The sequence below is a fragment of the Chroicocephalus ridibundus genome, chromosome 6 (genome assembly GCF_963924245.1).
Source record: "Chroicocephalus ridibundus chromosome 6, bChrRid1.1, whole genome shotgun sequence".
Classification (NCBI taxonomy): domain Eukaryota; kingdom Metazoa; phylum Chordata; class Aves; order Charadriiformes; family Laridae; genus Chroicocephalus; species Chroicocephalus ridibundus.
This window is the reverse complement of record NC_086289.1, coordinates 19,730,180-19,987,878: the sequence shown is the minus strand read 5'-3', so window position 1 is coordinate 19,987,878 and position 257,699 is coordinate 19,730,180. Positions and strand designations below refer to the sequence as shown.

Sequence of the window (257,699 nt, the reverse complement as noted above, 5' to 3'; positions counted from 1 at the left end):
GGGCACCCCGGCCCCACTGCTCTTGAACCAGAGCTGGGACAGCTGCGGGGACGCATTCCAGCATTCCCACCGGGAAGAGGAGAAAAATCCCCCTTCACTCCCGTGGGCGTGAATTTAGGTTTACACCGGCGCCCAGGGCATCAGATCCAGCGCCTCGTACGAAACATCTTCCCAGAAGTATATCTGGGGAATTTTGAGGGAGGAAAGCGAGAGAGGGAGGCTTTCCGCTTTTGCCTCCGCATGCTTGGCTCGAAACACCACCTTTTCCCCCCTATTAGCTGAACCCAGTTGTACGTTTGCTGCCACATTTCACCTCCTTTGTATTGCAGATGCCGCTGGGCTCCCTGGCACCTCGGCTGAAAGCCCCGCTAGCGCTGCAGAGCCGGGAGGTCTAAGGGTGCCGCTTACCCTCAGCTATTACAGCATTGTCAAGTGTAATTGACTTAAGCATGTCCTCGCAGTCTGCAGTCCAAGCCACAGGGCCCTGTTTGTTGCCATTCAATACTTTAAATAAACATCGAGGCTTTGATTGAATTTGGACCCCTCGGCTGCATTTAAAACAGGCGCCCTCGGTAAGGTTGGGACAGAGAGGGGGGCGAGTGGGTAAAGCTAATCCTGGTCAGGAGGTATTTAAACCACGATGATGTCCACGATGCCACCAAAGACAACAGCACGGTCCGTTTATACAGTGGGTAACTTCAAACTCTCCCAGCCACAGCTCATAAGGCTGGAAACAGGGGCCCAAATCCTGCTCCTGTGGATGTTTCATTCAGGGGATCTTGTTTCTGACAGTGGGGGAAACGCTGACACCAACACTGGGCCATGAATTGGCAAAGTTTATTCTCACATCCAGCCCTCCTAAATCTAGTTATTTGTGTTTCTTTGCCCCTGCTTATCAATTTCTTTAGCCTGGTCTTGCTCTCCCCCCTTTCTCTTAGGTAAGCTAGCACAGTAGCGCAGGAACTTGATGCACTGAAAGTGCCAGTAATTGTAACTAGTGCCGTAAGCCTGGCTACAACTGCTATGACTGTTGTGACACCCTGCAGGGATGGGAGAAGTGAATCTTAATCCCACTGCAAACATTGCTAGGAGCGCTGCTAGGAGTGCTCTGGCTGGCACACGGGGACATCCACACTGCCCTTCACATAAAAGACACACTATTGTGCGTCTTTCTGTTGCTACAGGCACAGAGAAAAGCAGTCCAAGGATCTAATCAAAGCGACTGGATGGATGCAGAATGAGATCAGAGTTAAATCTGAGAAGCAGTCTCCCCCTCGGCATCCTCAGATACGCACACGTGTTGTAACTGAAGGGGAAAACTGGTCGGATCCCAGGAAACGCCTGGACAGGCTTTCAGAGCTGACTCAAAGAGATGCGGCACGTAGATACGAGGGCTCTCCCTACACCTCTGGATAAGCGAGTGCAGCCAGCTTCAAACGGGGCTTGCACCCTCCTCCTCACGGCAGGAGGATGCCTCTGCTCCCCGGGCGCCTCGGCTGTCCCTCCCCTCTGCCACAGACGCCTCTGCGTGGGAGATCAAGTCTCCCGAGGAGAAGGGAGCAGGAGTACGCGGGACACCGCATCCGGCAGCATCCCTCTATCGCCTTCACGACCCTCCCCGGCAGCGAGGACCGGGGCCGGCTCCTCTGAGTCCCGGCAGCGGCGCGATGCGGCGGCGCGGAGCTGCTTCCCGCCCCGGGAGGGGGGACCACGGCGAGGAAGGGGGGGGGTCCCGGGGCGCGGGGGGTCCCGGGGCTCGGTTGGCGGCGGGGTGCCACCTCCAGGCCCCGGGAGGGGAGACCCCGGCGGGGCGGGAAGGTCCCGGGGTTCCGCCGCTGCCAGCGTCCGGGTGCCGGGCAAAGTCCCCGGGGAGGGGACAAGGCGACCCCGCGGTGCTGGACTGCCCGCTTCGACGGCTGCCGGGCGAACCGCCTGTATTTTGCGTTCTGTTTCCCTCCTCCCCACGCACGCACACACCCGCACACCCCCATAGGTATCTTCTCTAGTGGGTTATTTTGCCAGGGCAATTTTACCGGAGCAGCCCGGCCTCCGTGCCCAGAACTTCCCCCGCTGGGCATCCTCAAGCGGAGGAGTTTTGCTTCGGGTCAGAGCGAAGCCAAGCGCCGAGAGGGGCTGCGGGGCGAGAGAGGGACGGGAGACCTGACCGACATACAGCCTTGTACCGTGGGGCTGCCTTCACGGCTTCCCTGGAGTGTTCCCGCTACTGGGATGAAGAATTATTCATACAATAACCGAGCTCATCTGAACACCGAGCAATTTTTATGAAGTGCGATTTTTTTTTTTTCTGCCAAGAGCAAATTGCTGCCTACGGTACGACGACTCTGAGCTTAAGATTTAAACAGCAACAAAACAACAAAGCAAGTCAAAACAAGGAGAAAACCCTCAACGGGGGTCTTATGGTTTGGCCCCCCAAATCTAGAATTATGAACTCATGGAAATCTGAACTAACTGTACATTTAAAGGAAAGTCGAATGACTAGGCAAGTGTTAAATTCCATGAAAAGTTCGTTTCAGCTTAATGTTAACTCCCACAGAATTGACCAGTGTTTATCTGAATGCTCAAAAAATCCAGCCTGCACCCCTCGATGAGCTGGGTGGCTGATCCCCCACCCCCAGCAACCAGCTGCAGCCAGAACTCCTTAATAGCCAGTACATTTAATCTTTTATCTGAATGCTGACAAAGAAAGGATGAATTCAGAAACCTTAAACAGACCTACTGTTGATTTCAACACAGCTTGAGACAGCCTTTTTTAATAATGCAATATTCCAAATTTTTAGTGTGTTTGTATCAAATTACATTTCCTCTTAAATGGGGAGATGGCAACATTTCTGTTGCTTAAAATTTTAGATTGGCATAACCCAGCAATGAAATCATTATTATCTGAAGTTGTTTTAAATCCCCACAGATTATGACTAAAGTAAGCGATTTCTGGCCAGTACAACACAACTCATTGTTATTAAGAAACTTTTTTTGTGAGTTAAGAATTAAACTAAATGTCTCAGCTCGGGAAAATAATACCCCTGTTTAATCTTGTTCTCACTAATAGTATTTGACTGTGATCTTCCTTAATATTTCCTGGAATACTTATCTGTAACTAAACGCATCATTTTTTGGATGGCCACAGTGTTCACGCAGAATCTATATTTAAGTGGAGTTAAGATTCACAGTGCATCTCAGCAATCTGGAGTAAAATACATTACAAACCAAGCGTGTTAACACCAGGAAAATCAGTGATCTAGAGTTAAGGATAATTAGATTCAGGAAATCTATATGTATTAGGCTGTGGGACTGCACAACTAAGACACCAAATCGACCTTATCTCTGCCTTGTTGTAACATCATCCATTAGCCCACATGATAATGACTACAGCAGTTTAATATCTCTGTCTCTAGGTGCAGGTCTTTTCTTTTTTTTTTTTTTTAAAGATATGTTTTTTAAAGAGTGCTTAAGCTGCTTATTTCCACATAGTATGATGCTGTGATGGGAAGGAAATGAAAGAAGCTAAGACGTTAAAATCAACATTAACTATTGCATGGTATCCTTAGGGTGCAGGGTTAAGAGAGATTTTAAGAGATTTTGAGTGTTCCAATATTCTTATGTATTTATATTCTTTTGTAACTTAACTCTGAAATTCTTTGATTTATCATACTTTCAAAATAATATTAATAAAGGCATCCATAAAAAGTTCTTCTTTCTTCAATTACTGACTATATGCCCTTAGATTTACCTCCATATTACTGTTATTCTTGTTTTGCTTAAGAATTTTTTTTTAATAGTAGTCTTATTCTTGAGATATTCCTACATTATCCCCCCCCGCCCCAGACTTAATCAGGTGAAAGCTTGAAGGCTTTGCAGTCTTGCCGAGCATCCAAGCAGCAGCTAGAAGAGGACAACCCTAAAGTGGTTTGAAGATCATTCTTGACTCCTGGCTTTGACCTTCTTGTTTCAAGCACTAAGACTATTTTCCCTCCTTATTGCCATGTCCAAGTTCCAAGCTCATCCTTTACATATGTAGTGAACAGGACTTTTGGCATTAAGTATTTGCAACAAAGCAGTATAAACTAAGAGAAGTGTCTTGTTGTATTTGTCTGCTCTGTGAAAGGAAAAAAATAATCTCCCCAAATAAGCAGGTTACAGATAGAATTGCAAGAGGTCTGTTCTCGTTACAGTAAAATAGCCTCAAATGTTCATGTGCACAGAGATATCCATAATGTGTGTTGGCCCTGAAAGATTCCTTGGAGGGCAGAGGGAGAGATCAAATAGAGGTCAGGTGAGTAACTGTTTATAGATGGTTAACTAGAGTGACAGAGAGCTGTGGTAGCTGCTTTTCTAACAGTGTTTAAAGGTTTTAAGCTTGCTTCCCTGGGAGTTTTGCATGCGATTTCAATGGATGTGAAATTGGCCCTTAAGGGCAGAATCCATCTCTCCTCTTATCCCAGCAGAGAACATCCCGAGTTGGTCTAACCTTTCATGAAGAAACTCAAAACGTGATAAATTTTGCTTGGGTTTAAGTTTTGTTATGAACATAGCTCTTGGCCTCCCTGTGAGGGGTTTCCTGAAAGCTTGGGGGAAAGCAGAGCCAAGTTTGGCGTGTTCTGCCTCTCTCCCTGAGCACTAAGCCGACGCTGTGGAGGGGATTTTATTCCAAGAGTGTTTAAAACTGTGTGGCTTTGCTTGGGTTTTGCTTGGAGTGTTCAGGTTCATTGACCTTGCAGGCCACTTCAAGGAACCTAGACCTCAACAATAAAGGTTCACTATTCCAAGCAAGAAGAGGCACCTCAGAGGCTTGGCCAGGGCCAAGCTCAGCCCTGCCTTTGCACTCCCTCCATGGGAAACTGACGCACAGGAGACCAAAGCACCAGAACTGAACAGACTTGAGTCTGCAGGGAAAAGATCTAGCCTGATGGCCAGGTCAAGATGGTCAGAGCTCCTTATAGCACCCATCTCATTTCTTTCAGGCTTTCCTTTGACTAATTGAGTCACATGTCTCTTGGGATCTTTTTTTATTATTATTTGTTTTTAAGATAGGCACAAATGAAACAGCATAACCCAAATATCTATACACTTTGGGGATTTACAGGCTCTGAAACAAACTTTCCATCTGCCTTCTCCCTCAGCAAAGTCTAGGGGCCTCATGGCTTTTTCTATATTAGCAACTTGCGCGGTGAAGAGCAGATCTATAGAGCAAAGCGGTTATTCCATCCCATTTCAAGAGTTCCCTTTAGTCTAGCTGCAGTCTCGTCCTAAGGACTGAATTCCTCTTTAGCAACTGGAGTACCTGCCCTTCTGGAGTTCATTTTACGACTTTGTTTCCCCTCAAAGCGATCTAATTCACGCATTCAGAGCCAGCCCTGCGATGCAAAGTAAATAGGGATAGGCCTTCAAGAAGCCCACTCCAAAAGCACATCCCTGATCCCAATTAAAACCCTGAGGTATGTGCAACCTCAGAGACACAAAAGCCAGGTCCGTACCCGCCCCCCCCCGGCATGGCCCCGTAACCCCCCCCGCAAGGGGACCTGAAGGCGAGGGAGGAGGCAGCGGCCGGTTCGGTGTATTGGGGGGCCCTCTAGTGACCGGAGCCCGGGCACCGGCTGAACGTCAAACACCGTGAAAGCCTCTCCTCCAACTTTCTTTGTTATTTGCTTTTGGTTTTCAAATGTCTTTTTTTTTAAAACAAACAAACAAACAAACAAACAAACCCTTTCTGTGAATATTCGGGAAGTTTGAAAATTGGAATTTTTTAAACGCGTTTTTATAATTTGAGAAGTTATAGAATCACAGAATGGTTCGGGTTGGAAGGGACCTTAAAGATCATCTAGTTCCAGCCCCCCTGCCCTGGGCAGGGACACCTCCCACTAGACCAGGCTGCTCGAAGTTCATTACCTTAGTGTTGTTTTGAGTCCTAATGTCAATTAAAACCATGAATATAGCCATTTTAGAAAAGAGTAACCACGGAGTTACATCACATAAAAGCCCAGAGTAACAGGTAGGATAAAAAGGAGCACAAAATCCCCAAAACAATCAGGTGGGAGGCTTTGTCTGGGGGAAGGGAAGGATAGCATGCTGTGTGCCAGAGCAGGCATTACTGCCTGGGCAGCATGTACTCTGAATACACGGAGGGCTGAAGAGGCAGATAATGTAAACTAAATCTAGTTTGTATTTACAGATTTGTTCTCTGGGCGACAGGCAGCTGTATTAATCTCACATTGACACAAGATCCAACAAACAGCTTATTTATGGTGATGGAAACATTTCTTTTGCTGGAACTGTTCTGACATTCGTCATCTAAAGTTGCCAGATGGTAAAAATGTTTAGTTTGCAATAAACAATCATTAACATCACTTAACATACATGTCACTCACACAACAAGGACATGTGTATTACAGGACCAGACCTAACTGGGATACAGGAGACTGGGACGTGCCAAATCCTACCATTAGCTTACTTGCCGGAGTTGTGTTTTACTCAGAGCCTTACTGAATCTTATAATCAACAGCTAATTGCATAAACCAAGGTTTTCAAAGCCAGCTCCTAAGACTTTGCTCATTTAGAGGGAAATACTAGCCCACAAATGAGTCCCTGAAGTACACACCCGTGACCTGTCACTCCCCCAGTATGTTAGCAGAAGTATCAGCTCCTCATTTCTCCTTTTTTGAGTAGGTCTGGCCTTGTGTCTGTAGCTATTCTTCCTAACTTCTGCTTCAGAATTTGGGTGTGAGCGTATGTTTCAGGAGATTATCACCATACATGCTGAAACACAGAGAGAATGAGACCAGTTGGTACTCCCACAGTATCTTTCAACCTAATGGATCCCCAGCTGCTTATAAAACTTCAACAGTCCACAAAGAGCATCAGAGAGTCATTCAGTTACAAGACATGGAGAATTACAGTAAAGCCATCTAGCCCTTTTTTTTTCTCACAGTGCAGGGCCATTTCTGATTGAAGTTTTATTGCTTTTGTATTCAATCTCTGCTTCAAAGTTTTTAGAGACTCAGCTTCTATTTCTTCCCTCAAGAAGCCTTTCTATAGTCCAATACGTCGTATCATCAGAAATCTTTTTTTCTTAATGTCTCTATTTTTAACTCCTCCCTTCTGGAGTGTAAAAATTCTACTTATACTTATATACTACTTTACAGTAGTCCTCTCTGGAGATGGTTTCTATTTCCTCTTCGACCCACATAACCAAATGATAAATGCCCATATTTTTTCACTGTCCTATTTCATAAGTCCCAAAAATGTTGCTCTCCTCATATTTCAGTTCACAAATAGGGACTGACATTTGCTGATGTGCAGGGGACTTTATATTTTTAAGCATTTGTGGCTTTGCTTGCTCACCAAAGGCAGTTTGGCATGTTATTTTCAACCTGCCATACAGGTAAGGGACTCATCCAGACTGAATTTCTTTTCAAGAAGTTCAGCCATGATTTTAATTGACCAGACTGGAACACAGTTGTGCAAACGGTAAACATTTGACGAGACCATGAGAGAAGGGTTTGTAATCTTGATTTCAGGAGTTGCTCAAAATTACTGACCTCAGAAAAAATAGTCTATTCATAACTTTATGTCTGCAGGAATTCATTCCTCAAGAATTTCTTCATTGAGTCAAAAACACTGAGATCTAAACTACAAGGCAACTTAGAAGAAAACACATGAGACAGTTTTGCATTTCTCCTCATTTACAGTGATTGCTCACATTTTCAGGAAAGACACCTTGCTCAAAATGCCTGTATGTATGTAAATCCCCGCACCTTCTCTCTCATGAGAAATGTGAGAGTTGTCTTGTTTCGTGACATATACATTAAGCTAAGCTCTAGGAACATCAGCCTCACACAAAGAAATAAAATAGGTGTTTAAATTTGGCACAGTCACCCCCTTCACACTTGCATACAGTCAATTCCCCAACATCTGTAGCACAGTTAACTTACAGCTTTTTTTGGTCCGTGTTAATTTAGTGCATATACGAAGCAGCGACAGCATATTCCAGGCTGAGGGCCCGATCCTTGGCCCTGCTCCCGCTCCACAGAGCAAACACAGCACAGAGGTGTTGACATTTGTTAGAGCTTTGCAGCTGGAAATTCCCCATGTGCGATGAAGTGCCCAACACAAGCCCACCCAGTGGATTAGATCTCATCCTGCCCTGATGCAGCTCCCTTGGTGGTGTCTGGGGACAGTACTGGTGTTGGACCCGAGCTTGGTGTGTTACAGAGAGGGAGGACTTCACTCTCAGAGCACAACCAGCTAACAGGCACTATGACATTTACAGATGCAAAGAATCCAGAGGAAGATGCATGAGAGCAGCACAAAGGCCTCATTATTTCAGATCAAAGGTCTCTGTAACCCAGAATCCTCTCTCCAGCCATGGTCAAGAGCAGATGCTCAAGGGTGGAGGGCAAGCATGGCTGAGACTTCCTACAGCATGCCCTCTCGGCACGTTGCCAAGAGTCTGGGCTCAGCTCCAACAAGGATGTGGAGCTCCTAACTTCCCACTGATCTCAGCAGTTCCAAGCACATCTCACATCATTTGATTTTAGCAGGGAACCAGAAACTTCAGTAGAAATAAAGAACTGTAGGATATAGACTCTACTTTTTAAAAATCTTGCACCACTCTCCCTGAAAAACAAAACACAGCTTCATTCCTCACCCCACCCCTGATTATAAAGAGGTTTTTCCAGCTCCTGAAAAGTATGAAAAACTGCAGATGGAATTTATGGAACAGTAAATGTCTACCCTGAAGATAAAGTCAAGAATACTTGGAAACAAGAATAATATTGAACCTTCTTCTTCCAGCAGGAGCTGACTGCAGTATCCCCGTGCAATAAAATGCCTATGAATAACCTCATGGGAAAAGCCAAAATGGTAGAAATGCCAGGACAGCATGCGCCAGGAAGCCAGAGAATTCAGAGTAAAGAGGGGTCCCAGGATTGGTCCTAGAATGCTAAATCTAGGACGTTATCATGGTCTTTCTTCCTATGTCCACCTAGCAGATTATAGCTAACTAGTTTTTCTTATGAGGAGGAACAAAATGCATTTCTGTAGCGTGTCCATCTAAGGACATAAACGTTTTTTCTCCCAATCCCCTTTCCCAGAACAACACCACAGCAAACATCCCCTGCTCCTGTAACTGGGAAGGAGGGGAAGGAATGTGCCTGGACCAAGCCACTCTGCACGAGAGGCCAGTATCTGATGTGCAGGCTCGTAAACGACACAGGAAGATTTTCTCTGGATTTACAGCTTCGTCAATTCCACGGGGGCCATAGTTTTCCCTTTTACATTTCTTGGAGGTGTTGCGTGCACTCTCAAACAAGAGATCTGATGTGGAAACAAAAGCCCTTCAGATCTCTCACAGAAGGTAGCTTTTTCCTCCCAGCAAACACCCTGACCAGGTGGACTGCCTGCAGCTGGGATGCAGGAGCAAGTTGTTTAAAGGTCGTAAAAACCCTTGGGCTTAGCTTTTATTTGTGGAAGAAAAACCCAGGTGGCAGAGGGTTCCCTGCACTCCTCCTAACATGTGCCAGTGAGAGCAAACCTGCCTGAGAGTTGTCTACAGTACAGGTGAAGAAGAAATCAGCTGGGTTGGCTGTATAAAATATGTCTTTATGTAGACATTTCTGCGGAGTTCTTTATGGGGATGTCTTAGCACCTCGTAGACCTTAAGAAAGGGAGGGTCAGTTCCCTGAATGTAGACATCTGGTCATTGTAGGTCTGTGGGGTATCTGCCTGGCCTCCAACTGCCATCTCAGAAATACATGGGTCTATAAGCTTCTTATCATCACCTGGCAGGCATGATGCATACCCAAGGTGTTCCAAAAAGCACTAGGAACCCATACCTAGGCACCCAAATCCACCCAAAGGGTTCTGTCCTGGCTTTTTATTCCTATTTTAAAGTTGGAGGAACCAAGGTGAAGTGTTATTCTGGACAATGGCTGCAAGAGTATCCTCTTGTTCTGGATGAAGCGGCTTCTGGGAGGCCAAACCTTGTTTAAGAAGATGCTGAATGCTGCCAGCTCCAGCTGACCTCAATGCCTGATGTGAATGTTCTGGCCTTTGGAAAACAGCTGCTGAAGGAGTGCTATGGCACTGAGACCTATTTATGGAATTTGGGATTACACAGAAAGTCTGTATTAAAGACAAGGCTAAGCCTGGGCTCTTAAGCAGTGCAGTTTACTGCTATAGCTGCAGTGATCCGCAGCTACAATGGCTCCTTGTGAAAGCTGAGGGAATTGCAGACATTGCCAGAGATAATTAATATTCTTTGCCTTCCATTTACCTACTCCAAGTCATGGAACTGACCCCAGGCTCCACATGGGACACAGCACATGCCTGCTCTTGCACCCTGCACTGAATTGCCCTGGACATTTCTGTGCTGCCTTTAACCCCCATGAACACGTACACACTTACACATAGAGCACCCCAAGCACCACTTAACTGCTCTGTACCTTCATCTCTGCCTAAGCCCAGCTTGATTTTAGTTCCATGCTTGGAGCAGGTGGTAAGGGATGTTGCAATGATCTATGCAGCTTACAGCCAATGGCTCTGGGAAAGTATCTTGGGTGTCTATGGGGAAGCCTAGAATTTCTGGCACGTACATATGCAAGGCAGCAGCAACATAAACAAAAGCAGATGAAGCGCATGGTATGGCATCTTCTGTCTTGATTGACACAATGACAGCTGTATCGGAGCATTGATTGAGAAAATAAGGAATGATTTGGCTGATCTGTATTGCCCCTGCTTTGCCGCCTGGGGCCTCAGGAGGAAATTGCTGGGAAGAGATCAGCACTAAAAAGCAGCAAGCGCAGTTCCAGGCATGGAGAGTTCAAGGCTATCAGATCCTTGGTGGCCTGGGACTGCTGCCTCTAGAAGGGTCAATACAGAAAGGATTAACTCTCTGGCAAAGGGCCCAGTGAACGTGGGGCTTCCTTCCAAAACCTCCCAGCCTGAAGGGCTTTATTCAGCCCTAGCTCCAGATGCTACAAAACAAGGGAAACAGGAATTTCCCAAACATTTACTCTACCAGGGTTGTGAAGCTGGAAGAGAGAGGGGGAGGGTCATGGTCATCAGGGAAAACAGCCCAGATCAGCAAGGCAGGACACTGCAGCGAAGCAGGGGCACAGACAGGTGAACAAGAGCTACCTGGGAGCTGACTCAGAGATGTGAGCTTCCTTAACTTCCACTGCCTGCAAGCCCAGAGATTGCTTAGGGCATGCTCAGCAGCTGGCCTTTCCATTCAGTCTCCCCTATTTCTTATTTATGCTACCCTCTATCCCCCTTCCCATCCCTCAGCCTGCCTCACACATTTATACTTTGTTGATTTCTGTATATTTTTTTATTTTTGCTCCTCCAGCTCTCCACTTCCCCTTGCCTTTTCTCTCTTTCTTGTTCTGCTCTCCCTCTGTTCTGCCTTTCCTTTTTCTCATCTGTAGCCTGCCCTTCCCAGATCCTCCGCTCCATTGGAAGCCTCTACTAGGAAAGGGGGTCTCAGGTGGCCCATTAGAGGTGCGTAAGCACTGGCATTGCCCTTGGGCACATAGAACCTGCGTCCTTACAAGAGGCAGCCCAAGACGTCCCATGAGGTCCTTCCTGAGCAATGGCCCTGCATTCAGGAAAGAGGGCTCAGAAATATCTGCCATCCATGTCCTCGGCTCTGTGGGAGTGTCTCTGTCCCATCAGACAGTTCTTTCAGCATCCCTGCACGACCTTCAGACAATACTAGCTCCTCTCTAACATTCTCTTAGAAAACGTGTGATCTATAAGAGCTATAAAGTTGTGGAGGTTAAAAAGTACATCAAGGTTTGTGGCCTCTAAGGTTACACAGTACAGGGAAGGATCTTCTGGGCTGAATCCAGACCCTGTTATCACACAAATAACCCTCTGATTCTGCACCTCTTTCATCCAGTCTGCTGGCAGGCTCTTCCAAAGCCTGGCTGCTTAAATTAGTTAAGGACTTTCACCTAATTGCTGCCTCAATTTACTCTTCATTTATCCCTAATTTGCTCTTGCATGATACAGTCTGTGGTGTAATGAATCTCTTCTCCCTCACTTAGAGACAAAACTATTAGCTAGTCTTTTGGGGAGTTTTTGCAGATTTAGCAAAGACAAACATTTTGATGCTTGTATGTCCAGTGCAGTTTGTATAGAAGCCACGAGCAGGACTATCAGCTACGGCCCCATCATGCAACCTTCAGTGTCATCCTTCATCTATTTCTACTTGAATGGGGTTATCTAGCTGGTGCCATCTAACTCTGGAAGGTTACACTTCATTTAGATGTATTGAGTAAATTCTCAGCTCCACTGATACTCCATCTTCCAACAGCAGGGCTAAAAGGGCACAGGATTGTTTATGTTGGTTTCAGGCTCAATCATAATGTAGGGTTTTGTCTGAGTGGAAGTGTAGAATTGGAGCAGCTGGCAGAATTCAGAAAAACTATAGGATTCCCTTCAGATCAAAGGCAGACACTTTCTTCTTCATTCCCACAACCGATGTTAAGGAACTCTGCTGTATGCTTCAAAAAAGAAAAAAGAGTCATGGTTTCATGGTTTCCTCCCCCATGTCTTCTCTTTTTTTCATTGGATCTGATTGAAAATTTCTCATCAAAGGATTTTAAGTGGACATTTGAGCTCTTGATGAAGAGAAAAAAGGTTTCAGTGCCCTTGGAAACATTTAATTTTTCACTGAGTAAACAAACCAAATTATTTTTAGATAAGAGCAGCAGAGTCAGGGGAGAAGAGCAGGAGGATACTGGGTCTCAGTGGAAAGGCAGTATGTTTTGTGTCAAAATGGAATATTTTTCAACAAGCTGTACAAGCTCATCAAAAGTTCCTTAATTTCAACTTCTGAAAACCTCCAATGTCAACCCAAAAAAGTGCTGAAAAATAACAATTAGTGTTTGCTTGCCAGGCTGTTAACTCCATCGCTCTTAGTCATAAGACAGGCTTCTGAGCGGGGACTTGTATCTGTCTGAAGTTGAGATACATGCTTTTACCTGTGTTCCAGAGTTAAAGTTTTGTTTCAAGGAATCCCAATTTGATCCCATTTTTTGACATCATACGGGTTTTGTTAGATGGCCATTTGCCCATTACCTATCAGAGCAGTCATATGCAATATTAGGAGGAAGGGCTCCCTTCTCTTCAAAAAGCTCCCAATCCAAGGAGAAACCTCCCTCTTCTCACAGATGGCTGACAGCAGAATATTGTGCTGAGGAGCTGAGAGCCCATGTGGTGCATAAACCTGCCTCTTCCTCCAAGATCTGGGAATTATCTGGAGTCTGGTTAATCTTTTTTCAGAAATAGGGGTCTTGAGCCCTTATAAATACAGAATTGTCACCAGGGCAGAAGCAAGAGTGCTCTGCAGCTGAGCAGACTCAGCAGCAAGAAGAAGCTTGAACCTGCCTAAACAATCCTGGCATCCAGCAGCTGGCAGTACTCATGGTCGGACTCCCAGATACTGGAGATACCGACACATTCATGCCGCAGGCTGGAGGAGCACAGTTATATCAAAAGTTGGGTATTTTTCTAAAAGCCACCCAGAGGAAACGAGGGCCGCCAAATCCCAGTGACCTGAATAAAAGCCATAGTTCAGCTTCCCACCCTGGATTCAGCTTCCCACCCTGGATTCAGTTTCGTACAGGCTGTGAAAAGAGGAATACCCTGGAGAACAAAGCCAGGTGAAGTCTGTATGGAAACGCAATGCCCTGGTGCCAGGGCTTTGAGGCAGATGGGATTATTGGAGGAGTTTCATTTTGATGTCAGGCTGCTCTCCTTTGCAAGAGCCAGTGATGAATTTTGCACTGCTGAGTTATGCTGTCCTATGTGACTGTAGCTCTGTTTATTTTGAAATCTTGCTGTGGTGGAGGGAATTTACGAGCCAGCAATATTTCTACTTTATGGCACTTCCTTCGTCCACATTCCTTCGTCTGGTCATTTATACGGGCCGGGCCCACGAGGAGAGGTCAGGGGGGCACCCGAGTGGTATCTAGAGGCTCAGAATGGAAACATGTTTTCTCACGCAAAAATAAATAAGGGAGAAATGTTTCCATTGCAGAAGAGAAACAAAGGCTGGGATCGCAGCAGAAACCAACCAGGGAACAGCAGGCTGCCCAGCCAAGGCAATTAACAGCATTTAACAACAAGCACACACTGTACATAATGTGTCTATTCCAGTGACACCCTCTTTGGCTTTGGTGCATTTTAAGTTTGATTGCTTTAAACAGTCAGTAGCTGAAATGCAAAATACAGATGCAATTATAAGTGAATCTGAATGAACAGCCAAGGAACTACCCAAAGGGCACGCACTTGTCTCCCCTGGGCTGCTTCTGAACATAAAACAGCAGCTCCCCTTGGATGACAGCTGAGGATCTTACATTTGAAGGGACAACAGATAAAAAATAAGTTCTCCAAACTGATTCCCCATTGCTGCCCTTCTCAAGACTTGAATGAGCATCCCAGCTGGGAATGGTGTTCATCTAGAGCTGCCTGAAATCTGAATCTCACCTAATTTCCTCATTTAAAACTCTGCAGCAAAATGAGGAGGAGATCTGCAAATTGTAAGCGTATAAACACCCAGACTATCCCACCAAAAGATCAAACAACCACCGAAGCCTGAGAGATCTACAAGATCAGCACAATCTTCCTAACATACCAGGACGCCCAAAAGAGCAATGGGACTAGCGTCATGTCCGGGGTAGTTCTGATTGGGCTCTGATTTCCAGCTGGGTCAGCAAGGTGCCACAGAGTGGTGTACACCCAGGGGAAGCTCTGTCACCAATGCTTCTCATCCAGCAGAAAGGACTGAGCTCTGCTGATGTTATTTGGCCGTGTATATTATTTGACCGTGTGTATCTGCGCTGCATGTCTGACCGTCACTGCAGAGGACTTCCCTCCTCCACATGCGTGCAGGACACCACCTGCAGTGAAGGAAGGGCCTCAGCCACTTTAGTACTTTCCACATATTTGTTACAAGTCCAGTTGGTCTTACTTCTGCCTTCCCACCCCAAGGTGGTTGTATTTCTGCTTTAGATTAAACAAGGAATTCCCACACAGGCAATTTGTTAAGTGTCCTACAATGACAGACAATACCTTAGAAAGGCACAAAGCGTTGATTTATCTGAGGTTACTGGCTACAGCACGTGGTTTAAATCAGATCCTGGTCCATGACAGTGATATAAGGGAGAACCCCACTTAATGGTAGTGAAGGGAGCACATCTCCCTTCCTTAATCACACACAGATTTCCAATTGGGTAGAGGCTGGACTGCCTATTTGTCCTTCATTATATAAACCATAAACACACGCTTGGATACACAGAGCTCGTCCACTCTAATCATCTATCAAGAATTCCAGATTCCTTCTGTGCAATCCAAAGACTTCTTTATTATCACATCCTTTCCTAAAAAAGTATACACACTAACTTCTGTTCTCATCCCATTCTCATCTTTTCCAGCTGAACTGAAAAGATCAGGTTCCCAAGGAAGCTGGTTCTGAGGCTTTATGCAGTTGTTCTCATCTGGATAAGTGCAGCAGAGTCACTTGCAGAGATTTTAACATTCAGCAGGCTCGATTCTGTGGAATCCTCTTCTACTCTATTGCTAAAATAGCCCATGTAAGTGCCACTCATCAACTCCAGTGCAAAGCCAGCCAGATTAGCTTGTGCCATCTCTGAGCAGCAGCTTAGTATTGCACTGAAAGACATGAAGAGTGCTCATCCAAACCTGTTTCACAGCTGGATGGTTGTGAGATAATCTCTTCTTACTGAAAGAGGTTCAATGACAAATGGTTGGACAACAGTGTTATCTTACGTTGCCATGCCATTTTAACAGCTATGTCAAAATCTAAATCAGATGGGACATTTATAAAGGCACAAACAGAATTAAGTGCCTGTTTCTCAGTGCCTCTCATGAGGAGCTGGACACCTCATAGATATTTGTGGCTTTGAAGAGAGAATCCAAATACCGGTCATTTGGGTCTTGCCTGAAATATCCTTGCTAAGTTTTTTTTGGCAAAGCCAATTCTGCCAGAAAGATTCAGAGAAAGCTTTTGAAATTCCATTTACCATCGGATGTAACTCAGACACGACATTTGTAATGTCATCAGAGAAGGACTGCTGACGTGAACAAGAGTGTTGGCAGCGACTTCCATGGGACCAGGATTGGGTCCAGTTTTCACATTTCCTAGGCATTCTTTGCTAAACATTATTTTACATAAAGAAGCATTTGTTTGGACTCCAGATGTTCAAGTAACCTCCTGTCACTTTTTGTCTGCATCCCAGCTCTCCCATCTGTGATCTGAAGTGTTACAGGGAAAAAGTGGAGGGATTTATTTTGATCTCCCTTCCATCTGTTTTGCACTCCACTGACTCCCCTCTTGATTTGTACCAGGGTTTGAGAACAGGGCTGAAGCATAGCGGGTGCAACTCTGCACTGCTCGTACCACTGTAAATCCAGAAGACAGAGCATTCACTCTGAACTGACCTTAGGCAATTATTTGCAGAGTTATTTGGGATAAACAGTTCTGATTCAGGAAATCAGCAAACCCTGTGCGGGCACTTGTTCAGGGAGAGGAACATCTGCTATGAAACACTTCAATTGTTACCAGTGCTTAACAGATGGGCACTGCTGAGGCTAATGATTGTGAAATATGAACTTTACGATGTTTCTGAGCAACCCACAGTAAAGTTACTGCAGCATGTCCAGTGCTGACATCTCTTTATTTACTCACAGAGTGCTCTGAAGGCAACACTGACCCGGAAGCCCTGGGGCTTTTGCGTAGGTGCCAGCCTTGGTTACAGGATAGGAAACTTATGAATACTTCCCTTAATGACTGTGCTTACAATCAAACTCATAAGACAACCTGATTTGGGCCAGAATGTCCCCTGGTCGTTGATGGCAAATGCTTCTTATGAGTGTCAAAAAAGCTGTATATGCTGGGGAGGGTGTCTTCCCCCTCTAGTTGTTAGGAAATGCTCCTCTGCTCCAGGGCCTGCACCAGAATTGTCCATGGCTGATGTGGAGAGGGGATGTCTGAGGGCAGAGAACGGTCCTCACTAGCTTGAAACCTGCCAAAAACAAGTGTCAGGGAAGGCTGTGTGGGCACCTAAGATGAATCTAGACTTTGCACCAGCTTCCACAGTTCAGGTATTTATCTGACACTGCTGAGTGGGTGAAGATGCTTCTGGAGGCAGTTAGAGACTCCTGATTCCAGCATTTGATTCTGTAAGCACTTTGTGCTGCAGAATCCCAGCTGGAGGGAGCGGGATCACCAGCATATGAAACAGGGAGGTTTGAATTCCAAATGGGTAAAAGGTATCCAAAAACCATACAGAGGAAAGCAAATCAAAACAAAAAAAACCCCACCACTGTCCAAGAAATTCAGAATGACAAAAACCTTCTGCTTCCATCTTCACTCTGGCTCTGCAGAAATGGGAAGCAGATCCAAAGTAGTGGGGGTGGTTTTTTATCCCCTTACACTGCGAGAAAAAATTCTCAGAGCACTTTGTCGGAAAGAAATAATTAACACAGGAAACAAGAATTAACAGAGACTGCAATAATCCTTGCTACAAATGAGATGGACCCATTTTGCCTCCCAGCTGTATCATTGGAAATCCACCAAGGGAAGCTTTCTGGACACAAAGATTCTCCAGGGCCTGGTGCAAAAACCATGTCACAAAGATTACAGGAAGTCGCCTGCAATGTAGCATTAACTTTTTTTTACAGGAGACCTGAAAAATTCCATGCCTGGTCCAGAACAGAATCCCTTGATGCTCGGCTATCCTGTTCCTCCCCAGGCCTGGCTGCTGGACCAATCCTAACACAGCCAGCAGCCCAAGGTGATATCACTTGCTAAGTATGAAGTTTGGCATTAAAATGCCTTGCTCTTTCTCATTTTGCTTGCCAGCACTATCCCTCAGCTCCAGTCAGGGCCTCTTATTTGCCTGAGAACTAAATTTAACCGAAATAGTAATAAAGATACTTTGCATGCTCATCTGACACTAAGAGAGAAGAATTGGTGGACAGATTATTGGCATGTGGAATGATCTCTTTTCGGACTTTCTGTAATACTGTGGCTATTAAACTAAAAGATCGTTAATAATCCACCATTTAGCTTGTTTTTGAAGGGTGGAGGAAGGACTGAGAATATACGGATGAAGAGACCGAGGAGAAGAAGCTGGAAGCTTTACGTCCTCCTGGCAGCAGGCAGGGAGACAAACCCCAGCTGTGCATGTAGCACACTTTGATGTATTTGTAAGGCGTTGCAATAGCACAGTCATTTCCAAATATATTTACTCACGGTGGTAGTCCAGCCAGCTGGTGTGTCTGTGTGCTAGTCAGATATCCAGCCTGGGAAAGATCCCTGGTCAGCAAAAGAAGATGATACTGGAACTGGGGCTGTGAAGAAGCCTGGCTGTTTCCTTCAGAGAGTGTCTCCTGGTGAAAATGTGAGCGTTTGCTTTTAAATTTTGCTTTTATGACAGGAAAATCCAGCATGGGCTTGGGGGATGTAACATTCTGCCGCTTCTCTTTCTTGCACTAAGAAAGGAGCGTGAGAGCTGAGATACTCTCTGCTCACTTAAGCACAAAATTACAATCTTCAGGTTTCTCTCTTTCTCTCTCTTTGTGCTCTTTTTTATTATCATAAGAAAGATAATCCCTCACCTCTGAAACTGAAATGGTATATCAAAGGGAAGAAGTGTACAACAATAGCAAGTAGAAGACAGAGTTCAACCTTCCCCCCTCCCACCAAGCGAGAAATTAATTTTGGGAAAGTACCTCACAGAGCCTTCCAAATCTTTCAAAGCCCTCCAAATCCACAATACTGGATACGGTACGAATGGGGGTTGCTCAGAACCTGGGCTCTCAACACTGTTATGCATCACAATCAATTTATCTCATACTGTTTCTCTGCTGCCCGATAATTAGTGCACGTGAGCTGCAGTGGGGCTGGGAGTGATCCCCAGCTGTTTTTAGTAACAAAGGGGAGCCTTTGGTCTAACTGGAGACCCACGAAGGCACCCATGAAGTTACCACTCCATAAAGGTAGTCACTTCATGCCGTAGCTCTTGATTTCCCTGGGTAATTGGTTGTCTTTGTGGACTCTCTTACACAATGTTTAATGCTGTGCCAGGCACAGGAGGAGCTTGTAAGACCATTTGACACTGTTCAGCCCTGGGACAGGTGAAGGTGCTGGTTCTCACCTGACAGATGCAACAATCTCTACCACATTCACGTTCTCCACATCTTCCCTCACACTCTCCCTGGTGCAACTGAAGGCTATGGATGTATCGTACCCAAGGGAGTAGCTCTTATTCATGCAGGTGATTCAAGAAAAGTGCTGGCTACCTCTTTACAGCATTGAGAAGACTGTACTTGGTCAGGATCAGCCAGGTCACCCCCCTCGTTGGTGCTCAGCAGCAGCCTGTGGCATTGTGCCTGTAACACGGTGGCTGCTCTGGCTTCACCCAGCAAACTCTCACCCAGCTGGCAGAGAGCACCAAAGGGATTTGGTAATTATCTGCTAAAGCCTCAGGCTCTCAGCAGGTGCCACCTGCTGTGGCCAGCACTGCCACGTTCAAAAAAGGCCACTTCGCTCCCCATCAGGTTTGACGCTCTTTTTATATGCCATTGCTCTTCTCAGATAGGCAACCAGTGCCACCGCAGGTTGGAGGGGGAGAGCCCTGCAGTGGGAATGCATGCTGCTTTCTTTAAAAATCCATTCTATGAAAGACTGACCCTGGAAAGGTATTTTTGCCTTTGGCTCAAGATCCCCTGTGCCTGGACAAGTCATCTCAGCAGACAGAGAGTGCACTGAAGTAGAAATAATGGGAAGAGTGAGAGTGCCTTCGTCTAGCAGGCAGGACTGACGCTGCCGGAGCGGCGGGCTCTTCCCTTGCTGCATGAGAACACGGCGCGTCTCATGGGAAACTGCAGCCCTGTAACCCTGACGTGCGAGTGCCCAGCCTCACGAACGGGTTGTGAGGGGCTGACACATCTTCACAGCTTCTCTCCTGACTGCTGCCCTTTCGTACCTCATTATTCATGTTTATTCTGAGGTATATGTTTTGGCTGGGTGGGAGAATATGGGGTTTTTTTCTTTACAATTTTTTCTGTCTAGAGAGTGATCAGAGCTCCCATTCCTCCTGTAGGCCAAATTCAAAGACTGATGTACAAGACACTGTAAGATGGACATCTTATGCTTCCTTATCACCTACCTACATCTCCAGGCAGATGTGTAAAACACTCTAATTACATACCAGGGGCAGAAACAAGCATCATTTCAATTAGAAAACTTGTCTCTGGCATCTATTTGCACACACACCCCCCTTTTTTTTTTTCTTTTTTTTTTTTTTTACTTCTCTGAGCCACGGCAGCGATCAATTATCAATTACAGCAAGGTACAAATGATACCTTAACTTCACAGATAATTCAGGCCAAATTCAGAGGTGATAAAAAGGAATCAAAGGAATCAAAGTGGAATTAATAACGGAAGAGTCTGGAGCGACTTGCTCCCACCTCATGTGCTGTCAGGAGCCTAGAGGAAGGTGTGACACATACAAATCTAAACTTCCTCTTTGACTTTTCTTTACCAACACATCTTTGTAAAACAGCTCAACAGACAAAGACAGACAACACTTTTTCATACAAAGGCTTTGCAATAGTTATACTCCTGCCATAAGCTATTGATGAAATTGTTCAGAATGGAATTATCATTGATTTGCTGCCTACAGTCAAGCAAAGACAAAATATCCTCACAATAAGGCATCAACGTTTTGGAAAAAGTAGTAAGACAGCCCTCTCCTTGCGATAACTGGCATGGCTGTAGCATTGCTGATTTTGCACCGTTTGCATTGCATTCACCGCAGAGACTTCCAGAATGGACCCGGGTGCTACTAAGTTCAGTTCTGCACCCACCCACAGAGCAGGCAGTTCCTAGCCCTATAGAACTTTCAGGATTAAGTCAGTTTTAATTTCTGTAGCTCTTTCTCATGCCACCCAGAAGAATCCCTGCTGCTGAAGGTCAGTCAAATATCATCTTTTTTTTTTTTTTGGCCTTTTTTTTTTTTTTTTCAATGGGCTGCATTTGTTTGTGAGCAGCAATACTGTTTATAGCTGTGCAGGTAAGAGAGGGTTAAACAAGTTTTATGTTCAGAGCACCTAAAAGGGTCAAGGGGTCACTTCCTTCACGTGTAACCATTTGACCAGGTGCAACTGTGGAATTTTCCCTTCCTCAAAAGCCTCAAGGTACAGACTATTTCCCAGAGGTGCATAATTAGATTTAATGGCCCAATATTCTTTGGATATGGCAAACTTAAAAATATTGAGCAGACAGTGGCTGGAGAAGAATGTAGAGATTTGCTTGACAAATACCACCATCAGCTGTAGCCTCACTTTTACGTGAATCATCATTTAGGATTAGAGAGGAAACAGAAAGGGAAATGCTCTGTCTGAATCCCACCGAAGTGTGTGAGTTCAGCACTGATTTCCATGAGCTATTTCTGCATTACCCTTTTAAGGCATCTGCTCTTTCCCTTGGCGCTTCAGTGATCCAATGCCCGAGAGTAAATGTTAAAAGCGCACCAACTTTCAGTGTCCTGGAACCCCACTCTTCTAACAAGAAGCAGGTAACATCTTTAAAACATTCTAGTGAATCCCATTGCTTAGGAATAACCCCAGGAAGAAAACCCATATGATATATATTCTTTTTTGGTTCTTTATTATGGATGCAGTAGACCTGAAAGTTTTTCTGACTTAAATATATATTTCTCCATTTTGTTTCTATGTAGGGAATGACATACACACCTCGCTGGAGCCAAAGGGAAAATTTCTCTTTTCTTCAGGAGGACTGGGATTGCATGCCGCAAATAGGAATTCTGGATAAGAATTTCAAGACCATGCAAGTCAAGTGCACCAGCCCAGATGTTGAAAGACTCCACTAGACACTGCAGGGCCTAATGCACATTCTTGCAACTGTTACAGTCCTAGGTCCTGAGTGGTGCTGAGGTAACGTGGGCAGTCAATATTTCCTAAACTCCGCTGAAAACGAATAGAATCAAAGCTCCAATGTAAGTTAACTGTTGGTGAATGAAAGACCTACACCTCACTTAGCTTGAGGTTCAGCCATGCAAAATCTAGATATCTAAAAATAAGGCATCCAGTAGAAGCATGTTTTCCTAAGCTGCCTGTGTCTGCTGTCGAAGGTGATTTATATCACCTGACTTAGGTTGCCTTTTGGCCCTGTCAGTCTCCCTCTACATCCATTGTAAGGATTAAGACAACCAGATCCAGTAAGAGCTTGGCTGTTGCCTGCCTGGTTGGATAAAAGGTATGCCTGTTCTACTACTTTTCAAATGTTGCCCCTTTTCCATCTCAGAATTTCATGTATACTTTCAGAACTGGTGACATTATGATATCTGAAGACACTGACCTACAGACTCATGCTGAAATTAGGGTGGACTTAGTTTTTGGCATATATTTTTAGTTTGTGTTTGTTTTTTTTTTTTTTTTGCTTTTTATTAGCAGTGACTTAACTCAACACCTGAGAAACCCTGCATGAAAAGAAGGTCTTCATTAAAATTTCAACACCCTTGCTGCTTCAATTTAGAGTCGGGAGAGCTCCCACTATGTATGTAATTGTTTTTCCATAGTAAAACACACTTTGCTGAAGAATAATTGATATGAGGCTTAAAATTCTAGCACCAAAATACAAAAAAAAGTTAATAACTTCTCTAAGTATTTGTACGGGCCCCCGATTCCATCCTCTGGAGTGCCATCATGTTCTTCAGGGGTGGGCTAGTAAATTGTCTACTTGGCTGCCTCATTGGCCAAGTTCACCCACACACATCTCACGTTGCAAGGAGTCTGATCCCATAGGTCTGTGTAACGTAACCAGCTTCTCTCCTGCAAATATGCAATGAGAACATGATTTCATTTTCTTTCTGATGTTAGATCACAGGCAATTGACTGGCCCCTGAACTGATGGGGAAGAGTTACCAGGCATGCAGTCTTCATAGGTAGAGATGATTAATCCATATGTAAACGTGTGTACATACAGACTGTGACTATATCAGTTAAAAGCTGAAAAAGATGCAAAGGCATAAAATGACTGCCTACTAGCATCGCCAGCTGAAACTCTCTATGAACGCAGGACTTTGCTTGCTATTAGCAATTTTGCTCCTGGTTAGCCCATTCCTCAAAAAATGAGGGGCCTTCTACACACACTGGTTCACCAAGCAATGTCTCTATCCCGTTCACAGATTAAATGAGGGAACCCTGGGCACCACTCAGCCCTCATGCTGCCGATGCCCTGCCCTTGCTTGCTGAGGGAAAAGCTGGTGCAGCCCATAAAACATGCTCAGATTCTGACAGCTTCCCTCATCCTATGCCATATGGGCTGTATTACAGTCCCCTCAGATATTCACAAAAATGCAGCCACTTTCTAGCCCAGAAAGTCCTGCCAGACACACAGCTCTAGTGTTCTTGCTTATAGAGCCAGGCTAAGCCCCAAAATACCTCGCTCCGGCAACAGAGACCCCCCAGATGAGTTTGATGACATTAGAAATGAGTGCTGGGGACTGGTAATTCCTCGGATGTCCTTGGCCCATCCTGTCTTTACCATGTTTATGGCTCTTTCTCCTAACCAAAAGAGCTAATGAGAGCTCAATGGAATAAGGTAGCAAACCTTCTATCTGGGGAAGATGGGAGATCATGTTAAATAATACCAGTTTTAGCCAGGCTATGGGCTAGTGGTGTGCATACTGATATTCTCCAGCACCTGTCTAGTCCAGGAGTAACTCTGAGCGAGATCTTTCTTCCTGTGGTAATGCCTACACAGAGGATCACAGTGGTGTGACTGGGACAACAAAACTCCCAGTGGTGGGAGCATTCCCAGGACACCTGCAGCTCACGAGGAACTGCTATGGAGGGTTTCAGGTTGGAGATAACTGGTATATTCTGGCATGCAAATTCTGCCTACAAGGCTAAGGAGTTTCTGAGGTACACGTTAGTCCAGAAGACAGGTTCATCCAGGCTGCCTCAACTTTGGCTTCAGCTGCAGCACAATTCTCTCCAGCCCTGGAGTAGGCTGAGGCTGGGAAGGCACAAAGTTGGTTTGAAGCCACTGTCCCAGCAACCCTTCCCAGGGATGGGAGTCATGTGCTGTATCATCTGGAAGCATAACACATAACCTCACCCTGTCAGCCCAGACCTAAACACAGGTCCCTGGAGGCATAGTTGTCTCTTTGCATGCAGTCTGTTCAAAGCTGTGGGTGCATGGGACAATGTATGGTCACAAAGAGCTCACTACACCTGACCAATGTTTTGCTCTGAAGGATGGGCCTGGACTTCAATAAAAGCGGTCAAGAAGTGAAGGAAGCAGTAGACATTAACTAGTAAAGACACTCATGTTGTAATCCTTTAGGGATGGCTTTGGTAGAGCTGTAATGCTGATGTATAGTAGTGTTCTCCTGGGGTTGGAGCTGCTTAGCTTGACAAAGCTATCCAGGGAAGCTAACTGTGGAGACACTGGAGTTAGTTACACATATTGAAAGCCTGTGTGCAAGTGCCATGGAGGACAGACAAATTCACTGAGGTGTCAGAAGGACAGATAAGAAGGGATAGAGAAAGGAAATTAACAAAACAGCATTGCTACCAGGAGGAATTTGCTGATATTACTCAGAGGAATAATCTCCTCCCTGCTCCAAATACATACAACTAGACTGGAAAAAATACTAAAAAAATATACAGTAGAAAAAGCAAACTGGACTCAGCTTCCAAGGGTGGAGTGAGAGAGATCCCAGCAAGACTTTGCTGTCTATCATCTCCAGGTTTCTCTGAAATTCAGGGTCTCCTGGGAGTGCTCATTCAAATTTATGCAAAATTGAATTAAATAACATTTATCTACTACTGTGTATTCCACCATAAATTCCGTTCAGAATAAAATAAGAAGATATTTCTGAAGATCTGCAAGATCTTGTTAAATGAACAAAACCAAGTGGGACTTCCTGCCTGGATGTCTTTGTTTTGAGATTATCCAAAGGCTTTTTCTTGACAAAGATTCCTCAGATTATTATTGTCATTGTTGTTTCCTGTAATAAAAAAATTCCTCAAAAGCTAGTTTGAATTAATGCTGAATCTGTGCTTCTCCAGCCAGGGAGCCCTTCCCCAAGATCACTGGAGGCTGTTTACCACTGTTTTATGTTAGCCTGTCACTAACAGATTGACTGAATGCCCAACTGTGTCCGCCTGCCAAAGATCAATGGCTTCCTCCAGAAAGAAGTAGCCTGGGGGGGAAGAGGAATGCCTGGACCAAACAGCTTCCTGGTCTCCCATGCAGTTTATGGGTCTGATACTCTTCTTTCTTATCTCAGGGCAACACCAGGGTTCATCCCCATCCAGACTGAGCAGAGATATGCAAGATAGCAATGCTATCAGTGCAGAGGTCATCGGTAGCTTAAAAAAAAAAAAAAATCACATAGATCTAGCTTTTTTAGGTTTCCTCAACATTTTATTATCAGAAGAACATAAGGTAAAATAAGATAAGGAAGACAACAGTCTGGCAGACTTCCTTATGCAGCAAGTGATGGGTGAACTTTACAATGTCATTTGGTCTGGATCAATATCTGAAATACATTGAAGTTCACTTTTGTGCCAGCCAATATGAAAGAATACTGACAACCGTAGAGAGTCCCAAGAAATGCTGCTAAGACAGACAAGACTCTAGAACACATGAAATATGAGGAGACCCTGAAGGAACTCAGTTTTTCTAAGCTGGTGAAGAGAAGGCTAGAGAGGGGAGGAACCAATTGCATCTTCTACTTTCCGAAGAGTTTGGTACTGACGACGGAACCAGACTCTTTTCAGAGGTGCACAGTGAAAGGACAAGACACAATGGAATCAGGCTGCAAAAAGGATAATTCCAACTGGATGTATGGAAAACATCCATCACTGGGAGAGCAGTTAAGTATTGGCTCAAACCGACAAAAGATGACATGGAATACTCTGGAGATTTTCAGAACTTCCTTGGATGAGACCCTGAGTAACCTGATCTAATATTGAAGTTGTGCCTGCTTTGAGCAGACAGACTAGATGAGCCTCAGAGGTACCTTCTGATCTAAATTTGCCTGTGATTTTGTGATTGTATTTATAGTGCTTGAACCCACTAACTCAGGCTGAAAATGCCATTGAAAGCCACTGTATTTTGCTAGCAGGGCTTCTGGCTCTAACTCGGAGAGCAGAGTTTGATTTGGATTCTAGGGACTGGTGAGCTTTATGTATGTATTGATTTGCCTGTAGCTGTGCTCAACATGTGATACAAGGTCAAGTACATTTACTGTAGCATTTTATTGTTCACTGAGTGAAGAACACCTGAAGACCTAGCAAATTGTGATCCAAGCTCTCTGGCAAAAACCCTGTCGGGGCTCAGAAAACATTCAAATTCATGTCAGTTTTTAGATTAAGGTTCAGACTGGATCTTGTTTCTTGTTGGGAATGAATTTAAAACTGGAGTAGTGGCCTTTTGTTTGGCTTCTCTTCCCATACTGGCTCTAACCCAGGGCTCTTCCATCGAATCCAATGAGTTTATCACTGATAAACATGAGGGTAAGTGGGAGGAGCATTTACAGACCTCTGCAAGAGCAACAAAATAAGTTCTGGCTGCTTCTTAATGATGGTCCACCCTACTGACTCATCCCTGAGCTAAAGGCCTTATCACTCCCACTGTGGAAGGCTGTATTACTCTTTCCTTCCTCCAGAAAGAAAGGGCAGGAGATGCAAAGGAAGAAACAGTGGGAGAGTGGTTCACTTACTTTGTGACCCATTCCTAGCTCAAATCCTGTCCTATATATCCATCTGTGGTTAATTATGAAGCCACAGAAACCAGAAGAAAAAAAAGAAAAAAAAAAAAAGAGTCAAAGAAATGTTTGTCTTCCATGACAATAGGGTAGATTGTTCCTATCACTCTTGCTCCCCCAACCCCTTCTCTTATGCCCATTGACTTCTCCACTCCTTTATACTCTCACTAGTGAGCCTAATATATGCAGCAGGAAGAGAGAAATTAACTCAGATATAAGACTAGATGCACTCCAGGACAGAAAGGAGCAATTGCCTTGAACACAGCAGTAAACTTGATCCATTGCTTTTAACTAAAGCTGAACCCCTAATCGTATTTCTGTAAATTGTGTGCTAGTTTCGATTTCTTAGACACACCAGCGTGGAAAACTGCTTTTCTGTTTTAGCTGCAGGTAGGATCTTCTTCTTCTCACTTGTGCCAGGCACCAGGAAAAGGTTAGACTGACCTGCCTGAAGGATGACTGCCCCTTCCTATCGCTTCAGTTATCCCTGCTCTGCACAGACCATTGCACTTGCACTGCTGGAGCCTTCAAGATGAAAGAGGAGATCACCAAAAAGCAGGAGGTCAAATAATTTGCTGGGTAAAACTGCCGGAATAAGTTTGGGCCATTATCTTTAAATATCATGTTTGCACATGACCTCTGCAGAGCCATATCTTTGAATGGCACTGCCAGATGAGGAGTCAGGCATTTAGGCAGCACAACTCAGAACCACTTGGACTGGAGTCAATGGAGCGATGCTGGATGACACCAGATGAGGATGCGGCCTCACAATATTTGACATCTGCCCCTCTATGAAGGAAAAGGATTTCTTGGCAGATATCCTACCTTCAATATTTAAAAAATGAAAATAGCCTTTATTGCTTTTTAATTGGGATGAAGGAGGGAGTATGTTTTCTTTGGATCTTACTTCAAAGCAGATGATCAGTGTTGCTGAAAATAAAGAGCCTTGTTTAGGCCTCTTCTGATCTTACCCTCTAAGCAAAATAAACTCAGATGGAAGCACCCACCTCCACTTGTGCTCTCAATGCAGGTCATTTCCCTTGCAGGTTTATTTGAAAAGTAAGAAACATCAAGCTTCATTTTGCAGTGAGCAGTTGCCCATTCTTAGGAGATACAGATACTAGCACCCCTCTCCAACCTGTGCTTTTGTTCCCACACAGTCAAAATAGAGAGACAATAGTCAAGAGCCCTTGTGTTTGAGCTGTTTCTTTCTGCACCTTGATGCGTTACAAGAAATCACCTTGAAAGGCCACTAGCTAAATACAGGACATCATATATGAAAGCTCTCATATGAATCCTACCCCTCCTCTAACCCATTGTTTCTCCTGTCTAACAGAGAAAATAAATTAATTGGTGGGGAGACAAGATTGTTTTCTTTCCCTGGCCTTCATATGAGTGTCACCTTTAGTTAAGATGAGTAGATTGAAGATGGGAGATAATATTCTGTTGTAACACTGATATAGAGCTCTCAAAGTTGTTCTCTCTTAGTTGTTTTCTTTACCTAGAAATACAGCATTCAAGCTGAGAGGACTACTTCCTGCCCCTTTTCCTTCCCCTGAATACAGAAAACTGGATCCTCCAGGGTATCTTGTGCCACCTCCAAATAAAACTCAGGACCAAGTCACTGATAGTGTCTCAAAGGTACTAGACAATCTAGACACTGAACAAGAGTGACTGGAGCACACCTGATGACCAGAATGTTTGCTGGAGTCCTGAAGAGCCATTTAACTGTCTGCTGGGCAGAGTTCCTTCCCTATAGTGTATACTTTCTCTTTTTCAGTGACAGGGCAACATGCTTTGAGAGTCACCTGGATTCATCAAATAAGGTTACGGGGGACTTATGGATAAACTTCAACCTGACAGCCTACCATGAGACCAGAATACGGGGCCTCGGATACAGCCAGAAATTACCAGAAAGTGTATGCACATTAGCAGTTTCATAGTGAGGAAAAAGTTGCACACACCTCCTGTCGCAATGGGCTGAGCTCTCAGTATAGGTTTCTGTGTCGCCATGTGCTTCACTTTAACAGACACCAAGTATATGGGAGAGTGCTAATTAACTTCTGAGTCTAGTTAAAGCCCCTAGTACAGGGCATGTTGTTATTTAACATGTGCATTCAGGGTCTGGGAATGTGTTACAGCCATTTAGAAAATGATCCTTATGCATCTTTTTTAAATAGTAAAATTTCAAAATCTGAAAATATTTGGCTGGAAACCATAATGGCTATTTCAGGGAGGCCCTGTGGGACCTCCTGGGAGCTATATTTCATGTGCTTCACACTCCCATCGTCCCCCAGGCATGACCCTAGGTTGGGATAGATCTCCTGTGATGCAGGATCTCCTCTCCTCTTGTTCTTTTCTCAGGCCTTGAGGGTGAAGCAAGAAGCAATAGATAACATATATCTTGAGTTCAGTAAGGCTTATGACACTGTCTCGTGTGACGCTTTCATAAATAGTGAGGGAAACAGAGTCTAAGTGAAGCTTCTCAAGACTCGATGCCAAAATGATCCAAAAAAATTTTAAAATTTAGAGGACAGTTATCAATTGCTTAGACTTACCCTAGAAAGATATATTGAGAGGGATTACTCAACGGTCTGTTCTGGCTCTGGCACTACTCATCGTTTCTGTTAATGATTTTGGCAATAGAAAAGGGATTACCCTTATGAAGTCTGAATATGATACCAAAGTAGTGAGATGGAGCAGAGGGAATAAAGGCAGGACATTGTATTTAAGTTGAAAAAAAAATAAAACACCACACCAAAAAACCATCAAGACTTGACTAATTGAAACACTCATTAGAAAGAAAATTTGGGGATTGCCTTTTTGCAAGTCTGTATTGACAAAAGCCAAATCCTATGCTTAGGCAGAAATAACCAACTGCACAAAAAATCAAGAGATGGTGAATGACCAAGACAACAACATGCCTGCAGAAAGTGTTCTGGGGACTGCAGTGGATAAAAATCTGAGAGAGAGATGGCTGTGGGAAAGCCAACTTGAAACAAACAGAAGTGCCCTGTGAAAGGCTTTGCAAGAAAGTCCTTCAGTCTGTTCAGTAATAGCAAGGTCTTAACTGGAATACGGACTGCAGTTTCAGGCACTGAGCTAAAGATACAGATCAGTTTGGGGGGTTTCTCTAAAAAAAAAAAAAAAAACAGTAATAATGATTGGAGGAAAAAACTAAACACCACCAAAACCCAAACCAAACACACCCCACCCCTTACATGAGGAAAAGAATTTAAAACTAGTACTTAACCTTCGGAAGAAAAGCCCGAAGGCCACAAATCTTCAAAATAATAAAGGGAAAACAAGAAAACAAAAGTTTCCCATATCCATAATTAAAAAAAATACTGGAATGTATGGCCTAGGGAAGTTTGAAACTGTCATTGCTGCAGATTTTTAGAAACAGACTGATAAATACATTCGAGGAAGAGGACGGGTGCAATTAATCTTGCCTTAGGGCAGCGGGATGGTCTAGATGACCCATTAGATGAAAGTATCTTCTCCTGTTATATCTACAAACTTGCAATTCTATGTATGCTGAGCACAGTACCAAGACCATGGAGTTGCACAGGGACATGAAGCAACTAACTTCTGTGAGACATTATGAGATCATTTAAAAGTGGAATTCTGTCTTTTAGCTAGGATGTTTTGGCTAAAATATTTCAGTTTTCAGGCATTATAGATTTTTGACAAATATAATTGGAGATTTCTGCAGGAAGAAGACCGTTTTTCCCTTCCTGGAAAGTTTCCTTCTATTTAAGTCCCAAATTCTACATAGAAAAGTATTTTTTGAGGCAAACTTTCAACGACCTCCTTGTATTGGGTACAGCATACTGGAAACGTGATGGGGATTGCTAACTCTATAGCCTTCACTGTTTAGATAGGAATTGAAGAAAGGGAAAGATGATGGCTTTCACGCTGGAGGGTGTACGTATTTGTGAAAGGTGATTAATTAATAGCAATGCCAGACCTTGGGAGCAACCTAGGAAGGCCTGGGAGACACAGCAGGGAAGGTTTTGACTTCAGCATCCTCTTTTCTCTCCTGAGCATGAGGTTGGGAACAGGACTTGCCCCCAAGAACTCCCTGAGGCTCGGGGCAGTTAAACGCACAGCTTCTCTAGGCTTCTTAGGGAATCTCACTCTGAACTGACCTAGCAAATAAAAATCACATCTGCTGTGATTTCTGGCACCTCTGTGGTTCTTTCACCGTTTCCCTGTTGCTCTCCCGTCAAACAGGCTTAGCTTAGTGGCTCTGTTGGCACTTGGCAGTGAATCATCACAAAACATTGCTGGTTTAGCTATCTTTTTTATCTAGTCCAATCCACAGAGAGTTTAAGCATTTGGAGTCTGAAATTCAAATGGTAGAGTTGTACCCTCTTCTCCATCTCAGTGTTAATTGTGACCACTCCTCTCTCTGCCCCTTGGCTCCTCCTGCTTGCACTAGAGCTCCCTGTCCCTTCCTAGATAGCACTGAGGAGTGGGTGCAGTGCAAGGACCCCTGTAGCTCCCAGGCAAATTTCCAAATGGCCTTAATCGGGGGGGGAGTGGAACCACAAAAAAAAAAGCACACACCACCAAAACAATAAAGGAGCATGGGGCTCTGGTCTCATTCTCTCCTCCTTTCCTTCCCCCTCCCTGCACTGTCACTCCAAATCCCACTGTCTCCGTAGTCGGGGTGGCAGCTCACAACAGTGCTGTCTAACGGGTCAGGAAGGTGGCAGGGGCACCACAGCACAGAGGTGCCCCACACCAGCTCCCTATCCCAAAAGGGAAAGGTGACAGCCAAGAAAACTCTTCAAACCCTGGAGGCTCAGTGCTGCAGTGGCTTTCCTGCAAAACCAACAGCTTTTGCAGGCAGCGTCATAGTGAAAACCCAAAAGATAAAGGAACAAAACCTCAGAGGTGTTTACGCTCTTCAAATGTGCTGATTTGAATGGGCAGCAAGTACTCAATAGCCAAATTGCTAAATATATTCAAGGTGACTAACTCAGTGAAACCCCTTGTGATGCAGGGAATAAGTGTGGTTGAGGAATTAAGCCTGAGGTCTTCTGTCCACAAGAAAGAGACAACTAAGGTACTGCATGGTAGGTGGCCCATTTACGCTTTCACCCATCCCCCTGAGGAGCAAATAAACCTAAGCCTCCCCTTCCATTTAACTTTCTTTAAAGACTCCTATTCAGTCTCTGCCATCTTCCCAAGACACAAATACATGCTCTCCATAAGAATAACTCTCCTCTGCAACAAGATTGACCCCACCATACTTCTTGTCAGAGCTCCTAAGGTGATAATGAACCTGAGTTACATCTGGGGTGGGCTGAAGCTACAGTCATTTGTCGCTTAAACCATTACACAAGGTGTTACTCTAATTACTCGTGGAGCCCACAGGGGGTGAATAGCAGCCCCCAGCCTAGTGCAAAACAGCAGCCCCTTGATTCAGAGATCAAATTAGCGATTTGGTGTAGAGCAGAAGGGAAATGGACTGGTGGGGGGGGAGGGAGGACAGCATGCTGGTGGGAAAGGAGCCCTTGCTTTTCCTGTCTTATCCAAGCACATCAGCCTTGGCCACGCAGCCCTGCTGGTCCCAGTAAGCTTCTCTTTACCCCCTCCAGGCTTGAAGAGCTTTTATTTTTAGAAAAATCAGTGCCACATGAAACTGTCTAAACCAACGGCAAAAAAAACCCCAAAACCGAACAAACTTGCGAGATTTGTAAGCAGTGCAAATCCAGGGTTATTCCTTCACTAATGGGGTTTGTCTGGTGTTACCAAGATCCAAGCCTGGGCCACTGGTTACAGGGAACACAATGGAATTTGAAGCCTAATTAACAAAAGAAATCCCTCCACCTGCCTTTAACCAGCACACGTGTTTCCAATTGGGCTCACAGCCACAAATGGCTAAAATTGTGCTAAACAACTCTATTCAAGAGCACGTGGCAGAAAAACAGCCTCCTGAGTCATGAGCCAGATCCAGATGCTCAAGGGACCACAAAAATCAAAACAAGACCTTGTTGAGGGATGTGGGTGAGGGGAAATGGGAAGGATAATTTCACTAAGAGAAGACTTTAATACTCGGCAGCCTTGTTAGCTGTAAATAGCAGTCATTACCAGGCTTGTGGTAAGATGTTGGTACCTGCGCTGGTGACCATCTCAGCATGGAGGAGTCAGAGGAACAGATTTCTCCACCTCCCAAGCTCTTTACCCTCAGCAATTAGGACTCTCATACAACCTACTACATGAAACCTATGCACTCCAAAGCAGTGCAGCTGTCTTGTCTCTGCGCATAGCTAGGCATTTCAAAGGAAAACCTGCAGCAAATGTCCAGTCAAATAACAACAGGGCTAAGTCGGTAACATTTTGCTCCTCAAAAGGAAAAGGTGTCTCTCACTTTTGCAAAAGATAAAAATCCGCCAACCATCTGCTTTTATCCTATGGTTGAGGTACGCTCAATAGCACTGTATGTTGACTGCCCCAAGTCTAGCTCTTTAGACAGACTTGGTGACAGATTCTAACAGGCCTGCTGATACCTACTGTGACCCTGAATCAAAGGATTCACAGGAATCACTGCTGGGCTGGAGTTGCTCCACTTGTGTAGTTGAAATGCAAGTGTCAATTGCTAATTACAAGCTCTTTTCATCCTAAACCAGAGCCTTTTAAGATCTCTCTGATAGTTACTAGCAAGTTGCTGCTTGCATTTTTTTCTTATTTAGGAATGGTAGCATCCCCACAAGATCCCCATGAGACCCACATAAAAAATGCAAGGAGAATTCAGATAAAAGTTTTGGGTCCTGCTGAGTAAGAAGTGCCATCCAGCCAGATCATTTGCATCCAGCCCCAGCCCTGAAGCACTCCCAGGGACCCGCTGCCTCCTGGAAACAGGAGAATCACTGATGCCCAAGAGAAATAGTGATGCCTAGCAACACTCCCCCAGCTCAGGGCACACTGATCAAATAACGCTTGCTTCCAATGAAATGCCTTAGTTTGAGCCTTCTGAAGTTTTCTAAGAGTTACTGATGAACTAGAAACTTATCAGCTCTTCCTGGCTCTCTGCTTTCTACCAGTCACACAGACAGTTGTGAGCCGCAACCTCAGGCAGTCCCCAGTATTCAGGGACTTTCCAAATACTGGAGCAGCCACTTCCATTTCAGACCCAGCAGGGCCAGCTCCGGAGCTCACAGCCTGTACAGATGATGAGGAGGATGGTGGTACTACACTGCACAGGTGCACATTCAAAAGCACCTATACAGCATGTGTTCAGCCCAAGAAAAGACTGGGTAGCCCTGGTATGGGATATATATGCTATGTGCATGGCACCAGACTGGCAGAGGTCTTTACGTTACTCACTGTCAGCCAGTGGCATTGGTACAAGAGCTCAGTGCTGCCAAGCGTTATCTTACAGGGGGAAAAGAGAGCCTTGTGTGCTGTTCCCACATACCCTTTGCCTGGGACAGTTTGGTGTCGGGGTCCTTCAGGTGGCTGCTGAGGACCTCTCGGGTTGTGGAGAGGCTCTGATTGTCAAGGCTCAGCATTACTGTTCTGTGAAAAGAAACGTGATAGGCACCTGGGATTAAAGAGGAGAAAAGCCTGGTTAAGGGTCTTTGCCGCGTAGGCCTCCTGAGCTGAACACCGCTGGTGGGATCAAACCAACTGTGCTAAGGACATTCTCTTCCCAATAACACAGACTGGAAGGGTAATGCTAGTCCCATGCTGAAGTTGCGTGTTAGAGAGGATGGAGATGCACTGTGGCACTGGGAACAGTCCTGCCCCAATTGTTTCTTGATCACTTGAATTATTATCACTGGAACTTTCCTAGCTCTAATTTCTATTAAAAAATTAAAATACGCTTTGCTAGCTTTAAGGTTGCTGTAAGTTTATTAGATTTAAGCTTTGTGAAAGCTACAGCCAAAAAACAATTTAAAAGAAGCTGCAGCTTCTGATACCCAGTCACATATTTCTGGAAAGATGGAATTAGATTACTGTAGAGATACACGCACCACTCTGCCTCAAACCCTGTGAATGCGTGGCTGGGGAGGCAGCCAACCCACTGAACAAATCTAGTCCAAAGCCAAGTGCAGGGGAACTGGGGGATGGAGAAAGGGTGGGTTTTGCCTGGCCAAGTGCTTGAAAGTGACACTAGCTACGTGATCTGCCAATTCTGCCGGGGGCAAGTTTGGGATGCAGCCCAGCTTCTCAATAACCTTATGCTGTGCCAAGGAATCTCATGCATGCTGCGTTGCTAATCAACCAGCGTGGGTCCTGCTGGCTCTTCAGTCCCTGCCCTCACCTCAAACTGGTGACAGGAATGCAGAGACTGCACCTACCAAACCTGCTTCCAAAAGGGATTAGCAACCCCAGCCTTCTCCCCACAGAGGCGTTCTGTGCCAGCAGGCCACTCCAAGGAGAGAGGGGCTGCTGAGCCTTGTCTCCCGCTGTAAAAAAGAAGTGGACTGCATGGCAGCGACAAAGCAGGGATGTTAGTGATGCATCCGCCGTTACAGTGCTGAACGTGCTGCCTGGAGCTGCCCGGTGCACTGGTTAATAGCACCTGCTTGGAAGTCTAGGAGGAGAGTGGGGTTGTCCTCTTCCAGAAAGGGAAAAGGAGATATCAAGACAGGGAAAACAGGGCTGCTCTCCTGAAATTTTCCTGGGAGAAGTAAGGTTTCTCCTTCAGAAACATCAGTAGTAGTCCTTATAAAGATCAAAGCAAGTCACAAGGCTGTCTATGTCCTCACATCCCTCCTTCCTCCTTGCTGCTGTTGGTCGTCGCTCATCCAAGCCTGCAGTTGATGATACCTGCCCTTTGACGCGGAGTGGAGCATGGCCGAAAGGACTGACTGGGAGCACAGGCAGACAGGATGAGAGCAAGCCAGGGCAGAGAGCTGACAGTACAGGATCACCTAGGTGTGTGAATCTGTGCATGCAGGCCTGGAGCAGTTCTAGGTCCCTGTACTCTCTTGGAGACTTTGCGACTCAGTCATAGATGCAGATGGGAACATACCTCCCTGCTAGCAGACGGAAGCTGGCTTGAAAAGAAAGGTTTACTGGAAAGAAGAGAGTGAAGACAGATCTCTGAGAAGGCTGAGACAAAAAGTCTAGGATTTAGGAATAGGGGTTTGGATGAAAGAGGACTTGGAACAGGATGTCTGAGAAAAGAATAAGGTGCAGAAAGATAAAGGAAAAAACCAAACATGAAGAGAAGGGCAGAACAAGGAGGCAGGGCAGAGAGAAAGGACATGGCGAATGTGGAAGGAGGAATTCAGTATGGGAAGATACATTAGCACCAGCCAGGGAGGCAGGTAGTGCTTGTGGAGACTGGATGTAGAGCATCCCTGCTGGTAATATGACAATCATGTCTTCATGCCCAAATGCAGAAGCCTCTCAAAAAAAAAAAAAAAAACAAACAAAAAAAAATGGCACACAAACCACAAAAACCTCACTCACACCCCTGGGTCAAGCTATTCACCAGTGGAAACATACCTGTGGATGAGCCATAAGAAAAAAAAAGGAAAGATGCTTCCCTACATTATTTTTAATGTCATAGTTAATATCTGTTCTTAAGTGATATGAGCTATTGTGAAAATTCTAGGGTCTCCTGGCCAAGCATATAGCGCCAGCTCTGTGGGCACAGAATGGACTTTTTTAGAATTTATCTGTCTGTCCAGTTATTAGTTTCTAAAGTGAAGTTCACTTAAGAAAAACCCAAACCAAACAAAAACCAACCAAACAAAAACCCTAAAGAAACCCCAGTGAGTTTGTTTTGTTCTAAAGAGTGACAGACTATTGGGATAATCTTCCTTGTTTTAAATTACATCAAGAAAAAAAAAATATATGCATTTCAAACCTCCATGCTATTAGCATTAATTGAAGTCTTCTATGTACCCTGCAGTGTGCAAAATAGTTTATTGACTATTGTTGTTTTGAAAGCTGCAGAGGTGTAAGTGTTAGCCCAAGGTACTTAACCTAAACAGACCTGACTTTTGCTTCACATACAAATCAGGTTAAAGCACAAGTCTACATCTGGCTGGAAGGAGAAACAAATGACACTTGGAAATGGAGAAGGGGATGGATTTGAAAATTTTGGACTGGGATTTTAAAAGTTATGGTGGGGATTCAGATGCACCATCCCATTAATTTTAATGAATATCTAAAATTCCCTAGTAGGCTTTGAATAACCTCAAAGTTAAATTCTTGTTATTTTGGGATATTTCCTTTACTTGACCCAGCTTTGTCCCTTCACAGTGAAAAGAAAGAGGTGAAAAGAGTGTTCTGTGCTTTCTGCTCAAAAAGAGCTCTGCAGAGACTTCACTGCCTGAGCTCGCGGTGGTCATTGTCACCGCTGCCTTCTCTCCCAAACACTCATCTCAAGCCCCCTGAATGCTATTTGTTTGCCATGTTGCTGACAGAGATTGTACAGATCGCTTGGGAGAGGACGGTAAATCATAACTATATGACAAGCTGCTTCTGACAGCAGGTCCCTCTTGTCCCGTTTCTTGAACCTTTTGGACTTTGTTTTATGTTTTTTTTGTGGTCTGAAATATTCTATAAATCTCTTTGAACCTTTCAGAGCCTCCCTTTGTATCTCACTCACACAGTTCTGCAATTACCTATTGGACTGGGAAGGTCCAAAGCTGAAAACTCACTTTTAGCCTGGCTACAGTTACTGTATCATTTCACTAGCCAGCTCCTCATTAATTTTCCATATTAAGTTTTTATGTAGAAAAAAATTATTTGAGCAGCTATAGAAGATGCATAAAGGGCAGACACCTAAAACCTCAAGCTCAACGCCTTTCCGTCTGCAAAAACATCTTTATGCTTCTGGTTATTTTAAAAAAGTTCTTCATTAAAGAAATGTGAACACATAAAAACATAAGAGCTCTGTGACGGAAAGTGGTTTACCTAGCAGAGGGCAGAGACTGAGGCTTTCAGCATTTCCACTGTAATTCAGCCTCTTTGTGCCCCAGTTTTCTCTTCCATGATATAGAAATAATAGCAGGGCTCATTTTCCTTGCTAAAAAACATCTTTTTGACAGATTTCTTTTTCCATGAAGGAAAAAAAAAAAGTAGATTTTTTTTTTTTTAAAAGTTAAAATGGGGGCTTGCAAACTGAAAGCTGGGTTGCTTTGAGCAGTTCTCTAGGTAAAATTAGAAATTGGGAAAGTACTTTCTCTGTTCTGCAGCTCACACCCACAGGCGTTATGCACGTTAGGGTTTAATGCTAACTCATTCGTGTCTCCACAAGCTCCTGGTCTACTTTCTGCACCAATATACCCGTACCAGTACACCCACAGGTCACGGGCCCGCCCTGGGCAGAGAAACCAGCTGCACTTCTGGGAGCAGGGTAAGCCTGGTAGCACAGTGCTGCGCTCCAGCTAAAGCCCCTTGGTGCTCAGCAGAGCTAATGACCTAGGGATACAGGGAGATGCTGGCACGCATCTAGCTCAGGCTCATCCACAGTCAACAGGGGGTCCTGCACTCCATTGCCCAGCCCTTGTGGACCAGTCTCTTCCAATTGTCCCACGCTCAAGACAATATGACTTTGTGTTGAACTGAGACTTTCATGAAGGCCTGGGACACTCCAAACAAGTACGTGCAAATAAGAAAATTAAGTTAGTTAAGATTGCCCTTTTTACGAGCTGTAAAAATGAGGAAACAGAAAGCTAAGGACAAATCACTGTATAAATGATACCACTCAAATAGCAAAATCCTACCCAAGAAATAAAATTGAAAGCTACCGTCAGTTCTACCTAAGAAGCATTTCAGAAATATTATCAATACTTGCATATCCATTTCAGAACCATCACAGTAAACTAATTTCATTACACTATTTACTCCTTTGCAATCTTTGAAATAGATGAAACATATGGTTTACAAGCAGCTTATCCACATTCTTGAAAGACATACGTAACGTCAGTGATTTGAAAGTGTCTTATCTGATTCCATGATGTTGAGCAGTACATTAGTAACATATGTTTTATAATTTTTTCTTCTGTATTAGTGACATAAGGAAATGCATGAACATAAAAATCTTAAGAATGGGAATAAGAGTTCCACAAATTTAAAAATCCAAGGTAATCACAATGCAGTGACTCTAAAGAGTGGCAAAGAACTTGTAGGTCTAAAGAACCAAAACTGACTGTCTGCAAAGTTCTTTCAACTGAAAATAGGAAGAACCTCAGAGACAAGGAAAAGGATTTATTTCCTGAATAAACACAGCTAGACACCAATTCACAGTGGCTTCTGTGTCCTTCCTTATAGAGGGTTTAATTTTTTAAATCACTCTAAAATAAAATAATACCCTAATTTAAGTCTTCAAAGCTCCATGAAAACAGTACTTCTCATTTCAATTAAGGCTACCACACACCTGGGTTTCCCTGGAAATTAACTGTTTTTCCAGCCAGATAGTTTATCAGGGTGAACATTACTCAGTCTGTGCAGACATCCGATATACGGGCAGGTCAAATACTTCCATGGAAGGGCTCCTAACAAGGCTACCCATACAGCCACAAGTCCTCTACAAGCATGTGGATCAACTCAGTAGCAACTCCACTGCACACACATACAACTCTTTAGCTCCAGAGAAGAACTTAAATCCCTGCATTCTGTTTAAATCAATAAAATATATATACTATATATATATATCCAATGTTCCACAGTACACTTCAAAAAAAAAAAAATCACCTCTGAAAGCAGACACTAAAAAAGCAACCAAAAAAACCCGCTGTATTTCTATTGCCCAGCAAGTTTTTAGATGTGGTATTTTCCAAAGCAAAGCTTTCCCTCTCCCCATGCAATAAATAATCCAAAGTTGTCATCCCTGCATCTGAGATCTTCTTATCTCAGAAGTTTTAAATACATGAAAAATTACTATGCAAAGTGAACTAAAGCAGTGATGCTATTTTAGCTAAGGATTGTGAGGGTATAGATAAAATAGCACTGGCTTCTATGGACTGATTTTTCTGAGACTTGCAAAGTTATAAGAACATTGCATTTAGTCCAGAAGTGGCACTGCAGAAGCTTGAGCTCTTGGAGAAGTAAACTTGCAAGCAGCTGTTTGTGAGCAGAGTTGAGCCCACTTGTGGCAGACGGCATCAAAATTTTGGCCATTAAAACAGCTCAAGCAACAGTGCAAGCTTCTGGCAGGGGGCCCTGAAGGAGGAGAGAGACACCACCAGGTGGAAACTAATCATCTTCAGGATCCTAACCCAAAGCTTGCTATGCAGTTTCAAAAACGTGTGGCTCTGCATTGGCACGCTTCTGGAGAGATCGACCTGCCCCGCTGAGACGATGTCCTTCTCTTAAAGCAATGCTGGGTCTCAGCTCTGTCTGCGAGGGCTCTGGTGGCTACTGGGATAGTTTAAGCGCTGATCTCCTCTAGCAATCCCTCTTCACACTACATATTCTAGATGTTACCCTGAAATGAAAACAGCTGAGAAAGCCCCCTTTTCACCAGACAGTGGTGTAAAGCTTTTGCTGCCAATTACTGTTTCTCAAATGGTATAAAGTTGACCAATAATACCCTGAACTTGAGACTCAGGAAGCCACAGCTTTCTTTGCCAGAGGAGTCATTTAGAGGAAAAAACATGCCCAAACAGCTCATACACTCTCCAGGGGTGCCCTGGGGCTATATCGCCTGAAAAGGGAAGCATGGCTGGTATGAGTCCCTGTGACCATAGGGCCCTCCTCCTGCTTTTAAAGGCTCTGTCTTCTGAAAGACAGACCCACAGACATTCAAATCTTAGGCAGGGTGTGCTGCAAGTCCACGGTGAGTATGGTGAGGGCAGCAATGGGAGCACTTCTTAGTCTCACAGTTCCCCCCCACTCTGTCTGGAAAAGGAACAAAAGCTCTTTCCGTGGCCATGATCCGGAGCGCTGACAGTAGTTTTCAGTTGTGCAAGGATCATTTGTGCTGGTGTCTGATTCCCAGCGCCAGCCCCTCCCTGCAGCTCTACCCCAGTACTTGTTCTTTGTTCAGCACCATATCCACAGCTGTAAGCCAGGGGAATTCAGGTCCTGCATTTCTCAGGCTCCAGGACCCACCAACCCAGGGATACTTCAGCATTTAATGAGCTGCCTTCTCTTTTGACAGGCATGTCTCCAGACAGGACAGTTTTGACTAGAGCAAATACATTCTACATATGTTTCTGATTAGGATCCACCCCGTTGTCCCAATATGTTCCCTGCATTTCTTTATGCCGTGTTACACAGGGTCAGCTTCTAGATCTACATGTAACATAACATAATTATCAATGACAGGGCGCAAAGCCCCAGGGCAATGCAGAAAGGAAAGCCCACACTGCTCAGATCAGATGTCCACGGACAGCTGTTTGGGTGTCACCTAGGTGACACACAAACAACATGTCAAGTTTCTGCCAGTGCAGAGTTTTGACTTTATCTTGCTAAATTGTTTGTTCTTCCTTTAGTAGCCAGCAGAGCCAGAGGGCCAGGATGGCCACAGGGCATTTCCAAGAGATGTGTCCACGTTACCATCGCCACAATGTTCAGAGCCGACTGGCGTACCGAGGAGCACATGAGACCCGAAGGTGCTCTGGGATATGGCAGCCGTCAAAAAAAATTTGCTGTTATGAGGAAGCCACAATGGGAGAGCTGCTACAGGTCAGTGCCAGTGCTGATGGCTGTGCTGAGGGAGGCCATGGGCTTTCTCGTTTCCTGCAGACATGCAGAGTGTTGAGGCTCATATACTACTTGTGGGAGAAGGAAGTGGCCACGGAGTCCTCATCCTCCAGATAAGGCTGGGACCCCTCTCCCACTGAAACCACAGGCAGTTCAGCATTCAGAGATGTTGGGGTGCAACCTTTTCTGCCAAAAAATGAGTACCCTCCATCCATGCTGTTTGCCTTGGCAACAATGTCTGGACTTGCTGAGTAGGTTGGCTTTTTCCTCCTCATTTTGCAGTGTGTTGTCAGAGGTCTGCTGAGAGGCTGACCCACAGGCAAGGGTCAAACTTTACCTAAGCGTTCATGGGCTGAGTTCATCCTGAGAAAGGGGTATTGTGGAACTGCTCCCTAACTGCAGGCATGCTCACGTTAGCCCCAAGTGATCCAGGACAGCCTTGGTTCTACCTTAAGCTGCATTGGCTATATATTGCCTGAAAGAAACTGTGTATTACTTGACCTGTAGCATACATGCACTTGCCTTCTCAATTTCTGTCCCACGGATGGGAAATCTGAGACACCAAACAATTCTGGGACTTGTAGATGTTCCAGAGAGCAGACAAATGCACTCGCCTTTGCGGACTCCTGCCCTATACCTTGCCAACGCTACCTCCACTAACTGCACACGCCAAAGCTGGAAGCCACAGGTGACCTATAGAAATGGATATGCTAAAAACAAAGTGAATCCACCCCAGATCAGGAAGGGGCCAAGGCCAGTCTGCTGAATGAGTTCAAAAGAGTTCTCAGAAAGGAGGAAAAACAAGGGACTGAAGCAGGTGACCTGACTCCAACTGGGCTACAGGGCTGGCCAACCCCTCTCTCCAGCAAGGGGTACCTCTGCAGCAGGGAAGATTTTCCCCTTCCTTTCTGTGCTGTGGTGCTCAGCTGCCCCTGCATTTTGCAGGTGCACTCAGCTGAGACTCGTCCCAGAGCCCTGCATTGAGAGCACATAAAAGCTTATGCCTCCCCCTGTGCACACGTGTCACAACAGTGTCAGCCCATGTCACCGATCAGAAGTGAACTTCAACAGGGCTACTGCACAGCCCCCCCGCACGGTTCTGGCCCACCAGCCACTGAAAGGAGGCTTAAAGACATGACTGAATGAGGCACTTCTGCAGGAAAGCAAAGATTCAATACAAGCTTTATAGTTTTGCATTTGCAATATTTTGCCTGCAAAACAGTCTACGTGAAAGAGTGCATTTGACTTGCTCAAAACTCAGCCATTTCTGTAAACTTCTCCAGGCTGAAAGGCTTCTTCTAGTCTTACACAAGCATGACTAGAATCATAATTTGGCCCGCAGCCCTTTCCCCCCAGGACCAGCCGAGCTGCCTGCCGTACATCAGACTGTAACACGGGGGCATTTGGATCTCGGGTAACCCACCACCTGGTAGCTGTTGAAGCGATCCCATTTCCTTCTATTTACTACTTGCCCTTTTTTTTTTTTTTTTTAAAATTCAGTCATCGAGTAAGATCAAGTGGTTCAGAGAATTTTGTAGCAGTCAAAAAATTGCTGCTAAAAATGCTAAAATGCTCTTGGCTGTGTCCTGTCAAAGGAAATCCAAACCTCATCGGTTTTCAGCAAGTCTCTGAGAACACATTCAATCGATATGAAATCAAACAGACAAGGACATTTTGCTGGAGCCAGCCAGTTTTGCTGAGGGTAAATCACACCCAGCTCTGCCCCACAGCCATGCTCTCCAGCCAGCACGGCTCTTCTCGAGTCACACAGCCAAGCGCAGACACACAAATGAGTTATCTCCCATTCGGCTGTTGTACGGTAATGGTCTTTTTATAAAATCCTGGTTAAGCATCAGCTGCCGTCAGGAAAGCAAAGGCCTTGTGCTGAATGTAAACAGTCTAAGGGCAACTTCAGTCTGGGACTCAAGCTCTTTGAGGAAGGTTTTGCCTTTGTTCGTGAATAAAAAGATGACTGATGTGGTAAACTGGATTATAGCAATTTAAACTTGTTAAATGATTAGGAAAGAAGCTAGGCTTCTTCTAGGGTATAATGTGACTCTATAAAACATGAAATATGTTATGCATCTCCTTCCCTACTTGGATTATACCTGAACATAGCCACCATCTTTTGCATAAAATGAGGCAGGGACCTATTTTTCTCAGGGTAGGTACGTAGCCTACATGCAGACGCATAGGTGAGAGGAGAGGGGCTATACATGCCATGTAACAGAGAATAGGGGAGGTACACGCGGCCGACCACGGTGCTGGGGAGTCAGGAGTGGCAGACACATTGACACAGGAGATGCTATGTGGCTGCCACATTGTCAGGGGCAGCGTGCTTGTAAATAGAGCAGCTCCAAGCCAATGCCTGTCCTCCTGCACGTGCTCCACAAGCACCTTCTTCCCACCTGGCTCCATCCCCCAAACACACAGACTGAGCAGGACAATTCGGATCAAAGCAAGCCCAGTGCACAGTAAGGCAGAGGGACCCAGCCCGTCAGCAGGGGCTCACCAGCATCCTGCTTTCTGCCATCCCCACACAGCCCACAACAGCCGCTGCACAAACCCAACACCCCCTCCAGAAGGATGTACCTTGCCAGGAAGCCTTCATGAGTCCCCAGGTTGAGCAGAGGAGGCAGATCCCAGCAGGAAGGGTTACCACATCCAGAGACCTCCAGATGCATGCGAGCAGACCAGAAGGGCACGTGCATGTTCTTGGGGCTGTGGGTCTGGGACAAGCCCTCCCCACAGAGCCCCCCATGCTGAGGGCAGGGGAAGGCCTCCTGCCCCTTCCCACCATGTGTGTGGGCCAGAGCCCAGCGAGGAGACACAGAAACACCACACAGCAGCCTGAACAGCCAGCCATGTGCTGAAGGGCAATTAAATTCCTCATTAGCTGTAATTAGCAGGCACCTGACACCCCTTAACAGAAGCCCAGCAGCAGAGGGGCCTCTGCCTGGCAGGAGAGGGCCAGTGGGAAGCCCTTTTTTTTGGCTTGTTTCATCCGTCCCTGTTTCTCCAAGCTCCCTGTGACTGTGCTGGAGCCTCACCAGAGGCATCACCTGTGGGCACCAGCCTGATCCACAGCTCACCGGAGTCAGCCGGGGACCCTGCTGCTTTCGGCAGGCTGTGGGTCAGACTATCCCTGGACAGAACAGCCAAGCCTCGGGCTGAGCTGCAGCCACCAGCACCAGCTGCTCTGGGGGACGGGGGCTGTGTGCTACTAACTCATCCAAGAGCAGCTCCCGTTAATTATCCCACCCCTCCCGCTTGGTGCTTTTGCCCTCTATAAACGTGCAAAAATAAGATCTACAAAAGTCTCCTTCCCTGGGTGAGATGTCTTGCCAACCCCCTCATCCAGATGAAATCTTCAAGCAGCAGGAACTTCACCTCATACCCCCAAGGCATGGAAAATGTTAACCTGGGCAGGGAGACTTGCTGACACTCTTCCTGTGGCCAGACCTCATCCGTTGCACTGCTGGTCCTCAGCAAATCAAGTGGGTCAGGCAATATCATCTTTCCAACTTCACAGTCAGAAGGAAAGGGGTCCCTAAGTGGGCCTTTTGGTACAACTTGGTTCCTTCAGCACGGGTGGATGGCAAACTGTTTTGTCTCCACAAGGTTGTTAATGTGTGTGGTCTAAAGGACATTGATTATTTTCAAGGCAAAATAATCCTGGGAATGAGGGAAACCAAGGGGCAGGGAACAACTGAAGAGAGGAGAGGAGAAACTTGCAAGTATGCACACTTGTCCTTGCTTCGCTTTGAATTGGTTTTAAATTGGGCTTTGCTAACCGGGTGCGAGACTGCAGGCTGATGGTATTCAATCATCAGCCATCAATGGCACTGTTTCTCCCCGTGATTTCCATCCTCTCACCAGGCTGATGCAGCCGCCTGCAGCGAGTGCACTGAGAAGCAGGCGGGAGCAGATGGCAGAGCGGTCAGGCACCTTGGGTGGCTGCGCCAGAACTGCTTGGGCAATGTTTGTTGAACAGTCAGTAAGACAAATGTTCACTCTGCTTTTTTCAGGGGAAAGGCTTTGGATCCTCTTGAAAGCCTTGTCCCATCAGCCGCCAACCTATTTGTTGTATGTCCACATCCTTTGATTAGTTCTTAAGCACCTGGCCTTCACTTTGCAGCACATGAGCTTCCTACAAGCCTTAATGCATTTATCTTCACAGATAAATGTGAGGGAAGGGAAGAGCTACTAACTCTCTTGGACAGAGTAGATCTTTTGATGCAGGTCTCTTAAATCCTAGGCTAGCCAGTAAATCCCTCCAGTGTTTAGTGGTCTCCAACTGGTTCTTTAGGTCATTCATTATTTATAGTATGTGCCTGGCTGTATGGTATTTCATTACCTCTGGAGGAGGATGGCAAACACAAAGAGCCGGGAATCCCTGTGTCCTCCTTAGCCTCAGAGACACTGCAGGACTTCAGACTCTTTGGAGATAATCCCATGCTCTTTTAACTCATTTGTAGAGTTAGTCTTTACAGGAGGGGAAAGGATCAGCCAATGTGATGTACAGGTCCTGTATTTTCACTTTGTTACTGTCATATGGAGCCTGCAAGCTGAATGTAGAGAAAAGCTTACAGAAAGCAACATACCATAAAAAAATAATAATGCCATTATTTCTAGTTCAGATTTAATCTCCAGCTGTGATTATTTCTGTGACCCCCCAAGAGTAAAAAGCCTTTCACAGCTGGGTAAGCTCTTCCCATGAAGGCACTTAATAGTCTGAGCAAGGCTCCTCTTTTTTTCTCTTGAGGCACTGAGTAGCCTGAGCTCTCCAATTCCCATACTGCAAAGCAATCACAAAGACTCAGATCGTTTTTTGGAGTGTGGGTGTGACTTTCCACTGCATCCTCTCTAATTTTTCATTTTCTTTAAAAGTAAGCCCATTTTAAAATGTCCACAAAAAGTTTTGGAAGGGGAGGTAATATCTTTTATTAGACTAAATGACATAGCTAGACAAACCAGACAAGAGATACTACTTTTCTCTGGCGTCCTTGCCTTGCTTATAGCTTTAAACCACCTCATCTTTAGCAATTCCATTACCACAAAAAAGCAGAGAAATCTTAGAAAGGATGGACATTTAATCAGTACTGCCACAAACCAACATTATTATGAGGACTACACTGCCTGGGCTGGTTTGTTGTTGTAGGATAGCTCACCAGTACTGGGCAGCTCCTATTTCTTAAACATAAATCACCACTAAAGCCATTAGTTTGAGTTCAAAACCAACAATGGCATACTTGAATTACAATAAATTAGTTTGGTAGGGTAGCACAGAGAATCACCAAAAACTACATTAAGTCGAGGGAGATATAGTAAATATTTTGATAAGCTGTTGTCAGAGCACAAGGCAGCTACTTTTAAGCTATATCTTTAATCTCTGTCTGGTTACAGATAATGGGTGAGCTCCCTCTGCCTCTTCCTGATTTGTCTTCTCCTCAGTCTTTGGAAGTTAGGATTGGGGTAAAACATCCTCTCACCTTCAGTCAGGCTTTGAGGTACGGCTGCCCAGGACGTAGCGTGGTTACCTGAGCTAAGACCCTGCAGTTCTCTTTCCCAGCAGCTAATGCAGTACCTGGGGAACAACCTAATGCCAAAATATCACATGTACAGAGGAAAAAACCCCAAACATTTCAGGAAAGCATCACTCCTAAAGAGAATGAGGCAGACTGTAAATCTATCTAGCTCAGCCTCCCCTACATCTGGGAAGGTCTCTCACTTCAGATTCCCTCCATCCGTCTTTTCAGCATTGGCCTGTCACCACAGAAAGCTGCTGACAGATGGCCCCGATTCATACAGCCACGCAGGAAATCCTGATAACCCATTATCACTGTACAGGAATTCATCTCACAGACAGGCATCCCTGCCTACCAGTGTCTGCAGTTTGATACACTGAAGTCCCATCATCATTGTAGCTGCATCTTGTTTGTCTAGTTTAAAAAAAATTGAAAAAATCAGCAGCAGCACAAGGCACGCTCTTGTTCAATGATGCTAGTGGCAGCTGCTTGTGCTGGAGGGCTGGGAAAGGTTTGTTCTTTTCCTTGGAAAAGTAGACTTCAGAGAGGGTCATAAAGTTGCAATCAGAGTAGATCTGCGCTGTGGTCCTTCTTGCCCAGCCACCTGTTCCCAAGAGCAGCCTGGACCTGGCAAAGCAGCTGTGAGAGAATCCCTCAGTAGATCCCATTCAGTCATAAGGTGTTCTCCAGCTGTCCCCATAACCATCCCAGCAGACTTGCATCAATACAGCCCTGTGCACCACCGGTGCCCTGATACCAGTGTAAGGTATACATATGTATGTACGAATGCATGCTGCCGTCTCTGTTCCTGCACAGCAAGGGCCATAAGTTGTACCGATACAAAAGGTGTCACATTCACTACTTTGGGTGAAACAGAAAATTACATCTTTACAGCATTTTACTGACCACACTTTTATGAGGAGAACAGGACATAAAGAGTGACCTAGTGAAAAACAAAGTCTAATAGTACAAAGAGTAAAAAAATTATATTCTGGATCAATTATTTTCATGCTGCCCCAAACCCCACATCCTCAGACCTGTTAAGGAAAGAATGTTTATTTTACGGTTATAGAAAGATACCAGGAGATACAAAAAGCTATTTCAGACATTAAATGAAAGCATTCCTGAATGGTGAAAACCATTGTGTACAGAAAGGGCACAGAGAAGGAGCCTTTGAGAAACCTGAATAAGAAAATAAATCTGCCTTTATTTGCATTGGAGAGTCTTTTTTTGATGTCAGCTCGGCTTTTCTTTGAAACCTTTACAATCAAGTTGCATAGTGCAAAAGGGAAACAGAGATGTTTATTTATCAGCAGAGGATCTCAGGCCAGTCTCTGCCCAGGACCGTCTCTGTCCTCTGTACAGCTGCTGCGATGGCAAATACATCTCCTAGCCCTGGGTAACGGTATTGCCCAGCATAAGGAGCCCCAGCAGCGGAGTGCAAACCCCATCTGGATCTGGGGCGCCCAGAGGGACAAAGTGAAAACACTCACAGCAAAGGGTGAAATGGCTTGAAATTGCATTTGTCATATTCCATTCTTTACGCACATAGAAATATCCATTTTTTTCCTGTTCCCTTCCCCAGGATGGTGGGAAAAATCACCATATTTCATGAATGAGTGGGTGAAAAAAAAGACCGTTTGGAGTTAAAAATGAGCTTGTAATACAAAGCTAAAAGGACAAGATTTTCTCGTGTATACTTTCAGTGCAAAAGCAGCCTTCCTGTTCAATTCCTTGGTAATTTCATAATACAAGAGTAACCCAACACAAAACCACTGAAAAATATGTTAACTCCTTGACTATCAGGAGGCTACTGGCCACGACAAGCTCAGTATTTTCTCTTCTCAGCCTCCACCATCCTTATCATACGTGAACCATGCAGAGAAACTCCCTCCACAGTGGACCCTCTGGGATCTGAAACCAGGAGTGCAGGGACCACTGGTGGAAGGTTTGTGCTGCCAACACCTGGTGGTGGGACAGGGCCTGGGATCTCACACAGGCTGCTCTCAGACAGCAAACTATCTCCAGTATGAGCTGGATTTGGGCTGGTTCCTAGAAAGAAAAAACTTGAGCTTCTTGGTTACTGTGTTTGGATTTTTCTTCAAGTGTGTCTTCACCAGCAGTGGATGTTTCGACATGACTGATTAACGAGCCTCCCTTCTCCCAGGGACTAGAATGCCTGAGTACATAATTTTCTTTTTATCCAGAAAATGTAATTTCCTATTGTCACCAGTGCCAGCAATTCTTGCTAATGCTTTAAAGAGAGCCTTACGTCTCTTGTACTACGTTCTTTACAATCTCTCTGCAGTTAATAACTGTATATAGTAGACGGGGAAACTCAACCAGGTGGTGGATCGAAGCCATCAAGCGAGTCTCCTGGCACCCAGGAAGCTCTGGGCACTGCTACTGGGGTTACATACGAGGCAGGTGCAGTGAAGGGCCTGGAGAAGTAAAGGGCACAGCCACAGCCTGGGATAAGGGCACGTAGCCACAGCTCGTGGCCCGAAGCAGAGGCTGCAGACCATGGGAGAGCAAATCCTGCCGCTCCAGCAGGTGCCAGCCCTCCTGAGACTAGGTCTGAGGTGGCTTCAGAGAGACGCTCTGTCTTGAAGCAGTGCTTTCTCACAGAACCACAGAATGGTTCGGGTTGGAAGGGACCTTAGATCATCTAGTTCCAACCCCCCTGCCCTGGGCAGGGATACCTCCCACCAGGAGGTGTCCCTTTCTCCTGCCAGGAAAGTCCTGATCCATTTTCCCCACCATCACAAACCTTAATGCCTTCATCCAGCTTCTTGTTTTCAGAGATTGGTTTCAGGAAACCAAGATGCCCAGCTTACAAACTCAAACCGCTTTGTGCAGGTGATGTCTATAAATACATCTCCCCTAAGATGACTTATTAATATTGATCCAGGCTCTGAGAAAATAAATGAATGTACTTCTACTATTTGCATGGCTAAATATGTCCAATTAAGAGCATTAAGAACAATGCACAATACGTTCGCTTTGGAGGGAGGCTAAGGGTTTAAAGCTCATGTTAGAAACATTAGCTGCTGTCACTAATGTGACTTGCTGACTTGAGCGTTTATTTTTTCTGAATTTTTCCCCCATTCCCACCAATTTTTCAATTAAAACTTAATTGCCTGCCTGCTCACTCACTACAGAAGTGATAGGGACATTATAAGCTGTCATAAAACCTCCTTTGGTCTCATATTTCTCTCTGGCAACACAGAGAAAAGGTCACTTCTAGTACTGGCCTACACACTAAGCCACACTTTTATTGCAGTCTTGTGGCTTAAGCACTTGCTTTAGGAATGTGCATGGGATGCTGGATAGTGTGTTCATTTACCGTCTTTCTTCAGCTTTGTCTGAGTGTCTAGTGAGCTGCATCGCCATCTCATCAGCAGAAATCAGGATCCAGCTCTTGGGTGACAGACATACTTCGTGTACCTTCCTCTGACTTGGGTATGTTGCTCTTTTTTTATGGCTTATTTCCATATGTTGATTCAAACTAGGGTCGTCTCCGCATATGTGAGATGAGCAAAGAACAGCAGACCTGTGTCCCAGCTGAGCAGCTGTTGAATGGAGAGTAATTTCTGCAAAGACCATTACCTTGCTATTGAAAGCAGGCCGAGTACGGGCAGCACATCACCTTACCTGCTGGGAGACAATAGCAGCCTAGCGCTATTGCATTCATTTCCTTAAATAAGCCTGTAGCTCTAAAACGAGCAAGGACTTGTTTAAGCTTGTAACCAGAGCAGTGGCTGGAGGGAAGCTATAAAGGGAGTTTGTATATATGTGCAATGATAGCAGCAAGAGAAGAGATTAGATAAACAGAAGATCGTTTACAGCATCATGTGCCTCGCAAACCTCTCCTGGCAGGAGATGTATTACATCCACTCCAAAACGATTAGCTAGGCTGACAAGCAGGGAATATTCACTGGGGGTAGGTAGCAAGGGTGATTTGTCATTGAGACCCCTAGGCTATCAGAAGAGCAGAGGCCAGGGTTTTCCTGGACTCTTTTATGGCCAGCTGTTTATTTTTAAGAATTAATTTATTCTTCCTGGTGGGTTTGGTGCGGTTGCCATGCTAAAATAGTTGTTGTGAGTGTCAAATCCTTACGGGAAGAGCCAGGGAGAAAAATGGATTTGGTTTCCCTGGTTTACTGAGTGGGGTGGAGGTCAGCAGCTTGGATCTATGTTGTGCAGAAAGAGCAACAGGGCCTGGAGACACCATAGCGATGCACAGACACATGGGGCATGAGCTGCCATGCCCGAGCAGGCTTTCACTCCCCCTGCCTCCAAAAGGGAGCATAAAGGCTCCTGAAAGAGAATCGTTCACCTGCAAGGATCTTTTCTCCCAAGGTGCTAAACATGGGAATTGGCTTAAGGCCTTTCAATAGTACAGGGAAAATTCCCCTTTTATTTGCATTTTTGAAGATGGCAAATTTTACAGATGTAGCAGGGGTGGTTGGTCCTGAGATAGAAGTGCAAGGAACCAGTGGGGCTTTGAGGCCCCAGAAATGTTTCAGAGTAGCTCTTTGCTCCTTCAGCACCTATTTCGTACAACCTTAAAAGCAGCCCTACTGAACTCCTGCCATTCTCACCTGCTGGAACTGTCACATACCTGGGAAAACCCCCCACAACAACCAGCTCCCCAAAAAATACCACAAAGGAACAAAGTGAGGCACAGAGCTTGGTGAGTCTGCAGTGCCCTGGGGAGGATCGCAGACCTGACAAAGAGCCATGGTGTCCTGGTGCCCACTGCCCAGGCAATGGTCCTTCCCATGGTCCTGGTTAGCTGCTGGCTACGTTGGGTGTGTGAGTGAGCCAGCATTACCTGATCTGCAGATTCATGAGTACAGCTGCTCTGTATCTTTGTGAAAAATATTACTTGTCATCCCCTTTTACAGAGAGTAGACTGTTTTCATCCGGATCCTTTTGGCATTCCCAAGGATTGCCCAGATAGCTGGATGAAAAATGGTTGCAACCACTTTCCATATCTGATTGCTTTTCCTCATTTGAGCCTGGTGTCTTAGACCTCATGGCATTGTGCCCATTTCTGTACTGGGAGGCTGAAAGATTTTTAAAAGGAGAAAAGTAAACAGCAGATAATAATAATATAACCTTTCTGCCAGGTGGTGTTAGCAGTTGGAACGGACAGAGTCAGACAGTGTCTAGAGTTTCCATTTAATATAACCAAAATAAATGGTTCTAGCCTCCACCTAATACCTTGCCCTCTAGAGTTTTAGGAATGCAGACCGTAAATCCCTGATCACCTTTAATGCCTGTTATTTTCTGAGCCCAGAGTTTATGTTACTCATCAACCGACTGAACTAAAACCCTTCTGAGAGCTCCAGGCTTCTTGGTAAAAATCCCCCTAGACTTCACCTGCCAAAGAGTCTGGTGCCACTTCCTTCAAAGAGTAGCGAGGCACCTTAGCTACTGTCTTTCCTATGGAGCTCTGCCTCTCTTCCCTTGTAGGACACTCAGGCCACTACTAACACCTAGCAGAGACCACCTTAGTGAAGGAGTAACTATAACTGAAAAAAGATCACGTGCAACATGCTTCTTCAAAACAGTCTTGGGACTTGTCCATGGTCACGATGCTGGTCAATGAGGTAGCCATCTAGTGCAGCCGCTAGTCCCACCAGTCTCCTTTAGGCTTCCCGTTGCTCTCTGCAGGAGCGTGGCTAATAGATAAACAGTGGAGAAAGTAAAATTTTAGCTAAGGAAAGAAGTGAAGATCTCACTGCTCGACTGGAGGGCTGCATTCCCGTAGAAGTACATCCACTCAGCATCCTGGCAGAGGGACCTATGAGAGACGTGTTTCCCATGTAAAGAAAAACAATGGGGACTGCAGTGTTTGATGGTGACCTTTCAAAGCCCAATGGTATCCAGCAGCAATACCACAGTGTTTGAGGCCCTACTACCATGGAGGAGAGCGCGAGCATCCATCCCTGAGAAGGCGTCACCACACAGAGGAGTTTTATTTGGGAACCAGAAAGTCTCACTGTGGTTTGGGAAAAGATTTTCCTTCACCGTCCTCATTCCAGAGCTACAGGCAATCTTTTAGATAGACTGGATCCATGCCACAGCGTGCCTTGAAGATTTAGTCTGAAACTTGTACTTGATTCTCATGAGGGAAGTTACCCAAATATGGCCTGTGTCTGGTGTGCAGCAAACTTGAATTTCTTTATCCTAAGTGGCTCTCATCCTGACAAAAATGGAAAGGTAGCCCTGTCTACGTGTTAAGTATCATGGGAAAAAATTCTAAACTTTAGCTGCTTCCCTAATCTCCCACCACGCAATATTTTCCAAGAGTTAATGAAATAATGACAAAAATTCCATTAATCAGTAAAAAGTCTTATATGGAGTTCCAGAAGGATGGGTTTTTCTTTTATCCATGGAAAAAACTCACATTTGGCATTTGTGATACAGAAGAAATATTGTCCATGACACCTCAATAGCCGATTTTGCAAGGAAAGAGTCAGGAGAGACTGAGCTTTCCACAGCGGCCTCCCTCCTGTGAGTTGAATAGATCAAATCTGTTTCCAAAAGCAATAAGCCACTTAATTGATCCCAAAGCTTAAAGATGCTTTCTAAGTCAAAGCAACTGGTTTCTTTTGATGCAAGACGGAGCAAAAGAAGATCCTGCTCTACTGGATCATCAGAGGAGTCAAAGCAGAGGTTGCCTCTGTGCTAGATTAGGCTGCCCCTGTCTCCTCTAATGCCCTAATCAGAGCTGAGCTGGTTTTCACACGCTGGGCTGCCTCCCTGGGTGGAAGATCCAAAAACTACTAAAAGCAATCATGTCCTGTGCCCATGAAGAGCATAAGAATATTTGAGACACCCATTCGAAGGAAAACATCTCCTTTGGGCACCTGCACACATGTTCCTTGGTGTGGGGATCCCATGGTTCGAAATGGACACCTGCTGTTTGCGCTCACTGGTGCCTCACTGAGGCTCCTTGCTTCGGATCCAGGTATAACATTGATTTGACTTTTGCAGTACAGCAGTAGTCTCAGAACTGGGTTAGGTGAATTTTACACATGTGTGTTTATTCCATTGAACAAAATCCATTGAAAACTCTCATAAAAAGATCTTTGCAGTCTACTTTTTGCATTTGCAGCAGGCCTGGTAAGTTGTAGAGCAAAGATATTCAGCCAAGCTATTTAAAGGCACTTGAAAGGCTTAGTTTCTGAACGGATGGCTCTGTCTCTCATTTCCTCTACGTTACAGATGCCAGCAGATGGAAGAGACGGGGTGGTTGTGTTCCTCTCCCCTGGACTGCAGAGGAGTAACCCCACAGCGTTCAGTACCGCTGACATTTATGGGGATGGAGGCTTTATGCCCAGGCAAACTGCATTGCTGGCAAGACAGAAGGCAACGGAAGCATGTATAGGGCTACAGCTTTATTTGTGAGGCTACAAGTGAGCAAAATCCACAGGGTGAAAGGAGATTTTAAAAGATGAAGACTGTTTGCTGCCCCAGGCAGAGTTCCTACAAAGACATTTAAGCATCTGAGTCCTATTTTCTATAGATGATCCAGATCTTAAAAATAGTAGCATCTGGGGAGTAACAAAATACATCCACTTACGGATCTGAGAAAGTTTGGGTCATGAGTTCAGATCACTGGAAAAATACCTTCTCCCTGGGAGGAAAAGGAAAACTCAGAGACTCCATTGATTTTGGGGTAGAGGCTGGATAGTCCATATTTCTTCGGAGGCTCATTCAGCCCTTTAATTTATACAGCCACACTTTACCACACGTGTCAGATGCACCTCCCTGGTAAACTCTTCTCCTTCCTGGCCTTTCAAGTGCAGGATCTCACCTGCTTGGATGTCATAGGATGATGCTCATAGGAAAACAACCCTTGAAATGCCAAACAGATGTGAAAATGCATCTGAGGAGGAATGTATGGGTGGTACCCATCTGTCATCACCCCTTTCACCATCTCATCTCCTCCCCTTTCACCTGCTGCCCACCTCTGCCAAGCTACAGACAGAGGAGGTAGGCGAAATGCGAGCCAGAGCCCTGTTTAACCTGACCTCTGTTTCTGCAGTGTGAGCTCTGCACTGGTCTTTACCTGGCCGTGTGAAATCCAGCTTCCCTTAACCAAACATTTACTTTAAGGTGGAAGAGTAGTGCTTAGGTATTTTGAGCAGGTTCCTAGTGAAGAGCCGGTCCACCTTAACAAAGATCATAAAGATATGAAATCTCAAAAGTCATTTGTACTTACATCGAAAAGCACAGTCACCATGACCCCGCACATCTGTAGCCAGTCTAAGAGGTTCTTACCTTTATTCTCAGCTGTCCACATTTTTTTTCGTTTCATTTTCTTTTTCCCAACCTGCTCTGAAAAATGTTAAACACTTTAAAAAAAAAAAAAAGTAAACCACTTTTTAAAGCATGGGTTTTTTGTCAGAGGAAAATGTTTTTTTTCAAAACAGATGTTTTTCCTGTGAGATTTTTTATAACAGAAAGTTTTTCTGGCAAAATAAACACAGCCCTATAGTGATTATCAGAACTTTGTTTGATGGAAATATAAATGCAGGTAAAAACTAATAAGCAGTATATGACTAGTTTCTAGCTTAAAAAAAAAAATCACATTCCCTCCCAAAAAGTACAAGAAATTTGCAGCGGATCCCTAAGGACTTTGTAAAAATACACAGATACAGTCAAAATTTCTCAGTAGAAGTTAAAAATAAGATCACTCTGAAACCAACAGAGTGACACCATCTTCAGCTTCTTTTAAGAATGGGATTTTTTTCTCCTTCAACCATTTTTCCTACATGGTAAATTCCATTTTCTATAGGTAATTGAATAGTTAAATTAACCAAAACTCTCCTGCAATCTTCTTAAATTATAGCACTTCCATGCAAATGCTTTAAAAGTCTCTGATTTCCAGTGCTTTCAAAACAAAAACTAATTCTCTGCATCCTGTTTTTCAGTGCTGCATGGGACAGAAATTCTTCTTGCCTATACTAAGAAAAGAGAGGACATGATTTGCTTCTTGCCTGTATCAGAATGACTCTGCTGCCTGCAGTAGAATCACTCCTAAATTTTTACCACCACAAAGACAGACTTAAACTTCCCTTTCCATAGTGTCATTTGCTCTTCTGCAGAAGTCCACAGAGTCACTATGGGGATTTGAATCACTTTGCTGCCATCCACACAGAGGACCTGCTGTTAAGAGATTGTGTCCGCCCCACTCCAAGGCAGGGTCCTGAAGATGTGGCTATGAAAGCGCTCGGTCTTCTACTCAGAGATGAGCTGTACGCGGATGTGCAAACAGTAAGAAGATCCCTGCAGCAGCTGAGGCGCTGGCTGGGTGCTATGAAGCCTGCGAATTTCTCTCACCCTCTTAGGGATGTGGCCTCAGACCAACATCATCACTGCCAGCGCATGGGAGATCCCAAGTGCAGCAGAGATGTTTCACCAGAGCTGGTTTTACATTCAGTGCAGGAGGTGCAAAGGCATGCATGGCTGTGAGTCCAGCCAGGCTTTCAGATGCCAGCTCTTTAGACCTCCAGCAGGGATTTGGGGAAAAGGGCTAGGTACCAAGTGAGATCCTTCAGGGCAGCGTTTCTCCAAGGAGCCTCCCTTAGCCTCAGACACAGAGCTGGCAGCCACCACCGCTTCCCCAAGCAGGAATGAATAGTGGGAGGGTGGTGTTGCACCAGCGCCTCCAGTGAGACACTTGTGGGAAGATGGTGGCTTCCAGCTCCTGTCTCCCTTGAAGGTCTGAATGCTTTGGGACCCAGGATCCCCACCACACATGCAGATAGGACACCACCAATAAATTCTTTGAAAAAGCAGCACTTGCCCCCACCTGCTGGGATTCTGCCCATCCTCACACCTTCTCTCTCGGCAGGAGAAGCGCAGCCCACTTCTCTGCTGGCTGCTCAGAGAAGCTTCTCCATTTCTACTTCCTTGTCAGTACAAAGCATAATTACAAGGCAGAAGCAATGACTGTTGATAAAAATAAACAAAGCAAATTGTTACCTAATAAGAATGGACTGGGTATGATCTTAGCGTAGGGGAATTTGAGAAACAAGCTTTACTTTAGAGAATAATATGTGACCTTTCTCTTTTTCAAGAGAAAGAGTCTCTTGGCATTCTTGGGCTCTTAATTTGCCTGAAACCTGAGCCACGTTGATACGGATCTTTTAATTATTGTCCGCTGCTGACCTGGACAAAGCATTGTGAGAGGGCTTCACATCAGTCATTCCACCGCTTTGACTGAGTGCTCACCTGTTCAAAGGTTTGGTTTTGGTTGGTTTATTTTTTTGAAAAACTTGCAAGCAAGCAGAAAGATAGAATATTTTCTACCATCAGGAAGCCCTTTCAAGCAGCCATTTTAAGACCAAGAGAAATGCTTGTCTTACTCTAAAAGCCCAGAATTAAATTCCCAGAGACAATAATAATTAAAACCAGAACAAAACAAATTAAAAAAAACCCAAACAAAACCATGACTTGGTTGATTGCATTGAAATGATTTTGACCAACAGATGGCAGCTATGAAAAGCAAGATGGGTCACTTTCCCAGCCATGTAAACAGATCGAGCGCACTATAACACATCTGCCATGTAAAAATATTATTAGTCCTGCTTTTGAGACAAGCCATATAAAAAAACCATTCTCCAGTCAATTGGTTTTGGCTTAAATGCAGTAGAAAATGCTCTGCAGGGATATTCATCACCATGCCCTGGCATCCCCTGATCAGCCTGTGACCTTGCAGCTTCCAGGGCACACAGGTTTTATTTCCTCTGTAGAAAAACCTTTTGGCACTCAGAGGGTCAGGATGGAAATGGAGGAGAAGGTGTAAATGCAGGAATGTGCGGGAACAGTTCTGCCAGAGGACATGCAGAGGGCTGGAAAAATCCCAGGAATTATAAAAACACCAACATGCAAATGTCAAAGCCTCGGGAGGAGAAATAAAATGGCTCACCAGACTGCTTTGTGAGGGGCCAGCGCTCAGCCCGGGGACATCCAGAGAAGCACCCTGGTCCTACGACACAACATATACATCCAGAGAAGCACCCTGGTCCTACGACACAACATATGCATCCAGACACCGAGTGTGTGTTGGGACATGGGCACACAAACCTCTCTTCTGAATATGTCTAACCAAATCCAACAAACACCTCCAAATAGCAGGGCAGAATTAGACATGGCCAGAAGATCGAGTGGGCAAATGCTTACAGTAGAGATGGGAGTTTCGCTTCTGGTGAGTCTCCATTCAGGTGACATTTTTTAATTGCAAAAATTATAAATCTGTACAAGTGCTTGGTTTTTTGTTTTTTTTTTTTTTTTTTTTTATTTGAATGATTTCTAGGTAATGTAATGATTTTTGATTCAAGAGAGTTTCAGTTTTGAACTCTGAAAATTTTTCTTTGTTGTTGGCAGTATTTCTGGGCATAGTTGGTGCAAGAAGAAAAGGCAGGTGAGCAGTCTGGGACTGCTACCCTTAGCCATTTTTACCTGGGCACTCCTTCTGGTCTCCTGACTTCCAAAGGGACAATTCAGCCAGGAGAGACATGAGGAGCAAAGAAGAGGAAGAACTTGCTCACTAGGAGGAAAAGCTCTAATCTGATCTGCATCAGGTGATCACAGGCAAGGCTCAAACGTGATGTAAAAAAGAAAAAAATTATTCTGGTGCCCTCAGGTTTCTTCTGAGCTCAGGCACTGGCCCACTCAGAGCCTGAGGAACTCGTTCAACCTCTGAATGCCCCAATATCCTTTCTGCAAATGTGAAAAATGTGCAGATTTGCTCCACTCAGCCATCCCCAAAGGGCAGCACCTGTGAGAACACAGGAAGCAAGGAAAGCGCATGGAAATGAAAACTGTGCTTTTCAGAAGAGCTCAAAAACAGACATCAGAAAACACAGGGATTGCTTATTTAATTTGGGATTTAAAAATGAAGCAAACACTTTAATGGAACAAAAGGCAAGAAAAATGATGCAAGTTAAAGGAGGGTGTTGGTCTGGAAAGCTCAGGGTCTGGAGGCATAGACTGCCCAGGCGGGTTGCCCAAAGGGGCTTTTTGAATGCGCATTTTTCTTTGTACTCATGATTTCAACATCAGGCAGTGATTAGAGCAAGGTACGGAATAAAGGCATCTAGAAGCAAATATGGTATAACTGCGATAGCCTTGGCTATAAGGTGCACAGGTGAGTTAGAGGACAGGACAGGGAATAAGCTCTTACCTGCCGCTCTTCAGTTCATGCAAATGTTGAACTGCCTGATTCCTGTGAGACTGGCCCCTCCCCACAGAGACAGAAAAACTAAACAGATTTTGGGAAGGAATTACTTGGCTTGCCAGTTTGGGAATGTTTGCAGATCCCAATAGGAGCCCACCTACATCTGTAGACACTTGAACATCTTGGGAAATCTGATCCTCTTCTCTAAGATTTAAAAATGATCCAGAGCCAGGGAATGCAATTAAGCAAATGACACAGAAGCATTTATGTCAGAGCCAATGTATGTTGATTTCCCCAGTTCCTGGGCCAGCAGACCGAGGGCAGAGCGGGCCAGCCCATGGGCACCTATGAATTGCCCACACCGGAGCCAGTGTGTCTGAGCCTGGCAATGGATTCCCGGGAGTAGCGGAGAGGTGCTGGAGTGCGGAAGGGGGATTAACTACCAGCTGTAGTGAGCAGTACGCATTCGCTGCCCACCGGGAGAGGGGAACCACAGCGCTTCCAGCACAGGATTTGCAGATGCTCAGCAGTACTCTGCCTGCTGGCCCCGAGCCAGCCCAGCAAGCTGGTAAAGCACTTCTTGCTGTTCATGCATAGGGGCAGCGTGCTGGAATTTGTGGGGACAACACATGTCCTCACCTATAGCCCTAGTTTCAGACGGAGCTTGTGGACTCATACTCGATATGAGTGACGACTGTGAAAAAGCTTCCCAGAACCCGCCTGTGTTTTGCTGTGACTTGTTTTCCCCATCAGTAAGCGTGCTGCAGCATTCACGCTGTGAGGTGCTGAAAGGGGAAACACAGAGATTTTTAGAGGCTGCCTTTAAAACAGCTAAAGATGATGAACTGAGCCAGGAACCCGGTGGGGTCAGATTGTGTTGCCATGCAGGCTGTTTCTAGTGGAGCCGAGGCAGAAGCTGTAAATGTCAGAAATCTGTCTGCCAAACGGAGCATCATCTGTCAGCAAAGCCTGCCAATGTGATGGCTGTGACTGGGAGTGGTAGTTAGGTGAGAGATTGCTCACTGAATCAAAATGATTTATCCTGGATTATACGGACATCCCCAGCCAGCCAAGGAAGAAACAATCAGCTTGGAAAGGGATGCGGAATTTGTAGGTACACGACAAGAGCACCATGACTACACCGCTGACTGCACAGCATACGCTGCAAAGGGGTTTGCCAGTGCCTGGCAAGCGCAGCACATGTTGTGCCCCCACATCTCTCACCTCATTTGCAGCTCTGTTTGCGCAGCATCGCCTCTCCAGGCATCAGAGCAGCTGGAACGAAGGCCGCTGACTACATGGATTTTGCAGCTCGTATGAGATTGCTCCGAAAAGCCACAGCTTCTGGTGGGGAGAGATTGGTTTTTTTCTTCCTTTTTTTTTTTTTTTTTTTTTAATTTTCTCTCCAGAACAGCTTCACTTAGTAAGTCTCAATTTAATAAAGTTCCTGCAGCAGCCAAGCTGCTACCCAGTCGAGAGGAACACAGATAACACACGCCTTCCTGAATGCCTACCTCCCCAGCTGGCTTGGATGCCACTGATGAAAGTGAAACCTTACATGTAAGCTATCTCCTGATACCAGTGCACCTCTGAGCTGTGCTTGCTTTTCTCTTTTCTTTTCCCCACACACACTCTCACGCGTACATTTTGCATTCTTGACGTGGAGACAAGAAGAGCCTTGTTCCCTATCCCATCGCCTTGCAGCACCATGGCAGTCCCTGGCACAAGTGCCAGTAGAGAAGCCCATCCATAAAATCCACCAGCTCTCAGCCCCATCCACTGCTGGAGCAGCAGGCAGTCAGGGTGCATCAGTATTTCTCAGCTCTTCCCTTAGACTGTAAACACAGCCAGGTCCCCTGTAGGCCCAGCCACTATCAGCCTCTGGGTTTTTACATGCCAGGAGACTGTCTTCTCCCAAAAACTTCAAGAGGCAACTCCACTCCCTTTTCTCCATAAATCTGCCAAACTTTCCCAGATGCTTTTAGTATATGCGAGAGCCATTCCCTGTTATGGAGTACACAGTTCTTTCTGTGCACGGGATCCATAGGTTTTTAAGTCCAGTAGGCAACGTTACAGTCAAATAATCTGGTGTCTGGCTGGAGAACATCATCCCCTGTGGTGGGGTGAGCCCATCCTCCTGCTGAGGAAAGCCGTATTTTAGAGACACACCTGGTTTTTATTTAAAGACTACATGTGATAGAGAATCCTGTACAGCCTCTAGTAAATTATTTCAGTAGTTAGTTTTCTTCACTGTAAAAAAAATCTGCACCTTATTTCCACACTGAATTGGTCTGGCTTCAGCTTCCAGTTCCCTGGATCTGCTTGGACCACACCTCCGAGAGAAGCGCTCTAGCATCCAGCTTTCTCCCTTGGTGGCTCACGTAAAACAAGATCCAGTCACCTTTAAAGCTTTGCTTGAAGTACATCTCAAAGTCTTTTTATAAAAGGCTTAACCCCCATACAGCCACATGTGCTGAGCCAACCAGAAAAAAAAGCAGATGCAAAAATCAGGCCCAAAGACCATTCCAGCCCGTTTTCTGACCATAGCCAGCCACAGGGATTTAAATAAGAATACAAAACCCAAGGGAGGCAGAGCGACCTTTTGCACAGCACCTCTCTCCAAGTTCACTGCTCAGGGGTTTACAGGTAACAAGCTGTAGGTACCGAATCCATCGTGAGGTTTATCAGCCCAGGCTGATATCAGCCAGGCTGATAAAATAGGGTCACCCAGTTTGCGTTCAAATGGTTTTCAGTCTGCTTGGGCACGGGCAAATTAAATTCACATCTACTTGCTTAGCAATTCACGGGCATATCCTTAGATAAGCATAACAGATGAGCCCTGAGGGCAGGTTTTCCAGGTACCAATTCACCCACTTTTGTTATCATAAAACTTGATCGAAGATCTGCAACTTCTCACCTAGAGTCCCCAGTCACTTTCCCCTAAGATTTCCCTACGCAGAGCGTGACCAGGACCATGGCTTGGTACCTATCCAGTCACACTTGTACTAAATTAAACATAGGGAAAAGGCTTTTGGCTGCATTTTGGCCGTCTCCTGGACCCACAGCTCAGCATTTCTGGCTCAGTTTACACCATCACTACAAATGCCCTAAATTGACAGTATCTGGTTTACATTTACGGCAGTTTATACAACTCCTTTGGCTAGGCTTTTGCAAAATTTCCAGCGATGTATATAGCCAAATGCAAAAAATCAGAGTAGATTATTGTTCTTTTCCCTGACAAATATCACATGCTTCTCTTCTATGTTTACTGTTTCTACAATGGCACCTAGGCACTCCAGCCTCAGCGCAGGACCCTTTCTGTGCTCGATGCGATACAGATACAGGAAGGAAAAGCCGCTGCCTCACAAGGTTATGACAGCAAACACAGGTGAAGCCAGAGTCCTCTGGGACACTGCCACCTCCTAGAATGAAGCGTCGCTTCCTCCCGCACATGCAGGTACAGGGCAGAGAGACCCCCATCAAGTTTCAAATATACTGACTGGCAAAACGATCATCTTATGAACTTGGCCGAATCTGAAACGCACCAAGCGCCACGAGGGGCCCAGGTAGCAAACTCTGCTGCCGTCTGGCAGCTCATGTGATGTGCAGTGAGCCATGCGGGAAGAGGGCTGCTTGACCCCAACAACAGCCCAGTCCAGGAGCTCCCCCCCTCTTCCAGATCAAGTTTAGACAGGACATAAGGCTTTTTGTTGCTGGCTGGGAAATCTGCTGAGCACCTCCCAGCTAAAGCCATGACAGGGAACTTCTGGCACCAAGCCCACACTTCGTGTAACCCAGTAAGGATTGCTGGCAGGGCGCCTCCATAGCAGGAGGTGGGCTGCAGGTCAACACCTGATTTCATGCTGGTAGTCCAACGCCAACACTCAACCACTGCATATAGCCAGAGGGCACGCATTTGCTCAGCATACTCCACAGACAACATCAAGAAGATTGCTGGAGCATAATGGCATATGGGAAGCCAACCGATTCTTAGTGTGACATTGCTGGATTCAACTCCACTCACTTGTGCCCATCCACTCTCAGCAAAGCAAGCAGCGCAAGGAGACAACTGGCCATGATACAAACTCCTGAGAGTGCTGATAGGAAGCTCTGAGCTTTCTACAAGCATTTTTGTGGTCCGAGTTTTACTTGCAGGAATATTTGCGGAGAGCAACTAAGTGTGGGGAAATCGCATCAGCATGTCTTCCCATCTTTTATCGCACTCGTATTTCAGTATTTCCCTCCTTCAACAGATTCACCAGTCTGATAAGCAGGTCGACGGAGAAGTGGTAGAACACTTTCCCAGCTGCAAAATGCAGCCCAGCAATATGACTGTTTGTATTATGTCAGTACCATTACTACAGTACCGCTCACTTGGAACACTGGAATTTCTTGGTGCCTTCTGCAGTAGGCTGTCAACAGGTAGCGCTCCCTCATGATAAGCCCCTGGCACTTTGAACACACTGACAGTGGAAGCTGCAACCAATTGCTAATATGGAGCTAAAGCCTTAGCACAGTTTGCTGTTGCAAGCCCAGGGCCCAGCTCCCTTAACCCCAACTCTCATACCTGCTGCTTGCCAAGGTTTAGCAGATGGTTGCCAAGGCAAGACTGTCTCAACCCCCTGTGCAGTTAGAATGGGCCACCCATGCCCATTGCCTCCCCGTACAAAACCACAGGAGAAATAAATACCCTTCTGATTTCTAAGAAAGGATAGCAGAAAAGAGTAAGTTTTCAAACTGGCCTCCTCAGTCCTCTTTCTAAAGGCTGCACAGTCACTGGCTTTGTGAATTCAGTAGTCTGTTAACCCAGCAATTAATTACAACACATGCAGGGCAAACGTAATTTAGCTTACAGAGGTATAGAGGCGTAAGTTATCAGGAAAAACTGCAGTAGTCAGGATTTCTTTTCTTCTGTGAGCCTGTTGCTCTATCACAAACACAAAGATCCCAGGGTGTCCACAATGCAGGTTAAAGTCCCACTGCAAGCAACAAGGAAACTTCCTGCATGGAAAAACGGGACAGAGCATCCACCGAGCTCTGGGATGCTCAGGGGAGCAGCCCTTAACTTAGCACCCTTAGCTACACTGCTTCACTTTCATTCTCACAGACAAGGAGAGAGGGCTCTAGAAAAAGAAACCAAACATAAAGCAAGAACTTCACAAAACAGAAAGCTGCCAATTTTCCAGCCCCACTGCTTGTAGCCCTGCCCCTGCCCTGAGGAGCCTCCAGTGGAGAACACGGGACATTCTGCAGTGCTGGGCTCTGGCAGCACGCTGCAGGGATTGCAGCTGCTTTTTTAGTGCCTGGCCATCCCCCGGCTGTCAGACATTTCTTAGGAGCTCTCACGGCCTCCGTGCGCTGCCTGCACCGGCGCTCGGGAAAAGCTCCGGACTACTGTTTCCCCTCCCACCTTCTGACTGTCCAAAGCAAACTCCGGCATGTGGAGGTCTCCCTCTTTCTCTTGAAACATGAATGTGCTACAGCTGGTCAGCAGATTGTTTTTTAATGAAAAATGTCTGTAATATTACCGTTTGCCAGAAAATCAATTTTCAGAAGCAACAGCTAATCTTTCTTTTGAAACACCTCCCCCCTCAAATATTAGGGGTTTTTTCTTTCTTTTTTAAGAACCATTTAAGGTTTTCATTGCAAAGCACACACAAACTCAAATGTCATCCAACACTAGAAATTTGGGAAGGGTCACAGCATTTTCTAATGAAAACATATATTTTGCAGAAAATGTCAACAAAAAAAGAACATTGAAATAATACTAATGGAAAAGAACATACAAAACCAATATCCTCAGCAGCTCAAGTCCAGCCAGCATGTAGACAAGGGGATTCCAAACTCACGAGGCAAGTGAACCGGCGACAGTGCAGTGAGCCACTCTGCACAGCCCAGTCTGCAGTGGGACCACGACTTCATACCGCCAAACACAGCAAGCCCTTCATCCCAGTTTGTTTCTGTGCTAAACCCCCTACGATAATGAACTACACTGGATAATGAGCTATACTGGCCTCTCTACTGCTTCAGGAGGAAGCAGCTACAAGTTTATTAGGGTCCCTGTAGCCATTGCCATGAGAGGACACTGGTCTTTGCCAGGTCCTGTGCTTCATTCGTCACAATCCTGATGCACTCTGCGGTTTTCTGCTGCTACCATTTTTATTTAACTACTCTGTTTAAAGGCAATGCTTTAAACCTGTATTTCCTCTGGACCTGGGGAAGAACCAGCCTCTGGAACAGATTGATAGAGCTTGCTGTGCCAACTGCTTACAGAGATTAAAACAGCTGCCTGAGCCACCCCATGGGCTTTGCAGATCAATGTTCAGCCCACACTGAGCAGCTCCACTTCCCTGCTCCTGGTGAGGCTGGTGGTGGGTATGGAGCTCATAGCTTTGTTGCCCAATGCAGCCGCACTGAAACCCCCCACCAACAGGAAGCACAGATGCTTCCCAAGATCTACATGAAGGCTTCCTAACGGCAGGCGCCAGGGCAGCCACTGCTGCCGTCGTTCCCCTCGCTGTGAATGAGGGTTGCACTGTGTGGTGGCCACCATTGAGGAGCCACCACTCCTCACCACAAGGGAAGGGCACTCACTGGGCTTCCGGCGAGAGGCCCAGCTGCCAGGCTGAGCATTAATTACTGCCACACTAGGTTTAAAAATAATTGCCCCAGGATGCAAGCAGCTGGCTTGCTGTTCCTGCTGGTACACCACCTCCTCACCGCCTGTGGCTGAAGCCCTCAGGGTGGGGAAGGAGGGTCCCAAAGAGCTTCCAGTGGAGGCTGAGTCTGGGAAAACAAATACCCTGGAGACCACCTGGTGCTACAGAGAGGCTAGAGGCTGAGTGGGCAAGGGAAGGGGCACAAAGCATCCCCGTGTGCTCCTCTCCTCACCCCTGCGGTGGCCATGGGACTGAGGGCAATCCACCCCCTCCAGCAGCAGGTTCCTGAGGGTACAGCCCCGTTCCCACCCGGTTTCTCTTTCCCACTGACCACTGTTTGTACTATGGGGACACCACTGGCCAGCTGGGCCTGACTCTGGTCGCAGGCATCACCACAAGCCCCCACTTCCCACCAGGGCCATAACCCGCCCCCCCCTCAGCTTTCCAGAAAAATAGTTGACATTCCTCAGCAGGATGAGCCTAAACCAGGCATGAATATGCGACCCTACAAATAAACAAACTTCCCTCATGTTGTTTGGCCCTTTTAATATTTCAGTCAGCACAGGAAACTTCTGGTGAAGGGAACAGGCAATATTTCAGAGGGGGGAAGCAGCCTGTTGGTCATGAGTTTAGAAGGGAAAGCCCTCCTGGCAAGGCCAGAAGAGGGAAGGAGCCTTTGTGTGTCCATTTCTTGTCCCTGCTGTTTTCTCTCTGTTAAACTCTGACAGGGATAAAATACCACTGAGGGCCACGTCCAGCCGTCTGATCTCTCAGTTTGAGTTGCCATTCTGGTCTTTTGCTGACCACATCTCTGATTCTGGGAGATAGAAAAATAAAAAGGAGAAACAAATACTGATGTGCATTTCAATTTTAGGTCAAATATCTTGGTTTTCTCCCCAGGCACCTGGTCTAGTTATTATAAGATGCTTAACAAGAAGCACTTTTTATTCTGTTTACATTCTGTAGTCAAATTTTTCTCTGTTTTTCCTTCATTGCTTTATTTGGCTCTGAAGTCTCTGAACTGCAGCTATGGCCAAAATATTTCTCACCTGCTCTCATGAAGCCATCCCTTGTACTGCAGAGCCACGTAGTCCAAAGAGATAGCATTACCTCCTGTCAGCTGAGAGGAGGCACAAAGTAAAACCTTTACAACTAATTTCCCAGGGTGGGATGCGATGCCTTCTCCCCAGCTCCTACAGCCCATGCCGCTAGTCCAAGTGCAAACCCTTCTGTGCCTCCATCTCATTCGTTTTAGCAGAAAAAGGGTTTTCCCGTCTGTGACCTCCTGTCCTGGGCACTGACAGCCCTTGGGTCACTGGCCCCAAAGGTAGCGGTGTCTTTTTTGGAAGAACCACTCTGGGAAGTTCCCCAAGCCGGGTGCCTCCCGTGCTCCCAAGCAAGAAACAAATGGCCCTGGAAAGTGCACTGGGCATTCAGGGAGCAAGGAATAGCTTCGGTCTAGGGAACTGCCACGTTGCACAGACCAAGTACGTTGCTTTTCGCCCTGACGGCTTGCTGCTGCCCTGCCGGAGATGGGATGGGGGACAGTGCCCCGAGGAGGGGACAGGCGCACCCAGCCCCACAGCGAGCCCCTCGGCACAGCAGCACGGCGCTGGCATCTGCGTCCAAGCGGGGGGCCAAGCACCATGGGGTGCGGCGAGGGGCCGGGCTCTGCCTTGGCAGCAGACAGGCTAAGGCACATCTGTGATCTATTTCTTGTGCTAACAAGGATTCCCTGTGTGATGTCCTTCAACTTCCAATTCCTGCTCTTGAAGATGAGGCTAATGATAGTCTTAGGATCTCCTGTACAGAGAAGAGGAAACTTCATTAATGCTTGCAAAATCCTTCAGAAAACAGCCTGAGGATGAGCAAGGGTGATTTCGCTGATAAACTGTGCATTAACTTACAGCCTGAGGAGTCACGTTTTCTTCCGACTGCGGAGCAGAGCAGCCAGAGGGAAGTAGCTGTATTGGAAACGCTTCTATTCTGCCCACCCGGACTGCAGTGGGATCAGCTTAGGACTGAAATAAGCTTTGGGGAGTCATTGAACTCTGACCTAAGCTAGAATAATAGGATGTGTTTATGTCTGACAATGGGGGAGCTTTGCAGAAACCTCCAGTGAGCTCCATATGCAACACTGTTTTTATGGTCCTCCTAAGAAGGGAATTTCAAGGGATCATATAAGCCTTAAGTGTAAATTATGACATGCATTAAGGACCACCCGCATCAAATGGATGGTCGCCTCAGCCCAGGGTTTTCATGGTGAATTGAGAACAAATTCCACAGCCCCTCTGGTTTGCGCTTCCATAGAATAATATATTTTCAGGTCAGCAGAGCTGTCTGCTGCTCACACAATAGGTCCTTTCTCCCTTTTCCCCATACCTGTCAATTGCTCTCTGCCTCCACTGTAATTTATGTTTTACTTCCGAACCGTATGACTAAACTCTGGAAACGTGTGAGGACACAGCAGCTAGGAAAAACCTGTTCCCAGCCATGGTCAGCGTGGCATTACCACTCCAGAAATCCAAGTGGGCACACGGAAGCCTTACAGATGCACTGCACTACTGCACAACCCGAGTTCAAAATGGCAGTGCCTCTGCCAATGGGCCTAATTTTGTAGTTTACTTTGAATATTTCATGCTGCATATTTGTAAGGAAAAAAGTGGAAGCATTTAGAGGTCAAAAAACTTGCCAAAACTGATCTGCGGCTCGAAGAATAGATATAAATAGATACGGGGATCAAGGCAGTACTTAAATCTCCAAACTCTTCCTTTAGTATCTGCTCTACCATAAGCTACACAAAGGCTCTACCAGTTGTCTCTGGAATGGGCAGCTTGTAATTGCCTGCAGAGACTCTAGCTAACCTAAAAGGGCTAGATTTAGGACCACAAAGCTGTGTCTATTTTACCTTTTCATCTGCATTACTAGGTTATAGCAGAAATACTCACAGCTCCCTTGTTAAACTGTAAGTTTTCATTGTCAGCTAAAAAGTAACTGTTTTGCTTGGCAGGCCAGAGACTGCCTATCTTCCTCCAAACTACACTATTTAGTTTCAGTGACTCTTCTGAAAGGTTCTCAGTAGATCTATCTCATGCTTTCACATTCAGGTTAATTTTAAAACTAAATCTTCAGCAGGTATAGCATGCCGTTGTTTTGCAGCTCTTGATTTCCAGTGGTGTTACTAAGCTCACAGATTCTTTCCATCTTCTCTAGAATAAAGAATCACTGATTTTTTCTTTTTGCATTGACTACATTTGGAACCTTTTTCTTTTAAGGATTAATCATTGCTATTATATTCAAAAAGGAAAGCTTTTCTTCATCTGGTGCAGACAAATAATATTCAACTGCATAAATACGCTTTATAAGAGTTGCAGTTCTTTCATAGGCTGCTTTGTTTCTGTCTTTCTGAATCTTCCTTCTGGTTCTTCATTACCCCTTCATGTGGTTGCAAACAAGACAGTGCTATTCCACAGACTGTTTTCTTGTTTAATAAATCCAGGTAGGTATCAGTATCTCTTGCTCTGTCTCAAACAGCATTTTCCAACATGGTGTTTTCCACTGTTCCTTCCCCAACGTGGGGATACAATTTAATGTGGGGGCCAGTCAATAGTTCTTATCCCCAAGAGCAGCCCTAAAGCTGTTCCAGTGTATTACACTTTGCACTTTGAGCTTTCTGTGGCAACGAAAAGATCCTGTAGTTTTCCTATATGGGAGAACAGACCAGATCTTCAAATTGCTGGGTCTTTCTCTAGTGCTTATCTGGAGAACGGTTTAATGAAACTACCCTCACATGGGACAGCTTTATCATGACTATTAGACAGCGGGACACATCTCTGAAGAAGGGCTATAATACACACCCTGCATGGTTTTTGTGCCTTTTTCCAGGCAGTAAGTAGCAGTGGAGAATTCCAGGGAACTTCCTGATCTCATGGGAATTCCTGCTAGTCTAGATCCCAAACAGTGGATTCACTGGGCTCCCCACAGAGACTGTGCTCTTACACCTCAGAGCCTGTGAGGTTAGAGGAAACAGAGTGGAGCGAGACCTGGGATTTGAGATTGCCAGGAATGAACTGAGGACTGAGAACTAGCCCCAGGAAAAGACTGGAATATGAATGACTTAAACCCGAGGGTGGCCATCATCATTTAGAAACACCTCCAGATGCAACTTCTCCCTCAGCTTCCCCACAACTGTCAGACTCCGGGACATTACCGTTATCAGTCTGGCAGAGTTGGTTGCTCAAATGAAGAAACAGCAGGGACATCAATAAAGAACTAACACTACTTGAATGTGCATCTGATCCCACCAGCCAACCAACACACCTGTAAGGACTTTGCTCTTAGTGTCTTTTTCAAAACAGTGCTCTGCATTGTTTCGAAAGCAGCGGTGTTTGCAGAGGACTATTACCTAATCCTGAAGTTGGCAGAACTGTCTCTTAGAAACAAGCCAGTAAATTTCTTCACCTCTCCCTTTTTGTTGGTTCTGCTGTTTCCCGTCACTGCTTTTCTCCTACCCTTTGTCAAGCTCCCTCTACCCACCTCCTTTTTTCCGTGTGTATAACTCACTTAACATCAGATGCACCGTTTTATCCTATATGTGTTTTCAAGATTTTTGCAGTATAAACACATCTTGTCAGTAGGTTGTATTTACTGCCAATTCATTTACAATCTGACCCTGGAATAATCACTTCAATTTTTTTCAGGTTAATATGGTTTGGGGTTTATATAGCAAATATTTTGTGTTGTCTGCTTTTCAAACTGCCAGCCATCTGTCTATTATTAGCATCAGACCTTGACAATGGGAATATTCCGCTCATTAAATCACTGTTGAGCAAAGTGTTTAGGTTTTATCATTAAGAAAAAAAGGAAGGCTTTTAATGTTATGAATGGTCCTCAGGAGATATGTGCTACCATTTAAAGCCAAAGCTAATAGGGTCCTCAGAAATCACGCTGTTTCATGTTTCCAGCTTCAAAACCAAAGGAATGCAGGCCTGGAAAGGACTTGCTGGATCATCAAGTCCACTTTTCACAGCACCACACAGTACAGTTCCTAGAGGCTTGGCTCATGTTTAGTTTCTCCGTATCGATTGGTGCCGCAGATGGAGTAATACTCTTCGCTCGTAAAAGAGAAGCAACGATATTGATATAAGGCAGTGAGTTAACAAAGGTCAGTGGTAAATGCAACAGTGGTTTAATAAGATTCCTTGTCAAGGTAGGCTTGGTTATTTAGTGCATAGAGGACAGGGTCAGACAAATGCATCAGGGCGACCCTCCCTTCAGTCATGCGGTTCAGAGATGATCCCCTGGCTTTCCAAACTCTTACTCCAATCCTAGTCTCAGATTTGGTCAAATTCATGCCTAATGGATTATATGTGGACAATCAATCTAAGATATAACCTTAGTGAAGCTTCAAAGTTTAGCGAGCTATTAGTCACTAACTGAGGACCTGTTGCAGCAAGGAATCTCTCAGCCTTGAGGAGTAACCTTGAGAGGTGTCTCTACTGAAGGGGCGACCCTGGCACGCAGCCCGCTGTCATTCAGGAGAGCTTGGTGGGCCATCCACTATTTATAGAGTAAGATGATTGACTTATAGTCATACTTGCATACCAGCGAGATGCCTAGGTCCCTGTTCCAGACAGCCTTTGGCTACCATAGAATCATAAAATCTTTTATGTTGGAAAAGACCCTTGGGATCATGGAGTCCAACCATCAACCCCACTCTACAAAGTTCTCCCCTACACTATATCCCCTAACATGACATCTAAACGATGTTGCCAACCATCCCCCAAAGTCCAGTGTGAGATGGATGCAGCCACCAGGACCCCATTGGTGGTTATGGCTTAAGTAGGGTTACAGGAAAAGGTCAGGTTAGGGGAGGTGGGGGGGAGAGCTCACCGTCACAAATGGCAGCAGGTGATCACTGTCATATAGCCCCCCCTGAACTTCAATATACGAGCCTACAGTGAAAGGGAATTGCAGATGCTCCACACAACTGAATGGCAGGGTCACTAATTCTAATTCAAGTGTCTAAATACATCTCCAGAGTTTGAAAACAGTGTAGCCAATGCTGAACACTGGACCTATCTCGGATCGAAAGGTCTCACCCACAAAACTAAACTGCCATTTACATTCTCCCTCCCCTCATGACTTCAGACAAAGGTGCCACACTTGGGCTTCTTGGCAAGGCAATGAATCCAGCAGCATTCCTTCTGCAGCAAAACTTGCAAGGGCAGGTAATCTCTCTTTCAAAGGGGTGGCATCCCTCCAGGCATGCCCTGAAACTTGCAACATAAGGAGCAGCCTTTTGCAGTCAGTGAAATTAATATTTAAAAAGAAACATGTAAGGATATTTGCTGCTTATGCTGAGGACCAGGCAAGGCAGCTCTCCGCTCTGCGTGAAGTCAAATTCCTGCATGCATACTGCAAACCAACAAGGGTAATTAAAGACAATGTTTGTTTCTGTGGGGTGGTGAATACTGTGACCTCAACTCAGCAAAATCAACACATTGATTTCACATGCCTGTCCCCAGCAGCCAGCCAACCCACCTGTAAGGACTTTGCTCTTAGTGACTTCTTCATAAGAATACAGAGCACTCAGTATAACTATAACAGCAGCCTTTGTGTGTCAGCTCAGAGGGGCAAAATAAGGTTCATATCATCCTGTTTTTGAGAATGCATCTTTTAATACTAGGATGGTAAATAGGTGAAGAAAGAAGCCAGTGCTTCAGACTAAATGCAGTGCTGGTTTTGCATCCAGTTGCTGTTCAGAAGAGCAATCCTACTTCCAAGTTATTAATAGCAGCATAGTTTAATAATAATAACAATAAAAAAAGACATCTGGATGAAATCAGAAGAGGGGAGCAGAACCACATGTGCACAGGGAACCCAGGCATGTCCCAGGCTCACTCGCATATTTTGGTACAGAAAAGCCAGAGTATTTCATTGAGAGGGGAGGAGGAAGCCAGCCAGAAAGCACGTGAAACCTGGAGCTCTGCTACGTTTAAACTAAACATCAGTACATTTCTGCTTATCTCTTTACCCCTGCAAAGACAGCTTTTGCTGAATATCCAAATGTTAATGGAACAAGCCCACAGGGAAGGCAGCCAAGCCGAGTATCCCTGCCCAGAACTAGCTTTTCTCCTTGATTGCTCCCTTTTTTCATTTTTCCAATGTTTCCCAGCCTGTCTCTTTCTTCTTATTACGTACAGAGATCATCCTGACATCCTCCTAACTCATCTTGACTTGTACAACAGGCTCCCCCAGCCCTAGGTGCCTCCAAATGCATGTGGTTTGCAGCGATTAGGCAGGGCAGATAACAATTGCTTCTCACATAGAAATCCCAGTATGGATGTTCCATGGCAGGGAAAGGGAGTTGCCAGCAATGCTCTGCCCTTGAAGCGGGAGGACGAGCCAAGATGGAGTAGCTCAGTCACTGGGGCAACATAAGCTTTTTCGGCTGTGCATGAGCCAAGACATCCTGGGACACAAGGGTGACAAAGGTAGCACCGTCCGCACTGTCTGCCCTCCACTTGTCAATCAAACCCAGCAAACAACCAAACGCCATTGCTGTCTGAGAAGGCAAAACCAGGCAAGGTAGGCAGCCAAATTCAGCATACAGGAGGATCACTTGAGGAGGGCACCTTGTTTGTACTGACACAGGGACAGAACCAAGGGCAGCCAGGGCAGATGTTCCCAGCTCTGCCCTCTTTGGTTTGCCTGAAGGGCAAGGCACCTTGCTACCCTGAGATATCGCTGAGGGCTTTCTCCAGCAACTCCTATGTCTAGGCAGAAAAAAAAAAAAATCTATGTGGGAGGGTGTAGTTTTCAGAAAAGACATCCTCTCTCAGAAGTTCTGGAGAACAGACTGTTACCCACATGAAATGATCCCGCAGTCGATCACCACATCATGGGAAAGCTCCAGACTGACTCCAGTGCAGACATGTGAGTGAAAATAAAGATTTATGGTGCAGCAGACAGGACGTGATTACAGTTTGTCTCGATAGTTACCTGGGGACTAATGACCTTGCACAGATGAAATGGTGAAACTATTAAAGCTGATTTACCGAAAATACTCAAGTAGTCCACTGACAGCCGGACAGACAGGGATGCTGCTAGAATTGTTGGTCGGAGCAGTGTCTGTCAGCACACTGCCAGGGAAATATGCTGCAGGAATGGAGTCTGCCGCACATGATGCTTGCAGAGCCTCCTGGAGCAACTTTGTATGTAGCGAATGATTTGTAAGGATGAGAACAAGGAAATCCCTTTCCTTCACTTAACATTAAGTATTTTCCCACTTCACTATTTTTTGTGAACTCTGTTATCATTGCTAAATAAATGCACAGCCTAGGAAGAGGCATTTTTAGTATGGAATCAAAAGAGAGTAAGAAGAGGAAATGATAGTAGGAGGCCGCACAAGAAGAATTCTGGTGACACATGGGAGGGGGAATTTCAGGGAACTGGATTTTTCCTGGGGCAGATACTCCCTGTGAACCTTTAGGGGGGAAGTGAAACAAAAACTGCCAAGTTGCAGTTCTAGATGGAGTTTGTATCGCAGAGCACAGTCCCTAAGTCTCTTCTCTTACAGCTGAGGGAACGCCTTTGCAGTAACTTCTCAAATAAATAAGTCTTTTCCCTAAATAGAAATAATATGAAAAACTGATCTCATTTTGGGCCTGAAAAGCCAATACATCTCTACTACAAATGGGACAAGAAAAGGAAGGAGAACTCTTTGAGGAAATATCATGAAGATATGAGTGCTCATGCATTTCTTACAAGATATCTCTAGTGTAGAACTGCAACACACAGCTGAAAAAAAGCCAATGTTTTTAATAATTCAAGAACGGAAGGACACTGCAACCAGAAGCTGCTTAAATGGTCACTTACAAGTGGGTGGGGAAAAAATATATACCTTTTTTTCCCCCTTCATTATAAATCTCCACCATTTCCCTAGTCCCCCCTGAACAAACAGCTCTGTCCTAACTTTCTGAATATCAGCCAAAAGAACTCGCTTTTAAACTCTGCAAAGGATCACAAGTTGAAAGAGGCTGCCACTCCTCAGAAAGGCAGGATCAGAATAAAAAATGGCCTTCATAATTGGAGAGATGGTCCTAACTAACATGAAATTTGGTAAGTTCAAGCACAAAGTATTACCATCATAAGGAGAAATCAAGTGCGGAAACAGAAGAGAGAATGATTAGCTCTGCGCTGACCGAACAGGCAACTGCTCAGCATAAAATGATCAAGTCATAAACTCAATGAGTTGACAGTGTGATGCCATTGCAAACAAGACAAATTGCTTTCTAAGATGTATTATCACAAGTGTTATGTGTATATAACACAAGAGCAATGATTTCACTCTTCTGGAATACTGTATTCGTTTTGGGGCACTACAATTAGAGAGAGATGTAGAGAACTGGAAAAAATCCAAAGGACAGTAATAAGAATGATCGAGGTATAGAAAATATGGTCCAGGAAGAATAGATGAAGGAAGTAGATTTGTTTAGTCTACAAAAGAGAAGACTAAGGAGAGACGTAATAGCAATCTTCTCACATTTAAAAGGTCAGGAAGATGATGATCGATTGCTCTCCCTCTTCACTAAGAGAAGAAAAATCAGTTTTAGTCAAGGCAAGGTAGGTTTAAAGGGGATATTAAGAAAGATTTCTGACTATCAGCATAGTTAAACATTGCAGCAGGTTACCTAGGGAGGGTTTTTTTCTTTAATAATAAGAAATCAAGTACTGTCTAGAAATAAGCCTCCTGCCTACGCGCAGAGTGATGAAGGAGATCTCTGCAGGCCCATTCCAGCACTACAGAATTATAGCGAATATATGATTTTTCTTATCAACATTAGCCCCAGGAAAAACTCAACACCTCTGGCTTCTTCAGCTTTGTAGGGGCTAAATTAACCTTAACAAGGGACAAAATTCCATCCTTGGGTCACCTACACCTTCTTTTGTTGCTGAGCACAAATCAAATTAGTATGTGTTTAGCAGATGAAAACTGATAAATACTTAACATACATGCAAATGAACTTGAATGCACACTTTCCTCTACGTCCACAAGGTACCATAGTTTGGCTCTGAATACCGAGCTTCTCAGAGCTGTTCGACTCCCAATGCCACATGCAGAGTGAAAAAATATTCGCAACACTATTACAGAGAGTTACGGTTACATTTCTGCAGACCATTATTTCTTAGTTCAATAATAAGTATCTTTATTAAAATTTCTTTCCAGAAAAATGCTATCCTTTTGGATTCAGTCCTGGTCTGCAAGAGCGAGCTGACAGGAATCTGAGTGTCTTCAAACGTTTGGACACCCCCTGCCCTTGGAGCATTCAGGCCCATTAGCCGTCACTAGATATCCAGGTTTCTTGCCCAGCCCCGGAGACACTCCAAAGCACCCTACAAAGTTTGTTAGTCTCCACTGCACTCCATGAATCTGTCTTTATATATTTGTTCTGTCACCATAAAAATGCTGCATCCTTTGGGGAAGAAAAACAAATAGCAAATAAATTGACAGATGAAACTCAATTAAGAGGTGTTACTAATAGTAGGGGAGTAACAGAAAACACAAGTAGATTTAGAGAGATTTTAAAACACACTCTGAGCATAACAGAACAAGTAAAGAGCCAGACTGGGGAAAAGGCAAGCAAATTAATTTGGGGAAAATAATCTGTAACAAAGATGTGCCCTAGGAGAGCAGGAGCTGGAAGCGGTAGCGCTGGCAAAGGCTCAGGAACGGCAGAAAGCAGCAAATTACATCTGAGCTTGGAGACAGCAGGAGCTGCAAGGTGCTGTAAACCTGGGGAAATAGAGCAGATGCTGCTATTAGAGAAAAATCGCAACCTTTTTACTCCGTACTAGGTGGCAATCAGATAGCTCAGTCCTCTTTCTTGGGGGATTCCTCCCCGCACAGCCCAGCAACAAGTCATTTGGATATTTTTCTCGGGCACTCATGTAGCAGAAGATACTGGTTTCTCCCTCCACCCTGGCGTGTCCTGCAGATCCAGTACCACTGCTAAATCCATCCTCACTCCCAGTGTTTGTGGGGCAGAAATACCAGGCACTTTGCTGTATCTCTCAAATCCCATAGGGGCTCCAACCCTTGCAAGAAGTAACAGGAGGAGTCATGGCACCCCCTCTGCTGCAGCTGGGGTGGGGAGAGATGCCCTTGAATGCAAATGCAGCCTCTAACCCCAGTCCCTAGGGATCAATTCCTAATTTCATTCAGCTGCTGTATGCATGAAGAAAACCTGTCTGACCCTTGCCTTTGCTTTGCTCTTGCCTTAGCTGTTCCAGCAGCCTTTTCCAATCCCCCTGCCAAAGGCCTTTCAATCCTAGCGGTGCCTGGGCTCTGTTCAAAACCCAGACTTGGCATATTGCAAACACCATAATCAACCATATTAGTGGGGAATTGGGAAGCTGTCTTGAAAGAAACAAAAATTGTCTTTTCTGGTCCATAACACTCCCTCACTGCACATGCATGTGTACAAGTGAGTTCAAAACGCTGCTCAGAGGAGCGTATCACCAAAGGAAGAGACAGAGCAAGACGATTGCAGGGAGACAACTTGATTTGCAATTGCACCCAGACCAAGAAATAAACGACTTCATTATCAGCAAATTGAAAACATATCAGGGGCTGAGCATGGACTTGAGTCGTAATAGCAGCCCAATGCTGCTCACAGAGAGCATGGTTCTGGGGGAGTTCAGAGAAGGTTTGTCGTGATGATAGATGTTGTCCCCAGATATTTATCCTGTGGTATCACAGAATATCACAGAAATCCTGATAGCCAACGTTCATAAAATTCCTATCTGTGCTCCACCAATACATCACCCTTCAGCCATCAGAACCGCAGGGCCCCCACCACCAGCAGAGCGATCTTGTGCCTCCAGGAGGGAAAAGCATCTAGAAAAGCCATCCACAGCCATGGGAGTATCCCATTTCCAGGCTACTTGCGTGCTGCAGACAGACGTCAGATGGTGGTCCTCGTGGCTCAAAGATGTGGGTCAAAGTCAGGACTGGTTTACCAAAGAAGTTCACTGGGGGTTATCAAGAGCAAGCGCTTCAAAGCCACAAGTATTTAAATGACTGCCTCAAAAGCTTGAGGTTAGACAATGCCTAGAGACAGGACATTTTTGGGTGGAGGGTGGGATTCCTCTGCCTGCCATGGAAGCTCTGTGATGACAAAGAATTCATCAGGGACCCACCCAGGCCCCTCACCAGGGATGTTAACAAATTCCCTCCATAGACCATCCACATCTCCCCACATCTTCCTTCTCTACATGAAGTTCTTCCTCTCCTTCAGCCCAGACAATAGTTGTTCAGGTCACTGATTTTGACAAACACATCGGTAAGTAAAATATGTTTGAGAGTATTTTTTTTTTGGCAGAAAATACTGTTTTCTACAACAGCATCTATTAATAATTGTTGACACAATGCTATAAATATACATTTTCCCAATTGTCCTAAATTTTAAAATTGTGGGAAAACACACCAAAGCATTAACTTTTTTTGCCTTAGGGAAATTGCTTCTTCCATGATACAACCAGACCTGCTTCTGGCAGGTACCAGCTCCACAGCACGCAGAATGAGATGAGGCAAAACGATGGCTGGAGGGAACTCAGCCCAGCATCCCTTCCCATGAAAGGATAAATGTAAGCTCTGGTGGGGTTAAAACAGGCAGAATATAAAATGGCCAAGTCTCTATGGTCCTACAGGCATCCCACACACTAACGAATGTCTGCCCTGCCACACTCCCAGACCCCGTCCCTTCACAGCCCAAACCTTGATGCAGACTATGCAATCTGTTTCCATTCACAGCCAAGGCTTGCCGAGCTGCCAAATCGGCCACTTCCTTGCCAGGTCCATACATTCTCATACCAAAGGAAAGCGGAAGCCGTAGATTACAATTCCCACAAAACAAAATCCCTGTATTATATTCATGTTGAGGGCTGCTTCAAAAAACAGTGCCTGAGAGAAGGCAGCCCCTGCCCTGCTGTAGGCTGTCTAGGAGTCTGGTCTGCAAATGATGTGACCCACAGGGATCCTGGGGCTCTCCCCAGCCTCCCAGCAGCTCACCCCAGCTGCCCTTGGGGACCTCACGTGGCAAACATGGCAGAGCCTGTTGTGCTAGCACAACCCCTGGATGTGAAGGTGGGGCCTGAAACAGGGCTCCTATGGCCTTGCCACATCAGAAGATACCTTAATACCTGCAGCAATAACACTGCTCTGGCCTACACGATGTGTCACGTCCCAGCTCGAACAACTGCACACCTTCTCCACAGCCTGCAGCATCACTAGGCTGTGAGAGGGCATTGCTGCATGGAATAGGATATTTAACATGAGTTAACTGGTGTGCCCATGAGCATACAAAGAACTAGTTACACAGTCAGAGGAAATCCCAGAAATCCTGAATTAGGTGTCTCAGTCTAAAGAAGCTGGGCACCTAACGCCTTTGGGCAGCTCTGGAAATCCAGGTGCAAGAGGGGCACTCGATTAGGGGAGGGTGAAAAGGCTGATGTCATCCAGGCAGCTCTGAATGTCAGGAGTTCTGGATTCAGTTCCTTACAGTTTGTTTTTCCTTCCCCTGTATGTACTCAAGCACTCTTTAATTTAGCTTGAGTGACGATTCCTGTCTCAGAGGTGCTTGGTGAGCAGCCAGCAGCAACCCAGTAATAAAACACCTTCCCATTGCTGATAAGAGAGCATAAGGGAATTGTGCTGTGAAGCACCCGCCCTGGAGAAGGAATGCAGGTAGCCTGCGATGGATCAAGCCCAGCTTCTTCACTCCTCTCTCCCTCCTACAAAACGGCCTAAGCAAAAAAGCAGCAAAACCCTCCCTTGCTGGTCTTACTCATTTGACAGCTGGTTTTTGCAATTTTGGCTAGAACAGCACACAGTCATGACCTACGCTTGCAACGCTGCCTACCTACCATCCAATGGGACAGATGCTGGACCCCAATACGGGAAAAGGTGTGGTGGAAAACCTCCAAAGTTACTTTAATTAAACACACATTTAGGCACCTGGGTTTTGGTCATGAAAGTGCTTACTTGGTAGCAGTATTGGTGCATGACCATGAGAGAGTGTTTGCCAGGAATGCAAGAGTTTAAGGGATGAAAAACTCAGGATGACCTTTCAAGAGAAGCTGGGGGAAATACACCACTTAACTGCCACAGCCCAGCTGCCGTACTCCCTTGTCAGCAAGCCAAGCTGCTTTTCAGGGATTGAAGGAGGAACACTCACTCGTACCCCTGGAATATCTGACACTTTGTGCAGGACAGATATGTCGGCAAGAAGGTAATCACCCTCCACACACCCCTTTTTAAAATATCTATGTCTCTTATTATTTTCTCCTCCTTCATAAACTTATTATTGAAATCTCAGGGGTTGTGTGGAAATTTGGACACGAAAACAACGTTATCCAGAGCTAACTCCAAAACATTCACACACGCCTGTCTTTTAGAGTCCAGAGCAAGCAGTGGACTCTAAAGGGAGGTCATGCCACAAGTGGTGGGATCAACTCACAAAAACGCTGCCTCCAGATCCAGCATCCTCCAATGCAAAGCCAAGTCTGATATTTCTAGGAGCACAATCAGACCGCAGTGACATTTCCAGCCAAGCAGAGATGAAGTAACGGAGTTGGTCTGGTCCCGTTTGGCTTCAGTAAGTACCAATAAAAAACAGAAACGTGGAATGGTCACAGGCCTGCTGATAATTTGGGATGTTTCAATTTGTGAAACAAGCTCCACATTTCTGTCATGGCTAGCCATAGAATAACAAACAGACTGATCTAGTTTCACTGCTGCTTGGATTGTCAGTTTGATTTGTTCTCAGATGTTATAGGTTACATACTGCTTTGCAGAGACATTCAGCAAAGCAGAAACCCTGAGAGCTCCATGAGCTAACGACACAGTTTCCGAAGGATTTCAGTCTCAGGGCAGTTGCAAGTTTTTCCTGAAGTTGCAGCTTGGTGTGTTTCTCCTGAGCCCACTCCCTCCTCTTTTTTTTTTTTTTTCGGTGGGGAGTAAGTTTATAATGCCTAATGAGTTCAGGTCCCTGAAGTTTTGCCCCTTGCTCAAAATATTTACAAGGTCTTGCCCCTCTCTTCAGGCACTTACTTTCACAAAACATACTGGAACACGATTACCTTTGAGAACTGTGCCTTTCTGGTAAATTTGGATGAAATTAGTTGCCACAGTGAAAACACTGGATAGAAGAAATACATGTACGTCCAGGTACAAATGGATTAATTTCATAACCTTTGTTTCCTTAGGAAACCAGAGTAAAATAAAAAAAAAAACAAAAACACCACTGAAAAGAGTAAAAGTTACTGAAAATAAGGATGAAACTAGAAAGAAATTACAGCCAACACCAGCAGCCAACATGTCATCTGATGCATAGAGGTAACACATGGGTTTGCTACAGCTCAGCTGAGTCTGGTGGGATGTTCTACTCTTTGCAGAACAGATTCAGCTTTAATACATTGCTTGACATTATTTTTATTGTTAACCTAGCTGGCCCTGGAAAGAAAAGGATTTAAATTAAAAAAAAAAAAAATAAATGGTTCACAGACTCAGCTAGCTTTGTGAACCCATAAAACAGTTTGCAAGGTTCATAAAACCTCAAAAGTCAGAAAATCCTCCAACCCTGATTTCCTCCTTACTCCAGCTCCGGTCTCACTTCACTCATTGTAAGATGTTATGAGCTCCCTCCTCTAAAGGACTGCAACGTTTACGCTCAGAGCTGATTACGTTGCCTTACGCTCTTTCTTGACATCTCCATGCTGGATTGGAGCCTGCACTCGGGCAGAATCCCCCGTGTAACGAAGCTGACCCTCCTGCTTGCTGGCTGATTGTGAACGAGCACTGGTGGGGTTCCTTGGCTTTGCTCTGATGCCAAGCAATTGTTTGCACAACGGCACATGAGCCCCTAATGCATTCATTTTCTATTTTTCTTTTCAATTCTGCTGAATGAAGAGATATTTTATTCAGCTTCTGGGCAAGGGGATTGCATCCTTCTCTGCAGCTCCCCCAGCTGGGTATATTTTAACCCAAGTGGCCAGCCTGAATCAGCCTCCACCTCCTAAGGGCCACATTTTCTGGACCAGTAAAGCCCTGAAAACAGAATATTTTCAGAGGGAAATAATTTACACTGAAATTCAGCCTATAAGAATACTCCCAGAGCCCTGAATTCCTGCTAGATCCCGTGATCCAGGTCCATACGTCCCATAGCCTGTGTAGCCAGCAGTTGTGAGTTCAGACTGCTGCCAAACCCTTAGCAAGCGATTTCAAAGCTCTTACAGAAAACATGGTGGAGCTACTGCAGTGAAAATGCCCTAGTCACGTTTTCTGCCTGACATCACTGCAAAGATGAGGTCTGGTGGCTGTGCAGAGCAGAGGGTCTGGACACACAGTAAATACGTGAAGCCTCCATTGCATTTTCAGAGGCTCAAGGCAATCTAAGGTTTGCTTGACCCTTTATGTAAACCTGCACAGTGCCAGTGTAGGGAGATACCAGACGGAGCCCATGCAGAGGACCCAGCTGCATGCAGTGCTTTGTGTCACCATAGCAGCGGGCTATCTCGTTCGATAGAACAAGAGGGAATGGGTTCAAGCTGCAGCAGGGTAGGTTTAGGCTGGACATTAGGAAAAAATTCTTCACAGAAAGAGTGGTCAGACACTGGAATAGGCTGCCCAGGGAGGCGGTGGAGTCACCACCCCTGGATGTGTTTAGACTCATCTAGATGTGGTGTTAAGGAATATGGTGTAAGGGAGAACGTCGTAGAGTGGAGTTGATGGTTGGACTCGATGATCCCAAGGGTCTTTTCCAACCTAAATGATTCTATGAAAGGCATCGGCAGTTGTTCTGGTGCCTCTTGGGTCATCCTGACAAGCACAGTGACTACTGCCTCAGCAGGTCCAGAGCTGCTCTCCCACAGCATTTTGCAGTGAAAAAAGTGCAGGATGTATTTCCATCCTTGCTCCTTGCAAGAGCATTGCCAGACACAGACCACCAAATCTAATCCTGCCTATGGCAAAGGCTGAAAACACTCTCACTTGTCCACGCCATCAGCGACTGCTGCAGCTGAGAACCAGGGCACTGGTCACCTTTGAGCAATGTTCATGCACGGGGACATGTGAGTTGCAGATACATTAGAAACAGAGCCACTGAGCCCAGCTTCTCCTCATGAGGGCAATTGGGTCTGACAGGGGAATTCAAACACTCCTGCCTCAGCTCTCCGTGGTCTGACAGCCCTGCCAGACTCCGGGGGCCGCGAAGGAAGCCTGTAAGGTAATGCTGTGGGGAGACAGACAGAAAAGAGGGTAACTCACCAATGAGAAAGTCCAGCCCAGACTGAGAATATCAAAGGAAAAACAACAAAAAAAGGAGAATAAAATACCTCCCAGCTAATGCCAGTAAAAATGAACCGGTGATCTGCCACCCTTGAACACAGGCAACACTGCAAACTTCCCCTACCTCAGAAAATAAAATCAAACCCATATTATTTTTATTGAATTAAGAAAAATGTACACATTGCTCTGAAGCAGGCAACGAGCAAAAAAAAATATAAAAATAATAATCTTCAGCTCAAACAGCAAAATGTTGGCAAAGATACCAGCAACTGGCAAAGGGCCCTTGCCGCAGCCGTGCAGTGTAGAGGCAGCGCTGCCGGGGCTGCAACCCGCTGCGTGGAGCGGCATGGCATCGGCCCGCCCGGGGGCAACCACGGCTTACCTGGGACGGCAACGGGGGGAGCCCACCCGGTGACTGCCATGCACAGAGGGGGTACTCACCAGGGGCAGCGAGAGGCAAGGGCACAGCGCCTTAGCTTTTCTACCCTGCAAGAGGCTTCCAAGACTTTTTTGAAATAGATCTTTACATACGTGCTACACAGCTATCGTTTAGAACACGATGGAAGTACTAAATAAATTAAATACTTTGCAGTAAACACTTCCTAATCAGTCTTGATGAACAGAAGCATGGTTTTAATTGGAATTTAATTGCTGTATTAGTCATTTACTGAACATACGCCTTGCATTAATGGGGACGTTTCCTTTTCCCACAAAGCACATTCCGTATTTCTCGAAAGACAAACAAATGCTTCTAAAGTCTCCTGAAGAAGATCCGGAGTCCTTCATGCACAGCAGCTCCCACCGTGCCTTCAAGAAACCCTGAGCTGTTTGAAACATGGTATTAATCGCAATCACTGCCAGCAGTCACAGACCTTTATCCAAATGGGGAATTTTAACTCACCGAAACAAATGAGTTACTTATGTAAAAGGAACCCCCCATTTTGCAACCACCACATTTGAATAGGCAGACAGACTCTCTCTGTAAACCAATATGGATAAGTGGCTGCAATTTTACTAAGTTGCCTTTAAAACATGGACTTTATTTTCAGTTCAGTCAGAAATGACCTTGTGTGACTTCGGTTCTAGTCTCTCCTCCTCAGTCTGCAAATTATTATTCTGTAATAGGCAGAAGGACCTCACTCACATTACCAGCGTGTTGTAGCCAATGTGTTATTTCTTGGAAAGAACACGGCTGCCAGAGTCCAGGGCTAGAGTCTGAGAGTACTCGGTGAGTTACATTCATTACATAGCAAGAACAACTGAGAAAAAATAAACACTTCTCAAGTCTATGACTAACTGAAGCTGTAAATTTCAAACACTTATTACAGAGTCATAGCTTAGTAAAACAACACGGGATGTGTTACATATCAGAGGGTAACCTTTAAAGAAGGACTTAGGCTCTGGGGAAAGTTTTAAAACAGAACAGGATGAAGTTTATGTGCCTTTTTTCATGTGGTTCTTATAATTAACCAAACTGTCATAGAAAATCATCCTAGAGGTCTGGATCCAACCCAGGCTTCTCTAACACACATGTCCCATCATCCTCTCCACTACTGAAGTATCCATACCGTACTAGTTAAATAATTAGTACTGGTGAACAATTTTTTAACATATTTTTTTTCCAGCTCCTCTGGTTAACAAATTTCCTCTAGGTAGATTGTGGGGATTTTTCCCTTTTTTCATTTAATAGAGCCAAACATAACTTTTCCCAAGTGACCAGAGCACCAGGTGATTCCCAAACTGCTCTTAACACACTTCTATCCATTGTAAGTAATTTACCGCTTAGGTTTTGTGCCTGGTTATTTGGGGCACATGGCATGATTTCTGATCACTGACTACATGACCTTACTTGACTTTAATACACTACCTTCGTTTCAAAGTTAAACAGCAAAACAAAAATCTATTTCTTGGCTAAATGCATGTTGGCCACAGGCTCAAAAATCACTCCCCATCAACAATGTAAATCTTCCCATGTGCAAAACTTGCAAAACAGCAAAAAGGGAAAGCTGCACAAAGGGACCAGATGGTAACGCAGCTTTTGATTCAAAAAACTATTTGCAAACAGGTTTCAGCTTTACAACCACTTCTCCGTACAATCATAAAGGGCAGCCACATGGGGCCCTGGAACTATATTTTTGTCCAAGATATCTGGGCGTTCAGACCTCGACCTTGGCTTGTTCCATTATGAAGATCCACATCGGGAATTTACACATTGGAGGGAGGCTGAGGACGATCCTTGTTCTGAGAAAGTTTACCTCTGCGTGTTAGGGATGGGCCATTGTTCACACAGTCCATCATGTCCAAAGGTCACAGTTCACCGCGTCCAAAATGCTCTCAGACATCACCCCTATTACAAGAGCAGCTGGGATGAAAACATATATCAAGAGAAATATGTTGCACACATTTTCTTCTCCATTTTCTTCCTCTCTCTCCATTGGCTTTCTCAGATTCAATCAGTGAGAAAATCCGTCTGGATGAAGAAATATGTAAACACATGTCTTAAACCATGCAAATATCTGGAACATACCTGCTCTGTATAAGGGGGAGTTAATGATGGAGTTAAATGACAGAGAGACACAGCCAGTGACCGCATCATTTACGGCAACAGAACAGTCTAAATTGATGGTTCTTTGCTGTCTTGATATATATCATCTTAAAAGGAAAGAGATCTACTGGACCTGCCAGATATTTATATCAGCCAATGCTGTACCTGAGTTGTATGAATAATATCTTAAAATAACAGACTGAGGCTGGGTTATAAAACAGTTGCTGCTCAGCATGCTCAGTTTGATGCAAAAGACAACTGTGTCTCCAGCTCTAGTTGTAGCGTGCAATTGTGGAACCACAGGACTGGAAAGGTTCATCTTGTTCATGAGGCAGGTTGTTGCCTTTCCATACACTGACAGGGCTATTTATTTTGATTATACAGAGTAGTTTGAAAGAGCAGCTAACATCCACCCTCTCATTCTTAGTTTTGTTTTTGATTCACGTTGGCAGTTGTAGATGCACAGTCTGTTCTCCAGGTATTCGCATGGAAGTGACTGAGACATGCCAAATTTACCAGCAGCTTCTCATTAGTGGCTCTTCCTTGATTATGACATCTGGTGAGGTTGATGACAATAACAGAAGAAAAATGTGAAGTTCAGTCATTTGGAAATGACTTAAGTGGAGGCCGTTTTGCACAGTATGATGTTGAAATGTTAGGAATGATTGAGGCCAGATTTATAGCTCAAGCAGTCTTGCATCTGTATTTCATTTGTGAGCAACCAATACAAAAAACACCTTTAAATAAAAAAATCTTAATTATTTCCCAACTGACCAAGAGCTCTGAATATTCTGTCAGCAATATAATCTAGACCACAAAACGTTGTTCTTGTTGAAAGGAATTTTCAGAGTATTGTTATAGGGCTAGTACAATAAACCTGTACTAGTCAAGACTGTCAGTGTCCCACTTTTGACTCTACAAATGATCTTCAACTGCCGGTCAGTAGAAGAGATTTCTGTAATACTCCTGGAGAGGACAAGGAGATCATTCACAAACTTTTAGCTAGGAAGAAAGGACACACAGAATTTGGAAGCAGCTCGTGTCTGCCCTTCATCAGTAACTAATGGTCATTCTGCAGACTGGTCTACTGAAATAGTTTCTCTCCAACTTTATCCACAGCTCAGCACCACAGAGAAGCATACAGACATAGGGGAAGAGCTGAGAATTTGGTGTCTAGGCTGTTAACACATTAACTACCTTTCAGAGTTATGCAAAACTCCTTTCATTTGCAGTGATGTTTTCTGAGCGTTGGCTAGTTGCTGAACATGTCTGATCAGTTTGTGGCACACAGCGAGCAGAAACCAAGATTAAACTGCACTTACTGCTACCCAAATGGTCTTACATAGCACAGAGCAGAAAGCTCAGTCAAAACTGAATTTAAAACTTAATTGTGTTCTGTATAACACACTTGATTAACACTGCCAGATACAATCAACGATGGTCCAAGGAGCTCAGGTTGATAGAATAAGTGAAACCATCTTATCAAGACAGCCAGTGTACAACACACACGTGTGTTGTTTTTCAATGAAAGTTAAGCTAATTAAGTGCCTAACCACTTTCTTGAGTGCTGAGCCACAAAACACAAAGATGCCCTTAAATTTCTCCCATGTCCTTAGAAGGACAAAAATAATAGTTCTTTCCTGAGGATGTAACTCTCCTGCTTGCACACCATGTAAGGCAAGGTGATAAGACAAAAGTCTTATCCAAGATACAGTAGATAAGTATGCAGAGTAGAGACATTTCTAAAGCAGCTGAGGAATCACTGCCAGCAAAGGGAGGTTTTTAATGATTTTTGCATGCATTTGAAGTCCATGGTTGGGTCATAAACCAAGATGCTCTGATTAACTTCAAAATTTCTATTTGCTAGTATTATGACCTTTGAGCTAGGAATCATCTCTGTTACCTGTCTGCCAGACCCTCCTACAGGCTGGTGGGGAAACTTGGTGAGTTTTGGGGGAAAATTTCTGACAGGATTTTCTGACAGGGCGCTGTACTCCCAGAACTATCCTCCTCCCCACTGACAAGGTCCAATACTGCATTTGCAAGAAGCAATCAGAAAAAAGGAGAGATTCTGGCAGTCTCCCCTTCTCTACTGTCTTTTTCCTCTCCTATTGGCAGGAGGGTTGAGCACATTGACTGCAGCAATGGAAATTCAACAGACCAGGGAAGGAGAGCTCTTTGAACAGATGCCTATTGCTTCTAAAGTAAATGGGATGCTCTCTGGTAAAGTGGGAAATGCATATAGTAAGGTATGACATTCTTTCCATATTTACTTCTCTGAAGGATTGACCATCTCCTTTTTGCACCCTGGTCACACAGGATTCACTTCCCCTGTGCATTGGCTGATGGGGCCTCTGGCTGGGGACACCACAGTTTGCTCTGGAGGCTCCCTGAGCACAAAAGACCTTGTCCTGGCTTACCAATTCAGTCACCTTGTCCTTCAGCAGCTTCTGCGATTCGTCATGTAGGACTCCACACAGCAACCCTCCACCTTCAATGTTTTCTTACAATATGACAGGACTCATCAGTGAACAGGGGATATTGCTTCCCATTTGCTGGTAGTTTATTATACAGTGAGGCCTCTTCAGCACATGTCACCTCCTCTTCTGGTGATGTTTCTAAATCTTTGCCTTCTGGTCAGTCCAGGATCACTTCCAAGATTTCTGGGAGACCTATTCAACCTCAATGCATGATCAGTGCAACCCACTTACTCCACGTGGCATCAGCTGCACGATATGTAGAAGGGACCCTTTCTTTGAACATCCAGCCCAGCACCATCAGCCAAGATGCCAACAGGAACTGTGTTTCTGTACCAACCACTTCCAAAGCAGCTCAAACATTTTCGTGTGCTGCCAATATCTCTTTTCCAGTTGGAGTATAGTGGGCTTCAGGTCCTCTGTATCCCCAACTCCAAAACCCCAGGGATCAACCTCGAGTCTCTGTTCACTGAGATTAATGCCTTCCTGTTGTCCTCGTGAATCTTTCTGGGACTGGCTCCAAATCTAAAGAGAAGTTCTCACATCCATACCTGTGACAGTCTGCCCCACCAGCACATGCCCACATGCAGAGCTGGTCGCCTTGTCTCAGACGGCTACGGGCACCAGTATTGCTAAGCTGCAGCCCCAAAGATTAACTGCACTGGTTCACAGTTTTTTTTATCTCCAAATGATACATTAATTATTCAGGACTGCTTGTGTTGAAGATCACTTCCTGATGAGGCCAGGATCCAATAAACCACAAAGACTTAATCAAAATTAAACTTTGAGGCAGATCTCTGGAGTCAATAGCTGGTCTTGTATGCTCAAAATTAAAATATAAGTGCTTTGCTGATTCAATGGTCATTACAGAGAAAGCAGCAGCCTGCGGTGAAGGTAGAGGCCCCAGAAAGACACTAATTGTTGGCAAACAATAGCAACTATTATCAAACATGAAAAACGATAATGTCAAGATACACAAAGTAATTATCTGAACACAAAACTGCAATACGAACCCTGTATAGCTATGAATAAAAGGCTTTGTTTGTGAAACTGGCCATTTCTCAACATTTAGATGCATGTGAACAAGTTGAAACATAAATCAAAGATATAAGCCAGGAGTCCTCAACAGTGGTGCTAATAGTCTTTGAGAGACTGGACTGGACAACACCTTTCAAATAAAAATATGTCCATAACAGATGCTGTTTATTTTGTTCTGCTTCCCTGTTGGCAAAGACACTGACTGACCAATTTATTTTTCACTGGTTTCAAGTTTCCTGGCTGCCCCTTCTGATTGTAAACATCAGTGGAAAAAAACATTTATTTGTTTAGAAGTACTCTCTTGGGAAGACTGATAAAAGCTATTCTTCAAAAACCTGAAACATAGGCCAAATTTGAGAAGAAATTACCCTGGCGTTGCTAAGTCTTGTGATTTCCATCCTACCTCTTCAACATGCAGGACTTTTTGTTTAGAGTAAGTGTTAAAGAATTTTTTTTTTTTAAATTTGGATTTTTAATCTTGGATTTTGTTTCTAGCCTCACTACTTACTGAAAGAAAATATATGAAAGCACCTGAGCAGCTCCTACCCCACCTCCTCACCTGCTGCCTCCCCCCAGGTGGCAGCACAGGGGCAACCAAGCAGAAAGGACATTCCAGAGGGAAAGGATGAGATGGGTTTGCAGCAGTGCAAACTGGAACCATGGTGCTGCTGTGGACATGGTCACAGGCATGAACACCAGCCTGGGTGCTGGTCACATTACAGAGAACCAAGTTTTGTTCCATGTTTCCAGCCATTTTGGTGAATAAAAAAAAGCTAGAAGATGTGTCCCAGATGAATCTGCATAAAATTCAGGAGGAGAATAAAGAGAAAGCAATAACTGTGGAGTTTTTGTTTTGTTTTTTGAAAATAATGATTTTGAAGAGAAAAGAGCTCCAGATGGCTGACTCCTAAGCAAAGGTGCAGGATTAATTTCCCTTTGAAAATGTACATATTAGCCAGGAGCAAAGGGAATTTACTCCTCATCTTTCTCATGAATTTATAGCCTACAATAGACACTAGCTTTGTGACTAAGTAGGTTTCTTTTCATTGAACAAGAGCTGAATTGAGTCAATCTGTCAACAAAACTCTTGCAACGCTTCTGACAAAGGAAAAAAATGCCTTGCTCCATACGGAAATAAGATTTATTTTAACATGTGATGTTTTCCTCTTCCAATGGTCTTCGACATCACCTGAGTGTCCTTGAAGGAAACCAGTCTGTGGGTGACGCCAGTTTAGAAGAGAGGGATTTCTGTGTTGCTGTTGCCCTAAACACTGTTCAGCCTTTGGCATCTCTGCCCAATGCAGTGAACAAGGCAGGGCGGATTATTGCTTTCTGTCAGTTATATCATGGAGTGGTTGCACTGGAAGAGCAGTCACTATCTCGTTACAATTTTAACTCTTTTTCCCACCAGAAGTCCTGTTTTGAGACCTCTTCCTCCAAGTGAATGATTTCTGTCTAAAGTTTATCCTGTGTGGTCTCCTGCCAAATACTTTTGTGTCAGAAGTTTGTGGCTAATCAGACAAGGCATTCAAATCACTCACATTTGGAAAAGTCATCCTTTCTTTCCTTGGGAAATCACAGCTTACAAATATCTTGTCTTAGAAAGTTCGCATTTTTTTATTCACTTGCCCTATAGGGAACTCCTGGGCAAAGTGGTGCGCAAGTTTGTGAGTGATTCTGCAGTTTTTTGCTACAGGTTTTTCTTAACTACTGAAAACTGAGAACTCTCTTCCCTTCTCTGTAGAGACAAGAAAATTCAAGAAAAGTTAATCCTCTAGATGGGAAAGCTTTACATGGACCTTTCAAACTGCATGCGGGAGAGTTCAGTATCAGCCTGCCGTGGGAGCAGAGCAATGTATTCCCCAAGCTCCTTGGACAATCCCAAGCACAAATGGCCCCCAGCTGGGAAGGAGACTCAACCCCTGCTTATTTCACCTGATGGGTGCACACGGGCCCCTCTCCATAGACAGGAGGTTGGATCGGATGCTGCTGGGATCTGGAGTGCCCCACACAGTAGTCTTGCCCTCAGCTGTAAGCATGCTGCATTTCACTCTGCAAGCCCAGACAGCAGCAGCGACTGCCTGATGCTCTGATTACCAAATCAGGAGCCCAAAGTCTTCCTGCTGAGCTGTGAAGCCAGTTGTTAATAGCCAGGCTTTGGCCACTTCCAGATGGCATGACATGAGCTGGAGGAAGCTGATTACCAAGTGAATGCAAATAGTTTATCAGGGAAATGTTTTCCACCAACGGACAAAACAGCAGCGTGCCACCAGGCTCCACAAGTTCACCGGAGAGAGAGAGATATAACATCCATCATTCTGGGCTTGCCATTTCTTAGGATGTGATTTACTCTTGACCACTTTGTCCCTATGTTCATCCAGCTAGCTTGACTCTTTGCAGCCCAGCTGAAGAGGCAAGATGCCTGGAGCAGCCAGCATGCAGAGAGCATCATCTGTCTCTCCCATCTCCCTGCCATCCTCTTCATATGCTTCATCACACAGAATTTATACATCCCTCCCCGCTTGAGCTATAATGAACAAGAAAAGCCAAAACAACCAACATAACAGCAGATAAAAACTTGCAGTGTAGCCAGTGTTAAAATACAGGTCATGGTCTGTTGCTCCACAGACATCAGCACACAGGAAGGACAGGACTCATTTAACATCTTTTTACTATTTTCTTTCACCTCCTTTGCTCAGCATGGGCTCCTAAGCCCCGCTGTCTGCATAATGCTATTACTTTCACCTCCCTTAATTTATCCTGCTCAGTCTCAGTGCCCCACAAACACTAAATTTAACAAGCTCCTGTGAGGGTAGGGCAGCATTACCCCCAATTTACAGATAAAACAGCAAGTTACAGAGCTAAAGGCCAAAAGTAGCCATGCTGAGAAATCAAGGCTCTGGTTCTTCTGCCTAGTTTTAGACACCCACTTGAAGTGGAGTCATCATAGCTCCTTCACACTCCCCTCAAGTTAACACTAATGGCAGACATCTAACTGTGTCTGTCAGTCCTATGCCACCTTGAATGAGTGCATGTGTTTTGGGACATGATTTGCATGAAGTTTTTACACTGTATTCCTAGGATTTAACCAGCATTAGCCATTTAGCCACACTGATCTTGTAACAGCATCTTCCTAACTGCTCTGCAACGCTGGACATCCCCTCCAGACAGCCCCAAGCCACCACAAGACCCTCCTTTTGTACACTCAACACACAAGTGGATGACAGTGATTAACCAGCCTCATATGCAACCAATTATCCAACTTTTCAGGCAAGTCCCCAGGACTCCACACTTCACTTTGTCTCCATAAGGCATTTTTATCATGATGGATAACCCATCTTCAGCACTGGGAAGTTCCTCCTGGGACAGGTAACTTTTCCAGGGGGTACAGACTCTTTGTGCAGCTCTCATAGGCACATACAAAGCAAAGAGAAGGAATCAGTGAGAGAGAGAAGGGCCAACTTCTCTAATCTGGCCAAAAGAAAGTGAGCAGAGACTGATAGGAAGAAATGGCTCCTAGACCAAGGAGGAGTCCAGGAAAGTGACAGATTTACCATTACTTAAGACCATTAAAGGTAGTTTGGACAGAATTCAGGAAGGAATGATTGCCCTTGGTTTTCACATGCATCACATGCCAAATAACTATTATTTCAGCACTATACTGCAGAAGTGGCATGCTGCTATAGCATTTGTTTTCTGTACCTTTGTTTTGTGGATATCATTTCAGCTGCACAGATAAGTTATTTTTTTACTAATCTTAGTCTTGTTAGGTGGTAGAAAGGAGTATCCTGCTCACACCTGACCTTCAAAATCAGCCAGGCCCCTTCTACTCCTTGCTGACAGGGTCTGCAGCCAATGTCACAAAACCTTTCTGCATCCCTCTTCCTAGGCAGAGAATTAAGGTACAGAGAGCAAATGCAAGTGAGCCTCCAGGTAAATATCACTATATTCCTTAGCACAAAGTTCATTGAGCCTTTTGGTGTAAATTTCAATCAGGAAAGCATCACAACTACAGGAAACAAAAGCAAACATGTTAAACCAAGCAGCACATTTATGTCCTCATGCTCCTGGTATTCTAATTGCCCAGCTCAGGAACACAGCCAAACATATAACAGCTTTCTCCTGTCCTTCAGGATGCCTTTGCAAGGGAGAAGGCAGTGCAGCTCCTGGGATCTGGTGCTTTTCCTATTGCAAGGTTAAAACACAGCCAGGACAAAGATTCGAGTCCTGAAGCCAGTGTCACACGGGCACAAGCCATGCACACTGCTCTCTGCAGACCCGTGCTAACGTCACAGCAGACTTGAAGGAGCACACACTTCCACAGACACAACTTCCTCTTGCTGTGGGATCTCAAGGAAGTTTTTTTTCCAATGACTTTGGGGTTTTGCTTCTACTTCATGGGAATGTTTTGTATGGTCAGCTAAAGGGAGGAGCCAACTCCCTTTAAATCAGCCGCAACTCTCTAAGCCCCAGGTGTACGCCTCCTTTGATAGCATCTCCAGCCATGCTGCCCTGGAGGAGCCACCACCACCAGCAGAGATGAGAGGCTGTTGTTCCTCAGACCCGGCTCTGTATCACTTGAGAACAGATTGTTCCAATATGTTGTGTTGGTTTTAAGAGACGGACAAGTGTCCATTGGGACATAAGGTGTAATTACAGTGCAATTTCAATTAAGAGGCTAAACCGTGGTCCAATAAGGTAAAAAGGTCAGTGCTATATCTAGTAATACAGCTGGATGGTGGTTTTGCACTTGGCTACAAAATGAAGGGAAATCCTAACTGAGGCCAAAAATATCCCTGTCTTCAGCCATGATTTGCTGCCAAGCATCAATCCCAGAGCAAATTCTGAAAGGATGTTTGCCTGGATTTACAGTTTAAACAGTGCATTATACACTCCTTTGTTTTAGCAGGTTCAGACTGCAACTTCCAGTCTTTCCAGAAAGCTTGTTTCTTTTTTTTTTTCCTCCTTCAAGCTTTGATTACAAAATAGTTAGCTGAAGACATTCTCCTTCATAGTCAGAGTTTTTCAGATGCCTACTTTAGGATTGTAGAAAAAAAAAAAAAAGAACTGGTACACTGTCCTGATGTAGTTTAAACAAAGATTTAAGGAACAAACACAGAAAACAGGCTTGCCAGTTTATCATCAACAGTGGGAAATTATCTCAGAGCACCTCCTAGGGGACGAAGTCTGAGAAAACATCTGAAAAGGAATTTGATGAAGCACTAACTGGGACAACAAATAGCTAGCATAGCATTCAAAAGGGAATGTCGAGGCAGGATAACTTGTTTGAGCTTTAAAATTCCCTAGAAAATTCAATATGCTCAAAGGTGCTGAACAGTGTTTAACATCAAAAGTCAAAAGCTGGACCAAAGTGACATGAAGGAGTATACAAAGCCAGAGGCTGAATAGGAGATCAGCTGAAAAACAAGAAGGAAAGCAGAGATTAGGAAAATTCAGATGGTGGTTGGTACTGAGACTCTAGGTGAGCACTGCAATTGTTTATTGGGGCTTATGCAAGTTGCTTGGGCCATTTACAAAGCACTTAATCTTTACCAGGATTCAAAGAAATATTAGACAACAGGAAAATTCTTTTTCTTCAGATAGATCTTACCCTGGAGGTAAATTCTTCCAAGAATTTGGAATACCTGCAGATCTCATGTGGCTGTTTTTGTCCAGCCATAGATATGCAGGAAAATGAGAACAGATTACGGATTTAATGAAATCCTCAGTTTGGCTTCTCACATGGGTTCTGCAAATGTCCCCACACATCCATGAATGCTGCTAATCACAAGGGCTGGAGAGAGAAACAAGTTCTCCATCCCAGCCCCCAGTGAAAATGCCTTTGCCATCAGCTGGAATACTATCTATCCTATTAAGGTTTTGGCAGCTAGAAATGGGAATCTGGTTTTAAAACTGGGCCAGCTATGAGGTCAGACACGTGTTCATGTCAGCCATCCATGACATGTCATCCAATTTTAAGTGCAAATAGCCTTTTAGCTTTATAACAACGTAAGAGGGCATCCAGGGGAGCAGCATCTCTGGGTAGCTTACAACAGAAATAAAGGATGCAGCCTGTGGAAGGAAAGGCTGAGTCAGTCACGAGAGCAATGAGTTTTACATTGGACTGGAATAGCATTCCCTTTCCTAATAAGACAGGCTTCATGGAAATAATTACTGTTCATCTGATGTTCGCTAAAAAAAAAAGATTCCCTTGGGACAGGTGAAAAAAGCTGGGCACAGAGTGCTATGCCAAGGAGATTTGGGCAGAGGTAAAACAGATCTGGAAGATGAAAAGCAGAACACAAGGCTCTGAACTTATCACACCTAGATATCGTGGAAAAGGAATGAACCCTGAAAAATAAAACAAGAGAATTGGCATGTTATTACCTAAGTGACAATATCTGAGAAATTGCAACAGGCATAGGATTGCACTAACTGTGTCCCCAGTGACCCAACTTGCTGTGACCCAACAGCAAATTACGGGTAGAATCAAACTAATCTGCTCCTTCTGGCATGGACAACATTTTCACCCTGTTCAACAACACTGATCAAAAATCAAATAGCTTATAGCTATCTCTTGTCCAGAGCTAACTTGCTTCCAAGAAACCTTTGACAAAGTAGCCAGCGTCAAATAAGTTTTGATCTCTGATCAAAAGTTAACTGATTTGATCTTGCTCACACTAGTTGTCTGAATTGCCTTCAACTTAACCAGGACAGACTCGTACCATGGAAAAAGGAAATAGTTGTGAGAACTACCTAATGGTTTTGAATACACTAACAGTCTCTCTCCCAAGTATATTCATGTGCAATTGGTATGACAAATGCAGCAGATGATCCATCATTTTGTTGCTAAAGCTTTTAGAAGACATTAAATCCACAGGCAATCCCATCACAGTAGAGAAAGGCATCTTAGGAACTGCTCATGAGTTCACTTTTGTGGGAAACACCTTTTATTAGCACTGGAAATACACCAACACTATGTTTTGTGAGGCAAAGGCGAGTGCTGACTTCTGGAGTCTCACGCCAACGTGGAACTGGAGCTTTATTACAGTGTCAGCACTGAGACAGAAATCTCTAGCAGCAATGCAGGAACAATACTCTATCCAACTCTGCGCTATGGTGCCGGAGCCAGAAATATGGACAGAATAAAGAATGAAAAAATTTGGGAGTGTGCATGACTGCCTGCAGCTGCACAAAATGTGGAGGAGAAAGTCACCACGTTTCAAAGTTGCTGTACAAAAAGGCTCGTCACTCGAGCTCTGCGTTGGTGATCCCCAAGCCAAAAGGAAGAGGAGCTGATCCTTAGGGGCCCAGAGCAAAAGTGATGGAGACAGCAATTTTATACACCATCAACTTGAAGAAATTAAAGAAACAACCCAGGAAAGTATTGGCTGGCAATTCTCAGCCTTCTGCACCTGACAGTGCAAGAAGCCAATTGGTTTGGCTATCTTGCCATTTCCAGTTTGATGTGACATGGGAAACAAAGCTTCTCCTTGTTCTGACTGCTATTTGAACCCAGCATTTATATCCCAAAGGAAGAGGCTTTGTTAAAGATGCTGGTTTCCTAACACTACAAGACACATACCAAACAACACCCAGAGCTCTAGGTAATTAACCTTTTATCTCTTAAGCTCTCTGCCCTTTTTCTGGAATTGCACCATGAAAACACCGCGCTTGCTCCTGCACCTGGTTTTCCATCCTTCCCTGTGATCCCTGTGCCTTTGGCCGAGAGTCTGAATTCCCATCTCTTCCAGGCCAGCCCCTTGCATTCAGCTTCCCTGCAGCCTGACAGCCAGATGTGGAGCTCAGCCTGAGGGCCACTTCGCTTCCCTTTTCCCTCAGACTCAGGAGCTGCATCAGCAACTGACAGCTATTTGGTTATATCTTTTTGTAATAATTTGACTTGCACACATGTGATCAACTGAAAAGTACTCACAGCTGCTGGAAAGAAGCAGACAGTTTCCAGCTTGCCCTGTGAATGCAAAAGAGGAGCCAGGACTCAATTTCTCTAACAGGAATGCCTCCAGATCACACTGGACACAAGGATCAGTCCAGGAAGCCAAGCTGCTATATACAAATCATAAGCTATCTGTCAACACCCAAAACTGATCCTGCCCAACTTTCTAAATAACCCAGACCCACAATGTTGTTCTGCTGAATCTCCACAGCTCTGCCGACACTTCTTGGACCGCCCATCTCCAGCTGTCAATATAGTGAGACCCATATTCTCCACAAATTCATATTTCAAAGGCAGAAGCTGGGAATGAGAGCATCACCCACTTCTAAAGCCTTCCCTGCACAGGGGTACCCACAAGGTGTCAGAGCAAGCAGCAGCTCACCACCATTCCCGTTGCACAGGTAACAAACCTGTCGAGCAGGAGGCTCCCAACAGCTTCCTACAGTGCCAGGTGCAGACAGTGCAGGCAGCACAGCAGGTCGGCTGGCACCTGCGGGACACCAGCAACCTGAGAACACAGTGCAGGAAATAATCCAACACCTGCAGCAAGGATTTCAAGGAGAGGAATACATTTTATGCAATTTAAATCAAAGTGTCCTTGTAACTCCTGCCTGAAATACTTAGGAAATCTAGAAAAGCATAGCAACCATGGGAATATTTTCCTGCTTCTGAGCAGAGAGAGGTTAGTTAAGTACAGCCCTAGGCATATCAGTTACATGCAGTTACACAGGCTCAGCTCAGAACCTATTTACACGGAACTAGGCATGCATGTCATGGATTTGGGTTGTAGCTTTTATTTGTACAGCCCTCATCTGGGCTTCAGAGCTCTTAATATTAATCATAGCATAAAAATAAACTAGATAAAAGATAGGAGAGCAGAAGCCCCAAAAGCAGAAAAAAAAGACAGCAATACATGCAGTGCTTCCAGTCTGGTTACAAACTGGATGGCAAAGTTTCCAAATTCTTTTGAAATACTGGAGTGCTGCAGGGATAACATGATGGATTTAGACTCAAGACACTAAAGAACTACACAAGAAAACAAAGCCTTTGATTTACACTCAAGTAAATCTTCCTCTGGATTAATCTGCCCAGCTCTGAGATAACATGTAGATTTTTTTTACACAGCCTAACATAAACATACCCTCCATGCGCCGTGAATGTTGAGGCAGTGAAAAGGAAAGCACTTTGGGAGCGTGTACTTTCCAAGGAACGGAAAAACACTTTGCCATTCACTCTGGGTTTGGTTTTCAGAAGTGCTGCCAGGGCATTGAGCATTTGATATAATCAGTCTGCTACCAAGAGCTTCATTTATGCACAGAGAGCTGCCTGCATCTCCGGGTGATTCCCAAAACAACAGGGGTCTGGGTAACATCACCTCGCTCACTTCTGCTCTCCCTCAGCTAAACGCGACAGAGCTATTGTGCTGAGCGCTCCAGCCCGATGAAGCTAGTGGGGACGCCTGCAACTTCATAAACTGGCGTTACTGGTCTCCAGGGGATACGAGGCTGTGAAGGCAGGCTGGCAGTTTTTCAGCAATAAATGAAATGAACCTTCACAACTGGGCATGATGTAGCTTCTTCCTTCTGCCATCAGCATTGGTGTGATGCTTCACTGTTCATTGCAGAGACAGGAGACAGTGCTGCAACATGGACCAAGCTGGGATGGGCTCTTATTTAACCTGCACACACAGTACAGGGAAAAAAAACCCACAACCCATTACTTATATTCTGTTCCTAAATTTTATGAACTGTAAGCCTATCCTCAGCAGTAATGTGCTCCCTGTCAGTCCTGGCTGGACTCAGCAGTTTGCCCTTACTCTCCAGCCTCTGCCCCCAGGCTGCTGGGGGGCTGACTGCCCACCCAGCCCCTCTCCCCAGCAGGCTTTGTCCAAGGAAGGAGGCAGCTCCCTCGGGCTGGTTTTGCGGGAGCCTTCAAAACCTCAGCCACAGAGCCCATTGCCTGCAGGCTGTGAGCACACAGGTGCTGAGCTCTGCTGGGGGAAAGATCTCCACTCCACAATTGTCTGCTTCAAAATCCCTGCTGTGTCAGTTGTGGTGTTTTTTTTTTTTCACCAGCAATGTTTTAGGAACAGCTGAGCACTCGGATTCCCCTTTCCCTGGGACTGAAAACCAAGCAAACCCAGCTAGCACACACAGCTGCTCCTTCATCTAGAAAGAACAGTGTTTGGCATCTGGCTAGGCCACTCCTCAAAAGCATGGTGAGAAAAAACATTTGGATAACAGACAATTAACACAACAAAAGACACTTGGAAAGAGAACCAGAGTACTTTGCATGCATGCTAAATACTATCCCTGCAGACAGGGTCCTCTGGGTTTCTGCCCCACACATTTTCTACATGCAAGGAAAACTTATCTGCTCACTCTCTTAGACCTTCTTGGCACATCTCAGGCAACACACGGCTTCATAAAGACACAGACCACTTTTTGGGATAGCCAAATAAAGACTGAACTAGCAATATGGGTCCTTCAAGTAGTTTCTGCTCAGTGGTACATCCAGCAGATTCCTAACACCAACAAGCCTTTGCCAAGTGACTGTGTGTGTATTGCACTGTAACAACAGTTATGGAGATCACAGTTGATGAGTAACAGTTTTTGGCGCTTGGCTGATGCACTCCAACATCTTTTCTCATGTGGCTACACTGAATCACCTCACAGCAGTTTGAAGCAATAGTACTTATACCACTTTGTGGAAACCGAGGCACAGACCAGCACTGACCTTCCCAGGGCCACCCCACCGGCTCACAAAGGCAGGATTGGAAAGCAAACCCAAACCTATCAACTCTCAAGACTCTGGCTTCACCAAAAAGCCACCTGATCACAAGCAAAATCACTAGGATAGCAAGAGACCCAGGTCCTGCAGCTCTCAGGTCCATTCAAATTGGGGCAGGTCTCAGCTGAGGATGAGGTGCAGCACTGCTAGAAAGGAGCACGGACAGACACACAGACTGCTGTTCAGGGCAGTTTCCCACACCTGAAGCAGGGCCTGAAGAGCTCCATTATACACCCCTGTCCAGCAAGAGCAGAAGAAACAGCCAAGAGATTACAGACATCAGCACATTACGTGGAAAGCTAAAGGAATCAAGTGAAGTAACTCATGCCGGTTACTTTACAATTCCCCTGGCCCTCATGTCCCACATTGGGAGCAGACTGGTGGGGAAGGTGTGGAAGAAGCAGACACCATCTACAATGCAACAGCTCCCATTACAACTGCCTGACTGCTTAATAGGGAGACCCTGGATTTGGGGAGTTCTCAGACAAGTACTCATTAAGTTAACATGCCTAAATTTACATCTGTCCCCGAGGGCCACATTTCCTGTACTACAAGCCCCACAAGAAGGGGAAATTAGTTTTTCCCTTCATCAATGTCTGGCTGTGTTCCAGAGGCTTTGGCTTTTTGTCCCCGCAGAAGCTTCCCTGGGGAAGCTATTTCCTTGAGGTCTACTTTCTCCTCCTGCCTGCCTTCGCCTGAGCAAGAGTTACAGCCCCATCTCCAGGAGGTCTCCAAGTCTGAGGCTGGCCAGGATGCCTGCAGAGACCAGCCTCCCTCTGCATCAGGCAGCATCTTGCTGGCAGATGCCCTCAAAGAAAAGGCAATTGCACAGCAGCAGATCTGCTGTTGCCCACTCTGCTCCCTCTGGAGAGGGACACCAGGACAGGAGCTGGCCCCAACACATCCTCATGAGACAGTGGGCATGTACACCCCTGAGATGCCAGCCTGGACCCAGAGTGCCTGTGAGGCTGAGACCCCTCATTCACACCCCACACTCCAAAGCTGCAGCACAGGCTCCCCACCAGCTTGCAGATACAGGAAATCAGAATCCTTCCCTCCCAGATAGCATGGCCGACACCTTCACCCCAAAACCTGAAATTTAGCAAAAAGGCTGACAGGGGAGGGAGCTGAAGTCATCTCTCATGCTACCTTCCTCCATTTACATCACTTCAGGATGAAAAGTGTTGTGAACAGCGAAATAAGCCACTGAGAAAAATCTAGTGGCTGTGTGTTACCTTACCCCTGCAGCACATTTTCAACACATTAATTCACTTCAAGATAAAGTTTTAATAGATTTTGACCTCCGGCATTAGAAAGACCTTCTTTAACAGCCACGTGGCCTGGAAGCCTGCTCCTTCATTCATGCTATGCTTGCATGAACTTTGCAGTAGAGTCAATGACAAGACCATACATCAATTTCTTAAAATTGTTAATTCTGTCTGTGGACACTTCTGATTGATATCCTTGTCCGTCCAGCTATACTTGCCATCCATAGAGAAATCATTTGGGAATACAGCCATGACCATACCTTATTGTAGAAACACACTTAAAACAAGCCTATGAAGATCAACGTTCAGCCTGACAGGTAGTGCCATTGCAGGAGTCAGAATCAAGGCTATATCGGCTACTGACTGAGTTTCTTGACTGTCCCACAGCTGGATCCAGTGAGGGCAGACGAGGTTTGTTTTGCTGCCCACTTCAGCACGCAGCACAGTAAGCAGGCTCGACAGCAAGGAGACGGTGGGAGCATGCTGCGCAGAGGGCTCAGGACACAGACAGGTGAAGTTCAGGCTGCAGAAAAGCCACAACTGCTCATCCCTGTGTGATCTTGGGCAGCTCAATTGCCTTCTACATATAGTTTAACTTAACTGACAGAAAAATAAATTTTATATATAACAGAAAACTGCTAAGCAGAACAGTAGATAATACCTTCAAGGACTCTCATAAATAGTAAAGCCTAATATGCTTTGAGGCTATTTCATATTCTTCAATACCAATGTAGCAACAATTTGCCATTGATTTCAATAGAAGCGGGTTCGTTTAAATTGCACTGAGACTTTGGGGAGGTCAGCACAATTCTGGCATGGCATTAGGGACAATGGCAAAAGCAGAGATAAACTGACAGGCCTGGGGGAGTGGGAAACACCCCCAGTCAGATGGTAGCAGTGTCCTTCCATTCCTGGTTTGTGTGACATTTTTAACAAGATGTAATGTAATTCATAGATAAAGTTTCTGCTAAAGTTAAGTCTGAGGTATGACATGCAGGACTTGACAGGGCTGTGGAAGTGGTACATGGAGGCCCAAATCACTGCACAGAAGAGCTGGGATGGTGGGAGTCCTCTAAGAAAGGCACAAACAGTGTCTCTGTACCTGCCAAGAGGAGGCACAAGAGAACAAAGGGGTTCCAGAAAATGTTAGGGAAGAGTCAATTTCAGGGTGTAAAGAAGGAAAGATTACACATGCAAGTCAGACAAGTCTTTTCCCCATGAACTCCAAATGGCATGAAAACTTTGTGACCCCATGTTGGCCTAAGCAGCAGGAACCAGCATCATCCCACTGCACGTGGCACAGCTCTCACCCCAAACAGCCCAGCCTGAGGATACAAGCACCCCACAGCTCAGACCCAGGGCAGATCAGATAGCAAATGTATAGAAAGAGACACATTCCCCAAGGCCTTCCACAGAAGCTTAGGAAAGGGTAAGGAATGAGTCAAGGAGACAAACTCAGGCAGCACAGGGAGAAGAAATGCCCCAGCTGTTTGCTGGGCTGACAATGCCAGCAGGACTCAGTCATCAGCTGCAAGCAGAGCCTGAGACAGAGCAGCCAGATGGAGAGGACTCGGGAGGCTGGAGCTGTGTCCCCTTGGAGAGGGCCAGCCTGTAGGAGATACTGCAGTTTCTCTGTACAGAAAGCCTGAATTAGGCACTGCTCATGGTATCCCAGGGACAAAGCTAAAAGCTACTCATCTGGCAGCAGTAAGACTTCAGCAAGGAGCAGCACAGGGCTTCAGGAGAGATTGCTTTTGGGTGGGTCGCGTACAGAATAAACCTCTTAACTGGTACAGCCACTATTGAGAAAGCAACAGAGCCAAACATCATTTCTGCAAACCTACTTCCATGTCACTGAATTTACATCGCTACATAATACAGCTGACAAATAAACAGCAAACAATTTTTTTTTTTTAACAAAGGAAACATTTATACCTCTTAAAAACATTTCTGATGTACAGGTTTGCTTCCAAACAGTAACAGAGGAAAAAAGGACCCTCTTTGTGATCCATCCATCTGCACTCACCCTCCACCCCAACAGCTGTAGAGCTTCAGTTCTGCCTAATACCTCTGCAGATTTATTGGATGCCCAGCTAGAAAGCTCTGATTGTTCCCTGTTGCAGTATTTTGCCATGGGTGAGGAATGTGGGAGGGATCCATAATATTTTTATGACTATTATATGACCTTCTGTTAACTTGATGTGATAAGTCACAGGGCCCTCCCTGAGAAGAGGGCAAGCATCCCTTGAAATGGATGCTCATGGAGAGGCATAGAGGTCAAACCAACAGTGGAGCCTGAACACTGGTAGGAGTTTTAATTATGAATTATGAATCTAGCTACTATAGGTTGCTATTTTGGGAGCTGCTAAATTAATAGGCAAGAAACAGGAGGATCTTCTCAAAAGATAGGGCACTTCCGCCTCCCACCCATTAAGGGATGTGAAATTTTTAAGTCCTGGATCTGAAACGGCAGTGATTTGTGGTGCCTGATTTATCAAGGTCACAGAGCACCAATGCAAAAATCTTGTCTCCACTTCTGTCTCTCCTTGTGCCAAGGGGAAAGGTAATCACCCAGAATTCCTCACACCAGCACAGAATATATTGCCTAAAAAAAAAGGTATCATAAAAGTGTATCATCTTCCCTCAGTTCACTTTATACAGTCTGGAGAGTAAAACTGGGTGGCTTCTGGCTACAGCTGGGTAATACAACATTCTCTCATAAGAAAATGTTTCCTGGTTAAACCTGAGGGTTTTGCAGGCAGACATGAATCTAAAGCAAGAATAACTTAAGTTAAAACTGGAAATATCTGATTAAGAGAGCTTGGATTCATTAAAAGATAATTTCACCTCCTTCTAAGACCTCCCTTTCCACCTGACTTTCTGAAAAAGGTTAAAATTTCCTTTTAATTTTATGCCAGAGTTGAAACAAGTTTTACCACAGGCTACAGGAGATTCACTATCCTGCGGTCCTTTTCATAAGAAATGTCACACCTATTAATTGAAAATGCTGCCATGGCTATCACATGAAAGTGTTAAGCCACTGAACCAGTGACAGTAAGTGAAATTTGTAACTGGTGACACCCCTGAGAGGCAGCCTTAGCATCAAAAAGGCAAGCTAAGCCCCGGCTCATTTCAGGGCTCAGGAGACTCCAGTGTGGAAGGGAAAACCCCCTTCCCAGGAGAACGGAGGGACTGTGGGGGCTCACAGCAGGCACGTCTGCAGAGAGGGAGGCTTTCGGCACCTTTTCTCACCAGAGCACCGCTGTATTAGGAGCCTGGACACCAGCAATTAGCTCCCTGCAAACACTGCTGCTCACACTGACTCCAGGCAAGCTAGTAGTTGGATGCAGAGCCTGCTTGAACCTCAGACCCCTGCACATTTCCACTGCTTTTTTTGCCAGCAAAGCACAAAACAAGCCAGGGAGTCTTGCCTGTTGTCAGACAAGTTTTGAGGGGGGTAAAAAAAAAGTACTTTTTCTTTCTCTTCATAATTAAAGCCTTCTCATCAGAGGCCATGAGGGCATTTTACCTCCTCAAGGGGAGGGGGTTGCTGGCTTTCAGCTAATGGAAACAGGCTGCTGGCTAACGGGTGGTCTGCAAGCCATGTTTGTTTGTGTAGGGAGCAATCTCAACCGTGGCAGGTAAGCAGCACGCTGCCCTTGCTGCTCACAAACTGCCACAGTCAGCAGCTACACAAAGCCTGCAGAGGACGAGACTGCTGAGCAGGAATTTAGCACCGTTTACATCACCAGCTTGGGTGAGCTACACCATCTCCCCCAAGGACCCCAACACCACCAGCAAAGCCCTCGTTGCTGCAGGATGGCCAGAGAAGCAGACTCTGAAGCTCAAAGGAGAGTTATGTACTTCAGAATCATGAATGTTTAATTTACTCTGCTGTAATTGCTAAAGGAAAGAACGAGTTGCACTGAACACAGCATTTCTACCAAATATGTTTATGATAGGGAAAAAGTCTTTCAGCTGGGACCAAAGCTATTTGTGGACATAGAAGGGCTACAGCAGGCCTTTCAGGAGACATGTCACTAGAGCTGCAGCAGGCTGTGTACCAGATGAGGGTGTCACCTGGCCTCAGACCCCACCCCACCAGGATCACTTGCTTATTGCAGCCTGCCCAGCTACCAAGTCCCCCAATTTCCAGCACAAGCTCCTGTCTGCTCTGCCAGGTGCTCAGCAGCACAGCTCTGACCTGCTTCTCTGGATGAGACACCTTCAGAGCCAGCCTTTCACCCAGGTGTCTCCAGCTCCTACTGCCAGGCAGGTCCTACTTACAAGGTACTATTTTGCCAGGGAGTTTAAAAAAAAAAAAAAAGAAAGGGAGTAAAAAAAAGAGAGAGAGACATGATACAGTCAGTTCAGTTGGAACCTCCAAAAAAGAGGCAGCCCAGGAGGCATCACAGTTTCTCTGGGCACTACCCATACCTCCAAACCCAGGCATCGAGCGACAGCAGCAACAGAGGGGCAAGGCTCACCCCCAACACCTCAAAGCCCACTTCCCAAACCATAGTGACTGTACCCACCTTAGAGCTGCCTTCTCCATAGGAACAAACATGCCACAGCAAAAACCACTCAGCTGCTGCCTTTGATATTTAAGTATCCTGCTGTGCTCCCATAGGCCACCACAACCAGCTGAGCCCACCCTTCACCTGAAAGGTGACCTCCTCCCTGGCTCTCCCAGGTGAAGCCAATCTTGGCCTCTAAAATCTCGACCACGATTGCTGCTGGTGCAGCCTGGAAAGCAGGAGAAAGGCTGAGGAAGAGACAAACACATGGGTGCTAGCCAGTAGATGGGTGACAAAATCTATTTGTAGCCCCAGATCACAAGTTTAATCATTGGGATAATCCCGTAACAACATGCTGAGAACATTTCTGGAGGGCATAATAGCAAGCTGTGATTGGGCAAGCTGCAGCGGTGCACAGTATAAAGTGAAGTTCATGATCAGATACAAATACGTTGTGCTCAGACACATGGTCTATTTGCATAACAATGTGCCTGAAACATTGCTTTCATGTTAACAGGAACAAGTTGTCAAAGGGTTTGTGCCTCAAAGCAAGTTATAACTTTGTACTTTAAACTACTGAGAATGCTTCTCCTTTCTCTCTTAGCAGAAACAAGGCAATGCCGGCTGCTTCATGAGATCCCCCAAATAGTTAGCAGGAGGAGACAGTCCAAACAAAGTGCTTGTTAAGAATCCACAGGCTGAAAGTCATTTGTCTGTTTTTTTTTTTTTTTTTTGAAAAGGCTGTGTGTAAGTGGAAAATCATGAGGTAGGGTTGGAAAAAAAGGTAAGAAAATTTCATGCATCTTTGGAGATTTTATTCTGGTTTTTTGCTGCAATTTTGACTTAAAAATATACCATGAGCTGTAGCATGAGCCCAACAAGACCACATTCACAGAAGATCCTCTGCTGAGGTCTGTCCACCTTCCGCCTGATCTTAACTCAGAATTTCTGAATAATAGGTGCTATTTTCAGTGTATGTTTGACCAACTTTACACAAACGTTTCCTGTGAAGAAACAAAGGCAAATCTGTGACAAGTTACTTCCTATCTGGCACCCAAACCTGGGCTGAAGCCACTCCTCAAACTCAAGCCTGTTGCCCACGAGCAGACCAGATCTTTGCCCTGCCGCCCTCAACAGGCATCGTGGTGATGGCCAGTGGAGAGGGCAACCCGGCAGCTGCACCGTGCCCACAACAATCGAGCAATGGTCCTGTCTAACATAAGTATTCCCAACTGAAAAGCAAATGCTGCCCCACAGCATGTTTCTAGTAAACAAAAGACAAATGCATGCCAGACACAAGGGGGGTGGGAGTAAGAGGAATGTATAATCAGCTCCCAACTGTCATCGCATGGTTTCTCCTTCTAGGGGGGTTTACACTGAGGGAACAGCGGCAAATCTCCTGGGGGGGGTCACATGAGGAGAGGCCTGATTGAAAGCACTGCCTCTAGTAACCTCAGGCCTGACTCTGATCAGATTTACATGATAACCAAAAATGCTAAAATCTGTATAAGACTGTCTCTATATAGACACGTATATATATATAGAGAGAGAGACATCTTATAAGACTGGGTGGATGAAACTGAGTTGTTTTTGCAATTGCTGGGCAGGGCAAAGCCAAGTCATATTTAAGCGCGGCTTCCCCTGAGAGAATGTTTAAAGAAGGGCCTGAATCTGACCCAAGTTCACATCCAAAGGTGATCTCAACTTCTGGCCCTTTTTCCCGCAGCAGGAGACACCAGCATTCATGGCCACACAGCCAAGCAAGCCCTGGACTTACCTCCAGCCGCCTCAGTTTTCACTCATATCCCCCCTCCCTAACCTTCATGCATCTTCTTCCATCCTCTTTTTTAGCTTATTAAGTCTGTGGTGGCCTCTCAAACATACTAAATATAAATGTGTGGAGCCAGCTATGTAAATAAAATGGCCCGTGTGGTGAGCATACATGAGGGCAGGGGGTCTTTCCCATGGATGGGAAAGCTGATTGCCAAGCAAATCCCAAGCCCTGCACTCCCGCACAGAGAAAGGGAGCCTAAGATTTAGGAGCAGTCACAACGTTTTTTAAAACAGATGATCTTTTTCTCTACCCGGGGTGGGAAATGCCAGTTACTGGCAGTGCTGAGATCTGCCTCCAACCCTAGGAGATGGAGACCATGAGGAAAGAAGGTCAGTGAACACAAGGACATATAGGGAGGAATTTTTATGGATGTGAGGTATGCAACCAGAAGGGAAAGGATTTCTCCAGTCTTACTGTTCCTGGTATATGTGTACTTCAGTGTTGACAAGGGTGCACGCCGTGTGGGGGCAGCTCTGGGCCTGTTGGCAATCATTTGTTTGAGCGACTCCTCTTGTTCCTTCCTGAAAGAGAAGTTGTTCAGACTGGAAAAATAGGTCAGGGGAGCAGTTCAGGAGAAGACTGCCAGACAGCTGCCTCTCTGTCTCCTGTGCAATGTCCCACGGCGGTGGGGGATCTGACCCTCCGTCAGGCGAGCGGATGTGCTGTGGGCTGCGTGTAGTGTGGTGGGACTGGGTGTGCGAACTGTGAGCTCTCGCTGGTGCACCCCCTCTGCTAAGTTAGAGGGTGACTTGGCCACCCACCCCCACAGTGAGTCTCCTCTTCTGACTGAAAAGGTCTTCATCAAGCTGCTGGCTCTGATACAGTCCTCTGTGCCTCCCCACGGGTGCAAGGGCGCAGGAGGAAGGTGGTCCAGGGCACATGGCCACCTAAGAGGGTGAGCTCATGGGGTGGGACAGCAGTAAGAGCACACCCAAGCTCTGGCTCGCTGTCACACTAACACAGCACCGAGCCTGCTCCTACTTTTCAGCAGGCAGAGAAGAGTCCACACAAGGTTCAGGGACTGGACCTCAATGCAAAATGAGGTACAACACAACCAGCGGTACCCAGAATCACAGAGGATGCCCAAGCCAGAAAAATATAATACATGGCTAGAAACTTCTTCTCAGACCCACAGACTTAAATCTGGAGATCTGATGTGGTGGAGAAACTCAAGTTTACACCCCAGCTTTCCAGCTGAGGGCAGGACAGCCTACTCCTCTCCTTCCAAATCACTCTAGACATGGCAGGGTCATAGGGTTTGCAGAAGCAGCTTCCTCTTTCCTGATCCAGTGCCCAGTGCCTAGGCTGGGGGACAGAGAGTTGGCATATGGGGTACATCCAGGGACTCGTCTAACCTCCTCTGACCCTCGTCTCCAGGAAGTCTGGCTCCTGTGCTGCTGCTTGTCCTTGCTCTCAGCCTCTTACTATTCCCAGCCCCAGCTAGGGGTGATGTGATAAACTTCCTGGTTTAAAACCTATACACTTGAAACCTTTTTAGGCAACATAGTAAAAGAAGTGATGGATCCTGCTGTGGCTGTTTGCTTTGCGGCCTTTTGGAGGCAGCGCCAAGTAAAATGAAGCCCCAGAATAAATCCTACTGAACAGGAACATTTTTATAAATAACCTCTGCTACAAAACTTGCAAGTACTTGAGCTTTTCTACATCTCTGCAGCCAAAAACATGTGTTTTGTGTTGCTTCACATAAATCTCTCTGGTTATTTATCTGCATAAACCCTTCTATAAATTGCTCACTGGGCCTTGAAATGCGGCAAGCAGGCTCTTTGATGTATGTCTCAATCACCAGGTGAATCAATCACTGCTGTGCACACCTTGTTTGCTCCCACGCAGGGAGAAGTTACCAGTCCCCTTTGCCAGAAAAGAGGGCAAAAAGTCAAATGGTTTTGATGGATGGATAAATGTCTGTGGGCTGAACCTCCTGCACAGAGCTTGTTTATACTGAGAGTTACTAGGACTCCCTCCTCCCACTAGCTGATAAAATACTCCTCCTCCCTCCATCCTTATGAAATATACTCCAGAGCAAGAGCCTGCACATGAATATTTGCTCTCTTTGTGAGCTCCTTTCACAGTACTGCATTTCCTCCTGTGGTGGCAATTCCTCTCTGCACAGAAATAAAACACCAGCCTTATTCTGTGGCGTAGGTGGTATCAGTCTTGTTACAGACCCACTCCACACAGCAGCGGATCTCACTCTTCATCACCACAGCACAACTTTTAGCATTTATTCTGAGTCCTGCGAATTAATTGTGTTCATTTGGGTTACAGTTTAGCTGAGTAGCTTTTTGATTGAGTGCTACCATCGGATTTCACAAGGGATGTGCAGAGTCATTGACAGGCAGACAAGATGCATCATCCTTGAGTGATCTGTACTGCTGACATGCTGTGTGATACTGTCTGGATCAAGGCATCACCCTGCCTCAGTTTCCCCTTCAAAATGAAAATGAGTCAGTGCAATAGAGAAACTAAGAGCATTTACTTCCTGTTGACATAGCTGTCCTGTTGGCAGTGTTGTCGGGTCTCAAGGGTGGGAATCAGCCTGCATATACAGTACACTATAACATGACATGCTTCTCTACGGAAAGCAACCCCTTGTGAACGCCCTCTCACCCTTGCACGTGGCTCCTGCACTGCTGCGACGAGTTGCTGTCTCCCAGGGTGACAGCTCATATTAGCAATGTTTTCATAAGGGGGTGAAGGGAAGGAGAAGTTGGAAGAGGGGAGACGGAGCCTTAGACAGCTTGGCCAGCAGTTCAGACACCTCCCAGTGTGACAGCCCAGAGCTCACATTCACTGGCAGCTACTGAGGAAGGAATTGGCTGGCCTTGGGAGCGGGCTACAATCTTTATTCAGGGGTCCCAACAGCAGCTGAACTGCTGATTCAGGGACAATATGTGTGATTGATTTCATCCCTTCTTCAGCTGTGTACAAATTGGCTGAGGCTGCTCTGGAGTATCTCATGGGTAATTTTTCTGCCTCTGCACTGCTCCTGTGTAGTTATCTTTGGTACCCCATGGGCTCAGTGCTTTCTTTTGACCTGTGGGGTGGGGCTGGACTTCTTTTACTACAGCCCGCTGTCAGAAACAAAATGTTATTAAAGGTGGAGGTGGGTCTTTCAAGCCCCTTATTCACCACCTCCTTTGATCACTTCAGTCCCATGGGACTTCTTGTGGGGTGAGGAATTTCTCAGTGCCATTGGGAAAAGTGGATGTGTGCTCACGTGAATCACATCCTCCCATGGGGCTGAAATCCATGGTCTTCACATCCAGATCACAAGCTACGTCTATATTGCAGTAAGTGATCCCAAGCATAGACTTTTCCGCCTGCTCTGCCTTCCTGTGTCTCCCTTACCAACCACTTCTAGCTGCCTCTTAAACAGTACCCACCTTCTGGGAGGGCTTTCTTGCATCAAACTCAATATACTCTGGGAATGTTTTAGACTTCAGCCCAGACACGCAGTCTCTGTGGAAAAAGAAGATGGATCTATTTTTAGCGTGGCAGTCTATGCAGAGTCACTGATGGCAGCTTCTCCATGACAAGCCTTTCCAACTCCTGTGGCAGGCTGACTGCTTCATGGTGGGGAGTTCCTGCATGTGTGGGCAACATGGTGTATGTGACACGTCAGCTCATCTTTGAACATGTCTGGAGTCCCCGGAGCCGTCGTATGGGAGCAGATCACAGCAGGGGAGCCTGACCAAGCCCATGCTCCTGCAAGAAAGAACAGAAACCAAGGGGAAACAGGAGTATAGAGGACACGCAGGGACTTGCGCAGGGTGTAGCCATGCCTCAAGATCACATATACAGACTCCTTCATGTCTCCTTTCCCTCTTTACATGCCAAGTCGAAATCTCCTGTCATCCACATAAAAGCCAAGATTGGGGTCCTGAAGACCAGAGATTCCCAAAGAAGAGGGATGAGGGTCTCAAGTTTGGCTCACCAAACCCAGCACTGAGCTCTGCTGCCTCTGTCCCAGGCTTGCCACAGGAACCCTGTCACACTGAGGCTTCCCCTTCCTCCCATCCCCTCTCAGTGGAGGCAAGGACCAAGCAGATGGTGGACACCGGCTCCTTTGCTATGCTGCCCCTCAACACAGCAGAGGCAGTCCCAGTGGAGAGGGCTTGTGCCTGCAACATGGAGCAGCCCACTGCTTGGTGTACCAGGCGCATCCCTGATGGTGGGAGCTGCCGGGTCCCTGGACAGGCGGCTCGTGCATCCTGCTGGCTGGCATCACCAGCGTTAGTCTGGGGGAGCACCCCTGTCCCTGTCAGGGCTTTGCCACCTCCACAGCACTTTGCAGCTCCCAGCGCCGCTCCTGTCTCAGCCCTCCTCACCACTCACACTCTGCTCCCAGCAAAGAAACTTCACAGGAAGATGAGAAGCAGCGAGATCGGAGGCATTCATTTCCTTGGGGCTTAGCCTTGAACTTAGTGCCTTGAAGTTAGTCTCAACTCTCCTGATGTCTCCTACCCCTCGTTCCACTGCGGCGTTCCTGGTTTAGCTTTAATGTCATTCGCCAAAGATCATGAGTTTAAATCACGCCATTGAAAGTAATGCTACTAATACTAGCAAAAGGTTTTTTCACTTGGGAATTTTCTTTTCTCTGGGTTTTGAATCCCTTTTTGCAGCTTTTCTCTGCAACTTTCTGAGCTAGAAATGTATTTTCATGGAGAGTTTTGCATCATCACATGGCTCTGGGAGACGGGCACCAACCTCTGGGAGCCCTGCTGTTGAACTGGAATTCGGATGCATAGTAAATAATTCTGCTTTTGATAGTTCTTGTTATTACAGCTTGGTTTAGGACACACACACATGGGTTTTCAGTGCATACATACATACACATGCACATGTACGTGTACATCGTGACCACACACGTATCCACCAAGCACCGTGTAAAACACCACGAGCTCAGTGCCCAGTGCCCAGCCCACCCAGTCTGAGACGGGTGGCACCGGGATGGGGGTTGATCCCAGCCGTCCTGAGCAGAACAGAGCCCTGGGGGATAGCCAGCCAGGAGCTCCTCACACACGCTGCCGCAGGGGGCCAGTGTCAGTCCACTTTTTGGAGATCCTCTAATGTTGGTGTCAAACAAGTGACCAAATAGAAGGGGAATTTATGCCAATGTGCTGGGAGGTCCCCTTCTGAGCGAAGGGAGTTAGCCTGGGGTTGGGGGAAGGAAGCTTGCAGGTTTCACAGAAAAAGGAGGAGTCAGCAGCAAGTCAGAGGCACGGTCTACTTGGATCCTTGGCCCTCATCCACCAAAAGGTGATATAGGTGCTGCAGAGGTCTGTGAGATCTCCACGAGTACATCAGATGTGTCCCCACATCCAGTTTCTGTTTAAGATTGCTTTTGCCACAGAGGCACCAACCTCTGTCCCCTTCCCCTGGCAGAACCCCCACGCCATCCTGCGTGACAGTGAGATGAGTTTTATTAACATTAGACACCCGGACGAGAGCTCACCCCCTGGCCATTGCCAGGCAGAAGGCACCGCCTGTGCAAATGCCAGGCCTGGCTCCATGACAAACGCAGTGCCCCTCCATCCATGCCAGCAGTGAGAAGGTCCCCAGGAGAAGCTGTGAGCACAAAGGCTCTTCACCAGCCCCTCCAGCTCACCCTCTCTGCTGGTCTAGCCTGCGGCACTGGGGCTATGCTGCCAAAGGCCTCTGAGGCTGGCTGTCCTGTGGGGGGACAACCAGGGCAGTATACTGCTGAGCCTTGACTCCAGCCCTGGCGGGGTGGGAAATTCCCAGGGGAGTGGGAGAGCGTTCGGCAGCATGTCGGACACCCTTTGATTGCAGAGCAGAGCATAAAGCAAAACAGGCCAGTTATTGACTCAAGTTTGCAGCGGCTCTGGGCCCTTCAGATCCATGCAGCGTCAATCATGGTCTTCTTGTTCCGACAGTAAAACTTGATGGTGCCTTTCATCACCACCTTGCAGAGGGCTGGCTACAGCCTGTCTTTTGCAAGGAGCAGCCTGGCTGGTGGTGCAGTGGTGGGATCCTGCTGTCCCCTGCCGGGCATCCCCAGCACGGTTTGCAGCGCTGCCCCAGGTTTGAAGATTCCAGAGGGCATGATTTAGTGGTTACAGCAAAGGAAGAGGAGGCACACTTAAGATTTTCTCTCCAGCTCTGTTGTTTACGTAGCTTCAGGCACCCTAGTGACGTACTTTTCCCTGCCCCACGAGAGGAGAGAAGTCTGCCAAGCTCACCTCACGATGCTCTCAGTTCATGCAGACTGTTTTGGAAAGCTGTGGACCACTGGTGGTACAAGGCAGAACAAAACTCCCACTGATTGCAAGGAGATGTTCGTACCCAGTGAAACCACAGCTGTAATTCACTGGTGCTTCCAATCAACTGTTTCAGATGGACACGCTGGTGGAAGGAGATCCCACCTCCGCCGCTACAGCTCAGAGAAGGGACCGAGGCCGCCAAAGAAGGCTGCTTGGTGTGGTGGTTATAGCTGAGGGTGTAGCGGGGGGGAAATAGCAGAAACAATTTTCTAGAACATTGTGCAAGGCAGTTTGGGAACTGTTTTTACACGATGGGCAGGGAATAAGAATAGCTGAGTAAGTCAAGCATGTTCCCATAGGTTTCTGCCAGAGCATGGCTTGTGGTGTCCTACGCCCCGTGACGGGAATCTCCGCTCACCGCAGCACTCTTGCAGAATCCCCGTTTCACAGAGGTGAGGCACGAGGTGCGTGCTGCTCCCCTGCAGCCTTCCAAGGGTGGCTGCTTGGCCCAGACGCTGCGCTGTGGCCTTGGTCACAGAAGAACAGCCACGGTGGCCATGCCGCTGCAAAACGGCTTGAGCAAAATATGAGGTGGGAGAGATGAAGATGAGGACTAACATCACCATGAAACCCTAACACTGAAATAAAATCGTCTCCAATCAAACCATATATCACTGGAAGCAGCCTGTAAATGCGAATCCTGGCTGGCAGCCAAAGTGCAAACAGCAAGCCTCTGTGGAAGTGGCTTAATATGCAGCGGGGACCACTGCTATTATGTGTCCCAGAACAGGCTGTGCTGGTGCATACGTTTTGCAGTGTTGGTTACAGGCTATTAAACCCCTCTAAGGTCGTAAGTTCTCAGGCCTCTTCCGACTGCATAAACTCTTTCCTAAAAAACCTCACCAAAACACACCCAAATGGCTCATAGTTTCATTAAGGGTATCATTTCCCCACTTGAACAAAGGCAGAAGAAGGGACCCATCTACAAGGAAAAATCAGGTTCACGTGAGGTTGCTTTGTAGGACTGCTAGCCAAAAAATTCCTAAATAGAAGGAAGGAGCCACTAAAGTAGTGTTGGTACAAAGGAATGTTGGTACAAAGCAGGTCTGAGGATACCTGTCCTGCTCACTCCATGCTCCCTTCCTGGGCACTGGAGTGAGAGAAGCACCAGTGAATAGTGAATGGAGAAGAATTTAAATTAGCCAGCCTAAGGGTCTTCCCAGGTTGGGGACAAGGACCCTCAAGAAGTCTGATGTAGGCCCACTCAGCAGATGGAGGTTCGGCAATAGCTGAGGGAACATGGGACGTTTAAATTGTTAATGTATTAATCTACCTTTCTCAAACAGATTCTGTTCCACCAACACCACCACCACTCATAAATTTAGGTTTATTTCAAACCCTAGGGCTTGCTTTTCTCCAGAAAGGAAACCTTGCTGTCAAGGGCATTTAGACAAAGTCATGTTGTTTCTGGGTGGGAGCTCAGTGCAATTTAATAAGAGCTCCAGCATAACAGCCCAGTGCGCTGCCCTGCACTGCCCATGTTGGCAACGGGGACCCCCACCACAGGAGGAGGCAGCACTGGGAGGTGCTTGGTGCTGCTGAATGGTGGGTGCTGACAGCACTCAGGATTGTACTGTGGTGTTTGCTGCTTTTATTCAAGCCTAAGCTCATGGCTCTAAGTGATTCTGAAAGCCTCTTACATCTTCCTTTCATCTATTTGCTTTTTTAAGTAGTTTTCCAGCTTTCATTTTTGTAAAGAAACACCTGAAATTCAATACATCGATGTTAAAAAAACCCCCAAGACAGTAAGGAAAAAGCGCACTCAGATTGTTTACACAATCTCAGGGCTTTTAAGCCATTTTGGTGATTTCTGGAGGCAGAGGGTGCTCTTGGACCCTGCAGTGATGCACCGTGAGAGCACAGGGACCGCCCAGGCGGTGCCTGGCCGCAGCGGGCAGGGCAGTGGGATGGCCCAGCTCGGCTCTTCCCCAGCCTTCGTGTGACCTTCCCTGCTGGCGTGCCTCTGTTTCCCTCCTTGTGTCTCTCTTGAAAAGGAAGTTTTGACACACCGCTGAGTCATCAGCTGTGGAAAACCCACAGTTCCTTCAAACACCTACAGCGGTGTGGGAAGACAGGAGGAAATGGGAACACCCAAAGGCAGTGCCAGTGCTGAAAGGCAAAGACGCGGTTTGGGTCTGCAGTGTTCAGCACTGCCCTGCGGGATGCCCTGGAAGTCTTTCTCCGGTGAAAAGTGCTCACATGGAAAATGTTCTCTTCTCCCAAACCTCGTCAGAATTGCCTGCTGCAAAATCCCTGCCACCCACCACCTTGTAAGTGTTCAGAAAAAACACTATCTGATGTTATTTACAAGAATGAGGGACTTATTTCATGAGCTCAGGCTTTTGACTGTCCTGGGAAAATCCCAGCCTGAAACACAGACCAAGATCCTGGAGAAGAAAAGCTGTCACTATGCCCTTGGACCAAGTCAGCTCTACCCTGGGACACGTCCGTACAACACACACTGGCCAGGCTCAGCTTTGTGGGCTCAGACAGGTGAGAAGGGGTCACAGGAGACCGGTTTGGCCAGTTGCAGCTTTGCCGCAGGGCTGCCTGTGCGTGAGCTGTGCGTGATTCACCCAGCCCTTGCCCGCACTGCTGATGGCTTCACAGCCAGCACAGCCAGGGGCAGTGGCTGCGGTGACTCGCCCGACACCAGCCGCAGCACAAGGTGAGCTCACTGACCTGTGAACCCATGGCCCAGCAGGCACCAGACGTCCGCGCTGCCCGCCGGGACTGTGCTGTTGCTCACGTAGCACTCCTGCTGGGACTGCAATGACCAGGCGCTACTGCCGCCATTGCCTCTTCCCCTGGGCAGCAGCAGGTGGGGACCAAATTGGTGACCCCCAGTGAGATGCTCCATGTTCATGCATAGAGGCATGTGGGGATGGGGTCCAGGCCAGCGCTGTCCCATCTTGGCCTTCAGACGTGCCTAGGGATGCCCTTCTCTAGAGGTGGAGTGTCCTGAAGAGACAAATCAAGAACCCCCAAGCTGTCTACCAAATCCAATACAAAGAGGTCAGAGTATGTACGCACCCCAGCTCCCCGTCAGGACACTTGTGTGACCCCGTTACCGTTCAAATGGCTCTGGTGACTACAACACAGAAATACATTTTATTAGGGTTCCTAAGAAGAGAAAAACACATCTCCCCTGTTACGGTCAGCCTGAGTCTGTAGGACCCTTGGGAATAGATCTGATGTCCATGTTCCTGTGGATGCACATCAGCCTGGACGCTGCCCGAGCTGGGCTAGTCAGAGCCTGGCTAAACCTGCACGGTGAGCAGCAGCCATGGTGGGGAGCTCAGCTGCAGGAGGCAGCAGGACTGGGGTGCCCTGGGAACCCCGCAACCCATCAGGAATGTGCCACTGTCTCACCAAGAGCAAACATCACCATCCTCACAAATGGTTAACCTGCCGGGAGCCGCACAGCACTAATGACTTCACATGCATTTAATCAGCTTGGGCTTCCAGTGCCTCCTCCTCAGGAGCAGGAAAGGCCGTGCACCCCGGGTGCAAATGCTCCCAAAGCCGCACCCCCCCCTTACCAATCATTAATCACTGCTGGGCCGGCAACGCGAGCAACCGGCAAGCAGGAAAAGGCCAAGTCTCCGCAGCCCCGGCGGGAGCAGCGGGAAGCAGTGCTGACCGGTTCCCTGTGGTGGCAGCTCGCTCTCCGACCACCCTTCCCTGGGAGGCCCTGCTGGAGGTGGCCCGTCCTGCACCCACTGCCCTTTCCTTCAGGAAGGTCACTTAGTCCCAGGCACGGGAGGCTCTGGCTACAACTGGGAGCTGCTGGACTACGCCTGAGGTGGGAGCTCTGAAGAGGGAGCTTCTGCCTGGCCGGCACCGCAATCTTCATCTCTTCACCATGGGGCACAAGGGGCTTTGGAGTGCCCTGGAATACACCTGCCGATTGCTGGGCATCTCCACCGCAGCAGGTAAGAGCAAGCTCGCTTTTTCTTTGGTACTAAAAGGCGCTGAGCGGGTGTCGGGACCCCTGAGCTGTCTCCTTGCCTTTGGCCAGGTGCAGCCCCTGCCCCATCCTACAAAGGGGACAAGGAAACTTAATCACTTTTGCTTTGGGACCCAGGGAGGGAGAGAGCTGGGTGCCTGGCCAGGCTCTTTCCGAATGCTGTGGGAGGCACAGTGAGACATCCAAAAGGAAGAGCCAGCATTTAGTATGGCAGAGAACAAGCTAAAGCACAAATGGAAAAGAAAACTAAATTACATTCTTGTAAGAACAGACATGGGCACAGGCAAGATGTGAATGAGACTGAAAAGCAAAATACTCATGGCTGCGCAAAACTGCCAGGCTGCTCCATGGGTTGTGAAAATGAAGGAGGAGCAACCTGTGCTGTGCGCAGTGAGTTGTCCTGTGCCAGGCAGGATGGAGAGGTCCCAGCCATGGTGGCACAGCTACTGGCAAAGTGCTGCTCTGCCTCTCTAGCAACCCGTCAGGGATCAGGCTCAGGAAGTGGTTCAGGTTATAGCTGCAGTACAAACACCATAAATTCACCCACCTGGATAGTTGTGTCCTCTCACCCGCTGCCGGGGGCTGCTTGGGACCAGCGTCCTCGGGGTTTGGTGACACATCCGCGTGCCTGGTTTCAGGTGAAATGCAGGTGTTTTGAGCCGGCTGTCTCAGACAGAGCATCGCAGCCAGAAGGACTGAACTGTGGTGAATAACCCGCTCATATCGGGCATCTCAGGACAGGACGTGTCGAAACAGCTAACGCAGAGGGCTCAGGGGTTCAGTCTGGCACTGCTGCTGACTCATTGTTATGGGACAGGACAGGCAGTGCTGTCTGCCTCAGTTTCCCCATCAATAAAGCAGAGATCAAAGTGCCTGATTTGCCTAAAGGCTAGAGGTGTGAACCAGGGGTTCCTGGGGAGAGGTGACTTGAGGGGGTGCCTGTGGTTCCCATGTCAGACCCCCAGGAATTTCAGATTCAGACACTGCAGAGTAGGTCACAGCAGGCCCTCCTACCTTCTCATTTCCTTTACCAACTGCAGCCATGAAAGACACTTTGCTCAAGTCAGGGGCAAAGTAGAAAGCACACAGGTCAGCTGAAGAGAGCACAGGTCCCCAGGGACACCTGAAGCCCAGTTGGGACACTGGAGACTCTGCTCTGGAATGTGCTTTAAATGACTGATAACGGGCAGAAATCTGAGTCTCTGAGTTTATACAAACTCCCAGCAGATAAGTGCACATCATGATAAGACTGCAACAGATAGGAGCTGGGACACAGCTTCAACCAGTGAATGTAAATCTCTTCCTTTCTCCATCCCCCTGGACCCACATCAGCCCCATGCTGGTCTTATTCTCCCTTAAAGCTCCAAGGAAACTCATAGAGACCTTCCTGGGAGAAAACATGAGTTTTTTGCCATGGGAAAACTAGAGCTAGAACAGCAAAATTGAAAGTAGCTTACAATTTGGGAGTGTCTTAGTGGAATACAATCCCTTTCTCTCTCTACTGCTTGTTTTCTTTCAGTCATTTTGCATCATCTGCACCTTTCTGTAGTTCTTGAAACGAGCAGTGCGGTAGTCTCTCTGCTGAGCATCACAGAGCGTAGACAGCTGCACTATTTCTCTCTGCGCTTTTTCATAGCTCTGATGCATTCCCAGTATCACCTGACTTTCCCAAAAGGCCGGTGAAGAATGGGAGGTGCCTGTGTTTTATTCCTCTATGTGTCTCAATGGACTAAGAAAACAGCTCGATGCAGTGTTTAGTGCCTGATGAGGTGTGTGAGGTTTTTGCATGAAATGGAAACCATGCAGAAGAGAATCCCGTGGGTTTTGTTTGAAAAAAAAAAATATGAAAGGGAGAGGAGAGTGCATCAGACTCACTAATTGATTCTGAGAAGGCCTGGCCAGCTGCGCAAACTGCTTGCAAACACAGAAGGTTACCCACAGAAAATAAACCTCCCCTTCCCTCAGGATCTTGGAGCGTAATGGCTGCAATTGTGGGGCTACAGGGTTTCTTGCGTGTAAGAAATTCGACATCCCCGCCATCGGCAGAGCCTCATGAAGAGTGATCAAACGGCCCCACAATTCGCTACAGTGTTTGGGGCATCTCTGTAGTTAAGAGATTTTGAGGCCTTGTGATTTCTGCATCTAGGGAGAGAGTCCATACTTACTTCTTAATTCTCATGCTTTCAACCATTTAATTCCTAATCATGTGCCTTTAGCCACATGGCTTGGATAAGATCCAAATCAAGGCAGTAACTAGTCCAATCAAACACCTCGGAAACAGCCCTTGCTTCTTGCAGATTCTTCATCCAAACAACTTTGTGGATAAAGCAGAAGCTGTGCAAAATCAGGAAACCTCCCCATCCAGAGCAGAGACTCAAGCGTAACCGCCAAGCTGTTGAATTCTGCATTCATCTGCAGGGAATGAATGGATGAATGAATCCATTCCACGTTTGTAGGAAAGATTATAAAGAAGGCTTCTCAGTCACGAGACAGCAAAGAACAATACTTTGCATGTAGGATTACACAGCTCACACAGCTTCATAGCCCCTGATGGAACTGATTTCCCCATGCCCCTGCTCAAGGCTGGAGAGGCAGCCTCCAAGGAGGAGGGCAACCTGTAGGCCCCATGCGTTCCCCTGTCTGACAGGGGCCAGCAGCTGCAGGTGACACAGGGAGACCACAGAGGGGGTTTGTTCAGCCTGGACAGGAGAGCTGTGTGCTCGGGCACAGACCCTCAGAATTCACCCACCTCGTGGGCTTGATGGACACTGGTCTGCATTCCCATTTGGGATCCTGGTACCCTTCTCCAGCTGGGTAAACCACAGCTCAGGTAAATAAAGCCAACTGGCACCTCAAGCCTTGGCCAGCATGCAATGAGCAGGACCAGTGGTGAACTTCCTGAGCACCAGTGGATGGGCAGGGACTGCTTGGTGAGATGTGTAGACACCAAGTGCGGACAGGAGTGCGGTGACTGCCTACAGCGATGCCCTGGCCATGAGACCTGGGCTCCGTGCAGCCCCACACCAGTGGTGCTTTTGTGCTGTGACCAGCTGGTCACCGACCAACCAGCTTGCTGCAGCTGGTGCAAGGCACTTCGGTTCTGCACCATTTTGGAAACAGTCCTGTGGGGAACTGAAGGATGTTGAAGAAAATTTTCCATCCCCTGAAGCTATTGGCCCCCAGTGGCCAGTCCAGGGAAGATTTTAGCCTCACTAATACTCTTAATCCCCCCTAAACTGACTCCCCAGTGTGCTGTGCTGGCCGGGGCACTGAATGGACGTTCATTCCCTGGTTTTAATCTGCCTGCTCCCATTATATGTTTTTCTGTTTGGCTAGCAAAGGATCTTGATGCCATGGCTACAGCTACAGCCATTTGCGAAGGCAGCTGGCACGGTTCCCCTGTCCTGCTGCTGCCCTGCAGCCATGTGTGGGGTGCAGCAGGCCTGGGCAAGCAGGGAGGGCAGGGGAGAGGGGCTGGCAGGCGCTGGGGGGACCTGGGCAGAGAGGTCCCCAGACAGGGAGGGGGCAGAGGTGGATGGGGCAGTGGAAGGGAACTCCCTGTGGCAGCCGTGATGAAGCGGCATGGCAGGGGGTAGAAGGGACACAAGACACTGATGCTCACCTACCCCAGCTCTCCATGGCCAGCTGGTATCCCCAAGGCGCCTCTCCCCTGCCCACGCAGTGGCAAGGCTGCTGTGACAGGGGTGCAGCTGGGATGGGTTTCTGGGCTGTATGTCAAGGCCAGCATTCAGCTCTGACTCTCCTCGGGCTGGTGTGTCAGCATGAATCACTGGTGCTGGCAGTCCTAACATGCTGCATAGCACTGGAGGAGCCACCTCACCAGCCCGTGTGGAAACCGGGGCATTATTCCTGGTGCCTGGTGGGGCACTGGGGAGTTGGGAACCAACCCTGCAGTCAGCATCTTTCCTGCCTTCTCTTTCTAGTGTTGATCGGTGTGGGCGTAGAAACGCTGCAGCGAGGACAGTTCAAAAGCCTGGCTTTCTATCTGCTGTGAGTATTTTTGCCCTTGGAATCAGAGACAGTGGGGGTGACTCGTTTGACCCCTCCACCATATGTAGCACCAGACTAGACTGCAACAGCAACAGGGAGCAGTGTCCGAGGATTTGGGGAATTCAGATCTCCATCTCTAAGTTTCAGAGAAGTAAGCTATTTCTGTTAGAGAAAGTCATGCTACGGCATCACCCATGCTACTGCAGTCTAAGGCAGGCCAGAGGTGACACTGGCTGCAAGCTGACCCTCTGGAGGCAGAAGGGCTTTGAGCTCTCCACAAACCATCTGAGCAGAGGGTGTCCAGACCCCAGCACACAGACTCTACTGTGAACTGTATAGTAAATCCTGGCCCTCTATGCCCCTTCTGCCACCTGGAGAGCATACACAAGCCCAGCTCTGCCACCCTGACAGCTCCACCTTTCAGTTTTTCAGGGGTTGCAGTTACTGTCTGTGAAGGCTTCTTCTTTATCAGTTTGTTCCTGGAGATGTGCTTCACGTGAGTAGATCCTGTCCAGTCTTCTCCAGCCTTGGTGGGACTTCCCTAAGGCAATTTGCCCCTTACAGGCAACGCCAGACCTAGCTGAGCTGCAAGTGCCCAACCAAAGGTCCTGCCCCTACTGCCATGGCAAGTGCACTCAGGCAAGGGGGAGGTAAGTGGGGCCATGTCCACAGCCAGCTAAACCTGTTTTAACCCAGCCTTGTGCCATTATTTGCTGAGCATCAGCAGGACAAAGCCTGGTCTGCAGCACCTGCTTAACACCCACTATGAAGCCCTACAATGGGCCACGGTTGAAGGAAGAGCCAGATCCCCAGAGGGAGCTGCTGCTCCCTCCCAGAGACAGCACAGAAGTTTAAGTTAGAAAGCAGAAAATCCTTATGTACTTCTCAGAGGCTGAGCCCTTTTCTGCTGTCTTTTAGCATAAACTCAAAAGGCCTGCTTCAAAAGCTTAGAGGCAATGCCTTTCTCCAGCTAATGGGCACTCAACTGGTTGCAGTGAGCAAATGCACCAAGGAGAGAGGGCCTGAGATGCTGACCTCTGGCAGATCTAGCCCCCGGCCTCTTCCCGCCATCGGAGAGGCTCAGGCTTTGCTTACCTTCCCTGACAAACACAGTGGTTTCCTGGCATGCCAGAGCAAGGATCTGAACCTTTAGATAGGTGATTGTTAAATCCAGACCTTCTTGCCATGTGCTTGGTGCCCCATCCCACAAAGACCTCTGTTTCTCTCTGCAGATATGAGCCCAACTCCCTGGCACAGGCCTGCTGGAAGCGAGCTAGACGCCCGGGGAGCTTCCAGAAATTCCTGGGGTACACACTGCTATCGGTGGCTTGCTTCCTGCATCCCGTCCTTGTCTGGCACGTCACCATCCCTGGTGAGGAGCCCGTGCTAGGGTGGGGAACAGTGCGGATGGGAGCATGGTCTGCTGGGGGCCTGAGAGGGCAGGGATGTGTGGGGTGTGGATCGATTGTGGGGACCACTGAGCTAGCTGGACCAAGCACTGCTTGGTGAGCTCTTCGCTTTGCCCCAACCCTCAACCAACATGGCCTTCTCCCCAGGGTCCATGCTGGTGCTCACTGCCCTGGCCTATTTCTTGCTGAGCAAGAGGAGGAAGAGCCCAGAGCACAAAGAGACACATCCTCAGGTGGGCCAGTACGTGGACCCTTCAGCCACTGTGGCAGCCCCAACCGTTGCTGGTGACACTGAGCAGACCTACACCTTCCATGGGTCCCAGAGGGACCAGCACCGCTCGCTGCTGGGCCACATGAAGAGCATCCTAAAGGGCAGCAAGGACAGGAGCCCAGCTCCAGCAGCTCCTGCCCAACCAGCGGCCCCATTGGCCCCACGCAAGCAAGTGCACTTCCAGGAGAAGGTGGTGCAGATCATTCCCTCTGTCAGCGAGAGCTTGGAGGACGTGGAGAGCGAGGCTGAAGAGACGACGTCGGACACAACACCCATCCTCACCCCTCCCGATGCCCCCGTCATCCTCGCTCCCCTCAGCTCCACAGGCCTCTTCTGAGCCCTCAGCAGGAGGAAGGACAGGGCAGACATGCTACCCCTGCCCCTGGCATCTCTCCCTGCCACTCTAGCAGCTGAGGGGCCCCGAGAGGCGGCCCTCCTTGCCCTCCCTGCCTCCAGGGTGACAACTGTGTCAGCCCCCTTTTTGAGGGCCTGCTCGCACTACGTGGTCCCACACCTTGTGACAGAGCCAGTGGCTGTCCCCAGCCCCTGCAGCGCCGTGCCCAGGTGACAGGTGGGGGTTCAGCCAGGGTAGTGCCAGCACAGTAAGGTTTCTGCTCCCATGGCCTCACGTGTGGGTCACCCTCTGTTATGGCACTACACATCACAGCAACTGCTCCTGCCTAACTTCACAGCTGTGGTGTGGGCCTCCCACGAGGCAGCAGCAGCAGCAGGAGGAGGGTAGACCGCCGTGCCCCCGGAGCAGCCTCTGCCGTGGGCAGTGTTCTCCCTCCTGCCCTCGCTGTGTGTGGAAGTGCTCAGGGCTGGGACACAGCCAGCACAGGGCACCACAGCCTGCAGGTTCCCTCACAGCATCTGCACTGGCTGCAGCGGGCCCAGGGCATCCAAAACGTCATTTCAGAGGTGTGCTGAGACCAAGCACACCCCTGGGGCTAGCACCCGTGAAGTGCCCTCCCCTGAGACATGCTCTGAGCCCAGCAGGGAAATCACCTCTGACCTTGGGGATATCTACGCAGGAGCAGGGAGGACCCAGGGTTTTCCTGGTGTCCCCTGCCCGGACAACCCTCTTGGGTTAGAAGAGCTTTGGAATGATGTAGCAACTCGGGTCATGAGGTCCAGCACCGCCTTGGCACAGCAGACCATGTGTAACTCCCTCTATGTGTTAATTATGGGCTCCAGTGGGCAAAGGCAATAATAAAGTTACAATTCTGTCCCCCCCCAGGCCCCTCCATGCCAGCTCTTCCCTTAACCCTTCACTTCTGGCTTAATCCTACCATATATTCTGCCCTTTAAGGACCATTCACCTATAGTCAGGCATTTCTCTCCTGTTCAACTCGTCTCCTTGGCACTCTCCCACCTGAGGACCAAGACTTTCTGCTTCCAGGTGGCAAATGCCATCCGTGCCTGGAGATGTCATCACCAAGACCCTCTCAGCAGCATCAAGCAACTCTTTTGGCTGCAGATGGGAAAGAGCTCAGGTGGCTGGATTTTCTCAGACACAGCACATGAGGCTGCACTGTCACCGCTGCTGGCATGAAGACTTACAACTGCTCTGAGCCAGACACACAAGCATTGGGGTGAGGTGGTGGTAAGGAGAGAAGATCCCTGAGACCTGCTTAAACTGTTTATAAGGTAGAAGCTGGTGGGGCTGGCTGTTTTCCTTGGAAATACATTATTTCTTCTTTTTAAAATCTCAGCTCTCTGAGTCACAAACACCTTGTTCATTTAGGAAAGCAGAGTAGTTTGCAGTGTGAAAATGTGAAGTGTAAGTGTTCAAAAATCAGAATGCAATTGAGATAAGAACCCAATGCTACTTTTTAATAAACTCTTTCTAAGTGACTCCTAATCTGGGGGATGGATGGGGAAGATATTGACTCTCAGTCTTTGATTGCCTGTGTTTAATAATGAAACTGTCCACAAGAGAAGCTTCTGAATGATTGTACACACTTATCATTCCTACAACCCAAAAGCTTTTTGTTGCATCACCAACATTTAAAATGATAGCTGGTATCAACCTGTTCTAAGCACGATATATGGATTAGAGATCTTCTGGCTGCACAAATTAAACTACCACCCCATAAATGAATGCTGGGGAAGAGTCACGTACACACCTGCCTTTAGGGTGGTTTTGCACCTGCAAAAATGTCTTCAGAAAATTGTGCCCATTTTTACAGCCTAACACTGCACAACTGATAGCCACAAGCCCGTGATCAAGCCACAGCTCCACCCTCAAGCAGGTGTATTCATCACATTAAGAAATAAAAATAAAGCTATTTTATTCTAAAGTTGGTGGCCATACAGCATAGCTGCATCAACAAAGGTCCTGACCCAGACATGCTAACAAGGTACCCCCCCTTGCCAACTCCGCCCCAAAAGGCTGCGCTCTGCTAACAGACCTGCTCTCATAAGCAAGCTCAGCTTTCTGCATCATCCAAGGCTCTTCTTTGAACTTTGCATAATTAATTACACACACGGAGATAAGGTTTGTTGAAAAGGCACTGCTCCCAATAGATCAAGCGATCTGCTGACGAGAGAAAAACCACATTTCTGCAGCCTCCTCTCTAGCCCTGAGCAAAGCTCCAGGGCAGCCTGGGTGGGGAGAGCTGCTCTGCGACAAACGTTATCCTTCAGCCCTGGCTCAATCAGCCCCAGACTTCGTACTGGTGGGGCAGCAGGGCAAGGGGAGAAGTAATGAGGTCAGAGCACCTGCCACGCCTTGATGTGCATGGGGAGCAAATCTCATTGCTCTGCGAAGTGTATAAAATGAGTTTGTAATAGTTAGCGTCTGCAGAATTAGCTATTTCAGCTTTTACGTTCATCTTTTGAAGTCTGGCATAGATTTCCCTTAGGAAGCCAGATGGGGGGAAGCTACAGGCGAGGTGGTTGTTCAGCCTTCCTGGAGACAGCACTGGACCTGGTTGCTTTTCTTGCCTGCTTCCTTGTATTGGCCTGGCTCCTCTCCAGCCTCACAGCTAGCAGGCTCAGCAGATGACGGCTGGAAAAAAGCTGCTCGTCTTTTCTGTGGTATTAAATTGTCTGTTCAGTTAAGGTCCACGGCTGGCTCACCCTGGAGTCTGCCAAGAGCCTCCACCAGTGCCAGGGAAGTGCTGGGACCACAGAGCTGGGAGCAGGATGCTCCAGAGGCAGCCGGTCTGTGCCCCAAACAGCAGCATACGGGTGCTCTCCTGCCACGGGGGCTGAGCTGCTCCCAGGGCTGCCCCTGCCAAGAAGTCTGTTTGTACATCCCCGCTCTGCTCCTCACCACTCATCCCACCCCTGGTGCTATCTGCCAGCTCCATTGGCTGACACAGCTCGTTAGCTCAAAGGGAAAATAATTAGGAAAAAGAAAGCCGGTGGCTATCTTCTGGGATAATGAGCCAAATAAATTCACGGAAGGAAGGGCCAGCCACAAAATGGAAGGGATGGGGGATAAAAGCAGCCCTTTCAGAGGCAGCAGGCTGTTAGAGCAACTCAACTGCTTCAAGAAGTGCAGCCTCAAGCTTTCTTTAAAATCCCAGTGCAAAGGAAACGTTCAGCCTCAGGGGGTGTCAGATGACTTTGCAGAGGGCTCAGAGATTATTTGCTCTAGTGTGCACTTTTGTGTTGGCCCCTGTCCCTACATTTAGCTGTGAGGGATGTCCCAGGGGCTACTGAAAGCACCAGAGATGCTGTTGGGGGGCCTGTATATGAAAACTCTCATATATGCGGGGTAATTGCAGGAAAAGAAAAAGAGGAAGAACTTGACACTATTAAATGTGCAGTGCAGTAATAGCTGAATTTGAGCTTCCTGAACTGTAAATTCACACAGCACCAGATGAACGTTGCTATGTAATTTTTGCCTGTGTTACAGTTAATTCATGATACAGCTAATCCATTGAGATTAAGCCACTGAGCTAGAGCTGAATGTATAAAGCTATAAACTCCTATGGATTCACACACTGAAAGGAAACAAGATGAATCATCCAAAAGAAATATATGCGTAAGGTGAAACTCTGTGAGGTAATCCTGGCAGAAATAGTTTTCTTCAAAATTTCTTGCAAAGATTTCCCTGCGTGAGGAAAAAATTTGCCTGCTTTGCATGTACATATGCATTGGAAACACTCTACAGTGCTGCTTGACAGCCAACTTGGTGAACCACTGTTGCAAACAATTACTCCATTTTAACTTTTATAGGATGGCAAAAATAGATTTCAGTGCAGGCTTCAGTTACAATTCCCCTCTGCCTCCAGTGCACACTAGCAGGAGTAGCTGCTGCCCAGCCCACAGGCGGGCGCACGACCTGCCCCACCACAGTTCTCCCACCCTCCAAACTCCCTGCCTCTCCCTGGGGACTCTGCACCCCAGTTTCTCTGAGCACTGCTCCCTGTTCAAAACCAGGATAGGAATGTTTTATCCATACAACAGCAGTGTTAGGAAAATAAAGTATATTTAGAGAGGAAAATGTAATATTCGGTTTCTGCAGTGTCAGTACTCGAAATCAGAAATGCCCAGCTGCATGTGCAACACTTGCAGCAGCAAAGACTGGTATTAACATCACTGTCATGGGCAGCTCCTAATTCAATATCGAGTCATGTCCACATGCAGGAGAGGACCTGTCTCCACTTGATTACAAAAGCTGCATGCCCACACACCTGCAACACTACCACTCCTCAGCCCTGTACCATCTCCCATCCCATTCAGGAGATTCTCCCATGTGCTGGACCAGAAATGCAGGTTCTGTTTTGGCTGGACTCCTGCATTTTGTGCTGTGCAAGAAGTTACAGGAACCATAAATCGTATCCCAAACCTGCCTGGGATTCCTTGGGACTGTCAGCTCCCTTATCGTCTCGGCATGGCGTGAGCAAAAGCAGGAATCTGTCTTCCAGCTGCTGTACAGGAGCTTGTATACCACTGGTGAAATGACTGCACTTAGGTTACATCCTAGTGAATGATTAAGGTACCTTCAGGAAACTAATTCTAGGCAGCTATTCACTCAGCATGTGACTTTATTGAACCCTGCTTGGAGGCTCTATGCGAAATACCAGGAACTTGATTTCCCAACACAGGTCTTTGGATCACATGTAATATAGGGAATCTATACCTGAGACAAAAAACAAACAAACAAAAAAAAACCAACAAAAAAAAAACAACAACAAAAAAAAAAAAACAACCAAAAAAAAGAGGAGTAGTGTTTCCTGGCAGCTCTTCCTCACCCCAGCCTATACCTATAAGGGACTTCATACAGCACAGGAGGAAGTTGTGAAGAGCATCATAACACTAATCCCCATCCCCCTTCCATCTCTTCCTTCTACCCAGTTTCTCCTTCACCCCAACCTTTTCCAGACCAGAGCTGGCCTCATTCAGAAGAGCTATTTAAGAAAAGATACCATGCTGATCGATTCACGCTAAACAAAATTACATACTGTGATGTGATTGCACAGTTCCCCCCTGCCCTAACTCTCCTTCCACCACCTCCCCCTCCAAAGCTGCCCTGTAGGAGGGGCTGGGTTTGGTATTCACCCGGGTGCCCAACCTTGCTTACCAGCCCCCAGCTCCCTGCTGGCACCCTGCTCCCTGGCTGGTGCATCGCCCGCTGCGCCTGCACCTGAGCTCCCTGGAGAGCCAGGCTCGCAGCTGCTGATTTGGGTGAGCCTTTCGACACAGCAGAGAGAGGCAACACCTAGAAAATTGTGCCTAGAAGGAAAGAAGGCAGCAGGCACAGGAGACAAACCTGGTGAAAGGAGGCTATATGGCAGCCCTAACTAACTTGTTCAGTTTTTCTGTTGTTTTTGGGCAAAGCTCACCTTCCAATTCTTGATGCCTGCTGATGCGCTACAAATTTTGCACCATGAAAAAGCAAGTTTGTGTTTTTTTCAGTAAGGTTTTGTGCTAGGCTGTGTCACTTCCTTCAATAGCATGAGAAAACAGAAGTATACAAAAAGAGCTTTACTGTGCACAAAACTGAGCTGAAGAAGCTCTTCTACATTGGTTACTCCCTCGGTCACACTCAAGGAGAATTCTCGAGGGGAATTTGGTGCAGTGACATTGCTTTTGAATTTGATATAGTAGCACTACATTTCTGCATTTCAAGCTTTGTCCACATTCTTGGTTCCCTGTTTCCCTGATGTGCCTGTAGAGGAGACAGTCCCCAGCATGGGAGCAAGCCTGCCTCAGCTGAAGGGGCCACATCCCACTTTATGCCACGCTGCAGACCCCTGTCCCCATTTCACGTGCTCAGGAAGGCTGAGGCTGCCTATGAAGGTGTAGGTGTATTACAACACTCAGATCCTTCCCATGCTCCCAGATCCGGTGGGCGAAGCTAGCAACCTGAACTCCTCCCTGGGCGTATATATTTGTAGCAGCACAGCATGGAAGCTTGACCAGAGAGGTTCTTGAGGGGCAGGGCTTGGGAAGGAAATTATACCTTTTAGCCGCACCTTCCTCTGAAAAACCCAAGCCCAGGCATGAAAGTGAATTCCACCTTATTCCTCTCAAATTAATTATTATTCCCTCTCAGCATCTGTTTCTCATGCAAGCATCTGCAAGCTTGGAAGAAATCGTCAGCTGCATAAATGGAAGTCAAAGCATCTTCTCCAGCAAAAGACATGTTATGTGTTTCACATTGGGACTGCATGTGGTCACAGTGTAAAAATATGACAATCTTACTGTCAACATCTCTCATGTGGAAGTGCCATAAGAAGGAAATTGCAAACAAATTCCTGCTGACTGGTTTGGAAATGGAGAAGGCTCTGCTGTTGTCATTATTTCTCCTGGCTCTTATCCAGTACTAAACTATCACATTTATGCTATAATTATTTTTTCAACCCCATGCTAACTTGTTTTATGATTTCTTCACTTCCAACTGGTAGTCACAGGCACAAACATTCCTTCATTCAAGCTGATTCCTTTTAAATCAAAACTCCACACAAAAGCACAACATAGTCCCTCTGCTCATGTATTTATCAGATAGTTATAAATACAAATTATCTTTAGCTTTCGTAACCTGACATTATTCATAAAGTTGCTGTTACTGTGTGCCTTTGTTTTCCACTTACACAGCACTTTCAACCATGGAAAAGGTGGCACAAAATGGCAAAATATTTTTTTGTTTTGTGTCCTGCAGCCACAATTAAGAATGCCCCAAACTCATTAATTACAGCTTTGGTCTTCTCTGAAACAGCACCACATGTGTGAGTTACTCCATCAATAATGAACACTGCGTTTTTAGAAAAGGTACCACGGCAGATCATGCGATACAAACTACCAGACAAAGGAAAACATACCATCCAGAATTTATATTGCCATGGAAATGTTAGTGCAGCCACTGTACTGGGTCTGCCCTGAAACAATGTCCTGCATGCCATTCTGCCCAGGCTCTCTCCTTTCTTGTTACTTGCTTAAAACTTCAAATGACAGCAGAGAAATACCCAGAGTTTGGCTCCAGCTGCCTGCCCTCCCTGGCATTTTCCATGGTTTCCACTCTTGTGTGGCTGACACCTGTGAAACGCTCATACAGCCACCCAGGTCTGCATGGGGCTACCATGCCAAAGCTTAGTTTTGTTACTCAATAGTTTGGTTGACAAAAGTAATTACTGGAGTTATTGCCCCACAAACAGCTAAGTCAGTAAAACAATAAAAAAGTGGAAGAAAAATCAGCTTAAGCAATGTCTTAAACCTTTTGTATAAGACTGTAACTCTCATTTTACTGGCACTCAGATGGGGTTTTTTTCTTGCTTAAACAGATTGTACATCTCAGGCAAGCACAGTGAAAACTACAAGTTGAATGGGATGCAATCGATGCCACTCTCAAGTGGAAAATCATTAACAATAATTTGTAATCAAGTTTTGCAGACATTTCATGTAACAGTAATTAGAAATTGAAAGATAAATCATATTTCTGAAAACATTCATTTCTTTTGGCAGTCTCAATGTTTTTTAATTCTATAGTTACTAAGATGAAAGATACAGTATACCTGCACAGGATAGCTGCTAAGAAGTTGTTGCACTGAAGCCAAGTAGAATTTCTGTTTAACTACACTGTGGTTTATATTTCATTTGATCTATCTAATCATGTTTTAAATCTGATTTATTCAAAGTAGTCATAAGAAGCTTCTCAGTTCACAAGTCTATAAATTTACTCTGCCTTGGATGAATCACTTACAAATGGACGTGCACGAAAAGGAGTCAGGGAATTGTTTTATGGGCAACATCTCCGAAATCACATCTACTATACATGGCCGACATTCAGAAAAAGACCTGAGACAGCAGGTTGCATTGTAGTCTCTTCTATAAGAAAGAATATATTGATTTTCAGGAGAATACATGGATCAGGGAATACAGTAGACGGAATGGACTAGACTAGATTAGACTAGACTGGAATGGAAAGGAATAGATTTAGCTTTCCAATAGAAATGTAATTCCAATGTAGGTATAATTTCAAGTTGCCACTACTAGAAATGTGGAATTGCTGAGGGCTCTTCATTGATGGACCAGGGCTGAAGTCCAAAGGTAAGTTAGTGATTCTGTTTTAAAATTATAGTACTTTCTCAAATGCACATTTTTTCCCACGTCTGTGAGTAGAGAACATTGACAGGACTGAAAAGACTGAAGAACAGAAGAGTAGACAAAGGACAGGAGACTGGCTAGGTTACCAGCTGGCCTCACCTCGTGAACAAGAAGAGGGTAAATGAAGATTTGTTTCATTCATCCTGAGCAGAAGTATGGCAACATATGGTTGAATTTGGAACTGCAATTGTCACATATATTAGGAGTGGTTCCTTCCCCTTCAAAGACCAGAAGGCAGACTGAAAAAAAGTAAACACATAGCAAACATAAGCAAACATGTGGATACATGATAATTAATTACCCTGTATAACTTTTCCATCAGCTTTTTAATTCTGAGATGGTTTGAACACGTTGTGCAATACGCTGCTTCTTGCAGCACAGCTGTGTGGTTTCGTGGGAGGAACAACGGGACAACGTGCACCACCATGCAGATGGAGGTGACTGGATGGGACTCAGAGACGTGGCGCACCAGGGTGTGTATGGGAATGGCACATTCTTATAGCATCGTGATTGCAGCTAACCAGCTTTTCCTCAGCTCATACAGGAGATACCACACCTCTTCATGCTACAATTGCGTTTAGGCAAACCAGGTTCATCCTAAATGATTTCCCGTACCTATTACTAATAAACAAGACAAATGTGCATTGCATAGTAAAAGCCTGCTATTGCATTTTGTGTCCCTCCAGTAAATCCACATTGCTTTGATGGGAAATATCAGGATGATTGTCTCCAATTAGGTGCAGTTACACTATTTCTGGCTGTGATTTCCCAGAGAGAAATGCATGAGTGCATGCTGGGTGGCTGACGCATAGTGCATTTGATGTTTCAAAGGCAGCAAGCCCTCTGGGACTAGCACGCTACGAGAGCTAATCTCTGCAGCACATGCTTTGCAGTTACACACGCTCCCTCTGTGTTGTACGGATCTGTGCAAGTGCAATGGCCTGTTACTTGTAAGGAAACATACCATGACTAGAAAAGCCTGGGCATAAAGTAGCCTCACCAACAGAGTTAATACCAAAACCAAATATATCAGTAATGAGAAAAAAAATCAAAAAAAATTCAAAAAACTCTCTAACCAGCACAACATCAAAGAACTGGATGAAAAACTATGAAATTACCGATCAAGTATTCTGAAGTCCAAGGATAATATCAAACCCTCTATGCTCGTACTAATACTTGTCATGCTTGCAGTAGCTGTGAAAAGCCATAATTTGAATTATAATGGTGTTATAAATTTATAAATTTACTAAGATTTTATTGAAAGGTTGGTTGGCATTTCCATTAGAACTGCTGCTCCTGGAGTCATGTGAGGATATCAGACATCAGCTCCTGTTCCAAGAGATGCCTCAGTCAGAGAGAAAAGTCTTGAAAACTGGGAGCTCCTGGTGATCCTGGAGAACTCGTGCATGGCTTTGAATGCAGAGAACTGGCTAGTCTGCATCACTTGTGAAAGGAAAAACTGCTTAGAATTCCTCTCGTAAACTACATCCTACTTTTCATTCATCCTTTTTTTCCCTATAATGCTCAGCAACCAATAGTGAACATTTTGCAGAAAACAGATGCCCACAAGTTTAACCAATTTATGCCATCAGGCGTCATAGATGGAAAGCTTCTTCTGCATCTGAAAATCTGACTGCTGCTTTGCATAAACCAAGTGAAGGATACTGGCAAATCCAGTCTTTGTTATTTTACTAGTATTTTCATAAATAAAGTGATCTTTAACCGATAAGGATAAAACACTTCACACCCTCCAGAAATGATCCAGCAAAAAACTGGTTCAGCCAAAATGGATACACACAAAGCCTAGGATAAATCCCAGAGGTAGGCAGGATGCCCAAGGACATCTCAAACAGCACCAAACCCCATGTTTGGTTACATTCTGTTGGTGGATCCATGGACTGATTGCTGGCGCCTTGTGTAGCGCCTTATCTTGCTACACTCCTTTTCTTTGTCCAGTGTCCCAAATGTAGCAGTGGTCAAAGTTTAAAGTAAAGCAGACAGATTAGTGGCTGAAATTCTGTGATTCTGCAAAAAATAATTTCCCCAAGATTTCCCCAAAACTCTGAGGTGAGTTGCCATTTAAGGAAAAAAGTAGACATTGTGAGTAAAGGGTTGCGCGTGCACACCCTGTATGAACATACAACCTGTGTTTATAATTTCACCCACTAGTAGTTGACAGCTGGTGTACCACGTAGAGAAGTCGGTTTGCCGTAAGCAATTATCTACCTCTGCCTTTGATTTTAATTTCTAATAAATAAACAAACTCCAAGCCTGTAATTCTCTGCAGTCCCAAATGAAAATTACAGACCAGCGGCCGCAGAAGCCATCTCAGAACTGACCTGGCCCTGATGCTGCTCCCCATCCCTGGCGCCGATGGCAGCAAACAGCATGGGGAAGGCATATCACATGGGAAAGTCGTCACGCGTGGGGAAGGCATCATGTGGGAGATCTACTGAGCTAGGCAATCCTGCAGTGGCGAAGGGAAGGCTGGCTCCTTCCACAGATCATCCCAATGCTCCTCCTCAGTGTGCCATGCTAGGAGACAAGGTGTGACAAGGACATGACATGGTGACATGGTTCACTTCTGTACAGTCTGTTGAACATGCCAGGTGAGAATTCGCACTATGCAAAATGTTAATGTGTCTTTCCATGTGCATGCCAAAACCCTTGGAGACAGGGACCTCCCGTCCATTTTCTGGTGAGCCTTATGAGGTTTTCTCCGAACAGGTCTAATTTCAGTTCCGCCCTTGTTGAAACTGAGCCATGGACAGCTGTACAGAAAGGAATGGCATTCACTTCAGGGCGCTTCCTGAGCTGGTGCCTTCTGTGAAAAACAAATGTTTTCTTATGAAATGAAAAAGGCAGGTACCCAGTGTATGCACCACATACAAGTTTTACGCTGCACGTTGCCCATAAGGCTAAGGCTGAGTCTGTCATTGGAGGGTTTATAATATCAGAAAAATAATATGAAAAATACTATTCTGCAAAATACTTATACTTGTCTTTGTAATTTGAAAATTCTGCTAGTATAAAAAGATTATTTTGTTTTGCAATTGCACAATCCCTTTCCAAAACATGAAGCCAAGAGTAATCCAGCAACAGCAGAGAACCATACAGTGATTTTATTCAAAAGCTCAGGGGGGAATGGTTAAGCTGCCTTCCTAAGGAAACAATGCTTAGGAAATTATGCTGTCTGTCTGTCTGTTGCCAGGTAAATTTTGAGCCCTGTGGACAGTTTTCACTGATAGCAGCATAGTCCTCTGCAAAATAATTACTACTTCGCATTTTTCATGAAAAAAAGATGCCCAAATAGACAAGATAGACTAGAAGTGTCCTGACCAGTAAAGACTGCAGCATGGTTAGGAGATTAAAAGAGGAAGCAGAAGAGCAAGAGAGATACCTCAATCATTAGGAATGTTTAACCAGAGCTTGCCATCAGCTTCAAGGTATAAACTGTCAGGAAACCAGTGTTGCTACATCAAATGCTCAGGGAACAATTTTTTAAACACAGAATCCTTATAGAATTGAACAAAAATTTTAAAGCATTGCTAGCTCCAAGAATCTACCTGCATGTTAAAAATCTGTTTAAATATTTTTTTCAGATAGTCCTTCCTGTTTTTCAAAGCAAAAACTCATCAGTGACTTCTTTATCTCCAGTAGTCCGTTCTCATAAGCCTCTGTCAATACAACTTGCAATAAGGACATGTCTGGATTTATGGCTCATATGAATAAAATCTGACATCCCGTAGGGCACGAAAGTAAGGATTTCAGCCACAGTTTTCATTTACTTATCTGAATATTCATGCAGATTAACAGGAACACAGCTTGAAGTGAAATATCCCTTAGACACTGTTCAGACAAGTACTAGGGACAGTCTGCACAAAAAATCCTCATAGCCAGAGTTGCCAGCTGGACAATGGGAAGGAAACAAAAGCCCTGGAGGTCAAAATGACTTGGGAGGAATCGCACAACAGTGATGAAAGGTTCAGTGTCCTACTCGTTAGACCTGGACACCAGTTATTTCAAGATGCCGGGATGACCTGAGCGAGACTGTGGATACCAGTGCAGAGCAATTTGGCTGAGCAGTGCCGTGGTGGTGCCAAGGGGATGCAGCACGGAGATGCAGCCCAGCTTTGCCAGCTGAGGGACATGGTGCAGTGCAAGGGGTATGGACCCACGCAAGTGGTGCTGCCGGAGCCAGGTCTGAGCTGGTACCTCTATACGCCGCTCTGTAGAGATGCCGGCAGCTCAGATCAGGATCAGCCTGAGGATTACTGCACCACAACTTGTTGGGCAGTGAAGACATGACCTGTTTTTCTGTTGGCTTTCAAAGGGACAATACAAATTACTGGCTTTTCAGACCTGGTTCTCCTCTAACATTGGAGCTTCTCTGCTACAGATTGACAGTCCCACTAGCAGAGAGGATAGACCCACAAGTCATCCCTGTTGAGGGACATGTCATGGTCCTACACAGACCTTGGGAATTTACCAGTTTTCAGATTGCCACTGCTACCTGCTCCAGGGGAGCGCAACAGCCAGGAGACCACTCTGCAAAGGGATCTTCCTGCCTCAAGGCACTTCACAAAATACTTCCAAAGCAAAGAGATCACCCTGACCATAAAAAAAGACATGGATTTTCTTTGTAAGATGGTAAGAATTATGCCCTTATCTGATATTGGCTTAATGAAAGAATATTCCCTTGTTTCGCAGGAACTTTAAATGTCCAGTGCAACCATCAAATGGAACAGAGCTTGAAAGCGGTCCATAAGTTTCATCTGTCCTATTTTTATGCAGTGTTGTGAAACTATGTGTTGGCACTAACATTTTAGAAGTAAACTTCCTTCACATAGCAAGAGAATGAAATATTGTTGACCTAAGTAAAATAGAATGTGTAGACTCTTCATTCAGTTTTGAAAAATATCGCTTTGAGGTCAGCAGACAAATTTTGTCTTTTTAAGGGAAAGATTTTCTTGAAAACACAGACTATATTTGATACACTGCTTTGTAATTTAAATTGCGTTTCTATAGCTAAGGTTAAAACACTTTTATCGTGTTCCATTTTCCTTATAAAAGATCAAGACAATATTCTAAGATCTAAGTGCAAAGTAATACACTTAATTTTGTAATTATTTTGCTTTTATTTTTTTATTATTTTAAGATGGACTATTCTATGTGGGGAAATTAATGTTGGTGTCCAGAGCAGACCAGTAATTTGTATTGGTAACTGTATCCTCACTTTTAAAGAAAAAGGACCAGATCTATGAATTAGAGATACCTTTGCTCTTTCAAAAGAAATTCCTACTATGTATAAAGGTAAAAGGAAAACCCAAGTGTTTTACAAATGGAAAGACAGAGCGATGATTATCCAAGCTGTTGACCTAGCAGAAGTTAGTGGGAAGTTGTTTTTTATGCATGAAAAAATTCAACAAGCCATGACTGAGATAATTAGTAATGGAATTCATATTTGAAGATAATTTTTCAGTATAATGCAGGCAAGGAGAAAGGTGTTCATGAGAAGAGAGAACCGGCGGTCCCTGCTGCCAGCCACCTCGGAGCCCAGCCCTGACCTCAGCTCGCTGCCCACTCCAGGCTGCAGCCAACTCGGCCCCAGCCCAACCCAGTTACGGGTATGCAAAAATCCCAGTTTGAACAGAGGACAGAGGTTTTGCGATGCCACCTCTAACCCCTCAGCAGCCTCCTCCTGTCTCAGGGCAAACCCGTTAGTTTAATTCTCAGCTCTAAGAAAAACACAAGCCACTCTGCCCACAGACCCTCTGACCCATCCTTAAAAATAGCTGGGTAGCTCCTGCTGATGCCAACACAAAACTGACTGGACCAAATTGCCTGACCCAACCCCAGCCTCATTCATTAGTCCACGCTTACGAGTGCTTAATGGCACACGCTCACCGGGACTGACGGGTGCACATCGACTAATGCTGACTGGTGCACACTGAGTATAACTCCTGCTTAGTGCTCATACTGGTTCCAGTTCTTCTGCCAGAAGATTTGAGTTCATGCTCCCAAGACTTTCATTTAGCAACAAGTGCAAGATAAATAAAGTGTACTTAATTCAGCTTTCCACACGTGTGTATGCAGGTGTGTGAATTCCTGTTTTTCCTAATTACAGTTGATTCATATGGGAGTGAGGACATTTTGCTGTATACATTACTACAAAATTAGCATAAGGATAAAAAGAATTACCTGTGGATTGTGGGGCAAAACAATTCGAACAGTTATGCAAAGGTCATGAATTGCAACAGAGACTTCATCTTCATCCACCCTCAGAGGTGAAGAAATCCTGGTTTGCATATATTTCACAAACTTCAGCATCAGCCAAGAGGTACTGTGGAAATTATTTCTGTTTTCAGAAGTTGTGTTTCCTTTGGGTAAGTCAAGAGCGGGGCTGGTCCTGAGCTTTTTGTTTGCAAGCTGCCTCTTCTATGGGTGACTGAGGCTTGGGCAGGAGAGCAGCGCTGCCTGGGAGATTCCCAGACAAGGTGTCAGCAGTGTGAGCAGAAGAAACATGCATGCATCCCCCTCTGTCCCCCCGACCCCTTCCTTTTGACACTTCTTACTTTACCTTTATCACATGGAAGATTCATAATTATGTAAGCGCCAACTCAGAGCTACCTCACTCATCGCTTAAGAATACCGTGCCACTCAGCCTACTTGCTGGAAATCCTCCAGGCAAGCCCATGCCATTTACCTTGATGATCAGCACCAGGAATATTTTTGCAGGCCTGACAGAGCTGAGGAGAACCTCTCTCCCAAGCAGCCCCTGTTCTCACTAGAGCTGTATGCTTTTGCACTTGCGTCTCTTTGTGGGTGGACTCCATCGCAAGGACTCCCTTTGCTCTTTGGAGGTGTAGGGGCCATTGCTGGGCGCAGGGGGCTCCGCTTTCACCCCCCAGACATGCCTGTGCTGGGAGCCAGCAGTGGTCCAGCCAAGGCAATAGCATGGGGTGGGGTGGCTGAGGGCAGCAATGGCACCCGCACTGACAGAAACCAGGTATCCTCCCAGGGATGCCATGGAGAATGCACTATTAGACCCCGCTCTTAGTTCTCAGTGTTTTGCTCACTCTCAAGAAACAACTGCTTACACCGTTATGGCATGAAATATTTTTAAAGCCATATGAGTGCATGGAGGGTTTCCTTCTGTTTTTGCTGCTGTGCGTTCCCTTGGAGACTCCTGGCTGGCAACTTGTACAAAAACAAGTCTGTCTCTCAATAAAGCATACCTTCCTCTAAAGGCTCTCCTTAACATACTCAAAATAGCCAAATGTTTCTGATAACTATGTACGCTGGCTGGATGAAGAAGCCAAAAGGACATATTTGATCCATGAAGAACTGCTATATTCAGCTTCTTGCAAATATCTTCCATTATTAAGTCACTTTCAAAGCCAGGTCCAATTCCTGAAACAGGAGGGAATGGGAAGAGCAAAGAGTTTGCAGAAAACACCAAAATGCTAGGGATTATATCCTGTGCATTGCTGAGATTCTTTATCCAAAAGAGCACTGGAAGGAGCTGAGGTTTCATAAACCTAGCATGTAGTCAACAATTTATATAAAGGCACTTATTTATATAAGGGCACCCAGACTGACCAGTTTAAAGTTCATTTGCATATGACCACATTTGTGAAGCTGCAGCCGCACCTCTGACAGTGACATCTGAACCTTTAAGCATTTCCACTGAATTCTACACCTCTTTATAGTGTGAGTAACTTCCTCTGAAACCTGTCAACTTACAACAGAGCGTGCATGTCTGTGTTTAAAATAAATCAGCCTAACACTCAGCCTTGTTCTTCTCCCATCTCGAACACTCGCTTCAAACACCTGCCAATAACTTGCAACGGTGACTTTATCTACTAATTGTCTACTTACGGTATTATGCCACTTGGATGTTCCTTTTACTCAATATTGAGGGTTTTTTTGTCAATGAAGCATTGCTTTACACTAAAGAATGAAGCTGGATTTGTTCAGAGTGAGTTAATAGCACATCTTAGTTAGTTAGAATTGTGCGAGGTACTCAAAGGCAAGTACATATTTAAACAACTCATTTGTGGAATTCATGTTGAGCTTCAAAAGACGCTGGGACTTTAAAAAGGAGAAAACTTGGTTTTCTTGGAGGCAAAATGCAAGGTGTTAAAGTATCTGAAAGGAAATAAACAGAGAATTAAAAAAAATAAATTAATCCACACATAGAGTCACTGTTTGGAAACACTTTCTAAACCAGCCCTTTGAAAATCATTTCTGCTCCTATTTCCCTGCCAGAAGCAAAGTTGGACTTTTATATTTCTCTTTGAAAGCCTGCTAGCAAATCTTGTAGAACAGATCTCCTGAGACTTTCTTTTGTATTTCTTTCTGGTCCGTAAATATTAAAGAAAATAACTTCTGAGGATATGTTAGATAAATCTGGTCCAAACCAGAGCCACTATTGCAAGGAGAAAGTGTACAAGCTATAACATAAATAGAAGTATCAAAGTCTGTTCAAAACTGAGATATTAATCTCAGTGAATAAGCTAATCTGTTCTGTGTGGATGAATGGTATCTGTAAAACAGAATGAATATTTGGAGGAACAAGTGAACAACACAGAATAATTAGTTTCAAGGTTTAAAAATACCAAGCTGGAACAGGCAGAATGCAAAGTCCACCAGCTTTATACCAGAATATGCAAGTGAAGGAAAAAAAAAAAAGAAGAAAGCCTTAATCATACTTCTGCAAAGTATGTTTGATACCAATAGCTAGGACAGCAGTTAGGCAACATGGCTGCATCATGCTTGTACTCCACAAAAAGCAGAGTCTCACATAGGTCCCTGTCCTGAAGACCTAACGATCTACTTCCTAATTTCTACTGCTGGGCAATACTGGCCCACTCCTGGCATGCCTGAGACCATGGAGGCAAGTGGCCATTACGGTGGTGCTTCCTGAGTCCATACAGATTATGGAAAAGCATTCTAACTTCATAACTATACATTTAGGGAATATCCATTTTATTCTATGGCCATTTTAGAGGGGCAGTATGAATAAAGGAAAATCTCTGGAAACCACTCCTGCAGCAATATAGAATTATGGAACAGCAACATGAACCTTAAAAGGACAAAAGAAAAATAGGTGCAACAACATCTATAGAAGTATCAGAGAGTCAGAGTTCCTTCCATCCTTTTAACATAACATGAGAAGCTGGAATTGGCAGGTTGTTAGTAAAAGAGAAAATTGTCGCATGTCTATTGACAATTTCATTAGGTATGATAAGGTATATCTACAAACATATTTGTTTTCAGAATTCCTGATCCTGCTATGGCACTCCACAGAGGCTGGTATTCTCCTTTAAAAACCCAGCAATCTGTGATAGTAAAAAGAGCCTTGTTATAGCTGTGGTGGTGAAGGAGATGAGAAGCACAAGGTCTGAGAATAAAAGGAGTCGCCTCTCCCTGCTGCTACCCTAGGGAAAAGCTGAAGTGATAGCAGAAGGAACAAGGAGCGTGAAAGAAATAGATGCTTGTTAAGGTGCTGCATGACTGGGGAAAAAACAGTGCACGACCATCGTTTCACTGCTGTCTTTACCCAACACTGCTTCCAAACACCCGGGAACTGAGTTTCGGTTCTTCAGTCGTCTCAGTCGCTCAGCCAAACACATGATTTCTGGCACAAGGTCGGTAATGCTTTAATTTATCTCTGACCCAAAACTGGTGAAGGCTTTGTGGGAGCTGCAAAAGGTAGTATCAGACCCAGGCTTGAGGAATTGCTTTATTATTTAAGAAGAAATATGTTTTTGTTGTGTTCTTTTGTTTATAACTCACATAGGTGAAAAGATGGCTGTTTATGGCACACCATGACTCACCTAGCCTGAATTTAGGTAACTGCGGTAACTGGAGAGGCATAGGAAAATGGCAAGTGGGAATAAGGTCATAGTGCCTTTCAAACACACACACAAAAAAAAGGAGGCTAGCTCAGTAAAAAAAAAGCTTTCAAAACATCTGTTCCTTTTTCTACAAAAGAAGCCTACTATTTTCAAGATACAGATTGTATCAGAATGTAGTGTTAGGAAGTTAGAATAACAATTGTTGTTCCATGATAAGAAAAAAATAGGGTATTCATATTATTTGGGAAAAAAGTTACGAAGTCTTCTTGACTGGGAAAATAATAAATGCAATGGATTTGTTGGCTGATTCGGTCTAGCCTAGAGCTCTATGACTGGGACAACAGAGGTTCAGACATGGCCTCTAGGGGTTTGTATGGCGTAGAAAGAATGCTAATTCAAACACTCTGCATTTTCTTCGAGCTAAGAGTATGCAGGTGTTCACGGACTACAGCTGCTATGTGTGCACCTAAGCAGCCTAGGTTCCTCCCAGGTGTTTCTTGTTCCTTACTCCCTGAACAAAACTGGACGTCCCTGCACTCAGTCTCTACCTGGCATCACGTTTAGCAAAGCTTTCTTTTCTCCATCCTCACCCTAAGGGGTGGATATATTTTGCCATTGAGCAGTTTTGTGTAAATTATGCTAGGCAACTATAAATAAGCACTTTCTTTAGGTTCCTAAGTTCTCAATTAAATTATAAATATTTTAATTTGTTTATTTTCAATCGCCTTATTTTTTTCAGTTAACTATCCAGCAGCTTGGTTGTCTCCCCTTAGAAAACTTCACTGTGACAATGATTGATATAGTTACAAGTTGCCCAATAACTCCAGTGTTCCCCAGAGTTAGCCAGAAATGTTTCCTAATTAATCTACAGAACAAATGCATGGCATGATAATACAAGTGATTTGCTTCTCAGAAGAATGAGTGAAATCCATTTCTTCAAAAGCTTTGCTCTCTTTCTTGCATTCACTGATATTGAATGAAAACTTGCCCTGTTTGAGAGCAACATCCTGGTCCAAACCTTAGCACAGAATCCAGATTGTTGCCAAACTGCCTCATATAGGTGTTTAAAGTCAGCTTTGTTCCTTTCCATTAACAAGTAGGGAGTACCAGGCTAGCTCCTCTCAGTATTAGGCAGCACTTCCCCCATCAGAAAAGCACAGAACCTGTCTGGATTACAAGTGCAGAGCAGGACTACTGACAGATGAATATACTGTTTTATCCAGAGAGAAGATATGGCTGTTTGTTGCTGTGACGTATTTGTTACAGGGATTTACTTATTCAGAAAAACTCAGAAGAATGAAGGAAGCTGTGGATCCTGAAGCATTTATGAATATTGTAAGTTGCTCAGTAGAGTGGCCTGGGGAAGGAAGGCACGCATGTCTCACAGCGGAGGGGTTTCTAGGCATTAGAAATAACAAGGTAGATAAGCTGCCTTTATTTAACCCATCCTCCCTAGTCATTTTATATACTACTGCTTTCTCTTCTATTCTCCTGTCTGCATGTGTAACAACACACCTTATGTTTGACAGGAGTTAAGGCAAACATCCTTAGTACATCTCCAGAGTTGATTTCCTTTTAAATATCAGTTACCAGTTGGCTATTGCTGGCACTATGCCCCTATCTGAAAGAACAACCATCTGGAATGTCAGCATTTCATCAGCAAAGACGACTCTAAATAACCAGTGGTTTGTGTGTTCTCCTTTTTTGAATAAGACCCCTTTTTTTCTCCTTTTTTTAAGACTGGCTGTGCTAGCGATTTCCCTTGTGACTATGCAAGTGGCTGATCCTGTTTTTTTTCCATAATGTAGTCAATTTTTCACTGGTACTCATTGCATACATGCCACTCAAAGGGGCTGTTGCGAATCTCTCCGGATCTCCCCGAAAGCCATTTAAATAAAGTGGTTTCACTTTGCACTGCAGCAGATCAGGAGCACGCACCCAGGCAGCCCCTCATCTCAGCTATGGGAATCATAAACTCCTGCTGTGAGCTTACAACAATTCTTATATCACCAGAATTCAGGGGCTTGTGATTGTATGAGAATAGTATAATACAGGGGGTTTTATAACAGATTGTGACTGAATAGTCAAATCCTGGATATAACACAAAGAATGAAGGAAATTTGTTGTAGTTTTAGGGTTACAATATCCAACCTGATACTGCTTTATTCAGGTGCTTAATATATGTAGATCAAATCCCCAGTTGTATCTGCTTTCTAACATTTCTTCACAGCAAATATCTTATGCACGTAATATATCTGAAATGGACTTCTGCAGCCAAATGCATTTGTACTTTCTCTTCTAGAACGAGCTCATTACTTACAAAGGGTACCCCAGCGAGGAGTATGAAGTGATGACAGAAGATGGGTATACCATTACCCTTAACAGAATCCCTTATGGTACACAGAATCAGGGAAACCCAGGTACAGTTCTTTAATATGAGACAAAACCAGCCTAGATAGGGCACGTTCTGGAAAGACATACCTTACGTTTTTAAAATGTCCACCAAAGCTTGTGTTCACAAGTGATTTTTTAGCAAAGAATTCTGGCTGCCCTGAACAGCCTGCAAGATCAACAGGATTTATGTCATGCACACCTATTTATAATAAAAATCCATTATAATATGAAGCATATACCCTCATAATAAGAGTTGATGAGTAAAAGTTAAAAAAAAAAAAGGGGTAAAGGCTGTAATCTGCCCAATCCACTTGTTTTGAGAAAGTTTTTACAGCTTCTAATTTTGCTTGGCTTTTGCTTATACCTGGATAATATCAGTGACTGATTCATATTTTGGGTAAAGGAAACCTCTGCAACAGTCTCACACCTTCATTCTTTATATCAGTGTTGAGAATCTCAAGCTGTTGCGGTTGAGCTATACAAACAATGACCAGAGGGTGCCAAGCTAGTTTTCACTGGTTTTGTCAGGCAAGTCTTTCCATAAATCCTTACAGAAGCTTAGAAAGTTCTGTCTTTCTAGAAAGGGATGTTTTGTTCTTATGAATATTTGTTTCCCGTTTAAGTTGGTGCAGGAACAAATCCCAGTATTGAATACAGGAGAATAATATCCCTGAACTACCAGAAAATGAAAAAAAATTATAAATTGCTGTTTTGTTTCTGATTTGCTTTTCAGCTTCGAAACCTGCTGTGTTTCTCCAACATGGATTATTGGGAGACGCTAGTAACTGGGTCACAAACCTGCCCAACAACAGCTTGGCCTTCATACTAGCTGATGCTGGTTTTGATGTTTGGATGGGAAATAGCAGAGGGAATCGCTGGTCAAGAAAACATCAAAATTATTCCATTGATCAAGATGAATTCTGGGCTTTCAGGTAGACCAAACCATTGAAGGGCATCTCCATTGCCCACCCTTACATATTTAATTAAGCTGGATAAATCAGGGTTTACTTATGCTACCTTTTAAAAAGCATTCTTTACATTCTCTTTTACTGAGGTGCCCCTATGCAAGCATGTGAAGTTTAATAGTGGTGGAAACTGCATGCCTCTAATTACTGCTAGAAAATGTTCTTCAAACTAGAGATATAGCAGCAGAGCAACTCATAGGAACCTGCATAGGTCATGTCCAAGCCACTCCTCAGTTCTGGAGGCTATTTAGAAACACTATTCTATATATTACAATATCACTAAAATCACAGAAGGAGAAAATGTAAGTCCTTCTTGTGCTTATTTTAATGAACATTTAAAAACAGACCTTTTCTTTAACCACAAATTTTGTAAAATGTGTGATTCCACGAAAGGAGCTCCTTCTGTATACGCCATTACAATTCAATCTGATACTTCTTGAAATTATAGTCCTTCTGTTGATGTCGAAGGAGAAAATACCCTAGAAAACCTTAAGTAGTATCCTCCATACCCAGTGCCAGAAAAACACAGAACCTAAAATAGCAGAATGATTCACTAAATGGTTCATGTTGTTTCTTTGTTGACAAGCCTGTAATAAAAATGTGAATTCAAATGGACTTTTAATTTATGCATGCCTTTCTTTCAATCTCCTGCCTGCAGTTTTGATGAGATGGCTAAGTTTGATCTCCCAGCAGCAATAAATTTCATTGTGGAGAAAACAGGACAGGAAAAGTTGTACTATATTGGCTATTCGCAAGGTACTACCATTGGTAAGTTACGCACAACAGACCAACATTTCAGGAAAACAGGAGTAAAATGTGATTTGATATACTGAATGTGCCTGGGGTTTTAATTAACTCTTTGCAGGAGTGATAAACACAGGAGAAGCTGTATTCAGCATGTAGGCATTTTTAATTTATTATAAAGACAATAAAACGTAATGGACCAAGGGCACTGCTGCTGTTAAGTCTGTCAACTTATAATTGTACTGGAAATTATTGTGGGCCATTCAAATTGTTTGTTTCCAAGATGCACGGGTGTGCCCAACAGCAGATGGTCAGTTGACCAAAATAAACAAAATAGGAAGATGAGAGTATAGAAAGAGAAGTTGGCCAGTTTAGACAGGACACGCACACACCAAAAAAAAGGAAATATGAAATTGGATTGACTGGAAGAAAAACAACTGCTCCTCCCAGTAATAGATGAAATGCATGAATGTACATCAGAAGTGTGCATTTACGTTTACATGGGTTTGGAAGAAAGCTGTAAAGGCAAAATATAGAAAGAAATTTCTCTCTGAAGGGGGAAATAAATCTACAAGCTGGTAACACACAGAGAAAAGGGATTTAACACAAATCTAGGCTGAACCATAGTCTCTGAACAACTAACAAGGTTGCTTGTAGGTTTGAAATTGCAGAATAGCATTTATAAACACCGAACTAAAGCAGTCTAATGTACAAATGATGATTTTCTTAACTCCTCTTTTTTATTTTCTCAGCTTTCATTGCATTTTCAACAATGCCAGAGCTGTCTCAAAAAATCAAACTTTATTTTGCGTTGGCACCTGTCACTACTATTAAGTACGCTAGAAGCCCAGCAACAAAACTCCTCTACCTTCCTGAAAAATTGCTCAGGGTATGAGATATCTTGGTTTCGACTGTTTAACCATATACTTGTTTGTTCAGCTCTTAAAATGGATAAACAGAAAGCATAGGGCTTTGTGAAGTCTACTCATTTGCATGTGGGTAGGTCTACCTTATAACTGAAGCCTTTGGAAGTTCAGACTGGACATTAAGAGAAACTTTTTATCTAGGGCAACAGAGCAGCACTGGGACGTGTCACCCAGAAAGAGGTTCAGAGACACAGATCCTCAAAGCTTTCCAAGATTCCTGTAGGCAAAGCCACAACTGATGTGCAAGCTTAGAGCTAAAATACGAAATGGAGTTAACATTTAACGTATCTCTTCATTAAAAATGATGTAACACAAATTGAGTAATGCCTGAGTAGGCTGATGCAATGGAAAAACACCTAATTCCTTTCTTGTTTGTGGGAACATCATCTGGCAAATGAAGAAAAAGCAAGTGACAACCACTGAAAGTGCTGGAGAAGAACAGGACACAAACACCTCTTAAAAGCAACAGCACAATGTACAAGTGTATGTTCTTAAGTGAATGTTACCTTTTTATTTCACAGGTTTTGCTTGGCAAAAGAGAATTCCTCCCCCGGACTGAATGTCTAAGAAGGTTCATAGTCCCTTTGTGCAGCCACCGAGCTCTTGCCAGGCTTTGTAGAAGTATCTTCTTCAGTCTGGGTGGCTGTAACCTGAAAAACATTGACATGGTATGTATAACTTACCAGCTTTACCGAGAGTTTAAGCTGCTGCTCCCAAAACTTACCTTCTATCCTGTGGTATGAATCCTGAATTTCTATTAGTCAGCATCACATGGCAGGGAACAGCCCACACTACCAGACAGCAATATTTGCTGGTTGCCCCATCACTGGCAGGGGACCACTGCCTCGATCCTCAGAAGAGCACTTGGCACCATCCCTACAATCTACAGCGGCTCAAAGCCCCATAAAACTCCACAGTCTGCCTTCTGCCAGACCTCACCTAGGGCACGCACCATCTCCTACTTCGTACTGTGACCACTGGTCTCGTTGGAGATCTTCAGTATGCTCGCACACCACAGAAGAATTAGTAAAACCCCTACCTGCTTCATGTTTCCAGGAGCTCTTTGCAACACAGAAAGGAGCACACATATTCCCCCTTGTCCTCCACCTCCAAGCCCTGGACCACTAGGGCTGTGCTCAGAGGCATAGGATACCTCGGGGGTACCTGAGAGGGAGTTGGCAGATGCTGGAGATTAAGACATACTTGGGCTCCTAATGTTATGTCCAGCCGTAGGCCAGACCACCTGGGCATCAAAGTTTTGCTCCAGGATTTTCCAAAGTATGCCTCAGAGTGTGTTCTTTGAGGAAGGATCACACAGCAACTTCTTAAGAAAGCCCTGCAGGACTAGGGTGTGTTTTATTTCAAATAGTTGTGCGTTCCTCAGGCAATTGCAGTTCCTTTCACTGTTCTGTCCGACAGCCGACCTCTCTCACACTGGTTCGGTTACAGACTCCTGAAAAAAACCACCTATTTGGGGTCTAAATTGATGACTTTCTATTCTATCCTTTCCACCTGTTAGATTCTTTCAATTTGTCAATCATCCTGGAAAATGTCCTGGTTGGGGGCTCTTCTTTTGGTGCTGCTCCAAACTTGACACATCATCACATCTGGAGTAACTCTGAGGGAGTCTCCAATGATGACACTCCAATTTCTATTGGTTTTATTGATACATGACACTGCTGTGGCAGATGTTTTGATGTACATCTGAATAGAAGGGAGGAAGAAAATGCTCACTGAATATTTTCTTTCAGAACCGAATCGATGTGTATATTGCACAAACCCCTGCTGGAACTTCTGTGCAGAACATAGTCCACTGGAGTCAGGTACTAGCAAACTCCTGGAATGCAAAATAGATTCTCATTTCTGGCTGTGTAGGGTGTAGAGTGGGGTGTGGCTGATATCCTGCTGTGAAGCCACCGCTAACTTCTTGGAAACACATGTAACCCATAGTTTACAATTGAAATCTCAATTCAAAACACTGTTTTTCATTGATCTTTCTTTTTTCAGCATGATAGAGGTACCCTATGTGATACAGGTACATTTGAAGCCAACAACGAGGATTTGTGTAAACACATGTGTGCTGGAAGCTGTGTATGCAGATGTATATATCACTCTTCTTATTGTTTATCCATTACCTTATATAAATGGTGTCTGCAGTTCGGTACAGAGCTTACCTTAAGAAATTATGAGAAAGACATAGTCTACTTTACTTTGTAAAATATCAGAGTTTACTAGTAAAAGCCCTTGTATTTTCATCTCTTGCTTTCAAACCTCTCAGTGTTTGGACAGCAACAGAACTATAAATAATAAATCCTTTACTTAGTAGGCTCGCTCTACCCCTTACTTACAATGTACTGTCACAGTAGAGCAGCAGCAGCGCTGATGGAAGCTGCCTTTCTGCCTTTGGGCTCATGCTTTCAGGAATCATCAAGTCTGGGCTCGCTCACAGAAGCTGCTGTATGCAGGAGAGGTTTCCTGGCAGCGCTGCAGGCTCTGCAGCAGAGCAGGAAGCAGTTGCAGGCACAGGGACCTCGCAAGAGTGTTAATGCACTTTTCAACACGGCAAACACTGACGTTATTACTACTAAAGGGGTTAACAGACACCTTACCTTCGATATTAAGATCCCTTTGATGGTGTCTGTCACATTAGTAACAACCCATGCTGTAGGCAAAGCCAAGGAGCACAAGGGAAGAAGTAGAAATGGTGACTTCTGTATTCAAACCAGAGAGGGAAAAGAAAACATAAGAAGCAGCCACTCACAAAGCTGACGGCAACATGATTACCAGAAGAGGACACAGCAGCACCAGTGAGGGAAACTTGCTGGAGGCAGCTGTTAATAGCAATTTTACAAAGAAGAACAAATTGCCTGTGAAAACATTCTTGGGTCTTTCTGCAGGAGCCGTGATTTTTTTGGTTCTGACAGAAGCATTAGATTCCTTTTCACTGATTGAAACTTTTAACTAATTTACTGTTGACTCTTTCATAGCTCTTAGAAGAACTTCAGTTGAGGCTTTAGTTTGGAGTCAGGCTCAGCAGGGAAAGAACCCATAATCTTCCTGAATGACAGCTTTGTAACTACCCTTTTCTTGTTCATCCTCTTAGGAGGCCCATTCGGGGAAATTCCAAGCTTATGACTGGGGCAGTTCAAAGAAGAACATGGAAAAATACCAACAGGTAAATTTTGGTGAAACAATATTTTCAAAACAGAAGCACAGAGGAAGAAAGCAAGGCTGCAGTAGGAGGCACATTTTCAGAATACAAGTAGATGGATTTAGCCACCACCATCTGTAGTTTGGAAGTCAACAGAGAAAACACGCAAGCACTAATGGCAATAATGAGAGAGAGAGAGACAGAGCGAGCATGCGAGCGCAAACCTTTTCAATTAAATTATCAATAGGAATAAGAGGAAGTAAGGGCAGGAAAGACAGAAAATGAATTTTGAAAAAGAAGAGTACATCTAGTGGATCAGATCAAAGAGGCATCTTGCCTATTAGCATGATAGACACAGTTGCCAATGCATGAGAGATCAGGGAAACACTATTAGGAAGAGGGCTACTGGAGAGCTAATAGCTACCCCTAGATTCTAGCAGCCAGAGACAAAAGGACTTTGTCCTCAAGCAGTGCCAGAAGAACCTCTCCAACATCCAAGACCCTCATTCCATGCTTGACCCTTTAGGTCTTTACAACAGCCTGTCATTAAGAGTTACACATTTTAATGATGGCTTGCATGAAATGCAACTTCCTTTGGTTTGTCTTGAATTTGCTTGCCCCTGGAAAGTCACTGTATGCCTTCTAGGTTTTGTGTTATGAGAAGTAATGGGATAATTACTTCCTGTGCTCTTTCTTCATACTATTCATGATTGTATAAGCCTGTCTCCTGTCCCTGCTCCGGCCTCTATTTTCCAAACTCAGGAGTCCAAGCTACTTCCTCTCTCCTCCCACAGAAGTCACTTGATGATCCTTTTACCCTTGTCGCTTTCTAACTAGACCATGTATGTCTTCTGGGGCTGACCAGTACTCCAAAAGGACCAAGATGGGGTTTTATCCAGAGACATCCTGACATCTTCTGTCTTGTTCCAGGCTCCTGTCCCATGAGTTCCTAGCTGAGGGGGCAAAGACACAACGGTAACTCTTTGTCAACTCAGAAGGCATTTTTCCTTTGGCTGTGCTGTCAGCTGGGTCATCCCTGCAAGCGCCGACAGAAAAGACAAGCAAGGGCACTTCTTTCCCATTTGGTTTAGGAAACCCCCACTTTGAACAGTGATGGAAGAAAGCCTCAAAAGCATGTCTGCCCTGCTTTCCTGGTCATTCATTCCTGTACAACTTCATGTTTTCCAGGCTACTCCTCCTCTCTACATTGTAGAAGAGATGACTGTACCAACTGCAGTATGGACTGGGGGACAAGACTTGCTCGCAGATCCCAAGGATGCGGCCATTTTACTGTCTCAAATTAAGAGGCTGATCTATCACAAGAGGATTCCTGAATGGGCACACCTGGATTTCATCTGGGGATTGGATGCACCTTTGCATATGTACAATGAAATTATTGATCTGATGCAGAAGTATCCTTAACCTACAACCAGCTGCCATACTTAACTCATTCAACAACACTTGCTTTCACTGGGTACAAACAAAACCTTCTTTTGTATCAGATGGTTTCTGCTAGAGTCAGAGAAAGGGGTCCTCCTGATGCTGTTTTCATACCACGTGTCACAGCAATGCCTTTTGCATCCTGACGGTACAACTTCGTATTTTCTGGCAATCTTGTGGGTCGGTAATCACTTTTTAACTGATACAGGCTAGATTCTGCAATAACCATCTTTGCTAACAGAAGACGTGGTTTTGTTGCAGCCTGTTCTCTGCTTTAGACCCTAACAGTAATGAAAGCACTGACTTTCTCTGGATATGGTCAGTGATATAAAGAAGTTTTCCATTCTTCATATTATTTCTCAGTTTATTGGGCTGGCAGTTTTTGAAAGGCGTAGTGTAAGCCAAGACTAATTCTAACAGTTATGGTATTGATTAATCTTATTATTAGATAAGACAATTACCAGAAAGTAAAAACTGAGTTCACACAAAAAACTCACTCCTGAAAAAAAGATGGTTTGTCTTCATTTGAAACAGGGCTGCTCACTTTTTTCATGAGGAAGAGCAAGAGACACAGGGAGGGTAGACCCAAAGAAAACAGTAGCCAGTCTGGTGGTTCAAGCATGCACCTGGAAGATGGGAAGTTTGGGTTCAAGACCCCCCTGATATAGAGAAAACTTGGCAGACTCAATCTCTGCTGACAACGCTTTCGGAATCTGTGTACATGAACTTTCCAGGGTGGGACAAAGGAGGTGATTTCATGTTGGCAATGACAGCATTTCAGTGGGACACTTTGGTTTAAAGTTACACTCTGAACCCAGCAGGAACCTCACATCTCCTGCTGTTTCAGATGGAAGCTACTGGCTACCACGGAGATGAGCTACCCTAACCTTTATCTTGGCTCTGACAAGCCTCTTTGGGGTTTAAAAACTAAAATGATAAGTACCCAAACATTGCTGGAAAGAATCCATTATCTCCATCCTGTGGGTATTTAGAGCACTTTGCTCGCTAGTGGGAAGGACTGCTTTGCAAACAATGCTGAAGAAACTGTCATCCTAGTTAATTGCCTGGTGGAACTCTGGCTCTACCATTCTAGTTTCAAATAGGTAGTTATTGCACAAAGACACTCTCTTGAAGGGTAGCCTCCATGGTTATTAGGTTACAGCATTTTGGGTCACTGTGCCTTCACAATTGATACGCCATTAGCTTCGCTGTGCAAAGAGACACAGTGCATTTAGGGGATTCCTTTACGTGTGACACCCTCGTTCTCCGTTTGAATCTAGTGTTAACATGGGCCACGTCTGGGATGCTAACCAGGGCAGGTACAGCTGTTACGCTAAGACAATTCACTGGTGACACTTTATGACCAAAGTGTCAGCATCTCACTCTGCAAAATGGTTCATTAGCCAAACAAATTAACCATGGTTGGTGCCACTTCTGTTCCTTTCTCTTCCAAGACAAACAACAAGCCTGTTTCATCTCCTGAGCCCGTTGCTGAAGCCTATCCTGTTTCCTTGTGCTCCACAAATGTAAATGGAGCTTGATCCAAACAAAACTGCTCCCCTGTAGACAAGGACATTCCTGACACCCAATGCAAATTCCTGGGGACAAATACCCTCCAGAGAGTCAGCCCTTCAACTAACTCACTGCTTGCAGGGGAAACGCATGAGATCTTGAGACCTACTTTATGAGTTTTCAATACTTATGATGAGAAATGCAACAGCAATCTACCTGAGAGAAGCCAGAGTATCCCCTAAATTCACTTCGGAAAGAGAATGCAGCTGTGCAGCCATCTTGCAACCAGGGAAAATTTCCGAGGCAGGGTATTGAATTTTCTAGAAAATCAATAAAAACAGGTTGGGAAAGCTGCATTGTAAAAATCATGGGGACTGTTGATCCCACTTTGGGACATGAGGAGGGACTAGGTATGTTGCAGAAGCCCTTCTCAGTAATTAATATATGGCTTGATGAAAGTTACTGTCACTTAGAGACATCAGAGCAGCCGAGTTATAGCGCTTTTCACCAAGAAATTATCAAATCACCTTTTTCACCATCCCAAAAAATGTTCTCTACTTTGTATGTAAAGCAGAACTGTTACTGTGGCTTCGCTGATATCCTCTTCTTATTTCACACCTTTCCTTCTCCCTCCACCCAAAGGCATCATATTATTTGCAATGGTGTTCTCAAGAACACATCCCTTTCATCTGGTGTTCTTCTAAATGCCCATCAGTCCACGATGAAAAACAAGTTCTTCTGAAGACAATTATGAGTTAATTGGATGAAAAGGCTGGTCCTCACGTAGGAGGATTCTACTTTCTTTGTAGCCCAGCTGCCTAAGGGCACAGAACGTGTCCTTCTGCCCATGGTTACCAAGTCAATTTCAGAGAGGACTGAGCCTCCAGGCTGACTACAACTAATTCAGCAGTTAGGGAAAGATCTGCAAAGATACTATGTTGTCAGAGTTGATGAAAATGGCTTGGGAGAAACAACAACCTTTGTTTGTTCCTTCACTGGGAGAAAGGTTATATGATGGATTCAAACCTTCTTTGGCACCAGGGGGTCCCTACAGAAGCCATGTCAACTCTGAGCAACTAATGTAGAATAAGATGGGTTTCATGAGTTATGCTGCTCACTGAAAAACAGACTTAAGAGTATGTGTGTAATTATAAACTTAAAAGATAACATAAACCAAATGAAAAGCAATAGCAGAGGCAGTGTTCTTCAGAGAGTATATTGAGAGGAGCTGGACGCTGCCTCACCTTCATCCTAAAAGATTACATGAGGAGCAGCCCCTCAGTTGGGCAATAGGTCAAGGTTTGCCACAGCCTCAGGGAACTGGAACACCCAGGTCCCAACTAAACATCCTAACCACTGATTTGTACGTACTTCTTAAACTCTCCTGCTCCGTGGTGCATTTTGGGTTTGTGAATTTGACCAGAAGATCTTTTTCATCACGAAGATTTCCCCACCTCTGAAGCGCTGCCAAATCAGCACTTAAACACGCTCTACAATACATGCTGCCAACTCATGACACTCACGGCTGCTACTCTGAAGTGCTCATTGTGTTTTGACTTCCTTTTATCGGCGCAGGTTTCTGCCAGTGAATCAGTCTGCTAGTGGAGACGGACCAGGAACTGCGGCAGAAGACGCGAGCAAGGCAGTCAGAGCAGAGGTAAGTTGCTTGTATATGTGTGTTCATGGGCTTTTTCTCTGTTGCCTGCCTCCATAAAGGTGTTTGGTCTTGGTTTTGTGTCGTTGCTTGTAACAATAGACAGCTTTTTGCCTCTCTGATCTATAAACTTTTTGCTATGCACATAAGTGCATGTTTGTTAAAGTTAGAAGATAAAGAAGTTTGACCTGCACAAAAGGAAGAAAAAGAGCAACTATTTCATTTTCCTGTACTTGTTTTCTTCGGTCTGAGAACACAGGAATGGAAGTCCTGGTATTGCAACAGTGTATGTGAATTGGACCGCCCGCTCTTGCACTTTTACGCACCTGTATGTTTCATTAGTGAGTAAGGCAGAAGATTCTCACATGCACTGAGTCACGGCTGCTTCTGTGGTTGGTGCGTGTGCCTTACAGCTCATATGAAATAAATTTTGTACTGCTTAAAGTACAAGGATAGATGGGTGAATTTCTGAAGGGCATGTATCTTAGTTTCACCAAATCTTAAAAGTGCCTAGAAAACTTCGAAGGGCTTTTCTCTCTCTCTCATTTTTTCCTTCTAAGTATGTTCTTCTATGACAGTTTAGCATGCTGAGTGTTTTCTTATAACTTCACCTCACTAGATAAAAGCAGCTGTTCACTGCTTCTGTCAAGTATTTAATCCCGAAGTTTAAGGGAGCCGTGGCCTACCAAGCCAATATTATTTAGCCTGCTGTACCTGATTTAAAATGCAAATACCTGGAAGTCTGTGAGCCATGCCAGCTAAGCCAGGTGATCATAGAGTGCATTGAGAAAAGTTTGCCCTAACAAGAGGAATAATTTAGCCTCTACGTTGCCTCAACTGGTTTTGGGAGTGATTTGAAAACAAGTTGAGACATTAGCAGAACTTTTTCTTCCCAAATGAGATACCCCATGCAGGGAGAGGGAGGCATATCTGACTCCCGTTAGAACAGAGTAAAACAGCAGAAAGCAAAAAGAGTGTTGTGCTGACTGAGTACGTAGGTGTGAGGCTTCCTATTTTGACAAGGAAAATTAAGAAGTGTTTGATATACAAAGGGAATTGAATGGAGTGTGTTTTGATGCCCAGTTTAAAGTTTTGAGTGTTTCCAAACTCTGCTTCATTCTAACTGTCTGATGACTCAGGACGTTTGACTTCTTTAAATTCATTCGGTCAAATTTAAAAGTTAAATTGAAGATGAGAAAAAGTCAAAACTCCTTCTCCTAAAAGGAGATTTAGAGAGTGCAAAAATCTCTTGGTTACCCTTCCCTCACTCTCACAAATCCTGCTCATCTTCCCCATTGCTTGCCAGGGAATACTCCCTTATTTTCTCTTGATCTGTAGCTCCATCTCCAAGTCCAAATAAACTTCATAGAGCAGCATGTCACATGACTGCAGATGTCTGATGCTAGAAGCAGACTCCAGAAACAAGTGGCTGCATGAGAACCTCTGTTCTTCATTAAAAATTGGATTCTCTTTGTCTAGTGGACCTAGCAATGCTTGGTTTCAGAAAGACTTGTTTCCTGAGTCTGCTTAACTTCCTAATGCAAACTATAATACACGCAGGTCCCCTACGAAATTCTCTCTCAAACCCTGATGCCCAGGCACGCACGGTGTGGCTGCTTTGAAGCCACACGGACACTGAGTAGTTGGCTAGTTCACTCTTACCGACTGCTCGGCTGGTTGCAGAACATACAACAGCTGCCTTCAGCTTGCCTTCCCCCAGCAAGGCGCTAACCCTGCTGAATAGTCCTCCCCCAGCAAACAGTCTTCAGGAGCTCCTGCAAACCCATGACCTTACAGGCTTCTATCTCAGCGCTGAACTTGGCAGATATTTACCCATGACATTAGAAGTTAATTACAGGATGGACATAAAGGTGAACTAACATAAACATATGGTGGTCATAGAGGCATGTCCTCTTCTTCTGAGGAAACCAAGCCTACAGGAGCAGTAATGTCCCCAGTCATTACTGGTGAGGCAGTCTTACAAGACTCCATGATGTGCTGGAGCCTTACACTGCATTACGTGTCCTTTTTGTCCCATGGATTCTATTGTTGAACGCTTAGGTAGCCTGCCTGATCTTCATGGTCTTTATCCACATGCAGAATGACTGCTACTTTTCTCTTCACAGCTCTCGTTCTCTCCTCACACATGCAAGCACAGCATGCAACACATAGGTGTTAAAGGGCTTTTCCAGAATGTGTAAGCACAGTCCTGAGCTTCATGGGTGAATCCTTTTTGTACAGTTCTTCAGACTGGAAAGAAAAATCCTATCCTACCTACTTGCAGCTCTCTCATAGGCAAGGAGCACAGAACACGTCAGCACTTCTCTTGCTCTCCAAACACTTTTAAGTCATAGTCCCACACCCAATAGCTTTCTGGGACACGGAACCTGCTCTTCCCTTTTCCAGGGAGTCTTTTTGAGTCAAAATTTGCATGTTGAAAAAAAGGTCTAAGGAGGCCACGGAGAGTGATATTCCTAGACTCATGGAATGGGTTGTGGAAAATAAAGAGTAAAACCTGGAAGCATATTTACTGTAAGTGGAGCCGGAATAAACCGGTGCTAGATAGACTGCACTCTGCTATTCAGAAAAGCTAATCTGGTAGCATCAGTCAACCCAGGAAAGGGCAAGGTCTCACCTCCCCATGACCAAGACAAATGCGCAACATGGACAGCCACTTCTAAGAGACAAAGGAGACAGGCCCTTGTCAAGATGAAGGCAGTTTCAGGATCCATTGTTCACTGCTCAAATCATTCCATGGTTTCTTGGTCAGTGGCAGCCATCGGGTTTGAGAGACAGAAGCTTTGAGCTCAGAAGTAGCAGTAAGAAATATTAAACTATCTGATGATAACAGAGCAGGTTCTTGGAAGAAGTGGGCAGCAAGGGGCTGGGGGAAGGAGCCCAAGGGGATGGTAAATGGAGACCTACATGACTCAGTTTCGGTATGAAAGGCAAGGTTGCCTGGGAACTGACTCACGGGTCTTCTGGGAAGCCACATGTGGTGACCTTGTTTGTTTCATATTCTCAGAGGAACTAATTTCAAACAGAACTTGAACCTGGTCTGGGGCACATGACCCTATGGTGAAAGCACAAGCTGTCACTGATCTGGTGCAAGCAGGTTCCCCTGAGCCTGTTACATCTCCTCCCAGAGCCTCTGAGTCACTCCTGGTCCCTGCAGAACCCTTCACTAGCCTCATTGATTGCTCCCTCACTCCAGCGCACCACTGACCAGCACCAAGAATGACATTTGATCCTAAAGGAGGAGGGGGCAAGTGGAAAGAGAGCCCATCACAAACCTCTCTCACCTCATTCCTGAGGAGACAGGAAACAAACGGTGCTTTTTTCTCCTTTCATCTCTCTTGCTGGCAGAGAAATGGAAGCAGATAAAGGCAGACAAGCTGGGTGATGGTCATCTCAGGAACTAATGCTTCTTTGTCAACCTTCTGCTACGCTCATGCCAAGAACTGACCCTGTCTACCAACCACAGCTCCCTTGCCATCTGCAGACTGCTCAGGCATACTCTCACATGGTATGCCCAAGTGTTTTCCTCACCTGTTCCGTAACCCTCCCTGTTACACGGCATGAGCTGTGGACAGTCCCTTCTCACACAGGTACTTATTCAGGCAGACCGCTGGGGAACAGACCCTGGGCAACCTTCAGCAGAATCCCCACTTGTGTCTTCCTGTGAAATTCCATGACACTCTCTTCCTAACACAAACACCCCTGCATGTGCTCTTTCACACAGCCCCAAGATGTGGTGCCTCCTCCTGCTGCTCTGCGCCCAAGGAATTGCCTTCTCAGTGGGATTCACAACACCCTTCACAACACCCCCCGCTCTGAATTCAGACAACAGGAAGACTCGCAACCCCGAATGCTTTATGAATGTTGTAAGTTGGGTCATTTTCTACCACTTTCTTTCTAAATTGACTCTCGAAGTACCACTACCACTGCTCCACCACTAACAGTCCCTGTTAGGAGGCTAAGAAGGGCCCCTGCCACATTTCCCATTTTCCCAACCTGCCTTTTCCAAAGCCACTGCATGAGAGTCACCACTGCAATGAGGGCCGGCTCTGAACGTGCCAGGGATAGATGTGACTTGCACGTTGCATGAGGACAGGCACATAGCACTGTAACAGAGAGTGCCAGCTGCTACTTTTGTCTCAAAGGCCAGGCAACTCCACAGAACATCCTGAGGGGCCCTGGAGATCCAGGCTAGAGAATTTTGACCCCAGCAACAGGACTCAGTCCTGGACTGTGGCCAGAGCATGTGCTACATGCTCCAGTCCATACCAAACTGAACAACAGACAGTCGCTGCCTGCATTTAGGGTGAAACCCAACAGATGTATGATGAACATGAGGCTTGGCCATGCCTCATGACACTTGCTTGCAGTCACTTTTTCCAACACACCTTAGTATTTTGGACTACCTCACAAAGAAGGGGAGAGTGTGATCCTAGCAAGAGGACAAGATATCCCTCCAGCATGGTTGATGCTTCTGTGCATGGGCTAGAACAAACCTTGATGCTGCTACCCAAGAATTCTGAGCTGCCAGAGAGAAGAATTCCTTTGCAGCAGAGGCAAAGGCTGGTTTCTAATCTCAAGGGATGCAAAGTCCTCCTCTTCTCAAAACACTGTGGCTCAATTGGTTTAATGCGTTTTCATCTTCTGCAGAGCCTGGATCTGACATGGGGCCAGAGACTCGTGTCGTAGGGACTTGTCCGCATTGCAGCATGTAGCCGTGCTGCTAGCAAAACAGCAGCATCAGACACCCCGTGGCATGCTGCCAGCATGAATATTTATTCAGAATTTAGACTGAGCTCCAACCTGCCACAACTCCACTCATACCAATACCCTCTCTAGTCAGTATCAGTCCAGCTCAGACACGGCTCCCTGAGCTGCAGTTGTGCTGCCGGTTGACTGCTCTGCAGCCATCCCCATGAATGTATGGTGTGCTGGCTCGGAAGGAGTTCCCCAAACACTTAAACAAATGGGGACATCATTAGTGCAGAGAAGCAGACAAGGAGGGGATGTTGGACAGGCCAGCTGGAGATTGTGAAGGCAAATGGAGTAGATGGGAGGGAAGGGGGGGCTGGAAGGTGGCTATGTTTGTCTAGACAGTGTCTGATATTTTTAGCTGTTTGCTCAGTACAGTGGCAAGGGAGGATGAACCCCTTCTTCAAACAGCAGATTCTCACAACACAAAGCAATCTGAGACCCCTTGCTCTGAATCACCAAAGATTTCCTCACAGTACATGCAAAATTAGGTGTAGGTGGTCTCATGAGTTCCTTCATAACAAGAACTCCACCCTTGTTTGCCTGCATGGCTTGCCTAATCACACTTTGGCAAGAAAGGATTCATTATGGCCCCAAACCCACATCTTTTGGCACTGTTGTATACAGATATGGCTGCGTGTTTACTCTCTAGAAAGTTCGATCTGTATCAGCCTTGCAAAACATGAGAAACTATCTCCCAAGAGCTTAGTCACTCAGTACAGTTCTGCTTTGTCCCATACTACAGGGTCAAATGCCAGACAACTATCACCTAAGCAGGTCTGAAGAAGACTTTTGATGCATCTTTTTACAAGACCCATAATATTTTTACTGAGCCATAGTCACTGTGGCCAGAGGCCTTGCACTACCACCACAAAACAGCCCACATCCACACTGCTCAGCTTGGTTACCCTTCAAAACAGGACAACTTGCATGTTAACAAACTCTCCTTTCGCTTCCCACAGACAGAAATTATCAGATATCATGGGTACCCCAGCGAGGAATATGAAGTTACCACACAGGATGGATACATTCTTGCTGTTTTCAGAATTCCTGCTGGGAGGAACAGCCAAAATACAGGTGTGACACAGTTATAAGGCATAAGGAAGTTCTGTGAGTCAGCTCTTACATGGGTCCCCCACGTTTCCCCTTTGCACATGCAATGGCATGTTCCACACCTTTCCATCTCAGCAAGAGCACCTAGTCAGGAATGTGGCCTGAATTTTGAATCCATCAGGAGTCCACACAATCAGTGTGTCTGTCCTTATTTCAGACTTTTCTAATAATTTTGTCATATCCCAGGTTTTGTCCCTTCATGTGGGCTGGGGGAGGGTTTGATAGACTGGATTTGGGGAGGTTTTGCATTAACACCCTAAGTAAGATATATTTAAAACAGAAGCCCGACAACAAAGCCTCTCAGGCTGGGCATATGAATATTCATTCCCAGCCTCCTGAAGCACAGAGATATTCTTAAGAAAGATGATGAGAATCAGGTCATCAATGAAACGCAAATGCATTTCATTTGATTCTTCACATTTTCTGAAGGGAATAAAAATTTCTACCTGTAATTTGAGATACCCAGGATACTACTACTTTGTTTGTTACTCCTTGTTAGAATTACAGAATAAGGTATTTTGGATGTCTCCTCCTATTTGGATCTCCTCCTTTGGAGATAATCTAGATCAGCCTCTTTCTCAAAGTAAGGTTAACCAAAGTTAGATCAGGGGCCTCTCAGCCCTACTCAGTTGGTTACTGAGTAGACCTAATGGCAGATACGCTTCTTTGGATTAATTATTCGTCTTCCATACGTTATTTTGCATTCAGTAGTTTTCAGTTGTGGGTAGACGCTTTCAATATAAGGACCTATATGTTGGCTTTCCAGTGCAAAAACAGGTGGGGACAGGCCTCCTCAGTAAATTCTTTATTTGCCAGTCCTGCTATGAAATGTCATGAAATGGTTCCTCCTTTCATGAAACAAATCCTTCAGGTTTCTCAGACCAATATCTATGCATAGTTGTCCAGGGAGCTTCTTGAAGAAGGAAAGATTTAAAACCTCTCACAAGCTGAAGTCTGCACCCCTATCTTAAATATACAGTAACCACTGCTCCAATATAAGAATGCTTTCATCTTTTTCCAGGGCAAAAGCCTGTAGTCTTCCTACAGCATGCTTTTCTAGGAGACGCTACCCACTGGATCTCTAACCTGCCCAACAACAGCTTGGGATTCCTCCTCGCAGATGCTGGCTATGACGTCTGGATGGGAAACAGCCGAGGGAACACTTGGTCTTTAAAACACAAGACGCTTAATCCCAGCCAGAAAGAGTTCTGGCAGTTCAGGTACTCTGTAGAGGAAGAATTACTCAAGACAGAAACTCCAAGGGCACTAGATAGCTTCAGCCTGATGGTTTTTTACCTAAACCAGCATCAGAACAGGGTCTACACCAACCAAGGAGAGTAAAGAACAAGACAAAGAAGAATACACGCTACTACTTACAGTTGGGAGTACTGGCTGGGATTTCAGACAATGGGAATGCTGAGGAAAAAGGAGACAACACTATGAGACAGAACAAGAACCTCAGTTGGAACAGGCTGAGCAGCCTTACCTAGAAATGTCTGATCTCTCACAGCTGAATTCAGCTAAGAGATAAGTGTGGTTTGTAACCCATGCTAGTAAAAGCACTGATTAAATTCAGTTCCCCAAGGGCTGCAGCTGACAGGTGATACTGGCCTCTCCTCTGCAGAGAGCCCAAGGCATGGGGCAGCCTGGCAGCACAGCTGCGTCCCTCTACCCCCTTCCCCAACTCAAGCAAGAATGCAAAGCGTGCGACCCCACCTTTCAATGGGTCCTGCTTGGCGCAATGAGCAAAACTGACAGTCAGTGACTCACACTGTGACAGCCAAACTGCCTGCTAGCTTTTTGTGTTTCTCCCCTGTAGCTTCGATGAAATGGGTAAATACGATATTCCAGCAGAGCTGTACTTCATCATGAATAAAACTGGACAGAAGGATGTATACTATATTGGTCACTCGGAAGGCTCAACAACAGGTAACGTAAGGACGACCACGCTTCACAACCATTCTTGTTCCTATCCAATCAGTGGGTGGGTCTCCCCATTGAATCAGTTGTTTTTCTTGTTTGTGGAGAGCTAGCAAACATAGAAGTGCCTCCTGAGTTCAGATTTGCAAAAATACCCCAAAATTTTCTAAAACCAGCTTTGGCTATCATTAATAAACAACGGAATATAATAACAGGTCCAAATATAGCTCAACTTTTTAAATAATTGGAGACATAAAAGTGATTTTTTACTGGGTATTTCAGGTAGTGGTACTGGGCATTTTTCCTAAATTCTCAGCAACAGGAATTTTCATTAAGTTCATCTTTTCTATTAAGACATACAATAATTTTCCTTATGAACTGGAAGGAAAAACTGAAACGATAAAAAGCGTATATAATACATAATTTCAAATAACAGAAGACAAGGGAAAATACTGTCATGTGACCTAATGGCAATCAAAATTTAAAGCATAGTTCATGAGTGGTTATAACTGGCCACATTACTGTTTATAAACAGATTGCCAGAGACTGAAAAATATGAAAGAAAAAACATTAATAGCTTAGCCTTTAGTGTTAACTCACTTCACAGCCTTTGAATTAAACTAACTTTTTTCTAGCATCAGCTGAAAGTTTCTGAAGTTTATATTTTATGTGTAAGATCCATGAATGGACTTTGAGTAGAAACGAGCAACTGACAGTTCATTAAACTACTCAGAAAAAAGGAGGAGAAAATGTGGGGAAATCATACATTGTCAGAGCGCCAGATCTTTTCTTTCTTTTCCTCTCGTAAGAATATTTAAAGACCCTCATGGCAAAACAAACTAACCATCCAGGCTTTCTTCAGCTGCCTTTGATGCAAACATCAGTTGAAAACACTCAAAGCTCCCAGTATTCAGCTAATTAGTCTACAGTTTCATGGAAACACAAACAAACCTATAGAGACTATAATCTGAAAAACTAATTTTTTTTATGAGTTTGGTGAACTTTAGAGGGAATTGGTTTTATCACAAAAACTTCATTGACATGTCGCCTACAAAAACCGTTCAGATAAGAGCAATGTCCAGACATGCTCTAAACCTCAGAATGAACTTTGCCTCCCAAATAAAAATTCATTTCAGGACGTAGCTTCAACAATTCCGTTAGGTAAAACATGCAGCACAGACAAACACGGACAACAGACAATGGGCTGCAAATCTACTCTCACTTCTTGTTTGCTACCTACTGCTTACTTATTTATTTTGTCTGTGGAAGACGTCTTCACTAACTCAGGCTGTCCCTTCTGTGTTTGCAGGCTTCATAGCGTTTTCTACTTACCCTGAGTTGGCTCAAAGGGTGAAAATGTTCTGTGCTCTGGGCCCAGTAACCACGTGTTCATCTGCTACAAGCCCTCTGATTAAGATAACAAATGTTCCTGAACCACTGCTCAGGGTATGTCATTTGTCCTTCTAAGAGGCCTAATGCCTGACTTACCTTCACAGGGTTCACTCAGCCTGAGATGAAGCGTTCCTAAAGAGGTGACATGCTGATACTGAGCTTGGGATGAATTGAGTACTCTTGAAAACTCTGTTCCCAAACTCTGCGGTGAAAATACCGGAGATACGGGGCTTGAAGCAGCAGGTCGCAGTGAAGTAGGAGACTTGTAAAACTCTGTCTTGTCATAGGACTCTCGCTGTTAACTAATATTTTGCTGGCCTCATGCAGGAGGAACTAAAGCAGAGTTGCAGTAACAGCCATGACAATCTCTGGAAATTCAGAAATGAGTGAGCACTGAGGTCCCTACAATAGAAATGGAAAGATGGCTTCCTCCAGGATCGGCACCAGTAATATGAAGGATGCGTGATGCACTATGGGAAAGAGGTGTTTTAGAGGGGTACTGGGAGGGCAAGCTGTTTCAGCAATCTTTGACTACCGAGTTAGGAGGCTAGGCTATTAGCAACAGTTTCCTGCATAAAATGCTCCTGTAACAGAAACAGAAGAATGTTGTGCTTTTCCCTTCCCTCAGTTAGTACTTGGCTGCAAAGGAGTCGCGCACCAGATCGGGTTTCTGAAAGGACCTGTGACACAGTTATGTACAAGCCTGGATAAGTTTTGTGGCCATGTACTCTGTTACATAGCTGGAGGCGACATAAAAAATCTGAACACGGTAAGTATGTGCAAGAACACCTACTCAAAGGAAAACTGAAGTGATTTTTGGAGGTTATGTTTGTGCACTCTGTCCTTATCTAGTAGCTGTCACATGTGTAAATGTAAATAAATCACAACATAGTTCTCAGCAAACTGAGGGAATGCCAGGACATTGTGTGGTGTGAGCAGTGCCAAACAGGACTAGAGCTAATGATGAATGGGACCAACAATCAGGCACATTCCGATCCCAGAAAGAAAGGACCAAATTCATCCTGGATCTCTATTACACATGTCAATAAATGTGCCCTCTTTGGGGGCTAAACCTACTGATTTTGGTCATACACAGATGCTCTTTAAAAAGAGACAATGGATGATGGAGACTTCTTCTTGGTAGCGCAGTTCCCAGTCTCCTTCCTTAACATGTGGACACCAGAGTTCTCTGAACACTGGAATAATTAAAAGACAGGAAAAAGCTCCTTTTCTCTTCCCAATTTTCAGACTACTTGCACCAGAAGTTGGTCCCACAGAACTAATGTAAGGGGCATTTTCCCATGATTGTTGTCCCTAGAACTGGGCCCAACAGCTCATCCACAACACGTAGATCTACAGGAAGTCCCTGCGCTGTGCCTGAGGAGCGCGACACACCTACAGTGGGATTCACAGTGCCCAGTGCATCAGTCAGAGGGGACAGGAGAGTTGTCCCTATGCTTGTCAACATATACATGCTGTAGTGTGTCTTAAATCCCGTTTAGAGTGGCCAAAGTATGCAGAAGCTGGCCTGTGTAATGTTTATTACTGCAATATCTGTAAAGACTGGGGCCCATTTTTCTCCATCCATAACTACTTGTAAAAGCACATACGGGAAAGCAGTGAGAATCAAAGGTTCATTGCAAAAGCAATTAAAGGCATTGCAGCCCTTTTGAATTGCAGAGCAAAACCATTAAGGATCCTTCCTGACTTGGGTTAAGTCACTAATGTGGTTGTCAGGGCAAGATAACAAGTCTGAGGAGGAATCCAGGGAGACGGAATTAGAACATCGCCTTAACTGAACTATAAAAATACAAACAGAGGAAAAAGGAGTCTATTTTGTAAGCTGACTTCTTTAGCACTAGGAGTAAAGTGAAGAGAAAAATCTTCAAAAGACTTATACGTTCATGGGGGTTTGTTGTGAGGTGAGGAATCTGCTTTGAAAGGACTGGAAGATTTTTTCCCTACAGTTGCTGAACCATAGGTTCCCACAGTAGTACTATCTTCATTGTACAGAGTCGCTTTTATGGAGAAAGTGTGCAGATGCATACTATTAACCAGCTATTCCTAAGTTTGCATCTCAGTTTTCTTTTTGATATTTGAAGAATATCCTATTAAAATGGGGTTTTAACACAGCAGCAGTATGTTGCTCAGGTCCTTCACAGCTTTATTCTCACACAGCGCTGGATCATTGCCTTTGTAACGCTTCTGTTTTCTCTACAGAGTCGAATAGATACATACGTAGGACATTCCCCTGCTGGAACATCTGCACAGAACATTATTCATTGGCAACAGGTATAACTGTGTACTGATGTATAAACAGCTGCTTTTCATGCAACCGACAGTCTCCAGGGAAGTCCAGAGGTGGTAGATCTGGGAAACTGCCCATCACATCTTCTCGCGTGCTGCCGTGAGCGCCCGCCACAGAGGGATCTCTGTTCCCCGTGGCTCACCAGACCATTACCTGAATTGCCCCTTTGGTATCAGGCACTGAGACTTCCCCAGGGCGCATCAGGCCTCTCTGCACGTTGGGCTCTAATGGCGTTCCAGCCTTCATCTTTATTTATGAAGACACTCGCCTTGAGAGCTGCAGAAGCGAACTTGAGTGGCCAGGGGATGGTCCAGACAAAGAATTGATCCAGGCTAAAGCTTTTCTCCCAGAGGGTTAATTGCAGCCTGCATCACCTCCCAGACCCAGTTAACCGCACAAACGCTTCTGCTGGCACAAAAGGCAAAGTGGGGGACTGCCTTATGCTACTCAGTACATATTAAGGAACACTGCTCTACCGGGATGTTCCCAACGGCCATTTTTTTCCAAAACCCTTTTAGTCACTCTTGCTACTGTCCAGATCCTGGATTCCAGTTCTCTAAAGGTGGGTTTCTATTTATGCAGTGGCAGATCTGAGCTTGTTCTGCCAACCTGCTCCAGCCAGGAAATATATCACTGCATGTGTCCAGGTACACCTGCTGAGCCAGAATTTACCTGCATGCATCATATAGGCACGCAACCCATTTATGCAAACACCTAATATGGTCTAGAATATAGGTGTGCTCCTGAGGACACCCCTGACAAAAATTCCCAGCCGTCAGTCCCACAGGATACACCTACCAGAGCCAGGAAAGGGGACAAACCATTGACAGCCAGTGGCTTTACAGCTTATTTTTCCAGCCTCCAACAAAGTGAAGTGGTTACAAAACAAACACAGATCGAGCAGGACAGAAGAAAATAGCCAAGGCAATACGGCAAGTAGATTTCTAGCACAGCCCCAGCCACTTAAAGCCTTGAAGTCAAGGTTTTCTAAGCTGACAGACAGTAACTTTCTCTCACCCTGTATTACATGCAATCACTCACAAATCAATTTACTTGTCAGGTTTGTGCAAAAGATAAAATAAAAATAAAATGACAAAAACACAAACAGATGTGTACTTAACTCTTCGCTCATCAGTTCTGCAGTCCTGCATGTCCTTCAGACAACACAGACTCAAGAAGGTTAGTGTCTTGTGTCTAATGTCCCACCTCAAAACTGCTGTCAGAGCACAATTCATGTCTAGCCAAACTCTTGTAAGAGCAGAGCCTCTGGAAATGTCGCCAATATTGTGAGAAGATCAGACAAAACTGACACATGAAAGAAGATGTTCATGTTACACTAGACTAGTAATAGCCCTGGCACATTCTAGACATTCAGGTCCTCTTTCCACGTGACAACTGAACCCAACTCTGCATCACAAACAGGGACCCCAACTTTTGTCAAGATAGTCAGGCAAAATTTTAATTAACAAAACATAACAAGGGTGGCGGCTGAGGATCAGGAGAGAAAGTTAACAAGAGGAAAGGTGATGAAGCCACTCACCCAGTGATCCACCCTCAGCACCTGCAACCTGCAACCAGAGGAAGAGCTGGGAGTAACTCAGAGTCCACTGCCTGAGCCTTGGCTTCAATCACAGGCAGGAAAACACCTCCTGCACTCTGCTTCTTGGTCTCTCAACACGTACTTTTTATCTGTTCTTTTAACAGCTAAAACATGCAGACCGATTTCAAGCTTATGACTACGGCTATAAGGAAAACATGAAGAAATACAACCAGGTAAGGCGATACCATTTCCCTGAGAACTCACCCTTGGGTTCTGGTAAAACTAAGAACAGAAAAATTCAGATTTTAGCACCTGTGAGTGCTACAGAAAGAGGGTGGTCTGAGGTAACGTTTCACCTGAATCTAACACTCACAACTGTAAAAGTCTATTCACGGGCAAGGCATAGACAGTTCCTTGCACACAGCTGACAGAAGTTTGTTTGGCCTCCCCTACTGATGCAGGGACGTGTCCAACGACACATCAATTTACCTGCCATTCCCAAAAGTCTAAAAGCCAAACCCAAGTCCTAGCACTAGATGAGTAAGAAGCTCCTCACTTTCCCCAAAATCCTCAAGGTCTGCCTGTCAGTTAAGGGAGGAAATGAATCTTGCAGCTACGGTGACCTCTCCAATTAGCTGACAATCATTTCACTTTTCACCAACACATTTGACTTGCAGTGTCCTGTGCTGTACCAGGGCACACAGACAGACAGAAGCTCCAGAGATATAGTCACTTCTACTCATGCACACTGTCTCAGAAATTTTCTAGAGTGAAAATTGCAAATGGCCAAAGTATTTCCTTGCCACTTAAGACCCAAGCATAACAACTAAGACCAACAGTTGCCTTCCATGTCCCAACAAAACTTAAAGATCTTCCCACCCTAAATATACAAGACTAAGCTGGACAGTCCTTGCCTGATAAACACAGACACTGCGCTTTCCATATCCCCACCTCCAAAGGGCACGAGTAGGTGTCAAACTGCAGGACAACTCATAGCCAGGCACTAAGGAAAGACACGGGAATAGGACAGATCGTTCCCTTTCATGGTAGACAGGGAATGGGGATAGGGCAATAAACACTAAGAGGGTGGCCTTCATCCTTACTGTTTTACTGTAGAACGTGCAGAAGGGAGAGAGAGATGCTTGCACAGAATCCTGTCTCTAAAGAACTTCTCATACAACAGCATTCACTCAGGTCTCCTCCCTTCCTTACAGTCTGCTCCTCCTGCGTACGAGATAGAGAAGATAAACATACCAATTGCTGTTTGGAGCGGTGGACTTGACAAATTTGCAGATCCAAAAGACATGGCAAAGCTACTTCCTCGGATTTCTAATCTCATTTACCATGAGCACGTTCCTGCTTGGGGACATCTTGATTTCATCTGGGGCCTTGATGCAACTGAGAGAATGTATCAGAAGATCATTGAACTAATAGCAAAATACTTTTGAAACCACATGTACAGTGTTTGTTTGCTCAGTAAAAACCTCCAAAATTTCTATTTGGCAATAAGGGTGCTATCTGTGGAAGATGTGAACACACAGACACGCACAACAGATACCAGTATAGGTATTTATCTGTACTTTTTTGTTTCTTGCTTTCCTCATAGTTTGAGGTTTTCCATGGTGTTACTGTGACTGCTGTCTTCCTGAGAAGTTTGAGGTGCATAGGTATGAAAGTTGAAAACACGAATATATTTGAGCACACACTGCAGGGATCCCTTAATTTGGACAGCTTTTATTTCTACAAGACTGATTTTCCTAAGCCCAAACTTTGTTGTTCTCATATATACCTTGTGTACCCCACAGAGATATTCCCATGCCCAATTTTTGTCTTCCCATAAAGACCCAAAAGTGGGATTTGCTCATTTTTCTGTTGAAGTACAACTGACCTTTGTTTAAATTAAATCCTTTATCCACTTGACAAACAACTTGGCTTTTTTTGTTTTCCATCTTCTTACATTTACCTACAGTATCACCACAACCAAGAGATCTTCAGGTACAAGAAACTGGGCAGGCAATAGGTGACTTACAACCATCAATGAATCTAAATTCAGAAAAACTCATAGAGGTGTTCTGATGCCCTCCATGCTTACACATCACCCAAAGGCTTGTTCATGCACTCTAAACCCCCCAGCTTCAAAGGCCATGGATGGCAACTGAGGAATGAGATACAGACCCATCAGGCAAGCTGTACTCCAAGAAATACAGCTCCCACCCCAGGAATTATTCTTGGCACTAACAATGAAGGTGTTGCAAGCACTCTGAGCCATTGGGTTTGACTTTTACATAACTCTGTCTTGACCATTCTTTGTTCAAGCAATTTCCCCAGTGTGGGAAAGCAGTCAGCTGTTTTCCCTTTCTGGCCATTAAACCCAAAGAGGCTGCATCTTCATTATCATGCAGGTGCCACACATCTACTCACCCACAAGTTGATCTGGTAGGTAAGAGTGTCTGTCCCCAGGTTACACCCAAAATGTTCATTATTACAGGCTCAGGACAGCTTTGTTTCCTGGGGTGTTCCTAGGTGGGGCCTTGAGCTTATATTGCCCAACCAAGATCCTTTGTAGTTGGAGTCAGCATCCAACAGAATACTTACATTGAAAAATATATGCGTGTTCTGCAACACAGGAAAAATACAGTAGCTTGTCCATGCACCTAGTCTAGCAGCCATTAACAGTGCTGATCATGGCATCTATCATCTGAACTCATGACAGCTTACAGGAAATGGCCAAAACTGTCAACAAAAATAAAGATCCATTAGACCAAGAAAGCAAGACACAGCAGCACTTGAAAGGAGATTCCCCGTTATTGCCACATTATTAAATCAGAAAGCGCCAGGCCACATTAATGCATTGCTTACCACTGCAGGTTTTCTTCTGCTTTCATCTACGCAAGGGAAAACTCATGAATTTATTATTATTTGGGTATATGCATCCCCTGCTGCATGCACCACTCTGAAAAGCATGCTATCCTGTCCCATCCCATGGGAAGGATACATCTGGTTCCCATCAACAGCATTTCATTTATTGATTTTTTTTTTTTAATTTAGTACACAGTTTATATTGGAAAGGTAGTCGAGAGACTTGTTTTTCTACCATGCCAAACATATTTTCATTATTATTTCTTAATGCATTAAAGCAACCCGGGAATTGGCTTTCTTTGTGGTCTCCAGCAACTCATTGAAACTCTTCTTGCTGTTTCTTATATTAAAAAAAAAAAAAAAGGAGAGAGAAGATAATCCTTCCCTTGTAGCAACACAGTGAGAATTAAGGTGTGTGAAACTTGTAGCAGGGATGGAAGGAAGTGCTAAACTGAGAGATCTTATTTTCCCAGTCACTCCCATTGTCAGAAGAGAAATACAATGAGGAAGGGTGCCAGACTTTGTATAAACTGCTGTGGCATATTGTTCAGTTGTCAAGTGTATCCCCTACAGAACAAGTAACACACACTCTAAAGGATATTTTACTTTTGCATTGGCTGCCAGCCGTCACGTGCAATGTTTAGGCTTCCAGAAATATTATAGCTAGCTTTCAAAATGCACAGTCTGCGCAAGTCAAGTAATAAAACTGTGGAAGCAGATGGGAAGGGCAATATTCTGAACAGTATTGTAATCATTCACAGCTTAGTAAAAGCAAGTGAACTCCTTTCAGCCCACACTGCTGTGGGGGTACTGGGAAGTCTCAGACAAAATAGTCAAAGTCTGCAGCAAGGAATGGGTGGATTTGGACCAAGTCTTTATCAAGTAACAGCGCTCAACCCTCTGCAGGACTCCTGCTGCTGTGCAAGATGGATTGCCAGATGAGGTAATTTTCTGCATGTTCAAGAGTCCTTGATGACTAGGAAGTTTTCCTTAGCATGCCTTCAATGTTGTGGAACTGCAATCTTCTTGCTATATCTAAGGGAGTCTCCCCATCCTGAAAGAAACGGATGAAATACATTGCAATATGACAGATACAGGTCAAGTACAAAGAGCTTTCCTGCATTTTCCACCCAGATGCATTGCTCTGCTGTGTAAGTTTCACAGTCACATCCTTGCTCTAAAACAAAGATTTCAGAATGTGCTGGGTCCAGTACTGCTCTCACTGAAGCCGTGGGCAGAGTCCTCCCCTCCCCTCCAGTAACGACAGGCATTCCACTGTTTCCTGGGGCTAATGTCCAAAATCAGTGCAGAGCTAAGCTAAGATTTGATTTCAAGAGCAACATGGGCAATACATTGCTCTCCTCAACTCAGTAATGCAGATGCTCCCAGGTCAGTATTTATTTGGACAACATTTGAGCTTTTCTGATGACAGAAGCAGCTTGACTTAACTCCTCTCAGAAGAATGGTGTCCAGTAGCATAAAAAGCATCTAGGAAGGCTCTTACCACTCCCCTGAAGCCTGCATCTTAGGAACAACTGTAGAGCAGCTCTGAGTTAAGAAGAGGTACCATAAAGATAGCTAAGCGATCCAGTGGATGTGTAGGCAGTGTTTACTGTTAGAAATCCAGCAGTGAAGGATTTGGACTTTAAGGTTGCTCTTGCCAACAAAGGCAATGGACCAAACATTGCTTTATACCACACAGCAAACGAGTGTGCTACCGGGGAGCTGTGCACCCTTTTTTCAAACTGGTGCCCACCAGCTAAGGCCTTCAACATACTGGTTCACCATTATGATAAGGAAATATTGTTATCAACTTCAACCTTCTTACCTGATTCTTTACAGAAGTGTCTGCGTGAGCCTTAAGCAGTAGAGGAATGACTGCCTGGTTTTTCGTTTCACAAGCATAGTGAAGGGCTGTGTTACCAGACTGAAGGGGAACAGAAGCAGATGAGTTTTAGTTCTACTATTTCTTTAGCAGACCTTAGGCAAGTACAGCTACCTGTAGGGGGAAACTGATAATCCTAACAGCTGGATGCGAGAGACATGTATCATTTTCTGTGAGAATACGCTACACAATAAAACAAATACATTCTCATAAGGGCAACAGGAACAAAAGAAAAATCATTCTTTCCCTGGGATGCAGCTGCTAAAACAGGTCTGATGATACCTTCAGCAGGAAGCCAATACTTCTTTACTAATTTCAGAACATTCCACGATCTTTATCTCAACAACTACGTCTTAAGCTATACTGCTTGCTCACACTTCAATGTTTTAGAATTTGGTTGCTGATAAAGTTGGGGGTTCTCCTTTTCTACCTTAGAGCAGAGGAGCTCTTTACCACACACAAGCAGGCTGGTGGATACAGAACTCTACGCATGGCAGATCAGGGCACTCTGAAGATCAGGAGAAGACACAGGGTCTCTCTCTCTGGCACGACTCTTGCCCACAAATCTGCTCCAGTCCAAGAACTCATAAATGATGATAAACTCAGATCCTTATATCACTAGAATCTTTACATGATCAGGTATTTAATACATAAGAGAACCCAGGCAAGCTGGGTTTAATTAAGATGGCATTGGTCACAAAGGGAGAATTAGCTGATCAGTGGAGAATTATTTCTGCGTACATTACAAAACTATTGCCTAAGTATCAAGGGGAAACACTGAATCCTCCCAATACATCACAGTCAGTTCAGTCCCTGATCCTACTCTGAAAGCAGGGCTATGTTGCCAGAAGATTCTGAAGTCTGTTTTTAGTATTATTGTATGCATACAAACCACGTTTGCATTTTTATAAACCCACTTACAAGGTCTGTAGCATTAACATCCACTCCAGCTCTAAGCAACATCTTGATCAGGTTTTCATTCTCTTTAGTCTTTGAGATCTGTTTGGTGCAAGGGGGAGAGTAACACAGTAAGACAGTTCATCTGCATATAGTACTAAGTAGATTTGGGATAAATACTGGTTTGTTTTTTTCCAAAAAGAAGAGTATCTGGCTTCTACAAATGCCAGACTGATGCAGTGATACAGTTCTGCTCCTTCCCTAGCTATACTCACAGCAAAATTCCTGCTTCTTCTGTTGCTGTCCATCAGTCTTTGCTTTAAAAACAGCAGTCCATATTCTATACAGGCTCCTGGCCTGAAATACTGCCGTGAGAAAGGGGAAAAGGAAAGGTATGGGGTTTTCCTGCTTTCATCCAGACTCACCATGAGAAGATATCCAATAAGCATAACCGGCATGAGGATTATGATGAGCACGTAGTCAAGGAAGGTGAACCGTTTTCTCACAGCATAATGCAGACATGTGCGGTCTTTCTAAACACAAAGTAACTCTGATTAGTACCAGATTCAGTGATCTGATTATATTTGTTTAATATTGACAGTAGTAGACCGTTTTATATTTCACAAGCTTTCTTTTAGGTTATCTACTAGAAACATTTCTCTGTTTTTCAAGCAGAAACAGACAGATGCATTTTCCTTCCTTCAAGAAGAAGCACATTTAGGCTCACAGAAACTGGGCTACGTATGCAAGAAGGATGTGGGATCCAAAGGGATCCATGTGTAGGTCTGCAAACTTGGACATGGCTGCAGAGGGAAAGAGGCCATAGCAGACATCTCATGTGGCTGGTACCACTGCCCAGCACGTTAAATCAGCAGGAAGAATCCCCCCCCGACTCTTCTTCTTATAGAGGTGATGGTTACTGAAGCAAAGACATGAGAGTTTATGGCATCTCCTCTGGCATGTGTGAGAAACACAGGCAATTAGCAACATCCCCAGCAGATTCCTAATAAAAAGGGAACTTAAAAAAAAAAAGAAAATCTTTGAATACTAAGTGTACCAAAGCAACTAAAGGGTAGAGCTTTTAACCTGTGCGTTATAGAACACTGGCATTCAACCTCTTGCAGGTTATCTAACTGGAGTTGGACAAACTAGGGTTACAGTGTTACACTGGGGCCCAAAATAAGCAGAGAAGTGTTTCTGTGCCATCCTCTGCTCCCCATTGTCAGTCCTGAGCACCACAGTCAAGCATTCCACCTGTGAAGGTGAAGCAGAGAGGCATTTAAGAAATCCAGGCACAGCTAGCAAATGGTTGCCAAAGCAATCAGAATGCTCTTACTGCAAAATACTGAACCCTTTCAAAAGGGCTCTGAGGTAAGATGGAAAGCCATGCGCATCAAGAATAGACAGGATAAAATATGCCACTGACCTCACGAATATTTGCTGCCCTTCTATGAAATAAACAAATGGACTGGAAACCAGAGATATAAGATAGCCCACAAATGCGTAGGAACTTGCTAAACATTGCTTTGGCATATGAGATGATACAATAGAACTGACAGCATTGTGGGGGAGGTTTTCCTGGCTATTTATCACCCTTACCATCATAAGAATAAATTAGTAATGAAGCCAGAACATGCATCTCTCGGTTACTTCGTATTCGTAACCTACAAGGAAATCTGCCACAAAAACACACTTCCTCATCACCCTAGGGAAAATAGCCAGCCACAGCTATTGTGCAAGGCAGGTAGGGTTTTTTAACAGGTGAAGAACAAAGATTTCCCTCCTCACCCCCCAGCACGCTATTATGTGCCCAACTATGTGACAAAAGCAGGTCTGCAGAGGGAATAAAGAAGGTTTTCACAGAGTCAGTCTCTCCTCAGGGACACGTGAGAGACAGACAGGCTCTCCTTCAGACCCTCCTTTTAACCAGGGTAAAGAAAAAGACAGAGGGAAAAGAAAAGCTACAGAAGGGAGAGATACAAGCTGGAGGGCAAGATGAACGCTGAGTGCTGCATGGCAAAGCAGGCAGAACTCTCTGGGGGTGGCATGCAGCCTTACCTGAACTGGGAACGTGAACACAGAGAGAAATTCAGGTTGGCAATGTTTATTGTCTTGTGTGCAATGGCAAGTTAGTAAAGTAAATAAGGAGGAAAAACAGAAGCATAAAGGTTTATTAAATTATAACTTGGTGACTATACTTAGTTGGAAGCAAACCTCAGGTTTGGCAGCACTGCCACTGTTCCCACACACACGCCAAAAACCTGAAAGAACAGTCACTGCAAAGGAGGAGTCAGTGTCCACTTACCTTGTTTCTGAGGTGGACATCAGCACTTCGTTTTAGAAGATAGCTAACTATCCTGTTGTTTCCCTGTTTGCACGCACAAATTAAAGGGGTGTCTCCACCGAAGCTGTCCTGGACGTTCAGATAGTTGCTGTTGCGCTCCAAAAGGAGCTGAACTTCATTGAAATCATTATTATAAGCTGCCTGACAAATGGGCTGAAGAGAGAAGATAATATTCATCAGCACACGTTTCACTAAAACATCCATTCTTCCCATTCTGACTTACTACTTGCGTATTCTAAGACATTACCAAGGCCGCCTTGACAGAGATTGTAGTTCTAGGTGACTTCCAGAAGATGGTGGTAAGACATTCTCCTGCAGCTGCCACACAGCAGCTCTCAGCCCTCAGCCTGAGAAGTCACAGCCCTTAAACAGTGGAATAAACTTTGCACCATTTGGATGATGTGTCTGTAATCCAAGAAATAAATCTGATTCATTTGCAGCCATTAAAAGACTGGCTTCTGACCTCATAGGAGTTGATTTAAGGAGCAAGCGTTGACAAGCCCACACCTCTCTAAGTTTACGGCAGGCTTTCCCTTTGGATGAACACTGCTGAACAAGAGCTACCACTTCTGACTCATCAATTCCCAGAACAGAACCACACTTCAGGTGAAAGCAGAGCCAGAAATTTAAAAAACAAAAACCAAAAAAAACAACCCAACAAAACAAACCAACACCCCCAAACCAACTAAAGCCTCCACAGTGTTTCTTTTCTAGGGCTTCACGTTAAACTTCATACCTAAAAAATACAGGCATGTATGCCCACAGCTCAGATCCTCCTTGGCTTTTGAGAACTGCTTGCAGTTCAAACCCTTGCTCAGTATTTCTACACACCTGTGACCTAACCTGCAATTCCTTCCCTCTCCAGCTGCAAGAACTCAGACTAAGGGGAGGATGAGAGTGACAGGAGTACTACAGGTTTCTAATGGCCTAATACAGGCAGAAAACAACAGTGGGAAATCTGTCAGGCTGGTAGCATTTGAAGTTCTCCAGTCGAAAAGAGAATAGTTTCTTTCTTTTCATCTGTCTTCACTATTGAGGGGTTTATTCACCATCTTCCAGGATAAGTGTTTTCTTTAAATATTATCTGCAGTTTTTCCTTCCCATCCTCCTTTTATCACAACTTAAATACGCTACATGAACAAGATCTAGTGCTGAACTCTGAGCCCTTTCCTCACCCCCCTGCAGTTAGCTTTCCCCCACACACACATTAGAAAGATTCTCCTTATTTACACTTCCACTTCAGTCAAACTTTGACCTCCAACACAAGTTTAACTCCAGCATCATTGCTGCCCAGTCTTCTGGACAGCTGCATAAGATGTGTGGCTTTCCTTTCTAGAGAAAGTATTTATATGTCTGCCAGACCTTGTACCACTTCTCAGTTTTGGGGGGGGGGGGGGGGGGTTGGCTTTTTTTTGTTGTTGGGGTTTTTTTAATTATATCAGACAAAAAAATCTAAAAAGAATACATGTAACATTGTAAATTTGCATCATCTGTCTATATGCTTTTAAAACCCTTCATGTGCTATTTGCTGTTATATGCTCCTTCAGAACCAGAACTGTTTTAATAATTTTTGAGGAGAAATCCCTCTTTCAAAACCCTCTTGGTGCAAGTGACCTGCACACTGGTGCCATCTAAATGATCAGTTTGCTCTAGAATCTCACTCTCTGTCATGTCACTATATACTAGTACAGTATCTTCATGTCCGGGAAAGAGAAGATCAAGTGGATTTTGTCTGCACCTCCGATTTCCCTACTATTGGTGCTTTTAAGAATTGCTTTGCCTATTTAAAGATGCAGGAGACTTGTTTGATTGAACACTTGTTCAAATGCCAGCCATTTACCATACAATTTGGCTCCTTCCTAGTCTGACTCCTGCCAGTTCATCAGCTCATGTCACCAAATGACACGCTGCAAATGATACGCTTTTGTGCTTTTCTTTCTGTACTGTCTCAAAGAGTTTTACTCAGTAGACCATTAAGCCCAAGGCATCTCTCACTGATACTCCGCTGACCCACGAGATCTTTTTCTAAACCTTACACTACTGTTGAACCCAGTTCTAGAGCCATGACTAGTTACCACTCCCTAAGAGACTACATTATTTGGGAGTGAAGTCATGCAGAGACCAGCACACGAAACACACGTGCTCTTTTACCTTCTGAAACTGGCTGTTTTCAGCAAACATCCTGGATACAGAAAATGTAAAGAAGCCATTCTCATCCATTTCACCAGCTAACACTTGGTTAATTGAAATATCAAAAGTATTTTTTTTAATTATTATTTTTCCAGTGCAGTGGAAGTTCCTTGTATAACTGGCTCTTTCACACATTAGTATGTTCCATTTGTATTTAAACAAATGAAAAAAACCTTTTTTTCCCGATTTTATGGGATTTTCTTGAGGTCCACATTCACTCTGCTGGTTTGCATTGTAGAAAAGGCCTCTTTTAGTCAAAGAATGGTGAAAAGTCCCATATATCAGACTTGTAATACACCTCCCAAATTGACAAACATGACTCCTTGAAGGAGCAAACATAGTAGCAGGGCATTAAAGTAAGGCAAATCCAAATAATATAATATAAATAAGCTCATTATTTTGATATCAATAGGACTTCAGAGAAAATGTGTTAGGGAAGAACAAAGATAAGAAAAATTACAAATAGGTGGCAATCCGTCATCTGTGTAAGAAAGGCATCAGAAACAGCAACCAGTGGCAAATGTTGTATTAGAAAGTCTTTCTCAGAAAGAGACACAAGCTATGACAAAAGGCACTTAACTGGGATAGTGGACACAGTTCTTGACATCTGGGTCCAAAAATGAGATCAGACTATGGCAGGAACATGAAACCTCTACACACATGAGGAATATGCAGAGCCTGAAGAAAGATTGATTTGCTAAGCTAGGCTAGGAAGAAAAGAGACAGGGCTGTAAGAGTCTTCAAGATAAATTAAAGAAATAAGTATTAGAGAAGAAGAGCCAATTAATTTCAAGGAACAAGTTAAAAAAGGTCATATATCATAGAATGGTTTGGGTTGGAAGGGACCTTAAAGATCATCTAGTTCCAGCCCCCTGCCACAGGCAGGGACACCTCCCACCAGACCAGGTTGCTCAAAGCCCCATCCAGCCTGGCCTTGAACACCTCCAGGGATGGGGCCTCAACAGCTCCTCTGGGCAACCTGTGCCAGTGCCTCACCATCCTCATAATGAAAAATTCCCTCCTAATATCTAATCTAAATCTACCCTCTTCTAGTTTGAAGTATAACCCCTTGCCCTATCACTACATGCCCTTGTAAAAAGTCCCTCTCCAGCTTCACCCTTCAGATATATATAAATATATATATATGTGTGTGTGTGTGTGTGTGTGTATCTGGCCAAGAAATTTAGCATGAAAATTAGAAAGAGATTTCTAGCCATGTGCATAGCAAAGCTCCAAAACAAGCTTGCAGTAGCAGCAGAATGGACACAAACCTGACTGGCTACAGCCTGGAGCTTGAGGAGTGTGAAAGGATTTCTGTGGTTGTGAAGCCTCTGCCACAAACCCCTCTTCCTCCTTTCATTTTTTTTGGGTTGCCACTCTGGCAGCTCTACCCAAATTAGGGCTAACTATGCTTAAGTCTATTTTAAACAATTCTCCAAACTTTGCTCAGAAGATAATTGATAGAGTTTCTCACATACACACAGTTAGACAGCACCTGTCTAGAATATCAACAGTGAGGCCAATTGTAGAGTTAAGGCAATGTTATGTACAAACAATAGCTTCCATCCAAAATCCGAGAAAACGCATTTCCTTTATGCTTACAGAAAAGTATGGAAGCTTTTCTAAAAATCTGGAAGCCCTCACTCAGTTTTCTATGATGTTAAGAGACCACCTCAGCAATGATGTAACTTAACAACCAGCTTGTGATTCGTTTTATGGTTACTACATTATTGTTATTCACCCATCATATACAAGAAGGAAATAAACTTATGAGATATGTACTCAGAATGACTGGGCTTCACATGCAAGATGGAGGCAGTATCAGAAGAATCCAAAGTTCATGTCTCAGACTTGGGCTCAGCTGTGCAGAAGAATCACACCACCAAACTCCTAGCCCCACTGGTGGTGCCTTTTCCCTGCCACGGAATAATGGTTAACCATGAACTAACTCAGATTCTCCATGAACCAGAGCACATGGCTCTGCCCAACTGAAGAAAGCAACGGGCAGACACTGGAGACAAAAAAAATTAGAGTTTGAGGATTAGATATGCCAACGACTGAGTGATGCTCACCCAAGTCAGGTGTTCAAAGGAAAATTGAATATGCAGTTTTACAGCAAAAGCTCTATAGCTGGATTAGAATCTCTCTTTCTACAAACACTTCTTCTATAAGCCCTTCAGAAGAAGATTTCATTGTTCAGTATCTGAGCCTTGAGTAAAGGTGAGAAGTAGTCAGAGGACAGGCAAGTGTTTTCACAGCTGAGATCATTCGTTACAAGATCAAAAAAGAAGGGTATAAGAAAAGTAAAAAAAACCTTTCACCATCAGGAAGGAGGACAATACCTCTACACAACTGTGTTTTTGTTTTAATCGATTGTGGGCCATGTGATTGAAATCTGGACCTGGTAATTTACTCAGATGCAGATGAACTGCCACATCTGAATTTCTCTACTTGTTTTCAGAGCTTCTTGCATCTCCCTCTGATTAGCTTTGCTGAGGTAGTAATAAACCATGAGCTATTCTTCAAGTTCTACCACACATGAAATAAAGGTTAAAGGCACAGCACTGAGGACAAAGCATTCAGCTAATAGAGAGGAGGCTAAGGTAAACCAGTTTTGCAACTGGGAGAGCAATTTCAGCTGATAATTGCTTCCTCCTTTGAGAACTGCAGGGGATTGCTTAAATTACATCCATGCTTTGCAGCTGTTTAGACAAAAAGGAATCATTTCATAACATCCAGATATTGTGAACCAATCCACTAAGAGTCATCCAGAGACATGCTACAAACTAAACAAGAGGGTCTACTTCATATTTGTGATGCTGAGGAATGCACTAGTATCCAATCCACACTCCTCAGAAAATAAAATTTACACTTTCTTATTTGCACTTTTGTAGATTTCTGTCACTTATAAATGAACCATACTTCACCCAGAAAACTATATCTCACTCAGATTTTTTTAAAAGAAGAAAGCTAATGTATATGAGAATATTAACTAATAATCATGGAAGATATGGACAACATTTGAACATTCTCTAAACACCACTTTCATTAAACTAGATGACACTGTACAATATTATCTGAGTAGTAGATCTGAAGAGAGGCAACAAATCCTTTCGGAATGTGTTGCAGCCTACTCAGCCCATCACCTTATGAATGCACAGATTCAAGCTCCCTGTAATACTGAAAGAGGAGAAGATAGTTGATTTCATTGAATAGCCTTTTAAAAATAAAATGGGGGGCTTTTCAGCATAGAAATGAAACCTTTTAAAGGAGTAGCTATGTAATGCTATCTCCAGAAAAAGAAACAGCAGTGCAATCCACTGTATTCACAGTCAAAAAGGACTAAAATCCTCATTTCTTCCCAAGTGTACAAATGGAAAGTTTATAAGATAATGAATATGTTCAGGTAGCAGCATTTATCCTAAAATCCAGGGGTATGCTAAATGGACCATGGTCTGGGGACAAACCCATAAAGATAAGAATTTAAAAAAAAAAAAAATCACATTCCTAAAACAGTCATGAGGTGGGGGATAATGTTTCCTTAGGCATTTGCTTTATTACTTATATTCAACATAAGCCAAGGAGTTGTTTGCCGAGTTTTCTGTTGTTTGCACCATGCTCAGGATCATTTTGATCTCAACACAGAACAACAAAAAACGTTGAACGCATGCTTTCTCTGTGAAGTCATAATAATTACATTGGTTATTGCATTTTCTTTTTTCCTACGAACAGTACTTCTGTCAATTAATAGCCAAAGTACAGCATTTCCAAAGGAAGAGAACTTCCAGATCTGTATAAGCCTGTGTATGGGAGGCTGTGAAGGGAACAAACCAAACACAGTGAATATCTAAATCTTCAACAGCTTCAGTTATTGTGTAGAAAATGGTCACGTACCTCCGAATAGAGTATCCCCATGCCTATTCTTCACTGCTTGAGTTCGTTCTTGTTCACCAGCCCAACAAGTAACCTCACTTGAAATGCTCTTGAGCTTGTTTGAATCTGGTTAATATTTAACTTAGAAGTATCACTCTTTCTTAAACTACATTTCCTTTGAGTTATTTCTGCTGGTAGCATGAAACAATTGTCTTCAGAAACCCAACCCAGCGAGGTAAACGTGAGAACAGCAGCTTACAGGAGACTGACAGAACAAGTTACAACAGAGAAATATTTTCCTTTGTAATTTTTGCAATAACAGGCTCCGGTTGCCTAAAATGGAAAGTAGCAAAACAGGCTGAGGAAGGGACGAAGGAGAGCGAGAGGAAGAAAGTTCCACAAGCCAAGAAAGGGAGGGGTAAAGGGAAAAAAAAAAAAAAAAAAGGCATGAAACCTAAAACTTAAAGCAAGTAACTATGAACAGCAGCTAGTTTACCACCCAAGCTGCTTCTGACTGAAGCATATCCCAAGCCCTCTGCAAGAACGCCTCACACACCTACCAGGAAAAGGGAAGCAACTAGATCCCACACCTTTAATGAGAGTTTCCAGTATAATTAGCTTCAGTCTCTTATTAAATAGGCCATCTGCTTTCATCACCTTTTTCTCAGTCTCCTCTTCCTCACCCAGACAAACAATGAATATGGTTCATATTATAACCTGATAATTTTACACATTAGTTGCAGTAGACCGTCCTTGGGAAGAGAATTATTGTTGATGTCACCATCCCCTTTGAGTGCTCGTGGCTCTGAAGACAAGATGCTGATAGTATTTCTATACTACACTCAGACAGTCTCTCCAAGTGAGGCATGCATATTTCAAGTGGCTGCAGACATCCTAAGATCTTTTTTTCCATTATAGTTTAAATCCACATTCCTGTATTTCAAGTATATTTTATTTTATTTTTTAAATCCAAGCCCCCTGTCTTTCATTTGAGAACTTTCATTTCCGTAATTTTCATATTTATTCTCCAGTGGGTTGGAGGGCCATAGAAAATTGCTTATAACATCTCTGTCCCTCTCTGGATAAAGTAGTATAGCACCACTGACTGTAGCATTAGTTTGCTGGCACCAGTTCTAACCCTTTTGATGGCTGTTTACCTGACGAAAATTAGGTTGGCTTGCAACAGAAACGTACACTATACCTACCTGTGATAAACCTCACTAGGATCCTCCCAACAGATTGATCTTTCAGCATGTGGTGAATATTCTGTTGGCCTAAAGACATGGAGCAGTGAGTAACACCAAAAAGGTATTCCTTCACACCCAAACCTTAAGAAACAGACAACCCCCTACATCAACTTGCCAGGTTGTTGGAATTTATAAACTACAACTTGTTGAAAGAAACCTCAAATTGCTCAGCTGTTACATATAACAACTTAGTAGTTTACTTAATCCCCTCCTAACACCAATATATAAACGCATGGTAACATGGAAAAGTATTTTAAAAAAATAAATAAAAACAAAACACCCTCCTCCACAGAGCACAGCAATAGCTTCAGGCAACTCCTTTCCCAAGATAGTGTAAATTACCACTTAATCCAGCATCACATCTCAGGCCCTTCTGAAAATCACTTAAGTGATTAATTTCATCAGAGCTTCAGCTGAGAACAGATAAGCAGCCCAACCATGACGAGGTATGAGACTCATACAAATTTATGTAGCCACAGGTCCACTTCTGTTTCACATATTGCTCTAGTGTTCTTTACCATGCTTATAAACAGGGACTTGAATCCTGAAAATCTTAATCTTTTCTTGAGTAAGTCTTTTTTCTCCAAAAGGTGCCAAGACTCAATGCTTAGGCAAACTGTCACCTACTTAGACTCCAACTTCCTGAAACAATTTAACAACACTTCAAAAGTTTCATCTGAGCCAGATGTGAACTAAGAGTTTGCCAGAAGGGCTTTCATCAGAGAAAGAACAAGGGCAACTCATTTTTTAAACTAAATATAAATTAAACTTCAAAACAGTACATTCAATAAAAGACATGGAAAAACATTTGTCTCTTAAATATCCAAGCACTATAAATGATATTGCTCCAAATGGCATGAGTTACACCACTCTCAGGAAAGAAATCTATGGCCTGCTGCAGTTGTGTGTGCAGTACAGTCCTCAGAAATATGTAATCCCAAAACATGCAGTCCTGGAATGGCCCGTGTCTGGACAAGAGGAACACTCACCCCTTACACCTCCCCTCTGAAGACGGTTAGCTACTCGGACAACATCCTTGTAGCACTGCACAGGTCCCTTGCACCTCTGCTTCAAGGTTTAACTCAACAGCTCCATCAAGCACAAAGAAGCCCCTCCATGGCACGGACTGGAGCCTGTATTTTATATCACTTTAAGGCGAACTCAGTGAACCGCTGGTATCACATGAAAAACGCAGGTCTTCCCAGCCCTCCCCTTGCCTCCTGATGCTCATATGGTCACTACTGGGTTACTTCTGTTACAGCCCATGCTGTGGCTAAGCTCCAGCAGCTCATCGTTCATGCAGACTGATCATAGCTTGCCCAAGATCCTGTTCCCCACAATCAGTTCATGGGCACACATTTTGGAACTGCACTATGTGTAAGACAACAGTCCTGTAAAAGTCAGCGGGGCTGTACATCTGCACAAACTTGCCGAAACACGTATGCATTTTCACAATCAGTATTATCCTATATGACAATTCTTAATTTAAAATTGGCCAAGTAGCATAGTGACTGTGTGACGCATTTGATAAAGCATTTGATAAACAGCTGGCTTCTTTCCCATACCTGGCTGCCTAAACAACAGGTGATCAATCATCTGGCAAATGCAGTGAGAAAATTTATGAGAACCACAAAAGTACTTGGGAAGAAAGAAAAGGAAGAGCCTATACAGACCATTTCCTTAAATGAACACTATTTTTGTATTTTACAGCATTTGCAAAGGACAAAGGAACACACGTATTCCCCTTTGTCCTCTTGTTCCAAGCCTATGGATGATCAGGGATGTGCTCAGAGGCCAAGGATACCTTGGGAATACCTGAGGGAGTTGGCAGGCACTGGGGGCTAAGACATGCTTGGACACCTCATGCTATGTCCAGCTGTACTCCAGATCACCTGGGCATCAACATTTTTCTCCAGCATTTTCAAAACAGAATACCTACTATCTCAGCTGGCATGGTTCTCTAAGTAAGGACAGTATGTCCTGGGAAGTTTCTGTATACCTTTTAGGCTTTATGTTTCCTATGCTCTTTTTATATGCATTACTTTCATTGTCTCTTTTCCATTTTTCAGGTGAGTTTACCTGTCTTTTGCTCTTCACTCAATTCCTACTGACAATATCAGAAATAATATCATACATATATCCCATATGCTGGCATGCAGTTAAACTAGGTAAAATGTTGCAGATCATTCCAGGCTGAAAATTCTATAAAACAAAAAAAGGTATTATGGTGTTAGCTGGGAATACAGCAGAGAAAAGACACCTGTACCAGGGGTATCAGACTTGCCGAGCTGTAATGTTTTTCATTGAGAAATCACTTTCTTGACTTTTCCACAAACTGCACTCTGCTTTATAAACTGTGGTGACTCTCACGTTCTGTTTACTAACAAAGACTTCAATCCATTTTCCCACTCAAGACAGCAGATGATTAGCACCCACATTCCAGGAAATTTGCTGTACCAGGCCAATTTCAGTGAGGGCTGAGCCCTTGGGCTGACTACAATTAATTCAGCAGTTAGGCAGAGGTTTCCATGTTTTCACAGAGTTCATGGAAATGGCTTGGAAGAAGCAAGAAATCTTGTTAGCATCCTCTCTGAGTCAAAGTTTACACAATGTTTCCAAACTTAATTCAATACCCGAGAATCCCTGCAGGAGCAGGCTAATTCAGAGCAAACTGGTCTTTTCACGTTATGGTGTTCACTGAACAACAGACTTAGGAATATGTGTAGGATACTAAACACGCACCTTACTGTCCCCGAGCAATCTGCAAACAGCAGTTCACAAAACAAGTGACCATGCCAGCTTCTGTACAAACCATGGCAACAGAGACCACATTCATAGGTAGAAAGTGTTGAGAAAAGCTGGACTTCTGCTCCTCTTCATCCCAAAATAATGTGGTCACAGCACTCCCTGAGACAGGCAGCAGTAACAGATCAAGATCGAGATCTGTTACAGCCTCCGGGGCAAGAATCCCCCAGGTCCCTGCTAAATATCTTAACCACAGGTTAGACACCTCCTTTACCTCTCCTGCTTTGTGGTGCAATTGGCTCTTTCAGAGTATTGTGCAACAGTGGTGTTTATCATAAAGTAACTCCACTCCTTAAATACTGACAAATGAGTAGTTAAAGATGCTCTCCTATACATGCAGAAATCACACAGCACTCTACTGCTGCTCGTAAGTGAATTTTTATTTCCTTTTACTGGCAAAGGTGTCTGCCAGTGAATCAGCCTGCTAGTGGAGACGGACCAGGAACTGCAGCAGAAGACACGAGCAAGGCAGTCAAAGCCGAGGTAAGTTGCTTGTAGATATGTGTTCATGGTCTCTATCTCTGTTGCCTGCCTCCATGAAGATGTGCAGTCTTGCTTTTGCGCAGTTGCTTGCCAGAGTAGACAGCCTGCATCCTTTCTGATCCACGAGCCTGATGCTATGCATCAAAGTGCGTGTTTGCTAAAGCTGAGGAGATGAAGAAGCCTTTGAGCTGCTCAAATGGGAAAAAGGAGTAACTGATGGTTTCATTTTGTTCTACTTGTTCGTGTTTTTTTCCTAAGGATGTCACTGTGGATGCATGAAAATCTCAGTATGGAAAATGTGTGCATAAATTAAGTATTTTGCTCTCATAGTTCCAAATGCATTTAAGCTTTCCTTATAAGTTAACCAGGAGATTCTGATATCTGCTAACTACATTAATTGCCCTGGTGCCTTTCTGTCCCATTTACAATGTGAAAAAAATAGAAAGTTTAAAGCTTAGTTTTGTTGAATATCAAAAGTCTTCATAAATGGCCTTTTGAATGTATCTTTCAGGTCTCTTCCTCTACTTTTTTTAATTTTTTTTAGTTAAATATTTCAGTTAATTCCTGTTTGCCATGGTAAATGCCACTCTTTGGCGCTGCTTCATTATGTAAAAAGACTAGATTGCTGTTCAAGGCTCCTACAGTCAAGACTTAATGAGACAGTGCATGCAGAGTCTTGGAGTTAACAGGCACAGTGTATCTGATTTACAAAGCATTCCTCTGGTGGTGCATTAAAACATGCCAGCTAAGTCAGGCGACAATATAGTATATAGAAAAAAGTATACCTTAAAAAGGGCAACAATTTAGCTACCCCATTGCCTTACTTTTAATACAAAAAAAGCCCTGTGACTTAAGCTGAACTTTTCAGTTTTGTTCCCAAACTATGTGCCACATGCAGAAATAGAGGAACGTGTTTACTCTGTTTGAACTGAATAAAACTTCAGAAAGCAGTGGAGTATCTACTGTAAAACTGTGCTTCCAGAGCACACGGGTGGGAGCATTTCTGTTCTATTGACAGAAGAATGGAAGTATTCTCCTACAAAGTGGATGCAGTAGAGTGGTTTGGATGCTGAAATTAATTATCCCAGTTTTGATTTAATACAAATGTTCTAATGACTCAAGGGGTATGACAGATTTAACCAAAAATTAAAAGAATTGAGAACTCCCACCCTCTCATGGTTTCAGCTGGGATAGAGTTGACTTTCTTACTAATGGTTGGTATAACGCTGTGTTTGGATTGGGTATGAGAATGGTGTTCATAGTGCACTGCTGGTTTTGGTTGTGGCTAAGTAGTTGAGTCTTTTTCTGCTCCTCACACCGCCCCACCAGCGAGTTGGCTGGGAGTGCACCAAAAATTGGGAGGAGACACAGCTGGGACAGCTGACACCAGCTGGCCAAAGAGATATTCCATACGACATCACGCTCGGTATATAAAGCTGGGGGAAGAAGAAGGAAGGGAGGGACGTTCAGAGTTACAGTGTTTTGTCTTCCCAAGTAACTGTTATGCGTGATGGAGCCCTGCTTTCCTGGAGGTGGCTGAACACCTGCCTGCCCGCCCATGGGAAGCAGTGAATTAATTCCTTGTTGTGCTTTGCTTGTGTACAGGGCTTTTGCTTTACTTATTAAACTGTCTTTATCTCAACCCACAAGTTTTCTCACTTTTACTCCACTGATTCCCTCCCTCATCCCACCAGGGGCAGGCAATGAATCTGCAGCTGCATGGTGCTCAGTTGCTGTCTGGGGTTAAATCACAGCACTCCCTCATGAAGAAGTTCAGAGAAAACAAATCTTTTGGCTGTCCACTCCCAGCTCTCCAATCTTGAAAATCTTCCTCAAAATATGTCAGATAATAAACTCCGGTTTTATGACCTGCTTGTTTCCTCTATGCTGATTACAAAGGTAACTAACTAGACAGACTGCACCCTACAATTTCTATTCAGAAAAGCTTCCCTGTGACCATCAGTCAAACCCTAAAACCCATGAAAATGCCATTTTTCCTCCAGGTGGCCAAGACACAGATTTACAATAGGAATGACCACACATGAGAGAAAAAGGAAGGAACCCTTGACACAAACTAGCACTGATATCATAAACGCACATTCTCCCAGGGAGGTTCCACGTCCTCCTGGAGCCTTTGACTCACTCCTTAAACAGGGAACCCGTAGACAGTCCACCCTCACACAGGTACTTATTCAGGCAGACCGCTGGGGAACAGACCCTGGGCAACCTTCAGGAGAATCCCCACTTGTGTCTTCCTGTGAAATTCCATGACACTCTCTTCCTAACACAAACACCCCTGCATGTGCTCTTTCACACAGCCCCAAGATGTGGTGCCTCCTCCTGCTGCTCTGCGCCCAAGGAATTGCCTTCTCAGTGGGATTCACAACACCCCCCACTCTGAATTCAGACAACAGGAAGACTCGCAACCCCGAATGCTTTATGAATGTTGTAAGTTGAGTCATTTTCTACCTCTTTCTTTCTAAATTGACTCTCCAATTACCGTTACCACTGCCCCACCACTAACAGTCCCTGTCATGAGACTAAAAGTAGACCCTCTTCAAAGGGGTCATTCCAGCATTGTGATAGGGAGCACCTGCCTAGAAGAAACCTTAATGCTGCTATCCAAAAATTCTGAGCTGCCAGAGAGAAGACTTCCTTTGCAGTAGAGGCAAAGGCTGGTTTCTAGTCTCGAGGGAGGCAAAGTCCTCCCCTTCTGTAACAACCTGTTTGCTCAGTACAGTGGCAAGGTAGGATGAACCCCTTCTTCAAACAGCAGATTCTCACAACACAAAGTAATCCAAGACCCCTTGCTCTGAATCACCAGATTTCCTCGCAATAGTGGCAAGAGTGTGATAGGTGATGCTGAGAGCGAGTCTGTAATAGGAGATCCACCCTACCCGGCTTGCCTAGAATCGTGGAATCATAGAATAGAATCATAGAATCATTTTGGTTGGAAGAGACCTTTAAGATCATCAAGTCCAATCATTGACCTAGCACTGCCAAGTTACCACTAAACCATGTCCCCACACCACATCCACACGTCTTTTAAATACCTCCAGGGATGGTGACTCAACCACTTCTCTGGGCAGCCTGTTCCAAGGCTTGATAACCCTTTTTCAGTGCAGAAATTTTTCCTAATATCCAATCCAAACCTCCCCTAGTGCAACTTGAGGCCATTTCCTCTTGTCCTATTGCTTGTTACTTGGGAGAAGAGACCAACCCCCACCTCGCTACAACCTCCTTTCAGGTAGTTGCAGAAAGTGATAAGGTCTCCCCTCAGCCTCCTTTTCTCCAGGCTGAACAATCTCAGCTCCCTCAGCCACTCCTCATAAGACTTGTTCTCCAGACCCCTCACCAGATTTGTTGTCCTCTGGACACGCTCCAGCACCTCCATGTCTTCCTTGTAGTGAAGGGCCCAAAACTGAACACAGTATTTGGGGTAGTGCCTCGCCAGTGCTGAGTACAGAGGGACAATCACTTCCCTAGTCCTGCTGGTCACACTATTCCTGATACAGGCCAGGATGCTGTTGGCCTTTTTGCCCCACCTGGGCACACTGCTGGCTTATATTCAGCCACCTGTCAACAAACACTCCAGGTGCATTTCTGCTGGGCAGCTTTCCAGCTACTCTTCCCCAGGCCTGTAGCACTGCATGGGGTCATTGTGACCCATGTGCAGGACCCCGCACTTGGCCTTGTTGAACTTCATACCATTGGCCTCAGCCCATCGATCCAGCCTGTCCAGATCCCTCTGCAGAGCCATCCTACCCTCAAACAGATCAATACTCCCACCCAACTTGATGTTGTCTGCGAACTTACTGAGGGTGCTCTTGATCCCTTTGTCCAAATCATTGATAAAGATATTAAAGAGAACCAGCGTTCCTCCATGCTGCTCAGCCAGGTTAACCTCCAAAACAGGATGGCTTTATCCAAGCTGTTTAATAGCATCATCCCCAAAGTCTAAAAGAACAAAGATGCATCCAGGAAAAGTGGTGGAGAGTACTGGGATACTCAGAGAAAAGCTACTCCCAGGACAGTCCTACCACATGACAGCACATACAATCAAGTTACAGGGCCCAGAAACTGTCTTATTTACTGCACAGGTGAGCTCTGTCATCCTGACACTCTTATAAGCCTGTGTAGTGCTTGGGTGTCACTGCTACAGCAATTACTACCTAGCCAAAACATAAGCAATATGCAGTATGTCAGGAGACCTCCAAGTCTAACCAGATGCAAACGCAGATCTTGGTATTTCAATTTGAGAGGTACAATGTTAAAGAGCATACACAAACCACATCACACAAACACAGCTCAACTACTCTCGCTGCCGTTTGCATCCTCCAGCCTCCATGGCTATGTTATAGCATATATCTGATCATTTCCGAAAGAGAAAGGCATGGGTTGTACTGTCCTACAAGAATTTCTTTCGGGTCCCTTCCTACCAGAACAACACAGAGCAGTAGAGAAAAAGCCAGTTCTATGTTATCATATTAATCTCCCTGGCATGTTCTTGGCTAGCTTCACATTCCTCTATAGAAGTAGCCTCTAGACACCTTCTTCACAAACCTCTACATCGTAAATGCATGTTAACAAGCTCTCCTTTGGCTTCCCACAGACTGAAATTATCAGATATCATGGGTACCCCAGTGAGGAATATGAAGTTACCACGCAGGATGGATACATTCTTGCTGTTTTCAGAATTCCTGCTGGGAGGAACAGCCAAAATACAGGTGTGATTACAGGACATATGGAAAGTCTGAGAGTTGGCTCTCACACACGTCCCCCATCTTTCCCCTTTGCACATGCAATGGCATGTTCCACACCTTTCCATCTCAGCAAGAGCACCTAGTCAGGAATGTGGCCTGAATTCAGTATATAGGTTAAAAAACTCCTGCAAAACCAATCTCTGCACCCCAGTTTTAACTACATATTACTTACTACTACAGCATAAGAAAACCCTCTTCTTTTCCAGGGAAAAAGCCTGCAGTCTTGCTACACCATGGTACTTTAGGAGATTCTACTCACTGGATCTCTAACCTGCCCAACAACAGTCTAGGCTTCATCCTAGCAGATGCTGGCTATGATGTCTGGATGGGAAACAGCCGAGGAGACACCTGGTCTTTAAAACACAAGACCCTTAATCCCAGCCAGAAAGAGTTCTGGCAGTTCAGGTACTCGGTGGAGGAAGAATTACTGAAGAAAGCAACATTCAGGGGACTAGCAAGACTGGGCAGTTAACATTGGGATGCAGAATCTTTCCCTTTCTGGTTATATGAAAATATCCCCTTCTGGATTATATGAAAACCCTAATTATTTTCATATAATCTGACTTCAAGTGGGACATGCAACATCTAAGGAGACTAGACCAACTCTTTTCTCCAGATGCAGCCACTTCTGGGGGGTCATGAGAAGGGCGTGGCTACGCAATCTGACAGGTCCTTCTGGAATCAGCACATACAGAAGCAAAGCTGGAAGAACACAGGTCACCTTTGTCCATACACAGTGAGGTCACCTTTGTCCACACACAGTGCTGCTTTCTTTGGGGAGAAGACTTCCAAAACTGGGAGGCATCAATAATCTTGAAGTCTCTCACCAGATACCATGTCCCAAGTGCAGACAGGAGAGGAGACTGCCCAGCTCAGTCTAGAAATCTGATGTATCACAACTGATGTTAACTGAGAGATAAATATTTTTTGTAATCTATGTTGGTGAAAGCAATGATTACAATCACGTCTGGAAGAGCCTCTGCTAATAGACAGAACCTTTGCAGAGAGCCCAAGGCATGGGGCAGCCTGGCAGCACAGCTGCGTCCCTCTACCCCCTTCCCCAACTCAAGCAAGAATGCAAAGCGTGCGACCCCACCTTTCAATGGGTCCTGTTTGGCGCAATGAGCAAAACTGACAGTCAGTAACTCACACTGTGACAGCCAAACTGCCTGCTAGCTTTTTGTGTTTCTCCCCTGTAGCTTCGATGAAATGGGTAAATACGATATTCCAGCAGAGCTGTACTTCATCATGAATAAAACCGGGCAGAAGAATGTGTACTATATTGGTCACTCGGAAGCTTCAGCTGCAGGTAACATTAGGGCTGCCTGAGTTCAAAACAGTTAGTGTTAGTGTCTATGATTTATATATAAGATCCATGAGTAGATATTGGGGTTTATGCCATGGTGTGCCATTGCCCTTTTACAAAAATAAACTCAGAAACAAAGGAGAAAATGGGTGGAAGTGGCACGTGGCCACATTCTTAGACAATTATTTTCCTTTATTCTCCTACCTGCATTCTAAGGGTCCTTTTGCAGAATGAATCATTCAGGCCAAGACACCACCTTCTTTGTCTTTAGATACCTATGTTCTAGGCAACCAGTTAAAGTTCTCACAAATATATCAGTGGAGAAATGTAGATGTGTTCAGAAAACAGGATGGGATGCACCTCTTCTTTGGTTTTCCTTCCTTCCTTCCTTCCTTCCTTCCTTCCTTCCTTCCTTCCTTCCTTCCTTCCTTCCTTCCTTCCTTCCTTCCTTCCTTCCTTCCTTCCTTCCTTCCTTCCTTCCCCATTCTCTTCCTTTATGTGTGCGTTCACCCTCACCTGAGTTTGCACTTAGTTACATGTAAAAATCTGCTCATAATCCTCAGACAATTTTTGTATCACTGTGTGACAGTGTAAACTTATACGGTCTTTTAGAGATTGCAAGCTGAAAAACTCATTATTTTATTAGAGTTTGGAGAACTTTAACGGGAATTTGAAATAAAAATATCTGATTAATGCATCTTCTCCCCCAAAAATGGCCTTAACACCACATTGTCAATTCTGAGAAAATCAATGTCTGGACATGCTCTAATGAACCTGTATCCTTAGAATGAACTCTGCCTCCCAAATGAAAGTTTCAAGAATCACACATTTCCCTTGGGTCTGCAGCATAGAAATGGCAACAGCCAATGGGCTGCTAATCTAGTCTCACTTCTTTGCTGGCTACTGCTTTTTTGTTTATTTGGTCTGTGGAGATCTCTTCAATAATTTGAGTGGTGTCTTTTGTGTTTGCAGGCTTCATAGCATTTTCCACTTATCCTGAGTTGGCTCAAAGGGTTAAAGTGTTCTTTGCTGTGGGACCAGTAACCACAATCACACATGCTACCAGTCCTCTGGTAACATTTGCACGTCTTCCTGAATCACTGATCAGGGTATGTCATTCCTCTTTCTAAAAGACATAATCGTCTGCCTTGTCTCTACTGGACTCACTCAAGCTGAACCGATTTTAAGGGGGTGATGAGTTAGGAATTAATTCAGTGTATCAGGCTGATGACAGTGCTGGTAGACTTCAGATTTTCCACAGAGCTAAGCTGCAAGACTTGGCATGGTATCTCTTTTGCAACTTCTTTAAGATAACAGGCATACTTTCACCATTATTTGTTGAAATCAAGTATTTTTGAAGGAAACTCACAAACACCAGAATAAAAGGAGTCTAACGTAGTCTACTAAATCTAGGCTTAGGCACTAGTAGAAAACTACAAATAAGAGATTTCGCATCTTAATTTTATTATACATGCAGCTCATTTATGCTTGTGAAATATTCACTTGTAAAATGATAAAGGAAACTTAAAGGGAAATACCTATTTCACACCAGAATTTACCAGTTTAGTAAAATTTGCTGGGAATGGTGGAAATCCTGCATGCTAAACTTAATGTTAAACTGCAGGAGCACATCCGCTTTCTGGCCATGCTGTACCCATTATGTGACTATAGAGCATCCAGCTCTGCATCCTCCTCATTTGTCTGCTCCCTCTTTTACGCAGTAGCAATACTCACAGTACAGTTTGTGTACCTGCCTGGAAGAAATATTAGGGCAAAAAGGGACTTCCTGTACTCTGCAGTCACGAGTGCAGCCAACTGCCCTTTCTCACTGAGGTCAACGCACTACAGTCAGACGGACAGTGACTCCTGCCTAATAATAAGAAGCAGGAAGAACATCTGGTGTGCTCTTGGGAAGAACACACTTTAAAGGATACTGGGATGTCAAGCAGTTTCGTTTCAGCAATCTTACTTAAGAGGGAAGACTATCAGAGAAACGGGAGTGACAGTTTTCTGCATGAAATAATCCTGCAACAAGGAAAAAAACAGAAGTTTTGCACTTTTCCTCTCCTCAGTTACTACTTGGCTGCAAAGGAACTCTTCATCAGAATGGACTGCTGAAAGGGCCTTTAACATGGTTCTGCAGATCTCTGGGAAAAGTTTGTGCCAGTATCTTCTGCTTCATATCTGGGGACAGAATGCAAAGTCTGAACACGGTAAGCACATCTAAGAACACTCTAATACAAGTAAAGCTCAAGTAATTTTGAAGGAAAATAATTTTTCTGCCTTATGTCTACAAGCAGTTACAGAGACATAGAGAAATGTGTTGAGGGTTTCAGTAATGCCAACCAGGACCTCAGCTAATATGAGATCTGCCACCTGACACATTCAAATCACGCAAGGAAGAAAGGCTGAATTCAGAATGGTCCCATCATGCAATGGTGTCCCTCAGTGTCTCCTCTTCTGGGTATAAGCAAAAGAAAAGTGGAAAAGATACCAAAGCTTTTTGAAATGGACAAATAGAAGGAGAAACACCTTTTTTCTTTTGCATGATTCATATTTTCCTTCCTAAATAGGAAGATATCCAGATCCTCTGAACATAAGAGTTTGTTTCTTTTTGGTCACTACACATCAAAACGTTTCTAGTCAAAGCTCAAAGCTGTTTCTTTACACTTCTCTCAACAGCAAGACCTCATTCCTTTACTCTGGCTGCTACTTTTTTTTTTCTTGCAGACCTTCCACATGTCAGTTCTCCAGTGGCCTTTGATCTCACATACTCAGACAACTTAACAAGTGTTCCTATAAAAAGCTCACACACATGTAGCCTCGTTATGCAATCCTCCTCTCCTGACTAAGCACAGCACTATTTAAAAGCATCATACAAACTGTAGAAACTGAGAAAAACAAAGCCCATAGACACTCTCCAAACGATGTTTTCCATATGACTAAGTACTAACATGGGAAAGACTCTCCCAAAGGCATAAAATTCTACATACTCTTTTCCTACTGTAAATTCACATATTTGTGAGTCTCTCCTCAACTTTCTTTTTGATATTTGAAGAACATCCTATTAAAATGGGGTTTTAACACAGCAGCAGTATGTTGCTCAGGTCCTTCACAGCTTTATTCTCACACAGCGCTGGATCATTGCCTTTGTAACGCTTCTGCTTTCTCTACAGAGTCGAATGGATACATACGTAGGACATACCCCCGCTGGAGTATCCGTACAGAACATTATTCACTGGCATCAGGTATAACCACACACTGACATATAAGCTGACTCTTACTACTGCTTTTCATGCAACCGACAGTCTCCAGGGAAGTCCAGAGGTGGTAGATCTGGGAAACTGCCCATCACATCTTCTCGCGTGCTGCCGTGAGCGCCCGCCACAGAGGGATCTCTGTTCCCTGTGGCTCACCAGACCGTTACCTGAATTGCCCCTTTGGTATCAGGCACTGAGACTTCCCCAGGGCGCATCAGGCCTCTCTGCACGTTGGGCTCTAATAGCGTTCCAGCCTTCATCTTTATTTATGAAGACACTCGCCTTGAGAGCTGCAGAAGCGAACTTGAGCGGCCAGGGGATGGTCCAGACAAAGAATTGATCCAGGCTAAAGCTTTTCTCCCAGAGGGTTAATTGCAGCCTGCATCACCTCCCAGACCCAGTTAACCGCACAAACGCTTCTGCTGGGGGACTGCCTCTTCTGCTGGCATCTTACGCTGCTCTCAGACCTAAGTTGTTCTGCCTAGGTTCCAAATCAAACCAGGACAAGAGAGCGTTGTCTCAGAAATACATCACTGTATGTGCACAGAATTGTGGCCGCTTCTGGCAACACTTAAATAGACTTATGGTTCTGCACACACCCCCGACGAAAATTCACAGGATACAGACCACCAGCACACAAAGGCAGAAAATAGAGAAATAGAGAGAAGCTACCAGATTTCTAGCATATCCTCAGTTACTTAAAGGTGAAAAAAAAAAATGCACATCCGTTTTCAGTAAGACAGATTAATTTTTTTTTTTTTCCTTTTGACAAAGCACATTCACGAAGACAACAGTTTAGTGTTAAGCTAATCACACTCTTCCCCCAGTAGCCAAACTCTTGTAAGAAGTACAGAGCCTCTGTAAATGTCACCAGTGCTGTGAGCAGACCAAAGTGACACACAAAAGTCGAGGTGTGTCAGGAGGTACCATATGTTACACTAGACTAGTAATAGCCCTTACATACCTCCGTGTCACAAACAGGGATCCCAACTTTAGTTAACTAAAATAGTCAAGCAAAATTTTCATAACTTACCAAGGGTCGTGGCTGAGAATCAGGAGAGAATGTTAGCAAGAGGAAAGGAGATAAAGCCACTCACCCTACAATCCATCCTCAGTACCCCTGGAAGCCTGTCCACTGCCTGAGCCGTGGGTTCAGTCACAGGCAGGAAAATGCCTCCTGCACTCTGTTCTGTCTCCTAACACTTTCATTTTATCTGTCCTTGTTACAATATTAATAGCTAACGCGTTCAGGCCAATTTCAAGCTTATGACTACGGCGCTAAGGAAAACATGAAGAAATACAACCAGGTAAGGCAATACGGTTTCCCTGAGATCTCGTCCTTGGGTCCTGGAAAAAATAAGAACAGAAAAATTCAAAGAGAGAGCTGCTTTCAGAGAGGCTACTGCTGTGGTGAACTAATGTATCCTGTACAGAAAAAAGGAAACAGAAAAAACTTGGTCACTAGGAGTTTGGTTACTGCCCAGTCAACACTCAGAAATGCTGCGCTCCTCCTGCAGCCCTGGTAACTTGCCTGACAGTTTTTTGAGATTTGATCAGACCAGTTGACTTGTAGAGAGCTTTTCTGAGTCAGGGCAGGTTATTTCATATGTGGCACACTATTTTACAGGTGGAGGAAGATTCCAAAGATTTCTCAGACACCTTCCATCCACACATATGGTCTTTAAATACTGAAGTTTACATTTTTGAATGGGCAATATTCTATTCCCAATACTCTGGATGGTTAGGAAGTTGCCCTAAAAAAGCAGTCAATGAGAATAACAACAGAACAACCCTTAGATAACAGGGGTCAATTTAAAAGCATTTTGTGCATGGTCTCTTACCACCCCACAGACAATAGGGAAGGCAAGTATGCTCACGGGCTATTACTCCATCAGTAACAACACTGTGACCTACAGAGAGTGTCAAGTGAAGTCTGGGACAATACAACTAAAAGTCTTTCACTCCATGCCCCATAAAAGCATGAAGAGGACCCTACATAGGCCAAAAACAGGACACACATGAGCAACAACTCCGCAGTCTTTGCCTGATAAACACAGACACTGAGCTTTCCATATCCCCACCTCCAAAGGGCACAAGTAGGTGTCAAACTGCAGGACAACTCATAGCCAGGCACTAAGGAAAGACACGGGAATAGGACGGATCGTTCCCTTTCATGGTAGACAGGGAATGGAGATAGGGCAATAAACACTAAGAGGGTGGCCTCCATCCTTACTGTTTTACTGTAGAACGTGCAGAAGGGAGAGAGAGATGCTTGCACAGAATCCTTTCTCTAAAGAACTTCTCATACAACAGCATTCACTCAGGTCTCCTCCCTTCCTTACAGTCTGCTCCTCCTGCGTACAAGATAGAGAAGATAAACATACCAATTGCTGTTTGGAGCGGTGGACTTGACAAATTTGCAGATCCAAAAGACATGGCAAAGCTGCTTCCTCAGATTTCTAATCTCATTTACCATGAGCACATTCCTGCTTGGGGACATCTTGATTTCATCTGGGGCCTTGATGCAACTGAGAGAATGTATCGAAAAATCATTGAACTAATAGCAAAACACCTTTGAAGCTTCACACGGGGAATTCATTCATCCAGTAAAACCCCCAAAGATTTCTATTTAGCAGTTGAATATGGATATAGGCTTTGATGTAGGGGTTTACAAACCACCATCAATTGGTTTGCAAATTTCTTATTTTGATTTCCATGGTGTCACATTATTTTGTCGACTGCAGTCTCACTGAAGAAGTTGAGGTATGTGGGGATGACCACTGAAAATACAAATACATTGGAAGGAACACTTCAGGGATCACTTGGTTTGGAAAACTTTAGCTTTTATAGGACTGGTTTTGGTACAACTAAGATTTCATTTTCTCTTCCCTGGCAGAACAATATCACATATTCCAGCTGAGGCAGAGCTGTTATTCCACAAAAACCCAAAAATGGGAGATACTAATTTCTCTGTTGAAGCATTACTGATCTTTGTTTAAATTAAATCGTCTATCCTCTTGATAGAGTGTTTCACCTGTTTTCTTCTCACATTAACAACAGCAGCAAGCCAAACCCAAAAGACTCACTTGTAAGACTACCATGGCATGTAAGCAGACAGTAGTTGGCTTTAATGGTCCAAATGCCAAGGAATCCAACATCAGGAAACCTATGTCAGAGAGAATTCACTTGATTGTTGGACAGATGCAGATAGTCACACTGACTAATGCTTTGTTAACCCTCTTACTACAAAGAGCACAATTGCCTTTACGTCCATAACCTGGAAACTAAGGATTGAGGGTGTGCAGACATAGCAGCAGCCTGCGCAAAAAGGACAACAGCATTAATCTCAAGAAATATTCCTGGCATTGTCAGTAAAGAAGTTGTTTCCAGTTCTTCTAGCTTCTCAGTTCACAGTGTTAGTGTGTCCCACTTGCTCACCTACAGGATTATTCCAGGAGGTGAAAAATCACATCAAAGGGTTCATCATTCCAGTCCAAGACACGGTAGCTTAGGCACTGTGGGTGTTTCTAGGTGGGGGCTTAAGCCCGGATTCCTCAATCGAGACTTGTGGCAAACGAAACCCGTTTGATGGTAATCTGGGAGATAGATACCAATATATAAGCAAAACATGTTTGCCTCATGCAATATAGAAAACACATGCTAAGGAGATGACACACCTTCTCTAGCAGCCTGTGGTATCACTGGGAACTGAGCTCACAGCTTCTGGAGACGTTCACAGTCCAAGACACAGAGATTGCACTTACACCACACTATTTATAACCCCCAGTGTCCTGACCACCCCAGAGAACTCAAAACAGACCTAGCCCACCTCCACAACATAGCAGGGCAGTCCTGGCACGGGCACATCAAACATTACACCCAATACAAACGCAAGCTCTAGGTCTGAAGGGAGGGGGAGCAGGACCAAGAATTCCAGCTTAGGTAAAGAGGAATTGAGCACCTCATTGAAGTGTCTGGCAGCAAAGTCCTTCACCTCTGCTCTCATGCACACTTCTGCAGCACCACCCAACATTCAGTCGAGAAGCACACAATAAACCTGACAGCATGACGCTGCACAAAACACACGATGGAAGGGAGGGAAAACAAAGAATCACAACACCAAACTCCTTCCCCTCACCAGTGGTGCCTTTTCCCTGCCACAGAGTCAGGGTTAACCATGAACTAACGCAGATTCTCCATGAACCAGAGCACATGGCTCTGCCCAGCTGAAGAAAGCAATGGGCAGACACTGGGGACTGCCCTTTCTGGGAGATGAATGAAAGCAGATCTACTAGTTCCTCAAAACCCGGTTGTGTGAACGCAGGTCTGAGATTAAGCTCACTCAGTTCGGAAGCAGCCACCAACGGGGACTCCAGGACATCAAATTCAAACTTCTCTAGAGGGCGTTCCTGTGCTGTACAATAAGAACCAGCCACAGCCACACCCTGAAAGAGGTTACAGGGAAGCACTCATGTCAGTGACCAACACTGTTTGGAAAAGAACACAACGTGCAGTGTCTTCCACACTAAACACCTAAACCTAGTGTTCAACCTAACATTACCTTTAACCTAACTGACTTTTCAAAGGATTGCCAAATTCTCTGATGGAAGACAAAAAATTTCCAAATGCTCATCAGGTAGCTTCTCAACTTCCTAGAGTTTCCTGCAAGCAAACGTTATCTTCTTATTGCCATCCATCAGGAATGCAGTCCCAGAATGGCCAGTGTCTGGACAACAGCAACACTCACCCCTCACCCCTTACACTCCCCCTCAGAAGTTAGCTACCCAGACAACACCCTTGCAGCATTGTAAGGGTTCCTTGCACCTCTGCTTCGGGATGGGATTAGCTCAACAGCTCCACTAAAGACAGAGAAACTCCTCCATGGCATAGACTAGAGCCTGTATTTTATAGCACTTTCAGCCAAACTCAGTGAACCACTGGTGTCGCATGAAAAATACAAGATAGCAAGGTAATTGAACAAACAGGATTTTTGTTTTTTGCTCAAATCAGTCCCTCCTGTTACTAAAGCCAGGACCAAGGCCTGTTGCCCCACACCACGGCCACCAGCACCAAGTGTGGTACTTCAAGGCTGGGATGCCAAGCCATGTACACAATGAAAGGAAGGAAGTGAAATGCCCTTACTATGCCTGCGGGTGCAGGATGGGCTAAATACAAGTATCTTAGGCTGCATCTAGACTTCTGTGTCCAGATTTGGGTCCCAGGAAAGACATTGATATGACCAATATCTTCTGAGCAATTCAGCAGAAGGCCACCAAGAAGATCATCCAAACTTATCATGGAGCAACTGATAGATATTCCTAGCAAAGCTCTAGGCCAGCCCACAGGCCTGCACCGCACAGCCTCCTCAAAAACCCAGGCTGACAGCTTCTATTCTTCCTGCAACCCCCAACCTCCTCTGCCTTAGGGGAGACGGCCCCCTCCTCTCCAGCCATCCCTCTTTCCCAGGCACCACAGCTCAGGTACTACTTTCCCGGGTACCACAGTGTTATGGTTTGAGAAACCCATAACAATTTATTATCATTTAGACAATTATTCTATCACCCGATGACCCCTCCCCACCCAGGAAGGGGAATCGGGGAAAATAAGGAAACATGAGGGTTGAAATATAAATAGATTTAATAGGATAAGACTAAATAATTAACAATAATACTAAAGAACCACTATTGATCCTGACACTAATATAAAATATACAAGAATTATACTCAAACAATTCTATCAGTAGGAAGCTGTGCACTCCCAGGAGTGCACAGCAAATGTCGGACATTGCAAACGCTGCGGCTTCGGGAGGAAGAGAAGGGCTCAGCGGTCCAGCACTGGGGCAAGAAGTTCTCCATACCGTCACCATCAAGGGAGAGAGAGCACTACGCACCAAACTTTCCAATTTATATTGAATGTGACGTTCATAGTATGAAATAATCCTGCTGGCCAGCCTGTGTCAAGTGCCCAGGCCTCGTTCCTCCTCATCCCTGCATCTGGCAAGGCTTGAAAACACTGAGACCTTGAAGCCCACATAGCCCAGCTGGCTATAAAGTAAATCTTTTCACTAATGCAGACATTAGAGTCTTCTAAAAGCGCAGTTTTCCCCAGCATTAGAAGATAAATTAGCCCTGCATTGCTCAAACCCGGGCACCCAGCACCACGGTGGCCACCGCATCTTCCTCCTCGTCCGGCTGACACCTTCCTCAGCCAGCGGCGTTAGCCCCATGCCCGGGTGTAGATTAGCCCAGGAGAGGTGCCCTCGCCCACCAGTACACAAGCAGGTATGGACTTACTTAAGGCACCAGCAAGGTGGGAAAGGTAGAGGGGACACAGGCCAGGTGAGGATGCTGCAACACCCCCTTTTTGGCCCATCACTCACGCAAGGCACCACCCGCCCTCGCCGCCGACGCTTCCACTCGCCCGGCGGGCGAGTGGAAGCGTCGGCGGCGAGGGCGGGTGGTGCCTTGCGATGGGCTCGTATCGGTGGAGGACCCGGCGGCGCAGATCGAGCCATGGCCACGCCGCTCGCCCCGGCGCCGCGCAGGCTCCTCCCTTCGCCCCGCACCGTAACCTGGGCCGGCGGCGGCGGAAGGCGCTCGGTGGGGGCGGGCGCCCCTGAGCTTTGTCTTCCAGCGGCGGCCGAACGGATGGCGGAGCCGGTAAGCAGCATCCCAACCACCCACCCCCCCGCGGTGAGAGGGAGAGAGGGGCAGGGAGATGCCCCCCACCCCCGCCGCCTTCATCCCGCTGCTTTGCGGTTCCTGCGGGAAGAAGGAGAAAGAAACGCCGGGGTCGGGGAGCGGTGGGAGCCCGGTACGAGCTCCATCAGCCGGGCTCGGCTGGGCCAATGTCGCCGGTGAGCGATGGGTCCGGGTCGTCCCCGCCCCGGGTGTCAGGTGCCGCCGTCCCCGGGGAGGCCTGTCGGGAATCGCCCTCCTCCAGGCAGGGCGGAACTTCGGGTTAGGGACATCCTCAGGGAGCCGGGGCCAGGAGGAAGAGAGGGAGCAAGCTCTGGGTGCGGGGAGGCAGCCTGGGCATCATGGTGTCACCGGCAACTTCTGGGGAGGCGGGGGAGCGGCGAAGCTGGGCTGGGTAACGCTGCCCGTGGCACTGCGTCTACAAAAATGGGTGGTTAGAGCACGGCGGGGAGCAGAGTCCAGAACGGTATCGTCTCTCGGAGAGAAACACTTATAGCAGTACTCTGTTTTTAAACGATTTCCATATACATGTGAAAGGTTATCATCGGAACAGAAACTGAAAGGATGCAAAAAAGAAAAAACACAACACATTGTGGTCGTTGGGCATCTGTAGCTCTCTCATAAGCTATTTCTGCTCAGGTATCTCATTTTGTACCTACCTCATTTTGGCCTCTGTAGAATCTAAGGCGTCCCTCCGAAGTGCACCGAGGAACGTAATTCACTTCTCTCACACATGGATGCACCGTCCTGTTTCAGAAGGGTGGCAAAAAGTCCCTTCTGGGGGATTTCCTCTTGGTCTGGAATACTTTTTATTTCACATGCACGTGGTTCTGAATGCTTGTCTGAGAACTCACGGGTGGAAAAAACACACCTTCTGCTAAGAATGAAAAGTGGTGAGCTCATGAGTTCTTGGAGGGACTGTAGTTCCCAGGGAGTTCATTCCTCAGGCAAAGACCGGCTTTGAGAAAGTTCTGTCTCCACAGAAGTGGGTTTTCTCCTCATTGCAGGCTAAAGTGGTTGACTGTCCAAAGCTGTAGCTAATACATGTATTTGACAAATTGCCTTAGACCATCAGGTCCTAGAAAATAGGACAGAGGCCCACGACTCCGTGAAATATTCCTGGGAGAATGGAGTCCAGGTTTGTTGCTGAGGGTGTTGCTGAGGCAATATATTGTGTTACTCTGTAGCAGCTGGATTTCCTGACCTGCTAAATGGAGTGCTGCCTGGTATATTGCATGTCTAGGTGCTAAAGGCATGAATAACTAAACCAAAGGCCAGTGTTGTCAAGTCCAGAGCCTCGTAGATCACAGGAGAGTGTAGGAAGCATTCCTCCCAAACCCTGTGTAATTCTGTACCTGCAAATTTCATAGTTACAGTTTTTAAATAGTATTTTAAAAGGCTGTAAGTGCAGGGGGGTTATTTTGTAGTATTATGTTTAAAATTAGGGTTCAGTGTCTTGATCAATCCCACAAACATATGTGTTAATGATATTGCCGTGAGGATACTGCGAAGACATTTCTCATGAGTTTTCTTTACGTGCATGAGGTTTGCTCAAGGTCATGCCTTAAGGCATTCCCTGTAAGTTAATCACCAGGCGAGGAAGAGTATAGCTCAAGGTGAGGGCTGTCGTGAAATCTTCAACTGCTGAGGGAGTGACAAGGTGACTTATGCATGAAGACACTGAGCAAATGCTGTATAAAAATAAATATTTGGTCTCTGCTTGCCAGATATATGCATAATGGCGTTTTTTCCTCTTCTTATCTGACTCCCGAGATTTTATTACTGTTTCAAAGGTTACATTTCCAGTTTGTGTTCTGGAACTTAGTTTGCTGTCTTGTAATGAAAGTCTTTGTATAATTTTAATAAATATTTAACATTTAGATTGCCATACCAGAAAACATATTTTCTGGTCATAGTTTCCAATATAAATAGAAGTATCAGTCTGTGAAAGAAATCAATCGTGCTCATACAGTTCCTGAATGATCCCTGTGTAGTGACTTAGATGCACAGGCATCCCTTTTATAAAAATCCAGCATTTTCAGTCTTACGCAAATGATGATGCCTCATGGTAATCTGTGAGTCAGGCATCTGCTCAGACACAACCCGTTGCCTACCACTTCCTACTGGCAGCTCCAGATGACTCACGGTTCAGCACACAACATCAGGGAGACCGTGGGCTCACCACGTAATCAACTAGAAAGTATCGTCCTCTTTTAGCTTCTCTGTCTGGTTTTCACTGACTTTCAGAGATATCTGTCTCTCTCTGTTGATACAGAAAGGAGCCTGGATAGGCTGCAAAGGTCATCGGACTCGTCCTGAAGGGAAAAACAATTAATTTGGAAATAGGCTCAAAGGTAGTCTGTGCATCTCTTCACTGGGACGAAGAGCCTGTTGGCCTGCAAGTGGGTAGAATGTTAGCCACAAGTCATCGCGCTCAGCTCTGATATTCTGGATAATTCCGCTGACTTTCAAGCAGCCCTATGAGCTGGCTGCATTACAGTCAGTGCTGCTATAAAACATGTGCTTATCATTGTCAAACTGAGCAACCTTCTAAAAGAAAAACCAAACATTGTAACTATCCAAGTAGAAAAATTGGTCTAAAGCACACTGAATTCTTTTCATAGCCAGGCATTCCTGCTTGGCTTTGGTGTTTTGTTTTGATTTGTTTTTTTTTCCATCTCTTCATGGCATGAGACATCCCGAATCATCTAGGATAGGGCAGGAGGTCAAAGACTTCATTATGAAATCAGCTAACCGTATTATCTTAATATAAGCATTGCACTGCAGAAACATGCCAGATTACGTGGTAGTTATTTGTACTGGTTGACCACACTCCATCCTGTAGGTAATATCGCTATCCATTTTTTATCTGCACTTTGCTTACTTAACCATTAACGTACAAAATAGCGAGAACCCATTGAACTGATGCCCCAAATTATTTTTTCTAGATTTGAGGCCACAAGGCAAGCGTCATTCCTTATAGGCAATTCAGATGAACTGTGAATTTGTATGTCAGAAATGTCAATTAAATTCTTTTTTTGTCAGCTATATTGTGAACCATAAGAAGACAGACAGAATAGGAATTTGTCATCAGACAGAAAAGGAAATTAATTGCTGCAACTGGTTGCTCACCCAATTAACAAATGTCCGTATCAGAGGTTATGGAGTCTGAAAGTGCTACAAAATTAAGTAGCAAATATTGCCAGAAAAAAATCATTGCCTTTTACAGGAAGAATAGGAAGGTTCTTAACCCTTCTCTCCTAGGGACTTTGCCTCTGAGAGAAACAGGGCTACAGGCAGAAAAACCTGTGAAACCTGAGGGTATGCAAGGAGTCATGCTTGCTTTGTTTCATGGAAGCCTATGAAGTGTTGCAGACCTCTGTGCTGATTTTAGCCTCTCATTTGTTTCCCTTAGCAACACAGCTTCTTGTCTTCATGCTGCAAGTTAGTTTTATCAGTGATGTTACGTATTGGAGCAAATTATATATAACAACAGTTATTGCTTTTCTTTGTGACCTCTTCTGCCTTACTGTGCCCTGCTACGCTAATTTTGATGGGGGATTGTCACAGATTTCCCAAAGGAAGGAAATGGCACTGTTTTTCCACGCAACCTCTAGAACATCCTTTTAGTGGGTCACTGGAAAGATGCTGTTCTGTGTTGCATAAGTATATTTCAGTGGCTGCCTAAGAAGGCTATTGCTTGTAATCCGAGACATTCTAACATTGGTGATACTTTATCCATTATGTTAAAAATGCTTTTCTGCTGAAACTGATTGGTGTTACCAGAACAGGGAGATGGAGGGAGGGATTGTGTTTTGACACGAGAAACCACAAGAGAAAGAGCTGTCAGCAGTTCACAGATGCATGTTTCAATGTCCAATATTTCCAGCCTGGTTTCCAGGACATTCTCTTAAAAGTGACTAACGTCTTTGTCGACAGAGCATATTAATAAATTTGGTAGCGAGCCATCACCTATGTGTATACAGCTCAAATGCACAGGGTTATGTTGTAGTAGCACGGACATACTAGATCTTGACTGCAAAACAGTCTGTATAAAAATGGGTAAGAAAATAGGTGAAGGTCGGCTCTGAAGCAATGGGAAAAGCCTGTAGGTTCTACATTCATATTCTCTGTAAAAGTCAGGGTCTTGCATGTGTCATTTTGGACGTTATCTGCATAGTAGTTTATCAGAGTCTTAGCAGACCCAGTAGCAATCTAATTCTATTGATGTACCTTCTTAATGCAGTAATGTTTCTGTCTGTTCCAAATGAAAAACCTTTCTAGAAAACAATGATATTTAAGTAGGTACGTTAACTGACTGCAGTCCTCCAAATATTTGCAGAACAATTTTAAAAGACTTCAAATCATTATTCTTACTTTTTTTAACTGTGAGAAAACACCCACATTTTCTTTAGATGAAAATAAATCTCAATTTTGTGATGTAAGATACAGCACTGAGTGGTGTAACCATACCAGGAAGACTTGGGTTTGGCAGATCTGAGCATGGAGGATCTCCTCTGCACATAAGGAGGTGAAGATGCTGCTGTCTGTATGCCACTGGCACAGTCTGCTGGGAGCTAGGTGGGACTGGTCCTTCACAGTAGGTGAAAAAGACGATATAACCTTGACCCCCTTCTAGAAGACACGATTGTATAGCTCAGCAGCTGCCTCTGGGAACTAGTGGGGCCTGAAAGGAAGTCTTGGCAATGCTATTTAAATGGATCCATGGAGCTAAGGGTCAGTATTAAAATACGAACAATTACTGAGACAGGCTTTTCTAGAGCCAAGCTTGGTAGCTCCTACTATGAAGAGCAACTTCTCCAACGAAAGGTGTGAGGTTCTCAGCAAGTGTCTCCTTGCAGTACTTCTCTCCATTGAAAGGCCCTTCTCTTGGTTTTGGTTAATTGGTATTTTTCTGTGCACAAGAGAATGATCTTGCCATGACATTCAGTGCTTTGTTGTTTGAGTTTGTTTTTTTTTTTTCCAGAAGAGACTACTTTACTACACAAGCTGAATCACTTGCTATAACGGTGAACGGTTGTTTCAAAAACATGTTGACAGATGAACATGCTGTTTCTTTTTGCAGAGAACCAACAGAAGGCAGTTTGCTATCTAGGCTCGTTTTTAGCATATTTTATACCAAACCCAAGTGTGTGTATAAATGATTATGTGCTGTGCCAATACGCAGCATGGCATTTCAAAAAGAGCTGAATGAGTTAGGTGCCTGTATATCTAACCTATTTTTCACAAAATTCACTTGAACAGCCACTTCAAAGTACAAAAATATAGGTATCATGGGTGACGACTTACCATGAAACAGTCCTTTATCTTCATCTGCCAATCACTGGATATTCCCTGTTTCAAATTTGTTGAGATAACTTAGTTCCATTATGGGCAATTAAAACCTGGGTTTTGCACTTGCTAATTTGGTTATTTTAATGAGGCAACCCTTTATGGTTTGAGGCACACCTTTATTCTAGGATTCTATAATCATGACTCTTCACAGTGTAGTAAAACAGAGTATTTCTGGTTTAACTTCTTATTACAGTATTAAAGTAAGCTTCTTTTTCTTTTATCCTAGGATGAATGCAGAACAGTGCTCTCAAGAGTAGCTAGTAAAAAATGGAACTGTGACACATTTTAGCTCTTATATTAGCAAATATTTCTAGATACACTGTAAGGATCCTGATCCCAATGAACTCAAGTGAATGATTTTGATGGGAACCATATCTGGGCTTTACATTCCACCAAAATATCAAACAAAAGGATGAGTATATCTGAAATAACCCACTAATAAAAAATATGCGAAGAATAAATCATTGCTGATGCCCCAAGTCCCTGTTATTTTTTTTAACAGAACCTAAGCTTTGAATGCAAAAAGTGCTTTGGAAAATTGTAGCAGTGATCTCTTTAATGCAGCTTTTTAGTAAGGCCAATAGTCAAAATCCTGACAGGTGTTGCTGACAACAGTGAAGGCAATGTGTTATGATGAATTCCCTTGGAATTTAAAAACACATTACAAAGGGAAAACTAATGTTTCAAAGTAATTAATAATGTTTCAAAATAACTAATAATGTTTCAAAGTAGCTAATAATGTTTCCCCATAACTAATAACAACCTTTCAATGTGACTAATAACAATGGTTCAAAGTAACTAATGTTACAAAGTGGAAACTAATGATTAAACTAGTACTTACTGAAGTTAGGCAGTTTCTTGTTTAAAAATCTAAAAAGCTCCTTCAACATTTAAAAACCTCTTCTGAAGAGCTGAAGAAGGAAAAGCAGCCTCAAGATGATGATAAGGACTTGAAATTCAGTCCTTGTGCTCTGCAGTCAGCTCATTTCTGGGAGGCACCGGTACTCTGAGCTCCTCTTTGGGGCTCTAGAAGGTTTAAGGAACACGAGTCCCGCTAGGGTACCACCAGTCACTGGGTACATCCTTTGGCAGAGAATGGTCCATGCTTGGCTTTGTTGTCTGGTCCAGCCGTCTCACATGGGCAGGTTACTTCAGTGAAGGACTTACACTAAACAGGCCTTGCTGTGTTGCCATGTGTACCACATTTTGCTGCCACAACTAATTAGCTTTGCAAACTTAGCTGGGTTGTACCTCCCTGCCTCGGAGCACAGGCAGAGGGGCTCTTGTTTGGTCACTTCCAGCTGTACTGGCAATTATTTGAACCACGCCAGCATGCACCGAACTGTGAAGGCACTGGAGAATTCGTGATGGATTTTGATATTATACCTCTCAGAAAACCGTGGGAGTCTGTGTATGCATTCTCCAGATCTTCTTATCCCACCTCTGTCTTATTAGCGTATTCTTGGGGTACTTGATATGCCTTGATACACTTATTCTGTCTCCTCTACCACTATTTGCTTATACTTTTAGGTTAAAATTGCGCTCTTTGCTTTTCACTGCCCTGGTACTCGGTACCATCCTTGTTAGTGTGAACAGAAAGAATTACTCTCAGTGTCATTCAAAATGTCAATTTTCTTTCTTTGCTCTGTTTCTGTGTCTGAGGGCCTTTGACTAAATAAAGCTGGATTTTACAAAGGATTAATGCCTAGTATAATAAGCTGGATCATGCAGGAAAACAAGTGGGTTTTGAGGAAGAAATGGGATTTGATGAGGAGTGCCATCAGCAATGAAGTCAAGAAATATTTCTTAACTGTTGAATGGATGTTAAATTCTTATATTCTGATAACAACTCTCAGAAAATCCATCATTAGAAAAAAACTTGATTTGCATTCTAAATGTCCAGATACTTCTTTTTAATCAGACATTATCAAACTCTAAGTTAGTTGGAGTGTCTGAAATTGAAAGGCAGAAAAATGCATGTTTACTCTTAGAATTTAGAGCACTTTACACTCTAATAGACTAAGACAGCTCCAAGCTAGCATTGCTACTTATCCCCTGTGGTTGGGGTTGGAGTGTAGTTCACTGTATTAGCATAACTCTTTTGTATATGTGAATATAATTAGGTTCTGTTGCATACGGAGGTTTGACATTTGACTTTCTCTTTGCTCTTGTAGAGTGAAATATGAGTGTGTACTTCCAGAAGAAAAATAGTACCTCATCAGAACTGGGCAATTCTTGTAGGCGCTGTACAAGCTCATGGGGTGCATTTTCAAAGCCAGCTCATATCAGTCTAGGGCAGCGATGCTGCAGAAAGGGCCAGTGTTTTGCTGGCTTCATGTTTCTGCCACCTCCCTTACAGTCTGAGTCTGAGGAGGAAGTAATTAATTTTGAAAGTCCATTTGATTTTAATTTGGATCAGATACAACTTGCCTTGAAGTCACTGGTGTCAACAAAGTGGAGGTACAAAGAAGCCTGATGGGGGGAGAGGAGCCCCTTGGCAGTGTCATGGCCTTTGACCAGCTGAAGGTGACTGTGAAGCTGTGCCAGGAGGAACATTATGCACAGGGGCATTCCAGGGAGCCGACAGACATGCCCGCGGTGGTGTTTTTAGTAAAGCTTAACCTTTTGCATTTTAATGATTAATGATTTATAATTCTGGCCAGTGTGTCCACGTGTTAAGGATAATATATTGGAGTGCACTCATAAGACAGCCCACGTTCTTTTTAGCATTTTTCTTTTTTAAATTGTGCTGCCACCTGTAATAGCTAATTTATTTGAGTCTTATTTCACATTTTTGTAAAAGGAATATAAATTCATCCCAGTAGTTCTTCTTTATTTATGGTGTCTGGTTTTAATGTGCTCCTGAAACTGACTTAAAAAGTCAGTTTCCTCTTTTATTTGCAGCGATTCTTCTGCTAAGCTCTTGCACTGTGGCTTGGCTTCTTCTCTCTGCAGAGCTTCTTCAAAGCTCTGACACAATTTTGAGGAACTGTGAGTTTCTGCTGCTACCAGATGTCTCCTCTTTAAAATACCTGCTATTACACTTTTTTTTCCCTTAGTTTTAATGCTTCTTTAGGTTAAAAATACCACTGAAATAACATATTTATAATTTTATTATGCTTAGAGACCAAGATGAGAAATCTTTGCAAGTAAAGGGTTCCCTGACGTCTTCCTATGCCAGTTCCAAAGAAATCTTGACCGGGGGATACCACAGACTTCTTTAACAAAGACTTCTTTGGGAATACTAGCCCCCCCAAAACAAACAAACAAACAAACCCACAACCCCCAAAAAAATGAAAAAAGCCCACACATCAAAAAAAAAAAAAAACCACAAAAAACAAAACCCCACCAATTACTGGCTTTTGTGTTTCTCACTTGCTGCACTAACATTTTTCCACTTACCTACTGGCGAGGCTGAAAGGTCTTCAAGGTGTGGTAGCAGCTGAAAGAAGCATATGATCCATATCCTATGTCCTCCATAGGGAAGCATCACAAGAGCATTCTCTGAAGAGTCCGTTTCCTCACCAGATTTTGAAGAAAGTCTGTAATGGAGAAAGTGCTTGAAAAGCTGCTGTCTTGCTCAAAAGCCGCTAATTGAAATAGGCAATTGAACAGAAATGCATTTCTGCACCCTTTACTTTTGAACAATATTTTTTTTTTTTTGATAAATTGAAGACTAGAGTATTTTTCAGATTGTCATACTTGAATTCATACTTTAGAGCAACACTAGCCTCCCATTCAGCTATTGCAGATCTCCTAGTTGCTTCTAGGGGAAATAAAAAAAAATTCATGTGATGGATAAGTGAGTGAATAAAGGGTTTCAAAATCTATGCTTTTTAGCTCTGAGATATTTCTTTAAACTGTTACTCCTGAGCCACACAAAGCACGTGAATGCAGAGTCTCTTATTGAAGATTTTATTTCTGCTTAGATTCTGAGTCGCAGCGGCAGAGGACTAACATGAGCTCTGCACTGGCCAAGCTTTTAGCCCTCACCTTTCACAGTCTACCAACACATCGACAGTGGTCCTGCTGAAGAAGGGTTTCAAGCGGAACTAGCCATAAGGCAGTATGTTTCTTGGTGCAGGCTAAAGCAAAAATATTTAATTATTGTTGTCCCATGGGTCCTTTCTGCAGTCTGTGAATAGGCAATGAATAGGCTCTCCTGCCAAGCTGATCATTTATACCAGAGCTCCATCTATGTAAAATTAAATTGCTTAGAGAACCATTTCCATTAGCGCTGCAACCAGAACTAATGTTGATGCCTTGGGTGCATAAGCCATGCTCCACTTTTTTTGTCACAAATTGTGACAGCATTTTGAATACCTTAATTTGAAAAAAGCAGGTCTTGAAATTGAATTCAAAGACCTGTGACATACCTGACGATGAGAATAAAAACCTTGAAAATGGAAAGCATGGGTGTAAAATGAAGCAAGAACATACTCATTGAGATTGTGAGGTCATATGTAAAAGCAGAGTAAGACGGAATTAATAAGGCAGAAGGAGCATACCAGTAAGGGCTTTTACAAGTAAAACAGGATGGGTCTGATTATTTTAAAGAAAGGGTATTACTTGAATGAATTTCATGTCTTCTGAATATTTGCACTAATTGTTAAAATTAAAGACAGATCTAATAGATACTGTTAGTTCTTGGAAAAAAATGAGGGAGACAGAAATACAGAAACCAATACTTGAGAAATGCAGCCAGCTAAAAACACGTTAGGGTTGGTTTTCTCTAACCCAGAGCCCTCTGTCCTCTAGAGAGAGGTGTGCTGAGAAAATAGCTTTGCTGAACCCACTCTTTATGCTTTTACAAAAGCATAAGGCGTATTTATTGCAATACATAAAGTGCCTTCAACATTCAGGATCAAATTTGTTTAGATTGAGTGCACGGAAGTGAAAAACCACATTAGGAGCTTCATTTTTGTATTTCCGTTAAAATATAAATAATTGATTTCCCTTTCAGATGTTTGTTGGGTTGGGTTTTTTTTTGCTGATGACCACACCATGTCTAAATATTTGTCTTTACTGGTTCAGAGCTGTGCAAGAAGCAATTACTACCAGTTGATTCATCAGACTTCATCATATTTTGAGTGCTGTTGAAATCAGCAAGCTGTGCACGTGGAACACGTGGTGCTTGAAATATTTTCTCTGCTTTATGTTACTGATATGAGTTTTTATGCTAAGTTTTATTTTTAATTATAGGCTTAGCAGGAAAAAAGATGTCAGATTCACACTGTTTATAAATATGTTTGTCAAAACATACGCTCAAGGAAACACAGATTCTGTGGTTAGTCTTTGACCTTTGAGTTTTTTCACTTTCTGCTCAAAAGTTGAGGTTTTTTTAAGTTGCTGTAAAAATTGTAAAAATAATTCATTATATTGTGTTCTAACCCACTGTAATAACATTAGAAGAGGTCAGATAGTCTGCAACTCTTCTGTAAGCCCCCATGCATTCCCATTTTAAATTTTAGATGCCTGGTAGATTTTAGATTGTTATTAAATATGTAAGTACTGTGATACCGAAGTAATGAGTCGGTGCAGGCATGCAAATTTATGTGACATTTGAATGTATTTCTAGTCTGAATGACTTGGTATATTTTTTCCAGCACACGACCACAATCAATGTATCTGTGTTCAAGTTTTCCTTGGGCTAATAAACCCTGAGACAGCTGACTGCAAATCTTGAGTGCTGGATTGATACCGCCCTTTGTAGTCAGATGGAGACTTTGGAGGGAAAGAGCGATCTCCTTGGTTTGCAGACAGAGAACAACATGGAACAACCATTCACTGTCAGCTCCTTGGTATGTATGACAAAGAAATGCTTTGATGGTTGAGCACCCTCTCTTTCAAATAGGACACAATTCAAGAGAGCTGTTAGGCAGCCTTTGCTGTCAGCTACAAGGGTCTCTTCCTGCACTCTGCCAGTTCCTCCCATGTTCTGCCCAATGGGTTTGTTGGAATTTATTTTATTTCTACATACAGGGTTTATGGGGTTTTAGCTTGTTTCAGTCATCAGGTTTTTAAGAAGTTGAAGTGAACATTTTGAATAGATACAGTAAAAATTTTCAAAGAGGAAGCAACTTGCAGTAGCCAATTATTTAACTACTTAACAGGAAGGTAATGATTATAGCACGCAGCTGTGCTTCTTCTCAGGGGAGTTCATTCTAACTTTTTAGGCTTCAGCTGCCTCATTTGAAACTGGAAATGAACATTTGAAGTGAACTGTTGACTGACCAGGCGAACTTACTGCTCTTTGTTAGCTGAACTATACCCAGCAGTCATACCCTATGCGTCGTGGAATAGGAGTATTCAGGCCCTCCACCAAATTATTGCAGTAGCTTGAGGCAGAATCCTGTAGAATTTCATGTATGTGGGATTCTAAAGAGGACACACTCTGTGTTGCCTTTGATCATTTCTACAGGGGTTTACTTAATTTTACCTTGGTTTTTTTCCTGGGATTTTTTTGTAGTTTGAAGATTTGGGGAGGGGGATAAGATCATTTTTTATTTGTAATCACACTCACAATTTATTTGCAATTGAGAAACATGTTGCAATGTTTCAACTGTGGCTACCGGTGGGGAAACCAATGCCTATTTTGAGAAAAAAGCTGAAGATTTCCCTGGAGTTTCTTTCTTGAATGAGATCACTTACTGAAAGTGGAACGTAACATCTGGTTCTCTTTGCTAATCTCTCTGTTCTTTTTCAGAAAAAGCTAGTAGCTATTCCTGACCACACAGACATCTCTGTGACCCCAGAAGAGAGAGTACGTGCCTTAAGCAAACTTGGCAGCAATATCACAATCAATGAAGAGATCACGCCGCGTCGTTACTTTAGATCTGGAGTAGAGATGGAGCGAATGGCATCAGTATATATGGAGGAGGGAAATCTGGAGAATGCTTTTGTTTTTTACAACAAGTTCATAACGTAAGAAACCATTTGTAGTCATTACAACTTATAATTCTGAGTAAACTGAAATGAAGAGCTGCAGTGAAAACAGGGCACCCCTTTAGACTAGGAGAAAAATGTTTAGTGTGTTCTTCCAGAACAGCTTTGTTCTCTGGAGATCTTTATTCTAATCGCAGGCTTTGTTATAATTTCATCTCATCTGTTAATGTAATAGTCTTATCCTTCTATTAACTGCCATGCGTGAACTAACCTAATACACGGAGGTTTAAGTTTATTGTACCAGGCTATACTATGAGCACCGTTTCCCACAGATTATTCTGTATCTATCAGCACATTGGATAAATAAAGTGCATGGCTTAAAAAGCAATGTTTAGATAAGACTTCTGAGCCTTTAATAGTTACGAGATACGAGCGTCCACCAATCTGAAAGATTGCAGTATTGCACAGCACTTAAAAAACATGAAAAAATGTCTTTTTGCCTCTTGTTGCTTTTCTTCCCCAAAAGGATTAAGTATAATTTATTGCTTCTCACAGGAGTATATGCAAAATCCACAATACATATATTCATTGTATGATTATTCTTTCCACCCAAAAAAACAAATCCAGACAGCTTTTATTAAAACTGTCAAAATAGCCAGCTGAAAAATGTATCCGTCGCAGGTTTAAACTTTTTAACTAGCTAGTTTTGCTGTAGAATTGATTGGGTTGCTTCCTTACTTCTGAAAGGGGCTTTTTTAATATGCATATTTTAAAATTTTTATAACAGGATACCTCCTTTCCCCCCCTTTCTTTCCCCATACTCTGAAAACTAGACCAGATCTTTCTTATTCTGCTTGATTTTAAATGGCTGTATCTCTATAAAAAGAGATCCAGACTGGAGGTGAACATTGTACAAACTGCTGAAAAAATGATAGCAGCTGCGTGTTCCACACTCTCTGCAGCCGAGTGTTGCCATAATTTAGATGTCTGGGTAGGTCAATAATACAGCTGTTAGCTATGCAGCTTGGTCTGGTAAAAATAACTGCTTTGATGATAGTCAGTGCTGCATTCTCGACTTCCCATTTAAGATTCAGCATTTCAGCTAAGGACCGATAAAGACAGTAGAAACAGGATGTATTAACACTGGCTAGAGTGGAGGGTGCTTTTGAGGGCTATTTTTAGGTGCTGGCTGTGCTGCTTTTTTTAACCCAACTAATGAAAACCAAAATATATTCAGATGTAGAAAATAATCTTCTGTCATTACCCCATGTGTCCCACACAAGTCTATACAAGAGTTTAAGTGTCACTTTAAAGAAATATGTAGCAACCTGCTCCACGTCATCTGGAATTCAGTGTTTAACAGTTATGTGAAACTGATTTTTCTGTCAACATAGAAGCTATTGTGGATATTCCTCTGGCTACTGAGGTGAACACATGCATGTTTAATTTCCTAGGTTGTTTGTAGAAAAGCTGCCTAGTCACCCAGACTATCACCAATGTGCGGTACCAGAAAAACAAGATATTATTAAGGTAGGGTTATGGTTGCTGGCCTTTAAGAAATGTTTCCCCCAGAATCTCTCCATTCCTTCCCAGCAGTCCTTTTCTCTCCCTGTGCACATAGCCCACATCAGCCACCACAGCTGAATTTATGATACCTTTCTGCAGTAGTCATTCATGTTTTATTTTGGTTTAATCACTTGATCATTAATGGAAATTAAATTATCATCCTAAAGGGTGAACAAGAATGGTCTCTGAGTAAGTTGGTAGATTGTTGGAAACCCAGGTACACCCATTTCTGAAAGCTTACATGTTAAAAATACACTGATTTAACAGTACTTAGAGTTTGATGCTGGTCCCAGTTATGCAAGTAGCTAATGGTCCAAACTGACTATTGCAGAGGGAAAGGCAGGCATGCGGCATTACTGGTGCCTGTGCAGTATTTCCTTACCCTGCTAAATAATCGAAGTATATTTTTGCTTTCTTTATTATCAAATATGTATTTACTTATTTTTTACCAGATTTTTTTCCTCCACCTGTAAATAAAAAAGTTTTGTTTTTTGTTTTTTGTTTTTTTTTTTTGTTAAAAGAGACATTTCAAATACAGCCTTATACTGAGTTTAAAACGTCTGGAATTGCCCAATGAGAAAAAGCATAAGTGTCTCTTGCTTCATGCTGCCATATTTGCATGCTTTCTCTACTGTTGAAGTGGAATAATGTCATACCCAAAGCCAAAATGCTTCATGCCAAATTTTTGACTGTGGCCCACAATCTAGGAAAACATCCCTGTTGAGAAAGAGCATCTGACATACTCCCTCCGATGGCGCTCACTAGGATTAAGCCCATGGTCTCCTTCCCTCCCTACAGCCTCTAAATTATTCTATAGTAATCTCTGCCTTGGGCATTGTTTTTGTTTCATAAAACAAAATCTTTTTATCTGCCAGGGCTGTCACAGGAAGCTACAGGTTGTACTATTTCAGCAAATAAACTTTTTTTCCTCACCTGGAAATGGGCATATGCAGTCATATTTCTGTCCAGAGAGTCCCAGAGAAAAATGTGATGATCCTATCCAAAACGTTGAATGTTGGACTTAGCTTTTTTATAAATTACACCTACAACAAATACGTTAGTCATCACATGCCTGTTAAACAAAACAGATATAACAGATTGCTAGAAAAAGGCCTAATCTTTCCTTGAGATAAGTAGTCATGTTACACCTTTCACTGACATAAATTAATATAACTTTATTGAAATCAGTGTACTACAGAAGTTTCATAAGCTGATGATTTAGCATGTGTTTCTTCCTTTCTTTCCTGGGAGAAAAGCAGTATTTTTTTCTATTTTGTATTTTTTAAAATCTGTATTACAGCTGAGTTTGTTTTCCAGGTGGTTCTTTTAAAAAGTGTAAAGTAAACTTACCTATCTTTCTCTCCCATCCCACCCCAAAGAAATTGAAGGAGGTTGCGTTTCCAAGGACAGATGAATTGAAGAGAGATCTTTTAAAAAAATACAACTTAGAATATCAAGAATACATGCAAAACAAAGTAAGTCTTATACGATTACTAAATTATTGTTGGTATGAATATTTTTCTGTCATTTAAAACTTCTTAAAAAATAAGCAGTGAAATGCCAGTTCTACAAGAACCTAACCATTTCACAGGCTGCTTAGAATGACTTTTCACTTCTCAGAATCTAATCTGTTGGTCATTTGAAAATAAGTAATGGAAGTGTGTGCTTGGAAATAAATGTGCTGTGATATTTACTTAATAACTATCTACAAATATGCAATTAGGTCTTTGGTACACTCTGATCCTGTTTTATAAAAAGGATACCGTTGATACACTTACATGAGTATGAGGAAAAGGTCCCTTGGCTCTGAATGTGCTTAAGTTTGCTTGATCCTGTTTGAGTCTTCAAGTAACTGTAAATACTTGCATCTTGTGTATTGAAGTCACTGAAAAGAGGATCTGTAGTTTTAAAAACTTGTCTTGGAAAGAGCATCTGAGAAAAAACCATCTTTTTCTTTCCTTCCCTTAAAATTGACCTAGGGTATTATGAAAAAAAATCTACAAAAAAACAGGACAAACACCACCACCACCGCAACCCCATATTCCTGTCACCGATTGGTTTGAGGCTTTTTTTCCTGCTCTATTTTGCTTGCGACTTTTAAGAAATGACTTTGCTCTGGTTTTTTCATTTGCTTCTGGAGATGCTTGCTGCTCCCCTTTGCCAGGCTGTTGAAACCTGAAGCTTCCCTTGCAGTTTGTGGAACAGCAGGTGGCCTGGGGACAAGGGGGCATAGACCAGAGTGGAGAAGGCACCTGATGTGCCTGAGGCTGGGCAGGCTCTGCACCAACGCCAGGTCAGGCAGCCCAGGGAAAGCTGAGGAAAGAAAGCAGCAGGAGAAAGTCGACCAACCTATGCAAACAGCAGCGACAAGCAACAGAACCCACTAACAAAACGGATTATGAAATCTATGCAGGAAACCCACGTGCTTGTGGATTTCTTGTTGCATTGAAAATTGTAAGGGCTTACACTTGTGTCTAGTCTCTTTGCCATCACTGTTCTGAAAAGTCTGTTTCTAATGACTTTATTGTAACAGGCAAATGAGGCCGGTGCTATCCCTACTGAAGTGAAAACACAAAGCACCACAGGTGTGCAGATTGGAAGCTTTGTGTTAGGAATTCCTTACTTACTGGTTTTCCTTCCATATCATACTACTTTTGGGGATAGAGTTGTATTTGCCACTTCAGCAAACAGGTTCCAAAAGGCCTAATTTTTAATGCCAGGATTTGATGGTTGTATTAAACAATTGGATTGCTTCTTTCCCTTCATTTTTTGAGGCTATTTAGTGTTCTGAGAATGTCACTATTTTGCATGTGTTTCAGAACAAATGTAGAACTGAATTTCTGAAGAAACTAGAGCATCAAAAGCTAATAGAGGCAGAGAAGAAACGAATCGCACATATGCGGCAACAGCAGCTTGAATCAGAGCAGTTTCAGTTCTTTGAGGATCAACTTAAGAAGCAAGAACTAGCTCGAGATCAGAAAATCAGAGAGAGCATGGTTATGTCTGAACAGATAGATGGAAGTATGCTGTCTTGTATTTCTGTACCGGAGAACAGTTCCTTATCCCCTGCACTGCTTGAGAAAAAAGAGAGGAGCGGCACATCTGGCTGCACTGGACATTCACCTCCAGTAAACCGGGTCTTAAAGCCAGCGGCTACTTTAAGTGCTGTTCAGAGTAAGTGCAGAGATATTGGGGTTTTTTTTCATTCCTTTTTTATTTTACCTGCCTCTTTGCTGCTTATAGCAGTCCACATATTGCATATGCATGTGTATTTCTTCACTGTGAGGATGTCCGTAGTGAAATAAATGTGAACAGGTTGGTGTACACACAACAGTTCCATACAGTTTCTTCATTTTAAGAGAGGGGACTAGTTGCGCAGTTTCACGTTTTCCAGTTGAGTACCAATCAATGGATCTAGAGACTGAGCCTTAGTGTTCCTGAGGAATGAAGTCTGAATCTTGCCGTGGGCTTCAAGGGAACAGAAGCAGAACCTGCAGTGGTTCACCTTCGCCTGGGAGATCGTATCAGATCACTGTCACCTCAGGGGCAGGCTAATGAGCGTATCTTATGGGCTGCTGACCTCAATTTAGGGTGAAGTGCTTGTGCTGTAGATTTATTCTCATTAGAAATCTGTGATGTGGTAAGTATAATTCTTTCACTTTCAATAATTTCCTGTAACTGTATATATCTGGATATATTTCCATATTTTATAGAACTTCACTGTGGTAAGCGGCAAATGCCTTTTTATCTCTCTCTCCTTTTTTGTTTTGTTTTGTTTTTGTTTTTGTTTTTTTCTTATTAGCTCAATTGGCCGAAGCACTCAGAGGTGTCATTTTGCCCAGGGATCTCTGTCACAAATTTCTGCTGCTCGCAGAGGCAAATACAGTAAGAGGAATAGAGACATGTGGAATTCTCTGTGGAAAACTGGTACAGTTTAACCCTCACATTTGTATGGGGAAGACATATTTGATAGTGCTGTATTTTTCTGTAATGTATCGATTTCAGAGCAAAAGCAGATCTAAATGATTAGTCTTTAATATAATCAGTTTCATATTATAACCTGAGTGGTCACTTCAGCAGTTTGGGCTTGCCTTATTAGGGAAACATCTGATCAAAGTACACTGCTGTCATTATAAAATGTAGCAAGTTTTTCAGCATGCTGTGCAATACAGGCTTTTTCGAGTACTTTCTCTGGCATTCATCTAAGGTAAGTGAGGTTTAGTTACAGGACAATGAAATATAAAGACTGTTAGAATCTACTGGAGTCATCAAATTTGTAATGGCACAACAAAACAGAAGAAAATCCCCCCATCAAGCTGTAGAACATCTGATTTCCAGGCTGGATTTTTCCTTTGACCTAGATAACACTTAACATCCTTTCAGAGCAGGGAAAGATGTCATGGCTAATTCTGGCATACAAAGAATTTTAAAGATGACGTCCAAGTGTATTTGAATTGTATAAAGCGAAGAATAGCAAGAGTAGTGATGTTCCAAGTTTCACAGAAAATAATTATAGTATTCTCAAACCCCTTTTTTCATGTTTTTAATTATTTTAAAGGACAACCTTTCCACACTGGTCTCTGAGAACATTTCAATGCAACAATCTCATGTTGTTACTACTACTACTAATGCTAAGGGATATTCTCAGGTGCAGTAAGTCCGCATAGCTGCACTACAATCAGTGGAGCTGTACTGTTTGTTTTAGCTGATAGGCCGACGACTTTCAGATTCTGATTCAGCATTTATTCATTAGTTTCATTTGTTCCGCTCTAAGTCAATGTTTGTTTTACAGACACATAATGAATTTACTATTACTCACGTAATAGTGCCAAAGCAATCTGCAGGACCAGACTACTGCGACATGGAGAACGTGGAAGAACTATTTGGTATTCAGGATCAGTATGATCTCCTCACTTTGGGTTGGATCCATGTACGTATGACTCCCAGATTCTGGCTTTTCTGTATCTGCTCTGCGTACTACATGAAAAAAACCCTGGAAATAAACTGAAGAAATAACTAGACTAACTAAAATTAATTTGCTTGCTTCATTCTAATTGTAGTGATGTAAATGAGCACTAACGTTCTCCACAGATGAGTATTTCTTAATGCAGTTGAGGCGTCCTGTTGACACAATGGGCCTGCTTTTGCCTGTGCAACTTTTGTTTATGTCGATTTAGGGGTATTTTATTAGTCTCTAATGCCATTTATTTTTCTACTGTATTGAAAATTTGAGGGGGGGGTATTGTGTTGTTTAAACTTTATATTAATTTCGCTCTTGGGGATTTTGGACAATCAAGTCCTTTCCCTTTGTCTTGCACTTCTTCATTCCACCTTTCTTCCCTGCCATGATCAGAAAATGGCTTGTACATCTGGTTGTGAATGTGCCTCCAGAAACCTCGTACTGAAAAGCCACCACAAAAATGTAGAATCTGGCTTAATAGGAACATAAGAAACCAACCTAAGGAAATACTGATACTTTCACTTGTTAAAAATTATTGTTCCTTCTTGAATGTATGTCAACCTTGATTTGTAAGAAATATTTCATGATGTTGAGTTTTCCCTTTCTTTTTGTAGACACATCCAACACAAACTGCGTTCTTATCCAGTGTTGATCTTCATACTCATTGTTCTTACCAGCTAATGTTGCCAGAGGCCATTGCAATTGTTTGTTCACCAAAGCATAATGAGTGAGTTCTGATTTTTCTAAGTAATATTTAGATATTTTTCCCTTAGTCCTTATCGTAAAATTTGATCAAACACAAACAGCACATGTAAACTTGGATGCAGGGCAGGAATATTGTATTGTGAGTTTGTTTTCTTTAAGTTGTTTAGACTTGCATTCCAGTCAGTCTCTATGCACAATATTGTTTCTGGCTTCTCTCTCCTCCTCCCTTCCCAGCCCCAGGTTGTAAATTTTATTTATTTCTATACTCTGCTCAACCAAGTAGTAATGACAGGAGCTGTTCTTCTAGAGACCTAATTGCCAGTGCCCTACAACAGACCCATCTTCATTCTGTCTGATGAAGGAAGTGGAGGGGTTAGACGTATTTCTCTAGGATGATGTGAAAATTGCAGTTTGTGGAGTAGAGGGATAAAGATCACTTTTTCAATAATAAGGTCCTGGTTTTATATTTCATAAAATACAACCAATAAGTATCTGGGAAAACCTCGAACTGTGTAAGTATTGATGTGAAGGTTTATAATGGAACAGGTTGCCCAGAGCGGGTGTGAAGCCTATATCCATGGAGATATTCAAAACCTGTCTAGACATGGTCCCGGGCAACCTGCTCAATGTGATTCTGCTGGAGCTAGGGGGGTTGGACTAGACAATCTTCAGAGGTTCCTTCCAACCTCAACAATTCTGTTATTCCGCTTTGGTGTGCTTGGCATTTCAAGGCCCCAGGGCTAACTCCACTGTTTAGACTGTGCATTTCTTCAGCCTTTCTGGCCTTCTGCCTCTGTAGATGACTTCTATGAATCCCATTCTCGTTGCCTAACTTCCTATATGGGCCGTTCACGTAGCAGAGCTGTAAATACAGACTGAGGGGCAAGTGCACAAGCACTAGGCTTTGTAACCCAGAGCACGTCCACACACCTTTTCAAATCTCTGGTCTTCCACATTTCTTTCATAGTTATGCTGATAGGAGTAACAGGTTAGAGTTGGTTACAGGGTATCTATCTGTAACATTTATTAATCAGGTGCTGTACTGTAGTTCTTAGGCACTAATGTTTTTCACAGAAGGGTGGGTTTTCTAATGTGTTATTCAATACTCAAAAGTGTTAGATCATACCTATGCAGCAGTGCATTTTCTTATGCTTTGTATTACTTGATTACCTAGAAGAGTGGGGAGGACATGTACCGTCATTAGTTGTTTACACAGCTAGCTTAAAGGCTAGCTATTCTCTTTTAAGTTGTCCCTCTAGAGTTCAGTGAGTGAAATGCGATGCGGAACACCTAAGTTTCTGTTTTGTATCTGTTCCTGTATGAACTAGCCTGGGCCCTTAGTAGGCTAACCTGCCTAATGGAAATAGTACCAGTACTGTGATTATTTTTTTTTTCCCCCTTCACGTCATCATCTCTTCCTTTACAGGAATACAACTCCCCCTGATTTCAAATGCCTTTAAGAATCTAACTCAGCCATGGCTCCTGGGTTTTGAAGGTCACTGAGCACCATTCTGTTGTCCTTCTGTTAAGCTAAGCAATTTGTATGTGAAACCTCAGACATGTATTATGGGAGCAGACTGTAACGAGAGTTTCAACTTTTGCTTTCCAGCACTGGCATCTTCAGACTTACTAATGCTGGCATGCTAGAAGTTTCTGCTTGTAAAAAGAAGGGATTCCACCCACATACAAAGGACCCTAGGTTATTTAATGTAAGTATATAACACAACATGGTTTTGACTATTTACATTCTCGCCCATGGTTCTGCTGCAAGCAGAAATTAGACATGCTTAGATTTCTTTATAATTTTTCCCGCATTTTAAGAATTCATTACCCTTGCTTCACTGACCAAGGTAGGCAATAGGAGTCTGCTTAAGCAGTCAATAGCAGCCATGAGTGTTACACACTGCCATTCAAATGGTGGCTAACCAGAGGCAGTTATTATCAGTCACCACTTTTACCTGCCTTCAGAAGAAGCAAAAAGCCACAGTTTCAAACAGGAGTTATTCCTGAGCTCTTCAGTTTTTAAACAATGAATTCAGTTCATCTCCCCAACTGTAGTGTCCCAACAGAACATCCCAGCTGCTAAAAAGTGCAGCTATGAGTAGATTAAGCCCTGTTTTCTTCATTGCCTGTAATTTTCCACTGGCTTCTCATAAACCTTTCTCAGTAACTACACTATCTTTTGATGTTTTATGAGCATAGTATGCTATATGGATGGCTGAACAGTATAGTCAGTCATTATTAGAAATGTCACTGTTATCTGGAAGACAGCAATCTTTACCTTTGTGTAATTTTTTTTGGTTTTTTTTAAACGGGGCTCACTTCAAACACCGAGTATCTCGTATATCTCAAAATAAAATGACCAAATGCAGATAAGTAATGCTGAAAGACATTGGAAATTACTTCTTTGTTGTAGGACTCTCCGAATGTCGGTATTACCCCCCAAAAGAAGGAGAGGTTGGGGTTTCTTTGTTTTGTTCTGTTCTTTTATCATTGACTGTAAGGATAATAAGAAGGTAGTCCAACTCTGAAAAATTTTAAGACTTTTGTTCCAGATGGGCTCTTTTCAGCAGTCCTCTACAGACTTAGTTCATCAATGATGTTACAGGCCACTTGAGCTCATTTATAATCATTCGACACGCTGCTGGTATCGCATATCAAACACAAATATCCTTTCAAGTACAATCCCCAAAAGATATTGATCTTCCAACAAAAACAGTAAGATCACAGTCTCATTTCCTGGAAGAAAAATATCAGGGGTGACAATACAGGAAGCCTTGTGAAACCTGACTAAAACAATCCTAATCTGCACCTGGTTTCTGGCAAAACCTCTTCTCCATAGACACAATACAAGCTGATACAATCTAGTCCTAAATGCTAAAAAAAGTTCCATCATGTGGGCAGACACATCTGAAGCCACTGCGGGAAGAGAACAGCTTCACACTTTCCTTGCTGCTGTCCCCCACGCACCTGTTTTAAAGCAGCACCAACACCTTCCTTCTCCATTTCAGGTATCCCGTGCTGTGATACATAAAGGATAGCACAGAACTAGAATCTGTTTCACAGGTTAAGCACTAAACAATATCCTCTTAAAAAGTTATTTCTGACTGGATGTTGTAGTCCTTAATTCAGCAGTCCATACCTGTGACAGTCAGGTTTGCCTGTGAACAGGCACAGTGACAGGTACCGAAGTTGGATAGATAGGCATAGAATTAAGCAGGCTCAAAACTAAAAGGAAACAATAGCCTTCACGCTGTTTTACTGAAATTGATTTCTGTGAGTAATTGGTTGACTTCTTCTGCAGCCATGTACCCATGTGGTCGGGAAAGACATAAAGATAATTGTGCTGGATCTGAGGTGATATGGATGGACGACAGCGATGTTACTATACAAATGGCCAAAACAGAAAAACGGAGTCCTGTTTTTCCTACAATTTCAGAAATGACTTTTATATTTATACATTTTAGATTGAATGGTTTGATATTTATTGCTCTAGCCTGTTTTGGAGTTATTTTGTTGCTCTGTCAAGATGGAGTTCAGCGGCATTACCCCTGAATCTGTAAACAAATCTCACCTATAAAATACAACAATAAAATGAACTTCAAACAACGCTAACTGTGTTGAAGTAAGTAATGTTTCTCTTGTTACTTGTTGGTATTAATTGCTTTCAGAGAATTAGAGATTTTTAACAATGGTTGGCTTTTTGTGGCTTCCAGCTGTGTACATCTCTTGACTGATTCAGTGAATTTACATTATATGTAGCAGAGGCAAATACATCTGTTTGGGTGATTTTTTAATCCTTTTCCCCATTCCATCCTTGTATGGCCCAAGTTTTGACTAAGTTAGTTATTAATCAGAAAACACAAGTCCTTTACCTGAGAGCTGACCCTCACCACATCTTGGAATAGCAGAGATGCATTAGAGTCCCTTGGAGAAATGTGTCTTCTCCAGCAACCGTCCAGGAGGAACTTTTATTTGAAATCAGGTTCTTATCCTGAATGGGATTCCCTGGATCTATCTAGAGTTAGATAAAAAAGTCTAGATAGAGTTAGAAGGAAGAACAATACAAAGCTATTTGCTCTTATAAGAGTTTATTTAGTACCTGTTCCAAGAATCTAGATGACCTATACTTTAAATAATAAAGTTAGTACAAAAAAGTTTGGAACATGTGCTAACAGTCAGAAGCTGGACAAGATCTGGAACCCAGGGGTTACTCAGACATGGTAAATAACAGGTGCTGTTGCAAAGAGCTTACAGTTTGAAAGATAACAAGTAACAGGCAAGTGAGGTAAACTATTGAGTTTAGACAGGAAAATAGGTAACAAAAATAAATAGCATCCTTTATCCTGAACTCTAATGAATACAGATTGCAGCAAGTTCCTTAGAACTGACCTTTTCCAGGTATGCCTCAGTGAATTCTTTATTCATATATATACTTTTAAGACAGTATTACTGGCTTCAGCTTCTATGCATATATTTCTAGTTGAATTTCAGTTTTGATGTATTTAAGACTATAAAAGGAATCAGAAAAATCACAAAAAAGAAAATAGTCTAAATTATTTTTTCTACTTTGATTACATTACCCCCTCCCCCGAAAAAAAACAGTTCTGAAAAGAAAGTGTATTAAGCCAGCTTAATTACCCTTTAGACCTTGCCAGAAATCACAACATAAGAATAATAGGCTGCACTCATTCTGAAGGCATATGATAGGAAAGTCATATATTCAATCTAATATTAGTGTTTAGATATGCTCCCAAAGGAACAAGTTTTGTTTCTTTAAAGAAAACACATAGAATTGTTGTAGTACCCACCGTACACCTCTGGGCCACACATCGTAAGAAAGTAGCTTTTCCAGCATGACAGCTGTGAATTAAGAGTGATGTGGATAAATAATGTTTCTGGATAGAGCAAATGGAAAGCAGAGTGCATGAGCTCATCCTGATACCGAACAGATGCGATGCTCCTTTGGTACTGACCGGGACTTTGAAAAATTCAAGACTGGTTCTGTTTGCAGACTAAAATGTTTTCTGAGGCTAAACTTTGATAACATGCAGCCTGATAGCTGAGCGTTTTCTAGCATTGGTATCACTGAGCAAAAGGTACCGCTTTTTCTACTAAGCTCAGTATAGCGTAGTAACAAATTTATGTCACAAGATGGAGCTTCAAACCAGCCGTAATGGTACCTCCACAGATACATGTTGGTTTTTCTTTTTTAAATAGGAGCGGCAATTTCATAGCATATTTAAAATTTATTCCAAAAAAATACATAGTATCCAATTAACTAGAGCCATTACGATGAAGGATTTCTGGAATGAAAGAATGAAATAAGAATGTATTTTCCGGAATACATTCACAGTAATACACTAAGGAGACATATAAAGATAAAGCAATTTAAAAGCATTTGCGGTGAACAATGGACGGGCCAGCTTCATCATATTCCTGTTTGCTGATCCACATCTGCTGGAAAGTAGACAGGGAGGCAAGAATAGAGCCTCCAATCCAGACGGAGTACTTACGTTCAGGAGGAGCAATGATCTGTTTAAGAAATGAAAGCATTAAGCACCACTGTACACTGTGAATGAATAAAATACATTATACATAAATGCATAAATACATAAAATACACTGTATCTATGTGCTGGTGTCATCCCTGGCATTACAGTTAGCCATTGGTGCAAGCAGTAAAGTTAAAAAGCTGTTATTTAAGTCTGAGTCTAAACCCTCACTTTCTCTGCCTGAGTCAGCCTGCCCAGTGAGAGCAGTGCATTTGTCTACTCATGACTGCATATGAGAAAAAGGGGAGATAATTGCTCTGGAAACATATAATGATAGCCCAGGACGGTTTGGGAAAACGAGTGACCTATGGAACAGTCTTACTGGTATAGCTGACAAAATACTTGCAAAGCAAGGAGCTGAAGACTTGAAGCAGCAGAAGGAAGATGGGTTGTCAGTGACTCTTTCTTTTCTGAACTTGTAGGCCAAGTACAAAACTAGCATTTCCTCTCCCCCCTCTCCATCAGCCAAAGAGGGCTGAAGAAGCTCATATATAGCCCCCGCAAAAATTATATGCTGCTGGGTCCCCGCTACTCTTCTTTGGCCATATTCAGGCAGTTTGCAAAATTCACCATGAAAAAAGAAAGGAGAGGAGAGAAGGCTCTCTTCTTCCAGCAACAAAGTTACCAGACAGTGATTATTTGCTAGAAGGTACAGACATGATTCAAAATACGTACAAAACACTTACTTTGTAAAGTGCTACTATGTTTCATCAGATTTTTGAGGACTCTGTACATGCCAACTCAAATAGCCTACAAGTAATTGCGCCATACCTTGATCTTCATAGTGCTGGGAGCCAGAGCAGTTATTTCCTTCTGCATCCTGTCTGCAATACCCGGGTACATTGTAGTGCCTCCGGACAGCACGTTGTTAGCGTAAAGATCCTTTCTGATGTCTATATCGCACTTCATGATGCTGTTGTAAGTGGTTTCGTGAATGCCAGCGGACTCCATGCCTGGGGAAGACACAGAAGAACACTGAGGAAGCAACTCCTTACAGAGACTTAAAATTGTTAACACAGAACTGACAGCATGAGCTTTAGTGTCTGGAAGACATTGGTCTTCAGAGCTGTGGAAATCTGGAAAGCCGTTCTGCGGCTGCCTAAATTATTTGCTTAGGAATTCCTTGGTGTTCAGTCCTCCTCTCTCCCTTACGCACACAACTCCTCCTTAAAAAGAAAGCTGGGGGTGTGGAATAATAAAGTTTCCACTAGGCTTTTGCAAGCATCTCAAATGTCCTAAGAATTCCTTATAAGGTCTTGGAATAATTTTGTTTTCTTTTTTTCTTTTTCTTCTTTCCTTTTTTTTTTTTTTTTAAAATTGAGCCAGCTGAGAGAGAGAACAGTCAAAGCATGTCCTAATACCTCTAAGTATGCAACTACTTCATCCATTTCTGAGCTTAAATCCTATCAATTGGCAGAACTGACGACGGATTTCTGTGGGACCTTGTCGCAAGTCTGCCTTCATGGCTGTTGACTAGCATGTGTTGTGTTGGCTTTGCTCTGGAAATATGATGGACCACGGATTCAGGATTTGGAGCAGTCTTTTTGAAAAATAAAAGTAGTGTTTCCCCCCAACACCACCTCCCTGCAAGCATGTTCAAGCTACAGTCCTCAGACTTAGAAAAGCGGCTTTGCAGACATACTTCTCATAGTAGACATCTGCACAATGTACAAAACAGCATGGGCCCAATGCCAGAAGCCAGGAATAAACATTTGGGGTTTATTTTGGGAAAGCACTTTGCCTTATTGTTTGACATGAAGTTCCTCCCACCGTATCAACAGTGCTGTTCTAAAAGATTATTTTATAATGGGTGCTAGGACATAGCTGTGTATAGGCGTGAGTGAGTTAGCAACAGGACACAATCAAAACAGAACAGGGACTTGATATTTAAGTGCAGTTCACCAAGGCAGAACAATCATTTGACTCACCAATGAAAGATGGCTGGAAGAGGGTCTCTGGGCAGCGGAAGCGTTCGTTTCCAATAGTGATCACCTGACCATCAGGAAGCTCATAGCTTTTTTCCAGAGAGGAGGAAGAGGCAGCAGTGGCCATCTCATTTTCAAAGTCCAGGGCCACGTAACACAGCTTCTCCTTGATGTCACGGACAATTTCACGCTCCGCTGTCAAGAGGATTCAATCTTTAGAATGGCATTCAGGAAGGACCCAGGCATGTTGACAGGTTGTTCCCTTTCATCCACCAATACCCGCCCCATTTTTTAAACAACTCCTTTGCTAGTCTTGTAGGGGACTTTTCTGTTAAATTCCTTCTTGTGTCTATTCAACTGCAGAACCACTGCCAGTCCCTCTAAGGCCACTAGAAACAATGCGCATTAAACAACACTCCTCCTCAGTCAGCAGCATGTCCTTACCAGTGGTCACAAAGGAGTAGCCGCGTTCCGTCAGGATTTTCATGAGGTAGTCTGTCAGGTCGCGGCCAGCCAGATCCAGACGCATGATGGCGTGGGGCAGGGCGTAGCCTTCATAAATCGGCACATTGTGGGTGACACCATCCCCAGAGTCAAGCACAATCCCTTTGAGGAGATAACACACGATTCATTTCCAGGTGCACATCAACACATTAAACTATTTCAAATATCTGTGTCATGTTCCCCAGAGGCTTACCTGTGGTACGTCCAGAAGCATAGAGGGACAGAACGGCTTGAATAGCTACATACATGGCTGGCACATTGAAAGTCTCGAACATAATCTGAAATTCAATTAAAGTAATTGCCTTAACACTAGAGGTTTTAGCTAAGTTGAAGCAATTTACTGAAAGAGAGGCAGAAGATTTTCATGTTTCTTGATGGTTGCTGATAACAAGGAATGAAGATACAAAATCTAAATCAAAAAATAATTGTCCTATAAGACATCTCCCTGTATCTGGCCTGTATCTTTAATTTATGAATATAGATGCATGCACATAGTAAGGATGATTTTGTAATAGACCTGGGCATAAAACAGATTAAGATGGCATAAAGCTTGGATAGACTGAAGTACTCGCATTCAAAGCGGATACACTGATTTTGCTAAACTAAATGTAATAATATGCATAGTGGTCACTGTGCACTTTCCATCTTCTGTAACTAAGAGAGATAGACTACTGGGCAGCATGACTAACTGAAATAATGAAGTTCACTTCTTGTTGAATTCACAAAGTTGGAATTCCATAGCTTTAGTGAGAGCTTACCTGGGTCATTTTCTCTCGGTTGGCTTTGGGATTCAGTGGTGCTTCAGTCAGCAGAGTTGGGTGTTCTTCGGGTGCAACACGTAGTTCATTATAGAAAGAGTGATGCCAGATCTGAGGACAATGGGAGAAACCAAAGGAAAGAAACATCACTTCAGAATCACTTCCAGACAGGTATTGTGCTCCAGCACTCTGCTTACAGCCCTAGAGATAGGCTAGTAATGTTTCTCATACAGTTGTTCTTATTGCCTCCATAGAGATTACCAAAGTAACTGTAGAAAGAAAAGCACTATCCTCAGGTTTTACTGCTAGTAATATACGACTTATTTTAAGGACACATAAGTTAATTAAAGTAAATATGTTATTCTTCCAGTAGAAGAGACAGAGCATGACAAACTTTGTTCCAGCAACGCTATTTCAATAATGATTGAAAGTGAAACAGTTCCAGAACAAGTCTAGAACGTATGCAAACTTATATAATAGAGTTCAATAGGTAATGGGTCCCTTGAAGACAGTTTCATCTTTGTATTTGTAGAAGCCAGCCTAAGAATTCATAGAAAGAAAGGAAGGCAAATGGTTTATGAACCTGAAAGTCAACTTGTGTTTAACACCTCTACACAACTCATTCCTACCAGCTATAAAAACCTGAGGCCGAGTGGACTGCAATGAGGACGTTAATCCACCAATAAGAAGTAAAACCACCAGAGACTTTCTAAAGGCCAAGAAGTTTTTTCTAAGCTTGTTTTCAAGCTGGTGGTGATTAGGGACCGGTTGATAAGTTAAGCATCTGAAAGGTTTTGTTTCCAAGTAAAACATACAATGCTATGAAGTCAGTAAGTCCTGTGTGGCTCCACACATTTGAAGTGTGTTGTGATGTCCTGACTTTTCCAAATAGCCCTATTTCCATAGCACAATATTAAACAGAGATACCATCTTAGAAACTATATCAACCATACAGACTATGACTATAAACATGGTTCTGGAAGCCTTCCATCCAAATACTGGCTCTGAAATGGATGCATTGCACTGCAATATTGCTAATCTTCCAAACATTAAAAAGTATGTGTGTAAACAGTGCCTTTCACATCAGAATTACATACACGCTTTGCATTTTTGCAAACAGATACCTTCTTAAATTCCATTTCCTTACTAGCAAATTGAGGATATTCCTTTTCTTTCCTTCCCCCCATCTCCAGTAATTAGCAAAGATTTATAGATCACATTGGAGTAAAAGAACTCCCAGTAACTATTTTGATGTACTCCTAGTAATACTTCAGCTTTCGATGCAAGTTAACCTTTGCTGTTAACAAGTTTCTCATTGAACTTGATAGCATAATGCTTTCATCTAAAATTTAATGGGTATTCTGTAAACATTTGGTTCAAGTAGTTCTGTTTACCAGTGATACACGTCAACTTTTCAAAGCTGAAATACCTTCTCCATGTCATCCCAGTTTGTAATGATGCCGTGTTCTATGGGGTATTTCAAGGTCAGGATTCCTCTCTTGCTTTGAGCCTCGTCCCCTACATAGCTGTCTTTTTGACCCATACCGACCATCACACCCTATAAAATAACACAAATGGAATTAGTCTCTCGGGGAAAGGTGTCACAAAGTAGATATAACATTAGCTGTGAAATAAATCCAGTTGCCAGTTATACTAGTTACAAAATACTTTACGAATGGCGAATTACTCATTGCTCTTTAATTGCCAAAATTAAATGTTTAGTTCACTTAAATCTCTGGAGATGATGTTTCCACTACAGTTTAAGTAAACACAACAAGTACAATGTTAAATGCATCAAGATAAAGTGGAAAAATAGGGTTGTTTTAATGTTCGTTATTGTTTAGGGATGAACTGTCTGCTAAACTATAATAAATTAGAGTAAAAGTAGAAAGTGATCTTGTGCCATCTAAGGGTCAAGAGAGAGCAATACACACGTTTCCCAAAGCTTAAATTTCAACATTTTTTATTCTTCTTTTTGAACGCCATAATATTTTCATTAGAGACAGACAATTCAAATCTACTGGTCCAGGCTTCTTGTTAGGTATTTTCATGGTTCCTGTAGAAACGGTCCATGGACCAGAAGCTGGAAAATACTCTGGATATACACTAGTCTCTATGTTAAAGTCAGAAATACTGGGAAAAAATAGTGTATAGTAGGATGCTTTCAGTGCATAATATTCTTCTCAGAACTTAGTCATTACAGACTTCAAACTTTGGCATCTCTAACTCTCTGTCTTTAAAATAGGTAACCTGGATTTGCAATTTTTGATGGGATGATCCTTCCTTCAGGGGCTAATACTACCTGTGATACATGATCAGGATGAAAAGTTCTAGAAATCTGTATTTGTTTCCACTGCGACTGTATGGCTTGTTTTTGAACAATTAATACCATTCACACTATCTACAGAAGCTGGGATTTGAATATATTTTTTTAATTATGGTAATGCCCAGAGGCCTCGATTAGACCTCCAGCCCTAGCTGCTATACTGAAATGTAGACATTTCTCCAGCCCTGAAGAACTTAAAATGCATTTGCTGGGTATGTAAATTGCCGCATCTTACAACCAGTTTACCTCTTTCCACTTCACCAGGGCCTCAGACGGCATACAAGCAATTAGGTGGATCTGCTGATTAGGTGGATTAGTTTGTTGTGGCCTAGCCAAGCTGCTCTAGTTCATGCTAGTGATGAGCTGGCTCAGAAACTCTCTATATTTAACAGCTCAGATAATAATAAATGTATTTTGCAAACTATTAAAATCAAGTGGAATGTATCATATATTCAAACGTAAACCTTGAAGCTAAACAAACTCAACCCTAGAGAGGTGCCCATTTGTGATATAACTAAATGAATAAAGTCAGGAAGGGTAATAGGAAGAAAACTTCTTTCTCCTTTAGTTTTCCACACATCACCAGACACTTCTATGTTGGGCTTTTTTTGTTTTGTTTTTGTTTTTTTTTTTAAACTAGCTTTACTCACCAAGTTCTCTGTGTGATCCAAAATTAAGGGGTAGGGAAAAGAGGGCACAGAAGAGAGTAAAAAGTTTTAGGATTCCTTCCACAAGGCAAAAGACCCTCTTTGACTCAGGTGAGTGCACTGCTGGACTCATTTTGCCTAGAAATTCTGTGTTACACACATCACCCAGGGCTGCGCTAGCCCCAGCCACAGGAAAAGGTAGCTCTAGGGTAGAGGGCTGGGGACAGGACAGCAAAGCCTTCAATAAGCCCAGTACGGAATAACCAAAGCAGTTCATTACCTGGTGCCTGGGACGACCCACAATGGAAGGGAAAACTGCTCTTGGAGCATCATCACCTGCGAAGCCAGCTTTACAGAGCCCTGACCCGTTGTCACAAACAAGGGCAGTGCTGTCCTCTTCCTCACACATCTTCTACGTCAATGTCTTCAGGTCCTCCAGACAGAAAATAGCCCTATGAAAACAGCAGGAAAGAATTTTTAAAAAAACACAACCAGTGAGTAGGTAGCAGACCCACCCTTGAACCCTTGAGACGGCTGTATGAAAGCAACCAGCACCAGCAAAGAGAGGTATGGCACCGGTTTGGCAATCACAAGGCCTGCAGGGACATATGAGGGAATGGGCTTCCTTTGGAAAGCGTGAGAGGTTTCAACCACATCTGCCGGAGGGCAGTATGCACTAGAGATTATCCAGGGGATTCCAGAGGAGACTTCCAGTCCTGCGGCATGGGCAGACAGACCAGGGAGCAGCAAATGTTTATCTAAATTTGGTCACAGAAATCCACGGCTGGGGATAGGCAGGAGATAAAAGAGAAGGCTGGACTGACAGCTGCAAAAACAAAGATCCCTTTGCGTCGGATTCAGCACAACTTCCCCTGCTTTCCTATCACCCTGACAAAATCCTGGCACATGTGGACAGCTGTCAAAGGTAAGAGCACATCAGCCTCCCCCATTCAGTCTTGGGCTTCCCAAAAACTAACATTAAATGCTATGCATGCACCAGGAGTGTTTTCCTGATGAAGATATTAACCTACTGAGTGAGGATGGCCAATAAAGTTTACATAACCTTTTAAAAGAGAAAACTTGTTCCCAATTAAAGGTGGGGTGGGGGGGGGAAAGCAGCACCTTTCCAGGCCTCCCCCAGTCACTCCAAAAAAATAACCCACCTTTAAAATGAAGTCAGGGACAGTATGTGTTTTAAAAACCGGCCATAGTGTATGCTCTATCATTATTTCAAAGCAGCTAATAAACTGTGTTTGTAGAGTGGCAGAGTAATTGGCTCCTTGTCTCAGTAAAAAGAAACTGCTTTCCTCCTCTGGCAACGGGAAGATAATATGGGTAATAAAAATGCTTTGAAGGCTTTGTATTAAAGTCAATTACAGAAACAAGCCCTGAATACCAGGACTCAAGAAGAACTATTTGCTCACAATTTATAGCGTGGTAGGGAATCACTTGGCTCACTCTGAGCCTGGGCTTCCATGCAGAGTTCAACAAATTGCAACGTGTTAACAGCTAAAGGAGACAGCTGTCATCCACAGACCAGCTGGCTCCGCACGCAGTCTTCGAAACCTTCTGCCACAGGAATATTGGAAGTGCAGGACGAAGTGGGAATGGGGTCAGTGAGAGCCATGGCTGATGAGCAAAGGAGCCCACAATCTGTTTAGCCTCTACAACACACATGGAACAAGCACAGACAGCTCTCCCAAATCCTTCATTTGAGATCCTCCGTCCCTCCCCAGCCAGTCAGCCCTGAGACACAGCTGCAGTCCCGCTCCCGCAGGCTGCGTGGGCACAGCTCCCAGGAGAAGACAAGGACGGGGAAATCCTAACTTGATGTACTCCAGATATTTTATCATTATTATTGGGAAAGGAAAGTAGGCTGCAATTTTTGTATTTATTAAACTCCTGGGAAAACAGGCTCTTTATATTCAAACATTTACTGAATGGAGTACAATTGTTACCTAACATGAATGAACAGACTGCTTTAGACAAACCATTTCCTAATTAGGAAATAGGCTTTTCAACCGTCTGTTTTTGGAACAGAGTTCAAGGTCAGGGGGTTTGCTCAAACCCATGCAGCTAATGCAATGCCAAAAATCACTTAGGGGAGGGGAAAGAAAGGGGCAGGAAAGGCTACATTTCTGAGCTTAGTGGACTCTAAATGAAAACCATATTTAGTAATAAAGCACAAAAAGTTGAAAAATCAAAGCTGAATGATTTCAGGCAGGGTGCTCGGCTGCCAACCAGTGAGTTACAGCTCAGGACTGCCATGGCATGCAGTAGCAACATCTTACAGCACCAAATGTCACTCAGCACTGTGGAAGAAAGGAGATTTTTCTCCCAAGTAATAGTACAGTATTTAGCCTCTTCTACTTGCTTTACATCTAAAGATAACCAATCACCTCACCAATCTCCACAAGCAGCTATTAAGAGAAGTCCAGCCCCACAAGAAATACTGTGTGTAGCCTGTTCCTTAATGGAATATTTGGCATTTTACAGAACAGTAGTTACATATACATAGAGACAAGGATGAATACACACACATCCTCATTGTATCCTATTAGACACTGCTAATTTGCACACTTCCAGCTCTTCTTACAGTCACATTCCCCAAAACACTCACATGACCTTACATTGAGTTAACAGCACTGGAGCAAATCTGCTGAGAAACGCTACTATATACCCCTTCAGAAATTCTGTTCTACCCCAAACTAACATCCCAAGGTCACGCAGGTTCATCTAAACATGAATATAGCTGTAATTCCAGCTGTGGCATTACACAGACTGTGTCTTTATACAATTGCTGGAGTGCTGGTGGAATCATCAAAATCATCAGGTAGCACTTTTCTTTCCCTTTCAGAAGCGCTATAAAATAAACACAACACAGTATAGATATTACAAGCATTTTATCAATTTGATCCTAATAAGTAAGTTTGCTTAAGCAAACTGCAGCACAGCAGTACATCCTCCTGAATAGCTTCCATTTGACATTATTTAATTGGAGTCCTCCAGCAATCTGTAAATCATGCTATTGGTTCAGTGCCACTTACCCTGACAGTGCTTGGCTGGGGATAGCTGTTCTGGGATGGTGCACTCTGTATCTGAAAGCTCGGAGGTTAGTTATATAGCCCCTTCAGCTCTTCTCCTCCCACCAGTCTCCCAAACAAGGAGCAGAGACAGACAGAGACAGAGCTGAAGTCTCCAACAAAACCATATAGGGACCTTATTACAAAAACCTCTAATCCGGGTGGCCACAGGCCCTGGGTCTCTTCCACTGCATTCCAGCGTAGAGCTCATGAAACAGGAGGAGACTTTCAGCTGTGCAAGATAAACACTTTAAAACTTCAGCAGAGTTGCTAAAGTACAGAGAGACGGAGTGTGCCCGCAATAGACACCCTCTGGCAGGAGGAGCATGTGTTCAAACAAGAGAGGTCCAGGCCTCCATAGTAACAATCCAAGAAGCACAGAGATAAATTGGAAGAACAGTCATTTATAATAGGGAAGGCGTTTTTAAAGAAATGCTTTGCTTTCATTAAAGATTTTGACAAAAACAATGAGAATATTTCTGGCAAGCTGAATAGCTGCTGACTTTTGCTACAAAGTCTCTTTAAAAGCTCAGCATTTTCCTTGTATGCTAAATATTGCCCATAGGCTTAAAGGTAATGAAGAAAGTACCTGCTGTCGTATAGGGTTCACAGTTAAGTCTTTGAAGGTTGTGAAAATGTTCTGTTAAAAGATTGTTACCATCCCCTCTGGACTGTGGTGGGTTAGAATCCATTCTGTTTCTGTGTCAGCTTATCTTCCAAACCCTAGGACCCGTGGGCAAACTTGGCCCTAGCCTTACTCCACTGATGGCCATGAGTCTGGACTGTCATAAACCCATCTCAAATTGTTCATAATAAAGTTGTTAAATTTTATAACCCCCATCTAGCTTTTCCGTTGGACATATTTTTAGCAAATAAAGCAAGGGTTCTCACTGTACAAGTTATTTTCAGCACAGGACTGGATTTTTACAGCTATAGCCAGCTGTTCTCTGGACAGGGTGATTCTAAAAAAGCAGCCCTTTCGTAGTCAACAATATTTTGTCAGTAAGTTTGTACCAAAGACAGAAATCAGCATCTGGTACTCCAGTGCTAAACCATTACTAATTCAAAACTGCTCTACACACACAAGCCAAGAAAAATGTGAGAATCCCAGTGAGATCTGTGCCTTGTGAGTCTTGTTACAATCGGGAGGAGCATCGTGTGTTTGGTGCCTAATTGCATAGTCTTAATGCAAGAAAATCTCCCATACAACCAAAGCGGCAGTTTTTCTGATGTAGAGATCATAAGCATTAGGCCACTAGTAGAGACAGCAGATAGGCAGAATTATGGACTGAAGGCCAAAAGAATTTAGCTTTTAAGGAAAGGAACTTTTAAGGAATGTAGCTGCCTTTGAGGGTTAGAAACAGAAGCTAACAAGTGCTGGAACATGAGCCATGCAAAAGCTATTTATTATTTCACTTCCAGCATCGAGGCAAAAGATAGGATATATTAAAAAAAAAAAAAAAAAAAAAAGGAAAAAACCCAACAAGGTAAGCAACCTACAACAGGAGATATAAACAGATTCTTTTTTGCGTATCTCCAACTGACACTTACAGGACAGCCAAAACCAAATTCTTTGTTTTCAAACAACACTCAAAAACACTGCTGAGAAAAATTACATTCCTCACATAGATCATATGGTATTAGATCAGGGAACTCGTATTTCACACAGCAGAACCCTTCACCACAGTATCATGTCTGATTTTGTTACAAACACCAATTAACTCCTAGATTAGAGGAAACATAATCCAAGGTTTTCAGAAGCATCATCTACTACTTCTCCTTGGACATACCAAGACTGGGACAGAGATCCAAAAGAATTCAAACTCTTCACCTTAATGAGAAGGGGCTCACATTCCCAAAAAAGCCTACTGGTGGTGATGCTGTAGTGTATAAAGCACATATGAGATTGCAGAGCCAGGTAAACAACGCTTCAATAAAACTGGTACACCATTCACACTGCACTGCAGCGTAGCTAGAAATACAGGCAACAGTCTTCTACAAGAGGCCTCTGTGGATATTAGAGGAGACAGTGGCCACGCAGATACAACAGACACCTTTGTATCCCTGTTAAGCTTCATTGCAGTTCCTGTAAACTTAGCCTGGTGTGTACTACAATTACTGGTGGTGGCAACAATGGCAGCAGCAGCCCCTTGCCTGCTATGAGGAATGGTTATTTGGGTGGGGATCACACAAAACCTTGCCTCTCATGGGCACCAAAGAGGTGGGAATACCAGCTTTCAGGGTGCTGACACAGAGTCTCATTCAGAGCAGGCAGTTGTTGATACAGCAATAAAGAGGAAACAGCAGTTGTTTGGAGGGATCCACCATATGAAGGATATTTGTTAGAGACTAGAAGCCCAGAGACTGACTGAGCAGCAGTGACGGATACACAGGAACAGCACAGCAAAAACGTAGAGACACTGCACAACCATGTCTCCAGCACACAATGGAGAGCCAGGGCTCAGCAGGCAGCTCGTCTCTGGGGTCTTACGTTATGGAATGTCCCAGGGCAGGAAGGAAGGCAGGCAAACAGGTGAACTATGCAAGGAAATTAGGTCAGTCCGGCTCAAGGGACATTATAGGTAACTCTTTTCTTTTTAGTGATTTCATGCTCGAGTTACAATCACACAGATATTACTGCAGATAAAACACATGGGGAAAAAATGACATTAGTAGTTTACTCCTTTCTTCTCAGCAACATAGGTCATTGCCAGAGAGGCAGGGGAGAAGGGGAGAATGTATTTGGCATGAGACAGGAATAAGAACCTAAAGAGAACTGAACAGAACAGGTCTTCTGAGAACCAAGCCTAAATGCTGGGGATCAAACCTCTGAACCTTCCTCTATGGACACGTACCAGCTCAGCCCAAATATATATAATTTTTTGCAAGAAAAAGAACACAACACCATTCCTGAAAGTAGCTTAGCTTCCCCTCCAGAGGCTACTTCCATCACCACTTTCTGCTGCCTATCTGTCAGTACTTATCCTGCTCATTTGTGTAGAAACTGCCGGAGCACAATTAATTTGCCCACTGTGTCTATACCCTGAGGTTCTAGTTCTTTCATTGTATCCTCAGCCAAAAGCTATGGTTTTAATCTGGCTTCCCCTGAGAAATTCCCTGTTTGTCCATGCTAAACCCTTTTGCAATCTCCATCACAGGAGCATGTCCTGAGTATGATCAGAGAAAGGAAAATAAGCAGAAGAAGTAATTTTGCCTCTTTCTTTCGTGCCCTTTTCCCTGCTCTCTTTATAGTAATATTATCAAAGCTCCCAAGCATCCTTCAAGATACCAGGGGAAACTCTTAGCTACATGTTCCTTAAAACAAACTTTTTGGTTTTCAGTAATTTGTGCAGATTGTTGTATGGACAGAAAATGTGTTTGTGACTCCACGGCAGCAGGAGCTGTATGGCCACCACGCCTAGGAAATGGGCTTCAGCTGGCCTGAGGAATGCCAGCTCAGAGGCCATGCTCTGTTTCGTAGATGCCATACTTTTTTGGTAAAGGAGGGCAGAAGCTGCAATCTTATCCCAACTACTATAGAAAACTGGGAATAAAGTAACCTCCTTACTCATAACATTACAAGCCATTACTTTATAAGGGAAAACAACTTCTCAGATGTGCATGGAGACCTTCCTGCCTACATCCAATTGGCTGTTGAGGAATGAGGCTCTGCTAAATATGTCTCTGGCTCCTTTTTATTTGGGGATTCCTTTCATCTTCGTAGCATTAGCAGAATCTCTAAATGTTTTGGTTTGTCTGGCTTCTGGCCCTCTCCTCTATCTCATTGATAGGCTTCACACTTCCCCACCCCCTTTTGAGAAAGGCAGGAATAAATAAGCTTTAGGGAGCCAAAAGTCCCTCTAATAACCTGATTCATTGCAGCTGTCACACAGTATGCATCTGTAAAGTGTCAGATCAACCACAAGCTGTCAGACCCACAGACTAGCTTTCTCTATGATTTTCAGGATCTTTGCGCTGACCTCTCTCTAACAACTAAGACAAACCAGCTCTAATCATTCTCAAATATGGCAGTTTTCAACCTACAAAGTTTGGAAAATAGTTTCGCCAGTGCTGTTCAAGAGCTAGAGGAAAGAGTGCTTGCCTCCTGAACGGGCTGATGAAACATGTTAATTCACAACCTTCCTTCATCTTCTCGGCAAGGCATCTTTCTCCATGGTAATGTTAGGTAAAGTTATCACTCATTCAAAATCAAAGGAACATATTCAAAGTAAAAATGAGCTAACAGCTCCCTCCCATCCTTCTTAGATAAATAAATAGAACATAAGAATGAGACCTGCTGGGTCAGGCTGATATCCATGTAGCTCCGTATCCTGTCTCTGAGATTTCCTGATAGCAGATGCTTAGGAAAGAAATGGGATGCCTACAGTGACAGTTTTCTTCCTACATTCTTTCCGCTTCCTTTTGTGCGGCATAAGGATTTCATGAGACAGGAGTTTTTACCTACATCTTCATGCATAACAGAAGTGGACAGATCTTTCCTCCATAAATTTGCCTAATTTAAACACATAATTTTGGAGATAGACTGCCCTCCATGATTTTTTGTGGAAATAAGCTCTATATTTTATCTGCAAGGCAGGACCCATAGCTCACACTCCAGCTGGTGTAGACATACCTAATGTTAGAAAGAAAACATCAAATATATCAGAAGCATAGTCAAAGGAACACTGTCTTTATACCAAGAGCTGCAAATCCGCCAGAGATCCTGGATAAGTCCTCAGGCCACTGGCCAAGGCTGAGCTCTTCCTCACTGTGTGTAAGCTCTCAGCAGCTTGTTCACAGTTCATGCAGACATGTCTGTCCTAAATGATTTTGTAGACAAGGCTTCACGATAAGGTTACGTTGGCACATCTCCTAAGAGCTAAGAGAGAACAGATTCCCCCAGACTATTATCAGAACCTCCCCAGTAACATGCTATCTGTCAAAACGTAAATGAAATCTTCCCACCATACCACTGTGAAAAACAAGCCCCTTTCTCCTAAGGAAGCCAGACCTACGCAGCATGTGCATGGGGCAGGCAGAGCACAGGGGTCCTTCCTCCACAATAACTTCTGAGCTCCCCAACCAACGTATTCCCAGACTGACAGCAACAGGGAGACTAAGTTCCCACCATATTTTTGCAAGTGGTGGCCCTGTTATTATCTCACCAAAAGAAAGGCTTGAAGATGAGCTTGCACGTTATGAGAAATCAGATTAATTCCCATCAGAAAAATGCGCTGGAAGCAGGTTTCATAAGGCTATTACAGATAAAGACTGCAGACTCATTGCTTGCCTAGTTATATCAGACAGCTTCACAAGCTCAAGTGCCTATATCAGCCAATTTGGCTGGCCCTCCAGCAAACAGCAAAGAAAAGGACCTCTACAGCGTAATTTCTTTCACTGTCAAATTTAATGATTTTCTGTAATGACAGAGTTTTGTGTTTTGCGACCAACACAGCTTCTCTGCCCATGGGCTCTGGATGATGACAAACTGTGGAGTCCTTCTCACCACAAATGTCACCAAGAAGGTATACCTGCCTCTCCAGATGGCTCAGCCCTGGTCGCCAGACCCTTTCTCCCGGCACCTGGGCTCAGCGCACTTGGAGCAGTTAGGTGTCGCTGCTGGGCAGGATGAGGAGATACGGCCCTGCTACAACTTCCTCGTCTTCTGTATGAGCCACTCAGCACAACCTATAAACAAACAACTCCCAAGAGCACAGCTGAACTCTTTTTTTTTTAAACTCCATGAGAACCACTGTATTACAGTGAAGGAATGAGCATTATACACGATATATGGCAATAAACTGAAGGATGTACAAAAAATATAAGGGGAAATCTACAACCTATATGACTAAAGTGAACACATACTTTAAAAAATGCCTTAGGATAAAAAGGAAACGTACTTTTGGAATTGGTGTGCTACTCTATGGAAATATATGCTGTTATAGTGAATTGTCAAAAATAATGTGGCAAATGCAAACGTATTTAATACGTGTGCATTTTCCGTACCAGGAAGAAGTTGTCAATTCAAATGATTGCAAAACATTTTGGGGCTTTCTGTTTCAATACCATTGCGGGAGGGTGTGAACAAAGCCAGCAGTGAAGTTGGGCATGCACAGCCCAGCAGGGTTGGACAGCCTGCACCCATACAGCTGTCCCAGAGAACAGGCCAAAGTGTCTCCAGAACAATTAACATTTATTTTCATTAGTCCCAAAAAGTGCTTAAGGGGTTTTCCCAAAACAGGAAGAAAAGCAGTTTAACAAAAATTTCAAGCACGTAATGGCAAGATGTAGCTAATTACAAGCTTGCCAGGTGGGCACACCACTCTAAGTCAAACTATCACAGCTGTCAATACAGAAGCCAAATAATAAAAAGTAAAAGGACATAATATAATAAATGCTGATTAATATGGCTTTATAAACATGACTTCTTGTCAAACTTTTTTTGAGAAATATTGCAAACTTAGTTGTAAAAGCCCTCTAAAGCCTTTTACTTTCTAAAACATGAAATCATTAAAAATAAGGTGAATGCAGAAGCGACAGAGAACCATGAGAACTGTCTGGCTGAAGTCTCACAGCACATCAGCGCAGGGAAATGGCTGCTGAGTGGGTGCGATTCTATGGAACCTTCCCCACCCATCACTGGCTATGCACCTTAATGCCTTTATCAGTGTTCTGAACAATAACAAAAGTTACAGATAACTTGTGTGTGTGTGTATGTGTTTTTATAACTTGCTACGATCTCCGTTATAGATCTAGGATAAATCAGAGTCCTCCCCAGCAGAATCCTGTTTGTAATATGAACCCCTGAGAAACTCTTTGCATCTCTGACTTGTCCAAAAGGATCCCTACATCCTTTTCACTTCCATTCATTTTTGCTGAATGTCATTTTGGCTGATGAAAACAAGGTGCAGGCAAACACACCTGGCAAAGTGGTGCCTAACTCACCGTGGGCTGCAGGAAGGACAGGACTTCACTGGTGCTCTCCTCTGCTCTGTCTGCAGCGTCAGCCTGCCTCTGTCACACCTTCCTGCACCCACCCTGGCTGCTGCTTGGGCCTGAAAGACCCTCCTGTATCTACTGTGGTGCCCCGGGAGACTGACAGCTGGTGATGGTTGGTCACTCAGCCAGGAGGAACTTAGCACAGAGCTATTACCCATGCTCTAGCACATTCACCTTATAGACCTCCCCCCAGCCGATGCACAAGTCTCACAAGAAGACTGAAGTAGGCAGGTTTTTCGCCTTTGCTTTGCAGATACATCTTAGTTACGTAAGGCAGTTTCTTCCTCTTTCTTACAGACAGTCCTAAGAACTATGGAAAAGTACAAGATAACATGCTATTTTTATTTAATAATTTGGTTGGTTTTCTGAAAGTGTGCCAGTATTTTCCAGCCAAACGTGATAGGATTTTTTTCTCTTCCACTAAATGTGTTTTACATGCCCATCTTTAACTGTTTGCTCAAACTCCTTATCAGACCAAAGGACAATATTTTGTTCTTTTCCTTTTATGACTGTAAGATTGACTTATAGACACACATTTCTGAAACACACATAACCATCTTTCAGAAATAAGGAAAACCATGGAATTCTGTAAAGTTTTTGCTCATTCCACCCTATTTCAAAACCAATTGCTGTTCCACTGGAATCAATGCAAGACTACCACTGGCCTCATGAGGGATGAAAACTGTCAGGACTCAGGTCTAATCTGCCTATAGCCCAGCTGGAGTTTTCTCTAACCTCAACTGCTTTTTGATCCATTTCTTAACCAGGATAAGATCACAGATACTGTTCTGTATTGGACCCACACATACAGTGTGCCCATAGGGATCGGCAGAGATACAGCTCTTGCTCCACACAGCTCTCCATTCCATAGACAGAAGGCTCACATCTGCCCGGTTTCACTGCAGTTTTCAGGACTTCAAGAATATCCCAAGTACCCACAGGCAGAAAATGCTAAATCCTGCGGATTCATGTTCTGTTCCTCTTGTCAGTCAGTCAGTAACAGCACTAAATAAAAGACAAGCTTTTGTATATCTCTGTCTCAGAATTATGGTTTCTACCATGGTGTCACTCCTGTAGGCACTTGGCAGGTTTCTCTCTCTTTCAGTTTCTTGCTAGTAACTTCTTGAATAGGCGTAGCAACTCCTTTCACTACTGCAAAACACTGTTGCCCAAGGATCTTGAAAACGCCTGGATAGTTTCCGCATCAGGATAGCAGAACAACACGCAGCTCTTTCAGCTTCCTAATTAGAGCCTGTTACTTACTGCATTGTATTTAGCTGTCTCTGGGAATACGCTTACAAGGTCAAATGCTCAGACCTCTTCAACCTAATATAAATCTTTCCCCTGCTCTCTGATTAGTCTGTTTAACACAGCATGAACACATCGTTTAATAAAAGGAGAAAATTATGCAATTAGCAGGTCTTCAGCATAAACATGTCCTGCCTTCCGAATTGTATTTAAATAAAACAGTGTTGCTATAGTATTTTAAAGCATTAAAAACTCAGCACCTCTTGCACTGCAATTGGCCAGGCCTTCTCAGAAAAATAGGCTGGGGGAAACAGGGGACAACACCACTTGGGAAAAAGTGATAACATCTGTTTTCTTTTTTTTTTTTGGCTTACACAATACAAGCTACTCTCTTCATGAGGGCTAAACCTTCCCCATTACCTTGATTTTAATAATTTATAGTTATTCTTCTTGTTTTTGTCAGATCCTGTTTCTCAGGTAGGCCCCCTGAAAAGAAAACATGTGGGGTTTGTACCAGGTCACTCGGGAATAGTGGAACAGTAGCTGGGAGAGTAAGAAACAAACTCCACGTAGCAACAGCCCTTCACGGCACCAAGCTGAGATGCTCCAGGCTCTGCCTTGCGGCAAGCGCAGGGCAGACAGGGCTGCCCCTTCAGGGGGCTAATGGAGAAAGGGCTAATGGCCAGCCCTGCCTCCCAGAGAGAGGGGAGTCCCCAGCTACTGATATAACGTATCTTTGCATCCGCTTTATGCAAGTGTAGTGAAAGCTTAGCTTCACATCAAGACAACATCAAAATTACCACTGATCTCAAGTAAAATCATGTCTCACTGAAGTGATTCAATGAGAGCTGAGAATCCAGTCCAGAATTTCTATTTCAAGAAGGTAAGACGATATCCTCACACTATTACAACACAGGGATGCGAGTCCCTCCTCATTTCTCACACAAAACTGAGGAACTGCCCTCCGCTCAGCAGGCTACCTCCAGACAGGGGGGGTTCTGAGCACCCCTGAGCTGGGAGAAATGCATAGGAAACCTGTGGCTATCAAAGCTGTGGCCTGTGTCAGCACCAGTCTCTCCAGTCCATCTCAGGGAACCAGAAACGCATGTTCTGCTGTTCATCCCTCTGCGGTTCTCCATCCAGTCCCAGTTCCTGCCTGAGCTGGCTGACAGCAGCAGAGGCAGCTACTGTGCAGTGCAGAAAGGATGCCTCTTCTGAAATACTTGGCTTCAAAGAAGTATTTGAGAAATTATTCAGCTGAAAAATACCACTAACATCTTATCTGGGAACTTAACAGACTGCTTAACAAACAGCAAACATTACTGTATTCCTTCTTGTTATGACCACCCCTGGAGATGCACAGCTTTCTAAGCCCATCATTTAATTGCTGATGAAAACCACCGACAGAAAACAATCAACTGCTTTTTGATAGAAATATAAATTAGTCTGTGCTACGCACTCATTTAATTTGCTTCATGCTCATAAAAGCTTGACTATGCAGCGGGCTGTGCAGCTGAACAGAGAAGATATGACTCACTCCTGTAGCTGCATGAACCACCCAGGCCTCTTCTCTGTTTGTGCAGATGCGTGGTAGAAGTGGGTGAGTAGGTGAGGGCAGGGCACAGTGACAGCCCCACCACCTCCAAACCTCGCTCCTACCACAACAGCCCTTCTTGACCAGAATTAAGGTCTCGATCATCGACCTGAAGCACAAGCCCTGTTTGACAGCGCACAGCAGTGCCCAGGAGACAAACATTCAGGGCGAGATCATTGCATCCTGTTCTCGCTCTAAAGAACGTTTGATGTCGCAGAGGATGCTAAACTGCATCTGAGACGTTAGTGGGAGGGATAAAACTTTTCACGTCACTGACCCTCCCCCTGCCGAAGAATTTCAAAGGTTAAGCGATATCCAAAAAACACTGAAGGTTTGGAGTCTCAGCCATAAGGCATTGCTTTATCCAAGCGTGCTGGTTTCACTTGTTAGATGATATCCCAGAAAGAGGAGCATGACAGAGTAATGAAAACCAGTGGAACTAAATCCCAAAAGACATAATATTTCTTACAGTTTCAGAAATTCTGATCAACTACAGTATGCTAAGATCTTTAAAAATGTTTCCTTTAGCTTCTCCTCCCCACCGCCAATTTTAATAGCATTTGTCTTAGTTAACTTTATTATGAAAAATTTTTTCCTTGACGGGTGGCTGTTTGGGTGTCACTTACTCAACATCGGAAATAAAACCATCTGATGCGCCTGTTACTGGCATCTTCAGATCAAAGGTTAAAAGCAGAACTAAAGACCTCATTTTACTCACATTTACCTTTTAACTCCAGACATTCCTCTGCAGATCTTTGCACTCTCATCCTCAGTAAGAGGATTCAGCCTTGGATTTAACTCACAAATGCAGGAAACTAATACTACTCAGACTAAATCAGCAGTGCTCTGTCTAGGCAGTGCCTGAAGGGAAAAGGTTTGAACACTTCCTTGCTCACCTCTGAAGAACATCTAGCCTCCCTAGCACATTGTCTCAAGAGCTTTTACAGTTCATCTGTTACACATTTGACAGTAAGCATTTGCTGTACACCAAGCTTTGCAACCATAAAGCATAGTCTTAGTATTAGTAACACCATCCTCAAAAAACAGCTATGAGAAATTAGCCTGGGAAAAAAAAAAAAAAAAAGAAAACAGCACCAGCCAACCTCTGAAGCTAAGCTGCCTGTTGCAAGTTCTGGATGGAGACAGAGCTCTGCAAACTCTTAAAAGAGATGCCTTTACAATATATCAAGTCACAAAGTCAAATTTTAAGTGCATCCATGTGATGTGCAAAATATTTGCTAAATACTACAGCATTCAGGATCTCAGCACTCACTGTTAAGAGTGCACACAGAGAGGGCTGGGACGGGATGGTCCCATGGCTAAAATAAAGTCAATAATCAACCCTAAGATAGAAACACATCTACATTTATGGTAAGGTTATAGTGATTGGCTGTAGGAGCCACCAGGCATCCAGCCAGTTTGCTTTCCCAGTCTAAGGAAATGCTCGGTTTGTTTGAAAAATTATTTTTTTTTCCTGCTGTGAAGAATGCATTGACGTCATCAAACTGGGTCTGTTGAACAAAAGCATGGATCCAGGGCTGTGTCAAGAAACTGAATTACAAGAGAAAGGACATGCATATGTTGCAGCTTGCTTTTAGAGTGACAGGCACTATTCCACTCCTCCTTTACCACCTTCTCCAGAGGAGAGCTGTTAGAGGAGACAAACGACTTGCTACGAGTTTCGGTATCCACTCTGTTTTGTTCCACTCTCGTTTGTTGTGTTTCCACTCTGTTTTGTTGCTAGTGTGGGTTTTTTTAGATAAACACTAGCATCTACCGCTCCACAGGCCTCTGTATCAGATCACTGTTACTTCTAATAGGAACATGCTGCATGCCAGAACTCCCTGATCTGATTTGATGTAACACCATGCAGCACCCTTACCAATACCACAAAATACCACAGGGTGTTCATAAAAATACCACAGGGTGTTCATAAACCTCTGATCACACACTGCTTTCACACTTCTACATTGTCATACCAACTCCTCCACCCGCCGAACGGGGTGTTTGGGCCAGTAGAGTGCTTTACGACCACATCATCTGACCAAGAAGAACCTTTCACTATACCACTAACCCAGGTTAAGTAATATCTTAGAAAGGCAAAAGGGTAACCTCGAATTGCCAGAGTCTGCCCATATCACACTGCAACAAAATAGCCAACGGTTACAGGGGTTACTGATCATTTCTAGTCTGCAAGAACATTAAGCAAAGGGCACAGCTGGTGGGTGCAGCAAGGTCACCATTTTAATGTTTCACAGAAGATCTGAAAAACCAAGGGAAAAGCATTCCCCCATAAAACTGTGCTCAGAAAGAGCTGATGATTTAAGGCCTGATGCCACTCTGATCTTTTCCCGATCTGATGCATGTGACAAGAGTCACAGAACAGAACCAAGGACGAAGGAGATGCAGTACAGCAGCATGAGTAATGCTGAGTAAACTCAGCCTAGTACTTGAACCAAAAGTCAAAACTAGGTTGTTCTGAACATACAAGAAGGAGGGGAGAGGCAAAACAGAAAAGCAAAAACCACCAAAATGCAGACAGAAAGTGAAACAAAATGACTTTGCTTTGGGCCCGATTATTAAGTGTTTGAGCTTTATCCCCCTTCCCTTTAAACTTCAGGTTATTTACAAAACGTGAATCACATAAAAAAATGTTTCTTTTTAAGTATCTCCAAAACATGTATTCTGTATTCTGTCCTAAATTTCTCCCTTTTCAGCCAAATCAAGTTGTCCAAATATAACAGCTGTGTCCCCTAATCCACATTTTAAGGCAAACTTAATATCTGTTGAAAGAAAGGGGAATAAGTCAACATATACAAGACAAGAAAATGCAAAGCTAACAGAAAGACAATTGTAGGGAGGAGTTCATAACTCTTCTCAAATTCAACAGCTCCTAGATTTACTATACTAAGGAATCCCAGTTTAAGTCTTCCGTGCAACAATAATCTTCTAATGTGTGTTGTAGGTTAAAGCAGAATTTAAGTTTGATGGAACTACTTTGGTTAAATTACAGTACGTTGCTCTAATTGCCTAATCTTAGTACAAAAGAACTGCTAAGTAATTACCAATATGCCAAAACAAATCTAAACCAAGTATTTAAAAAAACCAAAATGTATATTTATATTAAAAAAAAAATAAATCTGAAACAATTTAACAAAGAAAGAAGTAGTGGAAAGCCAGACAGATCTTATGCTTTCCCCACCACCTCTGTTATTTTCACTCTGGAATATAAATATGGATTCAACGTTTTGAGATAGACCAATACAATGCACAGGCCTCTGGGGCCTAAGTCATGCTTTATTTCACCTTGACAAATTTTTCTTCACCTGGAGAGACTAATTAAGTCAGCCTTCTCAAAAACTTAGCAATTCATAAGGTCATAACGTCCTGATGGAGCCAGTTTCTCTAGGTGCAAGGAGGCCTCTGGAGAGGGAAGCAAAGGTTTGATGCCAGTCAAGACATGAATATAGATTCCAACTCAGCAGCTCTCAAAGCCAGAACACTGCAGTCGTGTGTGCCCAAAATTATTCCTCGGGTGTTTTTGCAGCTATCTTGAACAGAATTTCGTATGACCACTGCACATATGTGGACATGGAATAACAATAGCAAGAAAAAAAACCCCAAACACAAAATCAAACCAGCCCAGTAAATAAATCAAAAACTCCACTTTAATTCCAAAACCTTACATTTTCAAAGGTAGAATTGCAAAGAAACTAAAAAGTCAGTCTCCTGTGTGTTAACTGCTCCTAGAATTTGATCCCACTACACTCTGATCCGTCTTTGCATGTTAGGAAAGGTGCAAGGCCATCTGCTGGTAAGAAAAATAGTGCAGCGTCTTGTACTCCCACTTGGCGCTTCTCAACTGACACCTGAATTAAGCTTTAGATGCAGGGTGAGGAAAGAAATTAGTCAAGGCTGCCACTTTTACCAGCCAAAAAAAGCTGCTGCAACCCAAAGAACAGTGCAAAGATGAAAACACTGGCCTTGCAGAGCTCACCGATACCAACTCAGGATAGTCGAACAACAAACGCAAAGTCCTCCAAACACATTGATCTCTCTTGGTTTGTGTCTGTTACATATATTAAAAAAAACCCCAACAGCTACAGTTATTAACAACATGAGGTATGAATCCAAGTCATATGCAGACATGTTTTGACAAGAATCTGGCGGCTTCTCAAAGCTCCCTACCAAGACAAAAACACTCCACCGCAAAACAGACACATGCAGTCATCACACCTCCAGGGGGGCGGGGAGAGCACAAACCGCACACGCCTAACAGATGTGAGCTACATTAGTGGAAGATACCAGATAATTAGGGCATGAAGCACACCGAGGTGCCAGTGAATGCTAAGCGATGTCTGCTGAGGGCCCAGTCATGTCAAGTTTTGTTTTTAGGACAAACCGTAATACCCCAAGTGATGAATTTGGAAACAACTCTACTTACCTTTCTGCTGCAGCAGATCCGGACAACGCTGCTCGCAGTCCCTGCTCCACCCCGGCCCACACACAAATTTCCGCTAAAATTAACAGCCGCGGGTACAAAATGATTTGGGTTTGCCCAGTAGGAACTACAGACATGTAACACGGCCACTGCACTCAAGAGAGGTGCCTCTCCTTCGTCATACTCCATACTGACCCTGGAAAGGCAAAAAGTTGATTGTTAAAGGATACTCCAAAGGCAGCATCTCTACAAACGTGTCAGCAGTACATCTCGGTTTATCCGGAAGTGGTTAAATAGCCTGAAATATTTAAAACAGCAGCTATGTTTTCACAGCGTTATGAATCCAGCTTATCTGTATGACAGCTAAGAGCCATAGCAGCAGATAATCTGAAGGGTTTCTGAAAATCTGAGTCATAAACCACTGAAAAATGGTGTTTAAAATGAAAATACCAGCTCAATTTCAACCATGGTCTTCCAAAGGCAACAGTATCATGTCAAAACCTGAAAAATCAAAACACATATCTACAACTGACATTACCATGTTATTTCTAACCCTATGAAGAAGGCCAGACCCCCAGGATTTCAAACTACAGAAAGCTTGCAGGCAAAACACAAAGAGTGACTGGAAATAGCTACGAAATAAAGTAGGCTTGAGTAATCCTTTCAGTAGGACAGTAAAAGGCAGTATCTTCTGCTGCAAGGAATTTAGCCTATTCTGAATGCCTGTTCCACTCCTACAGATTCGTGACTCCCTGCCCCAAGGCTGTCCTTATCATTAATGCAAAACTGGAGTTTCTTCCCCCAGTGGGGAAGCGACTGCTCTAGCCAGCAGCTGAAGCACATGAAGCAAACGCCTCATGCCCAGCCCGAAGCCTCTTGGCACTTGGCTCGGTGACCCCAGGACCGTGCCTGGCATTCACAAGCTGCCAAGTAGGGTGCGAGAGCATGGTGCCCACGACACCCAAGAGGGGCCGGCGTGCCCTTGCCCCCGCCCTGTGACAGAAGGGAGCCGGGCGCAGAAATGCCTCGGGGGCCGGGGGGGAACTGGCTCCCGGGGCAGGCCGGGGAAGCGGCAGCTCTGCCCGCCGCCAGCCGCCGGTCCACCCGCGCCGCCCCGGAGCCGAGCCGCGGCGGGGCGGTCCCGCGCCGTGTTTACCAACATGGGAGGAGCCGGGCGTGGGCAGGGCGCAGGCGGCAGCGGACAGACGGGACGGGGCGAGCGGCTTTCGCTTTGCCGGAGAGCGCTGGGCAGCGGCAGCATGGCCCGGGGACTCCTTCCCCTGTTCCTTGTAAGTGTCTGCCCGAGCCGGGAAGCGGGGCGGGCGGCCGGGGCGGGACAGGACGGGACGGCGCTCCGCGGGCGGCGGCGGGTCAGCCCCGGCCGGCGCCAGCCGCAGGCGGGCCGGGAGGCGGGCGCTGAGCCGGCGGTGCCGGAGGCGCTGCCTGCCTTCTCATCGCCGCCGGCCATAACTAACTTATTTTTTTTCTCCACCGCGATTTCAGCTAATTCGTTTACGCGATTTTTTTTTTTTTTTACCCCTTTAAAAAACCCACCTTCAAGTTCAGGCACTTTATGATTTTATAGTCACTTCTTAGGGTGCCAGGGGAAGGGAGGTGGGTGTTGTGGAAAAGCGGAGGATAAGAAAAGGGGGATGGATGCAGGTGGCTGTCAGAGACATGAGGTCGTGGGCCATTGAGGTGGGGGACCCAAGGACAGCTGTCACTGGCCTCAGTCCACGGCCACACGGATCTGGCCGGAGATGCTGGCGAGGAAGGTTCCACGCACAGGCTGCACGGGTAGATGGGTGGCTGGGTATCTGCCCGGGCAAAGACCGCGTTAGTGAAAGCTGACTTGCACTGCACCTCAGGGATCCATAACAAAGTGATCTGGTAAAGCTACATAAAAGCAAATACTTATGGTGGAGGAGTTACGAACCACTACTGACAGCTGCCCAGGAAAAGCTAGAGAAATAGTCCAAGTCCACTGGCATAAAGTGGAGCGTTTACTGGAAGCAATGGGGCAGGGCCTTCCTTTCTTGCCTTAATCATCCCCTGTGCACAGTATGAGTCTGTAGCTTCAGAGCTCAGGTCACATGTCTGACTGTCATCAGCAGAGTTACCTTCGCAAACACTCATTTTGAAGGGCTGCTGCCAACAAGGAAGATAAGGAAGCGTTTCAGCACGGGGAGCTCCGCCGGTACAGGTGCATTAGGCCAAGGAGCTGTAGTGGCAGCAAGCTGCTGGGCAGGGGACCTGGGCATATGCAGACGCAGATACACTGGCTTTGCTTGTGCACTGGCAGAGCTGCCCGAGGCATCCCTGCCCCAGGAGCGCAGGGGCAGGGTAGTGGGGACCAGGCAGGTGGCATTGAGCCCCACTGCACAGCCAAGTCGTGACCTGCCTGGAAGGGTGGATGCAGTGTGCATTGCTTCCCCAGCCTCACTTCTCACCTCTTTCAGAGAGAAGTCATGGGAGTTCACATTCAAAATCTCTTTCACAGTGTGGTTACATTGCGAATGAGTGTAGTTTGCTTTGGGGTTTGGCAGGTTAAAATCAGGTGTTAAGGTAAAATTGACTCAAATTCTGATCTGATTTACTATATAACAGGTAATAAACTGTTTGAAGGGATTCAGAGGATTATATCCATGCCCCTGCACAAAGTACCGGGACATAGTTGAATACAAACAAGAAATTTCAGATGCTGATGGAAGCGTGTATTATCTATTCCGGTATAGGAGCAGCAAACAACTAGCAGAAATGTCAGTCTAGCTCAGTATCTTGGAACTATGCAGAATATAAATTAAGATTTAAAAATACTTTCTCTTATCATGCTGCTCTCAGAGAATATTATTCCTCTCATTCCTATTCTTATTTTCTACTTGTTTCCAAATTTCAGTACCCCTTAGAAAGACCATGGCACTCCCACATACCTTCTATTTTTTTAAAAAATATGGGTTTTTTTTTTTTATTAGCATGTTGTTCCACTACTTATAAACCTGGACAGTGTTTGAAATACTAATTTGATTAAGCCAGAACATGAAAGTAGTTTGTTGAACGAGACCTCAATTTTGCAAGGAACTCCAGGTTGCACTAAAGTAGAAGCAGTTGCAGGGATAGCCATGCAAAATAGCAATGGCCTACATAGTTAGAAAACATCTAAGTTTACCCTGTAAAACAAGCCGCAAAACCGCATACCAGTTAGAGACACACTCTAAAGGAATAGGCCATCTTAAAAGAGTGAAGTGTTATCTAAATGTTTTGTAATTATCTGATGTGAGTACAGACCGGTCAGTTTTCTGGAAATTCAGAAGACATACCTTTGAAAACAGGACTTCTGCATTACTGCACTGACCCTTCTTTCTCATTTCCCAGGCAGCTAATGCACGCATTTAAATGTATATGTATAAACAGCTGTAAAGTCATGGGATGACCCAGGACTGAAGTGACAAGTATAAGGGCACCAATTCTGGAAGCATTTGTCTGCTCACGTTTCTACAGTTAACTGCCTTTATCTTTGAGGCAACTCACAGATCAAAGAGAAAGTGCCAACAAGAAAACTGTATTGTGTTAAAAAATGAAAAGGGGGAGGAGTTGCTAAATTTCTGTGCTGTCCAGCTCTTATTCATCCTTAGCCACAACATCATCAAAGAGAGGAAGGACCTGTTAATATCGCTTTAGCTCTCCCAAATTGTATAATATTTATTAGGTTTTCACTAGTACAGTACTCCTAAAAACCAAAACTAAAAAAGAAAAACATCAACTCCCACCCCCCAATATATTGCCATAATTTGCATGTGAGCCATCTGGGACGTGAAATAGTAATGGATTTAATTCAGACAGTGACTATTTTTAGACACTGGACAGTAACTGAGGCTTCTTACTCTGACAGGCACCAAACACGTTCATCTCACTTGAAATTTAAGAAGCTCAGGATGCTTCCAGTTGTGGGGAAATACCAACTCCCATTGCTGGGCTTCAGAAAATAGAACTGGCTTCCTTCTGTCCTTCTCATAAAAGATTTTAGAACACAAAATACTATTTTTAGTGGTTAATTTGGTGCAAACTATCAACTTCTGCCTCGGTGGGAAAAAAAAGAAAGAGATGGGGGGAAAATGATACTGGAGATATTGGAAGCAGAAATCAGTTATCATAGCAAAAGAATTGGAGTAGAGAATCCTCCTAACAAGCACTGTGAAATTACTTACTCTTTGAAAAAGCCAGCCTGACAGGGTTATCACAAGGGAGATTAATTACATAGAAAACCATATTAAAATGGAGCTAACTCTAGCAACCATTTGTCAAAAGTACCAGAAGCAAATCAAAACTCAGAAAATGAGTTACAGTTTTTCTCAGCTCCCACTAAGCAAAAAAAGCAAGAAAAATCCCCTTTCCCCCCTTTTTAACACTTAGAAAGCCCCTGATGAGCTCATGCACGTTTCCCCATGTAGCAAACGTGGAGTGGAAAAAAAAGGCCACCAAGTTCTGAAGGCATCAGGCTTCTCATCCACAGGCATTTTATGGATTAGAAATGGGAGAAGTGGTTTGCAAAAAATAAAGTGCATTATAAAGATAACAGAGACAATTATTTTTTTTCTCAGGGTTAAAAGTTGTAAAGCTTTAAAAAGTCCTGTATGCAAATAACATGTTCACACACTTCCAAAGCTGCGATTACATCCCCGTAAGGTAGGACTGCTGAAACACTTACTTGGAGGAAGTTGACCCGTTATGAAGAATCCTCTGATACAGGAAGAATTGGAGGCCTGAGAATTCCCAAATGACACGAGTTTTCAAAGAAACTGAACTTCCTGTGACTGTGCCCTGGGAACACAGATGAAAACAGGTTTTATGAGTCTCCTTAGCAGACACCTGTTGGTGAAAGCATTTTAGAGGACTCTCTAGGAGTGAAGGAGAGGGAGGAGGTAGAAAGCTCTCTTAAATGCCTGGGCAATGCAAAATGAGCGAAACCAAAACGTTTGGGCTCATGTGATAACTTTTATGGATTGTGCTAACGTTAGACATACCCAATTGATTGATTTTATTCCCACGGATTGCTTAGTTCAACCTAAGTCTTCAGTTTAGGTATGACAACTATTTTTTAGGTTACGATGAGAAAGGTACAACAGCCTCTGTGAGTCATTTTAGGCTTGAAACGTACAGACGCTGTTTGAATGTACGCATCATAAAAAAGCACCTACCACCCTTGCTTACGTAAAAGCCCCTAAAGTGCTTCCTTTCCGCTGTTAGCACTCAGTGACAACAAGGAAAGTGATTAAGGTGGGCACAGGAAGCTAAATGACTACTGATTTTTTTTTTTTTCTTATGAGACACACCAAAATTTTTATATGGCAAATGGATTGCTTTTAAGAGGGTGCAAATCCAGAAGGAGAAAAAAAGCGCGAAAAAATTAGGGTGTTGCTTTGAAAAATCTCCAGAGTTTTCTCATTATTCCTCTTACAGGAAGGCAGTGTAAGACACCCCTGCAAGCAGAGCTGATGTAGGTGTTTGGTGCTGCTTAAATTCTGAGAAGTGATCCCCTCTTCTTGTAAGCATACCAGGAAGTTCATCTCTGTGAGCAAAAACGGAGGGCTTCCACCAAAAAGTGTTATATTTCTGTCCTCCCTCACTGTATCAGCATAGCTCATTTGTATAAAAGCATAAGCAAGAGGTGGAGAGGTTTGTTTGCGTGAGGGAAGGCTGCGTCTGTGCACACACAGTGATTGCAAGCTTTCAGTAAGCACAAAAAGAAACTCAGCTAAGTACTACTGATATTAGTCATTTACAAAGATGTTTCCTTCTTTCATTATATCCCATTTTCTGCATGACTGTCTGGATGTTTTTCTTTCTTTGTGCGTGCTCTGGGCTTTGCCAGTGCTGTTCAGTTGCCTTGCCCTGCCCTGCCCGGGTGCATTTGGGCTGTTGTAATCTTCACTCTCCCTCTTCTCTTTGCTGTTGTCCAGGGTCTTCTCCCCCCTCCCCAGATTGGCTTGATTTCTCTGGTCTAAAAAGGGGAGATTAGGGTGCTGTCAGGAGGACACAGGGTGTTCCTCTGAGTACAGAGCTTCTCCCAGCACGGCTGTGGGGGCCAGCAAGGAGGAGGGAGCCTGGAGGACCACCGTGGTTCCAGACCCTTCTGCTTGCTGGGCATGCTGGTCGGGGTGTCATGATCCTCCAGTTCAGAGAGACAGGATGAAACATGTCCCCCCAGTGTTGCGCTGTGGCCATCCCCTCCCTCGGCCCAGTCCAACACATGGCGGAGGACCGATGGCGGTGTGGGGCCAATCACAGAATCATAGAATCATCTACGTTGGAAGGAACCTTTAAGATCAAGTCCAACCATCCCTAACACTGCCAAAACCACCACTAAACCATGTCCCTCAGCACCATGTGTACCCATCTCTTAAATACCTCCAGGGATGGTGATTCCACCACTTCCTGGGCAGCCTGTACCAGTTTTTTCAGTTCTCCCAGGCAAAAGGAAAACAAATCATGCTGATTTGGCACATCGATTTGACAGCTTCTGGTAAGGCTGTACATTAACTTTAACCTTTTAACACCAGTACACTGGGATTCGGAGAAGAGCACCCTCAAAGCTTTGGCAGCAAAGGAAGAGAGTCAGAGCACTGAAGTGGGGAAGTGATGGGCTGAGCATTCCGTACCCACAGCTTCTTGAGTGCTAAACC

At 44.2% G+C, this 257,699-nt stretch overlaps 8 protein-coding genes across 12 annotated transcripts in view; 6 read left to right on the top strand and 2 right to left on the bottom strand.

Moving 5' to 3' along the window:
* Positions 1–117,442: 117,442 nt before the first annotated feature.
* On the top strand, positions 117,443–126,148 carry TMEM72 (transmembrane protein 72). 3 transcript variants are annotated; one of them, XM_063339794.1, is made up of 5 exons: positions 117,443–117,879; positions 121,859–121,925; positions 122,350–122,421; positions 123,158–123,297; positions 123,482–126,135. In XM_063339794.1, exons 1-5 carry the CDS (start codon positions 117,810–117,812, stop codon positions 123,940–123,942), a joined length of 810 nt encoding a protein of 269 aa, XP_063195864.1. In that variant the 5' UTR covers positions 117,443–117,809; the 3' UTR covers positions 123,943–126,135. The 3 variants fall into 3 exon arrangements, with proteins under 3 accessions (XP_063195864.1, XP_063195865.1, XP_063195866.1); XM_063339795.1 differs by lacking the exon at positions 122,350–122,421 and having other exon boundaries at positions 117,446–117,879; positions 123,482–126,148; XM_063339796.1 differs by lacking the exon at positions 117,443–117,879 and having other exon boundaries at positions 122,358–122,421; positions 123,482–126,148.
* A 15,655-nt stretch (positions 126,149–141,803) lies between these two features.
* Positions 141,804–151,632, top strand: LOC134517155 (lipase member M-like). Its single transcript, XM_063338379.1, has 10 exons — positions 141,804–141,820; positions 143,254–143,365; positions 144,333–144,450; positions 145,158–145,356; positions 146,048–146,157; positions 146,886–147,022; positions 147,581–147,727; positions 148,811–148,882; positions 150,163–150,234; positions 151,399–151,632. Exons 1-10 carry the CDS (start codon positions 141,804–141,806, stop codon positions 151,630–151,632), a joined length of 1,218 nt encoding a protein of 405 aa, XP_063194449.1.
* A 3,073-nt stretch (positions 151,633–154,705) lies between these two features.
* On the top strand, positions 154,706–169,322 carry LOC134517579 (lysosomal acid lipase/cholesteryl ester hydrolase-like). The gene is made up of 10 exons (XM_063339221.1): positions 154,706–154,819; positions 158,559–158,700; positions 160,549–160,663; positions 161,721–161,919; positions 162,519–162,628; positions 163,929–164,065; positions 164,640–164,780; positions 166,232–166,303; positions 168,024–168,092; positions 169,074–169,322. The coding sequence occupies exons 2-10, from the start codon at positions 158,566–158,568 to the stop codon at positions 169,305–169,307; spliced, it is 1,212 nt and encodes a 403-aa protein (XP_063195291.1). The 5' UTR covers positions 154,706–154,819; positions 158,559–158,565; the 3' UTR covers positions 169,308–169,322.
* A 143-nt stretch (positions 169,323–169,465) lies between these two features.
* Positions 169,466–182,191, bottom strand: ANKRD22 (ankyrin repeat domain 22). Of its 3 annotated transcripts, XM_063339226.1 has the most exons (6): positions 181,929–182,190; positions 175,806–175,997; positions 173,926–174,033; positions 173,525–173,602; positions 172,547–172,645; positions 169,560–171,772 (listed from the first exon to the last, which is right to left on the bottom strand). In XM_063339226.1, exons 1-6 carry the CDS (start codon positions 181,947–181,949, stop codon positions 171,695–171,697), a joined length of 576 nt encoding a protein of 191 aa, XP_063195296.1. In that variant the 5' UTR covers positions 181,950–182,190; the 3' UTR covers positions 169,560–171,694. The 3 variants fall into 3 exon arrangements, with proteins under 3 accessions (XP_063195295.1, XP_063195297.1, XP_063195296.1); XM_063339225.1 differs by lacking the exon at positions 181,929–182,190 and having other exon boundaries at positions 169,466–171,772; positions 175,806–176,057; XM_063339227.1 differs by lacking the exon at positions 173,525–173,602 and having other exon boundaries at positions 169,546–171,772; positions 181,929–182,191.
* A 4,066-nt stretch (positions 182,192–186,257) lies between these two features.
* LOC134517580 (lipase member M-like) lies at positions 186,258–198,790 on the top strand. The gene is made up of 10 exons (XM_063339223.1): positions 186,258–186,442; positions 188,761–188,890; positions 191,055–191,169; positions 191,412–191,610; positions 192,405–192,514; positions 193,484–193,620; positions 194,584–194,724; positions 195,688–195,759; positions 197,010–197,078; positions 198,116–198,790. The coding sequence occupies exons 2-10, from the start codon at positions 188,768–188,770 to the stop codon at positions 198,347–198,349; spliced, it is 1,200 nt and encodes a 399-aa protein (XP_063195293.1). The 5' UTR covers positions 186,258–186,442; positions 188,761–188,767; the 3' UTR covers positions 198,350–198,790.
* Positions 198,791–202,186: 3,396 nt separating this feature from the next.
* STAMBPL1 (STAM binding protein like 1) lies at positions 202,187–225,551 on the top strand. The gene is made up of 11 exons (XM_063339220.1): positions 202,187–202,430; positions 213,431–213,625; positions 214,531–214,748; positions 216,164–216,239; positions 217,655–217,750; positions 219,095–219,449; positions 220,078–220,202; positions 221,068–221,205; positions 221,850–221,962; positions 223,550–223,649; positions 225,245–225,551. The coding sequence occupies exons 2-11, from the start codon at positions 213,542–213,544 to the stop codon at positions 225,299–225,301; spliced, it is 1,362 nt and encodes a 453-aa protein (XP_063195290.1). The 5' UTR covers positions 202,187–202,430; positions 213,431–213,541; the 3' UTR covers positions 225,302–225,551.
* Positions 225,552–225,693: 142 nt separating this feature from the next.
* ACTA2 (actin alpha 2, smooth muscle) lies at positions 225,694–236,808 on the bottom strand. Its single transcript, XM_063339224.1, has 9 exons — positions 236,702–236,808; positions 233,935–234,106; positions 232,111–232,239; positions 230,682–230,792; positions 230,117–230,201; positions 229,864–230,025; positions 229,423–229,614; positions 228,266–228,447; positions 225,694–227,475 (listed from the first exon to the last, which is right to left on the bottom strand). The coding sequence occupies exons 2-9, from the start codon at positions 234,061–234,063 to the stop codon at positions 227,332–227,334; spliced, it is 1,134 nt and encodes a 377-aa protein (XP_063195294.1). The 5' UTR covers positions 234,064–234,106; positions 236,702–236,808; the 3' UTR covers positions 225,694–227,331.
* A 14,964-nt stretch (positions 236,809–251,772) lies between these two features.
* Positions 251,773–257,699, top strand: part of FAS (Fas cell surface death receptor) — a 14,700-nt gene continuing 8,773 nt past the window's right edge. The window contains exon 1 of the mRNA XM_063339589.1: positions 251,773–252,308. Coding sequence (XP_063195659.1) covers positions 251,877–252,308 — 432 coding nt within the window. The 5' untranslated portion in view covers positions 251,773–251,876. The remainder of the gene's footprint in view (positions 252,309–257,699) is intronic.

Excerpts from the sequence above, each read along its gene's own strand:
- TMEM72 (XM_063339794.1), top strand. The coding sequence starts at position 117,810 with ATGGGGCACAAGGGGCTTTGGAGTGCCCTGGAATACACCTGCCGATTG. Across the intron at positions 117,880-121,858 it reads GGGCATCTCCACCGCAGCAG|TGTTGATCGGTGTGGGCGTA; the intron begins GTAAGAGCAAGC and ends TTCTCTTTCTAG. Across the intron at positions 122,422-123,157 it reads TTCCTGGAGATGTGCTTCAC|ATATGAGCCCAACTCCCTGG; the intron begins GTGAGTAGATCC and ends TTCTCTCTGCAG.
- LOC134517155 (XM_063338379.1), top strand. Across the intron at positions 144,451-145,157 it reads ACAGAATCAGGGAAACCCAG|CTTCGAAACCTGCTGTGTTT; the intron begins GTACAGTTCTTT and ends TTTGCTTTTCAG. Across the intron at positions 145,357-146,047 it reads GATGAATTCTGGGCTTTCAG|TTTTGATGAGATGGCTAAGT; the intron begins GTAGACCAAACC and ends TCCTGCCTGCAG.
- LOC134517579 (XM_063339221.1), top strand. The coding sequence starts at position 158,566 with ATGTGGTGCCTCCTCCTGCTGCTCTGCGCCCAAGGAATTGCCTTCTCA. Across the intron at positions 161,920-162,518 it reads AAAGAGTTCTGGCAGTTCAG|CTTCGATGAAATGGGTAAAT; the intron begins GTACTCTGTAGA and ends TCTCCCCTGTAG. Across the intron at positions 164,066-164,639 it reads TTCCTGAACCACTGCTCAGG|TTAGTACTTGGCTGCAAAGG; the intron begins GTATGTCATTTG and ends CCCTTCCCTCAG.
- ANKRD22 (XM_063339225.1), bottom strand. The coding sequence starts at position 176,057 with ATGGGAAGAATGGATGTTTTAGTGAAACGTGTGCTGATGAATATTATC. Across the intron at positions 174,034-175,805 it reads ATGTCCACCTCAGAAACAAG|AAAGACCGCACATGTCTGCA; the intron begins GTAAGTGGACAC and ends CTTTGTGTTTAG. Across the intron at positions 172,646-173,524 it reads ATGTTAATGCTACAGACCTT|TCTGGTAACACAGCCCTTCA; the intron begins GTAAGTGGGTTT and ends GTTCCCCTTCAG.
- LOC134517580 (XM_063339223.1), top strand. The coding sequence starts at position 188,768 with ATGTGGTGCCTCCTCCTGCTGCTCTGCGCCCAAGGAATTGCCTTCTCA. Across the intron at positions 188,891-191,054 it reads CCGAATGCTTTATGAATGTT|ACTGAAATTATCAGATATCA; the intron begins GTAAGTTGAGTC and ends GGCTTCCCACAG. Across the intron at positions 193,621-194,583 it reads TTCCTGAATCACTGATCAGG|TTACTACTTGGCTGCAAAGG; the intron begins GTATGTCATTCC and ends TCCTCTCCTCAG.
- STAMBPL1 (XM_063339220.1), top strand. The coding sequence starts at position 213,542 with ATGGAGACTTTGGAGGGAAAGAGCGATCTCCTTGGTTTGCAGACAGAG. Across the intron at positions 214,749-216,163 it reads TTTTACAACAAGTTCATAAC|GTTGTTTGTAGAAAAGCTGC; the intron begins GTAAGAAACCAT and ends TTAATTTCCTAG. Across the intron at positions 223,650-225,244 it reads AGGACCCTAGGTTATTTAAT|CCATGTACCCATGTGGTCGG; the intron begins GTAAGTATATAA and ends CTTCTTCTGCAG.
- ACTA2 (XM_063339224.1), bottom strand. The coding sequence starts at position 234,063 with ATGTGTGAGGAAGAGGACAGCACTGCCCTTGTTTGTGACAACGGGTCA. Across the intron at positions 230,793-232,110 it reads ACTGGGATGACATGGAGAAG|ATCTGGCATCACTCTTTCTA; the intron begins GTATTTCAGCTT and ends CATTGTCCTCAG. Across the intron at positions 230,026-230,116 it reads TGCTTCTGGACGTACCACAG|GGATTGTGCTTGACTCTGGG; the intron begins GTAAGCCTCTGG and ends ATCTCCTCAAAG.